The 228,628-nt window shown below is 50.0% G+C and overlaps 6 protein-coding genes and 1 long non-coding RNA gene across 15 annotated transcripts; 3 read left to right on the forward strand and 4 right to left on the reverse strand.

Annotated features, from left to right (window-relative positions):
- Positions 1-1,026: 1,026 nt before the first annotated feature.
- Positions 1,027-36,809, forward strand: OSBPL2 (oxysterol binding protein like 2). 2 transcript variants are annotated; one of them, XM_035343895.1, is made up of 15 exons: positions 1,049-1,184; positions 12,026-12,131; positions 13,727-13,891; positions 19,703-19,850; positions 20,099-20,174; positions 21,526-21,660; positions 22,656-22,753; positions 23,459-23,641; positions 26,414-26,521; positions 27,816-27,905; positions 28,544-28,667; positions 31,291-31,419; positions 32,294-32,417; positions 33,028-33,118; positions 34,020-36,809. In XM_035343895.1, the coding sequence occupies exons 3-15, from the start codon at positions 13,855-13,857 to the stop codon at positions 34,120-34,122; spliced, it is 1,446 nt and encodes a 481-aa protein (XP_035199786.1). In that variant the 5' UTR covers positions 1,049-1,184; positions 12,026-12,131; positions 13,727-13,854; the 3' UTR covers positions 34,123-36,809. The 2 variants fall into 2 exon arrangements, with proteins under 2 accessions (XP_035199785.1, XP_035199786.1); XM_035343894.1 differs by lacking the exon at positions 12,026-12,131 and having other exon boundaries at positions 1,027-1,184.
- Positions 36,810-37,728: 919 nt separating this feature from the next.
- ADRM1 (adhesion regulating molecule 1) lies at positions 37,729-44,478 on the forward strand. 3 transcript variants are annotated; one of them, XM_035343906.1, is made up of 10 exons: positions 37,729-37,813; positions 37,950-38,160; positions 38,369-38,485; positions 38,565-38,688; positions 39,096-39,182; positions 41,471-41,552; positions 41,768-41,997; positions 42,299-42,456; positions 43,472-43,574; positions 44,254-44,478. In XM_035343906.1, the coding sequence occupies exons 2-10, from the start codon at positions 37,951-37,953 to the stop codon at positions 44,358-44,360; spliced, it is 1,218 nt and encodes a 405-aa protein (XP_035199797.1). In that variant the 5' UTR covers positions 37,729-37,813; position 37,950; the 3' UTR covers positions 44,361-44,478. The 3 variants fall into 3 exon arrangements, with proteins under 3 accessions (XP_035199797.1, XP_035199796.1, XP_035199798.1); XM_035343905.1 differs by having other exon boundaries at positions 37,747-37,813; positions 37,930-38,160; XM_035343907.1 differs by lacking the exon at positions 39,096-39,182 and having other exon boundaries at positions 37,747-37,813; positions 37,930-38,160.
- A 158-nt stretch (positions 44,479-44,636) lies between these two features.
- On the reverse strand, positions 44,637-131,553 carry LAMA5 (laminin subunit alpha 5). 4 transcript variants are annotated; one of them, XM_035343904.1, is made up of 80 exons: positions 131,140-131,553; positions 125,024-125,176; positions 95,579-95,696; positions 92,302-92,420; positions 91,093-91,263; positions 90,528-90,625; positions 85,749-85,864; positions 84,691-84,809; positions 84,044-84,134; positions 83,389-83,523; positions 82,858-82,920; positions 81,462-81,602; positions 80,945-81,082; positions 80,378-80,512; positions 79,439-79,573; positions 77,427-77,564; positions 77,199-77,251; positions 76,906-77,005; positions 76,395-76,447; positions 75,894-75,999; positions 75,086-75,185; positions 74,657-74,813; positions 72,423-72,552; positions 69,833-69,975; positions 69,625-69,731; positions 68,862-69,015; positions 68,030-68,190; positions 67,346-67,454; positions 66,739-66,836; positions 66,018-66,219; positions 65,481-65,607; positions 65,134-65,273; positions 64,799-64,914; positions 64,303-64,514; positions 64,008-64,212; positions 63,638-63,782; positions 63,197-63,337; positions 62,645-62,806; positions 62,364-62,465; positions 62,197-62,280; positions 61,708-61,938; positions 61,072-61,185; positions 60,657-60,784; positions 60,347-60,427; positions 59,702-59,916; positions 59,061-59,161; positions 58,792-58,972; positions 58,550-58,693; positions 58,315-58,466; positions 58,126-58,236; positions 56,984-57,095; positions 56,287-56,457; positions 55,192-55,388; positions 54,983-55,099; positions 54,754-54,908; positions 54,433-54,574; positions 54,040-54,142; positions 53,807-53,920; positions 53,512-53,691; positions 53,249-53,391; positions 52,845-53,030; positions 52,467-52,603; positions 51,869-52,022; positions 51,599-51,732; positions 51,318-51,480; positions 50,755-50,886; positions 50,375-50,526; positions 49,935-50,067; positions 49,545-49,685; positions 49,204-49,334; positions 48,954-49,121; positions 48,741-48,873; positions 48,452-48,600; positions 48,147-48,333; positions 47,733-47,885; positions 47,453-47,612; positions 47,223-47,353; positions 47,035-47,125; positions 46,207-46,326; positions 44,637-46,076 (listed from the first exon to the last, which is right to left on the reverse strand). In XM_035343904.1, exons 1-80 carry the CDS (start codon positions 131,458-131,460, stop codon positions 45,919-45,921), a joined length of 11,103 nt encoding a protein of 3,700 aa, XP_035199795.1. In that variant the 5' UTR covers positions 131,461-131,553; the 3' UTR covers positions 44,637-45,918. The 4 variants fall into 4 exon arrangements, with proteins under 4 accessions (XP_035199795.1, XP_035199793.1, XP_035199794.1 ...); XM_035343902.1 differs by lacking the exon at positions 72,423-72,552 and adding an exon at positions 72,841-72,979 and having other exon boundaries at positions 66,018-66,216; XM_035343903.1 differs by lacking the exon at positions 72,423-72,552 and adding an exon at positions 72,841-72,979 and having other exon boundaries at positions 44,637-46,073.
- LOC118176724 lies at positions 87,819-101,226 on the forward strand. Its single transcript, XR_004755507.1, has 3 exons — positions 87,819-87,829; positions 96,741-96,745; positions 101,073-101,226. It is a non-coding gene; the product is annotated as an uncharacterized LOC118176724 (long non-coding RNA).
- A 34,449-nt stretch (positions 131,554-166,002) lies between the features above and the next one.
- RPS21 (ribosomal protein S21) lies at positions 166,003-169,354 on the reverse strand. The gene is made up of 6 exons (XM_035344220.1): positions 169,281-169,354; positions 169,020-169,084; positions 168,134-168,197; positions 166,937-167,008; positions 166,236-166,291; positions 166,003-166,063 (listed from the first exon to the last, which is right to left on the reverse strand). The coding sequence occupies exons 2-6, from the start codon at positions 169,067-169,069 to the stop codon at positions 166,054-166,056; spliced, it is 252 nt and encodes an 83-aa protein (XP_035200111.1). The 5' UTR covers positions 169,070-169,084; positions 169,281-169,354; the 3' UTR covers positions 166,003-166,053.
- Positions 169,355-170,156: 802 nt separating this feature from the next.
- CABLES2 (Cdk5 and Abl enzyme substrate 2) lies at positions 170,157-193,003 on the reverse strand. 2 transcript variants are annotated; one of them, XM_035344072.1, is made up of 10 exons: positions 192,468-193,003; positions 179,311-179,382; positions 179,037-179,129; positions 178,220-178,297; positions 176,689-176,797; positions 175,854-176,019; positions 175,007-175,110; positions 174,505-174,611; positions 173,043-173,247; positions 170,157-172,595 (listed from the first exon to the last, which is right to left on the reverse strand). In XM_035344072.1, exons 1-10 carry the CDS (start codon positions 192,986-192,988, stop codon positions 172,455-172,457), a joined length of 1,596 nt encoding a protein of 531 aa, XP_035199963.1. In that variant the 5' UTR covers positions 192,989-193,003; the 3' UTR covers positions 170,157-172,454. The 2 variants fall into 2 exon arrangements, with proteins under 2 accessions (XP_035199963.1, XP_035199964.1); XM_035344073.1 differs by lacking the exon at positions 179,311-179,382.
- Positions 193,004-200,704: 7,701 nt separating this feature from the next.
- RBBP8NL (RBBP8 N-terminal like) lies at positions 200,705-219,093 on the reverse strand. Of its 2 annotated transcripts, none has more exons than XM_035343520.1 (14): positions 218,915-219,093; positions 211,356-211,514; positions 210,311-210,353; positions 209,645-209,740; positions 209,232-209,344; positions 208,850-208,922; positions 207,456-207,622; positions 207,205-207,287; positions 205,749-205,912; positions 204,361-205,183; positions 203,915-204,023; positions 202,516-202,577; positions 202,050-202,176; positions 200,705-201,084 (listed from the first exon to the last, which is right to left on the reverse strand). In XM_035343520.1, the coding sequence occupies exons 2-14, from the start codon at positions 211,420-211,422 to the stop codon at positions 200,966-200,968; spliced, it is 2,046 nt and encodes a 681-aa protein (XP_035199411.1). In that variant the 5' UTR covers positions 211,423-211,514; positions 218,915-219,093; the 3' UTR covers positions 200,705-200,965. The 2 variants fall into 2 exon arrangements, with proteins under 2 accessions (XP_035199411.1, XP_035199410.1); XM_035343519.1 differs by having other exon boundaries at positions 200,705-201,087.
- Positions 219,094-228,628: the final 9,535 nt, after the last annotated feature.

The following is a 228,628-nucleotide window of genomic DNA, read 5'->3' on the forward strand; positions in this document are numbered from 1 at the left end:
CCCCCCCCCCCCCCCGCGGCCGTGCAGCCCGGGCCGGCCAAGCTCTCCCCCTCATTAGCATTGACCCCGCCTCCTGGCGAGAGGGCGAGGGAACCGATTCGTCTTTCCGCGTGGCGGCGGGGCGCGGTCTCGCTTTGCGATTGGCGGAGGGGCACGTCGCTCCGCCGCTGCGAGGGCCGCACTTCCGCCTGGGTGTCAGCGGGGCGGGCCGGGGGGGGGCTGCTGCGGCGGGGGAGCGCGGGGCCAGGTAATGGCGGCGTCGGGAGGGGGCTGGGGGCTGAGGGGGCTGCCGGGGCGCTCCCTGTCAGCACGGCCCCAGCGGGCTGCCGGGGCTTCGTGGGGCCGGGATGGGGCGGGCCGGGGCCTCGGCAGGAATGGGGCAGAGCCTGAGGGACCCGGCTGGGGGATCTGCGCTGGGGGACGGGGATGGGACGGGATGGGGACAGGGACAGGGACCGGGACCGGGATACGGATGGGACGGGATGCGGCCAGGAACAGGGACCAGGGCCACACAGGGACGAGAATGGGGACAAGGACCGGCATAGGGACAGGGATGGGAATGGGGTCAGGGATGGGGACAGACAGGGATGGGGACAGGGACAGGGCCCAGGACAGGAACAGGGTGAGAGCGGGACCAAGGACAGGAATGGGAATGGGGACAGGGACAGGGCCCGGGACAGGGATGGGGACAGGGCATGGATGGGATGGGAACGGGGACAAGGACCAGGACAGAGGCCAGGTACCAAGACCAGGACAGGGCCCAGGACAGGGGACAGGGCCCAGGACAAGGCCAGGGCCCAGGCCTGTCCGTGTGCAGCACAGGCTGCGAGGCACTGGAGCTCCGCGAGGCCTGCCATGACAAATTATTTAGTTTCCCTTATTCCCTTCTCCTGGCTGCTTTTGAAGCCTTGTGGCTGCAGGAACCACTCAGAGCCCAGGCCCCTGAGGTGAATGCACCGAGCCTGGCTTCGGTGCGATGGCAGGAGCCGCAAGGGTCCCCAAGGCCCCGGCTGCAGGCCGGAGCTGTCGGGGCTGGCAGGAGTCTGGTTGTCACCCCGCAGTCACCTCCTCGATATTTCTCTTACAGAGCTCCTCAAAGGGAGGCGAGCAAGATGGGAAAAATAGCAGGAAAAAAGGCCATTGTTTAAATAACATGCCACCAGAACTTCTGCATGGTTACAAAGGTATAAGTTACGTTGCCACTTACTTAATTTGGATTTTAATTATATTTCTGCTGTCTGTCTGTTTAGACTCTGAGCTCCTTTCAGAAGCACTCGCAGGCCAGAATTTCGGATGTGTGCTCAAATTCACCATCTGTTTTCTGTCTGCCCTAGTCTAGCGTTTCCCTTTGGAAGTATTTGGCCAAAGCACGCTCAGTGCAAGCAGGTAGTAGCTTCGTTTACTGTGAATTTTCTCGGTTAAAATACGTGGCCTTCACTCAAACTTTCAAACAGAAAAGGGGACGGGGATTAGCGTGGGTTAGCATTAGTGCACTGTTCCTCTCATAGCATTTCCTTTTTGTAAATTTATGCATGTGAGAAGAATTAAATTAGTTTAATTCCAACTTAGCCTTCAAAAGTTCGCCAGCCCCACGTTCTTGTTGTTATTGGGGGCAACCGCATCTGTATCGTCTTGCAGACTTCATGCCAGCGTGCTCTGGGACTTCTCAAACCTCAGGGCGATTTCTGGAAGCAGTGACTTGGGTAACTTCCAAGCGTAAAGCCGTGGGATGGAAGTAGGAGAACTGGCTAAACTAGCACAGAGGCAAGAAATTCCGAGCAGAGACTTATCCCTGAGTAATCCCCTGGGTTTTCAGTTTCTGTAAACATAGCTTTTCTTAAAATACTTGTCAAGTCCTACAGACCTCTGACCACATGACAGAGCTGAGGGCAATCTGGGTTAAGATCAGGAGCGATTCTTAGTGTTGCTTTCCTGAACCGACAGCAGTACCTCGTAATGAACTTGTCACGTCAGGGAGCGCTCAGAGGAAACACCGAGACATCTGCTGTCCAGGAATAAATAGGCTGTTTCTTCCAAAAGGAGCTCTTCAGCCATGCCAGTGTAACACTGTAAGCAGGAGACAGAAGTTCAAGAGAGCAGTGATTAAATAACAAACTCTGCCTGGAAGTAGTTGAAGGCTAGGTAGGTTAGAGGGTTCTGTTGATGTGATACTGATAAAAGAAAATGCAGCGTGGCGCAGGGAGTTGTTTGTTTGCTAACATCTGTGCAAATGGAGCTGGTTTGGTAACTGTGGTCACGGGGGGGCCCTTTTAAGGGTTGGATGGTTTCTTTAAATCAGTTTTAAAACTGTGACTGCTTTCTGTGATACGTTCTTGCTCGAGCTGACAGGTCATACGATTGGAACTGTTAATTCTTCCAGCCTTTCTTCTTGTGAATCCGACTGTGTGAATGTCACACATGCTGACCTAGAACAACGGCAAAAAGCTCAGCTTTCTGGGAGGTTGGTGTTGGCTGGAAAACATACCAGGCAGGCTTTTTCGCTTTGATAAGGCTGTGTTTTCACATAGCTATTTGTAGTGCCAGCCAGATGATTTCTTGTTTGAAAGCAGGATTCACTGGCGAGTCCGCTGATTGTTTCTCGGCGGATAATTCATTACCTCTGGCATCTGAAGTAACTCGGTCTTGAGCAGTGCAATGTTGCATCATGCTGCTCGATAGCTAGGACTTCCATTCACCAGCTGGCTTTTTTGTAGTCGTTTGCTCAGCGTTGTCGCCTGAGCCACGGAGATACCTGGGGCGAAATGTCTGTCCTTGACATTGTTGTGCTTACTGGTCGGCCTGTTTTCTGCGAAATACCTGAAATGTTTTCTCTTACGTGTTTGGGAGGGCGATGCACAAAATCAGGCCTGCAGAGTGTTAAATACGGGGTGTTCGACTCGGATGTTTTTGCCGAGTTTGTACAGCGGGGTCACGGGGGCATCTTCACTGAGCGGAATAAAGTGGGAAGTGGCAGCCCTGAGAAAGTTGGCCGCTGTTTAGCTGCTGCTTTGGAAGATACAGGGCTTTGATAGGCTTCCTGTGGCCAAAATAAAAAGAAAGTCATAGATTATATTGATTCGTTTATGTGGGTTTTGTTTTTAATAGGCCCCTATAGAATGTGGAATTAAAAAATACAGTATCTCAGACCTCTAATTCTTAACAGCTTCTTGTGCAGAAGAGCAGATGATGATGTAATTATTTACTCTGTAGGCTTAGAGCCTCGTTGTGTGAAAGCAGCAAGCAATTAGAATGTGTCAGACGTGGCTTATCCATGCCTTCAGTTATGCTCCTCAAAAACGTTCTGTAGATTCAGTGCACAAAGATAATGGCTTAATTTTCAGGATCAATAGGGCACGAGAACAGACCCAGCTTACTTAAACTTGCTTTTTTTATACGCTTGGAAATTCATTTGCTTGTCTAGACGGATCCTCAGCTTACTTTGGTATACGTTGTTATGCACGTAATGGAATCGGACGGATTTCAGCGAGTTACGCCTGCCGTCCATGCGGGAGATGCAGGGGGCTGGGCAGTGCTTTCCTCCCGTGAGCGTTTATAATCTGACGGGAGCGGGCACGAGAGGCGAATTGTTCCTGCAGCTGCAGGAAGACGTCTGGGTGGGCCTTTTCATCTTGTTTGATAGTCCCAAACCTGTTGGATTTGTAATACCCTTGCTTAGCATTGGCTTAATGGAAACCTTGACCTGTGGGATTCCTGCTGGGCTCAGTTCCTTTGCTCTGCTGTTCAGCTGTGGATGGGGTGAGGCTGGGGCTGTGGGGATGTGATGAACCTTTGAGGAGTTTCTGTGCTCACGGTATAGCCTAGCAGCGCGCGTTCATGAGCTGATGACTTGGTTATGTTTCCACTAGCATTGCTTTAACTCCTCTAGGTCAGTTTTTAGGGCTCCCAAGGAATCCGTTAACGCAGCTCATTGTATTTTGGTACTCGTGATAGTTCAAAACTAATTATTCTACGGCAGGACTAACGACGGGAGGCGTGTGAACCCCGAGATGTCTCTGCGCTTTGTGTCACTCGCTTCAGACCTAACCAGCGAGGGGCACATAGGTGGCAGAGGCCAAGGCAGGCTTTGTTCCCTACAGCGTGTGAGCAAGTGAAAGCAAGGATCCTTTCAGTAACTCCCAATTAAAAATCTTGTATGTTGTGAGGCTGCTGAGGAGTGAGCTCACCAAGCGAGGCTGTTTGTGGGACAGCTGGAACTTGGGGGAGAAGCTGTGCCCTTCTGCCAGCGCGTGTGTTCTTCCCAGGCCTTGCGGAACAGCAGAAGAGCTAGTGGGGTCTTGTGGTTTAATCATAAAAGCAAAATGCTATCTAAAGACAAAGATGCAAATAACCTTATACACGTGACCTTAGATATATGGCCTTAAACGCAGTGCTGTACAACCTTATTATCAAAGAGGATTAATGCTACTAAGGAGATAATTAGGTGGAATTTTTATTAAAAATGAGCAACAAGCAGAGGTGCGTATCTGGGTCATGAAGTCAAATTGTAGCTTTTTTAAAAAAAAAACAAAACAAAACACAACAAACACAACCCTTGAAAGTTAAAAAAGTAACACCTTTACTTTCTAAAACTTGGGAATTTCTGGTATAATCTTAAAACTCTTTAAGAAACGGTCTGCTACCTTCACAGGAACGTTTCTGCGAGCTGTTTGTATGAGCTGGTGCTGCAGAATTTGCGTGAGGAGCTGCTGGTAGGCATTAAAACACAGCTGCTTCCATTGTGGGGCTTTGCACCCGCTTAGGCAGCTGTGCGGTCCTGCTTTATTTACAGTGTGATCGCTATCATCATTTTTCACAGGCTCCTGAACATGATTTGTAAGTAGAGAAGGAGCACAGTACCTCGCAGAGAATAAATGCAAAACTGTGCCTGCTTGGAGAGAATGGGTCCGCGGAGACAACGTTTTAAAAGCGCCGTCGAGTAGGGAGACCTATAAACTGAGCTGTAACGGGCTGTTCTTTTCTCTGGTGATCTTACGTGCCATAACTGCCTTCATAGCCTTAAATTCCAAGGATGACTTGAGAGGGGTGGTTACAATGTGATGAGAAATATTAAAGCACGCTTAATTTTGTCTTCCAAGTAAGTTTTGCTTCAAAGATAAACCAAGATAAATGGTTGATTGTCTATCTATTGACAAAGTCAGATACTCCAAACAAGCCACCGTGCCTGGAGTTATTGATTGCTTCCCACCTTGTCCCTCTTTCAAGTGAGATAAATCCTTCAGGAACCCAGTTACTAGCAACTAGTTTTGCAAAGCAGTTTTGAATTACTGTTTTTTTAACAGCATGGCTAGAAATGAGCTGGTGTACCAGTCACCATCAAGTCTAGCATCATGCACCATGCGTAGGGAAGGCACGTGAAAGAGAATTTTAGGATATTCGAGCATTGTGTACAATGAGCTGGTTTCCAAGAGGAGACTACAAACCCCAGAGAACTGCCCCCAAGTGTCTCAAATATGAATGCGGTGTTAAAAGTGAAAGCATTTACAAAAATCTGCGGGAATTTCCGTGAAGTGTTTTGCATCGGAAAATACCCATCTGCTGGAATCGCGTTTCCTTGGTCTGTTTTTGCTAGGTTTGGTGCAGGTTCTGCTCTCCTTGGCCACAGAACAGAATTTTTGGCTGGAGTGAAGCTGGGGATAGCTGTCGGTTCCTAATGCAGTGGGGTCACCCTTCTGCCAGGGGCTTCTCTGTCCAGTTTCATCTTCACAAGTGTTTATGTTCAATAAATAAAGCTGCTGACAGCAGGGCAGCGCTCAGTGTGCGGGGCAGTTTTCGTTGCTCATTCTGATGCAGAACGAAGCAAATTTTGCAGCCTTACCTCACTGCAGAGCAGAGCGCTGGCATTTCAGCTGGCTCCGATCCTTGTGAACTATTACCAAAAATCGATAGCTCTGAGAGAACAAAACGCGATTCTCTCTGCCATAAACCTGCTTGGCGCTCGCCTCCAACGCTGAGTTTTCAGATGTTCGCTTTGTTGCCACCGTCGCTGCAGGAACAGGTCCAGGTAAGCTGCCAGCTGTGGTTGGGCAGGGGGTTAGCGGGCAGGCAGCTCGCCCCCACGCAGCCGCCCACCCACCAGCGGAAAAAGCAACAGGGGAAAAACCAGCAATGAAATAAAACAAAGCCAGGTGGTGCAAAACCGGCAGCTCACCACCAGCCAGCTGGAGCCCAGCAGTGCGGCGTACGGATGGGGCAGCTCCGTGGGTAGCGTGGGGCAGCCGGTCCCGCTTCTTCCCACCCAGCCTCTGCTCTGGAGATTTCACAAATCCGAAACAAGGCTGCTGCGAAGGAAATTAACTCCGTGCCAGGCAGACCCAGCACAGGTGCTCACCGGTCCTCGGGGCATTTATTACCTGCCAGCCTCATTAAGGCTTGTAGCAGGGAGAGCTGCAGTCTTCGGAGAAGTGGAGGAGTGGCAGGGGGCCAGGCCTGAGGCCGATCTCTTCCCTAACCCCCTGCGCTCTCCGTTGGACAGGCTGGAGAAGTTGCCTTCTCTTGCTGGAAACGCTGGTGGGCTGCATGGTGCCAAGACATCTTGGTGGGAGATGCTTTTACGTTCGAAGTTTGGAGTAGGAAACAATTCCGACTTGGTAAATAAAATCCTCTGCTGGATTCTGCCATCTGTGGAGCTGTTCGCTGGTTGAAGAGATTTCAAGTGCATAATTACAGCAGGCATCTAAATTGCCAATTAAAATGACTTCTTGGCAAATTTTTATAGATGTTTTAGATCCACTGTTGTCGGTAACCTAATTTCATGAGTCAATTAAGATTCATCCTTGCTGAAGCTTTCATTCAGAGATGAAACACTGCAGTCTGATGCTTTCAGGAGATGTAGAAGAAGCCAAACCACATTAATATTTATCTTCTAGTTCGAGCTGTTTATTTCTGTCCCTTGAAGTACTACAGCTATGCTTCACTTCGGCTGGCAACTTGAGAAAAGGTGGGGTTGGCTCTTATTCACCAGTCGTGTTTTAGGGCTGCTGTCTGCTGGTTTCTGTGTTTTTGTTTTAAGTGTCAGCGTGAAGGCTGTGTGTATTTCATCTTCCCCTGGCTCTTCTGGAGCTTGTTTCTGGACAGAAGTTGCATCCTGAATGCAGGATCTCAAACTGATGGAAGTGTTATTTTTTATTAACGTACGCTGCTGGTGCATTAGGCAGCCCGTGGAGTTATTTTTCCTTTGTACCAAGCTAATTTTAAAGTCTGACCGAGCTATTTCCATTGAACTGAGCCTGTGCCCTTTTGACCCATTAAAGAAAAGCAAAAATCTGAAAACTGAGTGGCCCTTCAGAGCTCCTGGGATTTGCCCCTTCTCTGCCTCCCCTCTGGCAGTATCTGTGCAGCATTTTTACCATATGAGACTCAAGAGAAAATTCTCTTTGTTGTGTGATGAAAACACCATTTGATTTTCCTTTTTATATATATATATATATTTTTTTTTTTTTCTTGCTTGCAAGTCTTTTCCTTTCAAGTTAACCAACTTAATTTGTTTTTCAATTTGCTCTGGAAGTGCACATCCAGCAGAACCTTGCCAGGCATGTGAAAGCCCTAACGAATGTGCCGCTTCCTTAATTCTTTGGTGGCACTTTAATTCCAGCGGACTGAACTTCTACCAGCCTACCTGCTTATGCTGGCGAGCGCCTGTTTGTGCGCGTAGCCGCTTGCTGTTCCCGTGTGTGCTTCCGCTCCAGTGCTCCTCGATCTGACAAACAGACGCGGTGTCTGTAGGCGCTGGCGGTACGATGAACTGTGTGCTTTACTTATTTCTCACAGAGCAGAACGTGCGTTTTAAGAGCGAAAACCCAGGCTTTGTGAAGGTGGCAGAACGGTGTCAGTACAACATTTGCTCCCCAGGATGGGGCAGGACTTCAACTTCAGGTCTGGAGGACCAGGACAGTGCAGGTGTAGTTGAAGCGGCTCCTGCTGAGCTGCATTCCAGGGCAACGAGCTGCCCCAGCTGTGGAAGCTCCCCTTCCTGCAGCGTGGAAACGCTGCTTCAAGGAGGAGTGACAGCTTTTGGTTAACCAGCCGGGTCTTTGTTGGTGGTTAGCCTAGAAGAACAAGTTAGTATGGAGTAACTAGTTATGTTAGATCACCTGGGTCATGGTAATTGCATGTTTGGCTCTTAGGGGTTTATTTTTGGACAAGGCTTGGTGTTGTTTCTTTTAAAATTGGTGTACAGGTGGTTAGGATCCAGCATCTTAGCAGGACAGACATACAATTTTGTTTGGTTTGGGTTTTTTTGGTCTGTTTTTTTTCTTTTTTTTTCTGTTGAGGAATGGAATTTGAGAAAGACCAAGTATGCGTAGTGACAAACTTCGGGAATAACCAGAGCTATCTAAGTAAAAGGTGCCAGAAACTTTGACACTGTAGCACTTGGTAGTGCTGTAAGCAAATGAGACGATGCTCTAGACAGCCTTTGCAGGTAATATTTGCAGCCTCAGCCGGCTCCTGGCGTTGGAGTGTGCAGGTGCCTGAGAGCAGCCCTCGGCATCCGCACAGCTTTGGTTCCAGGGAACGGACCGATCTCAGAAACAAGCGTGCGCATCTGCTCTCCTGGATGTGTGTCACCGAGTGCGCTGAGCACATGAGGTGCTTTCTAAGGTGACTTGCGGAGTCTTGTGTCTTGCCGTCCTGGTTTTTATAGTAAATACACACGAGAGTTCTTGCCTGGAGAGAAGCACGCTTTCCCCGAGAGCAACCCTCTGGGGTGTGCTGCAGTGCCTGCAGTGACCGTTGGTGCACCACGCTGTCTGGGGACAGCCATCAGTTCCAGCTCTCCGAGATGGATGCACTTCTGGAAAGCAGCGAGCGATCCTGGGAATTCCCTCCTCTCTGTACAGGTTGCAAGGTGTGGGACGGGCTGCTGCGGGGATCGGCTCACGTTTCCGCAGCATTTCATGCAGCTGCGTGCTTCTCCATCTCTGCTGTACCTGCAGTCTTATTTCCCTCCCGTAGAAAAAGGCAAACGGGCTGCTAGGCAGCTCGCTGTCTCTTAGGATGCTTTCCTCAGAAGAGAGTAGGGCCCTGCTGTCTGCTCGGTTCATCTGTTGGCTCTTAGCATGCGCTCCTTGTGCACCATCCGAGGTGATGAGCGTTTTCCACGTCTTCTTGTAGCTTGCTTCCAGTAGCATGTGAAGGTTGGTTGTTTTTTTTTAAACTACCTGTTAGAAACCGGGTGAGTGTCAGCTTTTATTCTGGCCGCCCTCTGCATGTGCCTCTTACACTGCGTGTCTCCCTCGGGGCTTTCGCACAGTGCTTATTGCACCCGGATCCCAAAGGGAGCGCTGCCGTGCCCCGGCAGAGCATCCTCGCGTCCTTAATGAAAAGGACTGGCTCTGGTCATCGGGCAAACAGGAACGTGCAAAGCTTCCCTAATAAATTGGGAGAGTTTAAAGGAGTTTAATGAAGTAACTTGCTTTTGATGACTAGTTTTGCAGCACTGATGACACCTTTGGTTAATGAAGGTGCAAACCAGAGCTCGTGCCCGTGTGACTGGTAGGTAGCTGTATGGCAGCCCCTTACCTTTCAGGGTAACTTGCCTGGGACCAACAAGGAATTCTTATTTCAGCACTGGCGTTCACATTTCAAATTGTGTTATCAGAGAGCGTCGTGTCTTGCTGAACCTGTTTGTGGATGGCTTTACAACATCATTAAGGTGCGAAGCTTGTGTCAGGGGACCCGAAGTGGTAGTCCTTTGATTTGAAGATAACCAGAAGATGTTACAAGCATTGGCCTTCACATGCAATGCGTAGCTTAACCCTTGCTAGGCTGGTTTTGCATATTGTAGTCATCGCTGTGCAAATAAGCAAAAGGACCAGGAAAACCAGCTTCTGCCCAAACTGCTTGTTCAAGGCTCGCTCGAGCAGATTATGTTAAACTTTGTTGTCTTCTCTTAATGGCTTTGCACCCACTTGATATATAATACTGAGTAAAATTGTCTTCTAAATACTCTTAATAACCTCGTATAGGGAATTTCTCTGAGCAAAACACAGGATGATACAGTCTGCAGTACGGATTTACCGAGCAGTTACGAAGTTGTTGTGATGGGCGTTAGGCTTTTGTAATCTGTTCTTTCAGTTTATCTGTAGTCTCTTCCAGTTTGACCTTCAAAATAGCATCTCTCCTGTAGGGAAATCAATCTATTAGAAAAATAAAAGTAAATGTGGCACTTTATATGCATGCCCACATGACCCGTAATAAATCAAATTAGCATTTACCAATCTGTAGCCTTAAATAGGAGAAAACAGATGAGCTTTGTCATTTATCTCGTACGCCACGAAACCTGGGCTGCTTGCGGTCAGGAGTGTGTTGTCATCATTAAACCTCCAACTTCCAGATCTCCTAAGATGCCTTTACTGGCAGCTTTTTCCTGTTATTTATAAAGTGCTTTATATGCAGCCTGTCTTGCTTAAATGTGGCAGGACGGCCAGAGCCCCAGCCCAAAGCACCGTTCTGGGTGTCAGGGCCTCCTGCTCGGGCACAGCCTCTTGGCACTGGCTGTTGCAGAGAAACCCAGCGAGCTGCTTTCCACCTGCAGTCCGCAGGCACGTGTGGCTGGGATAACTCTCTCTGCATCCTTAATTTCCAGTGAGGGAGTGGGAAGGAGGCCCTACGTGGAAAACCGTTTTGTTTTTATGTCCCACACAGTGATCGTGGGGAATGCTGAGAAAACATCGGCGTGCGCTTTGTGTTTTCATCCGCGCTGCAGGACGAGGTGTGAGCAGAACACCGGGTCTGTGCTTCCTTAAAGACTTTCTGGGATGGGAATTAGTCCTGAGCTCCTGGGGTCTGTCGGACGTGGGAGTTGTGTGCCCTTCCTTGCACGGCTCTGTGGCGGCTTTGAAAAAAGCTGTTAGCTCCAGTTGCTAGTGTGGAAGTGAATTCTTTTCAGAACATGATGGGCACGGAGGAGGAAATACAGATTACGAGCGCTGAATCTGAAGCAAACAGGATGTTTTTGTCTTCTGGCATTTCAGCCTGGTCGAAAGTAACTTTTTGCTGTTGCTTTTAGAAAGAGAAAAGGACTTAATCCTAGCTTTTTGGCTCATGAAAGCCAAAGGCTGATATCACTGTGTGTTCAGATGCATGCAAATTCATGGTAATCTCTGCTAAATAAAAGAACCGAATTTAAAAGCAGTGATAGGAGCGTGAAGTTATTCCTAGTGCAACGCCGATGCAGAACACATTGCTTTATCCTTTTTAAAATGCTCCTAATGCTTTAAAAGAAGTTGTGGCTATAATTTAAAGTGACATCCATGAATATTTTGGGTTTTAGGGGGTAGAGCACTGCTTGTATGTAGCTTCCAGGGATATTACAAATTTCATGCTCAGTAACAATCCTTGTAGGGTGAGTCGTGAGGTCTGTATCACAAGGAGAACGTGGCATCACTCCTCCTTGTTCTCACGTCTTTCACTGCACTTCTCTTGTGTTTGGAGATGGGAAAGCATGGAGGAAATGAGGGAATTTGTGTGCTGTATGTTGTGCTGGGCCAGCTTTCCGGCGCTACTGGCTGCTGTTTTGCTGGCAGGATGCGATACTCGTGGGCAGTTGAAAGCAATAATTTCCTAGGATTCCCTCTTCTCCCCCATTCCCAGCTGAAAGGTTTGTGTAGCTGCATCCTCAAGGACAGATTTCCCACAAAGACCTGATTGAGATGGAGACGTGGAAGAGAGACTTGCAGGTACCTTGCTGGCGTGGCTGGAAAGCTTGGAGAGACTGCTGGCGGCTTCGCTATGAGCCAGCTCGGCACGGGCTGCTGCTGGGCGAGGTGAGGAGGCAGCAGGTCCACTGGCTGTGGTCCAGTACGGCCTCCACTCTTCGTTGGTAGGGAGTTGTGGATGCACATTTCATCAAGACGAGTAGGCATTTAAAGACCATAATTAATTCTGCTGCTGTTTTGAGCAGGAGCATGGCATCCTGTTCAGCTCACCCAGAAATCTGGGCCAGCTGCTGCTTTTGTACCAGGTATTAGTTCACTTCACCCTTTCTCTGGTTCTGTGCCTGCAGCAGGAACAGCCTGGATCTTCTTGAAATGAAGCTGCTGCGGCGTTGCCTCTGCGGGCAGAGCACTTGCTGAGGGCCTTGGCTGGACGATTGCGCACATCCCCGTGTGGTGCGTGCATCTTTTGAGCTGTCGCATCCTTCCTGAGGAGGATGAGGCAGTTTGACAAAACCAAATCAGAAACCCGTTGCTGGTGGACAAAAAAGTTGAAGAAGGTTTAAAGGGCTGTGACTGGAGCACAGGGAAAAGGGAAGGAAACTTGTTCAGCTGACAGCAATTGCAACAGCACGGTAGCAGCTGCAGAAGGTTTCCTCCTTGTGGAGATGAGGGCTTGTAAAAGGGGGAAATTGCTGAAGATTGTGTGGGAGCTCAGATACAGATGATCTCATGATGCAGAGATTGATGTGAAATCCTACGGTGGTGGGCAGAATAGGTGGTTCCGAAGGAAGAACTGAGATACCTGCCATTGAGAGACGTGATGCTTTGAGGCGAGCGCCGTGTTCATTAACTTAGCTGAGGTCTGAAATAGGCTGTTCATGCTCCTTCTGAACAGAGAACTGGGAGGACTGTCTGTGTGTGAGGCATTCAAACAGCTTTTGTTCTGGGCAGCGAGGTGAAAAGCCTTGAAGTACAGGGGGAATCGTGTCATTTGGTCTCTTGCAGAGAGGAGGAATTGGCTTGAAACACGGCAAGCTCTTCTGCTAGGAGCAGAGTGCACTTCTGGCTTTGTTCCTCTTAATTGGAATGGAATTGTGCAAGTTATAATTACGCTGGAAAAGCTACTCTCCCAAAAGCAGTGGGATCGTCAAGGATCGTAAAAAAAATTGTGACTGACGGATTGAGGTTGTTTTGGCCGAGATACCGACAGCAAGCCGTGCTGCCCCTCAACACGATGTGCTTGGCTCGTCCTTGGGACCTGCTGAGCGCTGGGGAGAGAGGAAACTCAACTTGTTGATTAGTCTGCCTCGCCTGAAAGTGTGTGAAGTAAAACTGCTTCTTACACCACTGCCAACCATCTGGAATAGATCTCATTTAGTCTGTCCGTAAAGTAGAGCTGGAATGCTTCGTAAATCTGTAAGTTATCTGCAGCGGGCTTGACTTCGCTGAGCAAAAGTTGGTGTTTCTTTACGCTCTCCCCCTCGAGAGAAAAATCTCTGGTTGTTCCTTCGAGAGTTCGTGGCAGCAGCTCGACAAAACTTCTGCAACGGTGGTCAGATAACAATTGCATCATGTGCGTGAGGCCCTGTGTTTTTATGCAACACTGAGATTTGGGGATGTAAGGTTCTTTTTCTTGTTCCCACCTTTTTTTTTGTTAAGGATGCAGTAAGGTTTATCCTCTGGCTGAAGAGGAGAATTTTTGTTTGGCCAGCTGTTTTTTTCTTCCTTCCGTTCTCTTCCAGCTGCGCTTGCCTGAACTGTGACCTGCAGTAAGTAAGGTATATTTTACAATAAAGTATAAAATCCCTTTATATAGGGAGAACAAGCGTGGCGTAGCACCTCTCTTGTTCTTGTGGCAGGTAGTGAGGATGACTGCAGAATGACTTTGGTGTCAGAAGTGACTCTTGGCCACAAATGCAAGAATCCAAGCGTGTGCACTTTCTTTTGTTGTGGAAGAAATAGGAAAATCAGTATTTTTCACGTGTGTGTGTTTGCGCATACAAGCAGCGTGCATGTTGCTAATTCTTGGTCCCTGTCTTGTCAAACAGATCATCTAAAGCAGCTGGATATTTGCAAAAGAAGACTTCAGCAGCGTACAGATACTTAATCTCTCAACCAGATTCAACAATGCATTAGAGGAAGCTGGCCTGGCAGTGCAGAGATCTCACACTGAAGGATGAATAGTGAAGAAGAGTTTTATGATGCCGTTACGGGTGAGTGGTGGGCACGCTACCAAAAAAAAGGTGTGGGGGGAACGAGCTGCATTAGGTGTGTGGTGAGGTGTTAGTAATATATCACCAAAACAGCTTAAAATAAAACTGTTTCTGGGGAAACTTGTAGTATCCTCTTCTGAAAAGAAGAGAGGAAGAATTATAATTCAGGTTCAGGCTCAGACTTGGAAATGATTTATTTATTTTCTTCCGTAAAGCTCAAGGCTGGCTATTACTTTATCATGATAACACTCCTTTAGTGTCAGAGTCTTGCTTTCATTTTCTGTAAAATGCGGGTAATTTTATAGCAGCTTGAGAAGTAATGCTTTTAAGACCCTTTGAAAGGTGAAACATCTTCCGTAGATTATTTTTACTGTTGTGTAATTTATTTATTTTAATAGAAAACTTATTCCCAAGAATTGAAATAGAAATGTTTTCCTATATTTCTACAAATTGCTGTAAAAGCAGCTTTCAAGATAGCGAGCCAGAAGTCTTTGCAATCCAGTGCTGCTTCTAGCAAAGCAAACGGTGATCACATCACACTTAAGCAGTCTATCAAATAGTACTTTTCTTCGAACTAATTACGATAAATGATTATTTGTAAGAGCTCTGTATATTTTGACTTGTGAAACAAAATGCTTGAAGTATTCTAATAAAAAAGCCCTTTCAAAGATCCTGAAGAGTGTAACTTTCCCACTTAACTGTCTCCTTAGAAATCCTGTAATAGCGGTGAAATGAGAAATGCTGGCAACGGTGAGTGTAGAGCCCTTAATGTAAAAGCCAGGGAACGAAAAGAGAATAATGGGAAGGCTGAAGGAAGGGAAGTAGCATGGCAGATGCAGGGGTACAGTGGACTTAGGTTGGACGAGGCCCTGGACAACCTGATCTAGTGGGTGGCATCCCTGTCCGTGGCAGGGGGCCTGGAACTGGGTGATCTGTAAGGTCTCTTCCATTCAATTAATTCCCTGAGCCATTCAATGATGCTGTGACTTAGACATGATTGGCTGGAGAGTCCAATGAGGGATAAACAGAGGGATCTGGGTCCCCAGTGTGACTGACAGCAGGCTGTATGGGACCAGTCACGGTTACGTCAGGGAGAAGAGATGGATATTTGGATTGTGTTCATGCTGGCTAGGAGTGACAGGGGCTAGTACTCCAAATTCCTCTGTAAAATCTGTAAAGTGTGCTGTAAAAATCTTGACAATGCTATGGATTGTTCCAGTGCATCTTTGGTGATCTTATAATTCCAGGATTTCAGCACCACGGCCATGAATGAACTAGAAATTACTTAATTTGAAAAGCTGAACAGAAGCCTGCATCTCAGTATGGGTTCTGCCTCTTGCCGTTTTGATGTTGGTGTGTTCCTTTGCCTCTTGCTGCAGAAACACACAGCCCTCGGTGCTTGAGTCGTTTGTGTTTGAGCAGTTGAATTTTTTCTTCTTTCATCTTTCCCCTCTTTCCTCAACCCCAACAGGCTGATGTGCCCTACAAGTGCTGAAGGAGGTAATGACTTCTGAGCTGTTGTACACGAGGCATTTTTGTGTCTTGCTGGCTCTGCTCACGAGTGAGAAGTAACATGTCAGTTCTGAGAGCACTCCTTGTCCTGTCCTGAGCTTGTTCTTCTACTAGGCGACATGTGATGGTAGGAGGGAAGCTTCAAAGCAAAAGAAAATCAGCTGTCTTGATGTGCTCTCAGCACAGCCCTCTTGTGACAGAGGGTGTTGGTCTGCAGCAGCTGCTCCAGGAACTAAGCGAGGTTGAACTTTTTCCCCGCTCTCTGTTGCCCTGGAGCGTGCCCCATGGGTGTTTGGTTTACCAGCAGTGCTCAGTTTGGAAAAGTTTGTTGGCAGATTCTTCCTCCCTTGATACTGTCTTTAAAGACAGGTGTTCAATCTCTTCCTGCAGCTAGATGCTTTAGAAATTACTGACATTTTGATGGATCACTTGCACAAACATAATGAAATCCAGACTTAGTTGTTTGTAGCTATGTCTTGTCCAAGTCATACAGAAATGTGATGCTAAGAACAGCTCTGACGACGTCTTTCTGCATTCGTGTTCCCAGCTGCCGGTGCCTGTAGCAACTCTTTACTCCTGCTAATTCTATGGACTGTGTCTTGCAGGCAGTGCTTTGTTAGATTCTTTAGGTTCCGATGGGTCCTGATTGTGCCTGCCTGTTCTTTTAGTTTTTGGATGATCTGGACATGCTAGGTGCAGACCTTGTACACCCAGGAAATCAAGTTCATAACTGAGGTCCTTTTTGTGTCAAGGTAAGGTTTTGGGTTCCACAGTGAGAACTTCAGGGTTTGGGGTTGTGAATTTTGATTAAAAAAAAATGAAATGCTGTTGGCAGACTTCTCAGTCTGTTCCTTCCAGGAGTGTTCTCCATCATTTAAGTCAGATCAGTAGATGGGCAGAAGCCAGTCTTAGACGTGTACTTGTTTTCCTCCAAGCCCGTGGCTGGGACGTGGCTACCAGGAACAAGCACATTCTCCAGCTGTGCCTCACCTCCAAGTGGAGACGAAAACAGTGTGTATGTACCCCATGCTCTTCTCCACTTCCTCCCCCAGAATCCTGGGCCCTGCGTTCCCCAGCGGGACCTGCAATGTGTTCCCGCAGGTTCCCTGATTTTAGTGATTGGGATGCTGTGGTTACCGCCCTCTAAATAGCAAACCAGGCTTAGTGGGGCAGCGGAACTCCATCAGAAGTTGTGCTTTGGAAAATCAGCAGCAATCTTAGCAGCAGCCCTTGTAGTGTGCCCTCTAAAACATGAATTGGCTCCTTGAGGAAACCACAACTCTTGTTATTTTAAAACTTCTGGTTATTCCTTGATGATAACCACTTCTAGAATGTAACTCTCTCTGAAGGAGACACCTGGTTTCTGTTGTGATGGATTTGGTCCCGCAGGCTGGGAAGCTTCCTGCTCTGACACCGTCCCCCATCACAGCCAGAAGTCACGCTCATGGGATGGATTTGCACGCTGCGTGGCTGCGAGTCACCCTCCCGGCGGCTGGTCTGACCCCGGCTGGGTGATGAGCGTGTTCGTAAACGTCCAGGACGGGCCGTGTTGTACAGGTGGTGAGTCAGGTTTGTGACCGATGGAGAGAGTTTCCGTAGCGAAGTTTCCTCGCGTTCAGAGGTGATTGTCATTGCCGATCAGCTGGACGCATGGCACCTTACTTCAGCAACGAGTACTTGCCGTGGGAATCTTGAAAATGTTACCTGCAAGGTCAGTCAGTTCCTGGCAGCACGGCGTCTGCTTTTTCTCAGATGCAGGAGGCAGTCTGCTCCGAGACCGGAGCAGGCAAACCTGGAGGAATGCAGATTCTTCAAAATCTTCTGTGAGACAGGGAGCACACAGCTTTGATCGCTTGCCTCTGGCCTGTGTCACTTTGGGATTATTAATCTCACTATAAACCTGTTACAAACTGTGTGCCATCACCTTCTGCTGGGTCGGACCTCTATCTTTCATTAATTCTGCCAGATCTCTCTTTGCCAAGGTATTTTGTAGGATTGCAATGGAACAGCAAAATGTTTGGATAATAATTGCATTTATTTATTTTTTTTAATGACCTGCAGTTCCAGGGAAATCTGTTCTGTGCCTGCGAGGTTCATCTGGCCCGGAGCATCTGTGGGCACGTTGCCCTTCTGTTTCCTACCGCTTGGCTCTTGTTCGCTGTAAATTCACTTTCTCTTGGGGAGCAAGAAGTGGTACCTGCTGCCAAATGTATATATTTTCACAGTGTTTGGATTGAATCAGCAGATTCTGCCACAGTTTTGAAGTACTGCAAGCCTTGTGGAAGCCCAGCCTGCCTCCTGTTGGAAGCAGCGTGACACGGCTGCGGGTGATGAAGGCTTGGGTTGAAAACCAAAAGCCAACCCCAGCAACTTCTGGCAGAGGAAAACTTACCTCTTCTTTTACTTGCCACGTACGCTTCCAGCATATTTCTCCCTACTCTTTATACCCTTTTCAGGTCTGAAGGCTCCCAGTACTATGCTGTTTTGATTCTCTTTCTGTCTTGTGTGACAGCGCTTAATTAGTATGGGAGGAAGCTGCTGAATGCATGACGGGGCAGTCGTGTGGCTGCCAAGTGACTCAGTGCTGTGCCTCCGCTCCCTCCCAGGTGGATGTGTACCGTAGGCTCAGGGGACTTGTTTCGTTTGCAGGATGGGGAAGAAGAAGACCATGAAACTTAGAGTTACTGGCAAGTCCTTTTTCTTTAAGCTTTTGAAATAGAGTAATGTTGTCAACCAGCTTAGGTATCTGACTTGGAAAATGTAAGATTTTTAAAGCTTTGTTTGACCCTTACTGCATGTAAGTCGGGGCTTTTGATTATGCTGAGTTTTGAAACTGTATTTCTGTGTGCGATTCCCTCTCCCCCTTTCAAATCCCCGCTTTTCTCTTCACTTCTGGTGGCCTTTCACTACAAAAACTAGCCTGTATTAAAGCTAAAACTCAGTTTTACAAGTTCAAGGCTTTAATAGCAGCTGGAGAAAGACTTTTGGAAGTTACTGAAACTGTAACAGAGCATTTCAGTAAAGTGTTTTATTCCAAATCAGTACTTCCTCTGTGAACAATTAACCTGGGTAGTTCTTCTCAGAACGGTAATTTAGAACTTCACTGAGAAACAGCTTTTAAAACTTTCTGGTTGGGCCTGTAGCAGACAAGCCAGCTGTTAGTTAAGACTGAAAGCACGGTTAAACACTAGGCTTTCAACTAATTGAAATGCCCATTAAATGCGATGCAGTTCCATATGTTGTGTGCACTTGATCAGCCTTCTGGCTGAGGGCATGTGTGCCTGAAAGCTCTCCTGTCTTTCCCCCACTTCATCAGTCAAAGTTATTTCCTTATGGCCTACAGAATTTGCCTTTTCCATCTCCTGGTACAATAACAGGTTCCAAAAAAGCTAATATGTGGTTGGAAATGCCATTTTAAAATGATAAATATTGTTTTGTTGTGGGTTGGCTGAAGATAGGCACGTTTTTTAATTTTTTTAAAGACAGGTGTTTCAGGGTAATCTTCATTTTCATAACCTGAGTATCTATAACTATCATACTTCCAATTAAGTACTACGACCTTTTAAGGTGGGGTTATTGCTGCATAATTACACGCTTGTGACATCAAAATGTAGGAGAGGGTTTAATACATTACATCACCCTTTATAACTGCTGTTTACCAAATAAGATCCTATCAGTGGTACTTCCTTTTTCCAGTTGTGGATGTTACTGTTCTTATCCCTAAGAAAAAAAAGGTAGCTTTTGGTTTCTCAGTGTATACACGGCCGCTCGCTCACCCTCCCTGGGTGGGATCATGAAGAAAATCAGAAAGATGAGTGTGGTAACTCACGGGCTGAGATAAAGACAGTTTGCTAGGTAAAGCAAAAGCCTATTGTGAAATAGATATTTTTTCCTCTTTATTGCTCCTTGGCTGCTATCTGTGAGAGTAGGCGAGGTAATTTATTTATTTATTTATTTTAAGTCTTTAAGGAAAAGTACATACCTGAGCAAAATTATTGCAGTCACGCTGCAGCTCTGAAGAAGAGACAATACAGCCAGCCTGATCAGGAGCTACAGAAGAACTTGTACGATTCGGCAGTGTGAAAAAAATGGTTGAGAATCCTTGATCCTAATGCAACGCTCAGCTCTAAATGCTCTTGGAAATTTGGTCACTTAATAAAGGTTCTTCACTCTGATGTTTTTTAAAATAAAATAACCTGGTATGAGTGTACTTATGCTGTGAGAGTTGTAAAATGTGAGTGGCACTCCGTAGCGTAATAACGTTCCTACAGAAATTACCGCTTTATGGTTTTTCTACAGGCTTTGATTCTGACAATTCTTCGGGAGACTTTTCAGAAGCAAATCATAAAGTCACTGAAATGCTCGATCTAGATCCGCACCAAAGCAATAGGACTGAAAAGCATAACGGAGAGACAGAGATTCAAGAAAATGGAATTAAGAGACACAGGTAAGCACACAGTTCTGCGCAATAAATGTGGAATGAGTACGTGCTGGCTCATGACCTTGTGGGGCACTGCTGTTCTTATCGTTGGAAGAGGTTATTCTCTGGAACTGAACACAGATTTCACTTGTCTGCTTCTTGTGTCAGCTGTGGGTTAATGCTTTGCTTTCTTTATTACGTACTTGAGTCGCTGTACATTAAAATATCTTGTTCTTTAAGGGGCTTATGGTGACAGTTCTTTTTTCCAATTACAGGACATCGTTACCTGCCCCAATGTTTTCTAGGAGTGATTTTAGTGTGTGGAGCATATTAAAAAAATGCATTGGACTGGTAAGTTAGCCTAGATTAAATATGCTGATGTTAAGTCTCTTAATTTCAACTCGTTAATCGTACTGCTTAGAACATGCACACAGAATGTACCTGGTACCTGTTGTGTTTTTCCTGTAAGCAACATAATCTTAAACTGCAACTCTATTGCTTTACTTGCTGTAGCTGTTAGAGCATTATGGTTTGGCATTTCTAACGCTGTCCAGTAAGAACTGGACTGAAGTCATTAAGAACAGAGTTCTTGGTGTTCTCCACTGAAGGTCTTGCTGCCACAGATGCCCTTTGGAAGCATTAAGCAATTACATTCGTATCTTCTCTAGGGCTGCCAGTGCAGTACCATGTGAATGCAACACACGAGTCAAGTGAGCCCTTTTGACAGCTTAACTTATGTCCTCTAGGAGAGAGAATGCACTGTCTAAACTCCTTTTGTTAGGATGAGTGCAAGTCTGCTAGAACAATTTGCTTGAACTAAATCAAGTTCGTTTGGAGTTGCTTTTCCTTACTGCCTGTGACAATGTGAGGAAAATGTTTTATTCCTATCTGCTGGCATTCTCCTTTCCCCTAACTTGTAAGCTGTAAGTGACTGAAGTGCTCAGTCAAGAGTGCAACTTTTTTAACAACCAACCAGATTTGCTTGGATATGGTGCAAGACCTGGGGAGCTTGAAATCTCTGTGTGAACTCTGTGTCTGTCTTGTATGCACATGTGAAATGAGAAACATACTGATGCAGGGAACAGGTGGATTTCATAAAGCCCCTAAAATTTGTTAGAGCGCTTCAAATAGTATTCTTTATATAACTGTTCCCTTTAAAAAAGAATTTGCGCTTCCTGCAGTAATCTAAAATAGTTAGATTTTATGCAAATAGGTATGTGAGGTTTTCAAAGGAGTGTGGGGTACTTAAATACCGTTAATGAGCTGGTTGACACATCAGTGCTGCTATCTACATAAATTTAAACCTCTTCTGTTTTAAGTAGAACACGGAACGGAAGGTAACGTTTTTCTTGAATTTACTGGGTTAGCTGGATCAATTTTGGAAGTTTTTTATTATTTCAGGTAGCTGCTAAGTTTCTGCAGTGCTTTTAACCCCTTTCAGCTATAGCAATTAGAATTCTGCTACAGCCTTGTGGAATGCCTTCTGAAGAATGCTACGCCTACGTTTGTAGATGTAGACCAAGGTGCATGGTGTAGTGGTGCACTTGTCAGTGCTGCCTAAAGGTTGGACCAGCTGATCTTAGAGGGCTTTTCCAGGCCGAATGATTCTATGAACTAAACTAACCCACGACTTTTTAAAATTCTTTTCAGTTGATAACTTAGTATTGTGTCTAAGAAACTAACGTATCCCTTTGTTACCTAGGAATTGTCTAAGATTACAATGCCCATTGTGTTCAACGAGCCATTGAGTTTCCTTCAGCGGATAACAGAATATATGGAACATATATACCTCATTAATAAGGCTTGTAGTCATGCAGACCCCTTGGAAAGAATGCAGGTAAGTACCAGCTACCAGCTTCTATTTAGTTCACAAGTTGCTCTCTCCCAATCGTCTTTCATTTTCTAAAAAAAAAAAACGTTCACTTGAGTACATTTCTTTCTCGGTGCTATCATAAGAACAAGGCCCTAACTTTTTTTAGGAGTGCTTTAACTGTGGCTCCTGTTATGTTTTTATTTGCTCTGAAAATGAGATCTTGGCTTTAAATCATTTTAAGTTGATTTGTTCAGTGGCTCCATGATTTTTAAGTTACTGAACAAAAAATTGTTGTGACCGAGACAAACTTTAGCATTCTTCTTCTCCAGACTGGCTGTTGTTTTGTTGTTCCAGTAACTGGTTGTTATTCTATGGTTGTTATGTATAATCCCTGATTCTGTAGTACTAGTCTCATAACAAGAAACTGAATGAATATTGTGATACCAGGCCTGTGTGCATTAGGGCAAATTGGTGTTGCTTACAGTGCAGTTTTACTTGAGTGAAATGGGAATGTACTTCTTGTATTCTGTTTTTGTGTATGTAGTACATATCCCTGCTTATCAGCCTGCAAGAGATCCTAAATTTCATTTGTATCTGCTAAAGTCATTAAAGAAACCTCATTCATGTTAGAAACAATGCTTGCCTGACACCAGGGAAAGCAAGGCTGTTCCCAGTGAGCCAAGTGTCTGACAGGCAAAACAGAGGAAAAGTAGATTTAAAAGAAAAAAGGTGGGGGTGCTGCCCCCTCAGAGGTAGGAGAGGTGCACTGGACAGAGTATAACCTGACAATTTACTGCAGAAAATGATTCCTTTTGGAAATGAGGTGCTTATTAACTGATTTATTTCATCCCTTCTGTATCATTTCTATCCTATGGCTTACCAGTGTTTTGGCCTTAAGCAATATATAGTGTTTTTTTTGGTGTTAATTATTAAAATACTGCAATATGCGACAAATACATTAAATTTGAGTTTAATATAATATACTTTTGTCATAACAATGTATTCTTATTTGCTTATAGGCTGTAGCTGCTTTTGCAGTTTCTGCTGTAGCTTCTCAGTGGGAGAGAACTGGCAAACCGTTTAACCCACTGTTAGGAGAAACCTATGAATTAACCAGGTAATAATTAAAGTGGGAGCTGAGGCTGTTTGTGTGAGTACCCTCATACTAGTTTAGGTGTTTAGTCAGGGAAATAAATCAAAATCTACAAACATATATTTCTGACTAAAGCTAAAATTGTTTTCCCCAAATTAATTCTAAATAAGAAGGTTTTTTTTAAGAAGTTTTATAAAAGCTAATAATTTTGTGTTTACATAATATTTGAATTATTCGGAGAAAAAATGGTCTAAGTTCTTCTGCCAAAGACACCTGACCAGAGACTATACACTAATTTAAAGCATGTTTTGTTGATAGTGTCAGATAGAGGAGTTAGTCTGGGAGACTTTCTGTGTGCTTAAATGAGTGATAAGTACATGGTGGAGAAACCAATTTCCAGTCAGATCTACTGCTGCCCAAGCAGTTTCAGTGTTTTCAAGAGTTATTTCAGTCAAACTTCTTGAAAAGCCTTTCTGGGTAGAAAGCCACTTAGGTATTTGAATGGAGATTGTTTCTTTGTATAACGAAGTGTTTAAAGAAGAAAAAGTATTAAGTATATAATTGCTTTCATTTTATTAATTGTAAAGGTGTCATGGAACTAGAAAAGGGAAACTCTCACCTTCAGAGTAATCTAAAAATCCTTTAAAAAATTGCTTTTTTCTCCTGTAACAATAGATGTAACAAAATCTAGTGGTTAATGTTCTTTTTTATTTTTTTTTGGGTTGCTAGGGAGGATTTAGGATTTAGGTTTATATCTGAGCAAGTCAGCCATCACCCACCTATTAGTGCATTTTATTCTGAAGGCCTCAATAAGGACTTTATTTTCCATGGATCAATCTACCCCAAACTAAAATTCTGGGGAAAGAGTATAGAAGCGGAGCCTCGGGGAACAATTACTTTGGAACTTCTAAAGTGAGTATAAGAAGTCAATTCTTTTATGCTTATATCCTTAACGCTTGTATAAAAAATATAGGTGATATCCTCCTTTTGGCTCTTCATTGATGAGTATCTGAAAACCTCTTGCTGAAGAGATGGTAAAAAATTATTTACAGCATATTTTTCACTCCTTAATTTAAGAACACTGGTTTGGGAACTATGCCATGCTTGTGTAGCTGTTGCAACTTGACCCAGTTTTTGCACTATGAAAATTAACATTTCCTAAAATGGAATGCAATTGAAAGCTAGTTCTGCGAGGGCACTTAAAATTCAATCAGAGCTAAAATTCTATTACCAGGCTATTCAAACTCGTTTCACTTTTAAATATTGTTGTTGGTTTTGATTGTTTGCGTGCAAGTTTGTGTGATAAGAACTGCTGCTTTATGTGATGGTGAATGCAAGGAACTTGTCAGGATTTCTGTTGTCTATTTAATATTCCCTGTGGATGATCACTTTCCAAGTAGAATCATGAGTACCCTTCCAGGTTGCTGCTAGGCTTGTCTCCAATCAAGCATGTCTCAAATAAGGCGACCTCGCACAAGCTGGCTTGTGCCCTGGTGGCACACAGACTCTGGAGCTTTCCAAAGTGGGTCACAAGCGTGTACTATCACAGAACAAGCGTTCTGCCATCGAACACTTTAAGGTGCTTTTCCAAAAGCTTTCCTCAGGCCCGACTTTGAGGTTGTTTTGAAACATCTTATGAAACTTCTAAACATTTGGTTTCAATAAAGAGGCAACTTGACTGCCACATCAAGCACTGACTCTTCCTGTAGTTTCTTTTGAAAGTACAGTTTATTTGTCAAGCGGCTGGCATCTAATCTCCCAAAGCTTATCAAAGTATGAACTGGTCTTGAATATAAATGGTGCTGTAAATAGAGGAAATTTCTTCTGAATGTAGAAGTAGCAATGAATCTCAGTGTAGAATGCAGACTTGACAAAAATATTGGGTGGAGGGAGAGCCTTTATGTGGAAGACTATTAAAATTCTTGCTCTGCCTAATCAAGTCACAGTGCAGATTTAAATTGGAGTGTAAACAACTAAAGCACTTGCTTTAAATATTTGCAGCAGGTTAGTAGCAGAAGCTGAACTCAAATTTTGAGCCTGATAATTTTTTGATTCATCCCGCTCTGTTGGTTTGAGCAGTCTGAGAATTATTCGGGGCCTGAGCAAAATTGTAGTCATTGTTAAGTACTGCATTTATGCTAAAAACAACTGTTTTCGGTGTGTTAGAAAACACACATCTTCCTCGCTTCTCCAGCACAAACAAACGTTTCAATTTGTCTGCACAGGGCATGAGTGCCTTCTGTTATATTTTATGCTATACAAGATTTTGCTGTCAAGTAGTTCATGAATAAAAATGCACACTAAGGCTGGTGGGATGCAGGTTTTTTTCCACTTGAAGAGTAGTCATTATTCTAAAGTATGCTTGAAGGTAGTTTGCTGTGGAAAATAGTCAGGCACCATTGATCTGTTTTTTCTCTGTGCTGAAAACTGACAGGTGGAAATATTTAATATGTGTGTTCTCTCCATGCTTAATGGAAGCAGAAGCACAAGGCATTTGTCACAGAGGATGCTACTTGTTTCTGTGGTTTTGGTACTAAAATAGAGTTTGCAAGCTTTTCTAAGATGGGTTGATTGCTAACCAGGTAACTTTTGCATTTCTCTTATCAGCATTGAAAGATGTGTAAGAATAGGAGGCTTTGATACTGCAGGCTAGCGATAAAAGGAATCCTGCTACTTAACGTTTTGACTACTTTGAGAATAATGGTTTTTAAGGATTTAGCATCTGTTAACTCATCGCTGTAAAGCTTTTTACAAAATGTTACAAAGCAAACAAAAACAAAATTAAGTAAGTGGAAAATTCCTCATTTTTTTGGACTCTTCCTTCTCAGTAAATCTTTGGGAAAAGGATGGAATTGAGTAATAAATTCAACATTTCAACACGGGGCTTATGAAACTGAACATAGTGCTGTCACGACCCACTGATTTTAAACAAAAACTAATCTCACCCCTCCCTCAAACCTGCCTTCGGTGAGGCCTACCTACCTTCAGGCCTTGCACACTGATGCCGTGTTTGTGGAAACCATTTCTGCAGTTGCTGACTCCTGTCTTACTCTTCAGGTTCAAAAGCCTTTACCGCCCACAGCTGGTATGAAAAATTGCCTGAGTGGGTTAGTCTGACCGACCCTCGAGGAGGGGTGCCTTTACCAACCTTTTGTCAGGTCTGGTGGTGACCAGCCTCTGCTGGAGGACTCAGCCATCCACGTTCAGTAATGAAAGATCCTCCCTGGGTTATGATACGGGTTTACAAGAAAGCTTTAGGATAAAATTTGCAATGCTGCTGCCGTAGCTGAATAGAAGACAGTATTAGGCTTTGTCAGTCCAGTTCTCATCTGAGCATTATCTATCACATCTAACTTTAAAAGCGCACATGGGAAAGATGAATTCCTGGACTGCTCTTTAAGCTGAGCTGGAATTTGTAATCAAAAGTGCAGCAACTGTAAAACTGACTATTTCAGCTATGTAACAGGAGAAAAGTAAAGGGGGTATCACTTTATTAACTTGCACTGATGTTTACATACAACACATTGTTGGCTTATAAAGCAAAGCCTGTATCTTTTCTGTTTTGAAGTTAACCGTGGGCTGTTCACAGTAGTGCTAAATATTTTGCCACAAATAGAATTGAAAACAGGCTTACATTCCACCTCAGGCTCAAGAAACTGATTTATTTTTCTATTTCTTTTACAGACATAACGAAGCCTACACATGGACAAATCCAACCTGTTGTGTACATAATGTAATTATTGGTAAACTGTGGCTAGAACAATATGGAACAGTAGAAATTGTAAATCACAGGTAATGCGAACCATGAAGCTGAGGGCTGGCTTGGAGGGGTTGGTGCATTGGCATTTTCACTCTGGTTACAAAGCAGATATTTTTGATTTTTCTCAGGTACGCTCAGACCTTTATAGGTCTTTTTTTCCACCTTTCTGACAAATGCAAGCTATTCATTGGGTTGGGCTTAGTATCGTCATAATTTAAAAGGAAAAGGGCTAGATGGCTTCTGGGCTGCAAAGGTTTTACATTTGTGAGTTTCCTATTCACATTCAGCCTTAGTGACAACGGACAGAAATTAGATTGAACTCCAGAACCATTAAATGGAATAATTGTTGGAGGCTTGCAGTATAGACCTCCTGGTGATTGACCTGTTGATTGTGACTTGCCACTCACTTTAGTTTTAATAATAGAGAATGCCTTAATTTAAGGGTGCAGCGCAGAAAAATGACTACAGAGTAGGAAAATGTGAACTTAAAGTGTGTCAATTGCTCTGCAAACTGCCTATATAAAAGCTTTTTACCTTACATAAAATAAAAGAGAGAATGACCTCTTGTAAGAAGGGAGGATTTTGTGAAAACTGTATTAATTCTGCACCTGTTTTTCTGTCAGTAGATCAGAGCTTTAATTCAGCAGGGCTGCTGGTTTGATGCTTCTCTTTACATCAGGTCTAAGTTTCTGTCTCTTGCATTCACACAAGACTGGGATGGTCTCTGTGTGCTTTGTGCTTAATGTAGAAACTTGGCCAGAAACCTCCCTGGGAGACAGTATTTGCACATATGTACATCTCAGATGCTGAAGTATAACGTTGCTTTGTGTTTGTAAAATATGTAGCTCAGAAGTTTTGACATGCAATTTAAAGGTGACTCTTAAATGCCATTAACGAGATTCCCTGTGTAGGTGATTCATAAAGCTTTATTTAATTCCAGTTTGCTGTAAACAGACGTTAATCTGAACTGTGGTGTGCTAATAGTGTATGATAAGCAGTATGCAAGACTATATTCCATTTTATTCCTTACATTTCTGGTTAATTTTAGATATACATGAAATTCAGAAGATTGATCGTGTTTCCGGTTGGTTTTCACAGGCTTATTTTGTCTTCCTGTGCACCTTTTCTTTTTTGACATTGTTTATGGTATTTTGAAATGCCCTGATAAAATAATAAGCCATAGTTAAATAAAAATAATGATATAAGTAATTAATCCACAGTGCTTGCATAGAAAAAGCTAAAATAAGGTGTAGTTAAAGAAAAAAATGAATTTATTAATGTATCTAGGGGCTTGCTTCTTTAAGTGTGTGCTTATTTCCCCTACAGTACTGGAGATAAATGTGTCCTTAACTTTAAACCATGTGGACTGTTTGGGAAAGAGCTTCACAGAGTAGAGGGATACATTCAAGACAAAAAGTAAGTGATAAAACCCTGTTGTCCTCTCTGTTTCTGAGCACTGTGGCATTACTTTAGTGCTGGCATGACGATGACCACAACTGATGTGACTGCAAAGTTGCTAGTAATGGAGACTATAAGTGTTTGTTCTCGGTGTTGGTTTTAAACTCCTTGATTCTAGGATAAGCACTTTAAGCATTATTAGGAAAAAATTTCCAGTTCAGGCATTTGAAATAAAGGTATTCATGGAATATGCAGAGTAGTTGCAATTGATTTCACTGTCGTGCAGTCACAGTTCCAGTCTTCAATTTAAAAGAATGAGAATATAGTTATTGGAAATATTTAATCAAACCTGAAGCTGTGATGTGACTGGGGGTCTATATTGTAAGCTGCTGGCTTCGCTGCACCCACACTCATTTTAACAGTAGCAAAAAGCATGTGACTAAGTCATGAGGATGCATTCTGCAAGACTGCATAGCAGAAAGACTAGAATAAGGTGAATTGTTTTCTTTGCATTAATCAGGTATCTGGCTTCGAAGAAATTGGCAAAGAAACATAAAATACAACAGTAGGAAGCTGTGTATTTGATATAGACTAGAATCTGCATGTCTCAGGCTCTATAAGAAGCAAAAGCTAAGTCTCCTTCGCTCTCTCTGCAGCAAAAAGAAGCTGTGTGTGATCTATGGCAAGTGGACAGAATGCTTATGGTGCACTGATCCCACTACATACGAGACTTACAAAAAGAATGAAAAGAGAGGTGGTGAGCAGAAGAAATTGAAGCCGGTAAGATGAAGGATTCGTTAGGAAGTAAAGAATGTTCAATTACATTGAATAATCAATTATATTGGTCATGCAGCCTTTTAGAGTTTGTGATGCAGACAGCCTTGACAACAAAGGGGTCTGGAGGCTTGTGGGTTTTTCACCACGTGTAGGCCAGGTCAGGCATGTTACTCTCAAGCCTTAGTGTTAGATGAAAAATGCAGAATGCTGTATGATGCAGAGGACTGTTGGGTTGCCCAGTATCAACAGAAGTCTTTCAGACCCTGGTTGCTTGTTGAAAATGAAAATGATAAGCTCAAGTTACGAGTGATTAGCCTCTGTTTAAGAGGCCTGAACTTTCTTTTAAATATTCATGAGAGGAATGTAGAGCGACAATGGGCCTTGTTTCTGGCTCTGGATTCCATCACGGTGCAGGCTTATATTTTGACTTCTTTTAAATAGTAAGATTTTGTTCATCTTAAGAAAATCAACTCTTTCTTTCCTTCCTTCCTGTTGAATTTATATTTAGATGGGGAACTGCCTGACGGTAAACCAGATGTTGACATGGAAAGTAGTCAAAAAGAGTCTTTTAGAATAGTGTCTATTCAAACCAAAGGATTGAAATGAGAATTTTAACCGTATGGAGCTATTTTCCAGTGTATAAAACAGGCCCTGTTTAACTTAACGGGGTGTTTTTGAATAAAACAAATGAGCCATGTCAGAGGAGGCAGAAGGAAAATAAAAGGGCAGAGGAGAAAGCGATACTATAACTCTAGAATGTTACTGCTTCTTCCCTTCTGGTTGTTGTGGTTTAAAATCCTTTCTCATGGTGAAATCCTCTGAACTCTCACAACGTGGCTGTGTCCTAAGACAGTCAGATTCTCCTCTGGTTCAGGCTGATGGCAGGAACCGAATATGCAGAAAATAAGTTTTCAGATAGGTGGGGGAAGCTGCCCAGTGATCTGTGGTCTGTGCAGTTCAAGTGGGTGAAAACACATCTGGTGGTACAGCTTGACAGCTTGTGTTGTTTGGCCTGATCCTGTGCAGAGAGAAAGCTTAACTTGTGTGTGCTCTGCTTGCTTTTCAGCTTTACAAGGAAGATGTTATTTTCTGCTGTGTTCGTGCTGTGTGCAGCCTCTTTCTTTCCTCTAAGTGCTTACAGAACCAGATTGTATTTTCTTCCTAAAATAGATAAAGCCAGAACAAAAGTGATTGAGGCCTGTGGAGTGAACAGTGGAATAAAAATAGTGAGGTGATAAAATAAAACTCTTCATCCTGTTTTCCACCCCCATGCAGCATTTTGAAGTGACAGTCCAGCCCGATGAGATTGCCTGTGCTGACACACGGCCTTCTTTAACTGTTGCACCGAGAATGGGAATGCTGGCCAGAACCATGGAAAATACATATTTTTTATTTTTAGCCATTGAGTTCTTAGTGCAATTTAGGCAGCACATGCATTAATGTAAATGCACTGAGGCGAGGTGTAGTCCTGATGTGAAAAAGTGGCTTGTTTTAGGTTGAAATAGATGGAATTGGTGAGGCCTTCTGTCACATGAAGCACCTAGTTTAGGGAATTATTCTGCCTCCATGGAGGCGCCAAGAACAGTAGGAAATTTTAAGTGGCAGCTACTCCAAGAAAAGAATAAGAAAAATAAGTAGAAGTAAAACCAGTGTTAGAATGTCAGCCTGCGTTCATGTCAGAGGGTCCTGTAAAGGCTCACTTGGTAGCAGAGAGCTGGAGTGAAGGTCTTAGGCAGAAGTCAGCAGCTGTGAGTGACAGTAGGAATCATTTACAAGGACATAATCATCTTTTCCAATGACATGCTTAAATGTCCAAGTAGCTTCTGAGATGTGTATCTGAGCTAGGATGTGGGGATAAAAACGGCTTTTCTGTGTTTGGAAGCCTAAGAAATCACGGTGTTCCTAGATGAGCTGCAAGCCCACTATTTTGGTGTCCTTCCGTTATGTGCAATGAAAGGGAGCTGGGAACAGATCTGCTGTGACTTGGTCTTCTGAGAGCAGCCTGGTGAAGGATGTTGTCTGGTAACAAAGGATCTTGGAGAGAGAGACACCATGTTTTTAAACTTAAGTACCAAGTCTTTGTAGTGAGAAAACTGGCAGTGATAACAGCTAATAGAATCTGCATCATAGAAAATCAGATTGGAACAAGAGCATATCTGTTTTTCAATCACACAGCCAAATCTACAAGTGATGTAGCAATTCCCAGACGCATGCATGTGCTGTTCATGTTTCTTTTGCCATTATGAGAACTGGTTTAAACTGCCACCTTGACTCCCTTAAACCTGAGGAAGTAATAGACAAAATCAGTAGTTAGACAAAATTAAGCTATGGTATGGGACAGAAGTAAAGCTAATTTCTGAAAGACATTACTGTTACACTTTTTCAATGGATGATGAAGCTGTACATAGGTGGTAAGAGACTGTCCTATGTCAGGAGCAAGACGTTCAGATGAAAGTTGGAGGAACAGTACACAGAATGAGGAAAAGGAAACGTGAAGGGTGGTGCAGAAGTGCAGGAGAGAGTAGCATCTCAAATCTGAACGGGTTCTCCAGCAGTCACTGTAGAATTCTAGATGAAACTGTCTAATTTCCCTCTGTTCCCCTGCCAAATGTTATCTCTGTTTCAGAGTGAAGATGTTATTAAATCTGAAAATGATGAGGCTGATGATATGCCAGAAGTTCAAGACACGGTGCAGTTTGTGCCAGGCAGTAAATTGCTTTGGAGAATAAATTGTAGACCACCAAACTCATCGCAGGTAACTGTTTCAATCAATCTGTGTGTTCCTGTTAGTAGTGACTCATCCCAGGGAACATGAGCGATGTTCAAAGGAAACCCTGTAGAAGTGTCTATCTGTAGCATGCTTATTGACACATCCTGGCAGTTCTTGCTGCAGCAGCAAAATTAAGCTACGGCAAGCTGTCTGCTTCATCCCTGTGCTGAAAGCATCACTCCTGTGGCAAAGCTGGGAGACAGAATGCATGATCTGCCTGCAGCTGCTTCAGGGTGGAGTCTGGGGTCGTCTGTTAGCCTGTCTGATCTGTCAAGATCTTAGCACCTGGAGTGCCTAAAGTATGGGTGCATGTTCCCTTCTGCTGACCCTGCCGTTGGGAGACAGGCTTAAAAATGTGCAGTAACTGAGCATCTGGCTATTAACTTAAATAGTTTCAAGCAGACTTTTTGGAAATTGCACAAACAGGTGCATGAAGACTGAGCTGTTGTCTTGAAAAAGCCCAGAATATTGTCCTCTGAAAGGAATGAATGAAAGGATGTCTGTTTTCCTAAGGAAAAATGACTTGTTTTTTTAGTTTTACGTATGGAATTATTATTTTTTTTTAAATCACTGTACTAAACATCAAAAGGAAAATGTATCTTGATCCTCTGCAGCAAAGACTGCATAAGAAATGACAGGTGTGATTTCCATTCCCTTCTGCCCTTCCTTGTTGCTCCTGCCTTCTCTCCACTTAAAAAATAAAAAAGGCAGTTTGGTATGCACCTCAACTTGCTTTCAGGGTAGCCAGTGGGAAAAGTTTTGACTCAATAATTTCTCTTGGAAGCTTTGTTGTGTCCATTCAGTACAGGAAATGTACTGCTGCTTTGCCAAAATAACCTGTATTTAATCTGCTTTTAAGATGTACAATTTCACCAGTTTTGCTGTGAGTCTCAATGAACTAGAGAAGGGCATGGAAGCAATATTAGCTCCCACCGACTGTCGGCTACGTCCAGATATCAGAAATATGGAAAACGGAAACATGGGTATGTGTTTGCTGGAGGAAATACTTAAACATTACTAAAATTGGAGGGGGGATGACCAAAGGGATACAGGAACGTTGTCTTCAGTTTCTCATTCCCAGAGCAGCCTTAGGTTTTTTTCCTTCTGTGCTAACAAGCACGCTTTTGAACAACGTGCAGCGTCTGTTTTCTCTTGAAATGCCTGGGAGAGCAAATGTGTCCAAGAGGGATCCCGAGACTGCTGTCCTGGGTTACAGTGTGTTTGCATGTTTGTTTACTCGGGGAAAACTGCCAGACCTGCTGTCTTGCTCTCACATTTGTCGGCAAGAGCACATGATGAAATAGTGGAAAAAGCACCCTTATTCGCATTGTAGATTAAATTCTTCCCTGGTGTCTGGGTGCAGCACTTCTGAAAGATAAAAGGCCATAATTGCAGTTTGTACTCTGTAGTCCCAACTTTTCTGAAATGACAGTTTTAGATTTGCTGCCTGCAGTTGTCATTGTGGAGTGAGATTGTGTACAGCGTATGGCTTCTCTTGTTTAAATGAGCTGTATTTTATTTCTCTGCAGTCTTTTCCATTTTTTTTTGTTTCAATTTTACTAAATGACCTATTCCTATTGAAATGTTTGCTAGATGTGGCTAGCAAAGAAAAAGAGAGACTAGAAGAGAAACAAAGAGCTGCTCGCAAGGAGCGTGCAAAAGATGAAGTGGAGTGGCAGACACGGTAAGGAGGAGGGAGTTGGGCATTTACTGCTTGGAATGGTGTGGTTTTGTTGCCTGAAATGTTTTTATTCAAGACAACATGTGTTTGATTTCTTTCATGACAGCACAATTTGTAGTGTCACTTAAAGCATTTGCTGGGTCAACATTTAAATAATGGCAATATAAATAAAAAGGCAAAATTGCTGATAATTTTGTCCTAGAGAAATTATTTTATAATAAAAATGCTGCAACCTGTCATAAGTAACTGGTGATGGTGGTTTTTTTTTGGTTGTTGCTTTTTTGTTGTTGTTCTAAAGCCTACAGAGGTCATCTTTTTTGTTAGAATCAATAAAAAGTTAAGTCTCATCTCTCCTTTCAACCAATTTCTGTCTAGCTTTTGGAAGTTGAGTAACATGTTGTGGCCCTCTAGGACCTTTCATTTTCAAACTTTGGACTTGTTGGCTTGGTTACTTCAGAAATTGCTTTTTTTGTTGCATATTTAAGTGACTTCTCAGTCATAGAGTGCATCGCAGCGACGCGTGATTTGGCATGTTTCTCTCAGAAGCCAGTGCTGTACAGTAGGGTGTACACTCAAGGCCAGCTGCTGCAGGTGTCTCCTTCAAAGGCAAGAACTCTGGGTTGCTCCCGTGATCTCATGGAATTCAGCATTCTGTTCCCTAAGCCTGGGGACCAGTTACACACTAATTCCAGTTAATGCCTTTGAAAATCTGTTTGAAAATGAAGGAAGTTTAATGCCTTATTTTTCATATTTGGAATATTTACAGAGGATTTTTTTTTCCCAGTAAGAAATACCAGTGTCCTTTAACAATGTTCTTGTGAAAGAAACAGTCATGTTTTTTTGTTTGGTTGTTTGCTTTTCTGCTCTTCTAACAGTTTGCCTCTTTTTATTATTTTTTTTACAGATGGTTTCATCAAGGCACTAACCCATACACTGGGACTTCAGATTGGCTGTACTCAGGTGGCTATTTTGATAGAAATTTCTCAGACTGTCCAGACATATACTGAAATTATGGAACCAATTGCTTATCTCATCTGGACATCACTAGATTTCATTCTAAGCCAGTTACTCTGGTTTTGTTAATAGCAAAAACCAGCTTTTCTAAGTAAATTTTAACAAAACATCTATCAGTCAACAATCGAGGATTTAATTATCACTAATGTTGGATTGCCAAATATTTAAATACTGTTGTGTTCTTCCCATAAGGCTGCACCTGAAATCATCATGTTTTCACTAATTTTAAAAGGGACCTTTGGTTCTTCATTTTTTTTCCCTCCTCATTTTTGTCAGGAAGGTATGCTGTATCTGGTAGAGCTCATAACATCCTTGAAAACTGTGTAACTTTAATAAAATAGAGATAATATCCTCTTTACTTAGTACAATAGTGAAGAATCTGAAGTCTTCTGAACTTGGAGCAGGGATGAAAAGTTAATATGGTACCAATGTGATAAAATCTAGTACTGTTCCCATGAAGAGATGCATGTGAAACTTTCATACGGTATGTAGCACTCTATGGGGATTGGAGCTCCTGGCCCCTCTCTCTCAATATGATTTAATAATTCAAAGACTTGGAGAAACAAGAAACAACTTTAGCTTCTCAAACTGTAGTTGTCTGTTACAGAGGCTTCACAATTTTTGGACACTGTGAGCATTAAACTGTATACCTGTGATAAAATTACATAAAAAATATATATGTTAAGAGAAGAGAAAGGTGCATTAAAAAATGTGTGCTTTTTCTGAAGTCAAATGCTGTTCTTAAAATAAGAGAAGCTTCAGAAGCAATTGTAGGAATGTAGAGGTGGTTACAATGTAAAATATATTGCTTGCTACCACTTGGAGGCTTAGATCTTCCGCACTACTTTTGGCAGCTTTGGCACTGTGTACGCTTCTAGACTAAACTTTTATTTGGAAGCACTTGGTATATATCTCCACACAGGTTCATGTTTCCAGGATGTTTTTGTTTGCATGTTTTTCTTTATTAGGTCATGTCTATTTTGTATGTTGTGAAAAAGCAGAATCAATTTAAAGCTGTGGCATAGTTATACCTTTTACATGTTTTCTGTGAGCACGTGATGTCATAAAAGTGGGATTTTTTTATTCCATATTGAAACATCGAAGCCACATAATATTGGACATAACTGAGCTACAGATCAATTACTGAACTGATGCATTCATTTTCTTTCAAAGTGGTTCACTTCTTGGGGGGGAGAGGGGGAAAAGAGGCTTGAAAAATTAGATCCAGTAATTAAAACTAATCCTACGGTTGCTTTTCTTTTATGAAAGCTTTTAATTGAGTAACTAGGCAAAAATGGAAAGTGGCTACACTACTGTTAGGTTTATGGTAAAATTCAGTAACTGCTGGTGTTAAACATCAGCACTTTGAGGAATTTGTGGAAGAATCAATCCAGCTGGTGCCTAAACACATTTGTGGTTTCATCCAAAGAGTAGATCGTTCTTCTATCCCAGCTACAGGATTAGAAAGCAAAAGGAAATGAACATACAGAGAAACATTTTTGTCTCAGTGTATGCAACTAATGATTGGATTAACCTTAAATTTGGGGGATTTCATTGTCTTCCTCACAGGAAAAATGGGAGAAATTGTAAAGTTCCCCAAAATTATAAGATTTCCAAAAAGGGCCGAATCTGAATGTGCTCATGGCAACTTTATTCTGTTGCCAGAAATCGTGCTTTGAGGTGATTGCAAGTTTTTCAAACACACGAGCTAGACATGGTAATAAGTTGCGGACAGTAAGTCTGTATTTGCTCCTAATAAATGCATAGACACTTTTAAAAAGACCTTGCTGATCTGTATGGGACAGCATAAAAACACTTTCATCCTTTTTATAAAAAATGGATTTTAATGACTGTTCCAAGCACTGTAATCCTCCTTGCAGACGCTCTGCAAGCTGACTGGGGAACCATTTATATTAGATGAGGATTGAAAAGATTCACAGTTTAAGCCAGTTTAACATCTTCCGGGAGCTTAAAACTTGCTTGAACTAAATAATATGTTTAAAGTTTGAGTCATGCTTCTAAAACAATACATATAAATAGAATTACCAGAATGGAAAGGAGTAATTGCTGAAGAAATATTCTGTTTTTAAGAAGTAATGTACAGGTTAGCATCTCTCTCCTCTAAGTTATAGTTCTAATTCAAAGACCTTAACCCTTTTCATTATGCAAAACAAGAGACAATTGTAACAACAGGTTTAATCAAAACTTCAGTATAGAATTTTCATGGAATTTAAAAGTGAACTGGAAAGTTTTTCTAAAATAAGAACACTTCTTTAGTTATGTCTTCACCCCTTTCTCCCCTTCTGTTAGTGTAGCGTTCTTAGTGAAATTTCAGATTGGTTCCAAGTCTGTTCTTTTAATTTATTGTTCTTCATCGAAAACATTAACAAAATATTTTCTCATTGCTGCCAAAAAAAATTATGCCTGGCTAGCCATGGGATGCCTAAACCACATTGTGATTGCTCTGAAAGTGAAAAAGTTTTATTTTAAATGCAGATCTCGCCTCAGTAGTTTACATGTCAAAACTTTAATAACTTTGCACCTTTTAAAAGAATGTCACTTTTATAACTTGATTAAACACTGTATATAAGATAAATGTGTTAGTATATGTTAATACGACTATGTAGAGAAACCATCTAGAAAGAGATTATAATAAATACTTAATTCCCTTGGGCCTCTAGGTGGTGAGAGAGAGGTTTTTGTGAAGCGAGACTTGCGTTCTAGGGCAAGAAAACTGTTGGAGATCGCTCTGGCTTTGCTGCTCGGCCACGGCCGCGTCCCTTTTTGTTACCACCGTGATGCTATCAGACAAAAGGCGATTTAAATCGCAGCTTTGGGCACCCACCGTGGAGTCCTGCAGGGGACCCGTGAGGTGAGGGGCGAGAGCAGCCCCAGTGGTGCGGGGCGATCTGTGGTGATTTGTGCCCGCCGTCCGCGGACGTGCCCAGGGCCGAGGGCTTTTGCTGAGTTGTGGTAGGAGCAAAAAAAATAACTTTGGTTGCTGTGTGGCTTCTGCACTCGTGTCTTTGAGGCGATGTCACGCTGCAGGGTGGGCGCAGCTTCTGCCAAACAACAGCCTCTTATGTAATTGTTGGCACCCAATTAATACAGAGGGGAAGTATATCCCCCAAATTAACCAGGAAAACAGAACTAAATGGCAGTATTTACTGCTGTTTAGTAGCTGAAACCCCTTTTCTCATCGATTTGAAACCTAATGGTGGAAGAAAAAAAAAAAAACTCTCCCGCGATTGCTCAGGTAACCGCCTCCCAGAGCTGTTACCACAGGCCTCAGCTTGGCCACGGAGCTGCCTGGCCCCGTGCACCCCACAGACGCTTCCTGAGTGGGCTTTATTTTTAATAAACGGCATTTTATTGGCTTTTATTTAACAGCTGTCGGCACACATCTGTCACACACGGCTCTGTTTCCAGACAGCTCCGCCCAGGGCCCTGCGGCCCCTCACAGGGGGGGCGGTTGTGGGGGGGAAGGGGGGGGGGGCGCCGCCATCTTCCCGCCGTGATGACACAGCAGGCGGGGGAGGGGCGGGCCGCCGGTTGAGTGACAGCCGCGCCGCCCAACCGCGGGGAGACGAGGGGGGGCCCGCCCCGCCCGGCTGTGGGCGGGCTTCCGGCGCGCGGGGCAGGAAGCGGCAGCGGCGCTGGGCCTGCGGGCGGCGGCGGCGGCAGGTACCGGGGGGGGGGAGAGGGGGGCCGGGCCCTGAGGGGCTCTGAGGCGGCTCCGGGCCCTGAGGGGCGGCCGCGGGGCTCGGCGGGGCCGGGCGGCCTCGTCCCGGGTCCCTGAGCGCTCCCCCCGTGCCCGCAGGATGTCCTCGGGCGCGCTGTTCCCCAGCCTGGTGCCGGGCTCCCGCGGCTCGTCCAGCAAGTACCTGGTGGAGTTCCGCGCCGGGAAGATGGCGCTGAAGGGCAGCACCGTGACGCCGGACAAGCGGAAAGGGCTGGTGTACATCCAGCAGACCGACGACTCCCTCATCCACTTCTGCTGGAAGGACCGCGCCTCGGGCACCGTGGAGGACGTGAGTGCGGGGCGCTGAGGGGCGGCCGCGGCCTGGCCTCGTCTCGGGGAGCTCCCCTGAGGCGCTCCGGGCTGAGAGGGGTCCTCTGGGGCCTGGTGGCACGGCTAAACCCGCGTTGGGACGGACGGGAGGAGGGCCGGGGGCGGCTGGAAGTATCATCCCTGCGTTCCCTAAACCGCCTGTTCCTCCCTCCCGCCGCCTCTTCCAGGATTTGATCATTTTCCCCGATGACTGTGAGTTCAAGAGGGTGCCGCAGTGCACTACCGGCCGCGTGTACGTATTGAAGTTCAAGGCGGGATCCAAGCGGCTCTTCTTCTGGATGCAGGTTTGTGGGAAGCAAACGGTAAGGGTCTGGGGACAAACTGCTGCCAGCTTGCCTTGTACCAAGAGCAGCTTCCTTGCAGGAACCGAAGACTGACAAGGACGAAGAGCACTGCCGCAAAGTGAACGAGTATCTCAACAATCCCCCAATGCCCGGTGCTTTGGGTGGAAACGCAAGCGGAGGCCACGAGCTATCGGCGTTAGGAGGTACAGTCTGTTCTGTGCCCTTCCGTGCGAGGCCCATGTTTAGAATTAGCACTTGTAGCTCCTAAGGGAGGCGTTCCTGCTGGCTTTGGAGGGTGAGCTGGGGACAATGTTAATGCCAGAAGTATAAACTTGCTTTTAGCAAAATAAACTGTGCTGTTGTAATAGGTGCAGGCTGAAAGTTAAGACTGCCAGAAGAAGGAGCTTGATTCCAGTAGATTCTCTGGAGTCTTACCTTTTTATGAAGCCGAGTTGCATTTATCTTTTATGAGCATCATGAATCAGTAAACACGTGAAACTGTTTTTTCCATACAGAATGTGATGCCAATTAATCTCCTGCTGTTTGAGCCGGAGTGCTGTGAAAAAAACCTCTGTGAATATGTTGTGTTTCAGAATGTTTTTGTTTTTAGGTGAGGGTGGCTTGCAAAGCCTTCTTGGAAACATGAGCCATAACCAGCTCATGCAGCTGATCGGACCAACGGGCTTAGGAGGACTTGGTAAAATGCTTTAATATCTTTATGCCAAAATGGTATTTTCTCCTGCCAGGTTAAATCTTACACCTGACGATATTTTCAAGTAGTGCTATTGATTTCAATAGCGCTTCTTTCATGTGAGAAAGCAGCGAGGCCCTGCCTCAAACGTGAGCTGTGGGGCAGAAAAAAAAAGGCAGGAAATGAGGGGTACCAAATCTAGATGGCACTCACCTTAGGGTGCTGTCTGCAAGCAGCGTAGGCTCTGCTCCTTGCTCTGCTGAATCTTCTGCCTTTTTTTTGTTGTTGTTCTTGTTTTTAAACCCCTTCCTCTCCCTCCTCAGTATTCACTGGAGCAGGAACTGAAAACCAGGGGCTCCTGGGTGAGCATCCCAGCTGTCCAGCTGTGGGCTCTTGCTCGTCTCTGATCCAGTGAATATTTGTGTGCAAAGCAGGGTTCGGGAGGAAGGTTGGAGCATACCCGCCCCGCAGCAATCTGTAGGCAGAAGAGGAAGGCTCAGCTTAGGGCTTTCTCTTCTGGGGAGAGCTCAAACCACTGCTCTGCTTTTTCTAAAGGGAGCGATATGGGCGCTGGAGTCACCGCAGCGGGGTCTTAACGCTGCCCGTGCTCCAAGGCCAGCAGAGCGTTTACTGAGAAATCAGACCCCGGAAGGCAAAGGAATACCCAGCAGGTGGCAATGACTGAGGTTCTGTGCTTAAGCTCCAAAGTCCATTTTTGTGGATCTAGCCGTAGTGTAATTAATTACAAGCTTTGGTTGCAAAGCTGGCGTTGGTGGGATGTTCAGATGCAAATCTAACGTTAGCGATGAAAGATTCTGACTTCCTAGGATGTGTCTGGGAAAGACCTTCTTGCTTCCTTCTTGAAGCTTCACATGACTCCTGAAACTTCCTTCCTCTTATTCTCAACACGTTTTTTCAGCAGCTCTTCCTTCTTTGCCTTTACATCTATCCGTAAGACAGCTTGACACGTAACTCGGAACCATCTGCTTGCCTCGGCAAACAGTGGTTGTGGTGAGTCCGTGCGGATCTCTTCCCTGGGTAGCATCTGGTTCTCTGACATCTGGTTTGCATCTCTCGGGACTTGGCTTTTATTGCAGCTCCTGGGTAAACTTTTCTGAGCAAAGCCAAGCGGAATAGAGTAGCACGTGGTGCGGCCTGCTTAGCTTTTTTCCCCCCGGTGTTGCTGCGGCTGTGGGAGCTGTGTGAGGGAGCACAACGCAGGCGCTGCGGGCTGGGTTCCACACTTCAGGAGTGGTCCTGCACAAAGCACGGAGCGCGCCAGGGCCGGCAGGTGGCTGGTGCTTGCTCTGACCGCCTGCGTTCCTCGGTTTGTTGATCGGGGTGCTCAGAGCGCTGCTGATCTGCCCTCCGTGCCTGCAGATAGGTCCCAGGAGTTGGACGGCGAATGCAGAGTAGAAAAGTGTCTGAGCAGGTTTGGTGCAAGAAGGCACCGAGTGGGAAGCGCGTGGTGAATGGAGCGTTTGGTGGTTATGGCTCAGAGGAATTGTAGGGGACAGTCGGTCACTGACAGCTCCGGTGCACCCGGGAGCTGAGCCTCTCCCCAGCTCTTCAGCTGGTGTTGGTGCTGCTGCAGTAATTCCCTGGTGGCGGGACATGGTGTGGGTGAAGGAGGCTCCGGGCTGAGTTCTTGGCGTATGACGGTTGGCTGAAGGTCGGGTGTTGGTTTCCTGCTGTGTTTCTCGATCGCTGTCCTGGGAGCACTTCAGTGCTGTGCGGGGTTGTTCTTCCTTGGCTCTGCCTGGGGGGTGTTTAAGGACTCATCTGCCTCTGCTGCTGCATCTCTGTGTTAGGTGTGAAGCTGCAAAAACTGCAGGTGTGGGGGGAGACAGCGGTGGTGCCTCAGAAGCTGCCTCTGCAGGCTTCTGCTGAGGGCCTTGGCTTTAAAGTGTAGGGACCAGTTGGGTTTTTGGAAGCTAGCAGATAAAGGGAGAGAGAGAGAGAGAGAGAGAGAGAGAGAGAGAGCTCTGTTCCAGTGATCACGCGTGTACGGCACGAACCGAAGTCATTTCATCCTTGTGTACATCCAGAAATCGAGTAATTCCTAAAATGTGCCAGTAAGGCAGGTTTCTAACGGGGATGCAAGCTCCGAAATCGAGAGCTGTTTATTTACGGAGCGGTGGGTGGGGGTTGGTCTGGGCTCTTTCACCCCCTCCTCCTTTATTTTAGCAATAAAGCCTTTCAGGTACAAGAGTGACCTCTCTGGACCAGAGAGGTGCAGGAAGCTTGAAAAAAACCAAATGTCTAAACCTGTTCTTCTCTTGTGTTTGCGGAAGGTGGGCTGGGTGCGCTGACAGGGCCTGGGCTGGCTAGTCTGCTTGGAAGTGGGGGACCCCCGACCAGCAGCTCGTCATCAAGGTAGGGCGCCCGTTTGGTCCCAGTCCGTAACATCTCCCTCATGTGAATCTGCTGCTTACGTGGGAGGAATCGTGGCCAAGGGAATGGAAAAATGACAGGAACTAAGACTGCTTATTACCTCACTAAAATGAGGATATTGATTTTTATTGTTTTTCGAAAAGAAGAGGCAGAACTGTTTTTGCAGGGAATTAACTGCACGCTAATTGTCTGTCCAGCTCTCGCAGCCAGTCAGCTGCTGTGACACCATCTTCCACGACTTCTTCTACACGCGTAACGCCTGCCCCGTCCGTTCCTGCGGCTGCCTCGGTGACCAGCCCGAGCCCCGTCCCAAGTTCGGGTAACGGAACCAGCTCGGCCACGAGCCCGACGCAGCCCATCCAGCTGAGTGACCTTCAGAACATTTTAGCTACCATGAACGTGCCGTCTGGAGCAGGAGGGCAGCAAGGTAACGGTGTTCTGGCCAGGCAGCTCTGGGATCCAGCGGTCCCTTGGAGCTGTTTTTCTGTCCTGTCCCGTTCCAAACGGGTTTGAAAGGTGTCTGAAATGTTTACACATTTATTTATTTAGAGTGCTGATCTTCTTGGCTGCTTCAGGAATCCTATTCTCACCCCAGAACCGAGAAGGGGAGGGAGGATGCCGGCAGTGTGCTAAATGCGTTTCAGTACTGCCCTGGAACATTTTGTTTACATGACAAGATGTGGGCTTTGTCCGCAGTCTAACAGCCAGCCGTTTTATTTTCTTCCTAGTTGACCTGGCAACTGTTCTGACTCCCGAGATAATGGCTCCCATTCTGGCCAACGCTGAAGTTCAGGAGCGGCTGATGCCTTACCTTCCCTCAGGGGAATCCCTGCCGCAGACTGCAGAAGAGATCCAGAACACCCTGACGTCTCCGCAGTTCCAGCAGGTAGCGGTCAGAGCGCCGCTCTCCTTCCCTCCTCCCTTGTGTGTCACAATTCAGCTTGCCCGGCTTTGGTCCCTGCCGCTGCTCAGAGCAGGAATTTGATCTGCGGTGGAAGGGAGGAGGGACACGAGTGCAGCACTACTTCATCCTGCCCATGGCCACCCAAGGGCAGATCACAAAGGGGTTTTTTGTTTGTTTTTTACTTTTGGATTTGAGTTTGACCTTTGCCATTGTTATGAGTGCTCTCTGGCAAATGACAGCAGAGGAGCAGCAAATTCACTGTTGCCTGTCAGAGTGGATTGCAAGCAGTCCCCTTAAAGTTCCGTCAGTAAAACAAGGACATAGAAGGGAAGAGATGCGAATGTTTATAGCACGACTTCCCTTTTCCGTCCTGAAACACCAGTGTTTAATTCCAGGACCGTCCGTTTGGACGTACCGCTCAGATTAAACCTGCTGTGTTACAGGCCAGCCTGGATTTACAGAGACTGAAATTTGTCAGTGTGCAAAATTCCATTGGCTAAAGAACGTTTTAGCTTAAACTGTGGCAAGTCTTGTGCAGACAGGACTTCAGAAATGGGGGCTGGTGTTCATCTGTGAATTGATGAGCGCACATCCTGCACCTAAGCTGGGCATCCACGTGCTGGGGTGCCAGGAGGTTCCGTCACTGTGACTGTTTCCTGCTCGGTCCAGCGCGGCTCATTAATTGGTGCTTACTGGCACGTCGTTGTTCAAGAACAAACGCTGCTCCTCGTTACAAAATACTCACAGGGGCTGTGGTGCGGAGGCATTTCCAAGCCTGGCCCCGGGGCAGTAGGTTGTTGGGTTGGGTTTTTTTGGTTTGTTTCTTGTAAAAAGGGTAGAGGCTGCTCCCAGGTGGGCCGTGTGGTCAGTGTCCGTAACAGGGGTTGGAAACGGCCGGGGACTGCTGGCCTCACTCGGTTATTGCATGTAGCCACAGACACGTGAGGAAGAAACATGATGCAAGCTTGTTTTTGATGCTCTTGACTCCTGTTCACAGGCATTGAGCATGTTCAGTGCTGCCTTAGCGTCAGGACAGCTCGGCCCACTAATGAGTCAGTTTGGCTTACCCGCAGAGGCAGTAGATGCAGCAAATAAAGGAGGTACGTACCGATGCTGTGGGGAACGTGACAAAGTGGTTGGGTTTGGTTCTTTATTTTTTTGTGTGTTTTTGTTGTTGTTCTTGTTTGTTTGCACTGCACATACACAGCCCTTGACTGCAGATGGCAATGATTCTGAGTAACTGTCAGAAGCTGACTCTTACACTGCTGGTCTTGGAATCAGAAGGCGAGTGGCTCGGGTGTTGTGCAGCAAAGCGCTGATGTCAGGCCTGGAGTTAGAGAACTCAGGGCTCTGCAGAGGATGTGCCGAGCAGCCTTCTGGTTGTTTTACTGAAAGGGCTACAGCTGACTGGAGATGTCAGGCAGCTTGGTTAGCAATACTTTTTTTGTGAGAGTCATTGATGAGTCAGCTGAAATAAGTTCAGAGCTAGAGCCTTCAGTACTGGGAAAGGGGGCAGTACCGCTTTTCCTTGGGGGATGTTCAGAATCTGTTCCATGATGGAAGTAAGGCAGTGCTTAGGCTGCCTGTGCACAACCTTAAACGGCCTGAATCCAGAAGTGCATGATATGGCAAATGGGTGTTAACGTTTCCTTCTCTGCTAATAGGCTCTCCCTGTTGAGCAATGGGTTGCGTTCCAACTACTGACACTTAACCTCATGCAGGCAATGAATTCTGTCCCAGAAAATGCAAAATTAAATAACTAATGTATTTAACTTCTAGATGTAGAAGCGTTTGCCAAAGCAATGCAGAACAGTGTGAAGTCAGACCAAAAGGAAGGAGACGCTAAGGACAAGAAAGATGAAGAGGAAGATATGAGTTTAGATTAAGTTATTTGCTCTTCCTTACAGATATCCTAGATACTAACTTAAGCAACTGCAGTAGGATTACTAACTTCATATTATGCTTATATAAATCTACAAATAAAGGAATTTTCTTTATCTGCCATACTGTTCTTGTTTTCTCAGTCCGTTTGACATGCACTTCAGCTGTACGTGCTTAAGTACTGCTTGTGGTAATTACCAAGAGGGCATCCTTGTTGTGCTGCTTCCTGAGGGGGGGACTCTCCTATTCCATTAGTCTCGTTCTTTGTCTTCACCAGGAAATTGAAAGAGAATAACATAAAACTTTATTTGACTCCAAAGTATGTACCAGTGATTTACAAAGACCATCTTTAATACTACAACTTAAAAACAGGTCGTAATTACATTTAAGATGGACATGTTAAAAACCCATTTTACAATATTTACCCCTCATAAAAAACAATATGATATAAGTTATAAGTCCATTTCAGAAGCAAGATTTTGTCCCCAGGTGGCTAGATATATACACACACACAAATATATAAATGAGGTGTAAGTGCACGAGTGAACTAGGTGTCTCGGGAGAAAAGGGGTGGTTTTTCAAGTGAAGCCTGCACTGTAACAGGAGTGAGTTAGGCTGACTGGGAGAAGACAGCTGGTGGCAGGGGAGGTGATGGCAAAGTGACATCGCAGCTCCAGACAGAGGTAACCTTTCTGTAGTACTTCCCTTTCAAGCAACAGGTTCTTGCTTCGTACAACAGGACTTTGGTCAGTGTTAGCAAAGAGCTGAATGGAACTGCAAAGCGCTCGGTGGTGGTGATGTCCTGCTTGCCCTCAGCAGTTCTTCCAGCCTATTCCTTTTCCTTTTTTAAAAAATTTAGTCTTATAAATTAATGCGATAGGCAGATGCTAATTCTGAGCAGAATTTTGTCCAAGGTCCCCCCTTGCAGAGCTCTTTATTTGCGTAGCGGCAGCAGGTGAACCGAGCCTGACCTTGGGGGCAGGGTTAACTGCGGCCTTGCTTAGAAAAACACAGAAGTGACGGAATTAATCCAGTTTATCCTAATTGCATTGTAAAACAGAAACTGCCTTCAGCAGAAGACAGCCTGTGACTGTTACTAACTGCCTCAATGTTCTGTGACCTAACCCTACATGCGGTGTGAGGGTGGGGTGAAGGGAACAGGGTTCGGGACACGATGCACAGCTGCTGTGTGCTTCAGGCCACGTTCGGCAGGGGACAGCTGCTCTTAACGTGAGTGTGTCAGCACGAGTCCTGTTGCAGATGCTTGACCACTGGGGAAGGAGTCGGACCTGTCTCCATATCCTGCTCCAACTTTTTGGTTATATTTGTGAAAGATGCCTCTAAAGTGCCCCCTTCTCTCCACCTTCCTCCCCTGCCCACCTTCCCCGTGGATTCGTGGCCCCTCCGTGGTTTTGGCCCCAGACTGGTGCCTGTAGGCTTGTGCTGCAGTCGCTGCAGGTCAGGTACGTTTGGCCACGGTTAATCGTAACGAGGAGGTGACGGCGGGGGCCCAGGGAGCAGTGCGGTGTCTGTCGGTCAGGCTGTACGCTGAGGTGCACTTACTTACAGCACGGGGCAACCCCTAAGGCCAACAGAGCCCCTGATGGTCCCGGTCTGCAGCAGGTTCACGGGGCTCTGGTTGAGCCGCAGATTCCTTACACAGCCCACGTAATGAGGGAGGGGAGGTAACGATGGCACTGTGCTGGCCTGGTCTGTTGCTGCTGGAGGAACAAATAAAACCAAGCATTAGTGTGGCTAGTAACAGGGCAGGGGGTTCGGTACATTTTCTTTGCAAGAGCAGTAGTATCAATTTGGGGAATTTTGTTCTGCAGTGCATCTTTCCCCACTCACCTGGCTGCCCTCCCAAGTAGAAGGTCGCCCTTGTGCTGGGTGCAGGAGGCTGGCTGGGCCCCATTGTGTATTTTCGTTCCGTGTCCACGTCGAGCTGGATTCCGTTTTTCCATTTGGTAACTTAGAAAGAAATCCAAGACAGTCAGTGCTGCTTCCTCCCCTGGAGAACACGGCCACCGCCACCCCCTGGCACAGGCCAGTGCTGGAGCACAACAAAACTGGGCTGGGCAGAGGCCCTGGCGTGGTGCTTGAGAAACGCCCGGGGTCAGGACAGCCTCCCCCGAGCCTGCCTTGTGGCACCGCAGCCGTCCATGAAGCGGGGCGTTTTCCTGCAGGGAACAGAGCTGCCCTCTCCCAGCAGGGGCTGTGACCCCCACCCCAGAAAGGCCCCGATGCAAAACCTCAGCACTCACCTGATGGCAAATGCATTAAAGGCTGAGCCCAGACAGGTGGGGCTCCTGCTCAGGCACCTGCAGGCTTTGAACCGAACGGAGCCCTTTAGCCCCGAGCCTTTCACCCCCAGCGGGATGGAGCCGAGCCTGGCACTGGCCTGGCAGTGTCACGGGGCAGCCCTGGCCTTGCCGGTGGCTCTGTGACCTGGTAACCACCTCGTCCCTCGGGCTCACCAGGTCTGACAGCACTAACGAGACCGGGCAAGGGCTCTAATTAAGAAATCACTTAATGGCAGCTACAATCTACAATTAACCACACACAGGTGGGAGCTGGGGTTTAAATACCGAGGAGGGGGCCTGGGCTCCTCCACCTCATAGGTGTGAGCAGAGCAGCAGGAGGGGAGCAGCACCCCGGAGCTGAGTGCTGTCACCTCACCTGTGATGGTGTGCCACTGCCCGTCACAGAGAGATGGGCACGTCAATGATGTGTGGAACTCATCAGTCCCCGTGTTCGCTCTCACGGTGACCTAGCACAGGAGACAAAACCATCAGAGCTCGCTGAACTGAGCGTGGTGGGCAGGAGATGCCTCTGAAAACCCGGGGGGAAGCCGCCCTTCCCGCTACCTTCGTCTCCTCCATGTACAGCAGGAGATGGTGGCTTCTTCTTGTGCCAATGTGGAAGATGAGCCCAGAGGCACTGCGGGGACGGACCTCCAGTGACACCTCCAAGTCCTGCTCGGTTGCCACTGCATCAGCTAAAAATGAAATGCTGCTGGTGAGAAGGGGACAGGGGACCTCCTAGAGGCACATCCCTCCCAGAGCCACGGGAACCAGCCCGGGCTGCTGTGGGGTACCTAGGCTGATGGACCCGCCCTCTGCAGCAAAGAAGACCCCGCTCTCCAGAGCACCCTCATAGCATGGCGTCACCCCAAAGGTGTGTGAGGGGGCACCCAGGGGCTTTCCATCCAGCTGCGGGTTCCTCAGGCAGCCATCAAAGCTGGAGGCTGATGTGTCCTGCAGAGAGAGGCCGTGAGAGTGAGTGCAGAGGGGCCAAATACAGCAGGCACGGGGCCATACCACGGGACCGAGAACTGGCAGAGGTGGTGTGATGCCACGGGACCACCGAGCCCTTACCGGCACGTGAGCCTTGGCTTTCCCAGCTGGGATCCCCCCCACGTACAAGGGGCTCTGGGCCACGAAGAGCCCTGCGGTGGCCACTGCAGCATCCTGGGCTCGCAGCCCATCGATGACCAGCTGGGCTCGGTGCTGGTCTCTGCCGAAGAAGACCTGCAAGGACCAAAGGTCAGTGCCAGGGCTGGGGGCTTCCTGGGGTGGGAGGAACCCCAGAACCGTGCTTGGAGAAGGGGGAGGCTGGCTCAGAGGTTCAGCCAGCCCTGGCTACAGCTTTGCTGTCCCTTTTTCTGTCCTATCTGATGGTGGGAGTCCCACATGCAATTAGGAAGTGATGCCCAGAACAGGGTTGTGGCAGCAGGGAGGCAGTGTGACACGTTTCAGCGAGGTCGTGCCAAAACCCAGCCCTCTGCTTACCGTGTGCCACCGCCGGTCCCGGTACTTGTCTTTGCTGCGGATGCGCAGGCGGCGCCTGCCAACGTCCACCACGAAGACGAAGCGCCCGTTGGAGACAAAGAGAGCCATGTAGGTGCCCCGCTTGCCCGCCACGTAGAAGAGCAGCCCGTTGGAGGAGTTCAGCCTCACCTCCAGGGAGAAGTGGGACCTGCAGGGACAGGGGGGTGATGGGAGCACCCTGCCTGCCCACAGCTGCAAGGAGCCACCGCTCTCCGAGCGATGGTTCTTGGGGCTGAGTGTGCGTTGGGTGGAGGAGTGAGCCTCACCTCTGGCTGAAGGAGGCCGGGATCTCCTCAAACTCCCAGCGGCTGCTCGGGGTGCCCCCAAAGCGGAAGGTGCCCTCAGCTGCATGGGGCAGCTGGCAGAGCCCCTCCTGGTTATGGCGGCGGTCCTTTGAGACGAGCTTGCCTGGTACCTACACGAGTTGCACCAAGGAATGCAGTGAGGGGAGCACCCCTGCGAGTGCTGCAGGGCAGAGGTGCACAGGAAGGGGGCGATGGTGGTGTTTGGAGAGGATGGGGGAAGGACATGGAGAGGTGTGACAGCAGCTGGTACCTTGGGCTTCCTTCTGTCCTTCTTCAGGGCAACTCTGAGCTGCTGTGGCTGCTCTCCCCAGGGACAGCTCATGGTGACGTTGATGCTCTCCACGTTCTGTTGCAGGTCCACCACCATCTGTGGCTCTGACCTCCTACGTGCAGGGAGAAAGAGTTCCTGTTACTGGGCCAGCCAGGAGGCGGGACAGGGCTGAATCTGTGCAAATACACTTACCTCTTGACAAAGACGTTCCCGATGCAGCCGGTGAGGTTGCTGAGGGCACCTGGCTCCGGTGAGCCCCCGAGCTGGAAGAGCATCCGTCCATCCTGCCGTCGCTGCCGCCGGCTGGGCCTGGCGCCTGCCGTGGTGTCCTGCAGCTCGTCATCCACGTACAGCCGCACCCTGGCAGGGAGGAGTGGTGAGGGCTGAGCACGTCCCCCTGGCAGCTGGCCCCTCGGGCCCCACGCACCGCCAGGACACGTACCCACGGGTGTCACTGTAGAAGGCCACGTAGTGGGCCCGGCCATCTGCGTAGGCGTTTTCAGTGGTGATTTTGGTTTCCAGCAGGTTCAAGGCCAGCTGGCCCCTCCGGAGGGACACCTGGCACGTCCCCTCCTGCAGAAAGCATCACGCCGTTACAGAAGGCACAAGGGCCCATTTAACCACAACCCTCTAAGAGCTCCCGGTGGAGATTTCACTGTGGATTCACTCCTTGACTCCACCAAAATCCCTCCCTTTCCCAAGGAGGAGCATTGCTATCTCCAGAGCAGGAGTTAACGTTTCTGCCCCACTCCCAGGGTAACTGGGGGGACAGCAGGTGCCCACCTGGGTAGCGTGGTGGTAGAGCAGCCCCTCGTGCTGACTCGTCTGGAAGCTGAAGCCACTGTAGAAGTCCCGCAGCCCTGGCACCTCCTTCAGGGCCAGGGTCAGGTAGCCATGGCCGTGGACACTGACTGAGCGAGCCACCTGCAAGGGACGCCAAGGAAGAGAGGTGAGAGCCAGGCCCAGCACTGCAGGTGTGCTGGGAAGAGGAGCAAGGCACCCAGGTTCTCGCTCGGTCTGCCTGGTGCTATGGCTAAGCACGTGGAGCACCTTGCCCTGCCCCCCTGCACCGAGGGGCCGTGGGTTTTTTGCACCTTTCTGCAAGGACAGGAGATGGGGCCTGTCCCAGGGGTCCCGCGATCCTTTCCCCAGCTTCCAGAACATCATGCTTACCAGAAGGTCTGAGGTGCACCCGTAGCTCACGCCAACGGTGTTCATGCGCTTCAGGTCAACGTATTTGCCAAGAGCCTTCAAGCCCTTCATGCAGCCCCGGATGGGCCCTCCCGTGGGGAAGAGTGCTTTCAAGCTGCAGGAGAAGCAGACGGCATTACGGGACAGCCCTGGGGGGGTTCTGTGGCCCTGCAGCCCCTCAGAGCACTTGGGCCCACAATGGCCTGGCACATCTTCAGTGTCTCATGCACAACGCTGTTTCATAGCGCCCAGCTTGGCCAAGGAGGGCTCATGACACCCATCAGCACCTCATTCCTCAAGCCCATGGTGATGGGCAGGATGAGGAACCTTCCCTGCAGAGTTCCAGCAGCCCTGGCTGTGGCTGGGGAAGGGCCAGGGCCACCCCCAAAGACTACAGAGATGAATATCTGGGCTGGACACACCTTGGGGGTAGCAAAGCTGGGGGCACACCGCCCAGGTAGTAGGAGACCGCATTCTCCAGGGAGTTCTCTTGCTCCACCATGAAGATGGTGAGGCGCTCCAGCCGCACCAGGATGCGCTTCTTGTTGTTCATTTTGAGCAGGAAGATCTGGATCTGCAGACAGAGGAGAAAAACAACCTGCCAGTCCGGGACAATTGATCCATCACAGAGGACAGCACAAGGTGACCAGTTCACATCTTGAAGCAAGGAACACCCCAAAGGGAGGTACGGAGTCAGCAGGCTTCAAACCTTCTCCCAAAACCAGGGGTCAGATGCCCCGCTTGCCCTCTGGATGAAGAGCCAGCCCCCCACACGAGCCATGCACCCACCGCTCTCCCTTACCGCTTTGTTCGTGGTGCTGCTGACGGTGAGGGAGGACGAGTTGCTGCTGGGTTTTGCCATCTCCAGGCCAGTGCTGAAGTCGTAGTAAAGCACCAGCTTCCCGTCCCGGATGGCCAGACACAGGAACTGACCCTAGAGGAGGTAGGTCAGACACTCAGCCCCGTGCCGTGGTGCACAGCCCAATGTGCCTCTCAGCACCGTCAGAAGCAGGTCCCGGTGCCTCAACCCATCACCGTGGCAACGAGGAGGGATGCAGGAGCAAGGAGCAGCCCTGTGCAGGGGGCACAGGGATGGCACTGCAAGGTGGAAATGCTCCTCACAGCACTGACTGCCAGTGAACCCTGGCCTAGCTCAAAAGCTCTGGGAGCTTGGGGGAGGCTCTCCGGCACCAGACAAGTGACTGCCTTGGCTGTGAGGTCTGCGTCCAGCCCTCTTGTGGCTTTTAGCACAAGTGCAGAAATACTGCTCCAAGCAGCACTCTGCCACTTTCCAAGCCCTCTCCTCCCGATTGCCCCAGCCCACTCGCGGAGGTGTGGAGGCTCCCTAGAGGAGCGGGCACCTGCCTGATTCTCCAGGAAGAAGAGGATGCCATTGTAGGAGACAACCCGGATCTCCTGCTCGAAGCGTTTGGTTGTACCGAACTGGCTCTCAAACTTGATCTCTGCATACCCGGTACCATCAAAGTAGGAGCCATCGGTCAGCCAGGGATCTCCTGTGGACTTGGACCTGACCCATGCAAGAAGAGAAACAAGGCGTCACTCCAAAGCCAACTGCCACGCTCTGGGGCAGCCAAGGGTCAGGGTAAGCCCCTGGGACAGGACCTGCCCTGGCCGTGGTGCCTTACCTCGCACAGGGCTTCTCAGCGGTGGTGTCCAACTGGAAGGTGTGCTGGAAGTTGTACAGGCTCACCACCTCCTCGTTCAGCGTGTCCAGCTCCAGGCACCCACGGTAGTTGGGATAACGCAGAGTGGGAGGGGGCTGGGAACGGAACCAGGTAAGGCAAGTTTGATCCTGGTTTCCCCACCATATCAAGGGCTCTCCCCCCAGAGAAGCTCCAAAGATACTGCTGATAGCTCCTAGGAAACCGTGCCTCCCTCCCTGCTGCCTGTCTCACCGTGAAGCTGGTGGGGTAGCCGCCCACGTAGAAGACCACGTTGTGCGGGTCGAGGTTGAGCAGCCCCTGTTCCCCCTTGGCCACGCTGTCTCCCTTGGTCTCGTGCACCGTCTGCCTTTCCACAATCACGGACATTTGCCCGTACTGCAGTATCCTGTGGCAGGGAGGGATGGTCAAGGTAAGTGGAGATTCCCAAAGACAAGCCAACCCTGCCTTCCCTGAGCAAAGGGCCTCCCCATGCAGCTCAGCCAAAAAGGGGTGCACCCCCCCCCCACCAGGAAACCCCATAGCAGCAGTGCATCGAAAGGAGTCAGCGCTCCTGTTATCAGTGCTGCCACCAGGCTGAAGGGACTCCCACGAGGAGCATCGTCATCTTTCACCTTTCCTTTCGTGAAGGCACCCCCAGACCTTCTGAGATGCGGCAAAGTAACTTCCCTGCCATTTTTTTTAAGTTGATCATTTATAAATGGTGTGGAATCCACAGCACCTCTGCGAGCCTGAGGCCTGCCTGGGTTTGGGCAGAGCACCACTGTGCACGTGCACTGCGGGGACAGGCTCCCCCTGAGGTCCCTCAGGACATGTCCCATCAGTCTCCTACCGGTTAATGCTGATGGTGGCGAACTGCTCTCCGATCTCCTCATCGACGGTTAGGGAAGCTGGCTCCTCGTTACCCAGTTTGTAGACCCACTGCACTTTGCGGTCCTTGAGCACGATACCCAGGTAGTCTCCAGTGGCCTGAATGCGGGGAGAGACAGGGCCACGTGCTGGCAATCAGGATGCACAGGAGTGCACCAAGCGATGCTCTCCCTGATGCACCGGAGCTGGGGGAACAGCAGGGCATGTGGAGAAAAGCGCCTGGTTCCCCAGGTGCTGAGGGCTGCACCAAGGGCATGATGTCCAGGCAGGATCCCCCACTGACACTGCAACCTGCCTGGGCTCCCGCTGCCCCCCTCCTGCCCCTGCAGTCCCATCTCACCTCCCGGCTGCCCAGGTACAACACGAACCGCCCCTCTTCTCCCCCATCCTGCCGTCGCTGCCGGCTCCTGGGCTCAGGATTTTGGATGTAGAACTTGAGGGATGTGTAGGCTGCCAAATCCTGCAGGTTGCTGGGCATCCGGACCTGCACGCCTGAGCTGCCGTTGAACTTCATGGGTACTTTCACCTGGAGGGAAAGAAATCCAACCGCAAAGGGCTGAAACCACTGCTGCTACCTCCTGTCCACAACCACTCTGTCAAGTCCACTTTCGGGGGTCTTCCCTTGAAAAAGCAGCCGTGCCTGGTAGCCCCAGAGCTCTTCTAGCTCCCTCTCCCATTTACATACCACCCTCAGGTAAGGCCTCGTTCACCCCAAGCCCCTCGCCCCCCGTGCACAGCCCTCACCTTGCTGGCGGCATTCCTCGCCTGTGTGATGAGCTGCCGGATCCGCACGATGTTCTCTGACACAGTGGCATTCTTGTTCCTCCTGTTCTCCAGGCTGCTCAGCGTCCCCAGCAGGAGTGGGATGGTGCTTTCCAGGCTGGACGCTGGAATTAGAGAGGAGCCAGTGTCACAGCTCCTGAAAGCAGTCTCTCTGGGGACGGATCTGTCCAGGTACGGGCTCGCACCAGACTCAGCCCCAGTAGCCAAGCAGGATGAGCACTCACCGGATTTCTTGGCGTCTTGGACTGCTCGGTTCAGGTCTTCGTTTCGAAGGCCTCCGTACTTGTCCTTCCACTCATCCAGGTTCTTCCTCATGGTGCTCAGGGAATCTTCCACTCTTGAAGCTGTTTCGTTGGCCTCTGTTGCTGCTGCTTTGGCTTTCTGGATCGCTTCTTTTGTGTCCTCTGGAAAGACAGGAGGAAAATCTCTGAGATGGCCAGGAGAGGAGAGGAAGCACTCGGCTCACAGCCTGGACTTGAGAATGGAGGCAGAGAGCAGCAGTGCCCACCCAGGACAAACCTTGGTCCCTTCCCAGCATGTCTTGCACAGACTGCAGCTGGTTCAACAGCTGCTCCTTTTTCGTGCGGAGGTCGGCCAGCTTGCCCTTCGCTGTCTGCAGAGTGCCTTTAATAGCTGCAATTAAAGAAAGGTATTAACACGTACTCTGCATGTTGGGTCTCGGCCCAGCCCAAAGGACACTGTGATCTGCTACGTCGGCCCAAAGCCTCCATCCTGCAAGGAGTTTCTCTCACCTCCATTGAGTTTTCTCTGCTCTCTCATCACAGACTCCTCAAGGTTGCTGCTGTTCCTCTTCAGCTCTTTAGAGATAGCCCCGAGATTTTCTGATACGACATTCTGTAAAACAAACAGGTGCTGCCTGGGAGTCTCGAAGAGGAATTCAAGTCTCTGCTCCTGACCACCCTCAAAAAATGCTCATTTGGGCAACTGCAGTGGGGTGTCCTATGGGGTGTGATAGGGAGACCCCAACCCCCAGAGACCAGCCCTGACCTCGGCAGATCTTGTGTTCTCTGACAAAGAACAAAGTGCTGAAGTCTCTGAGGGGGCAGAAGACCACTACGTGTGGGCGTGAAAAGCTGCAGGACCATTGAAGGAATTTGGCTTTTGCTTGTCTGCACAGCACGTACCATCAAAGCCTCGCCAGCTGCCTCGTCGGCATCGTGGGCTGCTCGCTCAGCTTTTTTCACAGCTTCAATGATGCTGGCATAGGCGTTGGAGGCATCAATTGCCCTCTGGATAAAGCCATCTTGGTTTGTGCCCTGGATAATGCTGTGTTGGAAGACAAAGCTGTCAAGCCTGTGGAGCTAAAGCCTTGGAGGCAACACCCCACTGCTCCCCTGCCGCAACGTAGGGGCTGTGGTTTCCCATCCCTAACCCTCATAAGTGAAGGTTGGGTTGGGTGGTGACTGACCAAGAAGCAGGACCAGGGAGCTGGGTGGATGTCTCACCTGGACAGGTTCTTGGCGAGCTCGCTCAGGAGCCGGGCATGCTCCTCCGCCTGCTCCACGATGGGGATCTTGCTGCTGGCTGGGGAGAACTTCTTGACCCGCTCTGTCAGGGGCAGCTTCGCTCCATCCAGCAGTGCCGCCAGCTTCTCGTACGCCTGCAAGGACATGTGTCACTCCCGAGGGCTGCCCCACTGTGCTCTGCTCATGCCAAAGCAACTCCATCACTCACCTCCTTTGCGCTCTCCATCTTCTGTAGGAAGTTGGAGACCTGGGCCAGGGAGTCCTCAGCCATCCTCAGGGTCTCCTGCACCAGCCCATACTGCTTCTGGAGCTCACGGCTCTTTTGCTGGACACAGAGATGTTGAGTTAGGAATGAGTGGGACCAGGGCAGGAACCCCTCACTGCTGGGCAGAACGGGTACATCTGGTGAAGGTCTACCTGACTCTCCTCCAGGTTGTTGCGGTTCAGGCTGTTCAAGTCCTCTGTCTGCCTGGTCTTGTTCACAGCCTCGTTGAGGGCATCGCGGAGATCCATCAGCTGGGAGCTGTGCTGTGCCAGACGGTCCTGGATGCTGCTCACCAGGTCCTGGTTGGCCTCCCAGTGGGAATGAAACTCATTCTTCACCCGATGCAACACTGGGAATGCAGGAGGTGAGAACCGTCACTAACCCATCCTCCTGTGTTAAAGGGCTCTTTCTGTGCTTGGCTGTGGAAAAGTCTGATTCTGGTCTCACTTTGCTGGTATCAAGACCTGAAGTGACTATCCTCCCTGCCTTCCTCTTTCAGCCTGGATAGCATAGAATCTCATCCAATATTATCTAAAGATCTCCAGTGCTGCTGAGAGGGATAGGATCTCTTTCAGAAAGATGCTCAGCCATGCCCATAAGGCTCCATATGATGGAGAATCTCTACCTGAGTCCCATTCCACTGCTTGATTACTCTCACTGCATGCACTTATTTCTAGTAAGAGACAGTTTATAATTCCATCTGCCAGCTGCTAAATTATGTTTTGCCACTGTCTGCTAATCAGAAGCACTCAACTCCCTGCAATAGCTGGTCTGCCTGGTAGGCAGCAGAGCTTTGCATGGGAGCACAATGTGACCCCTTGTTCCTGCCAGGGAAGCCCTCGGGATGGCAGGGCTGCCAGTTATTATTCTGAACCACTCTCTTGGGACAGTGAAGAAACACAAGGTGACTCATTCCCATCCACATGTGATGTCTGTATGATAAATGCTAACTCCTGCTTCTAAGTGTTGTCATTTTTGGTCGTCTGCCCAGTCTACCTGAACTACCCAGTATAATCTGCTTTAAAATTCATTTTGAGGGGAAAAAAACGTAAGTGATCCCATTGGAGTACCACAGAGGACCCATAAATTACTGTAAAACTTGTTAGGGGTGTCTGTTTTAATAACCACACCCTCCAAACATGACTAAGATGTGTAGCGTCTGCAAGGGCTCCAAACCAGGCTGTCAGGAACAACCCAACCAAGCAGGGTCTGCACAGCTCTGTCCCGTGTTGCTAAGCTGGACTCACGCTTCTGAGCTTCCTCATGCTCGCGCCTTGCCAGCTCTTCTTGGCTGCCCAGATTCCGCTCCTTCATCTCCCTCAGCATCCTCTCCACCTCAGCCATCTTCTGCCGAAACTCCTCAGTGGAGGTGGTACTGGCGTTTGCCGCACCAAACTTGGCCATCTGCCGCACCAAGTCTGCAGAGAAACCCAGTTCTGTTAGTGTCAACAGATCCCGGTCCCTTCGCCACCCTCTGAGACCTTCATCTCTCACATCACCCTCACCAAAATGCAGCCGGCCCTTGTTCAGTACTCAGGCACCCAACCTGCAAGATTACACAGGTGTATTGCCATGTTTCTGGCTTGTTGACCACTACCGCTAATACACGCTACGTCCCGAGCACCTTCTTGTGATTTTGCCTCCTCTTCTTGATCCAGTCCCTGTTTTGCTATATCTCTTCCGAAGCAACAGTTTTATACGTTTTAATAAAATTTGTGCAAGTTTCACGTATTTTTTCCAAAGATGGCATTCGGTCAGACAGCTGGGACTCACAATGACCTCTGGTCTACCTAAACAGCCACGGGTCTGGGAGGATCTCCACTACATTTGCATTTCCCCTTCTTTTTTTCCATGGCCCTTTCTAAGCGATGCAGTACTCTGCTGTTTGCAAAGCAAAATTCCCAGCAGGAAAAACCCACAAAGCAGGGATGCTTCTTTACCTACCTCCAATGCTTTTCTGAATACTCTGGATATCCAGCAGGAGTTGCTCCCCTCTCTGGTAAGTCTCTCTCGTGTTCTCCTCTAAATGGTTTGCTTTTCTGTGAGTCATTGTCATCTAAAACACAAAACACTGACTTAGCTCAAGTGTAAGTTATGTTTAACATGACCCACCTGAGGGTATGATGTTTCCAAAAAACACACAAGGCTGGGAATACGCAGCTTTTGAGCTCCCTGGAGTCACATTTCCTGCAACGGCTACCTGGTGCTGCGCTCCTGTGATATGTTATGGATGGTCTTATCTACTGCCTTACAGGAGCACAAGTGAGAAGCGAAGCTCCTGGTGCAATAGGTTCTGGATCCTGAAATGGTTCTAAGACCACAGAGGACATCTCTGTCCTGCGCTCTTGCTCTTGACACAGGAAAAGGTTTAGAAACCAGCGCTAGGCCCACATGGGTCCTGACCAGGGAACAAGAGGAGGTACAGGCCTGCAGTTCAGCCGTTTAAAGCACGGACATCCGTATACACTGAGGCAGACATTTGTCCATGCAGCTGCTCAAGGGACACCCAAAAGTCTCACGTGGAGACTTTTCCCTCTCCCTTAGATTAAAAGCAGAGAGATTATAAATTAAATCAAATTCTTCTCAGTTTATAAATTCTCTGCAGACACGGGTAGTGTTTCTAGACTGTACCGACTGCACCTTGCAAAATGTGTGCAGTACTGAGGCCTCCAGGGATAACTACAACAAAGAGGGTGTATTTGTTTGCTGATGGGCATGGCTTCTCCCTGCCATAGGGATACACCCAGGGCAGGCTTGGACACTTATGTTCACTCCTTTATGCTACTTCTGTAACTAACATTTTATTATATTTATTTTTACCGGTTAAATATGGAACTCCTCCAAAAGCAAGTGTTAAACCAAGAAGTAGCCATCGATATCACAAGAAGTTTAACAGCCCTTTAAGGGAGCAACGCAGGTAATGTAACTCGGGCACCTGAGCGAGACATCCCGACATCCACAGCTGGGCTGAGCAGGAGATCCATCCTGCCAAAACTAGGTTCCTCACAGCCTTCAAAGCCCTCATTTTAAATAAAGGGGGGGGGACTCTTGCTCTGTAAGGGGAGGGAGACGGAGAAATATCCTACTTTGTGCTGCAGTGCATTCAAGTCCTGTGTGAGGTCCGTGTTCTCATCCTCCAGCTCATCAGCCCTTTGCCTGACCTTGCTCATGGCTCTCTGGTACTCACGCAGCTGGTTCTGGAAAAAAAAAGATCTGAAATTAGGCCAGCATGCCAGCAAACACAGGTAAAAAACAGCATTATACCTTGCACGCACAGCGATAGCTGCCATAGTACTGTTGAGGCCATGGAGGCGAGCCCAGGCGATGGAGCTGGCGTTGAGGTTGACCAGCTGGTTGCGGATGGAGGGCAAGGACATCTCGATGCTCTGCAGATCCTCCAGCAGAAGCAGGACACAGCTATCGCACACTGCCAGGGGAATGCAGCAGTCAGCACGGGGCCCTCTCTCAGGTCTTCCCACAGCTTTTTCCCCAGCACTGCAGGACACAGACCTTCACACCTCATGCTGTCCGGGCCGTTCGCCACCGGGATCTCGTAGTCGTGCATGCAGACGTCGCACTGCTTCCCCGTCAGCCCGTTGGAGCAGGTGCATTCCCCGGTGCGCGGGTCACAGGAGCCCCCTCTGCACTCACACTCTGCCAAGTTTAAGAACAGGGAAAAGGCCTGTGTCATCACTTTGTGCTGTTGCCACCCCTCCACGTGAGGGACCCAGCACCTGGGCAGCAGGACTCACTTCTGCAGCCCCTCTCGCTGAAGCCCCAGTAGCCGGGGGCGCACTGCTGGCAGCGCAGGCCGCTGACACCGGGCAGGCAGCTGCACTGTCCTGTCTGCACGTGGCAGCTGCTCCCCACAGCACCGACGTCGCAGTCGCACCTCTGGCAGCCGGAGCATCCCTCGAAGCCATAGTACCCCTCCTAGGGAAAAGCAGGTCGGTGGGTACCCCGTTCAGAAAGGGCAGGCGTGCCTGCACAGCCACTGTCACGGCACGCAGGTGGCTCTCACCTCGCAGCGGTCACAGTGCTGGCCTGTCACCCCAGCCTTGCAGAAGCACTGGCCAGTCTGTGGATGGCATGAGTCAGTCCCGCAAGGCGAACAGTTGCACTCTGCCAGGGAAAAGATACACCCAGTTATATGCTGAACTGAAGAGACTGGTCAGCTACCCCCAGACCTCCTTCTTCCTGACGGGGAACCCCATTACTGACTACCACAGAGCCTCTCTCTTCTTGGACCTGCTCCAGCTGACAACTTATGCCCATTACCCTCGCCCAGGACAGCTCCTCTTTTGTGAGCTGCCGCTCCCCTGAGGGAGCTGAGCGGTGCTGGGAGTGGGCTGTGCACACCCACGCTCCCGGGGAAGCGCCAGCACCGCTGCTGCAGTAGCTGCTTGGAGCAAGACTGTTCCAGCCTGGGTGCGGCTTGGCAGTCTACAGACAGTTTTGGAGGTTATGGAGTTGTGCTGGAGGGGACATTTTTAGAGCTGTTTTTTTTCTTTATCATCATCTTTAGAGGCTGCCTGTCCTGGCACGTGTGTATCTGAGTGCATGACTCATCCAGGCAATGAGCAGCTCATCCAAGGCTCTTGACATGTCAGAGGTCTGTCTCTCCACCTTCTCCCCACAGCGCTTGCTGCCTGCCCCACTCACGCGTGCAGTTCTTGGCTGTCACTGCATCCCCATAGAAGCCAGGGGCGCAGACCTCGCACCGTGCACCGGCTGTGTGGTGCATGCACCCCATGCAGGCACCCGTCAGGGAGTCGCAGCTGCTGAAGAGCATGTTGGGATCCGTGTTCCTGCTGCAGTCGCAGGGCTGGCACGAACTGCCAATCACCAAGGGATTGCCGTAGTATCCTGGGGCACACCTGGAGAAATACAGCAAGTTACAACACAGCCAGGGCACCGGGGGGATCCTCAGAGCTCTTGCTGGCACCACACATCAGTCTTGAGCAATTATAACCGAGGGCATCCAACACCTGCAAGTGATGCAGCCCTCTGGGATCTCAAAGCACTTTGCGTTTTCCCTTAGGGTACCCCAGAAAGGTGCCTTTATCACAGGCTGCAAGTTAAGGCAAAGCCCAGCTAAGTAATGCAGCCCCAGTAACACAATCAGCAGTAAAGACAACCATGGGGTAGCTGCAGGCTGAAAGGGACTGAAAGAATTCCTGCCAGAGCAAATCACACTGGGGGCAAGGCTAACTGTTCCCTCTGCAGTTTCTACTAGAACTTTTCTTCTGCCACAGCACGGGACTAGCGTGGCTGTGGCCCCAGAAACACGGGTGCCATCACCCTTACCGCTCACAGTTGGGTCCAGCGTAGCCCGGCTTGCAGAGGCACTGCATGTTGGAGCCCTTGCGGACACAACCGACAGCGAAACTGAAACGACAAGGGGTGAACAGGAAGGTGCAGGCACCTCACTGACGTGGTGCCAGGGGGGCTCAATTTTTTGGTTTGGACTGCTGGGACCTCAGGTAAGAGAGTGGGTTTGGGGCCATGGACAAGGCTCACTCCCCAGCACCAAAGCAGTGCCCTGACACGGGCCAGCCTGGTTCCCAGAAGTTAAACGGGGGGGGGCAAACAGGCAATCGCATTCAAGGGTGCTCACTTGTTGGAGGCAACGGAAAGAGGACACGGACATCCGACACACTGCAGGGACCCTTCAGCAGAGTGGCTGCTCACGTAGCCGTCCTTGCACTTCTCGCAGTGGTCTCCCTCTGTGTTGTGCTGGCAGTTCTGCAAGGACAAGGCAGGCTGAGGGCTCAGCACTGACAGCAGGAAACAGTGGCTCACACAGACAATTCCCCACCAGGTATCTGGATGCTTTGGTCCCTCCCCTTTCCTACAACTGTTTTTCACACGAAGCTGACCCTGAGTGGGACCACCCCTGAAATGGCACGTGCAGCAAATGCTCTGATTCAAGCGTGGTCCCACTGACGCAGTTTGCACGTGAAGAGCTTTTTTAATCACACACTACAGATCTTCCAAGTCCAAAATACCATGCTGGTTCACTGTTTACTTACAAGGCATATCCCAGATCCTGGCAGGCACTGATCTGAGTGGCCATTGCAATGACATGGGATGCATTTTCCCAAAAATAGCCCCTTGGTGTCCCTGTAGTAACCTGGAGCACATTCCTGAGGAGAGAGGAGAAGACAGAGATGTGAAAAACAGCCTGACAAAGCAGAGACTGATTTAGTTTCCATGACAGAATTTCCACAGGGCTGTATAGACAGGGAAGAGATTAAAAGCAACAACAAAATTTTTTCCATGCAGCTCTTTTCTGTTCCTCATCAGTAGGAGATAATTGCACAGGCATTAGGACCTACTCCAAGATACTGCAAAAACTTGATTTTGGTCTTCAACACCCGAACAATTTCCCCATCGCGCCTTTTCCAAGAGGCCAGATGCAGCTAATTCATGTCTCCCAAGTGCTGTGGTGGAAGGGAAGCTGTGAGCAGGCTGGTGCGGAGGAGCTTGGGAGATGTTGTTCCTTCCTCAGACAATCTGAGCTGCGATTAAAACTAAAGCCCTCAGGGGTCAACGATCCAAGCCCCATGGACTGCCACCTGCACCAAGCATGACGGGTGTCTGAGGCCCCAAATGGTGACTGCTCAACTACTCTCTGCCTGGAATTGTGCGTGCCCTTTTGCTCCTACCTGGCAGGAGTCCCCCTGGTAGTTAGCTGGGCAAAAGCACAACTCCACGTTGCTGGCTTGGATGCCTGTAGCTGTATCTGTTGCAATCTCCAGGACCACACGGCGCAGGGACACAGATGAGGAGAGCTGGGAGAAGAGTGCCCGTATTTGCAGCTGCTCCAGGTTTGCCAGCACCATCATGAGCTCCTCTCTTGACACAGGGTTGTGCGTCTCCGTGTGCCTGAAGTTACCCTAGTGGGAGAAGACCTGACATTACTGGCAGAAAGCAGAAGCCCTTATTTTGTTCCGGGCACTCGGACATCCAGCCTAACCTTCACTTCCCTGGTGTGGGGATGTCTCCCCTTTGCACAGGTAAAACGGTTCCTGGATTTTCACAGCCAGTTCAGCAACAAAAATAGTGAATTCAAAGCAATCCTCCCTTCTGCCTCCATGCTAGTCTTGTCCTTTCAGTAGCATCTGAGCACTTGGTACGTGTGTGTGCAAACTCACCTCCACCAGCTGCAGTTGACCTTCATGTACCCCCCCTGGGGATGGGTAGGAGCCTTCCAGAAACATGATGCTCATCTGATTTCCCTGGGAACAGCAAGGAAAGTGTCAGTCACCACCTCATCCTGCTCACATTAGTAGTAGCCACCAGAGAATTTCTCGGGCTGCACCTTCAGGATCACGTCGGGGCGGGACTCCATCGGAATGAAAACGTCGCCCCTCCGGGGGTCGGAGTGAAGCTCGTAGCGCAGGTGGCCACCGTAAGAGGAAACCTAAGGGAGAGACAAATCTCCTATGTTGCTGCAAGTCCACACCAGGACCTGAGCCAGAGATGTATGTGCTCAAACATGAGTGAGCCGTGCCTGCATGCTTGTGGGCACGCTGCCGGCATGCATGTTGGTGGGGTCAGCGATGTGTCTGGCTGCTGGTCCCGCTGTCACTGTGTTCTTACCCGGTCCCCGAGGTAGGAGCTGGGCGCAACCCAGTAGAGCTCCTGATAGGCATCTGGGAGATTCTTGAGATCAGCACGGACGAGCTGCTCCCGCAGGCTCAGGGATGTTGGCACTTCCTGGCGGTCACTGCTCAGCAAGAGCCACCCGTTCATGTCGATGAACTGTGGGGAAAGAACAACTGTACGTGTTTTCCTGGGAGCCCCCACTGTGCCCTGGTGGAGCTGCAGAACGTATTTGGACACTGACACTTTTCAGTACAGCTGAAAGGATGCCAGGAGGGTCACAACCTCCCGTGCATCTTGATGAAGCCACTGGAAAGCTGAGCACCAGCCCCACGTGGCACAACCCTGCTATGCCTTTCCACCCTACGAGGCCCCAGGGACCAGAAGAAGGGGCTGAAAGTGGGAGATGGGCACAGTAAGACAAAGATAACCTTCCTCACAGCCTGTCTTCCAGAGGGTTAAGATCAGTGCGGGATGGAGACCCCAGGGCAGCAGAGAGCCAGGCAGATGGGAACACAGCTCATCTGTGAGCTCTGGCAGCTCCCTTACCTCGGCTCGGTACTTCTCAGCGCTGCGGCAGCGATCGGTTGCACCGAAGCAGAAACACTTGGTGCAACCCTTGGGGTTACTGGCGTCCAAAGAAAACGTCCCCAGGCGGCACTGGTCACACCTCGGGCCCTCCACATTTTCCTGGAAGACAAACAAAGCTCAACAGCGTCAGCAGCTCCTTGCTAGGCCTTCCTAGAGGACAGAGGCTGTATGAGTGGCTCAGAGTGCCTGACTCCCCAGCAACTGCCTGGTGAGTGAGCCCTTGCAGCCAGGAAAAATAGGGAAAAGAAGCTTTTCAGGGTATTCTGGACCAGCTACTCCTTGAGTCTGGCTCCCTCTTGGCCCACTAGACTCCTGTAGCCCCCCCCAGCTGAACATATTGCTAGAGCAAGGAGACAAGCCGAGCAGAAACGCACCACGTCAAAGTGCCGGAGGACTGACCTTGCAGTGACACTGCCCCGTGACCGGATCACACGTGCTTGCTTCAGTGCCAGCTGGGTGGCAGTCGCAGCGCTGGCAGTTGGGGTAGTGGTAGTAGCCGGGGGCACAGAGGTCGCACTGTCGCCCTATGACATTGGGCTTGCACCTGGACAGGACACAAGAGATGCAGCATTAGGAACCTCAGCCTTACACTGATGTATGAAGATCAGATGGGTTTTCAGAGCTTCCTCCATGCTGGCAGGGACACTGCTGACAAGGATTTCCCCATCCTGCCTGTTTCTTCCCTGCAGCCTGCCAACATGTCTAGTCACTCCCCCAGGGACCGGAGATGCTGCCAGGTGTGCCCTGGACAGGGACAGGGCTCCCTCACCTGCACTGCCCGCTGTCCACATCGCAGCCCGGCTCTGTCAGCTCCTGCACGCCCGGCCGAGAGCAATTGCAGTCCTCACACCCGATGAGGGGGTGGCAGCCAAAGGTCTGGGGCTCACAGACAACGCATTCTGGCTTCAGGGTGTGCGGAGGGCAGATGCACTGCCCCGTCACTTCGTCACAGAGACGCGTCCCACAGTCACAGGCTGGAAGAGGCAGAAAGAAGCTGTGTTTGTGAGGGCAAGACCCTGGCAGCCCAAGGCCAAACGGCCAGAGCAGGAGACAGGACAACTTACGCCTGCAGTTGGGGAAGCCCCAGTAGCCGGTGGCACAGCGGGAGCACTCTCGCCCGATGACATTGGACTTGCAGGGACACTGCCCGCCGAAGGGCTCACACTGGCTGCCCCGTGCCCCGGCCTCATGGCACTGGCAGGGCTGCGCCCCGTTGTTGTAGAAGAGGGACAGCGAGATGGCGGAGTCGCGGCAAAACCTCGACGATGTGCTGGGACTGCAGGGGGAGGCAGGAGGAGTCACTGTGGCGTGCTCTCCCAACCTCCTCACCACCCCAAAATCCATCAGGATTGCCCACAGAGACACTGAACTGGTGGGATGGAGAGCCCTGTGACACTGAGATCGCCCAAACACCCCTGGGTTTGGTCAGTAGATAATGAAAGCATTAACCAGAGCCCTCCCCCGGCACACACAGTGCCTGAAAAGGGAACAGGTTGTGGCTTCCTGAGGAGCATGCAGCCCTTGTACAGCACAGCAGCAGCCCAAAGCCAAAGGTCTCACTTGATGTAGAAGCTGTTAATGCCACAGCTACTGATGAAGTCATAGGACTTGTCCAGGGGTTCCTCCTGCAGGTACTGAGAACTGTAGCTGTCTTCTGGCACCACAAGGATGTAATCCTGCAGCAAGGACAAGATGGGTGAGTCTTAGCTGAGCTGGACAGGTGTGAATCCTGCCCACAGTTCTGCGCCACTAACACTGGAGATTAAAACTTTCTAAGGCTGTTCAGAAACTGAGGATGGTGGGAAACATTCTTATGGTGACACAGTTGCAAAAATCCCCAAGCCCTGCTTGAGCCTGGTCCAGCATGCCAAGGGGCTTCCCAGAGTGAGACTCACCAGCCACAGCTGCTTGCCCTGTGGCACTCGAACAACCACAGTCAGATCATTATCAGTAACATCCAGGATGATCTGGTCCTCAGAAACTACCAGGCTCCGGCACCCATAGCCATGGGGACAGAAAGTTGCATTGGTCTGACCTGAAAAAACAACGAAGATATTGGTCTCACATTTCCCTTGCAGACCCCACCATACCCTGCCAGTTTGAAAGAGCTGAGAGTCAGTGTTACTTCGTGCTTGCATTCCTCAGAGAACCCAGTTATTGTCTAGCATGAAGAACTTTCTGGGGCGCCTCTTACAGCGCTGCTGCCTATCAGCAGTTTTCCCCAGGCCTCTGCTCATCTCACCTTGCCAGATGCGCCCCCCGTTGATTAACACTTCCACAGGGAAGGTGGGATGGTTGGGCTGGTAGTAGTGCAGGATGAAGGCATAGCGTCCCAGGTTCTGAATCCGGCTGTTAAACACAACGGCATCCTGGCCCCAAACGTGAGAAAAGAGAGGGAAGAAATAAATAAATAAAATAAAATCTGCACTTACACCTGCTTTTCATTTTTTATTATTGCAGACTTCTGCTCCTACTGCACAGCTGTCAGGCAACAGTCAGACTTTTGGTTAATCAGCCTCCCATTCCTCCACACTCCCCTTTCTAACCGTACCACCTGCAAAGCTGTTCCTGGGAGTCCAGAAAACCAAGCAGGGCAGGAGGGAGGTGAGAACTCAATGGGAATTACAGGTTCAGGGACAAATTTAAAGTCCTGGTTAAATTCTGAAAAGTCCAATTGCTAAATTGATAAAGCTACTGAATAAATAATGAAAACTGCATGCCCCAGCTGTCCAGTGTTACAGCACCACCACGACAGCCCACCCCATGCCCACGCTGCTACCTGGGGCTGTTGCAGGAGAATGACTTTTGTGGTGGGGTCCACAGCTGTGGGAGGCCGAGGTGCAGGCTCCAGTGGGACCCCGGCTGGAGCCACGTGGACTGCCTGAGCCAGGGGGACATCAGAGGCAATGGGCAGAGCCTGCCCCCCCTCCAAAATGATTGACTGGGAAAGCTTCAGAAACCTTGAGGGAATGCACGAACTGCTGCAAAAGAAGAGCACGGGATGTTAGGAGACAAAGGCTTTGGGGGATCACAGAACTGTAGGTCAAATAGATCCTGTAGATCCTGGCAGAAAAAGCACACCCTCTAACACCTTTAGGATGAGGATGCCTGCTGCAGGAGAGCTTTCTACTGGGACCTGGGGCTCTGGGACACAGGCTCAGCAGGAAGGACAGAAATTTTGCAAAGGTTAATTCCTGTGCAAATATTTGTTTAGGGCAGTGTTAAGAATTTGGATTCAGTGAATGTCCCTTGCCACATGTGAGGAAGCACAGGAAAGCCTATCCATGATGACAGCTGAGGAGCTGCCCCAGGAGGCAATGTGGTGTTTAGGGAAAGGAGCAGCTGCCTGACTTCCAGTCCTTACTCCGTCACTGCCTGCTTGGTGGCCATGGATGAGGAGCTTCACCGCAGCCTCCTGTGCCACAGATTTCTTTCTCCCGTGTCAAGAATTTCAGAGGGTAACAGCCACTTTCACACTAAATCCTGAGGGATTCTGTTACCTGTTGGATGAGAACGTGCCATGGACGCTGATGCAATGCACCTTTGGCTCAACGAACTCCATGGTGAACCGAGCAGCGGGTATGAGGTACACCTTGTGCTGCAGGCCATGAAAAGGAGAGAAGCTTGGTTACACAACAGCCTCTGTCACTGCGAGTCCACAGCAGCTTTGGAGTCCACCATCAGCATTCTAAACACCCCCCTCATCAGCCAGGTTAGCCAATGCACAGCAGGCTGCACCCTGCTTACTGCCCCTCCTTCCCTGGTACAAGCCCTAAGGTGTTTAGGAGCTCCATGTATTTATGGGTTTCTTCATCCTCAGCAAAGCAACCACGAATGCCTCCAGGTAAAATGGGAAGAGGCACTGTCACATTGCTCAGAGCTTCCTCTGCAAAGAGCAGCTTCTTCTCACCATCTGCTCCCAAACCCACGTCTCCTGATCTACTTCAAAACACTGCTGAGCACACTCTCCACCTTGGACTGCTCATGACTCGGATGGAGATCTAGTGTCCAGTCCAGTTAGGAGCAGAAAGCCCTTCTACGGACTAGGTGCTGCTCCTGCCTCTCCTTGCAACCTGCAAACAGAGCTGCCCTCCCAGGGAGCCTTACCAGGAAGAAGTCAGCCAGATCAGCGATGAACCGAATTGTGGCCTCCGAGGTAAGTTCAAAAGTTGCCAAGCGGCTCTGGGAATCTACAGCAATCCCTCGGCAAAGGAAACTGTGAGACAAACACAGATTTTGAGGCCAGCCTTGAGCAGGGTCACTATCTATTTCTTGTCTTGCCAGCTACATGTCCTGAAGGCATTTATACAAAGTCCCTGTAAATCTTTTGATGCCTTTTCTGGCAAGTCATAAGAGTGAAGTTTCCCAAGGACAGCCCAGACATTTGTTTCCTATTGCAAAGGTTGCAGTCTGAAATCAGACACTTCTATTGTAAGGGACAGGGTTTGACCTGCACCATCAGCTCCAACAAACCCGCCCGTGGGCCATTCCCTAACTCAGGGCCCCTAACCACGTACCCAGCTGTAAAGGGGAGCAATACATCTCTTGGCAGAGGTACTACAGGACTCCACCGGCACAGGTAGCGTGCCAGGGATACCATGTAGTTCCCAGGGACAGCCAGTCACTAAAATTGTGTCCAACTAGACTGAGTTTAGAGGTACACAGCTTAGACACACAATGCTGCAGCATTCTTTGTTTATGTGATAAAGCAGAAAAAGCTCGACTGAGGGAGTCTGTCCTCACCACGTCACAGGAGGTTGAAACCTTTCTCTGTCTCAGAGCAGACCATACCTGTAGACACACGGGTAGAAGGTGAACGTGCCCTGCTGCATGGCCAAGTGTGGCGAGCTGACAGCAACGCCGACTGCCTGCAAAGCATTGGTGTTGGCGTACTCCACCAGCAGCACGTATTGTCCGGGCTGAGCAACAGGCAGCGACAGCTGGACTTCCACCTGGAGGACAGAGAGACAGCTGAAGGGGGTCTCCTGTCCCACTCCCCATAGCGAGTGCATGCAGGATGCCTGTGCTGCAAACCAGCCTCCTCTGCACAGCCCATGCACACGCTGGAGTTTGCACCCCACGGCTGTTTGCACCTCTCATGCGAGGAGATATGTCACGGCACTCATTTGTGGTATTTCAAGTGATGCTGATTCAAAAGGTGTTCACAGCTTTACTCCTCAAATCAATCTCCCCCTGTCCCTGTGGGGCAGTTACTGCTGAATGACTCAGGACAGAACGACCCATATTCAAAGGCACGTGCTGCTTGTTTGCTCGGGGAGATTTGTTCCAGATTTACACCTTGAGGTTTGTCTTTCTGTGTTCACCTGTCTGCAGAGTATCGTCACTCTGCTACCTGCATGCTGTAGACTCTCAGGGAACTCTGGGGGTACAAGGAGAGACTGAGGGGACAAAATGACAATTCTTACCAAGTACCACCGTGTCCTTGTAAGCCCTTTGCAAGCAAGACACTGCTTTTGGGTGTCTTTTGCAACAGGACATGCAAGTGCAGATGGGTGCAGAGCCCTTCTGGCCACCTGCCTGGGTGTATGGAAAGCGCAAACAGTGGGCGCAGAGGTGGCTGCCACAGTACTTGTGCAAGGAGTGAAGCAGAAGTGCTACTCACATCGCTGCCGCTGCATGTCGCCATCCAGGGATGGAAAAGCGTGAGCTGCTCCGTGGGACACGCTCTGGGTAACCGGTTATCCAGCCTGCACACCGCGTCCACCCCTGACACAGCAGGGAAGCCATCCACAGACAGGTACTTGTACAAGAGGCAGCTAAAAGCATTGAGAAAGAATTGGGAAAGTACTGCTGTTAGATCAAGGTTGTAAGAGTCAAGAGCACCCATGTGACAGGATCCCAGCAAGGTCTGAAGAAGGCTTTGGTCAATGTGAGGGCTCCACTGCCCAAAGGAGCATCTCGGGTTAGTGTGCAGCAAGACAGCGTGTATTATAGGACCACCACGGGCAGTAACAACAAAAAGCTTCTCCCCTTGCAATATTCTTAATACTGGTGGCATCTGCTACTGGTGGAGGGGACAACTGATGTCCAGAATCCAAGCAGCCTTCCTGCCAACATGGACAGAGAGGTCCTGGGCACTGGGAATGCATCCCAGCATAGGGAGGGGGCTATGGTCTTACTGTGAGAGTTAGGTATCCAGGGTCCATAAGAAGACATTGACTGTGCCGTGGATAAGGTGACCTGTGCACTGGCTTTCTGTGCCAGTGCAGGCCCAGCAGATGTTATCAACCATGGCAAATACTCCACAAACCAGTTTTACTGCATCCAGACCCTCGCAGAACATGGACTGTGTGCATTTCTTAACCTCACACCAAGAGAAGCTAGAGAGTAGGTCTCACACAGCACAAAGACGTGGGGATTCTTACTTCTGGGTAGCTTGTTCTGGGGCTGGCTGGTATGTACACGGCTCCGTGACCTTTAGCTGCAGGATTGGAGCTTCGTAGTATGAGCTGGGTAGCAAAACCAGATAGTCCTAGGAAAAGAAATAGGAGAGTTAGTTCTCTTTGGGACACTTGCCCTCGGGGAGCTGCTGAAGTTCCCCGTGGTGGATGGGGTGCAGGGACTGGTCCTTACCAGCAGCACACCCTCTGCTTCAACAACCAGAGACCAGGTGTTGGGGTTGAGTACGAATGGCTCCCCAAAGCTGTTCTGGGGGACGGTGACAAAGGCTGGCTCTGTGCTGGGAGCAAAGACAATCTGCTTGGTCTGCTCTGTACCTGGAGTGGGAGGGACAAGAGGCTGTGAAGGCACTGGGGGGGAGATAGGAAACCTGGGGCTGCAAATCAGAGGTTACGCTCAGGGGAGCGGCTCTGTAATGCAGCAGGAGGACCCGGCCTCCTGCTCTTTTGGTGCTGCTGTAGCAGACACCACAATCCCACACCGACCCATAACAGAGGCATCCACTCTAAATCTACTCAGTAGCTTAATGGGAGAAAAAAAAAAAAAAAAAAAAAAAAAGAGAATCTCTGCAATCCTTAATGATAATCCGATAATCCACGGCTCTCACTGTGTGCTCTGCCTCCCCGGACTGCAAAGCACAGAGTATTGCATTCCAAACAGCAGTTTGCCTGCTGGAGAAGGAAGTCCTCTGTGAAGAATTTATTCCGAGACAGACAAAAAGAATTGCCCACGTACACTTGTCCTTAGGGATATTCTCACCCCAGCTCCATGGGCAAGCTACCTGCCTTCCGGCAAGCTCTCAGGCCCCCAGTCTGTGCTCATGCCTTTCTTGCCAGCAATAGACTCTCTGTGCCTGAGATTTAGACGTTGATTTTAACTGACAGAACAGAAGAGATTTAAGGCCTGATCCTGCTGCAGTTGAACAGCTCCGTGGCTCAGCTGACACATTTCCATTTCTGTAACCTTTGAATTCATTAACTTTGGATGCAACAACGAAACAGCGCCTAGGAGCAGCCTGCCTGCCTGCCTAACAGTCTCAGGAGGTTTTGAAGCACATGATGAGGAACGATTCACTGAGTATGGCTGCATGGGGAGCAGACGAGATGAAGAAGGGGAGAATGTCACTCTGACTATCCTAGTATGGTACATGGACATCAAGGCATAGTGCAGAGGGTCAGAAGCTATAGCAAGGACTTGTGCTGCTGCTGGGATAAGGCAGTCTCTTCTCCCATGTGCTAGGTCTGCAACACGCCTGGCACCAGCTGAGGCCAAGCCCTCACTTTCTCAGATGGGAAGCAAAGGTGAGGATGCAAGGAATGAAGAGATTTCTTCCCTCAACAGGCAACGGGGCAGATTTCCTGAGCAGCTGAAGTTTGACTTCCCTTTGACTGGATGCACAACTCAAACTGAGATGGGTTGTGAAGGTGGGGTGGGACAAACTGGTCAGTAGATTATACACTTGGAAAAGGCTTCCCTTTTGCAGGCCATATCTTCTCACTTATCTTCGTCAAGCAGGGAGAGATAAAACGGTCCAATTTGTCCTTTCAGTGTCTTTCCAAGCCTTTAAAGTCCTTTACCATTTGAAGCCCATTCTAACCAGTTGGCATTTCTGGAGCTGGTTCGTCCTACCAGGGAAGCTGCCCTCCTAGATCCCACTGCTGCTGTATCGGTCTGGCAGTTTGCCTTCAGCACTAGAAAAATCAAGTGTTGCTTTTGAGCAAGGAGGGAAACACATCATAAGGCAAATGAACTCTGCTGCTGCATAGGAATGATTAAACACTTCCAGACCTTTGGTCAGATCCTGAAGCATGAGTGTGGCTCATGCTTCTCTGGGCTTTCTGCTGTGTAGTATGGCTATAAAAATAACCAGCTATTTTTTTCCCTCAAAAAAAGGTAGAAAAATAATATCTTAGCATTTCAAACCTTGCATATGATATCAAAGGCAAAACATCTTCTATGTCAATTCAAGACAGAGGACAGAACTTCACACTGCCAAATCAGTTAGCTGATGGCAACAGCCTTGTACAGCAGGACAATGTCACTGCAGAGTTGTCAGAGGGGTAAAAACAATCAGCCAGCTGTGCCCTAGGGCACTTGCATGGCTTCAGCTCTGTCCCCATGCAAGCTTGCTCACACTGATTCCCAGAATAATCGATTTGCAGGTCTTTAGGCTTGTTCAGCCATCTTTTGGTGTCTCGTCTTCCTCTCCAGCAGCTCATGTCTTGACAAGAAACTAACTACCAGAGTGCATAGCTTGTATAACACATGCAATTCCCAGGCACTTCCAAAGCTTGCACTCTTTGAAGCCAGCAGCCTGGCTTGGGAGAAGCACAAGGCAAGGACAGGCCTGCCACATGAGGGCATCTGTGAAATAAATCTATATCCAGCAGCCAAAGTTTGGATCCAACTCCCATCACTTGGCCCATTCTGGTTTTGTAGAAATTCAGCTCAGTTCTGCCTGGGGCACTGAGGTGATTCTGAGTCTTGCTGGAGAGACCGTACCTAGCTGTGCAGCAGCCTTACCGCACAACAGCCTGGCTGGTAACTGTCCTCAACGCGCAGCCCCAGGACTGGGGAGCAGCTTGCTACTGCTTTGTTAAATAAGGGGGGCTGCAGGCTGAAATCAGCCTTTGAGTTGGAAAGGCAGGACTAATGGGATAAAGCCACATGGAACTGTCTTCTGGAAAGGATGATGCAGAAGGTAGCCTGGGATGGGGAGGAGGTGGCGATGGTGCAGGGGAGCAGAGCAGTCTGGGATCCTTACCTCTCCTTCGTGGCTGATAAGCTGTAATTTTGCCATACACAGTGGCCCCTCCTGAATTAATATACCTCAGGATGACATGGAACAGATAGAGCTCTGCCTCCTTCACGTCTACAGTGACTCTGATTTTATTCTGCAAAAAGCAAAAAAGCACACGGGGCACACGTCACTGGGAGGCCAGCTCCTGGCCACTCACCCACGCTGCGGGAGAGCCTGACCCGCCTGCCTACCTGCCTGCCTGCCTGCCTCTCTTCCCCCTCCCTTGCTATCCCAGGGCACGGCACTGGCCGGCCCTCTGGGATGGGTACGCTTGGGATGGGCACGCTTAGGATGGGCACACCTGGGACAGGAGAAGGGGCGGAGGAGTAGTGTCGCAGTGTGGGATGCTCTGAGTTAGTCTAGAAGCGAAAAATGCACTTACAGTTGTCACAAACATTAAACTTTCCTTCCTCAACGACCGAGACCCTCCCTTCCACACTGGCGGGCCCCCGGCTGACGTAGCGGAAGACGAGGCGGAAGAGGTCGGGGGAAGTCACATTGAGAGTCACCACTACCTTGGGCTGGTGGAGAGAGAAAGGGGAGAGAAGCAGAGCACACCTTCAATTACCTCCACCGCCGACAGCCACCAGCCTAAGCGCAGCCGCTCGGCTCACTGCTCCCAAAGCGACATGCCACAGCGCAAGGAGAAGACAAGCACATCGGCCCTGCCTCACCACGCTGTCCCCTTCCACGGCCACCCGTGGAGGGAACAAGCTGCCTGCAGGAAGCGGGTGGAGAGGCTCCATCCACACGGGAAAGATTCTCTGGCACAGCGGGGTCATTCAGCAGTCCTGGGGCACACGCCGTGCCAGAGGAGAGGGGTTTTAAGAAGTTCTTGTTTTTCTTATCTGCGTATTGCTTCTGGGCTTTGTGACATAACCAGCTGGCAGGGACCAAACGCTGAAGCTCCTGGTTCCTGTGCTTACAGGTCTCTGCCCAGATGCCTACAGAGAAGGCTACAAATGGAGCTGGTGCCTCATCCCCAGAAACCCGCAGCACTATGAACTAGTGGTGACAAGGCAATGTGCCACCGAGGGCCGTGTCAGCCCTCCGCCTGTCTGAACGCTGTTTGGGAAGATACCAGTTAAGTAGATGCTTCATCCTACTCATTTTAAAGAGATCTGAGCACCTGCTTAATTACCCTTCTGCCTAAAGAGCGAAGCAGGGGATGTGCCTGGGGAGACTCCCTGAAGCTCCAGTTGCACACCATCTTCCCACTGGAGAGCAAACTGGAAGGACCTTGCAAAGAGCAAACTAGAGGAGAGACCTGCCAGCAGAAAGCCATGAGCTTGACCTTTTGTCAAGGCCTATTTCTATCTCAAAGCCAACGCTGGATGCAGAACAAAGCCATGAGCTTGAGCATGAGCTCCATACTTAAACTTTAAGGCTAGGGTTTTCTCAAGGCAGCCTGCAGCAGTTTGTTGCCTGGCTCCTATGTACAAATTCAATGGGAAATGGCTAATATTTTTGCCCTTTATTATTTCACTTAAGCATGTAAAAAGCCAAGAAAACTGAAAGTAAATACACCAGAATAAGGAATATCTTACATGGGCCAAGACTGACAGAAAATCACTGCCCTGTACCCCATCCCTGAACACACACACAGGTGACACTTCTGCAGGTGCCATGCAGAAGAACCCACCCAAGAAAAAAAAAAAAAGGTCAACAGATGAAATAGCTTCATCTGTGCGGCTCAGCCAACTCCAGGTTAGTGTAAACCACCATTTTGGCATCTATCAGCAGAGCAGAGGCAGACCAGTAACAAGAGATCCCAGCCAGACACGGCAGCAAAGAAGGATCTACTTTATTTTTGGAAAAGGGAGAGAAGGTTATGCAGAGAGATGCAGGAAGGAGCAGAGTCAGATGAAATAGCCACAAGGAAAGCCAGATACAGTGTTTACAGACATCCCTGTAAGTAATCACCAAGCTACCACCTTTATCTAACCGGATTAGGATGTCAGGGGACTCCCAATTTAGGATCTTTCCCCTCATCAGTCTATGCTGTCCCTAGCACTACAGGAAATATCTGCCCAAACAGGCTATATATATTCACTGTGCTGTTTATGTTGGCTGTCATGTGACTTTGGGGGGTTTGAGAAGCACTTGGGGTAAACGATGTGTGCCAAAAGCACGTCAGCTCTCCACCAGCCACGTCCTCCGCAGGGGGAGCTGGGCTGGGCCGGAGGCAGCAGGCATACCTGGATGGAGGACATCTGCGCATATCCTCGCCAGCTGAACCCCTCAAACTCCAGGGGGTTGTAGCCGAAGCGCACAGCCCGGCCGGCTGGCGTGGTACCTTCCTCCAGCTCAAATTTCAGGTGGTGAAGGTCAGGGAAATAATGGTCCCGTGCAGGTCTGCGGAAGAGGAGGAGCACCGTTACCTAGTTATCTGGAAGGAAAGGCTCCTGACTCACTCACCGATGTCCCCTTTAGCCTTTTGAGATGTTAGATGTTAGTGACAGACACTTCTGCATGTCACCCCTGCGGGCAGGAGGACAGCTGTGCCAGGCACACGGCTGATGTGGCAGCAGCCCGGATGGTCAGGTCCCCATCCCAGTGGTGGCACGGGACACCAGCCCCGAGACAGCGAACGAGAGGCCCGGCACCCTGAGGTGCTAGCAGCTTACTGAGCGCAGGTGGGGCCACGTGTGTTCTGACGGCAGCGACAGGCTCCGCTCCGCTCCTCGCAAGATGGCCCCAGGGACCCGCCAACGTCGCACCGGCAGCCTGTGGGCAGGAAGCGCCTGTTTACATTCCCGCCGTGCTAACGAGCTCCTGGTCCCTAATCAAAGGCGCGCCCCAGCGGGTGGGGAGGCTGGGGCCACTATTTTTATTCCATTGTATCCGTTTTCATATTGGCCCTGGCCCCACTTGGAGCAGCTCCTCTTCCACCTCAGCGCCGAGCTATTTCCAGACGGCTGCGGGAGTAACAAGGTCTGCAAACCCTCATGGCCGGGCGCCGCAGCCCTGCAGCCAGCAGCAGCCTCGCTCCCTCTTCCCAGCCCTTCCGGGACCGTGTGGGCCAGCCGACAGCAGCCGGATCTCCTCCTTCCTCTCCTCCCATGGGCACCATGGAGAGCAGCCAACCCCATGTCCACCTGCTCCCAGCAGGAGGAAGATGGGGTACAGCTGCAAGGACGCGAGCACACCAGTTTCTGAAGCAAGCAGCACCCAAGAGGGCTTTCCTGGCCTTTCATTCCCCAGCGTGATGGACATCTGTCCTTTGTCCACCAGTGTCTACCCGCTTGGGTCTCCAGATACACTCCAAGATCCAACACCTGCCCTGGGCCATGGTTTGTTCAAAAGCAGGAGCTGGGACATCCCCTGCTCCTTTCCTCCGAGGCCACCAGTCAGGGGGTATGTGCAGACGCTTGCTTCAGGGCCAGCTCTTGTGCCCCCCCCCCATTTCACCTGACACACCGAAAGGGGACTCACCTTGGCAGCCAAAGTAATTTGCGTTCTCCATACTGAAGTAGCCATCCTTGCACGTTGAGCAGAACTGGCCACAGGTGTTCGGTTTGCAGAAACACTGCCCATCGCCCTAGGAGAGAGCAGGCAGAAAGAAGAGCTTGTTCCCTCCCGCATCTCGTCATGGCTGAGCCATTCCTCAGCTATTTGGGTCCTAGTCTGGGATACTGGAGGAACATTTTGAGTTTCATGCTTCCTGTGCGTGGGTGGGCCAGATAAGTGCAATTACCCAAAAACGCAGGCAAACAAAAAACCAGGCATCCTGGGCCAGACACAGAAATATTTAGGTGCCTAATTTATGACAGGTCTTAATCCTATGTTCCCATGCAAGCACAGATTGTGGTGCAACCTTTGAGAGCTCAGCGTCAGGACAGGCTTCTCCAGCAGCAGCTGCAGGAGACAGAGCTGAAACGTTCCCAGCTCAGCACGGACTGGGAGGTGCCCAGAGGCAGAGAGGAGCAAACCCACCTGCTGGCACTCTGCGATTCCGCTGATGGTGCCCTTGGTATCACACTTGCAGCCTGGAGAGGGGGAGATGAACAAGAAAGCCAAGAATACCAGTCAGAAGCCTGATGGGTGACAATACGCAGCACATCAGAGGGCACCGACTGGGATAAGAGGAGCTAGGAACCGGGCAAGTGGAGGGCTCACTGCTCATTTTTGCAGACACAACTGTCGAAGACAGTCAACTTTTCTGCACAGCGGGCCATGAAAAGTTAAGTGTGCAAAGTCTGCAGGGAGGGCTGAGAATGGCACAACTCACTGCACGAGCCCTGCGTTCTATAGGAAGCAGAAGGATTTGGGCTCTAGCCTCTCCCCTCTCCCCAGACACCTCCAGCTTTACTTGCGTCTCATTGAGAAGGAAGGAAAAGTATCACAACCACCCAGCAGCGATGGTCCCCACAGGCTTGGGTGTGGGTCTTGCACCGTTACAGCGCGGAAGGGGCTCTTTGAGGCTGGGCAGATGCTATTTCCTTACTCGTGCATCCGTAGGGATTCTCCGGAGTCAGGTTCCAGTACAAGGGTTTGCATCTGTCACAGGCTGGACCTTCAACGTATGCCCGACACGCACAGGAGCCCTGGAGAAAGGGAGGAGGAGAAAAGAGCAGGTGAGGACTTGCAGCACAGTGGCTGAATGTGGTGTCTGCTGCTGTGGAGTGGGCAATGGCCGTTTTCAGCACTGTGCTTAAGGAAGGACTTGGCCCAAAGTGAGAAAAAGGGGATCAAGTGAAAACATGACCCGAGCTGCCGGCAGCTTCAGTTGGTACTCACCGGGGCCAGTGAGGGATCTGCAGTCACCAACCCCGCTGGGTTACAGGAGCCCACTAGAAAAGAGAGGCACAAGGAGGGATTTACAGAGCCAGCTCACACCCCGGCTGTTCCTCAGGGTTGTTATTTCTTCCCTGACGCAGCTGTTGGGGAGCAACATGCCCATTTACCGGCACCGCACCACGTCCCAGACCACCAGAGTCCCCGTCCCAGGGAGGAGAAGGGGGCTACCTTCACAGTGTGGAAATCCATAGGCGCCCGGCACGCAGCTATCGCAGCGCAGTCCCGTCACTTTGGGCCGGCAGCTGCACTGCCCTGTTTCCTGGTCACACGTGCTGTGCAGAGAGCCCTCCCTGGAGCACTGGCAAGCTGCAAAAGAGGAGAGAGCAACTGCTGGGCCTGCCGGGCACAAAGGCTCTTGCCTTCAAGGCTTCCCACCAACAACCTCTTTTGTCTGCCTGACCTTCACCAAAGCATTCAAAAACACAGGTTATAAATAACAAACTCCTGCTTTCATTTAGTTTAAAAAAATACAAGAAAAACAATGCTTTTCACATTTTTATCACAGCCATTCACGTATACTGAGGTGTTATTTCAGTGGTGGGGGGAGTTCTGGTTAAAGAAAAGGGGACCGCATGATCTCATCCCCAGAAGGTCAGCAACCAGAGACAGATCAGACCCTAGAGAAGCCCAGTAGCACCCAGACTCCTAAGAGCAGCACTCAGCCGTCAGTGTCTGCCCTGTGGCTGTTGAGGACAGGCAGCAGGTCTGCAGCACCAGACACAGCCGTGGCGCTGCCAGCAGCTGAGGGCAAGGCAGGGCAACGGCTCTGCAGCTTCCTGTATAACCTGCCTGCTGCGAATGCACGGAGAGATCCTGCGGCCCTATCGCATGAAAGGTCAGCAAGCTGTCGGGCAGCTCCTGGGAGCTCCTCAAATCCCTGCTCTGATGCCAAGGGGGAAGGTTTTAAGCCGACACCCTGGACTGGCACAGCAAAACACTGTTAATTAAACTACAGATTTAAAAGCAAACAAACAAAAACATGCTCTTCTCCTCTTTCCTTGCCATGACTCCTCTACAGCTCTGCTATCTGGATATTGCTGTAGGATAGAAAGAAAAAAAGGCTACTGAATTCCTGCGAGACCATTTCATCCGTGTCTCCAGCCTCTTCAAAGCATACTGCCGGCATCAGCATTTGCTAGTAGCGCTCTGCCAGCTGGCCGTGGCTCAGGCATCCACATTTAGTATGGTGCAAGAGGGTGATGATGCTCTTTTGTTGCTTCAGGGAAACTGTATCACAGATTATTTTTTAATGAGCAGTAAATTCTTGCCGGGAGACATAAGAGTACATCTGGCTCCCAGCCGGACTGCCGACGGGGAGGGAGATGGGGACGCTCTGCCCAGAGCTGGAGAAGGCTATCCAGAGTTCTTGGGCTGCAGGCACCTGCCACAGGCATCGCTCAGCCCTGGCACCAGCAGCTCTGCTCCCGGAGTGATGCAGCACCCAGGCAAGCTGCTGGAAGGCTCTCACCATGCCACCTTGAATTTGAGGACACAAAACCCCAAATCCTGATGTTCAGCCTGTTGTACAACTGTACTCCTGCTGGTTTCAGCACAGTTGCTGTGCACTGGCACGAACTAGGGTGGAGCAAGCCCTGAAGAGCCTGAATGTGTCCCGTGAGCCACATCTGAACGCCTCATGGCACCAAAGTGCAATCTGAACACGAGGTTTGAGATTGCTGGGAAAATATCGCCCTTCTCAGAGCCCTGCTCTCTGGCTGCAGGCACTCAAACCCCAGCACAGACAGATGCAACTCTGAGCACAGTTTATGTTCACCCGCACACACTTCTTTCAGAGAGGAAGTCTGACCCACAGCTGCTCCCCAGTTCATACCCTGTAGGTCTGCTTCTTAAGAGCTCGCTGGTACAGAGGCCACATATCCAGACTGGGTTTCATCTCCAAACCAAGCAGGCAGACCCCGGCTCCTGCTGTTAGTGACGATGAAGGAACTGGGGGAGACTGAGGCTGCACAGCCTCTGGCGATGGTTGCTCATTATATAAAGCATGCCTATCAGATGGATAGCCAGGTGCTACAGAAAAAACTGATGCCTGCTGCAAGAGCCAGCTATATTCACGTATAACCCTTAGAGATGGATTATGGAAAAGAAATCCATTTCAATGTCATTAGCAGCAGCTCCTCCCCTCCCTCCTCTAGGATCCTCTCACAAGGGTGGCTACTCACGTGTGCAGCTGGGGTAGCCGTAGAAGCCCAGGGCGCACTGGTTGCAGGTGTGCCCTGCAAAATTTGCGTGGCATCGGCACTGGCCAGCTGGGCTGCAGTTGTTGTCCACCGCACCTCGGGAATCGCAGGAACAGGCTGCAAGAGCAAGACTCTCAATAGTCTGACAACACATGAGCTGTGGCCAACCGCTGCTGGTCTGAATTGCTGCTCAGTCCCACAGGAAGTAGCTATTTCCATCAGAAATGAATTAATTTCTTAATTCCCCAGAGAGACGGGGAATACTTCCATCAGAAATGAATTTTCTTAATCCTCCAGAGAGACGGGGAATACTTTAATCTACAAACATAGCCGTACCAGGAAAATGCCCCTGAGAGTTTTTTACAGCCAATTCAATGTTCCTCAGCAGTTTAGTAGGTTAATGCACCAAAGAGAGACGAAAAGGAAGGAGCTGGGACACCAGGTCACAGACGGGTTGGGATAAGGAAGTGTGACCGATAAAAAAAGCTTTGTCCTCCAGGCTTTGGCACGATCCATGACCTCCAGAACAAGCCTGCCAAATTCATAGTGCAAATCACATGGGTTTTGATTTTGGGAAGCACCAACATCTGAGAAAAGGCATGTTTTTTGGCAGGTGACAGACCGGCAGGAACTGAATGTTAACCCTCATTACAACGTCCCACGTGAATAACCACAATTTGAGGCACGTTCACACAATATCCATGGCCGACGGATGCTGAGCAGGGAGCCAGGATGGCTTCTCTCCTACACATCACCTCACTCTGCCATGAGGAAACCCCCAGATGCCTCTCAGCTGCCTCGTCAGTACGGAGCCAGCTAGTTCCTCCCCTGAGAGGTGTTTTGGGGAGACAAAGCACCCCGTGCCTTTCACTCTGACACGTGGACATCCCCACCTCTTCACCACCAACGCTGTGCTCTTACCGTAGCAGTGGGGGTAGGAGTGGTACCCAGGGCTGCACTGCTCGCACCTCGGCCCGGCAAACTCAGGTCTGCAGAAACACCTCCCGGAGGAGTCGCAGCCTCCTGGCAGCGTCCCGACCGCGCTGCAGCCGCACACTGCAAGAGAGAGAAAACGTCTGCTCTGCTCTGGGAGTACAGAGCAAAGCTTGGGGCTTTTTCTGAGGCTTTCAAATGGACACGTGGGTGCTGCCCTAAGTGTTCAAACGGTTGATCTCTGCACATTTTTTCACATCCTCCAAAATGCCCACGACACCACTTCTAGTATCCCTTCAAAACCCTACCCGAAGACTGACTTTGCTGTAACATCCACCCTAAAGCTGGCAGAGGCAGACTGCTGCTGTCACCCTGACCGCCACCATGCAATCCTTGATTTGTGCCCACTTTTTGGCATCTTTTTTTTCCATTACAGTATCTGTAAGCAGGGCGGAGATTGTCTTCAGATACTTTTTGCCAGATCTGATGCACACCGACCCATTTGCAGAGCACAGACACGCACGCCCCCCAGCCCCTGGGAGGACGGATACGCACGCTGGCACAGGGGGTAGCTGAAGTAGCCGGGAGCGCACTGATCGCACGAGTGCCCTTCAAATCCCGTTCGACACAGACACTGTCCTGTCTCGCTGTCACAGGTGCCATCGTACTGACCAGGGCCGGAGCACTGGCAGGCTGGAAAGCAACAAAGGCACTAGTAAATAAAGAGCTCCTTAGCATTCTCCTTTCCTAGGAAAGGAACCGAGCTGCCCATCCTTCTGGGCAGAAATGCAGTCACTGGGCACACCACAGGGACACGGCTGACAGTAAGCACGGCCAGCCCACAGCTCACATCCCTACGGAATTTCTCAGGAGCACCCCCAGGCAGGATGGACACTGGAGGGCTAGGGCTGGGTGGAAAATACCGGCCAAAGTCCTGGGAATTTGTCACTTGGAAGTAGGGCTGGAGAATTCCTCCTCCCCAGCACAACCCGAGGATGGGGAGAGGCATGCTTCTGCCCAGGAGGGAGGCCAGCAGGGGGAGGCTCGAGGCCACTAACTCAGAGTCACTCACGCTGGCAGCTGGGTCCGTAGTGGCCTGGAGCGCACTGGTCGCAGTGTGTCCCCTGGAAGTTGGGTTTGCACACGCACATCCCCACCCGAGGGTCTTTGCGACAGGCATTGCCTTCTGTCCCACCGGCGTAGCAATCACAGTCTGCAGGGGGGACACACAACAAGCAACAACACAGTGCTGTCGGCTCAACTCTATGCCCCGTACGTCCGGGAAGGGGTTGCAGTGAGAGGTGAGAGCTCATGGGTTTGCCCCCTAGTAACTTTCCGATCAGTTGCAAATGTTTTAACCAAAGCCTGCCCAGCTGACCAGCATGGCTGGCTCACAGGGTCGCAGGGTGATTCGGAAACCTCAGCATCACGCAGCTCTGCGAGGTGCTGGACTGCAACAAGGCAATGCACAGGGCAGGCAAACGCTGACGGCACAAGCCCAGGAGGCTGATTTGGCGAAGCACTGCCCAAGAGCTGTGTATGAATAACCAAACTTCAGCTACCCAGGGTGGGATCTGGGCTCCTTCTCCAGCCACGCTATGCTCAGCTGCATCTGAGCCCTTCTTGCTGCCAGGGCAGGTTGGTGCTCTGGGCCAGCAGTGCTGAGGCCCTCAGCCAACCCTGCCTCCTGCAACAGCTGGGCTGGGGACGGAGGTGCAGAAATCATCCAAGAACCAGAGGAAGGGGGAGGCAGGGAAATGAGAAGGGAAGTGAGAAGTTCCAGCTCTGGAAAGAAAAACCTGCCTGGAAGATACAGAGTTTAAAATATCAGAAGGAAGGAAAAGATTATCTCCAGCACGCTAGGGAGCATGAGACAAAGGAGGACTCGGTGGGAAAAGAAACAAAGTAAAGACAAGGGATGAGATCAGCTGAGGGGTGATCATCAGAGAGGAGGGAGTTGGAGGGGAGCGCGGATGAGGGCATGGGTGAACACTGAAAACAACACAGGAAGCAACACGGGGTGAGAAGCCGCCTCCGGATGCTTCCCAGGAGTTTGTGCTACTTATGGCTTTGTGCAGTGGGGCTGTCAGCGTGGACCCACTGTGACTTCCACCCCATGGGGAATGCAGAACATGCAGGTGTGGTGCAAGTACCGGTGTGTACCGAAACCCAAAGGCTGAGCTCTGGGAGAACCCAGCTCAAGTTCCACCTCAGCCACAGCCCCTCCATGATCTTAGGGTGTTCCTTACAGAGGGAGCAGGAGGGACATCCCCACTTGGCCTGGACCCACCGTTACTTTCCCCTCTCCCTCAGCTGCCTCCTCTCTCAGAACCGCTGTGTGTCAGGGCTGTCCCTTACAACATACAAGTCCCATAAGCTGAAGTCCTGATCTCGCGTTGGGCAGCGAGGTGGAACAGTAATAATAGCAGGGTGATGGCCAAAGCAGCAAGGAAAATTGAAGTGCTTACTTATTATCTGTCCCGCAGGGAGCACTTGTTCTCCAGTATCGTTGTAAGCGAAAGCTGGAACAGCTATTTGGAGAAAGAGACACCGCACAGGTCATCACACAAAGAAATCCTGTCAGAATAGCAATGGGTTGATGGTCCCAAAACTTAACGGGCTGAATAAAAATGTGAAACACGTAACCAAGTGCAGACATCCCGCTATACAAAAAACAACTACAGCCATTTTAGACCCGGGCTCTGGAAAGACATCTTTCTCTCTCCAACACAGAAAGTCAGGTCAGACTCTAGACTAAGGGGAAGTTCCCACTGACTCCAGGGAGCTGGGTCCAGCCCTGCTCTGCTCCAGCCTCCACCAAGGATGAGCACAGCTCCATCCACACCAGTGGGAACCACTCCTGAGACAGGACTGCCAACGTGGCGTGGGGGAAAGACATCTCAAGAGAGGCCACAAAGGGAGCTTTGACCATTTCTGTGCCCGCTGGGTCTGGGAGGTCCCAGACCTGGCCACCGCACAGCCTCACTCGCTGTACTTACGGTAGCAGTGGGGGAAGTCGAGGTATCCCTCAGCACAGGCGTCGCAGTGCTCCCCGGTGTAATTGGGCTTGCAGTAACAGCGGCCGGTGAGGTCCTCACAGGTGCCATCGGTGAAGTCAGACTCGCAGTTACAGCCTGCGGAGAGGGACAAGCAGCACTGGCCATCACTGATCAAGACCCGTGCCAGCCACAAGCACAACAGGGGCATCGCTACAACACGGAATCTCTGTAAGAGCCCCCACCATCCGATACGAATTCTCTCCAGAAATAAAAAGAGTGATTTTGACGTGGTCTGGCTTAGAGGCACAGACTGCAGTGGTTTGTAGCTACTGGCTGAAAGGGCACAGAGACAGCAGCTAAGACTAGATTTCCGTGGGGGTACAGCAGAGGTGACAACACAGTTTTAGGTCACTCCAGCCTTGGACATATCACCGCTTCTGGTTTCATGGATGCTGCAGACACGTACAGGCTGCGTGCACACTCACATTTCCATGGACAATGCCAGCTGCAGCAGGAACTGCCTGCGTGGCCCCATCTCTCATGGTGCTGGACTCCTTACACCAGCAAAATCTCTCATGCCAATCCCCAAACCACCCTCCCCAGCGTCACCAAGTCCAGGAGGGTGTCTGGAGCCTGCAGAGGAAATCACACTCACGATAGCAAATGTACGGAGAGTCGATTGGGTGGTCAGGGGACCGGTAGTATCCTGGGATGCACCTCTCACAGTTAATGCCAGTGGTGTGATGCTGAAAGACAGTGGGTTACACCGACATCAGTTCCTCTGCCTGCAGGAGAGGATTCATGTTCATCTGCCAGATTTACTAACAGCTCAAGGGCCCAGAGGGAGCAACTCAGGAATGTCAGCACATAGACCTCAATTTGCTCAAAATTCCATATCCTGATTCGAAAACAAAGCATTTCCTGTGAACTCTGCATCCTCCCATAACTCCAGTCTGAGCTTCAGGTTCGTATCTGACCTCAAGCCCGTTCTATTTGCTTCAGATGGTAAAAATGCCTTGACCACTTTGGGCTAGGAAGACGGGAGTGAACTGCTTCTCCCAGCAGGATCGCACAGCTCAAATGGTACTACCCTGGGGGCAGCGAGGAATCCAAGCGTGTTGTTATCATTACTGGTGCATGGCAAAGAGACCAGATTTCCAGGGAGAGACCCTAATTCAAATAACAGAGGGAGTGTGAAGGGGTTGGCAGAGCTGCCAGAAAGACCGAACTCCAGGTGTGACTGCAGAAAAACACACACAAGGATCTGCAAGAGCTTTTTCCACCAGAGCCCTTCAGACCTACCTGACAGTCAATGCAGACACCTCCCCCTTCATATCTGTCTTCGTGACTTTTGCTGGCTTTGTGGCGATCCACCTCGGGGTCGTAATAGCAGTCATAGGCGTGGCCGTTGCAGTTGCAAGCTGAAAATACAGAGAGATTTTAGCTAAGTCATCAGTCCTTGGAGGTCCGTCTGTCACCAGCTGGGTCTCAGGACATTAACTCTTCCTTGTGGGTTTGATATCCAGTGGGTTACATTTCCATCAGGAAAGTCGCTTGAATGCATCTGGGGGAACACCCAAGCTTCCAGAGATCTTCCAGGTCAAAAGCCCAGAAGAAACAGCTCTTTCACAAGGTCTGGTTTAAAAAAGAAAAAAAAAAGAAAAAGAAAAAAAAAACCGACAGCAGGCACAAAACCAGAAGAAAAATATGTGCAGGCGTGTAGAGACGAGAAAGAGAAATTACCCAACTTTGGGGCCTCAAGTAGCCTGGCTTAGAGGGCAACATTCTTGCTTCTTTTATCCCACCCAGGATGGAGGTGAGCTATGAAGTTCAGCTCGCTGTCTCTATAAACCCACAAGAATAAGATCTAACTGTCCTAACTGCCCTGCACTTAAAAGAGATCGTGCGATGTAGCTACGCTCTGTGCTCTGCATTCCCAGAGCTGCACAAATTCCAGTGTCGGCGTTTACCAAAGGTTTCTCCGGACAAATAACGATGTCCTGTATGTAAACAGACCCAAACGCAATTCATCTTGGAGACAGAATTGAGCAACGAGACTTGCCTGTGTGAACCCTTGGATACGGAGGAGGAACTGGAGCGTGAGCAGAATCAAAGCCCTGTACAGACCTTGCGGGCCTCCCTGCGCGAGCCTCGACTAAACAAAATCAACCGTCGTGTAAACTGTGCTCTCAGCAGCGCTGCTGATCTCTGCTTCGCCCAGGGCTACACACCACAAACCATTTCACCAGCTCGGTGAAAGACTTGGCTGCGCTGCAGCGTCAAGGGGCCGGGGAAGCGTGGTCAACCCGTGCTCTGCAAAGCAGCCGGGAAAAGGAAGGAAAAACCCAACTCCAACTTACGCTGGCATTCGTTTGCGCTGTCGGCAGTGGCAGGCTTCCACGGGAACTGGTTGAAGCCTGGGCAGCAGCGATCGCAGGACCCGCCGCAGGTGTTGTGCTGGCAGTCACACTGCAGCCTGCGGGGGAGAGGAACGAGGGTCAGGCGAGCCTGGAGCACCAATGGGGGCGTGTGGGACGGGGACCTGCCACAGAACCCCGCTGTGCGTAGCTGTCACCAGGCAGATACAGCAACGAGCAACGTTTTGGTAATGCAAATATTTTGGATAAAAGGCTTCTAAGGCATTTTTCTTACTTCTGAGTTTCCTTTTTTTTTTTTTTGGTGTGGAAGGAATAAATGAGCCCAGAGCAGGGAGGGATGGGGCCACGTGCGTCCCATCCGCTCCTCCACGTGTACCTGTGCTTGCAGAGAGGAAGGCCGGGAAATGTGAACGAAGTCGTTTAGCAGACGCCAGCCCACGCTCCCTGTGCAGTGCACCTCCTGCTTCCCCAGCCAGTGCGGGCAGGACTGTGCTGGGTAAACAGGCGGCTCCCGAGGCGCCAGGCAAGAAATCTCGACGGTTGACCGACGACGGATCTCATCCCTGCTCGACCACGGCACTGATTCATTAACAGCAGTGACATCACCTCCAAAACTTCCACTTAGCAGAAGGCGATCCCCATCCAAAACAAATGCTTTCTGTTGTATTAGACTTATGGATAATACAGCATGTTCCGGCTTTTATCTGTGCAATTACTCATTTCCCCGCAGGGCTGGCCTGCCACTCCCATCTCTCCCTCCTCCACTGCTTTTCCATTCAAAAGCAGCGTTTAAAAATAAATCTGTTTTTTAAAAAACATCAGGCACAAGTGGAGTAGTGATGAAATGCAGAGGTGCAGCCACTCTCTCTGATGGCTGCAGTGAGTTGTGTTTTCCACCTACACGTATTTTTAAGATGTGGGACCGGACCTGCAGGCGTGTGTAGAGTGAATAGCTAGGCAGAGGCAGCAGCATGGGGCAGGTGAACACATTTTAATGAAATATGGAATGACATGAAAGTCTGGGAGAAAGTCTGCGAGTTTGCTTCAGCCACAGAGGATGAGGCAGCTCTCACCTCTGCTCCCAGCTCCACAGGCAGCCCTCTCCTTGCAGATGCTCAGCTGCATTTGTCTCTCTGCACACTCAAGCACTGTCCTTACCCACATTCTTGGACTTAGCCATGGCCAGGAGAATCTGAGCAAGAAACCATGTCCCTTAGGGGCTGGCTGGAGTCTGTGTGGCAGAAATGAGCCCTGAAACATCCACTGCAGACTTTGTTCTTCCCATGTTTTGGAGATCCAAGAGGGAGACCCAGAGAAAGGCAAACATTGGCCATGTCTCGGTAACAAAACCACCCACAGACCTCTCTCACCTGGCTGACCACTGCCCACTGCCTTCGAGGAAACAAAATCTTCTGATGCTTTTTTTCCATGGCAGCAGCTGGAGACTAACCCCAAAATATATACGCGTTGAGAAGGACGGTCACTGAGTCAGGGAACTTACAAACCTGCAGAACAATGTTAATCTCCCTGGCTGGAGGATATGGCTCCAGCCACGCAGCCCAGCTCTTTAACATCTGAGCTGTTTGAAAAGCATTGGTTCAGTTCCCAGAAGGCAAAAAGATGGCCCTCAACGAGTCAGAAGCATGTTTCAGATGAAGAAGGAGCTATTTATTTACTCTGCTCTACAGAGTTAGCAATGACCTCTCAGAGAGCTCATCTATCACGGCAGCTGTACTGCACCTTGTGTCGAGTCCATGCTGGTAATGAATTATGGACAAACGTTCACGAGCTACAATATTTACATGTTTCATTGATTGAATATATACAAGGAAGAAGAGGGAGCGGCTGCGCTCACATAGCACACGTATTTCCTGGCCATCCAGCCGTAAACATAAAACCACAACCTTCCCACTGGAACTGATGCTCAACAACAGCGTGTAAACAGTCTGCAGCGAGTGTCTGTGTCACAGCCCAGAGTGGCACACAGGTGCTGTGGTATCTGGACTGGGCCAGAACATCACACTAGGATCAGGAAAAAGCGCCCCTTTCTCTAATTGCTTCCAGTTATATGAGGGAGAGAGAGCCACCTGCGAAGGGGCACACGGACTGCACAAAGGTGCCAGCACACAGGGTGCTTTCCCTTCCAGAACGGGAAGGAGCAAGCTAGCATTCAGGATGAATCCAGCAGGAGGAAAGCATTCCTGACTTCCTCCCGCAGATCTGCTTTCTGACCAGCCAGGCCTCTGTCTTTAAATACCAGCATCATGTTATCTCCAGCATCAGGCACAGAATCAGCAGCTCCTCTGCTTGTCTCTCCTCTTGCTCGTACGTCTGTGACGGAGCAATGAAGGCACAGAAACAGGAGCTCTTATCAGGCAGAAGCAGAGCGCTCGCAGGGTCCTCCCGAGCTCACATCCACGGCAGCTGCATGTCAACACACGGCTCCTGCCTGGGCTCTCTGTTTGCAACACGCCGAGTCCTTGCTGATGCTTATCTCACTGCTCACAGGGTTTGCCAGGAGCAAGGTCTGTGTCTGATCCTGCTGGTGCTCACCTTTACCCAGGAGAACTTTACTTCCCAATGCTAAATTCAGCCCGTTTGACCGTAGTGCAGAAAGAGACGGGTGTAAGAAGTGCAACAGACCCTTAAGGGGGCTGGATCTGCCCTCACAGCGGAGGGCCTTGCACACACACACACTCACACCAGATGTGCTGCCAACATACCGCGTCTGGAAGTGCAGCCTCCAGAACTTGGCACTTCAGAAAAACTTTCCTAAGCTGGATAAACATCATCATTTATGGCCAGGAAGTCAGCTCATGAACATGCTCCATCATGTCCTGAAATCTCTGCCAACATTTCTCGCTTACCTCACTTCTATCAAAGTGCTCATCCTGCCTTTCTGGGCAACGGGAACAAAAAGCGGGCATGTGCTGAAGCGGGAAGTTAAAACGAGAGGCAGAGACCTCCCAGACAGGCTGAGACATAACTGGGATTTTTAACAGGGCTGGGCCAAATCACATTCCTTGCCTCCCCCTGTTTGCATTTCCTTGCCCTTTCGCTGTGGCATGTCAGCGTCTGAGGAGGGAGGACATGTGCAGCGAGACACACCGCGCCTCCCACTCGGGGTTGCACTGAGTTCTGGACGAATGACACAGTCCTGACAGCTGAGGCCGATGACACGAAGGGACGGCGTGTTCCAAGCCCCAGCTGCCTCTGCAATGCCTCCGGCTGTGCGGGGTTGGGGCAGGTATTGCTGTGCTGGCTCCGCGCTGTGTCAGGACGGGAGGGGTGGGATGAGGCCGGCAGTGCCTGCCTCGGTGGGAAGGCTGCACACAGCTGCTGCTGAAGCCTTGGAGAAATAGCAGGGCTTCACCAATTACTTGTTTTCTCAACCAAAATGCTGCCCCCAGTATCAGATTTCCACCGACTTCTCTGGGCTTGCCAACAGGGTACAGTAAGGCCATGATTCTCTTATTTACCCAGCTTCTTTGTCCTGACGGATCCCAGAGGGCCTCACAGATGTGCTGTGCTGGCTGTGCAAAGCACCCCAGGAGGAGATGGTTCCTCCTCTAGGCAAGTGCGATCTGCTCTGGGTGAAACGCAACAGCTGCTCGCTAACAAGTGCTGCAGCTTTAGAAAACAGCTTGGGGCCTGCAGGGAAGATGCCAAATGCATTCAAACGTGAGTGGAGGAGATGAGTTCAGGGCAAGTCATCAGCAGAAGTGGCATCAAACAATGATCCCAACATATTTCTCCTCCCTCAATTTTCCCTTCCTTCCTGTAAACCCCTGAGCCATCAACGTCAAGGCATTCCCCTGTTAAAAAATCACTCTGCTCTGGTACAAGGGTGCACAGCGCATCCAGCAACACCAAAGTCTAAAACGAAAACAAGGAACCATGCACTCAAATATTTATGAACTTTCCTTTGTCGGGGAGTTAAGCACACTGACGCAGACTTGCTTTTCAATACATCTTTGTTTTAACGCTTAGCAGCTTTTAATCTTGGCTGGGACTCACTGGAATTTTATTTTAGAAGATCCAAAAGCTCTACATGATCCTTATGAGAAAGTAATATAAGCTTCCCTCGTCCAGCTGAATCGACCCATCATAAAGGCAACATTCAGGATGCAAACAGATGGCTAAGACACAACACTTTCATGGTCTGAAGAAGCTCTTTGGCATTTCGAATTGCTGAGGCGGATGGGAAGAGTCCTCTGAGCCAAAATGTAACTGTTTTGCATGCTCTTGTTCTTTTGCAAAGAGTATTTGTTTAGCTACATACGTAACTTGTCTATGGTTCTGTGAGTATAACTGAACAGCAGTCTCTACTTTCTTGGGAGACCATCCACATCGGAGAGCATTGCCCCAGTTCTTAAGAAGCCATGTGGGAAGCAAGAGTCTTCTAAGAACGGGTTCAGAACACAGCCCTGGGCTTTGATGAGAAGCCTCCTTGTTCAACAATATTGGCTCTGCGTGCTCACCTTCCTGCTCCAGCACTCTGCCCCCATGGGGATGCCAAAGTTGCGTACAGGGAAACCACACCAGGGAGCTGATCTGTCCGAAAGATAGATGGGCAAAACATCTTTCGTTTTTGCTACTTTGGCTGAACTAATTTCCAGTTTGTTCCCAGGGCAGAGCCAAGAGCAACAACACCAGCACAATTACGAGCTCAGGACAGGACTCAGCTCACACTGCTATATTTCATTCTTAGCACAACCATTAAAATGCTTTTACACAGAACTGGTACTTTGAAAAACATACCTGTAAGGGTCGTTAGGGTCTTTGGCATCACAGACATCTGCATGGCCGTGGCAGACACAGCGCCCTCCAATGCTGATATCTTTGATGCTGTAGTAATACTGGCGAGCACAAAGAAGTTGGCCGTTAATATCTTATGAATAAGCTTCACAACTCAGGACTTTAACCAGTAAAATAACGCGTTGGAACATTTTCCTTACACCAGCAAGCCTGACCTCATAGGCTGCAACATCTGCCTATGGAAAGGCCTGCCCCTGCTACCAGAGCCCATCAGCTACAAGCTGGGTGTCCCAGCACAGCCAGAAAGCTCTGTGGGACACCAGAAAGCGTTTCCCAGTTTGATGCTGTTGGTGCTAAGAACAGCTCTTCTCAACCAGCCCCTAGCTCTGAACACAGCAGTGGTGGCACCCACTGCAGACACCTTCTGCTTGAGGAGCCCAAATGTAGAGAGGAAATTCCCATGGGCAACATCCAGGGATGTCTTTTCCCTAGAGGTGGCACGCATACCCCTGGAATACCCCTCAAACACTTCCGCCTCATGAGCAAGAAGGATCAAGGTCTGCCTTACCCTCCTGGTCACCGTAGGGTCCCTTAGAGCTTTGCCCATCAGGTGCCCAAGCAGAGTGTTTGTCTGCAGGAAGCGCAGTCTGATGTTGGTGGCTTTTGTGAAATTCCGCAGGAGAGGAGAGTAGGAGAAGTTCATGGCTCCCGGGCGCCCGTTTACGAGAGAGACAACAATCTGAGAACACAAGGAAGGAAAACAAATCAGCGTCATCCTCTGATATGGGAGGAAAATAATCTCTCCCTCAGCTGAACCCAAGCTTTATCCTTTTTCAGGACAACTGAATCAGTTCCCTGCTGGTCTTGTTTGTCTTAACGCTGAGCAGTGTAAGTGGCATCCAAAAGCCAAGCAGGAACCATTTGATAGGAGCACTTTCAGTCACTGAGAAAACAAACTAGAAATCTGTTGCCTTTTTACACAATTAAAAAACTGCCAAAAATATCAGCCCTGAATGTCTGTTCCCTAAGCAAATTTCTAGCACAAAACATAGCATGAAACATAGCACGGCTCTGTCCTTCCTGCCCAGTCACTGTTCATACCAAGGCTGCTGCATCCCTTGAAGGATGAGCAGTTCTAACGTCTCCCGTCCAATGCAAGCGCTTGCCCTGCTCTGCCTGCTTCTTCTTATCACCTGCCCTTATAGAGGAGTACAGATTTTAACCTAAGCACTCTCCAATATGCAAGTTTTTATTATCAGGCTCTATTTTCTCTTCTTCTTTGCTGTCCTCCTCAAAAGCCTCCTGCTGACTTACGTTTCTCTGTAAAGAGAAATAGTCATGGGTTATCCACGCTTCGCTGCCACTCCTCTGGGTTAGCTGGGCTGTGGCAGGAGCAGGGGAAGGGCTGAAGAGCTCCTAGGACTCACGCCCTGAGCACAACTGCAACTGGAGGCAGTCAGGTCCCTCCAGACTGCTGCACCCCATGGCTATTTTTGCCGTGTAAAAAGAGGCACAAAAGGAAACAGGCAACAGGAACACTGCTTCCATCAGCCTGGTGGCACAGCCACAACCCAGATGTCCTCTGTGTTCTACCAGGGTTTGTACGCTGGGAGGACAGAGGACTTTCTTCATCCATACAAGGAAGAATTGCCCCATGTCTAAGAGACTTTACCATCTGTTTCAGTGGCCAGTCACTTCACTAGCATGTTTTTTTATTTTTATTTACAGCCACAGAAACCCTGGGAGCCCCAGGGGATGAACATGTGCAACAGCTCACCTCCCCATTTTCTAAAGGCACGATCCGGGAATATTCAGTAGTGCAGATAGCGTGGTCGTCCTTGGTGATACGATCCACGGTGTGCAGTCCGAACTTCTCAATGCAGTCCCTCTTGGAAGCTGTATCAACCAGAGATGAAAGCGGTAAGGGGAAAGGAACAATTCAAAGCACTGTACTGATTTCTCCACGCTAGCCAGCAGGAGAGAAGGGTCTATACTCTTTGTTAAGCACTGATGAGGTAAAGATTGCTTTGCATCAACTCTCTCGTTGATAACACACTTGTGCTCCACTGCTGAGAAAGCAGGGAGTCATCGTGAGAGTAATAGGCATCATCAGAAATTCCTCCAAAACACCTCAGTGCAGTGAATTAACTCACAGATGGAAGGTAGGAAATGGACGTTGCACCGACTGTGACCACCTGCAAAAACGTGCCCTGCAAGTCTGAGCTCTAACCCATCTGAATTTGTTGTCTTCATTTGCTGATGTGGAATTTGCTACATTGCTCCTGCTGAACTGAAGGGCTGTTTGCTGCTGGAGCTCTGCACCTGATTCACCAAGCCTACAAAACAGAAATGCTGAAGCTGCTGAGAACTGCCCCCTGGGGACAGCACCTGAGGGCTCCTGCCACTACGTGGCAATGCGAGGCCAGCCAAAGCCAGGGGACAGGCACCACTGGGCAGTCTGCAGGCCCTACAACCTGCTGTGGGGACCCTGCTGGGCTCCTCGGAGCTGGACGTGATGCTGCATGCCACGAGGCTGCATGCCACGAGTCTCCTTGCAGCTGCAGGGATGCCCTGGCTTCCCTGCACAGCCATTCCTGCAAGCCCCGCACCTTGCAGAGCCCACAAACCCACTGTGACCGTGCTGGGGCAGGAAAGGACCTGATTCTGCAGTGTGGTGAGCCCCATGGGGCTGCTCCCCCAGGGAAGAGCCTGGCACAAAGGCTTCTACCTTCCCACCCCCATTTCATCCATGTCAGGAGCGCTCAGCACCGCCTGCCGAAGCGCACGTCGCTGCAGCCCTCGGACGGCATCTCCACGGCGAGGAGAGGGAATCCAAGGCAGCCAACACGACCTGCCAGCGCTGCTCAGCTCACGTGGGGAGCTGATGAGCAACACCAGCCTAATCCATGGGAATAACCCTCCCTAAATCTGCTGCAACGTGCCTCCAGCTGGCGTGCCTCCTGCCCCGCGTGCTGCACTGCTGGGTGAAGGCAGGCAGGAGGTGCGGGATCGGTGAGCACAGATGGCTTCAGCCTGCCCTGCCTTTGCCTCATGGCCACCTACACCTGGTCTCCAGCAACGTGGTCCTGCTCCATGAACACTGCTGTGGCAGCAGCAGGGGCTGAGTTTCATCCTTGTGGAAATATTTTAGCTCTGGTGTCTCGCCCCTGAGCTCTGCCTCACCAGGTGCTGCTGTAAAGGCAGCTTATTCCGAAGCCCCAAGCGAGGAACCTGTCACTGCTGGCGTGAGATGATTGATCTCCGGAGCACCGCCATGGCTGAGCAGAGACAGGATGCTCAGCAAGAGCGGCTCCTCAGGAAAAACAACAATCTTTCCCAGCTACCTCAAATCTCCATGGCTGCGTGAGGCAGAAGCCGGGTGCTCTGGCTCTGTCACCAGCTGTACTGATGCCCTCGGGCAGGACTTTCTGTCTCCGAGCTAAGACAGTTTCAGTTAACCCATGTTTTAAGATGCTTTCCACAACGTCATTTCTGCCCTCCTCCTGCAGAGCTGAGCCCAAAAGCACTTCAGTGCCCTGCCCGGGACAGCCTGGGGAAGCGAACGCCTCCCACCAGGGATGGTGTCACCCCCAAAGGCTGGCTGGCGTCTCTGGAGAGCGCTTACAGCTCTGCCAGCTGCTTTGAACCACCCTAGTGAACCGCAGAGTGTTTTTGTTAGACCACCTACAGAATTCCCCAAGCCAAAAATAAACCTCCGCAAAGGACTTGTCGTGCTAGCGGAGCCGGCACGTTTCGGACCAGCAACCTCTTTATTTCCACGGGAATTTTCCACTGGGCTGTGTCGTTACATCTCGCTTCTTCTCAAGGGGGGTCGGCGCGGACAGGGCTTGATGCCGCAGGAGGGAAGAGAGCTCCAGATGTTGCAGCGTTGCCACTACAAGCAGGAACAAGTACGGAGGGCAAGAGCTCTGCCCCAGACTGTGCAATAACAGAACTGTAATGGGCCCCAAGAGAGGCACTACGGCTGGAAGGGAAATTCTCCTTACAGAAGAAAAAACCAAAACAAGCAATTTGACAGGAGCGGCTCCCCCCTAGCACACAGCAGAGGGGAGAATCTGAGCGCTGGAGAGGAGCTGCCATACCAAGGCAACGCAGCACACAAAATGCCTGCAGCTCCTTCCTGCACAAGAAAAGGCCAGCAGAGCTAAAGCACGGGCTGACAGGTAACTCAGAAATACGAGCCCCGAGGGGCAGCCCAGGGCAAGGCCTCTGAGCGTTCCGAGGTCCCTCCATGACAGGTTTTAAGCTCTGGTCGTAGATCTTAACTCTCATCTTCTCCCAATTACTGCTGCTGCTTCTGGGAGGGGGACGGTGGTTAACGCGTTCCTCAGATCTGGCTACCCCACAGACCCCGTGGGACAAACTGCCAGAGAACCAGCGGCTCCTAAAGAGATCAGGTTTTAATCAGAGAACTGGGACGGAGGGAATTCAAACGCTCGGATGGGATTTCTGGAGCCTCCTTGTCCAAGTGCCTCCTCTGATCCGATCCGGCCAGCAGCAGGACTGCGGCTCCCCACCCGGCCCAGGCTGCACCCCAGCTCGGGTACCCGGGAAGGGGAAGGGGGCTGCCTCCTGCCCCCAGACCTCTGGGTTCCTGCAGCCACCTGGAAGTGAGCTGCGGGTTTGTTTCTGGAGAGCTGAAATATGCAAGTCTGGGCAGTAAAGGGCAGACAGAGAGAGGAGATGGTAAGAAATCGGAGGTTCCATACCTAGACCAGCAATGCCCAACCGCTGATGCTGGTGCCAGCTTTGGCATCCACAGAGATCTGGCTGGGCACCGTGACAATACCTTAAAAAAGTACATTTAGCCCCACAGAGCAAAAAAGTCCTGCCCTGAGGAGCACCACAACCTCACCCAGCCGCTACGACCTGAAACTCAACTCTCGCAGCCTTACTGGGCAGGAGACGTGTACCACGTCACGGCAGTGACACAGAAACAACTCCAGGCCAGCTCGGTGCTTGCACTTGGGCTTCCTTTTGGCCTCGCTACCTGGCGCTATGCTGCAGCTCCCTCGTAACGCCGCCGTACTTACAGGCAAAATACTGCCAGGGCTCGTAGGTAAGGCCGAAGTCAGTAGATCGCTCCAGCACCCAGAGGTCAGGACGAGGAGAATTTGCAAATTTGATCAGGACATACGCCACGTGGAAGAGCTGAAAGAGAGGAACACAAAGTTAGTTGGCTGCTCAAAGCTTCGTGGAAACCACGCGGAGCTTGGGGGCTCCCAGCTGAAGAAAGGAGCTGCTGCTCTGCAGAGCCTGCTGCTCACAGGCAGCTCGTGGAGCAAAACCCTCCGTATCTGAAAGGATGCTGATACGATGCGGCTGCTGGAGAGAGACAGATTACGGAGCTCAGCTCCCATGAGTCTGAATGCAAACAAAACTCAGACTTTGTGGCTACGGGCCCTACTCAGGAGGCTGTGCTGGGCGGCTCCTCAGACTGAGCCTCGACCAAGCAGTGGCACCAGAATCCAGCACCCACGTCCTGCTGAGGGAACTCGTGCTGGCCTGACCCCACCAACGAGCTCTGCGAGGTGATCACAAAAACCTGCTAAGTGCTACAAAGCCTCAGGCTGCTTCGGGGTACCCAGTGACACCCCGAACTGTTAACATCTGCCCGGAGCCTGGAACACCCCGTGTGCACCTTGCACGTAATACCACAACATTACATACTTTTTTTTTTTTTTAAGGCTCTGCACCTGACAGCTCTGCTGCACCCACACAACCTCCGTTTCGAGGTTGGTTGCAAAAAAGCCCCGTAATGCTCCTCTCCCCCAGGCGCCGCAGGTACAGGAGAGCAGGAGACCCACTTGGCTCCAGCACGGCTCCACCGCCGGGCTGCCCCCATTCGTCTGGACACTGACGTGCGCGCACGCAGCCTTGCCAAGAATAAAATAAATGTACTCTTTAAAGAGCTAAAACGTCAGCGCTAGAGAAAAACAAAAGCCCCAGCAGAACTTCCCTTCCCCGGCTGGCACGGGCTTGCTCCAAGAATCCCCGCTCCATCATCCTGTCACAAAGTGAGATTTAAAGGCAAATAAAAGTTCCCTTATCGGAGAAAATTCCTAACATCAAAACCAACCCAACAGGGAGTTCAGTGCTCGAAAAACAGATTTACGGCTCAGCAGTCCCTCCTCGTACAAAGCAGGTTCTGTATGAGCACACAGCCCCCAAGGATTACCCGGGACACGTCTGCAGGGAAGGTGAAGGCTGGCTCCGTGCCTGCCTCAGCGCAGGGGCAGCGGGAAGCCGCCTGCACCTCGGCCCTGCCCCAGCCGCACACGTCACGGAGTCAGAGGGTGAGTATTAATCATAAGAGGCCTCCAAAACAGCCCTGCCGGTGACTAGGCTTTTTAAGGGGAAGGGAAGAGGCAGCAAAGAGGCATTTGGAGCTACCAGGTCACCCATGAAGCGCACGCCTTGCTACAGCCGCGCAGATGAGGGGGTCTGAGCGCTGTCGGGGCACGCGGAGCACGGCAGGGCCGTCGCAGGTCGGAGGCCGTTCTCCAGCTGCGAAGGGGGCAGGAGCGTGGGTTTTGCGAGGACTGGTGCAATCCAGAGCGAAGGAATCGAAACAGTCACCCAGCACAGCTCCCGGCTGCCAAAAGCCTTGTGAGCCCAAGCAAGGGGAAGAAGACATTTCACACCGCTGGAACCTGAAGGAAACCAGACCTAAACGCTGCCTCGTATTCTCCTCTGCTTCCCACATGGTATCAAGGCCCAGGAGACTAAGGTTTTTGGAAGGAGCGGCATTTTCTGCCCGCTTACCCTCCCAGCAGAGCTGTTATTTGCTAGTGAAAGAGGCTTCAGCTCAGGATGGTTTTTTCCTGCTTTCTCTGCAGGCCCTGTTCCCACAGGTCAACATCTGCCTCTCGGCACAGGAGCAGGGCTGAGCACTGGCCGGCGCAGTCACGCCTTCCCTCCGCTAGAAATCCTCCTGCAGCTTTATTCTCCAGGGAATAAACCACTGCTCCTGCTGGAAGCTGGCATAGTTTTAACTGGATGGAATCTGCTGCGGCTCCCGGGTACCTGCAGGTGTTCTGGCCTCAGGCACGTGGTACCTGGTCTGGCGGTACCCAGCCTGAAGTGACAGCAAACACCCGACGGTTAAAGAAGGCACGATGTAAAATTCCTTCACTCGCCATTTCTCGTCTTGCAAAGCCAGCCAGCTACGAGTTTATAGTCAGTAAATTCACAGGGTTTCTGTGGGGTCCTTCTTGCTTTCCAGTTCGATGCTGGAAAGAAAGGTCCCTAACCAAACATCCTCGAGTCCCAGCTCCTCGCATCCCCCTGGCTCTCAGAAGTGCTCTGAGTCACGATGCAGTCACACCAGTGCCCGGGGCAAGTGGTTTTCTGCACAAACACTGAAACTCGACTCGAAGCCAAGCCTGGGGCTCAGTGCTTTGTAACGGGAAGCAAAAAAAGGCCTCGTGCTGCCGGCTGCACGCTCTGCCACAACGGTGCTGGGAGCAGGAGCGGCAGGGTCGGGGAGCAGGGCGGCTCCTGGCCCAGAGGAGCCCTCTGGACCTGCAAGGAGACGTCGCTGGTGTCAGCACGGCTGCAGATGTGGGTCTGTGCACGTCCACATGCCCGGGGAGCAGCAGGGCTCAATATCCACGACCAGGGCCAGCATGCTAACTTCTCTCTCACTGCAGCATTTTGCAGGAAAGAACTTCTGGGGCCTCGCTGGGTCAGCCACAGCTCAGCCAAAGCCCAGCTCAGGTTCTCCTACCCCGCTCCTGCTCCCAGAGCCAAACACCATTCCCTGCTCCATTAGCACTACTGCACGCTGCTGGGCTGAGCTTCCTTCCAGCTGGGACCGCAATTTTGGGACACAAAGCAGCCGGCCAACATCTCACACCCTCTTCTTTCCAGCTCTTACGGGCTAGGCCCATCTCCACTCGGAGCACAGAAAACATTCAGGGGTCTGTGACCGCAGGGAACCTCCCCCTGGAACGGGGCCGCTTCCTGGTATTCAGGGGGATGTCTTGTCAAATCTGCCGAGTCCCCTGCCTCGCCATCCCACACCCTTATCTCGCGGAATATGACAGCCTGCCGGAAAAAATAAAGGCAGGTCGCTTGCTTCAGAAGTGCACGCGCTGAGAAAACTCACAGAGCTACAGAGATGGAGCGGTCACTGCAAAAATAGAGCTGGCAAAAAAGGCAGACTTTTCATTCCATGTTTAGTTCCAGTACAGTTCTGCCCCACCAATATTGCAAGAGAAATGGTTGTGTTTTTTTTTTTTTTCCAGTGCCTTTATTTAGCTCCTATTATCAGGCAGATGAATAAAAACCTCTGTGCTCCCAGACTCTTAGGCAATTTCTTTTCCCTTCTCCATAGGGGAGGGAGGTGCAAACCAGATCCGATGCACACACTTGCACCAGGCGAGCAGACCCCAGGCTCTCGCCGTCTCCGAAGAAACACCAGGTACAGCTCACCCCCCCTTCCTTTCACAGAGAGCATCCTCTGCCCATCCGCCCTCCTGCGGGAGCAGCACACGACAGCGAGCTCTCCCAGCTCCTGGTTCCCTGTCTCCAGACACCGCTCGCAGCCTTCCAGCCCTTGGAGACACGTGAAAACAAGACAGCGAACCCGAAGCTGCCACATCCCTGCCACGTCCCGAGCTTCTTTGGCGAGGCCTCACTCGTACTCCTCCGAGGTGCCGCAAAGCCCCGCAGCACCATTTAACCAATAAACCCCATCTGCCTCGTACTTTTTTTTCACAACAATCCGTTGTAACGCCGGCCGCTACGTGCTGACAGACAGCCAGAGCCCCTTTTTTGGTCCTCTGACAAAAGGCGCGAGCGGGCTGTGCTGGCCGGGCACTCGGCGCAGCTCTGCGCCCAGCCCCGCAGCGCGCGGCAGCGGTTCACACAGCGAACGACGCTCTCCTTTTCTGCAGGACAGATTTATTACCTTTGGCACCGGCTTTTGAAAACGGCACCAGGCAGAACCAAAACAATCCGTCTCTTCCTAACCGCCGCCAAATCCCCCGCGGAGCACGCCTGTGGGTAGCGTTACCAGCGCGGCCGCGATGCCGCCGGAGGTTTCCTGGAGGTATCAGATGCGGCGGGTCAGCAGGTGCGGCTCGGCAGCAATAAATCCCTCTCTGCAGGGCACACGAGGCCTCGGTTCCTCCCAAGCCCACCCAGCCCCAACGGCCCGCGGGGAGCACGTCTCGCCTCCGGTCGCAGCCCCAAGGCTCTGCGCGCGCCTCTGTCCCTGCAGGCAAGGATGTGGAAGGTGAGGAAGCCCCGGAAAGCCAGAGAGCTTCTGACTTGCCCTTGAATTTCTCCAGGTCAACAACCTGCCCCTTTTAGACCTTCTGCCTGCAATCGTTTATTGTCATCGAAGCAAGGGATTTACTCATTAACTGCCTGGCTGACTCCTGCTGAGCTTCAGCTGTCCCAGAGCAGCTTTATTTCCTCCTCGCCCAGCCTTCAGAATCCTTCCTCAAAATACCTCAGTATTTAGCTGCCGGGAGGTGTGTGCCTACATTTAATCACGCGAGAACCATTTCAGCCCTTCTAGGAAGGAAAAACGGTGCTGGGGTTATTCCGACGTGGCTGGGGGAGAGGCGAGTGCTGAGACTTGGGGGAAAGGAAAGGGACTGAGCTCTGCACTAAGCCATTTTCAGGTTTTTCCCTGAAAACTCAAGAGTTTTATTGCGAGGGAGATCAAAGCAAACACTTTCCTGCTCTCCACAGGCTGGGAACCACAAAGCCGCATGAAACCTGCTCAGTGTCATAAAGCAGCAGCAACCCAACCTTTTATGATGGTATTTGCTGAACAGCTCCTGGTCAGTCCCTTTCTAAGCAGCTTGGCTTTTGTGGCCAGCCGACGGACCCCTTTCCACAAAGGATTTTTTTCTTTAAATGCCACTTCTGAGAAGGATTTGGCTTGTTCGCCGATTTCACACACAGCTCTGCTTTATCTTCGCAGCATCCTCCTGGGCGAGCTGTCCCTCCCTGGGCAGCGCCTCCTGCCAAAAATCCTCGGGGGACCACATCCACGGCTCCCGGCACGAACCCGGGCAGAGCGTTGCCACTGCAAAACCTGCGCAGCCCCGGCTCACCAGTGTCCCCTCGGAATTCAGGAGCTGGTTTCTGCGCTAGCCCCGCAGCCAGCCCGCTGTTGCCGAAGCCAGACGCGCTCATGGGGAGTGCAGGTCACTGCAGGCATCACAGCAGAGCTAAATGCGGTCAGGGCAGAAGGGCACGGCTGGAATTCCTCCAGATGATGCTCCAGCCACTTCCAGATAAGGATTCGCCCACCCCAGGCTTTCACTGTGCATTAGGAGATATCGTGCACTCAGCTGCCATGCCCTTTGCACTTTCTAGGCTGGTGGGAGAGGTGTAAAATATCTGCTTAGAGACAAGACTTAAATATTTGTCTTTTAGCCCAAACTTGAACTTGCACACCCCCAGGGAAGGGCTAAGTGGGCTCTCCTGCCACCACAGAGCCGGTGTCCTTAGGTACCCCGCACAGGAGGATAGATGCCTGCCCCCAGGGCCAGCCCAGCCCTGGAGCTTCTGGAAATGTTTTTTTGGGAGCCAGGTGTTCCGGGAGAACATCTGCACGGTAAGCAGCTGGCAGGATTAGGGGCAACTCCCACCGGGCTCCTCCAAAGGGCTGCGCTCCTCCCAGCAAAGTACGGCTGTACTTGGAAAGAGGGGTAAGGAGAAAGGGACTCTGAGAAGAAAAGGGGAAAACGAACGTCAGCCTCTGGGCTCACGGAGGCATGAGGCACGCCAGCAGGCAGCGAAATGGTGTGTGCTCGTGCAGAGCCACCTGATGCGCACAAGTGAAGAAGGTGAAGTGCTCGCCAGCAGCTCCGTGCAGCTAGGGGGGCAACGATGCCCCCAACAGACCCGGTATGGCAGAGGAATTTCCCTGGAAGTCACTCAAATCCCAACAGCCGACCCAAGCCAGCCACCTCCACAGAGATGGCTTTGAGGACACACAAAAAATGCTCTTGGGGCTGGTTTTTCAAAGGCTCTTTGTACGTCGCCTTAATTCTGCTCCCTGGATCTACCAGACGCGTGCCGCTGCTTTTAGCAAAAAGAAAACCATGCTAGCAAAGAGTCTACTCGCCCAAAAATATACAGAGAAAAATGAGCTTTTCTATAAATAGAGGGCTCAGGGAGTTCCTGCTTGCTAATACTACCGGGAGCGCTCGCAGCCCAAGTCTGAAATCGCCACGAAAGCACGGCTGGGGGACGCGATACCACAGCAGTTATCTGAGGCAGCGAGACGCAGCTCTCCTCAGGGAGCTGTCACTTCTCACGCAGGGAGAGTCTTTTTTTGGTAACTCCGCAAGAACCCTTCTCTCTCCTTGCTCTGTTATTCTTAGAAGGCTTTTTGTAGGGATTTCGGTGTGTTTCTAAAATAGCATCTTGCAAGTTTCATCACCTAATGCGTGCACGACATCTGCTTTGCATAATAAGAAGCAGTAAATAAATGAAATGAAGCAGTAAGTAAATGGAAAAGATAAACTATGAAATGAGATCTCTGAGGGAAAGTTTTTTAGAGCTATTGCTTCTAAACGGTTATTAATAGACAACCAGCCGTCTCCTTCTTTTCCGTGTCATGACAACAGCTGGAAGCCAAAACCGATTCATAACCAAGGCGAAGAGCAGCAGTGGAGGACCCAGCGGGCAGATGCGGCTTTACTTGTGCCCCACAAGCCTCAGAGATTTACTTTTACTAATGGGAAAAGAACTCATGCAGGTTTTAATGCCAGATAGATTTCAAGAGCTAAGAGGAAAAACATCTCCAGGCGCACCACCCCACATTTTAGACCATCCCCGACCGGGAAGGCTGCGGCCAGGCTCCATGCCCAGGATGAAGGACTCGGAGCCTCCCAGCGAGCCCCATAACGGCGCTGCTCTGCGAACAAGCCTTGCGAGCCCACCTGCTGGTTCTGCAGGGCTCTCACCCACAGGGGTGACCTCCCTCCAGAGCGGTTCACCCCACTGCCACCTTCACTCGGGGAACGATCTTGCACCAAGATGTCAGGAACATCAACTGGTTCATTTGAGAAGGAAGCCTTGACCAACGGACAGCGCGCACGTCCGAAGGAGGGAATGGCACGGTGTGTGCCCCCACCTCTCCCAGCACGGTTACAAAACCATCCATCCCCTGCTCCTTGTGTTACCGGAGCTGGTCGGGGGCTTGTTCCCAATAGGATCCTGCTTGTGCTCCCCGTGGGACACGCGAGTAGAGCAGGAGCTGCACAGAAGTTGTTCAGCAGCAAGCAGAGGCTGACACCAGACCTACACCCACCCGCTCTGCGGCGAGGACGGCGAAGTTCAGTGGCAGCACCCTCCGACAGCCTTCCCCGAGCTCACGGCCCATCTGGCCCCGGCACAGCTGATGGAGAAGGAGTCATGGCGCAAACAGCCATGGGACACGGACTGAGACAAACCAGGCATTTCTGCTGCATTTTTCAAAGGGTTGTGGAGGAGGGAGAAGGTCTAATTTTAATGAAAACCATGTCCTCCTTTTCCTCCCCAGTGACCGACCATCTCTGCGCAGCAGCGCGAACACGGCCTGGAGGAGAGCCCGGCCCAGGCCCCATCTCCTGCGGCACTGACCAGAGCTGTGGGCACAGGGTGGGACCTCTCGGGGCACCCATTCCTCAGACAGAGGAGAAGGGGCTTCAAGTCAAGAGCCCTGTTGCTTTTAACAACTGCCTGCTATCTCCTGTTTACTAACATGCGGTCTAATAGGGTAGAAACTCTGACCTTGAGCACAAGGAAAAGAAAGAGTCCCATTAAAACACCGTGTTCGTCCCTCCTCCAGCCCAGGACAACATTCCCAGGAGAGGATTTCCCCGGGAGGGTGTCAGTTAGACTGGGAGCAGCGCCAAGCTCTTTCCCATCTCCTCTGACTGTAATTTAACAGCTTTCGCTTAATTTGGTTAACGGTTCACCCAGCTGCGTGCATGCCAAGATGCAGACAACGAAGCGCCCACAGTCACGGATTATTCTGCTGTGAAAACACCCAGAAGGAATCCGTGACTTTGGCAGCAGCCACGACAAAAGCCCGTCACGAAACACGGCACGCTGCAGACCCAGGTGGATGGGCACAGCTGTGGGACAGCGCGGGTCCAAGAGCCCCCGCAGCACAGCCCCAGGTCCCCAGCGAGGTTACATCCTCCAGGCCCTGCCGAGAGGAGGCCGTGGGACAGCAGAGGGGCTCTTCTGCACCATACCTCTGATTTCTGCTCTTCAAGCCACTGCCAGCTCGGGGCACACATGACACAGCCGGTGCGATGCAAAGCGTTCACGTCCTTACAAAGAAAAGTCAAAGCGAGGCCCCAACAGATCTGCGAGCGGAGCGGCCTCCCCCGGAGCCAAAGGCTCCCACACATCCCAGGAGGAATTTCGGCTTGCGCTGGGCCAAAATTCCTCAACTTCCTCCCAGCAGCAAGCAGCTCCTCGCTAAGAAATCCGGTGTGACCTTTCATTCTGCTTCATTTCTTCTGTTCCGCGGTCAGAAACCGGCACAGCACAGCACGGCCTCCTGGTTTTGCCCAATTTCTGTATGGAAAGGGTGTGGGCCCCTGAAGATCAGCTTGGGAGTGCTGCAACAAACCACAGCGGAATAACGCCGGGCACCTTCACTGCACTGCTCGTCCCCAAGGGAACACCAGTTGTGCTTAAACGGCACGAGAAAAAACGGGGTGCCTGACGAGGAGGGAGCCCCGTGAGGGACCTTGTGACTCAGGGCAGGTGTAAGAGACAATCCTTTAAATTGACCGAGATTTAAAAAATTTACCTTTTCAAGCAAATTACTGATGATGTCGCACAGCTTTGAACACAACGACCTCGTGTCTGATAACACGGTGCTCCGAGCTACACCAAAAGCTGCCTGGGGCACACCGCGCGCCCAGCTGGCTGGCAGCACGGCCGGGCCGGCTGCCTTGAGCTTGCAGGGCCGGCTCACCCTCAGTCCCTGCACAGCGTTATCTCTGCTCGCAGGATTTACCCCAGCCTTTTATTCCCTTATCGCCAGCTCCTTCCTGCCCGGCTTCAAGAACATTTAACAGCACAGAAAAGAGCGCGAGCTAAAAATGTGTATTTATAGAGAGATTTATACGCACGCACACCAATCCAGCTCTGACAACCTGACTACTCAGCAGCGGTGGCAGAGGCAGGATGGGGTTTTGCATGCACAGAAGAGGAGAAGCAGCCTCCTCCGGCCAGTTGGGATGGGATAACGGCAAAATTCCTCCGGTGCCTTGAGTGCATTGTGGTGAAGCGTTGCTCCGGACTCAGCCCGAACCAGCCAGATCTACCTGCGGCCCATCGTTTGTGTCACGCAAGCAGCAGCTCTGGGTTTGAAGGAAGGGGAGAAGAGAAAAGGCAAACATCTCAGCCACGTTTGTGCCGGGACCATAAAACGTGGTCTGTCTACTTTGGGGCATGGGGGACTAGTTAAGCAGCCTCTCTACCAGCCACGTGGCAACCCTTTTAAAACAACTTCAAACCAATTGATTCCCGAGGTTGTGTTTTTGAAGACACAGCGTAAAAACGTTTCCCACGAGCTGGAGAAAACAACCTTCTGTCGGGCCAAGGAGACCACGTCCTAGAGAAGATCTTCGCTAGGAACATCTGTTCATGTCTGCTGGGAGAAATCTCCACGCCCAGGAGCCCCGGCTTGTCCTTCAGCACAGCCCCACAGGGTCACAGACCTAAGCAGTGCTGGGGCACCCCCGGGATGCTCATGTGCCAGCCCAGTGGGGGTCTGGCCGTGACCAGGGCCCCCAAAAAGCGCCGAGCTGCCCTAATCAGCAACACGCCAGGACAACGAGTTGTGCAGCTCCCCTCCTCTGTCAAATCCAAAATAAAAAGAAGAAATATAGAAAATATAAATATGTAGATGTAAAGAAAATAAGTAAATAAACTCAGCCCCAAGCTCCCCGGTCCCAGCACTTCCCCCAGGGGCCGGGGCTCCTGAATCACAGCCACAATCCGAGGCCAGGCTCCCGCTGTGGGATTTCTGCTCAGCCCCTATCTCCAGGAAGAGCGCGGTTACGACACCAGAGGCACCATGCGAGACAAACGCAATCTCCTGAGATAAGGCTCATCTGCGGTGAAAGGAAATTGGCTGCTTTGTTCCCAGCCAGAGCTCCTCTCTAAGCACCTTTCCGTGTGCGCTGCCATCCCCTCTGCTGAGTCTCGGAGCGCCGTGGGTTGGGGCCAGTGCGGAGCCCAGGAATAAATAAATCAGCGAGCGGGCTCGCGGCCAGCACAGCCAGCGGCAGCGAGGGCTGTGGTCGTCGGTGGAACAGCCCCCCCAGGACCCAGTTAATTGGGCCCTTTCGACTCGCTTCAGCTTTTGAAAGGAGGCCACTGTCCTGCACCGCTGTTTGCTCACTGCAGCAGCAAACTCAGCCCCATCCATCACAGCCCGGTGCTAACGAAGGCCAGCGATCAATTAGCAATCCCCGCCGCAGAGGTTTCTGGAACCTAGATGCGCTGCAGGGTTTTCACCTACTCTGGCCACGCTGTAAGTCCCTCACAAAGCAGCTTTGAGGTCATCTGGGCCATTCGAGTCTTGTGCTATTTTTAGGGCTCCAAACCGTGGCGGGATATCCGGGAAGACTTCACAGATTTCGTCCAATTCCCACAGAGTTCAGGACCCAATTGCTCACCAACTCGTTCTATCCTCAAGGGCTTCTTCTTAGTGTTTGTCTTACTCCCTCCTGCTTTCGTTGGTATTTTAATTCCTTTAAAAACATTCTTATTAACCATCATTTTAAAGGGAAACACATGCTGCCGTCTTTGAGGGCAAAACATTTTCAAGTATTTCCCACATCGGGAATGAAAATCTCCAACACGTGAGGAGTCCTTCTGCAGCCTGCCTCTCCCGTTAGCTTTGGGCTGGGGTAAGGGAAAACAGGAGAGGCCAGAAGGATGGAGACGTCGTGAGAGGTTCTCAGGCATGGGAGAACACCACAGATTTCTGCTATTTGGTGTCAGCAGAGAGAGCGGTTACAGCAGGAGCTCGCCCCAGCCCACAGCAGCGTTCAAGCCCGTTCCCATTCCCACGGGGGTGGCTGCACGCCCCTCACACCCCGCACAACACGCGGGCTGTGCGAGCGCTGCCTGCTGCCAGCCGCAGAACCAGGACCACAGCAGGGCCTGGCGGCTCAGACAGATCCCCTTCCCACTTGGGGGACCATGGCTTCCTTTCCTGTCTGAGAAAGGCTTCGGTTGCACTTCCCAGCTCTGCTCTTTCTCTGCCGGTGATCTCATCTCTCACTGGGGGCTTACTCTGATTCATACTCCTTTGAAATTTGGCAAAACCTTCAGTATTTCCCTCTTGCACCGACGGATCATCCGCAGCATCAGACGAGACGTTGCCTCGTTCTGCTCCAGGGGCTTATTCAGAGACGCGTCCCGATTACACCACGTTCAGCCGAGCTGAGTTAGATACAGGGTTGCTGCTAACCATCGATGACAGCCCCCTCTCTCCATCTTTCCCTACCTTTCCAAGAAGACGCTTTCTTTTCTCTCCAAGACGACCTACGCACTGCCACCGCAGTCCCACCGTCACCACGGGGACTGCCTGGGGGAGCCCGGCCAGAGGCAGCCACCACACACAGCAGCTCCTGCAGCTGCCCAAAGTCATCTCCTCTAACTCCTGGCACCTTCTTGACCAAAGAGGCACGTGCCAGACCTCAGAGACTTAATTTCCCAAGGTTAGGAGGAACAAACAGAAGGCTGTGTCCTGGGACCCTCCTGCTAGTGGAAGTGCCCTGGTCATGCTGGCCCGGCCAAGACCAGCAGAAGCACGCAAGCCGGAGCACCCTTGCTATGAACAGAGCCAACCCCGGCAGAGGCAGCAACGCTCCCCAGAACTGGAATTCAGCCCTCCTCCTAATCCAAAATAGCCCCATCGCCAGCTCGTCGAGATCACTCCAGGACTCGAGGGCTCAGGGGTCAGATGAGGAGAGAGGCGCCGGGGGCTGGAGAGGTGCCGCCGAGGCAGCGACGCGCGGCACGCTCGCTCAGAGGGGCTGCTGAGAACCGCTTCTTATTTCTGCTTTCCTTTTTTTTTAATTAATGCAAAGCTGCCTACAGGTAGAACTGGACGCTCCGTTGTTGAATCTGCACCCCAAGAACAAAAGCGACTGCGCTCAGCCTAAGGACAGCCGATGCGTTAAGGCAAGACCCCAGCACCTCCCCAGCCCCTTCATCATGCCGGTGCTTGCTCCCCGCCGCGGCCGGCCCAGCCTGCCGCACGCTGCTGTGCGGAAAACAAATGATACTAACCCGCTTGTCTACAGCACATTATGCTTTGAATTATTTATTGCCACCCCAATCGGAAGAAAGAAGCATTTCTCTCTCGGACATAATGAAGAACACATTTCCAGTACTTAACAGCTGGAAGCCGGAAAGGTAGCCAAAGAAAATCCCTAACTATTTTTTTTTCCCTTTAAAGTAAGCAGCTGGAAAACTCATTTGCTGGGGAAGAGGAACCCTCCCAACCCAAGTCAGGGAAAGAGTCAATTAAACTCGGTCACAATTCACAGGCAGGAGCTGATAAGATCACATCATGAGTGTGATATCAACCGCGCTATTGATAGTTTCTGATATTTTCTGGCTGCGCCTGGCAGCTTGACTGCAGTGGGATGAAAAGAGGTCGCTTGTCTTTAATGAAATCCAGCAATTCCCCTGGCAGAGGTTTCCAGTGTGGTTTCGATCAGCCACTGAACTATCAGGGACTTCTTTAATCCCTTCCCCACATCTCAGCAACCGATGCGCTCCGGGCGCTGCTTGGAGCTGTCCCTGGGCCCAGCCCCTCCAGCCCAGGTCAGAACAGAGCAGAGGCGATGCTGACTGGGACGTGCACGCAAACCACTGCTCTGCCTTGTGCTCACACCAACCCTGCGAAGTCCAGGGAAGCCCTAGAGCTTTCCTCCCCGTTACACATCGCTCTCTGCTCCTTCAGCGCATCCCAGGGGCTGGAGGCAGTCACTGACTTAAATGTCCCAGGGCAGCGGCGTTGAGCCGAGGTGGGAAGGAGCGGGGCTGTGTTAGCTACAGCTCTGTGCTCTCCATCGCGTCTGAGACACGGAGGCTTCAGCTGGTGTGGGGCAGCCCAAACCTGCCCCTGCCACAGGCACTCAGGTGGTCCTGGAGAAGGTGTTGAGCTTCTCGCCCAGGAAAGCTCCCCTGGAGGACGCAGCGCTCGCTTTTCCCAGACGTGTGGGCAGCTGACAGCAAGGTCCTGCCGCCGATGGGCTGTCTGGGAAAACGTTTCTCCTCCAGATTTCATGACAGGTTCGAATTCTTTCGGAGGGAGGACTAAGGCGGGGTTGTTTTTTAAATAGGGGCAGTGTTATTGTAACTAATAAGAGGACATTAAGGGCTCGCTACGTGGCAGGACAGCAGGCAGTCCCTCGGGGGCAGCTGCTGCCTGTCCCCAGCGTGGCCGCATCCCCCTGGCTGTGCGGCAGAGGCTGCCAGAAGCGCTGCAGACCTCCCCATGGACCCAGCAGCAGCTACGAGGGAAGGTGTGATGCAGCCTTCCCCTGCCCCATCCTATATGCTCCGTCTCCTGTAACTGCGGGCAAGAGAAGTTTAAAGATGTCCCAGCCCCTTACTGACCCCAGCCCAAAAAGGCAGGAGCTGTGCCACCTCCCCTGCTGCGGGGACGGGTGACAAGCCTCTCCTGCCCTGAGCAGCTCCCTGGCTGCCACTGAACAGGCACGGGGAGAAGAGCTGCTGCTCCTGGCAGCTGCAGGGAGAGAAGTTTGCTCACGCTGTGCTCCAGCGCTCAGTTCTCTATCTCAGCAAGCGATCAGGCTGTGCCAGAGCAAACAGGACATCAAATAAACAACGCGTTAAGAAGAAGCACGCTGCAGACACGTGCGGTCGCTCTGGTCTCGAGCCCCAGCAGCTCCCATGGCTCAGACATCTGCAGCAGCTTTGCTCTGCTTGCCGCAGAGCCTTGCTTTTCTCTGACCCACCCCAGGACCGCCGAGCAGGTAACCTGGCTGCAGAAAGTCCAGCCCCAGATGCAGCAGCTTTGCTGAGGACTGATGCTTTCCAAAGTATCTCCAGCTCTCCTGCTCAGAAACGTATCAGTGTGCAAGAGGCCAACTGCAAACATCACTCCTGAGGGCACTTCTGCTCTCGAATTGCTGGCCTGTGGGGCACGCAGGAGCCCCAGCAGCCAGGCACTGGGGGACTGAACTTCCCCGGGTTGGAGGAGCGGTGTGCTGTGTCTCAGGCCGTGCTCCTGACCTAGTTTCAAACCTGGGCAGTTTCTGTTGGTCCCCGCGTGGTGCTGAGGCCTGCCGTGCTCCCGGCAGTGCAGCTGTTACCCCCTCTCCCTTTCAGCAACCTGACCCCGGGCAGCTATGCCACGAACGCGCTCGCATCCTGTCCCCCCCAGCCCCGTCCCAGCCCTGGGGACATTGAGACGCACAGGACAGCGGCACCGAACCACACTGGGGCTCGCTGCTGACGTGAGACGCAGACGTCGGGACGTGGGTAAAATAAACCCCAAAGCCTTACAACCTCAGCGTGCCTCCAAGAGCCGCTGCGTGTCCTCGCTGTCCCCAGCAACTCGCCTCTGTGTGGATGGGGGCAGCGGGACGGGCAGCTCAAGGCCATACGCGGGGAGGTGTGCGCCCCCCGGCACTGCTGCACCTCGCTCCTCTGCCACACGGCAAGAACGAAGGGCACGAGGCCGTTATTCTGGCAGAAGCAGAAGCAGTGCTACAGAACGTTACGCCCCTAAGAGATTAACAAGGAGCTTTTAATGACCTGGTGTGAATAACCCGAAACACTTCTACAGCAGCTGCAAAGAGCAGCAGCCGTCTCACTTCTGTTCTTCGCCTGATGCTCACAGCTCTTCTAGAGGCCGGGGACTTGTGAGCGTGATTTAGCGTTTAGTGCAGAGCTGTGTACAGCACGACATAAACACCGGGGGGACAATAAGGGGCTCGGGGAGAACAAGCAGCAGCCCTCAGCAGGACACAGCCCATCCTGCACGGGCTCAGCTGACGAGCACTAGATAGCGGTGCTCTGCGGTCCACGGGAGGCCATGGCGCTGTACAGCCCTGCTCCCAGGGGTAGGTTTATAAATATTTTCCAGGATAAACATTTGTAAACAGCGCCTTTCAACTCAGCCGAGAACCAAGTCTTGATCTCCTGCTCTCAAAGAGAATCATCATCTTCAAAGGAGGGGAGCAAAGCCACTCATGCCAACGGGGCAGCTACAAGCAATCCGCCCTGTTTGGCACCAGCCTCCAAAGCGGTCGTGGGGGTTTGTGCTCGTGGTGTGCCCACCAGGCCCAAGCCTCCCCTGCAATGCCTCCCCGCACCGCTCCCAGGAGCCGGGTACGTCGCCCCGGCTGCCTCCAGAAACGGGACCTGCCTGGGGAAACGCGATCGCCTCCGTGCCTCTGCTGCGAGGGACAGGGGTCACATTCTGCTGAGATCAGAGCAAAGCAGGCTGGCATCCGACTCCGAGCCTCACTGTTCATGAAATCAATACACGGCCCGCGGTGGTAACTTCACCTCCTCTGCTCTTTGAAGGGTTCCCTCCCTTCCCCCTCCGCCGGCCGTGAAAGCAGGCACTGGGTGGTCCCTCCCAGGCCTGTAAAATTGGCTTGTTGAAAGCCTCAGCAAAAGGAAGGTCAGATGCCTTATGAACTGTGCAAACCCACCTGTGCTGGGCTGCCATTGGCATGGGATTCGGGGATGTGCACGGCCACACAGCTGCTTGCACCACAGCAGGTGCACCTCGTCCAGATGCAGCCACAGATGCAGAGGTTTCCCCCAAATGGGGGGCAAAGACGCAGCTCCGAGCACCGTGCCCCAGACCTGCAGCTCTGGCTACAGAACGAGGTAAAAGCGTTGCAGTTGTGGATCTGCTGCCCGTCACTGTGGATAACGAACCCTCCACACAGAAAACGTACCCTTCTTGGGAAGCAGAGCTCCGACTCAAACAATTCAGGTGTCCTTGGGAGGTGCAGTGACAAACCCACACGTTTTTGCCTTCAGGTTCAACCACAAGAGGGCAACACCACCCAGACAGCCCAGGCACACGCAGCTGGTCCAAAGCCTGAGGTCTGCCAGGAGGTGACCGCACGCTGCGAAGCCACCGCTGAATGCTTGTAGGAGAAAAGGGAAAGGAAAAACAGAAGCAACTGCAACACTTCTCATCAGAGACAGTAATTTCGTGAGCTGGGCAGGAGACCCGGCACGCCTGCCCTGCAGATGGTGCTGAGCTGTGACCGAGAGGCAGACCCAGCCTGGCTGGAGCCACTGACCGAACGGACCAGAGAGCCCTGTCCCAAAACCCGGACCTCAAAAGTCTGGATGCTTGCTGGTCCCCCAGTCTGCCTGGGGCTACTGCAAGCACCTTCCCAGAGCTTCACAGCATCCTCGTTCTGATGGTTGGCAGAGATCAGGGCACAGAGAGCAGAGCCAAAGCCCGCCAGCCTCTTGGCAGCGACCTTGGGGCCGGTTTTCAGCCCCATTCTGTGAGCAGACCTTCACATGAGGAACTGCAGCTCCGCGCTGCAGCAGCATGCTTCAAACCCTCCTTCCTCAACCCTCAAACCCAGGAATTGCCTTGTAAAATTCTAGCAACTCAGAAAAACCTGACTGTCCTAAGGGTATTCCCACCGCTCTCCCTCTTGCCTTCCCCAGCCGGCCTGCGGCATCGCTGCAGGGCACACGCATTTACTGCCTGCTCAGCCCCTCCTGCCTCCCTGCTCCCACTGCCCAGCCCTGGGAAGGAACAGAGATAAGGGGAGCGCTGCAGAGAACACAAGGGCTTAAAAAAAGCTACGATTGAGTAGAGATAAGAGCTCTGGGTGTGTAAGCACGCACCGCTGGAAGAAAGACCACCAGTGAAAGAAGGGAGCACGTGTGCGATGGCACGTGTCCAGGGTGGGGGCACTACATAGCCACGCCACTTACCTGGAAGGTTAAAAGGTTTTTAAGCAGTGGCATTCTCACCCTCACGGTGCCCCTGCCTGATTAAATACGTCTAACTGACGCTTGCCGTTGTGGCTCCGTGCAGATGCTCACGGTGTCTGGGCAGCCCAGCAGGGTGGAAAGGGGCGCACAGCACAAACGAGCACCCTGCTGCGTGCGTGGGTGCAGCAGGCTCCCTCTGCACCTTGCTCACACCACAGATAACCGATTCGCTGTGTCTTTGTGTGGTGTGATCACCTCCGGGGAACAGTCTCTAGGCCCCGTAAGCTCCGTGTGACCCTAAGCTGTGCTCTAGATTGCAAATGTGGTGGTGGAGACTCGGGGAAGGAGAGCGCTGGTGCATGGCAGAGGCCGTTGAGCATCCTCCTCCCCTGGCTCGGGCTGGTGGTGCTACAAACCCAGGCTCCCTGAACGCTCCCAGCCTGCTGCTCCGACAGGCACCCTCTGCAAAGCCCTGCTACCAGAATCGTCCTACATAACGCGGCTGAATGAGGCTAACAACAAGCAGAGGGGGAAGAAAGTGAGGAGTTAACTGGATACAGAAATGACATCTCCAAACGCCACTGACTTGCAGCATCGAGCTGCAATCCCCTCTCTGCACCACACTCAGAGAGCTGGGCAAAGCCTGCTGGAAATGGACCTGGGATGTGTGGGGCTCTGCTGAGCCCACACCAGCTCCAGCTTCCCACCCAGTAAATGTGAAGCAAGCACGTCAGCGGCCAGCCCCAGCGACAGAACGAACCCGTTACAGGAACTCGGTGTAGCCCTCACTCGAAGCACACGATCCCCCGGGTTCCTCAATGAGACCCACTCATTTTTCACCCCGTTAAGGGAAAAGCAAACAGCTTAAACATTTCGGTGCCTACGTTAGGCTCCCAAGCACATTTGCTGCCTATCTTATCAGCACAGCTTTAGCAGCCTTTCTAAGTTGTTTCACGACTTTGGCCTTCAGAAGCCTGGAAAGGGGGGTGGAAAAACCCTCTATTCATACTTACCACAGCACAGCACATTTTCAGGAGGACATTCCTACCATCCAGAGCAAACAAATGGTCCTGCCTGTGTGTTTTATGCGTTAAGTTACAGTGATACCAACCCAGCTTCGTTGTGCAAGACAATTTCAATTTTCTTCGGAGTTCCTGGACCACTTTACAACTGGAGCCAAGAAGCCAGACAAAAGAACACTTGTCTCTGCTTTAGACAGGATGCAGGATGATTTACACCCCAGTTTTACCAGCTAGGACCCCAGCCTCATTGGGATGGGCTCTTCAGAGCATGCAGCGAGCCGTACAAACCTGGGACCCGCTCCATGGGCGAACATTCTAGGCTCTGTAATACTAAGAATTAAAAAAATGCAGTACAGGCTATGGTAAGACCCTTTTCAGTCATAACAAAGTCTTGCTGATTTGCCAGGTTTATTCAGGAAGCCCTTGGCCAAGTCACTGGCTGACAAAAGGAACACCCAAGTCCCCTTCCGTAAGGTAGGAATAGGATTTTGGTCTTTAGGCACTGGACGAGACTTGCTCAAGAAGCGAGCAGGAGCTGTTGCAGTAGCGAAGGAGATGTCTGGGGAGTTCCCAGGGCTTCCTGGGGGACCCAAGGCAATGACCCCAGCACAACGCAGCACGCACACAGATAGATGCCACCCAAAGCACCACGACAAACAGAGGCCAACTCATCTGTCCTGCAGGTGTAGGCAGAGCACGGCGTTAGAGCAGCAGCCAGGCACCAGCCTGCCCCGGCACCAGGCACCCTGCTTGCCCAGGAGACTTCTCTTGGCCTCAAGAGTTCAGGGCAGGAGAAGTTACCCATACCGAGGGGTTAAAACTCAGACACGACAACTCACTGCTTTCCTTGCCACCATCGTTACGGGCCTGGATTTGTTACAAAGGCTTTCTGCCATCACAGCACGGCTTCAGTGGCACCAAGGAGAGCCTCCAGCTGCAGCTGGTGAACGATGCAGGGACAGCCGACTTAACCACGCAGCTGAATTCACAAGCTGAGCACTTCATTTGCCAACAAAATAAAGAAGGCCCAGCTTGTATAGCTGTGACACAGCAATTTCACATCAAAGAGGATTTCAGACCCCGCCTGTCCGTAGCCCACCCAGGTTTTTTCTTTCCTTGCATTTATGGGATCACAAAAAAAAAAAAACCAGTGTCATACACTTCCCTCGCAGAGCTGCAGGAAATCCACCCCAAGCTGCATGCCAGCTTCAGCTCCGAGCGTTTCCTTGGGCTGTCCTGTCCTTTCAGCGAGGAGAACAAAGCAACCTTGGCACACCACAAGCAAATATTTCCCCCGTTCTCCTGAATGAAGTGGATATCCTGTCACAAACCTGTGCGCTTGGGAAGGGGAAGGAGGAGAAGGAAAGGGAAGAGGATGAATTAGCTAAAAATTGGCACGATCTGAGAGGTCTCAGCATGCCACCAAAGCCACTGAAAGGATTTCATTTTACATGGCCAAATGCTGAAGAAGAATTACTCACACGAACCTCGGAGGAGCTCTGAGCTCCATGTCACCCAAGAGCAGCACACTTAAATCCTTCTGAACGGGTCAGGAGAGGGATACTAGGGATGTCCAGTTCTGACACCCAATTTGTCTGGTTCTGACCCAGCTCTACAAGGACAAACACCATTCTGCTCTCCCTGTCTTTTATTTCCACCTTGCCCATTCTCAGGGCCAAGCAGGGGGTTTGGAAGGTCCCTTCCGTTGCCACCACCAGGCAGCAGCTCCAGGTCCCACATGTACAGAGAAGACCCAACTCCAGCAGGGTCCCTCTGCACAAGCAGGGCAAAGACACCGACGTGCTGACATAAATGCTGCACCAACAGCTCCCTCGGCCTTCCTCCTAAGGGGAAGCCTGGCAGGGGCCAGATTTCACCCTGGGTCCCTACCTGGGCCACGCTGATTTGTTAATGAAACCTTGCAGAAAACAACCCCTTGCACCGCGTCCCGACTGAATCGAGCTTCCAGACATTTCAGCCATGTCCCTTTTTTGTGATTCCTCTGCACGGTTCCTGCAAGCTCTGGCAGCACGGTGTTTAAAGCTGTTGTTTAAAGCTGTTGTTCAGTTGTTAGCAGATTTCAACAATACCAAACCTGACACGTGCAAGCAAGCTCATTCTTCTCCCAATCTGCGCTCGAGCCACGCACCACGTTAGCGTTTGTCAGCAGGTTTCCCACCGTGACACTGCCGTTCAGAGCCGGCTGACCCAACAGCAGCGCATAGCAGGGTCACGGCGGGATTAACATTCCCAATACCACTGCTAACACCAGAGATCTGCAGCTACAGCAGTTGTGTGACAGTTCGTACCGCTGCTGGGACGCGCAGAGCTCACGAGGGCGCAGGGTTTGTGCTCACACGAACCCCAGCAGCGCCCTCGTATTTACGGTGCCATTTACCGAGACCTGATGTGAGCCGGTGCCGAGGCAGAAAGCAACGGCTGGTAAATAAAGAAAAAAAAAAACACAAACCCCATTGTGGACTCCAGCCAAAATCTCCGTGCCCACTGCTTTTGGGTGAACGCAGACTTTGCGAAGGACTGAAGGAGGATTAAGCGGCAGCTTTAGCAAACAGCCAGAAGGCAGCGAAGCCACAGTGAAGGCTGTGGCACGGATTTGTTTGCAGTTGTACGTCTGTTTACTATTTGCAGCTATGTGCAAATAGCAGAAAGCCATTCTTTTCCCCTTCCGATCAGGGCTTGGCATCATCTGCATTTAAGCATATCCAAGAGCTGCCTCCAGCAGCATGCCAGCTGGGTTGTGGTCACAGGGAGCGCTCCGATCCACGGTGACGAGAGCCTTCAGGAACCTGTAAGCAGAGCTCAGCTGAGGGCAAGAAACAAGAAAGGGCAGCTACATGCATGCGTGAAAAACTGGGGCAGCTCTCAGGGCTGGCTGTTTGCTCGTCACTGCACGGGTTACGCAAACGACCACCCAAAGCCCTCGGAAGGCCCAGCAGCAGGTGCAGGATTTATTCCCAGGCACAGGGCACCAGCTAGAACAGTTACACGGACAAGCTTTGCCAGCAGGTCTGCTCCGAAGACACGGTTTTCGGCAGAAACAAGGCACAACGTAAAAGCCCTCAATTGTAATGCAGCTCGTTCAGGATAAAGTCACCTTATTCTAAACTCTGGGTATCCTGGTTTACCATTCAACACAGACACAGCTCTGCAACCAGGGCTTGCTTAATTTAACCCTGCTGGCAGGCCCACAGCTCCTCCAGGTAGATGTGGTGGGCAACAAGAGGTACGGAGCTTCCCACCACATCCAGGAACTCCTGTCTCTCTCCAGCCCTTGCTGTTCAGTGGAAGGAAGGACAAGACAATCAGACTACCATCCGAACACTTCCCTCCAGGAGCTCTGAGGTCTCCATGAAGAGGACTGAGAAAAGAGGAGGATGCCAAGTCCCCAACCGACGCTACCAGCCCCACCTCTGCTCTCCCTGTATCTGGTGGCTCCCTTCCCAAGGTACATGGGGCAAGCCGAGCGCTCAGAGGAAGCCAGCACCGTTGCTTCCTGCGCTGCACAAACAGGAGCTGGCACGATCCCGACCCACCTTCCATTAGCGGTGACCTCATATTAACAAAGGCCTTTTTATAGTCACACTTGGCAAGCCCTTCTGCGGAGCACAAAGTCACTCCTCCTGCCCTCGTCTGACTCCGGTGACCTCGCCCAAGGAAGCCCCACACCACCACACTGCCCTCACCTCCTGCAGCCATCCATGGGCCACCCAAGGCCGTGTCCTCCTCCCCGCATCTCCCCTTCCACCCGTCCTTGTTCCACCCTCTCCTCTCTGACCAGCTCCTCAGCACGCCTCTAGAAGCAGAAGCTGTGTCCCAGGGCTGTGGGAACAGGCCACATTTCCCTCGTTAGCTGCCACAGGTTACTCCTAAGCCGTCTGAAAGGCTCTTCTGTCCCATCACACCAGGCACGTGCCTCCCACCTCATCTCCTTTTTGTTCTGTCAAGCAGGAGGCAACGTGCCATTTGGGCACTGCCTGGCACCCCACGCAGGAGGGGAGATCTGGAATTTGAGGAGCACCGAGTCCAGAAAACAGGAAAGGGCTGAGGACCAAGGCTGGGCACAGCCCAGGGGCCCACGTTTACGGCTGTAATAAAAGGATGAGGCAGAGATGAAAGCAGGGCCGAGCCAGGCGTGGTAAAGCACAGAAAGAACGGTGTGGGGTGGGGCAGGCAAAATAGGCTTGAAAGAGCAGAGAAGCTGACTAGGCAGATGATGAGAGGTGCGTTTTAGCATTTTCCTTGCCAGCCCTGCGGATCTAAGCCAGGACAGGGATGGGGCAGGCAGGAACGGCTCCAGAAACCCGCCTCGGGAAGCAGGAATTGCCCACTTGAGAGGCTTCTCATCGTGATCTGGACAAGCACCAAGAACTGAACCCACTGTGCAATGCCACGGGAAGAGCACGTTTCCCAGCCCATTTCTGGGTTGCAGACACCAGCACGCTCTGTGTCAGGGCTGTGACCCTCGCCGCTTCCCCTGGGTACGCCGACCTTTACAAACGCTCCCTGCCACGTCTGTCTGCAGCAGGAAAACATCCCTCCAGTAAAGCAGAGGCCCGACTAGCTGGGTCTGGTCTGTTTTAACTTGCCTGGAGCAGCCACAAAAGGGGTCAGCCAAAGCCGACCCCGCAGCACGTGTATCTACACACATTCACACCCGATTCAAGGCACACTCTTGTTTACCAGCCCAGCCAAGCAGACACTTTCCAGGAGAACAGCAAGAAATTACAAGGCTTGCCTTCCAGCTATTCATTACAAACCAAAGCCTCCCCATACACCAGCTCCCAGCTTGCCTGACCTCTCCCCGGCTCGCACTCGCCTCGAGGCTTTCTCCTAATCTTTGAAGAATCCCAGGGAGCGGGGCAGCCTGGCAGGGAGGGAGAGCTCTGCTGCAGGAAACCTCACCGTCAGCCCCCTCGTTTCTCATCGCGCCGAAATTAAAAATAAGCAGTGAGGAATTACACTGGAAATCTCCCACGTGATTTTCAGAAGCGGAGTAATTATCTTTTCATCAGTTGTTACCCAGAGCTCTCCTAGGGGGAAGGCTGAGGCTGAATTTTAACACCTGAGTTCTCCTTAGCCGGTTCAGGTCCAGGCAGAGCAAGCAGAGCCTCTGGGGAGATTAAGCAGCTGAAGCACAAGGGTCATTTGTGCAAGATGCAAAGGCCAGTCAGAAATTACCTCCGCGGAAATCACAAAAGGTGCCACGATGATGAGTGATCTGCTCAGAGCCTCCTCCTCCACCGGGAGCCTTCAATTCTCAGTGCTCATAGCCTGGCACGGCTGCCAGGCATGGCACGTCTTTTGGGAATCAAATGCTGCAAGTGCAACGCCACCTACTCACTGCAGAGCTGGAAAATGATTGTAAGCAGCGCTGGTTCGTGACATAAGTAAACATAACACAGAATTCAAATTCACGCGTCACCCGTGATGTACCTCAAGTGATGCTCTGCGCGTCTTCTCTCTTACAGCCACCAGCACTAGCAGTAACAAAGAAGAAAAAAGGATCAGCCTTGGCTGCTCTGGATCCTGGAAAAGGGAACTTGGTACCTGACTTGGCACGGCTGCTTGGAAGGGAGGGGATGGGTTTGCTCTCGCTGCTGGAGCGGACAGACCCCCACTTGATTAACAACTGAGCGCTCCCTTCCCGCTCACCTGAGCACACAACTGCTAGAGCCAGGAGTCCTGTGGGAGCCGGCAGGAAGCACAGAGAGGTCAAGAAGGGCTAAGCAAAGGCAAAAAAAAAAATCTCCCCTATTCAGGATTAAAAAAAAAAAGCTCCTGATCTGGGCCAGGGGAACTGCAAGTTTGAAAGAAAGAGAACAGATTTCACAAGTGAAGCTATTTTAAACAATAAAGGGGAAAATATATTGGGAGAGAAGATCCACACAGCTGGGCTGAGCGCCAGCTCTCAGCACCGTGTGCTCTCACACTCACACCTTTCCAGCTTTTCCCAGGGAAGCATCACAAACAGGCACCCTGCTTCCACTAGACGGTCGTGTTAAAACGCAGCAGCACTGAACAGGCTCCAAAAGCAAGAGGGGCGCCACCAGCCATTTCGCACTGGGGAACCAGAATTCTGAAGCCTGGAAGCGAACAGAGATCCTGATCGAATTTTGGAGGACTTCAGGCAATTGTAGAGGACTCTACAGAGGAGAGGAGACTGTCGCCTCAGCTGCTGAAAGCGAGGAGGATTTCTGCTCAGCCTGCTTAACATGCTTTATTTTTAATACTGCTTTTGCTCCGAGAGCCAGAAAACAATTTGGAGAAAGAACGTCTTTGTTAGGGATTTTACGCCCCGGTCCTTTACTTAAGGTGCAAAATCTCACAGTAAATGTCACCGTGCCTCCCACCCCTTTCCCACAGTGACACCCCAGCACAATGAAGAACTAGAAGTCCTTACAGGGAAACATTTTGGAAAAAACAAACAAAAAACAACAACTAAAGACTATGTACAGAAGTCCTGAAATCTTCACCCGTGTTTGGAACGCTCTACGAGAAACACGTGCCAGGCAGCTAAAGCACCGTGTGGCCCCGAGGCAAATGGAAGCTGTGCATTTGCTAAAAACGTGGGTACAAGGATGCAGAAGACATCTCCACCAGGGGGGAGAAAGGGAAGAGACCCATCACAAGTTTCCCTCTGCGTACAGCGAGAATGAACAGGATGCCTCGGAGGAAAACGTTGGCAGCAGTGATATCATCCAGAGGCAAGTAAGAGATCTCACAGCAACTGACACAAAGGTGCAAAAGGAAGAAGGTGAGAAGTTTTCAGTTGAAAATTCTTCTCAGATGACCATAACCCCCATCCCACCCCAGGCCGGGGGTAAGCAGCCACTAGAAAAGCTCCCTTCCAGAGTAACCATGAGCTCCCCTCCTGGGATTGCCTAAGTTTTCTCATTAAGAAGGATATTTTAATTAACTAAGCCAGGGAATAAATATCAAATTCACGCGTGCTGATGGCTTCTGCTGGGCACAGGGAGGTAAGCTCAGCCCATCGGCCTGCAACGCTTCCCTTCCAGCTGCCTTTCAGAGAGGCTTCCTGCAGATCTCCGCCAGCAGCTCCCGTTGCTATTTCAACTCAGTGATAACAAACGGGAGGCTAGAGGCACACGTGAGAAGATTTCAGAGCGCTGTGAGGCGCGAGGTACTGCTGTACGATGCCCAACAGCGTTCCTTTAGCATTAGGCCAGGCAGCATTTCCACCCACTGAACCCAGCCTAGAACTTCATACTCATTACCAAGAAAACGGATCACACGAGAGGGACTGACTCGCTCCTGCAAGCCGGGCCTCACACCCAGAACCCAAAAGCATCCTGCACGGCTAACTTCTGCGCAGAGCAGGTCCTCAGGGGCCAAGTTCGCAGTGCAAGAGGGAGAGGAAGTAGGCTTACGCCCTGGAAATCCACCACAGGAAAAAAACACACCTCCTTTTGAGGCACTTTCCATGCTGTCAGAACAGCAGCCTGCCGGTTGAGGGCTGAAGCGCCCAGCGTGCCCTGTGCCAAGCAACACCTGCACTTCGGAGCTCAAGGAGCCTGGCACGCAGAAGGTAAGCAGCCCAACAGCGGCCAGGAAAAAAATGCTAGCTTTGGCAGATCCCTCTGTAACACGAAACTCAAAAAGGAGACTTCTCAAGGCACCCGGTAAGCTCTCAGCAACTCCCTCGCCTAGACACGGCCCTTAGGCTGCAGAAGGTGCATCCCAGGAGCTCAGCTCAGTCCTCCTCATCTCCCTTTTATCTTCCGAAGTTACCAATGACTGAAATTCTTGGTTGTTTTCTAATATTCTAAAGGGAACTACGTTTTAAGCAGTTAACAGCCCCGATCTCCCTGCTGGGTGGCAGAGGGGAGGGGACGCGGGTGTTTCGTGCTGCTGACCAGGGCGGAGGGGAGGCTGCGCGGCCCCCGTGCAGCCGCTGAGCTGCCAGACCTGGCTCACCCCTTCTGTGGGGGCTTTCAGCCATAAAGCCTGCTCCTGCTGAAATGAGATTTAAATACCTTTAGGGGTGTAAATTCGAACTCTGCTGTTCTCCAGCGTCCCGGGGCCGGCATGAGCTGGGGTCGCTGCCCAACCACCTTCCCACGGCAGTAATTAACCCCGGGCAAGCACTGGCACGAAGCTCCCGCTCTCGCATGACGGCAAGCATTCCTCTCCCCGGAGTTTATGATAAAGCCCCAGCTATCCATAAACAGCTCTGGGAAGGGCTGGCCTGGGTTCACCTTCACGCAAGGAAGATGTCAGGCCCTGGCAGGGAGCCAGCCATTCATGGTTCTTTAAACCTCCTGAGTTTTGTCAGCTCTGACTCAAATGACCTACTTGGGGAAAAAAAAAAAAAACCCTAAGAAGTCCATCACACCCTTTCCTCCCCTCCACCCACTGTGGCACTTAATCACAGCGAGATCACAAGGGACAATTTCCAGTGACGGTGAGTCACGGCCTCCTGTCCCTGTGCTCGGTGAGCACAATGCACAATGGTGTCCCCGCGGATCGCAGCACCCCGCGGCCCCTCCACCCCGTGAAGCCAGCCCCGTGCTCCATCACGGTGCCACAGAGCTGTAGGACGCAGCAGGAAAACCATGCAGTCACCCAATCATTCACCCTAAACGTATTAAAGCTTTAAGCATAAAATCAGGATTAAAGGCAAGGAAAAAAATTGCCCATTCATACTCCCCGCCCCAACAGCTCTGAAAATCCATCTAACCTCCCTCCCTGGAGCTGCTCGCCTTATTTCTGGCTCCCAAATTCACGTCTTACAAGGAAACCCTCAGTGACTTTTACTCCTCTCCCAGCTTTTCACCCTACCAACTCTTTAAAGCCAAAGCTCCCTTCCCAGGAAGGCAGGCACAGACACGGCAGCAGCAGGAGCAGCTCAGACGCAGCCCCCAGCAGATCAGCAGCCACAATCTCTTCCTGGGCCAGGGCAGGAGCTCTCAACTCCCTTGCTGATGAAGCTGTTAAGATTAGGCCACTGCTGGCACTAAGATGACGTGGTGCAAGTATTTAATACACTCCCGCCAGCTGGGAAGCCAGCCTGTGTGGTTTTTGCTCAGTTTTTTTTGGTTGTTTTAGAAAATAAAATCTTATTTGCTGGTTGTGAATGATATCCCTCCCTCTCTCCTTCCCATAGGATTTTCACATCCCCGTGAGGAGAGCAAACTCCCGGGCAGCAAGAGCAAAGACCAACAGGCTTTTTAATTAACTGCCCCTCTCCCGATTGCCACAGCCTTGCCAAATGCTGGAGAAACTCAATTCCAGCTGGTAATTGAGCAGTTATGGCTCAGGAGGGACATCGACAGCAGGGAAGCACCGCAGCGATGGGATGTTGTTGACACCACAGCCTCCTGTGCCAGCCCCTGCTGAAGGACTCTGCCATCAGCACGCTGGGCACCAGCGATTCCCCAGAGGGGCAGCAGCTTTTTGCGGCCATCAGTCCCTTAAATTAAATCTTAATTGATCCAAGAGCTCCCTAGAGGGTTACATGGAGCAAGGAGAGGCCTTGTTAGGCAGCCAAAAAAGAGCCCTGCACTCAGGCATGCCTCCGAGGGTGTTTCCTGCACCTTTCACAGGTATCCAAGGAATTTGCCAAGCCTGGCTGCCAGGTCCACCAGCCCACTCCAGCACACCCTGCAGACCCCCCTGGATTCCAAAAACTCCTCTTTATCCTCCTCCCTTTCAACCAGTCTCAACTTCAAAAGGAGGAAATTAGCGATTTTGTAACGTTTCATCTTGTTTCTGTTGCCTGACCCACCAAAACAAAGGAGGGAAAAGCAAAGACCTGACTCTCACCAGGAGCACAACCGATTATTAAGGCAATTACATACAATAAGGGCACATATTAAGAGGAAGCCACTGAAAACGGGGCTGATACTTCAGTTTGTGCTCCTGTTCCAACGAGCTGGGCAAGCGCTTACTTTCCAGAAGCAGGAGGGACGCCGAGCGATCTGTAAGCCCAGAGAACTCCCCACCAGATGAGACAAACTGCAACCAGCACCACGCCACTCGTGCTACCAACCTCGTAGGAGCAATGGTGCAATCCTGGCCCTCAGGGCGCAGTGAGCAAATACAGGGGGCTCAGGAGACAAGGTAGACTTACAGCAGCTCAGTTTCAGCAGAACTGCACCCCCCCCCCCCCCCAAATTATTCCAGGCTCTGTCTCCCAGCACTGCAGCTCTGAAGGCTGCAAGCCCACAGATGAGCCAAATTCAGCAGCTTGCAAGTGGCTGGCATGGCTGGATTAGCTGCGGCCTGAAGGCAGAAAAATGACAGTGAGTGACAAGGAGGAGGAGAAGCTCTCCAGGAAAGTTGGTCTTTGAGAATTCCTTTGCTGAAAGCGGCGAGCAAACAGAAAGCCACATGGCAGGCTGCCCCTTGGGCCGGGGGGAGGCTGCAAGCAACCCACCCACCAGCACAGCCCGACAGCAGGGAGGTTTCTGAGAGGCAGCAGATGCCACCTACGTTGGCTAACAGGCCCAGCACGCTGTGTGCAGCCCAAGAAGGCTGTGCCCACACAGCACTGTGCGACGCACGCTGTGCCCCGGGCAGTCGGGGACATTTTGTTGGCACTGTGTATAGCACAGCTCTGGGTGGCTGCCACGCACGGGGGAGAACAGACCCGGGAGGGTGCTGAGAGGCTCTGAGCAGGGAGCAGATCAGAGCAAATCCTGGGGACTCTGAGTCTGCCTCCCCCATATCATCCCCCAAACAGAGGTGCTGAGGGCAGAGACGAGGCAGCACAGCACCACAAAGGAAGGGGTGTCCCCCTCACAGCAGTTCCCGGTCCATCAGCCAGAGATGGTCTCGTACCAGTAAGCAGACCTGTGTCCTGCAGCCCCTCAGGTCTCTGGTTTATAACACTTTCCTCTTCCTGCAGCCTCAGATGGGACATCTTCCCCGCTGCTTTCCCTAAGCCGAGGAAGGTCTGAGAGAATAGCTTGCTGCCAGAGGAATGGGCTAGAGGCTGAATAGGAGCAGCAGAGGAGGCGTGGGCTGGCAGTCATCGCTATTACAATGTTAATTCCCTTTGACTTGCCAACATTAGAGACCGAGCATCCATTGTCATCCTTTGTCTTTTACAGGAAGACCTTCAGCATGGGCTTACTGTCTTCAAAGAGCTTTAAATACACCCGTTAAAGTTTTATGGCACAACCTTAAATTCCTCAGGGCTGTATTTTTGTGTTCTAAAAGTCGCACCCCTTCAGGAGCCAGGTACTCCGCCTTTAGGGGAACGGCACCTGTGTGCCACGGGAGATTTTCATGACCCAACTTTTAGGGAGAACTAAAATAGTAACAGCAAATAGCACAGATGGCAGTTAATATTACGAACAGCCAGACGAGGTTTTTCCCTTCCTAGTTTTAACAGATCATGTCATTAAATGAGGAGGTCTCATCTCACCCTCCCAGCAAAGACCACTGAAGGACTTTAGAAGCACAGAAGGGCAGGTCCTCGCCAGCACAGCCTCCAACATAACCAAGGAGGACTTGGCTTACCTGTCCAAGGTCCAGAGTGACGTTGACCTGGTTGAACTCCAGCCCCCGGGAGAGCGGGGGGCTCTGCCACCAGCGCTCGGTCCCATCGATGGCGTTCGTTATGGGGTGTGCCTTGTTGCTGTTCGCCGAGGAGCAGATGTCGCAGTACTGGCCCTGTTGGAAAGCACAAAGACAGCATTTAGCTGTAGCCAGGAAAGCACGACTCAAAGCAGGCAGGTACCAGAACAGTTTGGAAAATAAAGAATCAATACATAAACTTCTTGTATGCACCAATTTAGAGCGGGGACTGAAAAAGGAACAAGAAAAAGCTGCAAAAACCCACAACAACCCAACGTAAAATTTGGCCTGCTCTCAGAAGTACCCCTTCCATATTTCAGGTATTTTTCACCATGCATATTCAGGTAGATTTCACTGTGCATTGCCAGAGGGGCTCAGACACAAGGAAGCAGTTGCCAGCTGCAGAGCAGGCAGAGGGAGGCTGAGCCTCCTTCCCACTGCATCCAGCGGCAGCCCGAGCTCCAGGGCCACCAGCCCGTGGCTCCTCTGCCGAGGCTGCCACTCCCAGCCCTGTCAGTACCCAGAGATCCTGACCTGGACCATTCAGTCATCCCTACGGACCCAGGCTGCCAGTTCTTCTGTCCAGCTCCGCAATCTGTTTCTTGTCAACCCATTCATTTCACAAGTATAGTCCTTTCAGCTACATTTTCAAGCTTAATGGTGTAGCAGCCAAGTCCCCTTTTGCTGGTGATGCTTCAATGCAAGGCTCGAAAGGGACAGCCCCTGCTGTCACTTGGCCAGGGACCTCACTGCAATCACTCTCATGGAGTCTCTCCTGTCTTGCTTTTGTGGTGCAAGCGTCTCTGTCAGCTCCCTGGACACGCTGCCAGGAAAAACAGCTCTGCAACTTTAACAGCACCTCCTGAGCAGGATCAGACAAAGACCCAAGCTGTTAAGGGCAATTCTTTCTTTCCTACCTAATGCACAAATGAATCTGACCCACTCTCAAGGAAACCTGCAAGTAGCCCCGAGATCAGCAAGGAACTTGTTTTGTGGAGCCTCTGTTCTGTCACTTGGCTTGCTGCTGCAGAGCCTGAAAGGGAACTCTGTTGCAGGCAATTTGCCCTTAAAAGGTGCAGTTATTCCCAGGCAAACAAGCTGCCCTTGCCTGTCCCAGCTGCAGCCAGCTTTAATATTACACCAGGTACACAATTTCAAGACAGGCAGTCTCCTTCCTGCTTACTCCACGTGCACCCCTCAGAGGGCTGAGGCAAGGCACAGCCACCCCAGAGATTTTCCAGATGCCCCAAACTTCGGAAGAATTGCAAGGCAAAGGGAGCTGAGAATTCCCTGCATTCTTGCCCACAGCCGTGTTATTTGCAGGCAATTATGCAATGCAAATTGTGCCAGACAAGCACACCTTTTAATTAACTCCTCTAGGAAGGTGAAAACAGCAGATGGGTAAGCACCAGGACAAAGAACAGGGCAGCTGGAACCACCCTGGTGCCAGGCAGGGAGCTCCCGCTGCACGGAGAGGTCAGGACATGTCCCGCTGGAACACGCACTGAGTAAGGAGGGCGAGCAGACCAGATAAAACTGACCCACTCCTGAGCACAAACCTCAAGGGGAACCGGTGCAACAGGTTGTGTGGAAACTTCTGCTGCACGATGCACACCGCTGAGACGGGGGGGAGAAGCGAGGAAAGGTTACAAAATGGGGATAAGCAACAGAAAACAAAGTGCTTTCATACTTCAAATTCTTGCTACGGATGCAAAAACCATTTCAAACCAAATGTTCGCATTGATGGGTGGCAGCCAATTCAGGCTTAGTAAGAGGGGACTAAAAATCAGGCTCAGCTGCTATACGTTTGTAATGCTGATGTTATCCCTCGGCACCGCTGAGCAGCCTGCCTGTGTTAGCTGCCAGGGGGCTGGTAACACGTCAACAGCTGAGCTGAGCTTGCTGTTAAAAGTATCACACCCCCCCCATGCACCAGTTGCTCGTTAGTTGTTTCATTAGAGCTGGACCTAGATCTGGTGGGAATCGCTTCCAGTTAGCTGTGTTTTTAAGTGATTCGTGCTCCTGTGCAGCATGCCAGGTCTCTGGGAAGCTCTGACATCAGTGGAGGATTTTAATTAAAAAGCAGTTGTGAGGTACTGGGTAAGCAGACAGCAGGTTACCAGAGCAGGAGAGGCGTGGATGTCACCCAAGGTATGCCACAGAAAGTTTTCAGCAGTGCAGACAAGATGCAAGGCAGCTCAGAGAACACAAAACTGCCACTATCAGAGCAGACTGCAAGGGAGAGAGATAAGGAGGGGATCTGAATGGAGAGCAGCCTCCAGAGACCTGCAAGGCCTGCTCCGGCTCCCATCAATAGGAGCTCTGAAGTTCCCCCCCAAGCATAAAGCCTAGCCCGGCACCCCGCTGGCATGGCTCGCCTGGGGGAAAGCAGATGGCTTTGTCCTGGTTTATCTGGCCTTGCCGTGACCCAACCTCCGCTCTCCTCTTCTAATTTATCGGCAAACCGCAGGGAGCGTGACCCAGCCTGGGCAGTTTGGGCTGAGGTAAGCGGGGCTGGAAATGGGGAGCAAAAAGTTGTATTGCAGACAAGGCAAGGAGGTGTTCCACGAGCTGTTACCGGGGCTGTCCTCCCAGATAAACCAACTGCTCACCCAGGCAGGTCTTGTCTCACCAGGTGTCTTCTGCAGGCTACAGCAGCTTGCCCTAAGAATGACTCAGTTTCAGCTGCAGTTGAGCCCCCCATGGCTCAGTGCCTTCACACATGTAACCACGGAACAGAGGCACACAGCAGCGGCCGGCCCACTGCAGCCCCCCACCCAACCCACACTGCGCCAGCTCTCCCCACCGTGCAGCGCCACGCAGCACGGGACAAAGAAATCCTGCTCACTGATGAACACAGGGCAGCAAATGCCACAACATCCAGGAATCAAACAGATTCAGACCTCCTCTGTTACACCGGGACAAGACCTCCTGTAAGCATCAACACTGCTCAGGTGCGACTCGACATGCAAACGAGCGCTTTGTGGCAGCAGGGCTTAGGCAAGGGCAGGTTTCAAACGAAAGCAAGAGAGGTGGTGACGTGAAATCAGTAGGGTTTGGTGCACGTTTTTAAATTCTAAGGTAATTGCCTCAATTAATGCCAGTAGCTTCCCTTATTGTTGTACTACTAATCCCCTGAAATCAAGCAATCATCTGCAGCCCTGCCTCGCTCGGAGCAGCAGCCCCTGCTGGCTCTGGCATGGCTCCGGAATAGCCCCCGGGCAGCTGGGTGGGCCGGGGAACCTGAGCACCCCCTGCGCCTCTGCCCCTGCCTGGGGAGACAGATAGCTTCCAGGCATCTTCGGTAAAGCCCATCAGAAGAATAAACCTGTAATCTCCCTTTTGTCTCAGCTTCAATTGATGGCTCAAAGGCACTTCTCATTAAGGTGGGCCTGCCCCCGCTGACTAGCAAGGGGAAGGAGGGAAGCAAACCTTCCTGGGAGTCCCTTTCAGCGCACCTCAGCATCGCCTCGCCTCACATCTCTACAGGCTGAAAAGCCTCCCGCAGTCAGAAACGCTGTCTTCTGCCAAAGAGCCCTCAATAAAGCAAAGGAAACTCCTTGAAAAGGTTCAGAGCCTTCCCACAAGCAGTGCCAAAAACCACTGCAAGTGTCTTTAGGGCAGCATTATCTTCGGAAGCTCAATGATTATCGCCATTTTAAGAATATCATGTTTTAAAGTGCATGAATTCCCTTTCCTAAAAGTCTACTACAATATCAAATGAAAACAGGCAGAAAACAAGCGACCGAACTCACTGACCGGGTGCTGTGTTAATGCTTTCCCCAGGTCTTCCATCAAGCAAACTTCCCTTCCCCGCCACAGCAGGTGGAAGTCCCTTGGAGGGTCCCAGGAGGCTTTCTTCCCGAATTCCCGATGAAAAGCCCCTTTACACCACGGCCGCGGCACGCACAAACAGCACCGAGCAGGTGAATGGGTAAGGGAAGGCACTCTGGTGGGACACGCAGATACCGAGGAGGTGCACACGGAGTTCATTATTGTCACTGCGGTCTGCCTAAATTGAACACTTCCCTCCCACCCCCCTCTTTGCTTCAGTCACCGGGTGGTGCCAAAACCCCTCAAGGGGATCAATTGGGAACTCTGACCTCTGCTCCGAGCCTCCTGCTTCCTCCCCTCCCCTTTAGGTGCTGCCTGTGGTCACGGAAAGGAGCTGCTACAAAAGGATTTTTCTAAAGCTTTCGGACCAACCAAAGGCCGCGGGCCTGGGGAGCGGTGCTCAGATCAAAGGATCCTGTGCCGGAGCCGTGCAGGGGACGGGAGGGGGTCGCTGTAAAACCTGCAGCCAAGGAGCCCCGCACGGCTGCTGGGGAAAGCCAGGAGGATTTGCACACCCTGCGGTACCAGGAAAGGGCTGAACCTGGAGGATGAGTTCCAGCTGCCCCCGAGGCTGGCACAGCCCCGGGGTGTATTTCTGAGAACACCGGTAGCACGGCGCGCGGTGCTAGGCTAGCCGTGGGGCCAGCACACAGGTGGGCAGGAGAGCGACAAACGCAGACCCACATCTGCCAGCTTTTCTAAGTAGCCTTATCCTCCTCGTTTGCTTGGCAGGTTATTCACATTTGTTTGTAACTGCACTTGCAGTCAATTCTTTACTTTTCTTTACTTTTTTCTACGTGAAAACTACCGTGCGGCCCTGTAGGCACAGGGGCTTCAGGTAGCTCCCGAGGCTCTCCCAGTACTGCTGCTTAACGCAGAGCTTGCTCGAGCTGCATTATTTTGCAGTGCAGCAACGTGGAACAGATCACTTTAAAAAGTGGCAAGGCTCAGAGGAGACTCCATCAGCTTTTTGCCCTCCAGTAACATCCTCAACAATTTCTATGACAAACGGGGCAAAATTCCACGTTGTAAACACAAAAGCCAGAAAATTCCTCGTACAGCACTGACTCAGGAGAACGCGGCCAGAATGAGAAAAATGCTTCAGAAGCTCATCTTACAACAAAGCCAACCCCAACAAAAGGCCAAGAAAGGCTGGATCCCAGAAGCTGACGCTTCCCCCTCGCTCTTCATCCCTGTTGCATTCAGGACAGACAATCCCACAGCCCCGCTGCAACAGGTGACCTGGCACCGTGAGCCCCGCAAGCACCAAGCAGCTCAGGCTGGTGCGCAGCAGCTGCTGGCTCTGCCGAGGGCTTCGTTGCAAGAGCATTTCGAGGCAGAGTTGCTTTTCCCTGCTCGGGCTGCCCCGAGGGGGGCAGCAGGTCCGGCGTTCCTGCAGCTAAACCTAGTGTTTTACAAGCCTGTTTACAATTCTTCTTCCTTCTTTTTAAGGGGGCCGGGGCCGTTAAACCGCGCAGCAGTTTTTACCATCTGCATTCCTGGCTGCGAGCTCCCTCCGGGCTGCTTAAAATGGGACCCCTGAGCTAAGTCACCTGACGCTCATGAAACGCTCCTCTTAACTTTCCCTCTGCTCATCCTAATGCCCCACCGCACACGGGGGACTTTGGAGTTAAGCCCCCCAAAGCTAACTATTATCCTGTATGTCACAGCCATTCTCTGGCTGGCAGAGGACTTCAGGCGCTGGCTCACCCAGGAGCGTTCGGACATAAAGAACCAACCCCTGTGAAAATAACGCCACGGGAACCCAGCGAACCGCGCTTCACGTGCGCGACTTCTGGGGAGCCCGGGAGAGCAGAGCACGTGTGCTGTGTGCCCTGGCTGCTCCGGGGGGCTTCCCACAGACCCCGGCCACAGCACTGGGGCCAGGCTGGGGGGGATGCCTGGGGGCACCCCAACCTGCCCCTCACCCCCTCCAGGGGTGCCCAAGCCCCCAACAAGCCAGAGGACACCAGCTCTGCATCAACTCCGACCACATGGGAAAACATCAGTGGGGGTCCTGGGGCTCTGCGCCCCCTCACCCAACCTCCCCACCTCCTCTGGCACCCACAGCAGGATGGCAGGGCTGGGACAGGGCAGCGAGGGCCAGAGAAGGACAAAGAGGGGGCTCAGCCTCCCCTAGAACCCCCGACCCTCCCCGGGGGGGGGGCGTACCACGATGCATCTCCCCCACCCACCCGCATACGAGCCTCCCCCAGCCGCCCTACCTGGATGGTCTGGTTGGGGTCCCCCCCGGCCAGCGGCCCCCCGACCAGCTTGCAGTACAGATCCTCCACGGCTCGGCGGCTGCCGGCTCCCGCCGCCTCCTCCCCGCAGGTGGCGGTGGCGGAGATGCGGGTGCCCTCGGCCAGGTTGAAGTAGGGCGGGTGCAGGCTGTGCCCGTTCACATCGCCGGGGAACGAGGCTGCCGGGCTGGCGGCGGCGGGCACGGGCACCGCCACCAGCACCAGCAAACCCCCCAGTATCCCCAGTAAGCCTCTCAGCAGCCCCCCCGGCCTCTCGCCGCCCCGCTCGGCCTCCCTCGCCATCTTCCCCGGAGGCAGCGGGGGCGGGCGGCCGCCTCCCCCGAGCCCCAGCCCCGGCACTGCGCCCCGCCGCGCCGCGCCCGCACTACTTCAGCCCCGGCAGGCGCCGCCTCCGGACCCCCCCTCGCCCCCCGGAGCCGGCCTCGCCCTGGGAACCCCCCCCCCCCCCCTTAGAAGCTTTAGGGGAGGAGAGGCCAAATGGGGTGAAGTGGTGTGTTTTTTTTTGTTTTTTTTTTTTTTTTTTTTTTTTTTTTTTTTAAGGAATGAAAGGGAGAGGATGTTCGCGAGGAACAATGTGGGTATTGTATCTGCGGCGCTGTGCTGCCGTGGTCTCGCTCGCCGGTGTTTTTAGGGCGTTAATAAACTCCGGTAGCCGATAGATTGTTTTATCTCCAGGAAAAGCCCTATTACTAATTAACAAAGCGTTAAAAGGTCCCACAGAACCCGACTTACTCTCCTCGAGGTACGCCGTTTGTTTTCATTAAATGGTGAAGATTTGCCTCTTCGTGGGGTGGAGAGGCTGGCAGCCCACAAAAGCCTCCAGCTTCTCACCTGGGGGAAAAGCAGAGCCACCCCAAAGCCTGCCCCCCTTCTGCCACCCAAGTGCTGTCCCCCCATGCCATGACCTGAGAGGGCAGACGCGCTGGTGGAAAACATCTTAGGGGTAAGAAACCGAACCCAGCACAGTTAGTTGTACACATCACCAAAACAGTGAGTTAGACACATCACCAAAATACTTTGACTTATCACCAAACCCATGAAAAAGCTGCTTTGATTTTCCATCACGTGCATGCTCTTTCTTTACACTAAGAAAATACAAAATAAATCAACTGAGATCAGGAGGCCTGGACTCCAGACATGGAGACCTATCGTATCTGAACCCCACAGGAAGAAACACAAGCTCCTAAGTGTGCCCAGGTCCTCAGAGGCTGCTGCTGAGCATTTGCCCACTGCCTCTCATCATCATCCCTGTGTCATTTTGGTGGCCAGCCCCCCAGGAACCATCCTGCTCAGAAAAGTTACTGCTGCCTGTCCCCAGGCACGCACAGCATGGGCTGCAGCAGGAGGACACCAGGACTCAGCGCAAGTGCTGCGGGGTGCCCGCTTCCACACTGCCAGGAAGCACCGAGCACAGCCTCCAAACCCCTTCAGCTCCACAGGCTTCCTAAAGGGCTTTCAGGAGTTTTTAACCCATTCCTGCTTGTCTGTCTCTGGAGATTTCCCCCTGGTTTTTCCATTTTTTCAATTTTTTTCTATTTTTCCATTTTTTTTTAATGCCAGGTCTTACTACCTAGCAGATGAATATATAATTTACAAGCTAAATAGAGCCCTTGAAAACAAGTTATTTTAAAAAGCACGGGCAGTCTTTGCCCTTTAAAGTCCACATTAAGATGGGCAGCTTGCTCTGGGGAACATGGAACAACCACCTCTGAATATACTTGTGATCTCCAGTAATCGTTAACTAACGTGTTTATGGACAGGAAACCCATACGCCACAGAGCTGGAATTAAAACTTCCTCAAACTTTATCTAACGCCGTATTTCATTAGCTGCTTATAGCCCATGGCATCTGTGAATACCTAAAAGGAGTTAACAAGGAAAGCAGGGCACAGATTAAGAAAATAACTTTCTCCCACCCCCACAAGATTGTTACAAGGCAAAACATTGGGGCCAGTCTAATATCTGTAATCCCTCTAGTGGTAATGTTGTGGCGCGTAATTAATCACCCCTCCAAAAGGCAATTAAGGAAAGTGAACAATCCATCCCGAGCGAAATCACTGTGAGCACGTGGGGTTTGTGGCACAGGCTCAGCAGCACCGTGCAGGAAAAATGCCCCTTCTGCAGCCTGAGCTGGCCTCGAGTCAGCCGCAGAGCTGCTCTGCAACCGCAGCTCAGGGACTGAAAGCACGCCGTGGCCACCTGTATGGGGGGGTCGGGAGTGCTCAGAGGAGCAAAAGAAATGCTTTAAAGAAGGAGGTTTCTGAGTGTTTGTTTTTTTTTATTCCCAAATCACTAAAAGAAATGGGCAGAGGGTTTATGATTTAGCTAAACACCCAATTTTGAGGTTAACCAAAAAGTTGAGGTCACCAGGCTTGATCTCCCATCCCGATGCCAGCTCTGGTCAGCCACTCCCAGGCAAACAAGGCACAACATATTTCCTAATCTGGCCCTGACACATGTCCCCCGGCCACACGTCTCACCTGAGAGTCACCAGCAGCAACCATCGCAGGTGAACACCCGACAGGCAAAGAAAACTGCTCCCCAAAAGACCTCCCTGATGTACAACAGCTGGAAATCTGAGTGAACACCAAAGCCTTTCTTCCATTTAGGAAGCTTTTTTTTTTAAAGCACTAAGTTCAAGAGCTCTGGACGTTTACTATTCACATTATCTACTCCCATTCCCCTTTGAATTTTACTAGTGTCTTTCACCAAGCAATGGAGTTTCTTCACTTGGCTTCATGAAGCTAGCAGCTGTAGTGATACGCTGTCACGCTGGAGGTGCTGAAGCAGAAAAGACCTCGCCATTTAAATCCAATCCACCACCGAGTGCAGAAAGAACTGAAAAAATCCAGCCTCTGGCAACCCCGCTCAACTATTCTCCAAAGCTACATGTAGTGACATGACTTCAGCCGTGCCGCTATCCATCTGCAGCCACTCAAGGCATCTGAATTCCACTGAAGGTTTTAGTTTTGCCTTCCTAAAACTTGCAGGACCATGAAGAGCTTGCCATCAGAAACCGCAAACCTGAAGAAATGACAGCAGAGTTTGGGGAGGGTGGTGGGAAAGGAAGAGCTTCAGAGAGGTCTGAGAACAAATGTAAGGCTTGGGCTCCCCAAAGCTTACCTCACTTAGGGAACCCCATTTCTAAATCTGAACAAAGATTCATCAAATTACAATCACCAGCCTTCCTATCTACTTGTCCCCTTTTAACCTGCTGCAGAAGTGCAGGGAAGTGTTTCACAGACAGGAGCGAGGCCGACAGAGTAATCCCGTGGGAATACCAACAAGTTCTGCTTGCTGGGAACAAATGAACTGCCTTTGTATTGTCTGTTACACTGAGAAAGCGAAGAAGCTCCTCACTCTGGGAAAACCAATGCATGGCCAATGGAAGGAGAACTGCTGCATTTACATACGGGGCTTCCTAGCAAGGTACCACTACATTCAGAGCTGTCAGTGCAAGCAGGGCCTGAGCCAAGGGAAATAACCGAGCATATGGGTTTTGTACCGTGCAATATGTGGGGTCAGGAACATGTTGTCTTAAGGCAGATCTAATTACTTTCTACTACTCTGCTACAAGCGGTGTGAAGGAATGTGTTTCCTGAGCTTTGCTGGGTGGTGACCTAACAACACTGTACCTACATCACCATTTTCATAAGCAGGTCATGTCCCGACACAAGTGTGTCGAGATCAGCTACTAGTTGCTGCGGATTAATTCCACATGAGCTGGAACTGAAGCAACACAAGCCACCAGAGCAATCAGTAGCCTTCAAGCACGTCTCCAGCTTCAGAATTCTACAGGCTGTACCTGAGAGGACTGTAGAGCAACACAGAGTAGAAGACATACGCAGTTTTCAAGTCCCTGTCTTCCAGTGAGCTCGCCCTGGGTTTGCTCAGCTCACAGAGGCATGGAGAGGAGCTCCCTCCCTGTTCACACAGCCCCCCCACGCGTGCACACACAGACAGTTGTGCAAACAGCCCCCAAAAAGCGACTCAAAGTACATTTTCCCTGTTTGTTCTCCAAACTGACAGCTCAATTACAGCTTCTTAAACCCTCCTGCGTCTTGGGGGATTGGGCATGGTTTGGATCCGCACTGGGAAATGGCTGCAAAGTTTCGTAGAAGGCATGAGGAATTTGGGCAGGATCTGCCTCACTTTCTCAGCCTTGTTCTTAGGAATGCACAAAGCCAAAGGCCAGAAGGGATGAGCAGACTCCCCGCACTACTAAATCTGCCCCTCTACTGCAAGCCATAATATTCTACACCGCGGTGTTAAACAGGCACCCTCTGCTTTGATTAAAATATTCCCGATGGTGCTTTTGCAATGTTAACAGAAACACAGTTAAAGTTGAACAAACCCAGCCAAAGCAGACTGATATGGTGATGCACCAGGAAACAACTCTTGGAAAGGCAATCTCCTTCGTATCTTCTCAAAACTGAATTACATTATATGAAAAGGCAAAACCCTAAACCTCACAAACTCCAAAAAAACACTAGTGAGAGCAGAATTAAGAGACATCTGGAATTAATATATATATATTTCCCTTTGTAAAATCGCTGTAAGGTATCTTATCTTTACTTCCAGTACAGCGTTCCCACTTCAACATTCATTCACATTTGAAAAAGACTATTTTGATTCATAGCTGGTCAGTTCGCCGTGCCTGGGCAGCACCTTTTAGTTAAAAACAAAAACAAAAAAAGAGGCACGCATCTGTGTTTTGTCTGCGGAGGACATTTGCACAAATAGATCAAGAGGTTTCATAATCTAGCAGGACATGTTACTCTACACCAGAGAATTCAATTCACTTTAAGGTCAGCCTGTACCTTCCCTGTAATCAACTGGTTCCAAAACCCTCCCAGAGCCAGAACAGGTGTTTCATTCATGCTGTCTGTCTACCTGGCAAGGGCCCAAATACTTTCTGTTAAAGCCCGACCTCCATGTCACTCTGGCGCGCACTGAAAACGTACGCATGTGCCGGCTGCTAGGCATGCTTTAGGCTTGGTCATCGTTAGCTACGTGCTTTTCTTTGCACAAATCTATCAGGAACACAGCTGCTTTTTATGTTAATAACTAAATCACGCTTTAGGTTTACGCCACACAGCTCTCCCTTCTGCCAGAATGGCCCCGAAGGGCCCTGCGGATTTAACGAGCTGGCATGTCAGCAGAGATCAGCTCACCCACCAGAAAAGTGCAGCTACTTCTAGGGCGAGACACGGTAGCCGCTCAGCACTGCAGGAGAAAGAAGGCTTCTGGGTCAAATCAAAGGCCCAGAGGAAGCAGGGGGATGAGCGAATGTGCCTGGGATGAAAACCAGCAATGATGGGAGCTAATGCGGCCCCTCGAGTGTGAACGAGCAGTGGGGGAAGCTAGAGACCCGCAGACAGAACAGGCTTGTACTGCCTGTCCCAGAGGTGGGATGGGTCCAGCACTGCACGAGGGAGACTGACTCAGGGCTGACTCAGAGAATAGGACTTCTCCTACCCTGTCACTGTAACTTCTTGGAATACCAGGAAGTTCATTCTCCCACAGATTGCTTCACCCACACTTGTTTCTGTACCCCACGGCTGTGTGCACGAATATTCTTCAGGCACGGGGTCATGACAGACCCTTGCTGCCCTCTCACACCCCATTTTTCACAATCTAGGTGGCGATTATCAGGTGCAAAGTTCTTTGGGGATCTCAGAAAGAATAGTTGGCACTTCTAATGCACATCCACACATTTTTTTTGCTGCAGTGGGAGGAATAATTCATGCCAACAAGGATTGCTTGGGCGAAATCATCCACTGCATTTCCATTCAAGGGGTTTCTTTTCTCCTTGCCGTTCTTGGGAGCTTGTGCTAATGTCACAAATAACTCTGAAAACAATAGGTCCTGGAGCAAGTTAGTAGCTAGCATAGCAAAAGGAAGATCTCACCCAGCTCAGAAAGGCAAGACACAGCTGACTGTTGCATAGTTTCCCTCTGCCCGCCCTGCCCCTGTGACTGCATTTTCATTAACTGTGCCTCCATTCAGCTGGAAAGCTACGGGTTTGCTTACATCAGGGAAAAGCTCTGATTTTATTAGCACTACTAAACCAGCACAAAACAGAGCTCGTGTGCAGTTTGCTAGGTTACTGTACCACAGCTGTACCACAGCACTGACACAATTCACCTGCTCCTCAGGACAACACAGAGCTGCTGCTTTGAGAACAACTTCCACCTCCAAGCTGGCCTTGTGTCAGTAACTTTTCACCTACACCTGGGGACCTGAAGGTCAGATTTCTTTCCTGTAGTCAGAGTGATTCAGAACTGCTTATCTGATTTTGTTCAGGGGATCCTTCTACTTACAATCTAAACTTGACTGGAGGGATACGTTCAGATCTGTGTGATAGCTGTAGGTTGCTTCTTTTGTCTTCGTGCACGGTGGCTGTGCCTCACCTGCCCAGAGATCCACGCTGAGATGCTCCGCTGGGCGCTGCCCTCCCACAGCAGCTGAAATCTCCACCAGCCCTCCACGCCTGCACTAACTTCCAGTGAAAACAAGGAGACAGGTGCCCACTGGTGCCTCTTGCTAACTGGAGTCCCAACGCGGCAGGGACACACTCAAATACTCTTCTGATCTCTGCAGTGTGAACATGCTTGGTTCCTGATAGGGTTAATTTTCATTTATCATATCGTACAGAGCCAGTTTCCCCAGGACTGATGAGACCTAACTCATGCCTTAAAGCCCCACCACCATCAAATTCTTGTACACGGACTTGATAAATAGACTACCTTCTCTGCCATCCAGGATAGCAGTGTTGGTATTTTCCTGTTAAGTCCCATTTCTTTAATGAGAAATAACAGATGCTTAATGAAAAGTGTCACTAGGAACAAGCAACAGCCCTCAGCAACACTACAAGAACCAAGCTCATCCCACAGGAAGGGTCGTCTCAGCAGATATCCCAGACCAGAAGACGTCCTTTGGTTTGTATGGGTGTTTTGCCAACTTTGAGGGATGCCCACGTTAAAACGCCCTGGCTGTGGCTCCCCAAAGCAATCAGCAATAGCTCTCATGTCAGTCGTAAGGACAAGAGTTGGAGGGATGTGCACAGACCCAGCAATGCAACAGACCTATTGGACTTAACCAGAACGAACACTTAAATTTGGGATCTCCCTGCTACCTCCAATCAGCAGCATTTAAAAAAGCACAAAGCTGAATGAAGCAGCAAAGCCACGTTCTGGCTGTAAAGCTCTGGTTTTTGCTGCTCCTCAGCAGCTTTTCTAATTGCTCTGCACATGCTTTCCCAGATGAAATCAGAACCGTGGGTCTAATAAACAGCGCCAGCTGGTAAAGAGGTTAGATGCAGTTTGAAAAAAAAAGTTAGAAATGAAGGATTTCTTCCCTCATCCCTTTCAAAGCATTTTTTTGAACGTGGGAAATAACCTCATTCCCCAGATCCAGGAAGGTGAACGGCCGGTACCAGTGGCACTGGTATAAGGAGGACGTGGGGCCCAGCTGGCTGTGCTGGGTCAGCAGGCAGCCAGGGGGATTCGGCTGAGGGATGGGAAGCAAGGAGCAGCCGCCCACCTCCCTGCCTACTGCGCTAGTCTAATCCTGACAAGAGTAAGACCCTTACTGTAACCTTCTGCAGACGAACCACTGAGATAAAAACCAGTCTCGATGCAGAGGTTTTGCATTTTCTTCTCACTTCAGAAAGGGCAAGGGCAGCAAAAGGGGGGGGAGAGGGCAGCTCCTCCGGAGTAACACAGATCAGTGTGGACAAACAGAAGGAGTCAGCATCCTGGGTACGCACCACTGACACCGAACGCCCTCATGTTTGCATTACTTTGATTTGAGCACATTAGGAGACGTGAATGTGCTCCCTAACTCTGCCCTGCAATCCCCATCCTTTGCCAGGGCAGAGGCTGCAATGGAAAGAAAGCAAGCCAAGCAACATTCCCGTGCAGTGCCTTAGCTCCCACGACTGGGAAAGGCCAAACGGGCTCCACTTGCTGCTCCAGCAAGCATCCAGCCACACCGAATGACACCAGGCACAGCACTGCAGTGGGGTGTCTTCGTATAATCTCAACGTAGATGCTCATACCTGCATTTCCACTTATTTCAGAGCTGGAAAGAGGGAGATTATTTACGACCCAAGACACTCCACAGGGCACAAGGAAGTGATGGATGACAGAGAGTTTAGCTCCAGCTGCGTGTTGTGAGTTTTGCCTATGGAGAATGCTTTGCCTTTTTCTTTTTCTTTTTTTTTTTCTTTTTTTTTTTTCTTTATTTTTTATTCTTCTTTAGGATGCACTCAATCCAAGCACAATATTGACAATAAACTCTTCTTTCTGAGATTCCCAGTCCTAATCCGTGGGACTTGGAGAAGGCGAAAGCATTGTAATGAAATATTAGCAAGAGTTGCCTTGGTAACTGCCCAGATGAAGCCCTCTTATATTCACTGAAGTTCTCCCAGCGTGACTAATACCTCCTGGGCTATAGTTACACCACTCCGAACGTCCTGAATGCACGACCAAGTAAGCAGAGCAAACACACTCAGGCCCCATTTATACAGTTATGGCTTAATCTGATTATTTTGTAGTTTGACTGAGTGCAGGGGAAATTTGCAGGGCTTCACTTTGCAATTGTCTCTTTGCTTTCATCTTGTGCTCGCTAATTCAAGCTAATATTTCCCATTCAGCATTTCCTCAGTCAGAACAAACACCACCCCAACAGCTGAGTGCAAACTGCCCGCATCTGTTAAAATGCATTTAGCAACATTTTCTTTCCCCTGCTAACCTTATCAGCGAGCGTAGCAGGTGAGGAATGTGGAGGGCCCTCATGCAATGCAAAGCAAGGAGCGCTCCGTGCACAGCCCTCACCAGCCCCTCTGCAGCAACTGTCAGGTCACAGTTTTCAGCAACTTAAAACCATCGGCGTGAAAGAAAACCAGCAGGATCCCAGGACACAGGGAAAGGCACCAGCAGAGATCCTCACCTGACCTGAACACACCACCTCTTCCCATCACTTCCCTCTCTGCAAGCTCCCAGGCACCGTGTGCATGCCGTTACCCTTCTGATGGGTGGAATCTGAATTGCTCAGGTACGTGCCCTTGGCCACGTAAAGCTCAAGGCTTCCACGGATAAGAGATTTTCTTTTGCTTGAGCAGGGACCTGCAAAGATATCCCCCAGGCTGCAGTTCTGCTGTCCCCCAAAAGGCTGGGGCCGCCCCACACACAGGACTGTGACAGCAGAGGGAACATAAGTGGCTCCTTTGTAAACCGCAGCTGACAGCAGCAGAGTGCTATCACCACTCCAAACTCAGGCTCTCTCCTTGCACTGGCTCCCTCCACCCCAGCCATCCAGATAGCCCTTAATTTTCCTGTTGCAAAGCCCCTTTCTGACAGAACCGAGGATTTATAGGTCCCTGAGAGAAGGACTCAGCACCCCTGCTCTTCATAATTCGCAGTCTAGCGTTTGCTGCTGGGAGTACAGCTCTGACTGTTGGCTTCCCTGAGTGGGATCAGGGGCACGGTGCTTGTAAGAGGAGAAGACTAGCAAGACCAAGAGTTGTCACATATTTACAACTGTTTGGAAATGCATAAAATGTTTTCATTTGGGGAATCTCACAATTCAGACACCTACTTCTGTCCAGCACACAAAGCTCCAAGACTCCCATTTTAGACGTGAGAGAGGGCAACTGGCAGAGACAGGCAGAGCGACAACATGCGGTTTGATTTCCTTTCTTTGGGTAAACGGGGGAATGCCAAAAGCTGTCCAAGCATTTGAGCTGAAAGGCTGAGGACAGACAGCTCAACTAACACCCCGTAACTCCTACATGGTGACCACTGAGCTACATCCTACTGCAGCTACAAGATGACTTGAGTCTCCACACCTGCCTGGGGGCTTTCATCTCCAAGCGGGCCATGAGCCATAACCATATCCTCTGCAGGAATTAGCCTTGGCCAGCTAAGGCCTTGCTTTCCTGGTGAAAGCAAAAGATCACAGCCGATTTTGATCTCCTTCCTGCAGCTCAGGGTGTGTAGCAAAGGGCTGCTGCGATTCTGCAGCTGTGGTTCTGCAGACATGCCACTGAAAAGGCTTGGAAAGAGGCAGCGCAAGATTTGCTATCAGAAGAGGGGCTGCAGAACTGGGGCCTTTTGGCTGCAATATTTGCCTGACCAGTGGGTAAAAACTGCAACCTGCACTGCACGGGATATCCACACCTCCTGGCGCTTGCTTGGGCTGTGCCCATCACAGCATATTCCTGAAAAAAACAAATTATTCAGCAACGAGGAACCATGAACACAGCAGCACGGCCTCTCCTGGCACTGTGGGCTCACTGCACAGTTCGGTTCTGTGCTGCACGTATGGACCGGCTCCTAAGAGTCAATTTACAGGGGATACATGGAAACATTCCTGCTCGCTCCTAAGCCGTCACCAGCACCGCGTGGCTCACCCTGTCAATGCCCAGCACAGCGTGGGTGTGCTGCAGAAAAGCACATATTTACGCCTTTCGTCAGCGTTTGTCCCTTCCATGGAGCATGAGCTGGTTTTTACACCCGTGTCCACCACAGATAAGAACTAGCCATAGTTTGGGCTCCATATCAGGAAAAGATTTTACATATTTCCATTGTCACAGGCATTAATCTGAAATCTAAATTACTTCCTATTTGGGAAAACATCTGAGCTTTTTCCATGCACGTTATTCCTCCAGTAGCTTAATAGGAACAGCTAGCTATTTTGCACTTAAAAATAATCCCGCCCCAGTAGGAAAAGATAGCAATTAGGAAAACAGGAGCTTCCTCCAAAGCAGAAGAGCTGTTAGCCTGTTTCTAACACCCCAGAGAAAAATAGTGCCACAGCCAAGAACCTGGGCTACAGCTGAGGCTCAAATCCCTTCCCTGCTAGCTTCCTGCATTACCCTGGACACATCACTTAGCTTTATCTTTGCGTCTCTTCACCAACTCAAAATCGAAATTAGTAGCAGTCGTAATGGGGTATTATGAGAATAAAAACTGTGAGAGCTGTGCTCAGCCATCAGGTGGTGATGGACTTCTAACTCCGCTATGACCAGCTAAGCCCTGCCTGATTTTATATGTCCAATGAACTTCAGTGAATATCCCACACACACTGCCAGGCCTCTCCAAGTCACCTTCCAGGAGTTTAAACAGCAAGCACAACAACTGACAAGTTTGTTAGGATTTACACAATTCTGAATCGGGATGATCCCTAAACTCCATTCCAAGGGCTGGTGAACGGAAAAAACCATCACCAGCTCTGATGCACACAGCAGAATGAGAGATTCCTCTGATACTTCTCCAAGGCTACGAGCTCACGAAGCTGTGGCAGGGTGCTAAGGCAGCCCCGCTGCAAGCTGCCCGGATGAACTGGAGAACTTTGGTTTGCCCTAGAGGATGAGCTGCTGTGTGGAAAGGATGAGCTGCTGCATCCCGAGAGGTCAGCAAAGTCTGATGATAACCGCGGGGTAGCACTTTGGGATCTCTCCGTGCAAAAATGTTGGTGCGGTTTTCCAGACATAACATTTCACATAAGGTAGGTGGAAACATAATAGAGACTTGTCGTGGGTTTATTCTTTAACTGCTGGTTTTCAGCGTGAGATTTTCTTCCCTTGTAATAACCTGCAATTTCCTCGGCACTTCAGGGAAGGTTTGCATGGTGCGTAACCTTTGTACAGTCATCCAGGTGGCCAAAGAAATCTTCTTAAACGCAGAGTGGCTGGTTTGCTGGGGTAGGTCCTCTTACTGCTTTTAAATAGTTTGTGTTAATACAATGGATACCATTTTAAATAAAGAAGAAAAAAACCTCAGAACCACAGCTGGGATATTTGTGGAAGGTTCCTCTCCAGTTTTCGAAGATCCTAGAAAAACTGGCAAGGAAACCAAAAGCTGTTTCACCATCTTTCAAAACATTAAAGGGAAAAAGGCACTTTGCGGATTAGGAGATTAAAATTACAAATACACTATCTGGTAATTTTATAGTAATTAAAGTCATTAGCTTGAGTGTATGCTGCCACTGCAGCTGGTTTGGGCTTTTAGAATTTTATTTAAAGGATCCACGTTATTAAAGCGCTTCAGATGTGGAATTACTGATGAAAGGTATCCACTCCGGATTGATCCATAGCTCTGAACTTTTAAGGACTCCTGAGATGAAAGCCTTTTGGAAACTCCTTTTGTGATTTATGCATATAGTGCCTGACATCCTCATCTTCGTGCCAGGGATTTATTCCTTCCCTAATGAGGTGAAGGTCAGGCATGCCACGCTCGTTTTGGAAACGGAGAGGGCATGGGCGTGTGCCCATTGGCATTCTTGCCTTGAGCTCTGCACTTCAAGCATGAGGTATGAATAAAGGAATTTAATTAGTTCTTGCCTGCTTCTATTAAACTGCTCTAGAGGGAGGGATGCAGGGAGTGTAATAAACAGAGTATGTGATTTGCATGTTAATAAAGGTACATGCACTTTCTCTGGACAAGCCTTGACTTGATACCAAGATTAGAACTTGCACAAACCCCAACTTTGTTCCAAAACAAGCCCACCACACACAGCAGTACGAGTTTCACAGGGTTTTAAAGTTAATTACAATCTATTCTGCTTTTGCTGTTCAGTGTCTCTCTGGCTGTTCCCTGGCCTGCAGCTCACAGAAGAAGCAGATTAAGTGCTTTGAGGAGTTTATCAAATCCTTATTATTACAGGCACTTGCTGGGTTTGGGAGAGGAAGTGTCAGATTCTCATTTGCTAGTTGTTGATTGTGTTTCGGGCTGGAGAGAATGGAGGAGAGCTGCTCGCTGCACAGGAGGGACCGAGGCCACGGTTTGACAACATGTTGTCTTTGGCAGCAGTGTCAGCCTAATCTCTTTCTGCTCGCCTTCCCCTTCTGGCTGTGCCAACATAACCATTTGTGGACCCAGGCTGTGAAACAGAACAGGGAACTGACCCAGGTATAAAAAGGGATGCAAAGTATCTTTATTTTTTTTACAGTTTATTTTTCTTAAGCTATCTTAAGCTTTCCCTGTGAGACTGCAAGAGTCAGACATCTGGAAGCACAACTATTTCGGTACAGGGCTGTTAAAACAGGTAAGCTCTAGGAGCTGTTGAGAGAGGGGACACCCAGCTCTTGCTGATTTAAGACAGCCATTCCTAATACCAGGAGGAATGATGTAAAGCAAAGTGGCACGTCACTAGGCCAGAACCAAAACTGATCCATCCATTTTAGGGGAGAGAAGACAGGTCGATGCACTTACAGCTGAGTTTTTTATTCATGGAGCACACAAGTTGTGCTGTTTCACCTAGACTTACCGATCACGTTAGGACAAAATCCCAAATGTGTTGCTGAAGAATTCTCTAGCCAAATCCAGACTGGCGATACAAATAGCACAGTTAGTTTCAGGATGAATCAGCAGAAACAAAACAAAACAAAACAAAACAGAACTTGAAGTTCTTATCTGGGAGCTGGGTTGAGTCCTTTTTTTCTCGTGAATTTCATGCTTTTTCTTGGAAGAACGACTTGCCTGCATGCCAGTGTCCCAGCTGCAGACAGAGCAGATGTGGTGGAGATGTGATGGAGCTACACATGGAGGTAAAAGCCTCTCCTAGGATGACTGGAAAGACAAACTCACATACTGGCCCATGGCATCAGCAGGGGACAGGCAACCTGAACCACTGCAGGTACAGATGGCGATGGTGTCTCCCGAGAGGAATTTGGAAGCACAGCCATGTTCTCAGGGAGAGATCTGGGTGGTCTCTGATGCAGCTCGCGCTGGTAATTTGTGATAAAACACCATCTTGGCAACGTACCACAAACACCTTCCTACTAAATGAAAAGCCCAACTTTGTCCCTGGAGCATACTGTTCAACCCGACACAGCTGCTCTGAACGCAGTCCAAAGGCACTGCAGAGGGTGGGAGGTACACGGGAAAACCCTGCAGAAGTTTAGGTGAAACTGCCTCCTCACTTCCCCCAAACCCTCACAGCTTAGACAAGGCTTCTGCACTGGTGGTTTCATCGGACCACAACAGCTCGGTGGGCTCACTCCCAGATCCTCCCCACCCCATCGAACCACCTGCACCAGCTGGACTCGGCCCTTCAGCCCCCCCAAACCATCCTAAAACATCCAGGGTTTTTGGGGGAGAGATCCACTTTCACACTTTTAAACCCCAGAGTATTTCACAAGGTGTACCACGGGAGCAGGATTTTTTGAGAGACAACATGACTTGCAGTCCAAATCTGTACGCCTTAGAACAGTTAAATTTGAAGGTAAACAATGAACTTCTGAAAACCAGGCCTGCTACAGCAGACAACCAAAATGCTGAGCTCTGCTCAGCGGTGCCGCCCTGCATGCAAAAGATTAGGAGGAAAGGATCCCACATGAATATGCCAAAACGTGCAGAATGACAGAGGGCTGCTGTTCTCCACATAACGCCGCGTCGCTGACACTCCGTCCCTGAGAACCTCGCACCATCTGAGCCAGCAGTAAATCCCCAAATTCTTTGACAAGTAGATACATCCTTTACTCTTCTTTACAACTTCAGAACCCAAGGCAAAGAGGTCACAGTAAGTCCATGCCAGAGTTCTTTAAAAATAGCTGAAAATCCTCCACAAACATCTCCACTGTCTCCAGAAGCAAGTTTGAAAGGAGGTGAGCTGTAGAACAGCACAAGCTCCACCAAAGAAAAATCCCTGCAGAATTCCTCAGGCACGCAGAAAAACCCTACAACTCTTCCCGATATTTTTTCCACCCTTTTGGTGATTACTAATCTTTACGGCGTTTACATTCCGTATATCATTTTTATATCCAGAGATCAGAAAGGGATTATGAGCAGGGGCTGCAAGTTATTCACACAGGGACGCTGTTTATCTAAGCAAAGAGAGCAGCTCTGCTACTTTAACCATTTGCACGGTGGCAGGAACACCACCTGGGACATGCACAAGGCCAATTTGTTGTCCTACGCGGGGAAGTAGCACCTCTTAAACACGCAGCAGACACGAACCCCAAGCAGGCTGTACTTTTACACCCAGTTTACATCCAGCTTTTTTGAAATTAACATCAGCGACTGCATCCCTTCTCCCACACTGCCCAGAGTGTGCTGGGAGCGCTCTGACGAAAGAGAGCTGTGACCCGAAGACCCCTGGCAGGCACAATTTAGAAAAGTCCCAGCGCCGATCTAAATTCATACTGAAGGTCACACCATCCCCCGGGGGCTCGCTGGGGCCAAAGCTCAGCTTCAGGAACTGGGCTGCCCAAATTCACCAGAAGGAAACTGAAGTCCTGCCCATGCCGCTGGATTTAGTTGACCTCGGCTGCCAGTGCCCGCTGCCTTGGATGCAAAGGTTGGTTATTCATTTAAGGTGCAGCTGCCACCTCTTAACGGTAACACACAATGAAGTTTGAAAAGGCTCCCTTGATCCTCAGCAAACATCCCAGCCGTGATGTCAGACATGCCGTAGCTGCCGTTTTGAAGTACCAAGTGCTATCGCCCTGCTTCCACTTCCCTTTGAGCCAGAAGATCAGAAGAAAAAAAAAAAATTACAACAAAAAAGGAGCAAGGCCTTAAAGAAAGCAATCAAATGTCTGTAAATATTCAGCAGCTAAGAAAGGAAATGGATTCAGTCATGCATAACAGCATCTTCTGAAACATCAGGAAGAACAGAGACTGCTCTAATCTAGGAAGGTGGATGTAATGAGAACAAAGCAACTGCTGAAGGGAAGGAAAAGGGACCTCGGGAGACTTCAGGGCAGGAAAGGGTTCCAGGTTATGGCAAAAATGGAGAGTCGGGGATTTAATGCTTGTAAGGTCATACTGCAAACTTTCTGAGGAGTGGATTCTCCCTTAGTGCTTGCTTGCAGAGTGCCCTAATGCCTTTGAAGTACTGTATAAATTATACAACAACCAAGAAGAGTGGAACTTAGTGGCCTGGGAGGCCTTTACCCTTGTTTAAAGACCACTCCCTCTATACAGATACTCAAGTTACTTCAGAAAAAAAGAAAGGGAAAAAAAAAAAAAGCTGGCATTCACTCCTTTTCCCTACCAGGTGTGTGTTTCATCTCCTGCCTAGCTATTGTGCCTCTGCTAGCACATTGCAGCTCCTATCCTCAGCAAACACAAAGCCTGTGCTGCGTCCTCTCTGGGCTGGAGGCAGCTGTCCTGCCTGCGTGAGGCTGGGGACGGGGCACGGGGCTTCCTTTGTGCCCCACCGTAAGACAAGCCACGGAGACCAAGCTGCCATAACATCTGGAAACCAGCCTTCTAAGCAAAATCTGGACGTGCGTGCCCAGTTCTGTAGCTCATGGGGAAAGGAGGAGTTACTTGGAAAGAAAACCTGACAGCCCGATCTTTAGCTGACAGGAGCTGTCTGCTTGCAGTAAATCAGGCCTGGGAGGCGCTCCGCATCCCATGAAGGTGATCGGTCTTCTGAAGCAGCTCTCACCCACCCTCAGCACCAGCAAATCCAGCACGGGGGATCCCTCCCAAAGAATGAACCTTCTGCGGGTACGGGTTCAGCTGATGCGGGGTCCCCTGGGACATTTACGGGCCGTGCTGCTGCTCTCTGCATTAGGTGAGTGCCCCTCGGGCACAGCGCACCTCTGCAAGAGAGGAGCTGAGGTTTTGCAGGGCGCTCTGCACGCTCCCTGCTCCCTGCCCTGCAGGTATGAGCACCCACCTAAATCCACAACCCCTCCCCGCCTCCCCCGCAGCCTATTGTTGCATTTGCAGTCAAAGGCAAGCCTTGGGGACAACCGCAGACAGCTCTGGGAGGCAAAGGTTACAGGTGTGCCCCGTGCTCCCTCGCGGGCGCGCTGATGTCGGCAGAACGGTCTCCAGGCCCCGGGGTGACAGCTTGACGAATGACATGCCACATCAAGGCTGGCAGCTCCTCTGCCTGGGAGGAGCGCAGAGGTTCACGAGCATTTTTCTCCTCTGCAAACATTCCCCTGCCTGGCTGCCATGTCTAGCCCCTTTAGCTCATTTCTATCTTCATAAACTGTTTTAGAGATAAAAGGTACCAGGAGATCCCCTCCTCGAGGTGAAGGCGGTCGGCCCTTCAGGGACCTCCGGTTCGGGGCTGGTGATTGTCCCAGACGATTCCTGGCACAACAAGGCGGCTGTGGCAAAGGGGACAACTGCCCCAGGGGACCTGGCATTGTCTTCTCACCCCTTACACAGCTCACCCCACAGGTCACCCCTGGTTCTTCGCAACATTGCAGTTAGTGGGAGTTATTTCAGCTTCTTCCCAGCCTGACTTTGGCTCTTCATAGCCCTGAGAAGCCTCAGGAGTTGTTCTGGAGGCTGATGACTGCCCTTCACCTTCAGGACTGGTAGGAGCAGAAATTGTTGAAGCACAAGTCGGTAACTCCAGTCATTCTCTTACTTCAGGCTAAGTAGGGAGATGCTGCATTATTAAAACGTGACCCTTGAGAGTCCCTCTGTGGCTACAAAGTCCCGTACTGCCATTGACAGAGGCCACCTAATGACAGCAGAAGACTGCCCAGCCATATCAGCAGCTATGAATCAAGCCCTACTCTTCAGCCCACGCTGCAGCTCTGTCAGTGCTGGGTCCTGCCGCAAGCGTAGAGCAGTGCCATCAGAACACAAGTACCGCACAGCACCACCAGGCAGCCTCACGTTTCCTGGCCTGAGCTCTCCTGCTCAGTAAAAACAAAACAAAACAAAACAAAACAAAAAAACCTGCAGAAAAAGCCAAATCCATGTAGAAAAAATATTATTTTTAAACTGAAAATATAAAGATGACCAAAGCTGCAGAATTCTTTTCACTAAAAGAAAGTAAGCAAGACAATAATAAGGAGTAGCGTAGACACGTGAAGCTAGTGAATACTGAAATGTCTGAAGGATTGTAGCACGGACACCAAATACATGGCAAAGAGCAGCCTGCAGGTCTCTGCCACATCCAGGAAGGGCCGAGGCCCATCCCCCTGTTTTAGCAGTTCCACGTGGCATATCCAACCATGGCTCATAAATCTCAGCTAATCAGGGCACTTCCTTAGGCCCCCAGATCTTTGTTTAATCACTTTCTCTAGACCACGCTGACTTTCCAGATCTTGCAGGCAACAGCTCGGGCTGCTGCTGCCTTCGCTCACCCGCGAGGACCGGCAACTGCAATGTCCCTGGGGCTTCCTCTGGGCTGTCTCACAGCAGTGCCCTGCACCACGAGCTAGCTTGGACAAAGGTTTACTGTTAGATACGGCCGCTTGTGCGGTTTAACATGCATCATCTAGCATGCTGACAAAGATTAAATGAGTCATCCTTTAGCAAGTGTTCAGCTGGCCAACCTCAATCTCGTGGGGATCTCTGACTGTAACTCAAGCTACTTAAATCTGGTCTACATTAGACCCTTGTCATCCCAAATGGCTTAATTCAAAACATATGTTGGGGTGTAATTGCACCTTTAAATGTAGGCTCAATGAAGCCCAAAGGTACTTGAAAACCCAAATGACTTCCCAACAAAACCTCCTAAGTATGTAAAAACAAGCAGCCTGCTCTTCCAAGACGGCAGGAATCTGACTCAAAATGCACCTCAGTGAGATCATGTCTCTATCTGATACTGATGCATGGGAAAAAGTTGGTAGTAGTACAAGACACAGTAGCAAAGAGTTTAAATTGTCCATGTCTGGGGACTGTTCTTTGAGCTTTCAGGGAGTGCCTGCTATTAAAATCCTTGTGCTGTAAATAGTCCAAAATCAACTATAATTTTAGCTTGTGACTCAGGCAGAAGATAAAAATGATTTTGAAATCAAAACAAAAGCTGCTTCACTTTCATTTCTGATGTACAGCTGAGTTGAGTTTGGATCGAGGGAGGGAGCACTAATCCACCTACAGAAATACCGAATGGGACGGCGGGTTATCTCACAGACTTAAGCATATTGGCCACAGAACTCCAGGCAATACAGTATCTCTCGCATTTTCCTGGCATCTTCCATCACTGGAGGACTCTAGCCTAACTTTGAAAAATTAGATATTGGTACTTCCATGGTTTAATTTTTTTAACAATGAAATTGCCTGGTTAGCACTGCTGGTGAGAATTAGACATTAAGATGCATTTTTGTGAATGGGGACAATCGGTCAGAGCTGTCAGAAAGGCATTTATTAGGATTACCAAAGCTGTACCCAGAAGCAAAGGTGTTCACAGGAAACCAAATGCCAAATGCAGCAATGTTTCGCTGTGCAAAAGTTAGCAGACAGCTGGACACCCCCTGCATAAGAGACTAACCACGTGCATACATAGCACACATCTGCATGCAAAGAGAGAAAAAAACCAAACTGATGAAATAGACTGTCCTAAAGACACTTTCAGAAAGCACTGAGAGCTCACACACGTCCCAGTCCCACTGGCTACCCTAAATCATGCTGTATATTTATATCAACATAAACCCATTAAAAATGCTGCCCTGTGTGTCGATGAGCACTGCACTACAATGTGATGAGATACTTCAGCATGCAGAAAACACATTTGGGCAGTAAACTGCACAGTTGTATCATGTCTGTCTCCACGTCTGCTCCTCCCTTGAGCAAATGTGCTTGGAAGGGGCTTGCCATGGGCAGCAATCTCAGCGAAGACACAGCCACCCTAGAAGGAAATGGAAAAGCTTTTGTCCCCTAATATTCCTGGATGATGACTCGTAGACGGGTTCCTGAAGCTGGCATGAATTCCTGCAGGCATTTCTCTATCCAGTTGAAAGACCTAACCCTTGTGTAAGCACAAGACAGTCTTTCAGAACACTTCAAAAACCAAAACAAAACAAAGAAACACACAAAATCAACCACAGAGGGTGCAAGAAGTGTATTCTCACTTGCCTCCGTACCAAACACTGAAGCAAAAACGTAGAGACACACGAACGGAGTGAAAGCAGCAGACGCAGGCAGTCACTGTCTGTCATCAGCACAGCAAATGGTCCCTACAATTAAGAGCACAGGCTCTGTCTAGTTTTGGCATCATTCATTGCTAGTGGCTGCTGCCGTATAATATACAGATGCTGTAGGTGAAATTAAACCTGGAACACCAACAAGATATATCATTTTAATCCCAGTCACTGATGTGAAAGGCATGCTCGTGCTGGAATGCAACAATTTAAGTGTTGTTCCTGTCAATCTTCAAAAGCATTTGCAGGCAAATCGAGCTGCCCAAATCTTTAAAACAGAGTAAGGCAATTAAGAGTAATAAAAACGGTGTTAGATGATGAGCAGGAGAAAGAGGTGATGCTGAAATGAATTAACACGTAAAGTCTTGGGGACTTATCTGTATCTCCTTGTCCTGCAAGAAGCTGACCCTTGTAGTATGTGATATGTGGGGTTGAGGGGACAAGGCGCAAGTAGAAACAGTGGGGGAAAAACTGGTGTCTGTGAGCAAATCCGTGTCTAAACAGTGGGAAACATGGGAGTGAGGGCAAGGAAGAGAGCAGTTTCTGAACAACAAGAAATGGATCTCTGTGGGGCTTCCCCGAGCCTCAGTTAGCCAAGCAATTCCCATTACGCAGGCGACATTTCCCTCACCATTGCCCCAATCAGCCTGGGCGATGCAAGCAGCAGAAAGCACGCTGTGTTCAGTCCTACACACGCCTATCCACACACACCCTTTTTCCAAGTGGGAAGCCTGAGGAAGGCCAAACAAAGGGATTTTTCAAATTTCAAGTGTGTACTGTAAGTACCACAGCTATAGACGGGAAAAGAACACGACCCAGGCTCTCTCTCTACCCAAAACACACCACTGCAGAGGCACTGCCTGTGCCAGTACAGTTGCATCTCCTTTTTCTCTGCAAACAGTGTCCTCAGCTCCCCATCCAGCCTGTTCCATCAAACACAGGAGTTAGTTAATCATATACAGCAAGAACACAACCCTCTTTGTCAGAGCCCCACAAGCGTAAGAGACTATTCAGGCAATGGGTGGGCATCACTTGAATGTATGCCGCTACTGAGGGTCAGCCACTCCTTGTTTCCCTGCCATTAGTCACTCCAAGCCTGTGGAAGGCAGCAGCACACCCTCACCTGCCCACCTCTGCACGCCGAGCTGGCCAGCACCCCCAGAGGGGTCCTTGGTGCTGCTCTCTGGCCATGGGCAGGCTGCAGGTGGTGGCCCGTGGCTGAGCACACAGAGGCTGGGGCTCCCTTCCCCAGTAAGGGGCAGCTGTGCACGCTGCCAGGAGGCTGGGAGAGGGTTACCAGGCCATGAGTTTCAGTCCCCAGTAAGTTATTTTATCCCTCACCTTCCCACTGCATTTACTGCCTCCCTTCTTTTGGGACTGGGTTTGAATGTTACAGTAATATAAAGTGGGGCTTGATGCACACTCCTCCAACTCCCTCTTGCTCCACATCACGACATCTCCTCTCGTTAGCTCTACGTCTGCTCCTGAAAACTTGAATGGATTTAGTTTGCTCAAGTGGCAGCAACTCAGGGGGCAGTTCCTGGAAGTGCCTCTGTTGGGACTGAACCTTGATAAGGCCAAAACTGTTCCACAGACACAACTCACACCTCCTTCTGTTCAGCCACAAAGCTCATGGGGAAAGCTCAAGACTGAGGTAAGCCTAAAGCAGCCTTGGTAACCCAAAAGACCCATTCCCTACACTCCCACAACTTTGTTTTTCAAAATCAAAAATTAGGGATGAGCTAATGTTGGTTTGGGCCGGTGAGGCCACAGGCTGCCCTGTGTGGGCCGACCTACTGTCATCCCAGGACCTACAACAGCAAGAAGAAATGTGCGTAGGCAGAATTCCACAGCCAGCCTCGGCCTCAGATAATATCATGGGAAAACACAAGGATGACCCCCGGGGGGAGCAATCCTGTATCTCCAGCAGCCTACTTGAGCGGAACACGCAAGCTGTCTCCACTGTACGTATCGCTTTGAGTTTCCCTAACTGCAGTAAATGCCCCGCTGTTTGAGGGCTAACTACCAAACACACTACACAGATCTGAGCAATTACAAAAGTATATTCTATCAGCCAACTGTGTAATTAGTAGGCCATTAAACGCAGTGCACGACTAATAGAGCGGCTTTAGATTTGCAGACCCAGCTATTCTCTCTGCTCCGATTATTGAAAAGAACCGAGTACATAATGGGACGTGAGTGCAACTTGTTCCCCTTGGTACCACCCATACCCAGGGCTGGGCTGGAAATACCACGGCTCTGGGTACGTGCTCTTTGGTACGGTCTCGAGGGAAAAAGTGGACTGAAGTCCTTTTAAGAATGAGGCAAAATTCCCATTACGGAGAAAATTCCCTCGGTGGATGTGTGCTGCCCTATTACCATAGTTGGCTTTGTGTCATCTCTCTGGCCCCTCGGATCTGCAGGGGGCAGCCTGTGGTGGTCTGGAAGAGGACAGTGCGGAGCCCTGCCGCTTCTGGGGGGATCTCACACTCCTCTGGCCCTGGAAGCACTCCAGGGAGATAAGGCTGTCACTGAGCGATGAGCCCGCTAGGACTGCTGACACAGCGTTTCTTTTCAAATGTAAACATTTGTTCACGGTCCAAGAAAGCATTTCACAGTGCCCAGCCCAAAGAGTAAAAAATAAAAAAGAATCTCCCCTCTCTCCCTGAGTTTTGTTTAGGAATCTCAATTTAAGTTTTATTAGGTTACCAAACGCTGGTGTTTTTCATCTGCCTTCGGCTTTCTGCACCATCTTTGGGGTATATTTCAAGTTTTCCCCTACAGCCCTTATGAACAGAAGCGTACTTTAAAAAAATGCAAGCAGAAAAGGAAGGTTCAAGTAAAACTTCTGATATCACAAGACATGATAAAATCACAGGAGCTGGCAGAACTGGCAGGCTGCCCTGTCCTACTCCATCCGTGGCCTATGTCCCTTTGTGAATTGGCCTTTGTTCGCTACAGATTCACTCTAGCGGTTTCTCACACCAAGAATTAAGCCCTATTTTATCCAAACCTGGCCCAGAGGGCCTTTGGCTCCTAGCCAGAACATACATAGCATTTCTTTTTATTTGCTCTTCCTTTCTCAGTCTCCCTCCCTTCAGGGTCCTGTTATTATTAAAAAAAAAAAAAAAAATCCTGGATTTTACTGATTAAAGTGCTTACTTTCATGTCAATACGTTCGTTTTGTACTGCCTTTGGGGTCAGAAGGAAGTACACATTATTTTGGATTTAAAGGGAGCTGGGAGAAAGCCGAGGAGAAAAAAGGGATATTATAAGACATTCCTTTGGTACTGACACACGGGCACCGATAGCCTGGTGATGATTCAGGACTAGGGAGAGAAATGATATTTGGGTAAGAGATTGCCTGCAACGGGCCCAGGAACTGTGCTGTTATCAGAAGGACCATGCCAAAGGAGCCACCGTGAGTATGGTGGGACACGGGGACCCGTCACAGCAGCTGGCGGGCTGGTCACAGGCAGCGTGACATAGGGTGCATGGCAGTCCCGTGACACACCACGGGCTTCCTGAGCCCACCACAGTGCATGTTGCCATTTCTCTTGCTGCCACAGCTTTAAAATTAGAATTTAAAATAAGAAATTGGTCTCATCACAAGCCTGGGGAAGCCCCATGCCCCAGCAGCTGCCTGATGCCAAGGACAGTTAGATCAGGCCATGCCCTGGCCAGCTGCAGTTGCCTGCACCTGGTACACACGTGTAACCAGTCTGGGCCAGACTTTTTGTTTTACCTGGACTCGTCCATGCTGCAAGCTGCTTTCCACCTGGCTGCTCCTCTCCTGCTGTAGGATGTTGGTTTCCTGGCTTTGCTGTCAATGAACATCCAGGCTGCTGTCACACACCACCACCTTCCTGGAGTTCTTTGCTGTTTGGATGGTGCCCTGACAGTAAAGAAAACATTGGGTCAGGAATCTCTAATTGGAGATTGTCTAGGCAAAGCTAAACCTGCCCGCTAAGCTGGCTATAAACACAGGTGACTGCACAGCTGGATGGAAATCTGCATCTGAAAATCAGCAAATTCTGGCTCTCTTCCAAATGTGGAGGTCTAAGATCAGATATCCTTCTGGTGCACAGAACACGGGCACTGCTGCCTGCCTTGTTCCTGTGGCTTTGTGAGCACAGGGCCAGTGAAGTGATGAGCACCTCAGAAATCATTTACTGCCCCCTGCACACTCACCCCGCACAAGCACCCATGCTTTTTGGGGATGCCTTGCTCTGACTCAGCCCTACCTTTCCAGCTGTGATTACTAAGTCCCTAAGGCAAAATCTCTGAGGGGGCAGGATAACCAGAAGCAAATGGAAAACCATCAGAGCCTTGTAGGACAAGAAAGGTGTCCCTGAAGACTTACAGGTCTTCCTTCCCATCCTCCTATCTGCTCAGTTTCTCCTTCACCTCTAGTAACCATTTTCACCTTCAGGTTCTCTCTGCTGATCTCAGAGATCTGACTGTGTGCAGAGCCCTTACAACAGACACCTAGCTCCTACTTAACCTAGCCCATTTCCTTCCCTCCCTTCTCCCTGTGAGACGAGCCCCTGTGCAATTGCCTGGTTGCTCCCTGCTGAGAGCTGACAGCACCACCTTTTCTTTCTCTGATAAGGCCTGGACCCTGCAGCATTTGCTAAAGGGCACAGAAAAAATAGCTACATCTACAAAGACCTCAAGCAGACTGAGGGGTGGTATCTTCATCCAAATTTGGAGTCAAATGTCTTTTTAAATCAATTTTTACTCAAAACAACTTTTAATCCTCCCTTGTTCCCTCTCCAGAAATCAGCTGTAATCAGAGGACACTTTCAGGCTAGCACAGGCTGGAGAACAGAGCGCGCTTCTGCCATGAGTGCCGGGCAATTTATTACAGGAGATTGCACTCAGGGAGGGTGCTCATGTGATTAGGATTTAACAGTCAATTAAATAATACCGACATTTCTAACAAAGGAGCTGGGATTAAGGAAGGACTCCAGAATGACTCCTTTCCTTCCCATCTCTGATGCCAACCTTGGGAATTTCCCCGTTATTAACCCAGCTGTTCAATTAAAGCTAACCAGAACAAACAAAATTGCTTCTCAAGTTTCATTGTAAGGGGGATCGGGCAGTCGGTTCTGCCATCAGGGCACCCAGGCTTTTAGGAAAGTGCGCATAGGAAGCCGTCCTGGGTCTTGGACTTTATCAAAAGGATTCCAGCCATGTGTTTAGTGCAGGGCTGGAATCTGTTGCTGCTCAGGTCATTTCTAATGAGCAGACAGGGAAGTACTGCTTCTTTTAAGATTAACCACTACCAGACAGCAGATGAATGCAGTGCTGCTGGTTGGAAAGTACACACTCAGCTGTGATGGCTCACGCTTTTACAGAGAACACACGGCAGAGCACTGCCTGCACAGTGATCTGAATGTCTGGGCCCCACGTAACGAATAAACACACAAAAAACCTTCCCTCCCTTCCCAATCTCTTCCAGTAGGCAGCAGTGCCTCCCTCCAGATTTCAGCGCATCTTTCTTTGAAATTTGCCTCTAGTCATGACCACCGATCACCTCTCAAGCTTGGCAGCCAATCCCTCCTTGTTCACCCCGCCTGCCCGAATGTGTCCCTTGCTGCCACTTTTATCCAGCTTTATCCCTCCTGCCAAGCAGGGCAGGGCAGACACGGGGAATCAACAGACCCTCTCCACGTGCTCAGTGGTTCTGGCGGCATCAGCTCCAGTTTTCGGCTTCCCTGTTCTTTATCTCTCTACCAGGCACCGTGTCTCTCTTCACATCTCCTGTCTCTCGTCTTCTGTTGTGCTCCATTTGCCCTCAGCTTTTGGCCACGAGAGAGGGTTGTGTGCAGCTGTGAAAACTCTCATTCACCTAGTGCAATGCACTTCAAAACCGCACAGGAAGCAGAGCACAGCACTGCACTGTCACTTTCATACTATGGGATGCTGCATTGGATGGTTTGAAAGCAAGATCACAGGTTTGGCATTTATGCAGGCAGCTCCTTTCAGGACAGTAAGAAGAGCTTGCTGCCTGCCCTGCCTTCACCTTTCACTACAGCACAGAACATTGCCATCTGCTCCTTTCCTTCGATGACGTTTTACAACAGTAAAAACATGATCGTGCCCTAAAAAAGATGGGCTGACCACAGCACAAATAATGATTATTTTTAAAAAATGATTATTATTTTATCATGCAGCAGGAAGCTTGTGCTGCAAAATTATTCAGAGCAGGGGAGTCAGCCTAACACCATACCTGGGACCAACCACTGGCCAGGGATGGCCAGCTTCTCACATCTAGATCTTTAACAGCAGATCTACAGTTTTCCAACACAAAGGTGCTTTTTTTTTGTTTTTGTTTTTTCCCAAGCAGAAAACCTAACTTTTCTCCCAAAGTTCTACCTCATTTTTATTCAGCCACTGTAACCAAAAGCAAATGCTTGAGGCAAGGCCGGAGTTAAGATACACAGCCTGCCATGGCGTGGCCTCCTGTCCTTCTCAAATTACCTTCATCTGCAAAGAAGGAGAGTAACTCTGGAACCGCAGCGATGACACCAAAAGGGTGACAGTGATGGTATTGGTGTGTTGCTGCGTCAAGGACCATGGATCTATGAAGTGTCTCATTACAAGTCCCAGGAGAGATGCTGGCACTCTTTCTTAATGCAGACTTTTTAGATTCCAACAGACACTTTGGATTAGAAAATCAGATCCCAAAGTCAACATTTAAACAGCCTCCATAACTCTGGCAAGTTGTTTTTGCCAATATATGTTGTTTTACTCATTAGTGCGTTTCCCAGCCATCCGAGTGACAGCGAAACAGTAGTTTGGGGTTGTTTATTCATATAATAACATGTTCTGCTCCTTCTCCCTAAGGCCACACAGACACTCAAAACGAGCACCCCCACAAACATCTTCCAGGAAATAGTGTCTTTTGGGAACCTGAAAGATAGAATGGAAATTGTTGATCAGAACAAGCAGCTGTACATCCCTTGAGGGGACATTCAATGCAGAACGGGATGCTGCCTGACACTCTGTTTAAATTGGGTGGATTTATGAGCTTCTCTGATAACAACTGCTATCTGGAGCTAGAATCAGTTACCGCCCCCTTTGCTGGAATTTCTCTTGGTTTGTTCCCAGCTCTGAGCACCTCTGGAGAGTTTCTGGTGTAGCTTTGTCATTGTGCAAATTCATGAAGAAGGGAATTTAAGTCTAATGGTATCTTGTGAATTTATATTACAGGCTCCATTTACCTCAGAGGTCCAAGAAGACTTTGGACTGGGACAGAGTAGTAGCAAAGCGATTGTGCACCTTAGAGTAGCAATGCATTGTACAATGATCAGCCCTTTGTGCCATTCATGACTCCTAGGTTCCAGCTACTGATAGGAGAAATGGGTGGCTGAGAACAGGCTCCCCATGAGTGTTATTTTTGCATTTTAGAATCCCAGAATACCAAAGGTATTATCTCAAGCTGCAGAGCATTGTAAATCATAGTCACCCTCCACAGCAGTCAACTGATATGACTCTCCCTCTCCTTACCCATGCCCTAAAGGAAGAAAAAAGCTCAAATTGTCCCACCCTCATAAATGATTTGGGATTCAAGAGGAGAAAAAAAAAAGGGCGATTTTATTTGCATGTCCAGAAAATTCACAGGTGGTGTTAAATTTCCCTGCTGCATAGAGGATAAAATCAGCAAGTGTTTAAAACAGTAAATTAGGACACCTGACTGGTTCAACTCTACTGAGTTTCATGCTGATCTTCTCTAAATTATATATGCCTTATGTAACAGTTTATTTAAATAATGCTGCCACTTCACCTTGCATTTTCTGATCACCCCTCAAATCAATTTGAAGTTTTCTACTTTTTTCACCACATTCATTTTAGAGATGGGTAAACTCTAGTATAGGATGTAGTAGCTGAGAGGTCTTGCTCAAAACAAATGTCACTGTCAGATGTAGAAGCCAGGTCTCCTGAGCCTTGCTGCCAGTGTGCTAGTTTTTCTTGAATGCCTGAGATGCACACTTCAAAGGAAGTGCACCAGGAACAGCTCTCTGCTCAGCAGAAACCAGCTGCATATTATTATTATTATTTTTTAAAGGCAATGAAACCAGCAAGGGTTGAATAACAGAATAGGCCATACCCACATTACCAGCCAAGATGAGAAGTGAATGCTAGCCGCAGCGTTGCTGGCAGGAAGGTATGCTGCCACCTGTCCCACAACTGCAAAGACTCCTCTTCCCTAGACATGTGCAGCATTTGGGAAAAGGTAAGGAAAATCTTAAAAATTTACCCCCTTTTACCCTTGAAGGGATTTGTGCCTAATGTGGTCACACTTGTTTCACTAGGCAAGAGGGCGACTGGTGAGCCCCCAGTGCCGTATCTGATTAAAAGACGCAAATGGCACCAGTATCTTCTGTAGCAGGATGCAGGCTCTCCAAAGGCAGTGCTATGTCAAGATGTGCTGGGTTTCCAGAAATATGAGCTCTGTGCTACAATGATCAAGCTTCCTCTCAGGTAATATACTTTGCAGCTTGAAAGCTGCTTCCTTAATTTTTTTTTTTTTTTTTTTTTTTTTTTTTTTTTTTTTTTGGTAGTTCACATTTTAATCAGCACCATCTGGGATTAGCTTCCTTTTATTTACTTATTTTTGGGTACAGGCCGTCTTAGATCTTCAGATTTTGGTCAGCCTGCCTGGAAACTTTTCCAAGTTTGAGATTACCAGCAAGTGTACTGAATGCTGGGATGATGCTTTCAAGAGCTTGAAAGCAGACACAAGACAGGAGCAAAAGTGACCTATCAGCAGACACTGAACTTAACTGCAGTGTCAACTTTTTAAGGTCATTATTTCCTCAGCAGAGCCAGCCAGTGGGCTGTACAGTCACAGATCTGGCTCCTGTGCTTGGCTGAGTGACCCAGCACAAATGACCCAATTTTCCTAGGAATGCAGGGGGAGTTTGCTGCAAGCATGTCTCCATTGTCCAGAACAGAAATCAGTCACAGAAATCACCTTCTTTTAGCCAAACTAATCAGAAGGAGATTCAAATCCCCAGCCTTTCTAGCCCTCATAGAGGAAAGAACTGAGTGAAACAGGGACAACCTACAAGCAATGATCTCTTGTCACCCTCCCAGGGCACTACCCAATTTATTTTTAAGTGCTATTTTCATTCAGCCTCAGACATTTGAAATACTTTGCCTAGGGCATAAACTATCACATTTCTCAGCTCAAAGAATATCCGACTATCAACCCATATAGAGTTTCGCTAATAACTTTATGAAAAATCTGTTTTGTGAAATAAAAAGCATTTTTCTCAACCTTTCTTACCTGACAGACATTGCAGTTTACAAGAGTGGCCGACGGTCCCAGTAATTTCAGTCTGCACTGGGACATCAGTGTGTGGCGTTCTGGTATGCAGTGACAGATGGAACAGGATCAAGGCGCTTTTCTCAGAGGTCCATTACCCTATGAAATCAATAAAAAAATATTTCATTTAGAGCCAGTTGAGAGACCTGAGTACTTAACAGCTACATTCTGACAAGCATGGCATGTCCTAGCACACAGTATGACCACACAGTATGACTTTTATTTCCATCCCTGCAATGATCTCAAATCAAGGCCTAGCAGGTCTGGTCTCCCAGCACAAGGATAGTCCTCCATTTTCTTAGGAGAACATAGGATCAGCTTGGCTGGGAAAGGCCTTCCAGATCTAGTCCAAGAATCAACCTGAGCTACTGAGTCCCATCACGAAATCATGCCCCTTATCACCACATCTTACTGTCCTTCTAATTTTGTGTCTGTGATGGCCTTTACATAACTCAAAATCAAAACCATGGCTGCAGCTTTGTTCATTACATACAAATGAAGCAGGCGGACCACACTGGTGCTAAGCCAGTTCTAATTTTGAAAAAAAGTTTTGTCAGTCTATTATGGCTAATATTGTTCACATTTCACAACAGTTCAGAAAGGACAGGGTATGGGTTAAGAGGAAAAGCACTTACAGCTCCGGGACTCTGAAGATCTGCATTTTAATCCTGATGCTATCAAACACCTGATGGATAGCCACAACACATTTTCAGAGTGTCATCCGTTGCTTTCTCAGGCACAAGCCAGGGATAAATAAATGTACATGTGTCTCTGTGAAGACCACAGAGGCCTGCTGAAGGAAAAGTGCCCCACACAAACTGAAGCATTGATGAAGTTTATCACAATTGTAGCACCAAATACCTTTTATTTTAACCACCCTAACCGTTTGTGCCTCAGTCAGGATGAGAGTTGTGCTGGGTGACTCTCCCCACAGGCGTCTCTGAGGAGAGGCCGGGGCTGACCCGGGCCTGCTCCAGGCGGCCTCACCACAGGGCCCCGGGGCCTGTCCACGGCCCTGGGGGTGCCTGTAAAGATGGCAAAATGGTGCTTAGCAGCAAGATGTGAGGGAAAAAGTGCAAGAAATGGCCCTGCAAGGCCCAAGAAGGCGAGGGGAGGAAGTGCTCTGGAGTGGGAATTCCTCTATGGCACTGGGGAACAGAGTGCTGCTGAGCATGGAAAATGGGGGCGTGGGGAGGGAGGCATTTAAATCTCTGTTTATCAACATCCAACTCTGTTTTAATTGGCAATACTTTACTTTTCCCCCACGATGAGACCGTTTTGCCCGTGATGGTAATTGGCTTACAGATCTCATGATCACTGCTCACAGTCTCAGACTGAAGCGTTCCCAAATCTTCAGCAGAAGAAGCATGTTCTTCTTTTTTCTTCATAATCCCAGGAAGAAAACTACAGAACAGAATTTCCTAACAGAGTAAAACACAGGTATCTGCACTGCAGAATAATTCACTCGGTTCAGTCTGGCCACGTTCGCTTTGCTTGTTATCATCTCTCTGAGATTAGCTGTTAAATAAAGTGCCCTTTTCCTTATAATACATTAAAAAAAAAAAATCCACTTTGACCTTTTTAATAGTTCTCAATTCTTAGTACCTACAGCTCCAGTTGAGGATTTAGCCAAGGGAAACTCCTGCCTGATATTAAACAATAGTGTATTTCCCAGCAGGAAAAAAATCCTAATTAGTTTTCTATATTTTTTTTCATGGCTGATTACTTCAGCATACATGGAGGGAAGCTGTTCCCCCTGGGATGCCTAAACACAAACCGTCATCAGTGCATTAACCAAAAACAAAAGCACCCTTAACCTATTCAATACTTGCATCAGAGAGGTGTCTATTTCTGTGTATCACCGAGAGTGACAGCAACTGAACAAAACATGGGATGGGAATAGACAGCCCATCCTAACATCCGACCGAAAAAACAAAAATGCTGCCAAATCTAGTGCAACAGCTTAGTTCAGTCCTTCTTCTATCTAGGCTTTCAGCAGCCTCCAGTATCACAGCAGCTTTGTGCCTTTGCTTGCTTTAGGAAAATAAACTGTAACCCTTTCAAGCTATTCCAGCTTCCTTTCTGTAGGGAGCACCAGTGAGGCAGCCTCTGCTCCACACTCCCTGGGAGTTTGAGCCTGCAAGCACAGAGCAGCAGTAATGGATATACACGAAGGCAAAAGACACCCTTGGCCTTTTGTATCCTTCTTCTGAGTCACAGTGCTCCTTTTATGAGCAAAGCACAAAGGATGCCAGGAAAGCATTTTGCCTGTTGTGTTCTCCCAGCCTTGGCAGAGTTTTGCCTGTTTGGCACCTTGCAAGCAAAACTGATACGATCTAAGCTGCTAATTCTGTGCTCCCAGCAACAGAAGATGCAGTGGCCTCCTAACCCCAGACCTCTGATCAGAACACGCAGAGATTGTCCAAAGCAGCTTTTCAGCACCACGTAGTTCACGAAAAGGATGACAAGCCTTAAAAGAAACCAAATCAGCATTGTAAGACATCTACAAGCTCCAACCAAAAAGCAAGGTGTTTTAAGGGGTAGACAGGCTCTGCCTGAGCAACAAAATTTTGGTCAAAGACACTGAAATAGCCCCAGCTAAATCAGCTGTCTTTAGGATGCCACTGCCAAGTCCTTGTAAGTAACAGAAAAGAATTTCATGACTTGGTGCAATGTAACCATGTAAGGGCAACTCTGTCCATCTTGTACAGTACAAGTACAGTTCATTCCCTTTCATGGCTCTAGAAGATCTGAACTATTCCTGTCACAGGAACAAAGAACATTTTACATCACAATACGGGAAAATGCAACTCAGAATTGATTTTTAAAAGGACACCCTTGTTAAGATTCTGCAAAAATTTCTGTAAGACCTCATGCTGTGTGTAGTTCTGCTGGTGAAGGTGGTGTGAATTTTAGGAAGCCTTTAGAACAGCACTAATCCACTTCTAATCTAAGTATAGGATACAGAATCATAATTTTTCATAGGCTTATTTTGACAAGAAAATTAAGTGATTTTTTTTTTCTTAAATTCTGAAATACAAACAGCAACAATCAGTATTAATAGCAGAGGTTTTGAATTACAACATAATTCTTAATTAATACTGCGGTGTAAATTTAATTTGGTAGTTATAGCTTAATGGACTCTTATTGCTTAAAAAGACATCTGAGAGACCTTGAGTTCATCTTGAGCTGTCAGTTCACTTTGTCTTAATGGGGGAATTCCACTGAAATCCACATGGATGAACAGAGTCCCGGGGGATCAGAAGCAAGTCAACAATATTTAGACTCTTTGGTAAACTAGGCATTTATCAGCAGTAAACAGTTACTGATTTATTTAAAGTTCTACCCTAATACCAAGGCAGAAACAGCTAATTTAAGATATGTCAAAAAGAAACATCAAGTCCAATTAAAACTTATCTCCCTTTACTGTGTATGAAGGGAAGTAATGAGGATTGGACATAAGCCAAGCCAAAATTTCCCCAGATTGAAGACTGTATTTGTCTTTCCAGAACGTGTTTTCAGAGATTTATCTGCTGGAAAAATGAATTATTTCCAGGAGAATCACAACAGATTATTATTATTATTTTTTGGAGGCATCCTTCATGGTTGACTCTGATGTCAGAAAAAAAAACAAAAAACAAAAAACTCCAAAACAAAGTGCTTTTTTTTTTTTTTTTTTTTTTTTTTTTTGGCTTGTATTTAAAAGGCATCTGCGTCATGTGCTTTCTGTATTAGTATGTTGTGAGTTCAACGTGAAGCTTTTTTTTGGTCTTCTTAACTGAAACACAGAAAAGTTCTGTCACCTCGGTGGAGGACTGGTAAATTCAAGTGTTAACACTGGGAAAACCGAATATGCGACCAAAGATGTTTTAGTTCACAGCCATGCTAGCAAAGGCTAAGAGCTAATTTCAGCCTTCTCTGCTTCTGAAACAAATGTTTGCTTTACACTGCAACTACCCATTAACATGGCCTGATTTACAGTGCCTAGGTTCAGTAGATACCCTTCTTCTTTGGAAGATTTCTTCTTCCAAAGAAATATGTTGCAGCTTGAAGTGTCTAAGAAGCAGGCAAAATACAGATAAGGAGAAAGATACCAGATTTGGGATAGTTGATCCTCCTCCTTAGTTGAGGCAACAGTATTCCCCTATTCCAGACTCTCAAGAGAAGCCTGAGGTTGACGTTTCCCACAGCCACATGCATGCACAGCAACTTGCAAACAAGTCAGAAATAAGCCACATGGTAACCAGCTCTACATGGAGACAACTTACAGCACAAACAGGAAAGTGTCACAAAAACGTTCCTATCATTTGAGAAAACTTCCAGAGGGCCTATACAGTGCTTAAGAAGTGGTTAAAATATAATGAAATTATGTGAGATTCCAAAGGTTCCTTAGTAAAGGTACAGCACCTTGAGCACAGCACTTTATAAATGCAATACAAAATCTTGTTTGAAGGCCTGATCAAAGGGAAGACTGGACAGGCCATGAAACAAAGTATTTCTGGCATATCTTGGCACACAAATTGGGAGCAAGTTCAGAGGCACCAGGAAACTTTACTGCAAGATCACGATGATTTTAAGTGTTTTAAACACCTCAGTTTTACAGTATACCTATGATTTCAGCACTGCAGAAAAATCAACTTTATTTCTAATCCTGTATCTAAAGTTAATGCCTGAAACTAACTCAGCAAAGCTTGAGTGTCTGCGTAGTCTGTGGTAAACAATTTTTCTTTCACGATGACTGCTTCGTAAGCTTTGCAAGCAATCCATCAGTTTAAATTAAAACTAAAAATATCTGAAGTACAAGTAAAACCTTGAATGAACTTTTTCAAACTAAATTATAATATTTTTTTTGCATGTTATGGAGAAACTGTGAAGTGATGGAAGTTAAACAGAGACAGGAAATGGACAGATAAGAGAGGCAGAGTCAGCAAATGTGGTATTATTTAGACTGTTTGCCTCCTCCCTGGGTTCTGCTAGTAAGATAACTAAAAAAAATAATACATCAGCAGGTGGATAGTTTATCTAGCCATTGAAGAGCTTTTAAGTCAGTTATCAAAACATTGCCAGATTAAGAGTTATTTCTCCTTAAATCATTTCTCTGCTTCTCAGCACCAAAGTCACGCTTGAGAGTAAAAAGGTAAAGCCTCATGTTGAAATGAACTCGCTGGCATGCAAGAGTATTTCTGGTAAGTTTTCCATGAACTCCAGTATTAGTAACTTGCTTACAGAATACGTAAATGGCAGAAGAAATATTGTGAGCCTTTTATCAGCAGAAAAAAGCTAAACTTGGATATCATAACCAAAACAAACTCTTTTGTTTTTCCTGAGAAACAGCAGCAAGCTGAATTAAGATTGTTACATTGCAAATAGTTCCATTACAGATTAAAAGAGGAGATGAGCTACGATTGCAAAACCTATTACAGCTGGAAATACAGATTATAGTGGACAGAGGAGCGAACTGGAAATTCTTGATTTGAAACTCTGTCACTGCTCTACAAGGTGATGTGCCATACAAATTCTCTGTCAGAATCTGTATAATACACATCCTTCTTAGGCCCACATTTACACATTCTTTTAAGAAAAACTGTAACAACTCCACTGGTGTTTATGAATTGAACAAAAGACACAACACAATATACATTTGAACTGTTTATTTTATATCAAATGTTCCATACCAGTTTCTTCTGTTAGAAGTTCCTAGAAGAAAATGAAAGAAATAACGTTAGAAACTATTTAACAGTTCAAGTAATTATTTGGCCAACTGTGTAAACATCCTGTAAATACAGCGTATAGATTTTAACCTAAAAGTTGAATTTGGGTACTGAATTACCTCTGCAAAACTTATTGCGGATAAAGTAAACATACTTACTTGGAAACAATTCCATCATTTTTTGCCAGACGCAGAATGGAGTCATCTGATTCCCCCTTTAATAAAAAGGATAATTCTGAAGTGAGCACGTAATTGCTATCACACATGAGAAAGAGAGAGGTAGCAGCAGCATTTCATGCTGGCAGTGAAATACAAACTTATTTTTTTTTTTTTGACAGATCACTGTGTTTTACATACACAGGCTAGCATTTTTAAAACAAGCTGTTAAATCCTTTGCCATTCTTCAGAATAAGAAATAGAACTTGACAAAACAGAGACTTGTGTTAAAAAAAGACGTACTTCTGAGTAAATGTACCCCAGGAAGCTTCACGTCCTGCTTAACAAATTTTAGTTATGATAGTGTAATCTCTAATAATTATAAACAAAGTCAGATATCAGTTGCCTAGTGCTTTTTTAAAAGAAAAAAATGCACTTGCATCTTCTAGTGATTTTTTTAAAATAACAACAATAACAAACAAACAGTTCTCCAAACCAATAAACTGAAGAAAAAACAGAAGAAACTCATTCTTGCAAGTGAATTAGTTCATGTCTTCACACTGTTATTATCCCAATGAAAGCTCTACTCCAGAATGTGCAGAAGGCACATTTCCAGGTATTTCCAGGGCCAAACATAAACCTGAAATATTACTAATCAATATAAAGGGAATCATGATCGTTTTTGAGCTCAAGAAAACGCTTACCATCCTACGGATTGCTCCACAAATGGCGTATGTCTTGAACTGGCCGTTGACTCTCCCTGTTACCTTGTCAACCTGTAAATACAAGCAAATTACTCCATACAGATTCTTACAGAATTCTCGCAAATTTTTATGCTCTCGCCTCATTCTTGCCAAACCCTTGAAGATAAATATAACTTGTTAAATTTTGCAGATATTTTTACTGCGAACTTCAAAAACTCAAAGCAAATAGTTCAGCTAGTATACAGAGAGAACCTTTTCAGAGCAGATTTATTGTTTGCTACGTAATGCAGGTACAGCATCGAATGGATCAGACAGCATTACAAAAATGCAATACAAAATGGTAGCTCAAAAAAAAAGACAACAATGGCATTCTACAGAAATGGAACAGTTCAATTAAAACCTTATCTGTGTACGTTACTGCCTTTGTTATTATTTTTTCTATGTTTAAGTCAGTATAATGGAATTTGGAGGTCGGGGATGGAAGGGGGCAGTGTTGTTACACAGGTAGAAAAATGTCCAAGTCAAGGGACACAACTCATTCTAAGCATTTAAGAACCTCAGAACCAAGTTAAAGAAATGGTAATGCAGCACACAAAACACGTAAGCTATCTCATTTCAGTTAACAGAGAGCTCATTTCAGTGTTAACAGAAATACTTCATGCAAAACATGGAAAATGGTGTTTTAGTCAAGCAAAACAGAACAGAAAGAGTTCTGCCCAGCAAACCGCACCTTTCCGAAACTTGGTACAAACTGTAAAGAGCACAGATGAATGAGAATAAAAAGTTGAAACTGGATGTATCTGGACAGGCGCTGCCTTACAGACAGGTGAAGGTAGAGAAGGTACTGATCTTCCAGAACTGAGCACTTATTTTCCACTTCCTTCAGGAAAAGGAATCCCCTAATTTTTAACTCTAAATGTCTATCCTTGGGAACTGTTATTTACTCAGTTAAGCACTGGGACAGACTGGTTTCAGAGCTTTATATAACTGCCTATAGAGAATTATTTTCCCACAGGTTGAAAAATAACCATGGGTGACATGCTAATATCCTTATGTGTACGAAAGCTTTCTAGTTCTACACTTGCATGACTCCTAGTGAATTATTTGGAGATTCATCCCACGCTTCTACATTTCCTAAGTTCTATGAAAACTGAAATGCATTGCTCTTTTATTTGTTGCTTCTGTTAAAAAACTTACCTCAGAAATGTTTATCTGAATAGAAGCATGATCCTTGGCACCGATTATTCGGTTGCTAGCAGAGCTAAGGAATAAATAACAAGATATATTTCAACAAAAGGAAATGGACAGTGACAGCAAACAAAGAATATTAAAATCAAACCTACATGAAAATTAAAGCTGTGCAAGTTCAGACGTTAAAAGATTAAGGTTCATTGCTCAGAAAGTCAAAATCAAGTTTTAAGAACATTTAACGGAAACTTTCACTGTGTAGTCATGCTAAGTAGCCAGCTATCCATTTGATTTAACCTTTATGAACCCAATTCATTACTAGTTAGTGCACAATTAAGCACTGACCTTCAAAATGCAGAATATCAAGTTGTCCCTTTCTAATGTGCAAAACCCCCAGCAATCAATGGAATTCATACTGTATTCTCTGTGTCTTTTTTCACTGGGAGCCATCAGAGCTCTCAGAAGAGATTCAGGTCACTTAACATAAAAAATCACTAGAAAACAAACCATCTATTATCATTTTATTGAATTTTACAAAACCCCATTTTCTCCAATCTTAAAAAGAGGACCTAAGATGCACTATCAGGACAACAAGCAATCCTGTAACAAGTTCACTACAGGAGCGTGTAGCTCAGAAATGCTAGCACAGCACAAATACACCCATTTTCTCCTGAAAGCAGCCACAGATGAGCCGCCACATCCCGAGACCGGCGGGCTGCACCTCGAGATGCTGAGAGCTCTCTCTAGATCGACTTTTCTCATACTCACGCAAAGCATTTAAACAGAAAAATTAATAAAAACTAATATTTTTCACCGAACTTGGGGGGGGGCTGAAGCTTTATGGAGCCAAGCCCCTTGCTGTTCGGAGCTGCCGGTCCCGCAGGGCGGCACTCACCACTTGCGAGGCACGTAGAGGTCCACGAACTCCCCGGCGTCGTTCTGCATCTCGCCCGCTCACACCTACGGGAAGCGAGGCGCGGCTCAGGCCCGGCCCCACGAGGCCCAGAGGGGACGCAGCGCTCCCAGCCCGGCCCTCCCGGAGCCCTCCCTTGGCACGCCGCCCAGCCCCTCCAGGCCCCCCGGTTCCCGGTCCCCGTCCCCGGGCCGCCCCCCGGGCCCTCCGGCCGCCGCCCGCGCCCCGCCGCCGCCGCCATACCTCGCGCGCGGTGCGGCAGAAAGGAAGAGGCGGCCCGGCGGAAGCGGAAAGGCGTCGGGAGGGAAGGCAGGGCTTCCGGAGGGTGCGGTGACGTCAGCAGTGTTTTGGAGTGACGTCACTACTCATGGGGGCGGCGTGAAGTCATCAGCGCGCTGCCGCCTGACGGTTCCTTGGCGCCCCCCCTCCAGCCGTGAGGGGCTGGGGAAGGCCCCTCAGCCCCGTTGTCCCCCCCCCCCAAGCCCAAGCAGCACTCGACACAGGGCGTTTGGTTACAAAACACGTATAAAACCGGGTTTATTTCACAGCATCGGGGGGTCACAAGGGCACGGGTGAAAAAGGGAAGGGGTGACAACTGAGGAACTTAAATAACGCTCTAGGACAGAAACCGTAACAGAGGCAGGAGCAGACAGGAACATCTCGCTCTTGTCATCTTCACGGGGCACTTACTGCTTCCCTCTGAAGCGACAGGAGCTCTTTAGGGAGAAGAAACGCCGCTGAACATGCTTTGTGAGGGTCCCCCTCTCAGTTTATGAATTGGTAATGTAGGAATAGTCCTTTGCCACATGGTGGCAGCTTTTAGGTAAGAAGATAAATATTACCACACAGGCAGAATTGAACAGGACTGCTAGCTACAGAAAAATTAACACACACAGCTCATGTACCCTGCAGAAGTGACAGCTCCTGCAGAGGCACCACAGACGAGGTACCAATTTACAAGTCGCAGGCCCAGCAGCTGGATGCCATCAGCCAGAGGCTCACATCCTACAGTGCTGCTCAAACACTGCCCCTGCCCGTTTGAGAAGCGCCAGGACAGCGTTTGCTTGGTGGTGTCCTGAGCTTCCGAGCTCAGCAATGCTGTGTGGGCCTGAGTCAACATTTAGAGTTACCTTTAAACAGCATTCTGGCAGTCAGTATTCCTTACCCTAGGCTGTTCTTCTGAAGAAAATGCAAACTAAATAACCAGAGCCCAAAGCTTTCCCATTTATCATGTGAAACCATACCTTCCATTCTGGGAGGGGATCTCGAGCCCAAACGCCCACTGCAACTAGACAAACTTCCACTGAATAGAGACTGAACTGTTCCAAAAATAAATACATTTTTCTCTAGGTGGCTGAGAAAGTTATGTCACAGAAAACTTTATACACTAAATAGAAGGAAGTCCCCAAAGAAGGGCATTTTGTGACTTCATTCACACTAAATAAAGTTTCACTATTTCTGGAGACACCTTGTGGGGAGTTTCTTTGCTCAGTTCTAGCTCCTTCCCCTCACACGAGTATAGGAAGTGGTGGACCACTTCAGTTGTGTTTACCGCATTTTTCTAATTTCAAGGCTCTCTATACTCTAGATGTTTAGTACATTGCTATTTCGTGCATGCAATGACAGTTATATTCAGTAGAAAGCTGAACTAGTAGACATTTTTCTAAACCTTTTGGAAGATAACTGGCAAGGTTATTGTTTAACTTATCACCTACCATCTCACTTACAGACTGGAAAGTCCTTCTGTGTTAAAGAGAAGTCAGAATCATATTAAGTTTACACAAATAACTTGAAGCTACATACAGTTGAACACAGTCACAAAATAGTTGATAGTCACTGTAGTTATTATATGAAAATATACATTTTGTGCCCTACTTAAAGAAGAAAGGGCTCCAGTATAGTTTTGGTGCAACTCTAATGATGACAAATTAGCTTCAGGCAAAACACAGCTGAAGAACAAAGATTCAGCTTTGTTTTTGCCTAAAACCAACATTTAATACAAGGAAGAGCAATTTACATATTTACTTTACATATTAGATAGCAGGTAACCTTATGAGGTCTAGTATTTCATTTAGGAGTCAAATTACAAATTTCTCAGTCATAACAGCCAAGCATCAGTTTTGTTTCTTGCAAATAGACAGTTACTTGTATCATAATATTGCTTCAGAAAATAAAACCAAGAGCCATTATCACAGAAGGTTCCACATATAATCAGAGTTCATTTCCAACCTGGATATTTTAAAAAATAAATGAAGGAATAGCCAATGGTAAAAGAAGTTATCTAACTTCTGACATAAGCATTAGAATGCTGCCTGGCACCAGCCGTTAAGTGGCTGTTCCGATGTGCAACAAATGCTAATTTTGAGGACCATCACAGTGACGCAATTCTTGGAAGAACGGAGTTAAAAAAGTAGCATTTTAAATACTGAGCATGCTTTGTTTCACTGGCTTAGTTTGGCAGGAATAGCTCCACTGACTTACGTACTTGCTCAGAGCACTAAGACCATATATAATACAGTCATACTAAAAAGGTGCTTATTTCAGACTACAAAACAAATCAAAACCAGAAATTATACATTTTACAGCAAGTTGTTCTTAGTTAAAAGCACTCATCTTCCATTTAAGAGTGAATTAGGATGACAATCACTTTGCAGCTACCTTGTTCAACAGGTGGTATTTCATGACATATTTTGAATCAATCTTTACTTTTTAAATAAAGTATATAATCTTAAAATACTATCGTTAACTAAATTGAAACAGTAATTTCAATCTAGCTATAGATAGTATAGATGCCCCGTGTATCATTAGTGCAGATATACTGGAACTGTTTTCCTTATATGCAAGGCCAATGCAGGTAAAGAATAAATGGCTATATAAATTCAGGATTTCCCACTAAATAACATAACTAACTTAAAAAGTACTGGTACCAGACCAGCCGGTTTTAGGCACATCTTCAAAAAAAATAAAGTATGTGTTTCACTAATGTAAAAACGCAAAAAGATTTGTAGAAACATCTGAACGTTATGGTGCACTGGAATGGAAGTGATGCTTCCTTTAGTTTCAAGGAATACAATAAAGGCTTAAAAAAAAGAAACAATACCGTAGGATTCTTCCTAGGGAAGAACAGTTTTAGTAAAACTGAAAAGATAAATAAGGAATAATCAGCAGCCATAACAGCTAACTGGTGAATATTTGTGCTTCAAATGTCCAAAAGAAAATAAAGTTCAACAACTCTTCTCGTACCATCTCCCAGTCTTGGCATATGTGTCCATAACGCACACCTTGACAGTTCACACACACGTCGCAGACTTCAAAGCTAGCTGTAGCCATAGCAGGATGCACACAGTGGCACAGGAAGGCCAGTGGCAACTTCAGCAACCGTGTTCAGTGACGCTATCAGCTGGAAAGTAGCTTTGGTTAAGACTGTTGTGTGAGCCGTCTGTAATGAGGTAAAACTTGGTTTTCAGGAAGATAGAGAGCCAGTTCCAAAGCTACAAGGACGGTGAATTCAAAACCGATGAGATCTCTTCTGTTGAATCTGAATCTCTCTTCTAATTTCTATGACGGCAATGAAAAAGAGAGGGAGGGGAAAAAACAGAATCAGTTATCCACAAGATACCAATGCACTATCAGATTAAGTCTGCATCACATATTCCTGTTTTATGCTAAGTCAGAGATTCAAAAGCATTGCCACAGATCAAAAATGTAAACAAGCTTATCAGCTCAGCTGTGACACCCACACAACAGTTACTGTTTCTCAGGCAAACATTAAATGTGAAAATAACCTCACTGTAGGATCAATAGGACATTAGACTGTATCAGTCAGGTACTTTTAATGAATTAAGAAGAAGTATACAAAGGAAGAGCCCTGATGAGAACGAAAACCTACTGAAAGAGCTGGTCTTGAATGAAAGCATGTGCTGCTAAAAATCTTGCTTTTCATTTTTACCTTGTTCCATGAAACAAAGTTTTGACCAAACCTGAAACAAGTTGCATAGTACTTACATCTATAAGGTGTTTGACTTCGTGCTTCCTGAGATCACTGCTGATCTTGGCTGCAAGCAGAACGCAAGCACCAGCGCACAGTTTGCGGTTCTGTTTGTTAAGTTTGCCTTGGAGAACGAGCTTCTCGAAGTAAACGTAAGCCATGGACACAGTAACTGGCTCCAGATTGCATTCTTCACTCAGATTCCGCATTTCTCTCTTTAAACTTAGAGGAGAAAAAAATAAAAAATCCACCCTCTCAAACGTGAGAGCTTTTACAAAATGCTCTAGAATCACCTCAGCATGGGAACTCAGAAGAGCATACAGGCAAGGCTCTTACTTAGAAAACCATGAGTGGTATTGCCGTCAGCTGGAGAAGCCCAGCTGGCTGCAAGCTGGAGCTGGTGAATAAACTGATATAACCTGGCTGACATCATCTACTGTGAAAGAACAGTTCCTTATGTGTCCATAAACAACATAGATTTAGCTGTTTCACTGACACACAGGCTGTTGCTGTACATCTCCTTCTAAGATCCCAAACTTGTTCATGATTCATATCATAAGACTGAACCACGCTGGCCTACACAATGCCACATCAAAGCAGATGGAGACCTGTCCACCACATACCTCTAAGGAAAATCAGGTCTGAGGGGTAGGCAGGCTGGTTTACACCCTTCTTACAATTACTGGCCTTTCACTTCAGCAAAAAGGCAAACTTTATGCTGGATGCTTTCTCATTGTTATCATCCATACTACACCTACAGACAATCTCTTTGCAAGCACTCAATTTAAACAGCTACAAAATGAAGCATGCAGGACATTGGCAGAACATGTAGATTCTGAAAGAGCAGACCTTCCACTCACAGCTGGGAGCTGCGCACAGCCCTGGTGATTCAGCAGTACTGCGTTTGAAGCTGGCTATTTCAGAAGGCCCTGACTGCTCTCTGAAGGTGCAACAGTGCATCTCACTGGTGAATACTCAGATGTGTTTCCTGGAAGATGAGGAATTCCTTGTGCATAGTCCTGCCTTCATCAAGTGCTTTTTTTCTTTACCATGACTCCACAGACCTAACCTTCTTTATCCTAGAGTCTTGTTAGAGCCTACAGTCATAGGCAAATATTGGAATTGAAATGTGAAAATATGCAGAAGGTCCAAACTGGTTAAGAGTGGGACTGCACAATAGCAAAACAATCAGGTTATAAGTATTTGTTTCAATGCTAATGTTGCTTCACTGTTAATTGGCTATTAATGTTGATGAAACAAAACCCATCTAGGCTGACCTATGAAAGCCAACTGTTACCCTTTTCCAGCATCCTAAACATTCCTGTACGAGTCTGTCATCCTACAGTCAGCTCAAATGGCAATAGGAGATTAGTATTTAATCATATATACTATTAATAGATCTAGTATTTGCTCCATACAAGTGGAAGGTAAGTCTTGCAGCAGCGTAGAAGTTCTCATTATTCACTGCTTGTTCCTTACCTCCTAATTTTGCTCAGTGTCAGCTTGATATGAGGAAACTTCTCTCTAAAGGTTTCGTTCATATCCTTCTTCAGGTCTGAGGGCTTCACATATTCTATGACTGTTGTCTGAAACACATGACACAAAATGCATTATTTCTCTTGTGAACAGTACTGACAGCAGAACAAGGTTTCCAAGGACACTTTAGTGCAAAGGCAAAACATTTTCTTTAACTCTTAAATTTCTGTAGAGGCTTACGTAATCCCTCCGGTTGAATTTCAGCCACATAAAATCTTAATTCATAATGAACCAGTAAGCAAATGGTTACAATAAATAATTGACAGAGATATGTCAAGTTGGTCCTTGACAAGCACAGAGCACAAAACTATTTGTATTTTTCTTGATCTGTTCTCAAAAAGCCACAACTACTATTTCCTAGAGGATTTTTTCTTCCTTGTGGAAGCTCTTTATAGGAGGATCTTCTAGGAGCTCGCTCACTCCTCTGTTCAGCTAGGCAGCTCACCATGTAAGAAGCAAAGATGAGAACACGTTTGTGTTTTCCACAGGGCCACTGAGGGTCATCCAGAAGATTTGGATCGTACTCTGCTGCTTCCCCAGCTTCACTTCCTGAAGGAATGAGGAAAGCACAACAATGAGCCACAAGAGACGAGCTTTAAGTTGCTTTCTCTTTAATAAAGTGTTCAAACAGCAAACAGAGGTGTTGGCAGACCCCATTAGGCAGGCAAACTGCAGCAAGTCTCTTGTTTTCATTCCACAAATGAACGAGTCAGTATTAGATTTATTTAAAAATGAACCAGCTCCATCTGACATATGCCCAATGTGCCATTTTAAACAGTGCAAGCTAACAATTTGTCTTCCAGAAACATGCACAGAGAGCAACTGCAGAGGACTGATTTTTTGCTAACACTCAAATCTAGAACACAACAGCATTGTCACGTTTACTCTTTGACAAAAGAGAATGCATTCTTGTCACAAAACCTTGGTTTATGCATTGCTACAGTGCTAGAAGGCAAGGAGGACCATCTGTACCCACACACCAGGTGTTTCTCGTTGAGTAATATAAAACTTCACATTTCCAAGGAAATGCTTTGCAGTCCTTGAATTGCAAAAACTAGGCCAAGTATACAGAGGATGTAAGGAATGTATGCAAGTCTCAGTCCTAAGGCTCATCCTCTGTACTTCATTCACAAGCATTCTTTGCTAGGCTGTGCTAAAACCAGTCTCCTTCCAAACCCAGTACGTGTCCCAGTAATGCACTTCACCACTTGCAATTGTTTCAGAAAAATAAACTTTTCTCATACTTTTCTGCTGCGTGCACAAGTGGTGAGAGTGCTAGAAGCTGTCCTTACCAAGCTCTGTTCCTGCTGGAATCGTTTTTGCTGTCACAGGTTTGTATCTTGATCCAGGAAGACTCCGCGAAACACTAGCTCGACATGAAGGAACAGCGCCGTGGCTGTCAGCTTTGCGAACAACTAGGGCGTTGGTTGGGTACAGGAATTTTGCATAGGATACAACCTTCAAAAAAAAAGTTGTTGTTACATGGGAAAAAAAGGTGTTGTAGTTATATGGGAAGAAGTATTGAAAGCTTATTTCCAGACACTGAGGATTTTATAACTCAGATCTGCAGATTTTTTATTTGGGAGTAAAGGCCTTGGAACTGGGGGGGACAGAAGGGAAGGGAAAGTTGAACACAGGGATGCCATACTTTTGGGACTTCAGGATAAAAGCGTTGTACAGAATTTGGGGCAATAACAAAAAAAGAGAATCACATCAATAAAACTCTGGCAATACACATATTTAGCTGAAGAGGTATAAGTTTCACCCATATTTTGTTTTGACCAGAAGAAAATGTTTTGATTAGAGTATCATTTACATGTTGCCTGAGATACCAGAGTCAAAACAATTCTCCAGAAACGAGGGCAGAAGTCACCAGGGACTTTCACGGCCTCTCCAGAAGCAGCATTATGACAAGTCAAACATTTCAGACTTTAAGCATCTAAACTTCCACTGCTTTCAAAAAAACTACAGTTCTCATTTTGTGCAGTGCTGTGCCATCCAAAAATTAAGTAATTTTCCTGGTATCAAATGGTCACAACGGTGAAAGGAGCCAGATGACCCACCATCATCCCCATGCCAGTCACTGGTTTGTTGATGGAGATCAAGAAAGAAAAAGAAAATCCTTACCTTGCCATCAGCACCTAGCTCTACTCCTTCCATTCCAAGGACCATCTCAGTGGAGACTGAAACTCCCCCAGAAGGATGTCGCTGCTTCTGTCCTTCCATTTTTAGATCACTAAATGGAGACAAGAAAATGTACTATTGGAAAACGTACCGCAAGCTCAGCTTCTTTTATGGTAAACGCCAGGCCGATCCTCTACCTGCAGCCAACACCACGTGGTCGGAGTTCCACTATGCAGAAACAGGGCAACCCCTCAGCCCCATCTCCAAGCAAGTATTAATTTTTTAAATACTCAAAAATGTGGAGATGTTCATTAACTCAAGAATCAGATTTCATCTCATTTTAAAAATCAGATCTGTACCAACATACCTATCAAAGGCACTCCCACACTTTTTAAGTATGGTCTTTCTGCATAAGGCTATACACCATTTGTAATACACTAACGCTCAAATACTTAAGAGTAAATGTGATTTACATTACTAGTTTTCCAGGATTAGAAACTTGCCTTTCAATTGCAATCACGCAACCACTTTGCACACAAGCTCATACTAAGAATTAGGGCTGCAAGGAGAACTCTTTCAGTGATGGCAGCACGCAGCTTCGTCACCTATATTCCAATGCAAAAAAGCAGCTTTCAGCTGAAGAACTGCATCGCCAGCTTACACACAAGCAGAACAACACCGTGCTCAGAAGTGCTTTAAAATAACTCCAGTGACCTTGCTGCTTTTCAATTAAATGAGAAAACATTTTCCCACCAACTATTTTTATAGCAAGTGTATTTGAATACAATACAATTCCCACCACTAAACATCCGTTTCCTTCTTCCATAAGTTACATACAGGACAGAAGTGGCAAGACAATTGTTTTGGCAGAAGTGGATTAAAATAAAATGACTATTTTCTATGGTATACTCGTAGATCAGGCCTTCACAGAATCAGCTGTCTCATAAGAGACTGAGCAAAGCTGCAGGTAGGTCCAGTTAGCAGGTTTTGGTTCTCATATTTGATCATATTTACAGTTCTGTATAAAAATGGAGTTCAAACATTAAAAGCAGAATCAATTGGTACCAATCAGGCTCAACTGCTTCTGCTTTTCTTAGACTACAAATAGTGACATTCATGGCTTAGGATAGGTGAAAAATGGAAGAGTTTCTTAAACTTAGAGTTTAACTACTAAAGGTTGAAGACTTTCTAGTAAAGAACGTAGCATCCTTGTCTGATGTACATGGCAACAAGCCACATTGTGTTCAAAGTTGGTTTCGAGGATTTCACAGGACTGCAGTGCTTGAAACATGAACAAAGACCTTAAGAGAGGTTTGTCTTTTTCCAGTATTTTCTCCAGAAGTTTCAATGAGCACAGACACTGCAGCAACAACTGATTTACAGCACTGATAGCAAGTCCTTGTCCTTACACATAAGCAGTAAGTCAAGTATGTTCACTGGCTTCAAACAGAAGACCTATACCACCCATACTCATTTAAAAAGATCTTTTGCAAACAATAGACCAGAGATTTCAAAACAGTTAATGACGACTCACCTGATTCGTAAACTCTCCCCATAAGGTAGGATCGAAAAAGCCACACACAGGGTTCGTTTAGCACAGATTAATACTATCCTGTAAGCAGAGGGGAAAGGATCAGGATAAGAACCGAGATTCAGAATTTACAAAACCTTTTTTTTTTTTTTTAATAAACTGTGAACACTGCATTCCTCTTCAATTGCTTTATGAATTACATATATACTGATACGGATTGCATGTTTCCAGAAAGCAGCACAAAAGCAGAGATTTCCTTCTGACCCTGCAGGGCCTTAGAGCCAAGCTCTATCTCACACCCTAGCTCTGCAACCAGTATCATCCTGGGAACAACTCAGATCTCAGTCATAAAAATTATATAGAGATATCTATTTAAAATTAGTATGTTTTTACAACTATTTTTATATTTAGATGGATGATGGTACCACTCCTAGGTCTCACACATCTAGCAATAATAAATACAAATGCAACCCATTCTTTCTCTTCTGCTCAGCAGCTAATAGCCAAGAATTTGAATAAACCAAGCCATTCTCCTTACATCCTCCTCAGCTCTGGCCTGTCTTTGCTAGAGATAAGGATGGTGTTAGGAGAGAATGAATTAACTTCCTCCCTTTCTCCTCAAATCAGAATGGCAAAACCATCAGAAGATTGCAGCAGATGTAGCAGATATCAGCACCTACTGCCCTCGATATAAGTATGTTTAAAATTAGCAAGACCACAAGGACACTGCATTATTCCTGCTCATACTAAAGAGCTAACCACATTGAACTGGAGTTTACTTACGAGCACACACAAGTACCAGGGGCACAGCTGAAGTTACCTGCTGTTTTTTGTGTCATACTGCCTCATGTTCTTGATGAAGTGCATCTTCTTCAAACTTTTGTGCCTCGGAGACCCAGATATATTCTTGGTTCTGCAATTGTAAAAAGGAAAAAAAAAAGTCTTAAGTGCTGTGGAAAAAGGGGTCATGCCCGTTTTATGATCAGATGGCAGCACTAGCATGCAGGACCTCAGATATTGGCGTGGAAGAGGGTGGAGGGAGGAGAGGACTGCATGCAACGAGTTAAGATTAATGCTGCTTTTGGAAAAAGTACCTTTGTACACTGGCATATTCCACTATGTCTTCTAAAAAGTCTAGAGAGCAGCGCTGGGAGATAAAACGCCTTCTGTAAAACGTACAACACCATGAAGAGTGAACAATATTAGTTCATGGCCTCGGAGTTTATGAACTGCAACAGATCTATGAGCTCTTAGAACAAATGGCAGCTTTTTTTTGGATTTGTTTTGTTGTTAGAAGAGTGCTTACCAAGGTGTTTCACGTTCCTAAAAAGGCCAAGAACTTGTTACCCCCTCTAGGAACTTTAAAATCTTTCACTTTGAGTACACATTTATACTGACTTCATTAGCAAGAGCACTCACTACCTTCAACACAAAAGAACACCTACCTCTAAGTTAAACACCTAAAAAGCTTCCCAATGTTTCTTACATGATTTTAAATAAGTATCACAAAAAGCTCCCTATGTGCATCAAAGCAAGGGAGCAAGTAATTTTATATCAATCTACCAACATGTATATATACAGCTATCTGTATGATGATGGAGCATCTGCATTTGTATTCCTGATTTTGAACACTGTGCTTCTCCAGCAGCAGGCATCAGCAGACCAAGAGTCCATGACACTAGCCCAATAAAATTGACAGATCTCTCAGGAAAACAAGAGAGGGCTATCAGAGGAAGCTAAGAGTATTCAGGGCCCATCTGAAACGCCAGAATGGAAGACACAAGGAGAATAAGAATCTCATGAGTTACTTTAACAGAAATAGGATATTACACTTAAGCGAAAAAAAAAAAAAAAAAGAAAAAGACATTGCCAAGTAAGATGCATTATGATTGCTGAAGTCAAATTACTCTCTGTGAGTAGAGATTTACAAATACATTTGGAAACTGGCTGCAATTTCCATAGGAACAAGGCACTCAGATTCAGCCACCATCACCAAAATACTGACACTACAACTATCAAATTCTATTTTTTTCTGCTTTTGTTTAAGCATACATCACGCTGTGCTTTTAGTACAAGCCATATGCATTCAAGTCCCAGGTTTTCTTCCAAAGTATCATCATAACCTAACTGATGGATGATATTGGCATGGAAGCCAACTAAGAAGCTTACTAGATATAAGTAATGGGATGCTGCTTTGACAAGATCAACTTTTGGAAAAAAAACTCAGACTTAGAACTCCACATATTTTCACCTCTGGAAAAACAAATACTTTGAGAAAGAAATTATTGTTGTTTATTAGAAATTGCAGACCCGTAACACAGGAGATGGCAGTCATGCTGCTGTGGAGAAGCTGTGCTCAAGGCTATGCAGCTGTAGACCACTGGAAAGCTCCAAAGTCTTCAAAACGAGTTTTCAGAGCTCTTGTGCACATGAGCAGCCGAACTGCTCAGACAGACCAAGGCCAGACTCTTGTGCTTGGAAGTTAATGTGCAACAGTAAAACAAAAACATGGCACCTTGGGTGGTGGGGAGTAGAGGGGGCAAGGAGGTCAGCCAAAATGGGATTTATTAATTGCTAAGAGTTACGGATGACTTTTTACAGCAAAGATTTATAGCTTCAGTTGATTCAAGATAAAGATCAAGAAAAGCTACTCAGGATCTAGGCTGGTCTTGAAGCCCAGCACTTCAGGATTTTGAAATAACTTGACAGTCTTCTAATCCTGGTGACTTTGCCTTCTATCCTTCAGCTGAGCTGGGTAAGAAATCAAACCACACCAATTTGTCGCTGCAGAAGAGATACACAGGAGCTCTCCAGCCTATTTTGGGTTCTAATATGCAATTAAAAAAAAAAAAAAAAAAAACAACCTTTGTGAAATGTGGAGGCCAGTCTTGAAGGTCCTGGCACAAACTGCAGTTCTCCATGTCCCCAGACTTCCTCCCGGCTAGTTCAAGGAGACCAGACTGGTTGCAGATAGAAAGAAGCCTTGTATGGTAAGCAAAGGAAAAGCAAAGCTAAAACTAATGACAACAGGCATTGGTACAAAAAAAAAAAAAAAATGTATAAGGATGCCAGCATGAGGTGCCAGTAAGGGTGCCAGAGTGACCACCAAAGTGCTGGGCCGCTATGGTAGAGACCCATCAGGAACCCTAAATCTTCCCAACACTGCTGCATTTCTTCAGCAACAGGGACAAGAGCACAAAGCACCTGAACCCATTGCTCTGTGAGAGCCTCAGTAAAAAGCTGCTGCAGTGAAAGGAAGATCCTGCCCCTTCGCTCAAAACCACAATGACTCATCCCCACTGTGCCAACAGGAAACTTGATTTTTAGCTAGCTACACTTCAGCTTCACTTGAGGACAGAAAATATTTGTTGTCACCTTGGAGAAATTCAACACGCTAGGCAAGATATTCTCTTCAAATCTCAAAATGGGGAATACTCAAAGAGGTCTCGCTAATCCAGACCACACTAAACAGGTTGTGTGCTCAAACATTTTACAACGAGAGACTTGCTGGAATCCTCAGTAGCACTAATCAGCAAAGCTTCTTTATCAGAGCATCCTTGGAGTATGCTGGAGACTATCAAGACTTCTTGAGTTGCACACACCCAGTCTGCAAACTGTTCGTGTTAGTTTTGGTGCTCTTCTCATGCAGTAATTTACACCTCAACACCAGGCAGCATAGGAACACTTCAGGAGCCTCTGGCTCTTGCCTGATGAAAAAAGTAGTCATGTCCCCTGGGCTAAGCAGATTCATCTAGGATAACACCTCTTGCTTGTGCTCTGATCCACAGGAGTTCAAAGGATTTGAAGTCATTTACACAGAGCATCTGTTGCCAAACGCGACCTAAATACAAAAGCAGCATACCAAAATCTATACACGCGCTGTCAGTTACCTTACACACACTCTCACTGACATGCTACTTGATAATTAGAAATCGAATCATCCCATGTTAAAATTTTAATGAGTTCTATGGAGCAGGCTGTAATGTCAAGAGGATCCTAAAAGAAAGCCCCAACCCATCTGTTAGCTCATACCAGCTATTTCCTTGACAAGCTACAGAGGGTTTGTTTGCTTGCCAGTGGAGCCTTGGTCAAGAATTCACTTTTTGGGTGCTTCCCCCACTATTTTAAGAGCCAATAAAACAGGACCCACCCAGGGCTTCAACACGCAGCATGTGCCCAGAGATAAGGGACTATCGAGCAGAGGGATTCTGGATTAAGCCTGGGTTTGTTATCTCCACACACACACAGGCACGCACAGTCCAACAGCACTGCTCAATCTGTGGTGAGCCAAACATGGACATGAAAAACACCTCATGATCAGATAAAAAACAACAACTTAAGCAGCAGCCAGCCCACAAATTTATCCTTTCTGGTGGACTTCCCACTAAATGAACCCCACTTCTGAGGGCTTCAGGGCTCCTCTGGCCCTGCCAGCATCTTACCGAGTGCCAGAGAAACTCACAGAGGGAGACAACAATGGAGAAGCAGCACATGGGACTCCTGACCAGGGGTTTACTCAGCTCTTAAGTGTTCCCAGCAGGACAGGACACAGCTAAGAGCAGTCTATGTATAGCACCGGTAATCCCTAAATGTCCTGTCTTGCAAATTGAAAGGAAAAATCTGTTTAAGTCACAGCTTCAGATTAAAGACCAGTGACCTTTCAGATGGCCTGCCAGAGTATTTCCACTTCCCTACCCACAGGCTAGGCCGCACAGACATCCAAAAGAACAAGAGGAAAGTATGAGGGTGTTGCTGTAGTTGGAGATACCTAAGACAGCCACTCTTAAACAGATACCCTGTAAAATGCAAGAAGTGCAGCTGTCATATGGCCCTTTTGAAGCGCCCCTGTTCAGCCCTGCTGGTCCCCGTATTTCTGCCACAGCAGGTGGACTGACCGACAGCTCTCCTTCCTCCCTAAGGAGAAGTCAGAAGTTGCTAAAATCTGACTGGAATTCCCTTGTCCTGATTAACCTCCCACCTCACAGGCTGAGCCAACCCTACAGCCAGAGAGGGTCTGTCTGATCAGCATTCAGCTGTTTTTACCCATAATGGCATCTCCGAGCCACACGGCATCTGGAGTCTGTCTTCTGCCTGACCTCTTATCACGATCACTCCTAGGGCAGGGTCAAGCAGGAGAGGAGAAAGCCTGCACTCCTGTCTGACACCACGATTTCAGCCTCTGCACATTTTTCACTTAAAATGTAGTACCTTCCTGTAAACATTTGCAGAAGGCCATTAAAGTAATTAATGTATTGCTGGTGATGCTTGCAGGGGTGCAGAAGAGTGGAAGTGGATTGCCTCCGACCTAGGGGATGCCTCGCTGCCCTGCAGGCTGTCTTTTAAGATGCTCAAGTGATCACAGAGAAAGGAGAGCAATATCTAAGTTGAGTGTTAAGTTGCTCGTATCATCCTTCCTCAGTATATGGGCAGCATTTCCAGTAGCTTCTTCTCTTGTCACACTTTTATGGGTGAGTTTAATAATCTCAACAGTGGTTTCACTGAACAAGACAATCAAAAGATCATATGCTGCTCATTTTTGCTGAGTTAGAACAAATTTCCATTTCTGACCACTAAACCAGCCATTCTCTCTCTACTGTAAAAAGAAGTAGGAAGCAAGCCAGATGATCCGAAGAAAAGGAAGACAAAAGTAGAGGTTGCACCCAACCTAAATTTTTGCTCCAAAATATCTGGGCTCCTTCCATCCTGTAACACCATGAGAGCAATGGTGTTGAATTAACCAAGACCATGTTAGTTTACTGGCTCTGTGGAAAACACTTTTTGTGTGCGGTTCTGGTACGCAAGTTTGCTGTGGGACAGCTGTCCTTACATCTGATTTTCACTTCACCTATGCAGCAACAAAAATCAAAATGCAGAAGAGGACAGGAGGCTAAGCCCTGGGACACGAGTGCTTGAAGACACTGCAAAAGCCAGGCAGCAAGATGACTTGAGGCCTCCTGTAGCAAAATGGACAGGCACTGCAGGCTTGTTTCAGATGCAGTCACATCCCTCTGCCGGAGGGAAGGATGCCACGATGCTTGCACACATGTATGCACATGCATCCACAGGCACTCTGCTAAAATTAGCAGCTAGCGCTGCTCTTTAGCGATACACACTGCTAATAGATGAATTGAATGGACCAGGTCAAGGATTTTTAATTACAGTGTAAAATTAGGGGGCTAATAGAATTTGGTTTCTTATTTTTCACTTGAAAGTTATTTAAATATTGATGGCCCTTTGTAAGGTCTTCTACGTGCCTCAGTATAATCACAGCTGTCAAGAGACTGAGTTTAATATAACAAAGACAAAAATCATTTATTGGTTTGTGGAGGCACTGGCTTAGTAACAACTGTCAAAGGTAATTTGCTCAAGAAATCCAGATCCCAAATCTTGTTTATAATAGGAAGACACACCTGTCAGATTTGTTTTGTCAAGACATACTTTAAAGAATTAAAGTGTGTAGTTTTTCCTTCCTTACGGGAGAGCCAACAACCTGGTATGAACTGTGTTTCAGTTTGACTAGGTAAAAATACCGCCACCAAGGGATTAAAGAAACTGGTTCCAGTTTTTTAGCTTAATTTTTGTCAACTGCTGTTACCTATGCCCAGGCAACATTTACTGTTTCCAAGCTTGCATTCCAGAGTGTATGAATATGAGACTCCCTATTCTCACACCCCGTGCCTTACTGCCATCAGTGCTTATATTAATCAGTCTCCTGATTGAAGTAGGAAAGCAGGTTGAGTACAGCTCACCGGGAGCTACAAGGTTTCAGTAATTAAAGTCAAGAGAAGTCAGACACCACATTTATACTAAAGCACAAACCACCATCACTACCATGCATCTGGGAAAAGACATGATTTTAATGAAGAATCTATGCCATGAATGCCCAGTACTGAGCAGGCAATTTCTGCAGGTAGATGATTTCAGATCTGACATGCAATGAGGCAGCAGCAAAGGAGAGGACGCCCTGCATGAATGACAGCAAGTGTACAGCTAATCACTCCTTTACAAGGTCAGCTATCTACTGTTTTATGGCAACGCTACTGGAAGCACAGACGTGCAGTGTGGATTGCAAGCCACGGTCCCAGGAGTTCATTCTGACATTTATTTAAAGCGTCACACTGCCAGAGAATAAATACAAGTCTCACAGGGGGGTCTAGTCTAAGACGTTTCTCCAATAATCTTCCTTTTAAGGAATAAATCCTAACTGATTAGCCACATGAACATGGGAGTACTTTCATGCTACAGAGCAGGTCTCTGTGCCAGACCTTGGGGTTAAAGAGGAGGCCCAGCTCCTTCACCCTTGTGTTCGTATTCAAGGTTTGTGAAACTGAAGCAGCACCAGGGCTTTCCTGCTGGTCCAGAACAGCCAAGAGAAAAAGCTTAATTGCTCTAAGAACAGTAACACCACATGCAAGGAAAAGAAAACGCCACACAGTACACAGGACAAATGAGAAGGGACAGAAATAAACTGTAGCTTGAATGAAGGTGGAGGCAGAGTAAATGGAAAGTTTACTCAGCCTGGATGGTTTTAAATGCTAACAAGGAAATAAATTACTGTAGATACTTGTCACAGTGGCTACTACTTCATTGCTGATTCACAACCACATATGATTAAGACCTAACGCTACAAGGAAACGAGCTTTGTATTCATTGCATTTCATACATCACATTGTTCTGGTGCTAAGAGTGTTTAGACAACCCAAGGAGAAAATAATGCCTTCCAGTAACTGTTATGAAAGCCATCTGTTGCAATAGAGCCACCAAGCCAGATGTAAGGTCTGCTGTGCCTAGAGCCCGCTTCTTGTCAAGTAATTCTGAAGCCTGCTCCTAAACTCCCAGCTGCTTCTCACAAAGCAAACTGGATGTGCTGCCAGGACGCAAACAGTGACTATTCTCCAAGTCTGTACCAGTTTCTGCAGGTGTTCCTACCAGGGCTTGCTCAGCAACCTGGTTTCCTCGGTGCTCTGTTCACTAAACACAAACGCTGATCAACAGGCAAGTGAAACGCACCGCGTGTCTTTTGCAACACCGAGGACATTATGCTAGAAACACTCATGCACTTCCCTGAGATGATGATATCATTTCTTGTGCCTCATTAAAACAAAAGCCTTCAGCACAATAAAACTCCCAAGTTACCAAAAAAAAAAAAAAAAAAGAGCTTTTACTGGGAAGAAGAAAATTCCAAACAGGTGACAGGAAGAAACCAAGTGAAAGAAATTTTAGAGTTCTTCGAGTGCTTTAATGGGAGCTTGGTTCTCCCCACCACCACATCTGTCATCCCCACTAACCTACAATCCAGAGGTTGCAGCCTCACCAAGGCAATTTTTTATGGTAACATTGCAACGACCACAACAGAGCAAGTGCAAATCTGTGCTTATTTCAAGCAAATCAAGGCAGGTCTGCGGGGCAGGCCGAGCTCCTTACTGCCGTGCCAGTGAGCGCAGACCAAGAGAAGCACTCCCCCAGAGAAGGTCGCTGCACACAGCAGAGGTGTTCAGAGCTCCTGCAGGAGGGGCTGCCCAGCTCGCAGCATGAGGAGACAGCGAGATTTTAGTTTTAAAGACCCTGTACTTGTGAAACTCTTCTGCTTCACTCGCCCTTATAAGACTCTAAAGGCCCTTTATTTAACACCATCTTCAGAGGTTAGAATATAATAATTTACAGTAGATTATACAAACAATAGCTATAAACCAAAGGTTACAAGTGTTAGAGCTCTTCATCTGAAGAGCTAGCGAGACTGTCTGTAGCTGAGCACCACCCACCCGCAGTCATCTGCTTTACCAACAATACCTCACTCTCATTACAGAACCCAAATTTCATTATACTTGCATGCACGTCAGATTATGCACTTTTAGTTTTAAACTGCAGAGCAAGAAGAACTCAGAACAATCTTCAAAAGGAGGCTCAAAAGTGTCTTGATGGAAAAGGTGACAGATGAAATAAGGAGGAACACGGGTGACCTGAAGCTAAGTCTTCAAGACTTCATACAAGTAAAACAGTACATAAGACAGAAAAATAATAATAATAAAAAAGAATTTTGTGAGAGTTGCTTTCCCTCCCTCCATTTGTTTCTCTTCTGAAACAAAAAGCCCAGTTTATGGCAGCCTGCAAACAGCAAGCACCCCAGCTAATAACTTCTGCGCTGGCTCAGTCTCTGAGCCCTGACAAAGAAGCTTCATCATCCGCAGATAAGCTGAGATAGCTGTCCATGAACTAAAGAAACTGTTTTAAGCCAGTACAGTGAGATCCTGCAGACTTGAGTCAAGCTACATTTGAAAATGCTGGTCTAACAAAACTTATTTTTTTCCTGACTTGGGGAAAGCCTTGTAAAGTAAATAACCTTGCAAGTAAGATGCTAGGAAAGAGCCATGACTGCTGTGGTACTACCTTAGTCGTCGGCAGGGCACTGAAGCCCACAGCAGAGCAGCCCCAGGACAAGGAGGCTCCGGTCAGCACACGCCTGCAGGACTTGCTGGAGGCCTGGAGCAGCACCCCACCACCTCCTCCTTGGAGTTAAGCCATTCAGATTCATTGGGTAGCATTTTCTGACATCAGCTTGAAGAAGCAAGGCCACGTATGTGGAGCCACAGCTGTCAGGACGCTCACATGCTGGCCTTGCAAAGCCACACAACCCACCCACGGGCCCCATGAGCTGCGAGTACAGTTAATTCCCTACACAGACTCCTCTGACTGGAGAGCAAAGTCACTTTAAAAGCCCTCGGACCCCTCTAAATGAAGGGGTTAAGTAACCTTAGTGTTGAGAGCCTCTCTTTTGACCTAGAAGCCTTCCCAGAGGCGTGCAGGATACAAGGATCAGATCTCCAAGTTTCCTGCTGGGCATACAACGTGCTTCTTCTGACTTGGATGAACATACCTGGCTGGGAACACCAGATAAATAATGCAGGTAGCTATAAATTGTAAGCCATTTAATACTGGACACTTGTGATTCACCTGCAGGTGCAAGTATGCGAGAAGGTTGCTGAAGCAAACCGTTTGCCAAGCAGCGGACTGCAGCCTTAACATTTCAGCCGAGTTTTAAATAAAGTTCAGACGTAGGATATGTTCATTTTCAGCCCCCAGCAGCACACAACAGCCTACTGTTCATGTCTCAAAGGTCAAAGCTTGCAGCCTCTGACAGATACAGTTGCTTCCTGAAAAGCACTGTGCACGCTCAGGTTGTTCCTAAAAAGGCTTAGAAATTAAAACTTGGACCTTTAAGCATTATTTCACCCATCTCCACAAGACGTATCTTAGCAGAGGGTTTCTTTTTAAATAAATGCTTCTCAAAGTGAAAACAGCTGCTAGGCTGCCAATAGTATAAAACAATATGTTAGCCATCATAAGCATGAAAGCCTGACCAAGCATTTCTGCCATTCCACGCAAGGAACTGATTTGATCACACCTACGTTAGCAATACAGTACCCAATTAACCCTTAAATACAGAGCTGGTCTAAAGCACTGCTCTTACCAACTAGTTTAGACTCCCACCCTAAAAGAATTCTGAATCAGCCCAATTATTTCTGATTTATCAGCACCCACCAGCATTCAGTTCAGCTGCCTTACCACTAGTCATCAAGGGCATTAAAGCAATGGTTGCAAATAATTTAGTCTCTGAATTTGTTCTTAGGCCTAGCAAAATGCAGCAAATATATGGCAAAACCAGGTGTTCTACAACACACTGTACTGAAAGTACACAACAAGCGTTGACATTCAGGGCTGTTGTTCCCATTCCTCATTTCATGCTTTCATAACCTGGCTATTTTCAGGGCTCTTTGCTGTCTGTGTTTCCCCAGAAAGCTCTGCCAGTTTCAGACCCAGCTGCAGAAATTCATTAAAAAACTGTGAATACCAGTTTGTTCACTATTTGCTGCCTCTGTCCGTCCGCTGCTTTCTGTTAAGCTTGTTCTCTGAACGACCGGGGTAAGATGGAAAGGGAGGGAGGAGAACAAGCGGAGTAACAAAGCCGGCACAACACAGATTTGTAATTTAAGATCCTATTAACAGGAGATACCCTAGGAAAACAAACGTGGAAGGTTAAAGTCATTAAGTTCTTCATGCTCAGCCAGCAGCACAATGAAACAAAGCATTCAGATTAAACTGTGCCTCCAAGGGAGGGCTGTTAGCACACACCCTGCTCATCCCTGGAAGTTTCCATCCCAAAGAACCTGACAGCTACTAAGTGACTCCGAGGAACTCCACGTTATGTCAACTAAGCAGGTTTCTTGTTCCATGGACTGTACCAAAGATCCTGCCTGCTGCTAGCAATCAGTGCTGGCTGTAGCAGAGGTGTAGCGGCAGCTGGCCCTGAGCCACGCTGCCCGGCCACATCAGCTGCCTGCAGCTTCACATCAGACAACATCGAGTTTTGCAATAACACTCTGCAAAAAGAAGATGACCTCTATGGATCTGGGCAGGCCCCAGTGCTATGAAATCGCCGATGATGGCACAGGACTCACAGCACTGGTCACCTCAAACAGATGATCAAGTCTGGGAGACCCCCCTGCCCTGCTCCTGGTGCGTTTAAGGGAGGCTCCACTCATGGCAGACCAAAGCAGCCTGTTAAGAGTGACCAAAAAAGGATGCTGAGGACAGCAGCTGCCTCCCGTGGGCACCAGAGATGAGACGTCCTGAGCAGCAGTGCAGATTCCCCCCCGCCCTTTTTCCTCTGGTGGCTTCATACCTCTGTATGCATGATGCAAACAGTTCGCCTACCTAGGAAGCAGCAAAACACCACCCAGATCTCAGAGTCCCCGTAAGAGGAAAGACACATTTGCTTGTTGATTTCTGAACTCTCATTTGTAGTATGCCAAACACAGAAGGGGAAGCAGGACAACCTCCAGAAGGAAGTCCCTGAATCACTCATTGTGTATTTGCTGTTCCATGGAGAACAGGGCTCCTCTGTCTCAACACAAGTCAAAGAACCACCCAGAAAAAAAAAGAAGCGTTGGTGTCCCTCACCCTGAAAGCCTTGGCATCGCAGGTAAAGACGTAATTCCAACAGAATGGTCTGTCTCTGCCACTCCTGTGCCCAACACCACTAGAAATAGATACGTTGGGCTTAATGCATTCCAGAGACAGTGCAAAACCATCCCGTTGTCAAAATATACATATAAATATATCTGTGTAGAGTTGTGGATTTTCAGCTCAATGGTTTTAGCAATGTTCGCTATCCACTCTTTAAGGACAGAGAAATAGATGAACTATCACTCCAAGTCACCCTCATAAGAAGTAGATAAAGTGATTAATGCGATGCCATATACCCTTTCAAACATCTCTTTTCCAAGCTGAGGAATCAGTCTGTTTTGTCATTACTCATACAAAAGCTCTTTTATTCTCCCAATCACCCTCCTTGCACTTCCTTCAACCTCTTATTTCTGATTTAATCTTTTCTGTTAGATTGATTAGAATACTATAGCAGAACGTAACATCTCAAAATTAGATGCCAAAGGAAGAGGAGGAAGGACATAAAACAAGAAAAGATCCAAGGAACACATATTTAAGAGTATTTTCTTAGTGTCTTATTGAATTGGTACTGAAAAGAGAAAGGGAAGGAAGGAATAATTTACACAACTCCAGCGGTCCTAAACTCAGTAAGCCCATGCACAGGCACGCCAAATGTCTCACAGAGACATCACCATACTTGCAAAGCTTCTGATACTGAACCCTCCGTCAAAAGCCTTATCTACAACATTACATCAGGAAAATGAGCAGCACAGCACCGAGGGCATAGAGCAGGAGCACTAGGAAGGAGCTGTGTCACAGTGACACCGTAACTTCAGGCTTCACTGCTCAACAAGCGGTACACAACAGCATCATCTGTGCTCACAGGACATGGAAGTAGCAGGCCCAGCCGCAGTTTTCTCAAGATCTAAGGAAAGAAAGGTCCCATCTTTTATAGGGAGAAAAGCAGTAAGTGCTACAAATAGTTCAAGAAAGTAAAACTGGGAGGGAACACATGCAGGAGGACCCCCACACCGTTACTCACAGGGCTTTCCTTGAATTCACTCATCCTCCATCCTGAGGACCAGCAGGACCCATCTGTTAGCAGACATGCACAGAAAGGTGGCACCGATCACCTGCATTAGCAAAGCTCCCCGGCTTTGAAGCACAGACAACATCTCTACTTCAACCTACTAACAAAGCTCTGGAAGCCACTATAAAGACTGCTGAGACTTAGATGTCTTTGATATTGTTTTGCTTATCTGCAGCCCCAGAGGGCCAGCTCACTTTACAAGGCTGTTTATGAAAGAAGTGGCCTGAAAAAAAGACTTCTTTTGGAGCTCAAATCCCCAAGACCGGAGCAGAAGCCTACCTTTCAGAAGATTAGAAAACTAATACTTACAGGCTGATAGATGTCCCCTGCAAATACAATGGTAATTCTGCACTGAGGGCCAGAATATCCTCCTCTAAAGTCAGCTTTGAAAGTTCCCAGAGTACAAGCAATGCTTAGCATTGCTTGTAGAGTTACTGCACAAACAGGCAGTGGGGATTAAAAGAAGGCACATCAGCAATGGTCATATTAGTAAGTCCTACCTAGCAATGCCTTGGCCAGCTTCATCTGGAGACTGCAAAATTCAAAAACCAGGCCCGGGAAAAGCATGAGGAAGGGTTCCTGCTGCAGCAGACCTCCAGCCAGACTATGCTGGAGAAATATTCTCCAAATCCCCCCCACTCACCAGACACCGCTACCAGTTTGGCCGCCCACGCAAGCAGACCCCTGGGGAGCCAAGCAAGCCCCCCAGCACCCCCAGCAGGACTACCACAACTGCCTGGGTACTCTGGAGCAGGAGAGTCGCAGCCCCTGCTCCTAACAAGGGGAGCCTCTGGCACAAGGATGCAAGGATGCTCTGGCCACCCAGCCGGCCACCTCGCCCCCGGGGGGGCAGCAGGGCTGGACGGTGCTTCCAGGGCGATTGCAGAGGCTCCAGCGGCTGGGGGGGGGGGTCCATGCTAGCACCCCCCCCCGGGCAGGTGCGGGGGGGGGGGTTCGGACAGGAGGCTACAGCCCCGTTTCCCACGCCCGCTCCCCCCGGGGGCGCCGCTTTCCCACGCTCGCTCCGCACCCCCCCGGGGGCTGCGGGCCCTGGGAAAGTACGGCTCTTCCCAGGGCTTCCCACGCCCCGCGGGACCGGGCGGCTGTGCGAACGGGTGGGAAGCTTTGGGGGGGGGGGGAGAAGGGTTATAGGGCCGGGAGGGGTGTGTGGGGGGGGCGGGCCGGCGGGGAGGAGCCCAGCCCCGGCCCCTCACTCACCTCTGCCGCTGCACCTCCAGCGCCAAGCCGCCTCCCGCAGCGCCCGGTGCGGGGCTCAGCAGCCCGGGGCCCCCCGGTTTGGCGGAGCCCGGCAGCCCCGGGGGGGCGGGCGGCAGTGGGCAGAGCGGGGCGCCCTGCGGCAGCGGCAAGAAGCCGCCCCCCCGGGGCTGCTCCGCTTCCCCCTTCCCCGCAGCAACCGGGGAAGAACCGGGCAGAAGCGAGAGCCCGGGGAGAGCCCGCTGCGGGGCCAGAGAGCGCGGCGGGGCTCCGGCCGGCTCCGCCGCCGCCGCCTCCTCCTCCTCGTCCTCCTCTTCCTCCCCTTCCCCGGAGGGCAGAGGAGGAGGAGGAGGAGGGGGGGGAGGAAGAGGAGGAAGGGAAGGCTGCTTCTCGGCGGCCGGGCAGGGCGGGCGGCCGTCCAGGGAGATGTTGGTGAGGAAGAAGAGGGCGGCCTGCCGCCGCCGCGAGTCGCCCCGTCTGCGCGGCCGGGGCGCCGGGGAGCCGCACGCCGTAGCCGCGGCCATTCTCCGAATGAGCCGGGGCGGCTCCGAGCGCGCCGCCGCCGCCGCCAGCTCGCCCGCTCATTGGCTGCGACGCGCCGAGATGCAAATGAAACAGAGCGATGCGCCGCGTTCATTGGTTGTGAGGGGGGGGGGGGGTCGTGCGGAGCCCCGCCTTTCACCGCCGGGTTTCCAGCAAAGGTGGGACGCGCGGTCCTAGCGCCGCCGCTCAGAGCCTCCAAGCGGCCCCGCGCAGCTCCGGGGTGACCCCGGCGGGTGAGCCCCGTCCGGCCTCCGGGAGCCCTCCCGGCCTCCCCCCCGCCTCGTCCTCCCTTGGGCACGTCCCTGCCACAGCCACACACCTGCTGCCATCTACCCCCCACCCCAGCATGACCTTTTTTTTTTTTTTTTTTTTTTTAAAGACATTTAAAAACTTCTCCATCTCCCCTCTTCCCCTCTCAGCCCCCCAGGGACCCCCAGCAGTGTCATGGACCCACTGCCTTCGTGCACGCTCGGGAACATCCACTAAAACGAGCAGCACTCGTGCGCACAGGCTGTCCGCTGCTCTAAGAGCAGATTAAGGCCGGTGTTCCCTGCCCCATGGGGCAGGATGAACGCCACCCTGCTGCCCCAAGGATGGGGTACCTGGCGCTGGGACTCACCGGCAGCACCCGAAACCTGCTCCCAGCGATGAATGTCCGTGCTCCCAGGCTGCTGAAGCAAAACTGAGGCAGTGCAGTGCTGAGCGGGGCCGTATATGGGAAAGGCAGACCTGGAGAAGCCTCAGTGGGGATCTGGAGGAACATAAACTTGGTATTATCTCTGCAAAGTGACTCAAGACATGTCTGCACAGCACGCTGCTTCCCAGGCTCGTGTTTATACTGCACAGAGTAAACACACCCCGTAGGCACTTGAGCTGATGTCTCCCATGTTCCGGGATGATGCCCCGAGCGCTTGCCAAGCAGGGGAGCTGTGCCCTTTCTGCCGCCCTCGGAGGACGTTGCTGGGCCCTGCAGATGCGACCTGAGTTTTGCAAGAGCGATGAAGCTGCTGGTGCTGTGCACAGCAGGATGGGCGCTGGTGGCCACACAGACTGCCTGGCCCCGCAGCCACGCTGTGCTTCCCCTTGTGCATGCTCCAAAGTGGTGGGTGCTCCCGATGCTGTAGGCAGGAGCACATCGGCCCCCATGTGCCATGAGCAGGGGACTACTGAGACATTTAAGAGTAGGCAGGAGTTCGTGTATTTGCAACGCTGGACCCGTGGAATGGTAATTGCTTTTGACAGCCAGGGTCCTGGCTTTAAAAAAGCTATGTGACATCTTCTAAAAATCGTTTACATTTTCCACCAGCAATCAAACTGATGCCTAATGGTATGACCTGAAATGTGGGCATGGAATAAAGAAGAGATTTTGAAACTGTCTGATAAAATGCATACAGGTGCTAAGTCTTTTCATATGACTGTTTCATAAGATCCTTTTATTTTTGTTGTTACATACAGTTGCAAGTAGGACATCAATGTTTGTCTTATAGTATTAATAGTACTTAACAATAATAGTAATAAGACTGGAAGCATACGCTGTTTTCTTGTAGGCTTTCATTAAAAAAGCTATTAAAATAATGTGGTGCAGTATAAAGTCTCCCCTTAAAATCCTAAGAACATCCTTAGCATCTTACAAAATTCAATATAGGTCAAATTTTGAGCCTAAATTATTGGGCGGAAGCATCTCATGTCACAGCTGTGAAAAAATAATTTGGGATAAAAAGGAATTAAAATCTTTCCTGCTGGCAAGCTTATCAAATAAGCCAAGGGATAAATGGGCATGGAAACTTAGCCAGGCTTTCTGCAAACAGTTCTTGAGAACCCAAGAATCTAGTAAAAAAAAAAAAAAAAAAAAGATGTTTTTTTCATTCTTTCCTTGTAAAAACAGCTGTAGGATGTAAATCGTCCCACTGAGTCAGCACAGGATGAAGCAGAAAGGAGCCAGCCTCCGTAGCTTTGTGGGCTGCTATCTTCAAAGCCGAATTCAGAGGTCTGAGTGTTGTTGATGTTAACGCTGGGGAGCTTTCATCTCCATCTGACAAGCGTACGAGCTCACAGTGTGAGACTGTAGTGGGCACGGCGCTGTGTTTCAAGGAATCCGCTGCCGAAATGGATGGGCGGCACTGTCAGCAGCACTTCCACCAAGGGCAGGGGCTGGGTGCAACCCAGAGCAACCTTTCCTCCCGCGCTGCTTCCTGCAGTGAGGGAAGCACCGCGGCAGGGGGACGGAGGAAGCCAGAGCTCTGCTGTGACCGAACTTGCTGGTGCTGCAAACCCCCTGATGCTATTTTGTAAGTTCTCAGCTGGAGCATGCTTGGATCTTAACTTCTGCAGAGCCCCAGGACAAACGTGAAGGCAGGCGGTTTTGCATTTACAGCAGCATTATTGCAGGGATGTAAAGCACCGCTTTGAATCTCCAGTGCGTAACTCACCTCATTCTGCTGCTGGGCTAACAGCTGGACTATGTGGGTACATGGCTGGGAAGGCAGGAGCTGCTGGAATAAGGAGCTGGTCTGCAGTGGGCCAAGCCTCCAAGCCCTTATTGCAACATTATATGGGGAATAGGGTCACCAAAGTCACTGGGAGGCTTTTTCCTACGTGCAAGAATTGCAGGATTTGGTCTAAGCATCTGATATGAGACAGCATTTCAACTACATATGTGGGCTGGGTGTTAGATTTTTGCAAAATCATGGCCCAAACTCGAGCAAAGATAAGCAGGTCATGATTATATTTAGTCTGGGAACCAGAGGAACAGCCTTCCAGTTGGAGGAACTGCTGATATGGAGACAAAGCCCGAGGAATTTCTGTACAAATTCTCCAGCCTGGGTGCCCTGCTCCCCTCCTGCAGTCCCGTGCTGCTCCGTGCCCTGTGCTCAGGTGTCTCCTGCCAGCTCCTCTCTGCTTCGCCATCTGTCTCAGGAAAAGGGAAATGGAGTGAAAAATGTGGCTTTTGCCTGAAAGCCCGAGCACACAGAAGCATCGTTCAAAACCATAAATAGTTCTCCCAGCAGTTGAAATGCTCTCTGATTCCTTGTGGTTTCAGCAGTGGTCCCTGCGCCCCTAAATCTCAGCCACTGCAGCAGCCCCGGTGAGGCTGTCAGCTCAGGAGTTTTCTTCTCATGCTGAGCCCAAGCCCAGAGGGACAACATGCAGGAGAATTGTGGCCTCTGGGAGCTCCCCGTGCTTCTTGGCACAGAAGCTGGGCAGTGGTGGCTGCACAGTGACAGAGTGCCCACCCACTGCCTCCACCTGCTGCTGTACAGAGCAAAACGCACAAGAAATGGGCAGGTTCTCCCAGCGAATTTTACCTGCAGTCTTCCTGGGAGGGAGACACGTAAGAGCTCCGTGCTCATGAACTTACCATCCCCTCTCTCCTGAACAGGCTCTAATCCAAGGTCCCTGTCCCAAGAACCCCCTCACAGTTCATCCTTACCAAATCCTCGCCTTAAACCATCAGGCCCAGGATGCCCAGTGTTCTTCGGGGCCCACCATCACACCCACCGCATCCACCCCAAAGCCAGGCACCACGCTGGGGAGCTCATCTAACCCCTCCTATTTATTACATCTCAGAAATCTGCAGGGTCTACGTTTCCCTACATGTTACATATGTGAGAAATTATGAAAGCCTTTCCCAGCCTCACACACGTACATCTCAGACCACTCCTCACTGGTTTGTCCATCTCCCTTGAGTCCCCTCCTGCATCCCAAACCCGCCAGCCACATCTGACTCGAGCTGTTGGCCTCACCGGCCTGTGACCTGCAGAGGTTTTATTCTGGCTCCAGCAGCTCCAGCTGGGAGCCCTGGTTTCTCCTGGCACCGTCCGCAGCCGTGTAACCGTGTCCCCCCCGATTCCCAGTGCCTGTGGCGAGTGATGCAATCCTCTTCTGTCGCTGCAGATTTCCAGTTAAAGCCTACCAACATTCTGAGCCCCGGGAGGGAACATTACCAACAGACCTCTGCTGATAACAGCATGCCTTGGACAATGACTCAGGCTTTCCTGCGTGACACGAAGTATTTAAAAAATACGGAGCTGATTGATTTAATCGCATGGCTCTGCACCAGGGAGGGCTGGGCGCTCGCTGTGTGACAAACGTATGTGGTGCTTACGTGGGGACTGGTGAATGAATGAATCAAACCCTCTCCTGATCCACGTGGCACGAGAGCTGCGCTTCAAGGAGATATTAATAGATCAATAACTTTCATGGGAGGACCTTGTGAGGTGTGTTTTCTGGAGAGCCCCGCTGCTGGTCAGCAGGCACAGCAGTGGTTTGGTGAGAGCAGGGCGTGCAGCCCAGCCCTGCCAGCGCTGCGGGTCTCCGGAAGGCTTGATGATGATGCTCAAGGCAGAGTGGAAGGCCATGATGCCTGACGGATGCAGGAGGACCGTGCACTTATTTTGGCTCAAAAAGCCCTGCAAGAAACCTCTGCTCCAGATAAAGGCCAGCAGCAAAGCAATTCCCCAGATCTCTCCCTTCCATGAGCCACCACTGTGTGCTGCACTTGCAAAACCTTCCCATTGCCTCACAGCCTCCTACAAAGCATCTGCAATCATCCCAAAAGCTTAAAGCCTTGCTCTCCAGTTGCCCATGTCCCCTCTGCTCCCCCAGCAGTGCCCAGCAGAACCTCACATGAGGGCAGCCCACGGTGCAGCCGCATTTTCCCCACACGCAGGGTGCTGCCGACCTTGGGAAGGACCGACACAAAATGCCCATCCCACTCAAATCCCCGAAACAGGACTTAAGCAAGACTTCAGTAATGCCTGGAATGAGTTTTCCTGCAGTGAAGTGCCGAGTGAAGCTGTGTTTCCGAAGCCAACACTATACATGGGCATTACGCACTGATCAGCTCTCATTTTAAAAGATTTTGGTACAGAGAAGGTGGCTTGGGGAAAGGGCATGGCTTAAGGCACCTTCAAAATACCTACCGCTGTAGGGGGGATAATGCCGCATAAGAACGTAAAGGAAAGGGGAGGATCTGGCTTGCATTTCTCTATTTTTGGTGCTTTTAGTTTCTGCATTTCAGCAGCCACGTCCCCTCTCGCTTGAAGCTCGTTCAACTTCCTGCTTCCCTGCACAGCAGCATCTCAGTTACAAGTGCAACAGAGGAACCTTTGTGTGGCAGCATTTTTTTTTATTTTTTTTTCCAAGGTGGAGATTTATATTCACATCTAGGCTTGCACAAACTTATTTCTTACTCCATTTTACAAACCAGCGGCTGAAAATGTTGTTTCACTGCTGAGGTAGGGGGAGGCTGATGTGCCGAGGACGAGGGGCTCAGTGTGCACTCCCTGCAAGCTGGGAGCAGCCATCGCTGCCGTGGGAATGATTCAGCATATACAAAATGCTCAAGGAACAGCAAGCAAAGGACTCGCGATGGTCTGTAATTGGAACTGTTTTGCATGACAGGCAGTAAGGCAGCCAGTCATGCTATTTTTGATGGGCTAAGAGTGAACAGCACTACTTACGTGGCTGCTTTTTCAGATTTCAGATGCAGCCCCTGAGTGGAGAAAAACCCAGCTGTGCTCCGAACCTGGTCCCGTGGGAAAGCAGCTCATGGGCCCAGCACCCTACCTACACTTCTACATGGATGAGATCAGAGCTACAATCTGCCTAAACAAAAAACAAAACCAAAAAAAAAAAAAAAGTGAGCTGCCAGCCTTCTGGAAGGACTGATCTGTTCTTGGGACAACTTCTCTTCTGCTTTATTGTGCTATGGGCCATAACTCACACGCTCTACCAAGGGTAATTTTGGTGGCTTTTTGGAGACCCCTGCGCAAGGCTGCCCTGCACTGAACCTAAGTGTGGGAACAAAAGGTTTCAATTTTGAAGCACAGATCACTGGGTCTTGTGCACAGAGATTCCTCGGAGTCCTTAGCACAACTCCAGAGAGCCACAAAGGAGCACCGTGCTCTGGGGGAGGCAGGATCTGCCCCCAGGCTGACCGCTGCCCACGTGCTCCTGCAAAGCACTGCCCGGAGCAGAGCTGCACCTGCAGCTGGAAGCCCTCTGAGGCTCAGAGGAGCCATGGAGAGCTCGGGTTCCTTCCCTACAGCAGAACAGTTCAAGCCTCAGACTGTCTGTAGCTCACCAAATCAATACATGCATTTATCTGATGGGAATTATACGAATGAGAGACTGGCAGGCGTTAAGTACAAGAATTAATGGACTTCAGCAGCTATCCACGTGTCTGCAGCAGGGTGGTGGTGGGTACCAGCATGCAAGGGGCTGGATCAGAGTAGTGCACAAAGCTTTATTTCCCTTCAGCAACTTGCTTGGATGCTGCTTGGTTCAGAAAAAAAAGCAACCCCACTGCTCCATCCCTGGTGCCAGAGCTGCCAAGCACCCCCAGCACCCTGAAACCACAGCCACCAGCAGCACCCCTGGGCAAACCCTGCCCAGCACAGAGCTCTGCAAGCCCTAAACCCTACAAAACCTTCGGCTTTGGGGAGGCAGCTGTGGGTTGGTTGGGCCAGCGAAGGGATGGGATCCCATGCCGGCATCCCTGCTGCCCTGGTCCCCTTATCCCGTGCCCTGGGGACCCCAGTCAGGCAGGTGGCACTCAAAGGGAAAGAAGAACCCAGACACCCCGGGCCGGGAAGACCCAGGAGACAACCCCTGGCAGCCAGGGGCAAGTTTTGGGGTTGCCCGGAGCAGCACGGAACGGCCCGGCACGGCCCGGCACGGCTGTGCCCAGCAGGCGGCGCTGCCCGACCGAGGCCCCGCTCCGCTCCTTTTTTTTTTTTTTTTTTTTTTTTTTTTTTGTTCTTCTTCTTCTTCCCCGCTTTTTTCATTTTATTTTATTTTCTTTCTTTTTCCATTTTCCCATTTTTTTTTTTTAAATAAACGTTTATTTATTTATTTATTTTTAACGTTATTTTACTCTGCTAAAAACATACCCATGTTTAATCAGTTTAATCAGGAGCGATGCCTACTAAAGGAAACGGCTGTGGAAAAGCACCAGGCAGGGCAGATGATGTCTCCAGCACCTCTGCCTCCGTTTCAGCTCTGGTCTCTGCACGTGTGCTGCGAGCAGCCCTGGCCCCTGGTGCGATGCTGTGGCTGCAGCGATGCTCACCACCGCTCTTCTTGTCCCGTTCTGGGCCACAGAGCGTGAGCAGCCCCATCTCTCGATGCTGAAGGACAACTTGCCCATGCTTAACGCATCAGAAAAATTGCTTAAGAATGGTTGATCCATGTGAAAACAAGGTCCTGGCAGCACTGCCAAGGTCAGGGCGAGCTGCTGAGACAGGGCTCTGCTGAGCCGCAGCTGGGACTTGCCCACCTGGCTCTTGCAGGGACACAGGACGCCGCGGGCAGGGGGAGTGTGCATGCTCGCCCTTCTCCTGCTCTTCTCCCTTCCCTCTCTGGGGACATGTCCCTCCTGCCCAGCCCTTGTGCCTGCTCCCCACAAACTAGAAAGGAAAGCCATTGGCTTTCTGCTGTTCAAATAAAGATGCAGATTTGTGTGAAAACTGGATAGGGATTTAATTGATGTGGGTTCACGCGTGGGGACAGCAGGACCCCATGGTGCTCAGGCTTTGGGCAGCCACCAGGGAGCTATCTTTAGGGATTGGGGTCTGGTAGCTCTGTTCTCCTGGTACAAAATCCCAAGGAGGATTTGGCCCTGGCCCAGGGCCCCTGCTGCAGCGGCATCTCCTCCTCCTGGCACCAGCAGGAGGGCACAGGGTGGGGGGGGGGGGGGGGGGGGGGGGGGGTGCCCCCCCCCCACACCCCCCCGGGTGCTCCCGATCTCACCCGCACCCCTTTTCCTCGCCGAGCCGCTCCCGGGGTGCTCAGTGAAGGTTTTTGTAGTGCTCTGCTCGTTCCAGAGCCCTGCTGAGTTCCCTCATTCCTGGCACATCAGGCAGGAGCCGCTCTCCCAGCACGGGAGGGTTGTTGAGGTCTCTGCGCCTTCTCCTTCAGCCTGCAGCTCCTGTGCTGCTCCTCATCCTGCCCTGCCCTTAGCTCTCCTCAGAGGCATCGTGGCAGGCAGCTGAGCAGTTCTCTGGCTCCTCTGCGATCCCCGCTGAGCCCGGTTCTGCCTTGACTTTCTTTCTTCCTCTCATTGACTTCTTAGATCCTGCTAACAGCAAGATGGTGATAGGAGTTAACAGCAGAGCAATGGCTTTGCACCTGTGAGGTCACTGCGGCCCACTCCCAGAACAGGGACTGCAGAGGAGGAAGGAAAGCTCAGCAACAGAAAGATGAAGAGAAACCCCCCTCACAAGTCTGGATGTCTTCATCCAGTCCTGGAGGGCCCACACCAGAGCCAGTGCATGCCTGCCCTGGGGACACAGGCCCATTTTCCTCCCCATTGCTCTGAGCTTCTCAGTTTGCCAAGTAAATCCTCTCCCCCCCCCAGCTGCTGTGGGGCTTGCAGAGCTGGCAGCCACCCCCGAGGGCTGGGCATGGAGCGAGGCCCATGGTGCTGGCCCGTCAGACAAGGCCCTTTTATGCCTCGACATATCTTTAATTTGGTCAACACTGCCCTTTCTTTACTGAGGGTGCAAAGAGGGTTAGGAGCAGGATATTTCTGACAGGGCAATATTTAAGGCTTGACAGCCACGCTGGCTTATCCTCGCCCTTATCAGGAGCATTTTCTGCTTATTCACCTGTAGGAAGCGTGGGCACGACACATTCCTTTGTCAGCCAGGAAAAGCCTCCACAGCCACACTGGAAAATCAACAGGGCTGGCAGAAACCTTTCTCCGAGTGTCAACAACTCATTGCTGGGAATTTGGCCTTCTCCGATCAGCTCCTCCCTGAGCGGCTAAGCAAACACAGGGGACTTAGACCTGTTAGCTTAGGTGCTCCGGGGCGCTCTCCTGCCCACCCTGCCCCTGGCTAACCATTAGCAGGGGCTCCTCTGGCTGCAGAGCTAACTGGTGTGGTTTATTGCAGGGAACTGAATGACTGCTGTGTCATCTTGGGCAAAATCTTTGTGCAGCGTGGCATTTGTTCATGGTGGTGCCCTTGGGTTTGCCCCTCAAGAAGCAGCCGAGGTTGTAGCCCCGAGCTGATGGCATGAGGAACTCCTTCTCCCTACCTTTTGTCCAGGGATCCTGTCCTCTTTTCCTCTTCTTTTGTAGTGCGTGAGGTCTGTCTTTGGTGCAAAAGTATTTCCCTTCTGCCTGGGCTTCTTGCAGGACGTTGTGCTCACAGGGTGCAGCCACCTGCACCAAGCAGAAGAGCAGTCAGCCTACAAACTCCCCCGATTTCCAGGTTGCTAACAGCCAAGGACCTTTGTGACCATGGCCACAGAGTTGTGACAAGTGCTGGTGTTCAGAAAACCATCTGGAAAGAGTGACATCGCTACCCCTCAGCAACCAGTTGGGTAACTGTGGAAATGGGGCTTGGCATCTGGTGGAGGAAGAGCCACCACCTCCCGCAGGGAGCTGGGCAGGGACAACCTGTCCTGCGCCTCTCGGTGCCTCTCAGAACAGGAATCCCCGGTCTGAAGGTGCTGCCAGACCCAGGCAGCTGAAGCCAAGGGGCTGGGAGAGCAAACCAACCTCGCTGTCCGTCGTGTCTGCCTCATCGGATTCCTGCTGCCCGGACTCAGCGTCGTCGTCATCTGTGGAAACATGAAAGGAAGGGTTTTGGCTGGCCTGGGGCTGACAAGCTCACGGGTATGATACAGAGCCACTGGCTCTTCGTTACTGGGTGTCTGCATTCAGGGCACCTAAAAACACAAAGACATGAAGAGCTGGAGCAGGGATGAGGCCGTGCTCCCCTTGGGTGCTCCTGGGCGAGGGCAGGACTTTGCTGTCACCACGGCTGTTTATTGAAATGGACATTTAGGGGACACCAAACAAGGGACTCTGGGGACAGACGTCCAATAACACTGCCTCTGTAGGGCTTTGCCAAGAAAAGGTGGTGAGCACTGTCCCAAAGCCAGTGCAGTGGCACTGTGCAGGTGATGAAGCTGAGGGGCATTTAAAATCCCAGACTTCTCAGATCTGTTTCAGACACCCCGAGCACCTCATCACTTCTTGCCCTAAGCTTGCTCCTGCCCACCCAGGTCTGGCACGGGGGCTGTGGGCTGGGCAGCTTCCCTTCTGCCCCTGCCCAGGGGGGACATCAGTGCTGCTCTCAGGCACTCCAAGAGTCCCAGTAGACTGACCCCATCCTCACGCTATCCTTCCGGGGCTTAAGGTTCACTGAAAAGTGCAGAAGTATCAGTGCATTGTTTCCTGGGCTTTGTGTCAACCTTCAGGTGAGTGCTGAAGAAAGTCCTGCATTTTCCCACACCCAGAATGTAATCAGCTGAAATTCTTCTGCCATGATGATATCTCCCTAACATGTAAATCACCGAGGACTCCCCCCCCCCCTTTTATTTTTTTCCACCGTGCAAAATCCCGCTCTGGAGAGTGTTCCCAAACCACTCCGACACGCCCAGACCAACTAATCCAGGTGAGCTCAACTTTCTGGCCGAGCCTGTAGGGCCGGTAGGGAGCAGGTCGCAGCCGACGTGCCTCCCACTGCGCTCCGCATGGCTGCTGCCTCCCACCCAGCGGGGTAAAACTGCCCCCCTGCCCCACGGTGGTCAGCAAGGAGAGAGCAGCTCGGGCTGGGGTGACGGCTCGGTTTGGGGATGGAAAGGGTTTTTATTGAGGATGGAGAGTGGAAATGGGGAGAGTGCTCCCTGTCCTGCCTGCTGCGGATAGCAGCATCCCTCCCTCAGGGTGAAACACCAAGTTCTCTGTGGGTCCAAAAGAGCTGGGAGGCAGGAGCAACAGTCCCCTGGAAGGGTCTCCCGTGCTGGTTAACACCCGCTGTGGGCTGCAGGGACTGCAGGTGGTTGCAACAGCCAGCACAGGCTGTCCCCTGCTGTAGGATGCCTCCACGCACTGCAGAATGCGCCTTTGGCTCTTGCATTCTCAGATGTCACGCTTGCCTGGGGTTCCTTACCTGGTTCTCCCTTGTGTGCACTGGTAGCCAGTCTCACCCTGGGCTCTGCGAGGACCTCTGGGTCGCTCAGCGTTGGCTTGCTTGTAGGATGCGTCCGGGAGAGACTGATCTGTAAAGAGCAGAAATCCCATAAATGCCTGCAGGTGCCCTAGTTATAGAAATGCTGCCTTCACAGGCAGGAGAAAAGGGCTGTCCCCAGCCCCTGTGTGATGGTGGTGACAAAAGCAGGGGTGAAAACCAGCTGGTGTGGAGGGAGAAAGGTTGCTGTGTGCCTTTCTGCTGAGCCAGGTGGAAAACCCCATCGGCAGACACGTGGCAAAGCCACCCCTTCCTGGGCCATTTCAGAATGGGACATTAACGGTGGGTGAAATGACACTGACACCGAGCACTGGGCGCCCAATCGCGGGGAAGAGGCCACAGGTGTTGCCAACCCGCGTGGTACTCACCATAGCTTCTTCCTCCTGCTCCTCCTCCTCCTCCTCCTTGGCAGCACCGTGCTGCTCCGCCAGAGGTGCCTGGGCAGTGCTGGGCCAGCGGCTGGGATGACACGACCCATCCCTCTCCTTCCCGTGCCGCCCGCAGGGGCCGTGCATGGGGCTGCCCCTGGGGCTCGGCCGCGGGCTGCCGGCCTCCCGTGGCTCCTGGCAATCCCTCCAGCCCGCTTCCCTGCCACGGCCAGCATCCGACAGGTCCAGCGGTACATCTGCACCATAGTCCCGCCCTGCCTCAGCCTTTTCTTGGTGCTCGGAGCCATCCCGGCTCAGCCACAGCTCCTTCTCCTCCTTCCCATCCACGGCATCCTCCAGGAAGGACCTCTCCTCCTTGCACCCCCCCGTGATGCTCGGCCACGGGGACAGGGGCCGCTCCTCGGGTGTGGATTTTGGGTCACTATCCGCCCTGGCCCGTTGGCTTTGCTGCCGCTGGTGCAGGAGGAGATGCTGCAGCCGCTCCCGGTGCTTGAGGAGGTGCAGCTTCCCCTCCAGGTGCTGGTCCCTCATGTACACCACGGCGGCGGGGATCTTGAGCAGGGCAGCACGGTCATCCCAGTCGTCATGGGGCCTCATCCTGCCCTCACCATCTTTGGCCCTGAGCAGGTGGCTGGGGAAGCTGCTGTCCCTGTCGGCCGGGGCGCAGTTGCCTGCCAGCCCCAGCTGGTGCAGGGAGAAGTGCCTGTTGAGGAGGCAGAGCTGCTCTTTGCGGGCGGTCAGTTTTAGGGTTTCGTAAGACGAGGCAAGCTTGGGTGAGTCTGGCTTGGCTGGTGTTAAATAGCTAAAAGAAACAGGGATAAAAGAAATCACTCCAGGACAGAGGAACAATCCCCTAATCACCGCTGGGAGACTCTCACAGTGCAGTGCGTGAGCCTGCCCATGCAAACCGAGTCCTGGCTATCACTGATTTTTTGGCAAGAGCCCCATGTGTGGGCTCTTCCTGGGGATGTGCCACAGGTCCCCGCACAATGGGCAGCTCGGTCCGTGCTGGCTCTGCTTAGCCCTCTGCGCCCTGAAACCCATGGGGAGGAGAAGCTCTGGGAGGCGCTGAGCCCTGCAGAAAAGCCCATTAGAATAGATAAGGAGCAGCAGGGAGGGCAGGCGGGACGGGCACCCGCTGGGGCTGTCTGAAGATGAAGGAACAAGAACCCGGGCTGGTTGGGCTGGATTCCAGTCATTGTTGCTGGTGTAAACTGGGAGACCCCCCCCCTCCCCAGCCCCCCTTCCCTGGGGCTGTGGGCATTGCAGGATGTCTGCAGAATAAGGTGGGTGAATACCAGCCACCCAAAAGGGACAGGGGCAAGGACCCGTGCCTGCCCACCACCAGCCCTGAGCTGGGGACTCACGGCTCCAGGCTGGGGCTGCGCTCCCGCTCCGGAGGCAGAGGGGTTTTTCTTGCCGGGGGGGACACCGCTGCTCCTGAAGGACTTTTCTCCAGGAGGCACGGTCTGGAGCCGGGTCTCACCAAGGCGATGGTCCCGTGCAGCTGGTTGGAGATCCTCTGGGATGCCTGCAGTGGAAGCTGTGGATGAGCGGTTCAGCGTCACACTGTGGGGCTCCGGGTGCTACCCAGAGCTTTGCCAGAGTGAGCAGAAACTGCTCCTGGGTGCTCCGTACAAACAACATCTTGCCATCAGCTTTTATGTTTTTCTACCCCAGAGGTGCTAAGAAATTATTTGGTACAATTCCAATCACCAGCTGACCTGTAACGTTACTGGTTTTCCCCAGAACGTTCCCCTTCGTGCTTCCTAGCAGGACCTATAACATGTTTTATTCCTTATTTGCTGGGTATATTTCCAGCAGAGCCCCAGCTCTGAAGCCAGGACATCACGATCTCCATCTCCTGCCATGGAGGGCTCACCACATGTTCTGACTTGACTTCTCCCTGCCTACCCAGAGATGTCACCAAGCCTTCCTGCGATCCCCATTAATTATCCTCTCTGCCTGCCCGCGGCCTTACCAAAACCCCACTTCACCTGCTCTCTCAGTTTTATTGTGGCGTTCAGCTAAGCAAAGCCCGTGCCAAAACAAAAGCATCCGTGTGGGTGTGGATGTGGGCTTGAGTTCCCATGGCGAGGAGCAGGGCTCCAGGTCCTGCAGCCTCATCCCCCAGCGCCCAGTATCTTCCTATCACTCAGCATCCCTCGGCTGACACAGGCTGTGCTTCAAAGGCACGGCAGGCTGACTTCAATGCATGCAATGGCAACCACTGAATGCCAGCCCCTCCGAAAACACCCATATTCATTATGCTGCAGATGGAGAGACATCTGTGATGCTCTCGGGCAGGGCTGCTGTGGTGTGTTTGTACTCTGTACCCAAACCCTCCACGTTTCACGTGCTCTCCAGGCTTTTCCATCATTCACAGAGCTCCAGCCTCTTGTTCCTGACTATAAATCTGGATAAGCAGCAGTGAAAGGTGGGTCAGCATGATCTCCTCATGACCAGAGGTTTCCGTAACAAGAGAGGAACCAGCATGATGGGCAGAGGGCTTGGGGATGCTGGGTGCATTGTCTTGGAGGGTAAATATGGGAGCAAACCAAAGAGGTCCTCACGATGGGGAACAGGAGCCTACACCAAACCCTAAATACTTTGCTTGTAGATAGTGGTGATTTCTGCACCTGGCATTGGGTAGGTTCCCTCCTTGGCCTTGACAACAGTGTGCTGCACAATTCTGGCTAGTTGTTTTACCCTCTAAATGCCTCCTACTCATTTTCTATCATCTTCTACCCCTCTCGATCCCATACAGATGACCGTCATAGTGGGGAGAAGACCTGAGGATGTCAGGTTACCTCTGTCACTCACCATTTCTGCAAGGCTGGCTTCCTGGAGGACAGTGCTTGGGGAGATCCTGCTGCTTGGAGAGCTTCTCTGTCCTGCAGGCTTTTCTGGAAAAAAAAAAAAAAAGACACAGCCACCCACTGTGACGGTTCCACAGAGCCACAATTTCCTTCTGCCCCAAGCCAGCATGTGAATGCAGGGCCCCTCTGCTGCATGTGTGGTTGGCACCAAGGCTGCAAACACCTCGAGAGGTGGTGGGAGCCAGCAGCACCCACCTTCACCCAGCTCGAGCCCCGGCACGTCGTGGTGGGTGTCCTCTGCTGCCCTGTGAGCTCCTCTCTCGCTGCTGGAGTTCCTGCTCGCTGGGGACAGTAAGGCCAAGGGGGAGCTGGGCGCAGAGCTGCTCTCTCTGGAGATGGCTCCTGGACATTTGGCCCTGTCCCTGCGGAGAGGGGACATGAAGGAATGAGAAGGGGCAGGAGAAGGAAATCACCAGGTTGAGAGCCACTGTGCTGGCAGCTCTGAGTTACAGAACCTGATATATAAATATACAGACTTATACACAATGTGGTTATACCGGCTCCTCAGCCTCCTTCCCTTTCAGCTTATCACTGGCTCAGCTGCAGTCTGCAGCATGGGACGGAGCCAGCGCGACAGCTCAAGGTCTGATTTCCCCACCTGGCTGTGGGTAACGTCGCGGGAAGCCGCAACGTTGGGTAAGCCAAAAGCCAGCTGTGGCTGTTGCAAGAGCTGTGTGAGAACCCGTACGTCCCCGCCTGGGCTTTCAGCCTGGTGTAGGGGTGGATTTGGGGCCTGGGGGCTGTCACCATTTTGAGCTGGTGGAGCTGATGCTCTTGGTCCCCAGGAGGGAGCCACTGTGGGTCTGAGCCCTACACCTATGCTGTAGATCAAATCCTGGCTGGATTTTGTGCCAAGACATGGGTGTTCAGGTGAAAACCTTCCCATGCAGCAGCCAAGGGAAAGGCATAGTTGGCACGCTTGGTGCTCTGCAAACCCAACCGGATCAGCAGCTCCAAAACTCCCCAGGCCTTGAAAAGCATCGGGGCGTAGAAGTGAGAACTTCTCTTTAAGCAGGTCGTGCTTCTGAGCTCCAAAGAAAACACATTTCTAAACTAATCCCTCCTTGCTAATTCCCCCAGACTTTAAACCTTGTGGAATGAGCGGGTTTGTAATTATTGGCCCGCCCGACGGGTTGCTTGGCTTTCAGCGCAGCGCTGTGCTGGGACATCAGCCTGCTGGACCAGCTGCTCTCTCCCGCAGCCCCTTGTGGTCCCCTGCATGCAGCTCTGCCTCCTGCACCAGACTCATCCTGCTGCCTGCAGCTGCTGCTCTGGAAGCTCTGAAATCCCAGGGTGAGGTCCGTGGCCAAGGCGAGCTGCCCAGGGCTTTACTTCCCATCCTCAGTTCCCCGTGGGCGTACCCGTGTTCCCCAAAGGCTCAGCTCTTGGATGCATGTGAAGAGGGGAGTGAGCAAAGCTCAGTGAGGACTTGGAGCATGACAGGTATTTTGCTTCTACAGGAATCCATGGGAATTAGGTGTTAAAGACCCACGAGCTCTGGGCTGACCCAGACAGACCTGCTCAATGGCAGGGAAGCCTCTGCAATACCAGCACTGCACATCATGAATGACACCCAGAAGAACACTTACTCCATGCTCTGGAGCCTCTTCAGTTCTTCCTTGAGAGCTTTATTCTCCTCCTTCAGGCGGCTCATTTCATTAGCTGCAAGGAGACAAGAGGAGAGCTGCAGTTTTGGATGCTGCACGGAGCAGGGCTGCAGCCCCTATTCCTTATCTCTCATTTTGCTGGAGATACAGAGGGCTGCCACCCCCAGCTGCTTCTTGTGTGGTTTCCAGATCTCATTTCTCAATACCTCCACGCTTCCATCGCTCCCTCCCTCCTCCCCATCACCAAACGCCTCCTGAGTGTGCAGGTATTGGAGTGGCTCCCATGCACATATCCAAGAGAGGCACAACCTGAGCAAAGACCCAGCCAGCCCCAGCCAAGCTTACAGCAGACCTCGGTACCCACTGAGAATGAAGATGTGCTGGAGGCTCTGGAAGTGGGAGGTCTCGTACTCGTTCTGCTTCTTTTTCGCCAGCTCCTGGGTGACCATGCATCTGTCGCAGAGTCCCGCTCGCAGCCTGGATGGAAACCCATGGCCGGGAGCGTGTTACCACACATCCCCGTGGGAAACGAGCAGCAAGCACGTGCAGAAGGGTGAACACCCAACCCATCACGAGACGCGTGAGCAAAATTGTCAGCACTCATGCAGTCCCAGGCTTCCACCTCTCCAGTCCCTGCCCCACGACCCTCGGTTTGGGGAAGCTCCCCTGTGCCAGCCTTCCTAGTGGCAGAAAAACTGCTCATGTGCTACAGACTGTGCCTCTAGGAGAGTGCACTCACTGCCACCGAGCAAAACTTAGCTGAAAATGAAGGCTTACCTGTTTTCTAGCACTTTCACATTTTCTTTGAGGACCTTCTGTTGTTCTCTTAATTGGTGGTTTTTAGCAAACAGCTCTTCAATCCTCTGGGCATCGCTAATGCGAGAGAAGACCCAAAAAAAGAGGGTTACCAGGCTTCTCCCCAGACCTGGGGATTTATCCTCAGCACCTGGACAATGGGACAGGTTTCTGCTCTGAGCGTGCTGTGCTGCTCACGCTGCTGTAGCTCAAGGTGCTTTTACTTGGGCAGAAAACAAACGTGCCAGAGCCTAGGGAACAGCCCAGGTGCTGCCCTTGGAGCCAGCAGCTTGCTTTGTCCCATTTCTTTGCTTCCCAGGAAGCACTGTAATTAATTAATTAATTCCCAGGAATTAATATAACTTCTCATTGTGCCCATTGGCAGGCAGGAGGGAGGTGGGCTGGGATCAACCCTGGCTGCCCCTGCTGGGGACCTGCGTGGTGAAAGGCACCAAAATGCTTAAATTTGGTGGAGCCCCAAAGCCAAACGGTGCTCTCTAAGTCAGGGAACCTCCTGCTCAGGGTTCATGGCCTTGGTGGGCATCTCCTCAAGACACAGAAGTGCCTGGGAGGTGTTTAACCAAGCAGCGTGAACCTCTCCCTGCACCGCGCCGGGATGTGGGCACCGTGGGGCTGGGCACTGCTCACCGGCACTTCTCCGTTGTCAGCTCCGTTAGCTTGGTCTGCAGCCCTGCAATAATTAACAGAGACAGAGGTGGGTGATTAGTGCAGATTCCGTGGCACCTTGGACACAAAAGGCAATGACCTAGGTTCAGGAGGGTGCCTGCTCCAGAAGGAACCTAATTCCTGAGAAGGGCTAACGCCTGTGCTAAATGGCAGCACGTTTTAATTTAACTGGAAAAGCTGTGCCGAATGGGAGCACATTTTGTATTTCCACTCTTTAATGAGTTTGTGTTTCCCCTCCACCCCCGAGAAGTCTGTTTCAGTTTTGTTTCCAGTTATTTTAGCCACGCCAGGCATCTCCCAGGTGGGCAGTGTTTTATGGCTGTCAGGGCTGCAAAGCAGCTTGGAGAATATTTACAGCTCAACAAGAATGGCTTTTGGTGATGGATCAGCAGACGGTACATTCTGTCAAATCCATTTTATGCAAAATAGATGTAAACATGTGGTTTGGATTGCTCAATGGTTTCCTCTAACTCTCACATGGCCTGAAATTACACAAGACAAGAATGAATTCATAAGCCAGAGTTGTTCAAAAATGCTGTTGTTTTGTTCATAATGCTGATATTGGGAATTATTTTAATAGGAAAACAATTGGATTTGGCATTCATTTGCTTAACCTAGTGGTTCTTATTTCAATGATGTATGACCGGGAAACTCCCTAGAGGAATAAACTATCCAGCCTTACTCCAAGGTTTTCTGTAACAGAGCCTACAACTCTGGCTACTTCTGCCTCACAGATTATTGCATCTCTCCCTTTTCCCTCTGATCCCTCAGTATCCAAGCCATAACCCAACCCTGTTGCCTCAGAGAAGACACCCAGCACATGTACTCCTCACTGCTTGCACCCTTCTGCAACCCTCCCTGGCATCTGCTTTCTTCCAGGTGTTTTCCAAGCACTTTTGGAGAATGTGTGTGGGAACAGCATCACCACCTTCACACCCACAAGTCGCCTTTGTCTCAGACCATGGATCTTGGCTAGTTTATATGAAGACTTCTCATGTTGCCCTACCTTGAACTTCTTTCTCGTGAATTTCCTTGAGCTTGTTCAGGAACTCTGCAAAAGTGTCTGTGGTCATGTTCAGGGCTGTGCCGTGCTCCTGGGCTGTGCCAGAATTGCCTGCTTCCAGTATAAGGATGTCCTTCTCTTTTAAATTATTCAGATTATAGCCTAGGACAGAAAAAGTATCCCTTAAAAAATAAATTATATATATATACTATATATGGTGTTTTGCAAAGCCTTAGAAACAGGACAAAGAAATACCTGCCCAGCTGCAGAAAGTAAAATAATTTGCTAATCCATACATGCAACAGAAGTAGCATGCTCACCAGGAGGAGGATGTCAGAGCTGTCCATCCTGCATCAGTCCGGGGCTGGGAGCACAGAAAAAGCAGAGGAGTGATGGCTTGGATGCGGCATCGCTGCAGGGCATCGCAGAGGGCTCTCACCCTGCATTTGGGTAGGAGGCGTGTGCGACCTGGGCACCCAGGAAGCACCCTCTGGGTGTGCCAGCAAAGCCTTGCATACCTGGGGAGGACCCGAGCTGCACCACAAGAAGAGGGACATCCCCGTGGGAGCCTTCAGCATTACCATGTGGGAGCTGTGCAAACCCATGAAACGTCACGCTGGGTTGCTGAATCATGGCCATTAAGCCCCTTCCTGACAAAGCCACTTAAGCCACTTGGACATTAACAGGGAGAAATCTGCCCCTCTGTGTCTCAGAGGTGTCGGGACTGGAGTTTCGCAGCCCCACGGCAGCACGGGGAGAGCCTCGCAGCTGCCACACGCTCACCTTCCCTGCCGGCACCCGCGCGCCTTTATCTGCATGCAGAGCAGAGGTGTGCCTGATCGCCTGCATATGCAAGATGTGGGCATGCAGAGCTGGAAGAAGAAACTTTCCCCTAAAGGGTCTGATTTTAAAAAGAAATGAGGCACGCGCCGGTGAGCACAAGCAGCAGGCTCGGCTTGTGTTCTCTCCCCACGCTCAGCTCAGCTCAGCGGCGACCCGAAGAGAGCCAGGACACATCAGGGCTCTGCTGCAAACCGGGCTCCTTGCACGCTGACCCGAGCAGCTTGCCTTGGCTTTTGACCAAATCTTGTACAAACAGACCAGAGATTTTGCCATTTTGGGGAACAAAGTAACCCCAAACAGCTTTGCTCCCCCTTCCCTGGGCACAAAGCTGCTTTTCCCAGGGCTGGGTGCTCCCTCCCAGCCCGCAGCGCGCTCCCGAGCGCAGCGTGGCTTGTTGCGGCTCGCACAGCTAACAGGCTGGCTCGGGATCAGCCACCGTGAAATGGGATTGGGAACCAATCTCTCCTGCTCAACCTCAAGAACCATAGCTTAATAACGAGCCAGGTGAAATTACACCCGGCTCATCTCCCCAAAAAACCCCGACAAAAAGATGTTAACAAGAGCTCCCTCGGTGTAGCTGGCAGCTTCTGGGGATTGCTGAGTCCTGAATTGGGTGCTGCCTGGGGCGAGGGGCAGGTGGTGAGATTTTCCACTGCCTCTCAGGGCTGCAACCCTGCGTGCTGGAAGGGCAGGCTTTGAAGTGCTCAGGCACTCGTTACCAGCGCTGCAAGGTGGGAAGGTTTTGCACCTGGAAGCGGAGCTGCCGAGGGAGCGTGGGCTCCCTTCGGCTCTCCCTGGTGCTGGATCAGCCCCTGCCCACGCTGCTGTCCCCAGTGCTGCCCTGTCCCGATGTCACCTTCTGCATCCTGCTGGCATCTCAAGCAGCACTGGGACATTTTGGTCTGCAGTTGGGATGTCCCAGGAAAGCCATGTCCTCTTTCGCCTTGTGCCAGCCCATGGCTGGGCAAGCAGAGCTGGGCTTGGAGGTGGTGGGAGCTGGGGGAAGGCAGGATATGGGGCCAGGTCCCCTTGGGCCATGGGGCAGACAGAGCCCTCCCAGCAGTGCCATGAGCAGCTGCTGTGACTCAGCGCCGTGGGCAGAGCCTGGCAGGTCAGGATCTGGGGCTGTAATTTTGGCTGGGGTGTGGGCAGCAGCTCTGCTCCCCGCACACAGCTGCAGCTGTGGCTGGAGAGAGGCTGGGACTCCTCGTCCTGATCTTCTCAGCACCCCTGAGTCAGCAGGGGATGCGCGACCTGCCTGGGGGTTTGGTCCTGAGCCTTCGCATGGGAAAGCTCTTGCAAATTTTGGTGCTTTTCGAGCTGCCAGCATCCATCCCTGTCTGCACATGGGACCTGCACATGGGACAGGGGAGGACCTGGAGAGGACGTTGGGTGTCTGGTCCGTGAGCACCCACAGATACAAGGAGATGCTGGGGAGCATCAGCCCCCACATTTCTGTACCCAGGATCCATCCTCTCGCTCTGGAAGAGCAGCCCTGCAGACAGCCCGGGCTCTCAGCAGTTTTGATGTACTCCCTTCTTGCCCTGCGTGCACCAGCCAAGGCGTGAAGCTGTGGCCCCCTGCTCCTTCGCCCCGCTCAGGAGGATTTATTGAGGGAGATTTATTGATGAAGACCAGAGCGCAGAGACCCCGAGGCAGGGGTTTCATTTACAGCCCCGAGCCCTTTCCTGAGCTGTCACTGTTAATATACACCCGGCGGCGCTGGATGCGGCCCTGTCGTGGGGCCGGGTGTATTTCACGGTGACGGGTGCCCTCTGCTAACACAGCCCCAGTGCTGGGGAGCTCCCCTGCCAGCCCCTAAATCTGGCTGCTTTGGAAAAATCACTGGGGCAGGCAATCGCTTCACTCCCTTGCTCTCCGTGTGCCTTCATTCCTCTTGCTTGGGGAGGGAGAGCCACGGGGACGTTGTTTCCTACCCCCTGCCACGGGGTTTGGGAAGGGACAGGCTCAGGCAGCACTGCCTGAGGTTCCCGGGTCCCCAGGGGCTCTGGCCTCTCCTTCCCATCCCCACCCTCAGCACCATATCCTTTCCAGAAGAATAAACCAGCTCATTAGCTAAATGAGCTTAAGTCATTAAAAAATAAATAAATTCAGGACTCTGAAGTTCTGACACTGTCGGATCAGCTGAGCTTAATGGATTTACAATCAGATATTTCCCCATCAGCAGTGGTTCAGCTTCACGTTGGGTTTATGCACCGTGCCTTTTGCTGTACGACTGCTGGGTAGCACCACTTTCACTACCCAAACTTCCTTCTCTTGGCTACCCCACTATGTTCCTGGTCTAATTTTAGCAGCATAAACTGAATTTGTACTCAGAAAAGCTGCCTGATCACTCATGGAAAATCTGCAGTGCCAGGAGTATTTTGCAGGCCAGCATGAAGCCGATCTGCTTTGCTGATGAACTGTGAGCTTGGCAGATTTGGGGGAGTTTATTTCTGCTGGCATTTATTTATTTGTACAGCTGGTGAACGTGGCACGGGCTGTCCCACCAAGCACTTGTTCTCTGCACACCGGTTGCGTGTGTGGCTGCTGGGTGGGGGCTGGCACATTGCAACCCCCCCTGACAGGAGGGACAGGAGGAGCAACTTCAGCTCTCACCTCCACCTCACACAACCTGAAAATCCTCGATGAAGCCGGGCTGCTGCTCCGTGCGGCTTCACCAGTGCTGAGAGTAGCCCGGGGGTGGTTTGCAGCCAGCCCTCGCTGCAGACCCCCTGCCCCAGGGTCACCTGCACCAGTTTTTGGCTGGGGTGCTGGCTGGGGGTGCTGGCTCCCAGGCCATCCTGAGCCCCAGTGGGGCCAGGAGGCTGCAGCCGCCCCTCCAGCCCTTTGGGTTTTCTGCAGCACTCTAACACTCTCCCATTGCTGCAAACAATTTATGGTGGCACAGGCTGGCACGGGGCTGCAGGGCACAGGGGAGATGCTGCCCTGCTCAGGGGTAGGCAGATCACAGCTGTGCCCCATTTCAGGGTGAGAACAGGGGCGAATCCAGCCTCAAGTCGTAACCTGCACACCTATTTACCCCATAAAGTCTGTGTTGCCATAATACAACACAGCCCCTGCTGTAATAAAAGCAGCAGCTCAGCTTCTGCCCCACCACTGTGGCCCTTTGGAGGCAGCTTCTGCTTCTCTAACCCCTGTGGCAGCCACCAAAGACTGCAGATTTCATTCAGTAACGTTATTACTGCCCCAAATACCCCACCTGCTGTGTGCAGCAATGCGGTTGTGGGATCCCTAAGACAGGAGAGGCAGGTCCTCTGCAGTACGTGAACACACCAGGAACTGGACTTTGGATTTAATATAGGGGGGTGAGCATTTCTGGGATTGAGGCGGGCATTTATAGGATTTGTCCTTGCACCTTCCCCAGCTGGGAAGAGGGCTTTGCCCTTCTGCTCCTCTGTCCCTGCCATCAGCAGCTCCTTTGATGAAGTTTAGCAGCAAATTTCCATCCTGCTCCCCACCTGGGGGGCACATTTGGACCCTCTGGCCGCGCCGTGATGCTGCCCAGGGCACGGTGGGCTTTGGGTGGATGCACGGGGAGTGAGGGCAGGTCTGTGTGCCTGCACGAGGGCTCAGAGTATGAATGGAAATAGTCACTTATCTGCCCGTGCATCTCGGGATAACCACAGCTTCTATAAACATTGCTTAATTAACACCTCAAAATGCTCTGGGAAGTGGGTAATGAAGCATTATCGCGTTTTTCAGGTGTTTTAATTGAGAAGCGGTGAGGCTCAGGGAATAGCTCAAGGCTCTGTCGGGAGCAGAGGCGCAGCTGCCTCCTCCCAGCCCAAAGCACCCAAAGCGCCCAACGCTCCCTTGGCCTCCCCCTACCCCAAAAAAAGCTGGGGGGAGCGGGCAGGAGCTACCCTGGGGAGCTGGGGAGTGATGGACTCAGCCCATGGCCCCGTTACGGTGCGTGCATCGTAGCATTTTGGTCCTGCTCTCCCCTCCTCGATGGAAGAAAACCTCGAAAGCAACATGCTCTACAGCCCACACTGCTCCTGGTGGATGGGGAGCTCGTTTCTGCCCTGGGTTTTATCCTGCAAAACTCCTGGGTTGCTCTCACCCTGCTGGGGGCTGAACAAGGCTGCAGCATCACGGGGACACCTCGGGGGCTCACCTCTGCTGGGCAGCTGCTGGAAACCAGCTGCTGCGGGCATCTGCGGTCCTGCACGAGCAAGCAGGTCTTGTATGGGATGAGGAGTGTGAAAACCCATCGAAACCACGCTCGCATAAACCGGCACCTCTGTCCCTGCTGTGGCACAGTGTGCACTGCCATCCTGAGCCAGTCTAACACAAATGAAAAGAATAAATCTCTCTCCCCTGGATACTCCGCAGATAATGAAGTCCTTAATTGAATCAGCTTTTCTCTTTGGTGCTATTCATAATAAGAAACATTCAGTCCTGCAAAACCATACTGGGTGCTGGTCACACTTGGCTGGGGGCGAGAGAGCCGCAGTGCTTCTCCTCCCCGGGAGCTATATTAACCCCCTATATTAAATCCAGGTCCCCTGCTGATGGGGATGCCCTGATGGGGGATTGGGTGCCTGATTTGGGGTGAGGGGTGGCCAGGGGGGCTGCGAGGGGCCTTTTGTTTGCAGGGATCTGCTCCACGTGAGCTGTGCTCAATGCTCTGCTCTTGGACAAGAGCTCACGCCTTGTATTTCCCTGCATATTCCTCAGGGCTCTGCCAAAGCAACAGCGGAGAAATCACTGGATTTTGCTTCTCTGCTTTAAAGGTTCCTTTTGGTAATTTCAGCAACAAGAGGATTTCAGCTGTCATGTAGACAGGGTCTCCTCAGGTCGAGCAGAAGCGGGGCAGGAAGGGTGGATGCTTTCTGCTCCTGGCCAGGTGTGGGAGCCAGGTTCCTGTCACTGAGAGTGGTACAGGAGCACGCTCGTGGGGATAGGTGGCAGGAATAAAAGAGCTGCCTCCTGTCCTGGAGAAGCTTTGATGAAAGATGCCAAGGACTAATTCCCCTAAATCTCCATCCTGCAGGAATTCCTGCAGCTCATGGTAAAACAGGTGAGAAGCCTAGTGGAGGTAAAGTGCCCGACACCTCAGACTTGGAGGAAAAAAACCACCCAGCCTCACCCAGCTGGGCTGTGCCTTCCTTGCCCCATACAGCAGCCCCCAGCTGCAGGCAGCTTTGCAGCAGAGCCCGGCAGCTCCTGCCTCAGCCCCCGCCACGGCGCAGTTTGCAGGCTAGCTGGGACTTGTGCTCCCTTGCCGCTGCTGAGCGCATTGGGGGCAAAGTGCAGGGGAAGATGCCGTCTTTGGGAAATATTTTGCATGCCCAGATATTCTCTTCTGCTACTCTTAGGCTTGCACAGACCCACGCTTTCTCCCCTGGCTGCTGCATCTGAAGACAAAGGGGTGCTTGATCCTCTCCAGGGCTCTGCAGGGAGCTCCGCTCTGCCTGGGCTTTAGCCCTGTTGTGGCACCACGGCTCTGCCCTGCATGGTGCCGTCCCAGCAGGACAGCCTCAGCCAGGCATTTTTATGGGCTGAGGCATCTGTTTGTCCCAAATGCTTGGTGACACATTGCTGATGGGGACACTTTGCTGCCCAGGCTGGCTTTTGAAACAATACCACGTGCTAGTGTCCTGTGTCCTCCACCAGAGCACACGGGAGGATGTGTCCTTGGCTCCCTGTAAGCATTTTCAGGGCTTTCTGCATCGTGGGACCATCCCAGCAGCAAAATCAGCAGCAAAAGCAGCGTGTGCAGACACAGTCCTCCCCCTCACCCCCCCATCACATCCTTCAGCCTGGATTTAAGGGAGGGGAGAGCAGGGAGGAGACAGCACTCTGTGTACTGCTCCGCAGCTCTGGCAATAGAGATGTGGTCAATTTAGGGTGGGAAAACGGGGATGGGAAGGGAGCCTGACAACCCCTTTGGAAGCTATCTGCTGCTGAGTGCGCGCGTGGTTTGGTGCAGCCCAGTGTGAGATGCTGCATGGAAGGGGTGACACGGGGCCATGCCCCAGGAGCTGGGTGCTGACACCCGAAGCAGCGGTGCCACCTGCCCAGGACAGGCTCCGCCACAACTCCCCGTGCTCCTGTGGCTTGTCCCAGTGTGACCGAGGATTTGGCTTTGTCACAGCCCCGGATATTTGCTCAGAGAAAGCCTCCGGTCCCTGCTCTTTAAATACAAACGTGACCAGACTCCCGACTACTGGCACACACCCCGACACCGTAACCTGCCCCGACACTCTTGCAGATATTTCACTTATCCCGAGCGCGAGCTGGATGCCATTTCTTTCCATTTCAAATCCCAGCAACTTCCCACCGCCCTTGCCGCCCAGATGGAGAGGCCAGAGGAGAAGGTTTTGCGGGCGAGGTGAGCCCAGTGGTGCTGGGCAGGCTCAGCCCTGCTCCCTGCCCACCCGTCCGCCCGCTCCCTGCAGCGCCAGAGCCACCACTCTGCAGCACGCCTGCAGCTCCCCGCCTGTGAGGAAAACCCAAATTGCCTCCACGAGCCCAGAGAGGGGACAGAAAGCCAAGCAAAGCCATGCCCCTGCCCCTCGGATGGGAGCAGGACCAGACTCCAGCTGCCGGCACCAAGTGACAGCGCTGCCCCAAGCACTGCTGTGCGGTTTTGGGGCACTTCTCCAGGCACAGCCCCCCCAGCTCCCTCCCCAGCTCCGTGCGCCGGGTGCCAGGGGACGGATAAAAATCGGTGCGGGCACCATACTCACGGCGGGGGGACTGCCTCTGGGTGTCTCTCCCTCGACTCCTGTGGCTCGGCTAAGCCGGGATCAGGACAGTCACCTGGGACATGGGAGGCAGAAGTGAGCAGTGTGGGTGAACTCGCACAGACAATAAGCCATAATTTTTGCTTTGCAGTCCGACTGGCTCTGCTGGTTTGCGATTCTTTGCCCCGGCAGCAGAAAGGAGCTGAAGCTGCTGAGCAGGTTCTGCCGTAGCGCAAAAAAAAAAGCGGCAGGACCAGTAGGGTTTGAACCCAGATAGAGATTTGATTGTTTTCCCATAATTACAGCCCAACCTGCGCTGTTGGTTGGAGTCAATCGCATTAGCAAACAGACCCATTTAAATAATTCAGCCACCATTAAGGTGGGAATTGCTGCTTTTTTACGTAACGTGGCCCTTTCGAAGAGGAAGAGCAAAGCGAGAGAGGCATCCTGCTCTACTAAACCCTCGTGCACCCAAGGGATGTTGCCTCCCTGCAGGGCCATTTCTTGGGGGGGCAGTGTGGACCAGAGGCTGCCTTTGGCCCCGACTCCCTGCTGTGGCAGGGCACAGCACAGGACACACAACACGGCCATGCAGCAAACAGCCTGGGACAGAAGTGATGTGCCCAAATCGACACGTCTGGCTGCTTGCATGTGCAGGGTGAGAGAAAACCCGTGGTCCCAGAGTGCTTCTTGGGGCACCCAGGGGTGGGGGAGCAGCAGGGGAAGGCTGGGTGATGTGGGTGCTGATCCTGGCCGGCAGCCCCAGCCCGGGTTGTCTCCCTGCTCTGCCTGCTGACACAAGCAGCTTCCAGCCCAGCCGTGGGCTGGCAGAGCCGAAGGCGACGTGGACACCTCCTGAGCCTTTGAAGTGCAGCTATTTCAGCATCCCCCAGAAAAATGCTGGCATCAACTCCCCTGCCCGGCCCAGTCCCACCAGGCTGGGCAGGTCCAGCTTCCCCCGCGCTGCCCTGCGTCCCTGCGGCTGCTGCAAGCCCAGGAGGTGCACTTGCAGAACACATGTGCTCACCATCAGCATGGCACAAAGAAAAAGCAGCAGAAAGTTGTCACCGATGTGTTCAAGAAGCAGAGGGCACATCCTGCTCGGCTGAGAGCTGCCTGGTGAGCGCAGGGCCCCGCTGGTACAGCCGCTTCTGAGCTCTGCAGGAGAGATGCATTCATGTTGGTTAGCAGGACATGGAATCTGGGGAAGGTTGTTCCCCTGGGATATTTCCAGGGCTGTTGGGTAGGGAAAAGTGTTGGGAGCATTCAGCTGAGCCCCTTCTTTGAGTTACCAATGGGGCAGCCCCACGATGCCGCACATCCCCAGATCTCAGCCCCAACCTGCCAGTCAGACCCCATGGCGGCGTAAATCGCCATCCATCCACCAGCAGCAACATCCCCACGCCGATTTACACCCCAGCTGCTGAGCTGGCTGGTTAGGTAAGCCCAGCGCGGCGCTGAGCATCCTTGGCAGCGTTTCCTGCAGCAATCGCGCCGGCGATCTGCAGCTCTGCTGCCAAACGTCGGCTTTGGGCTCCACCGGTGGCACGCGGACGGGTCGGGCAGGCGGGGACCAGCCGGGGCTGCCAGGAATGCGGCTGCACGCCCACGCCATGGAAATGGGCGGCAGGTAAACAAGCAGCCGCTCGGTGAGCTGTGGTCCTCGGCGGACCTGTAGGGACTGTTTGGTGGTTGCTCATCCCGCGTGAAATTGCCGGCTCGCTCCTCCGCAAGGAGGACAGAGCAAGGGGCTACAGGGGGTTGTTTTCACACAACGCTTTTCACAAGCCATCTGCGATGGGGTAAAGGAAGCTCTTGCTTTTATTCCCTTCTCTTTCTTTTTGGGCTGTTTGCTCTACAAAGGGATATGGCAATTAGAGATTGATTGCTCGGTCCAGCCCAGTACCTCAGGCTGATGTCTGCAGTGGTGGAGTTAATGGCAGCCCCACGGAAGAGGCATCCAGCCGTGCTTGGACCAGCCCAGGGCAGCAGGGAGGCACAAAGCCCTGCCAGATAACCAGCAGCAGCCAGACCTCCGAGTGGGACACGCGGCACCGGCCGTGGGGGCACCGCCACTGCCAACAGTTCAGTCGCTGTGCTATCCGCAGCATCTCCCACGGAGGTTTTGGGAAGGGAAAGGGTAAAAGGAGGGCTCGGTGGCACAGGCTGCTTGTGGGTGGATGGGCTGTGCCACCCACACAGGCTGCAGCAGCGAGGGAACTCAAGGCAGGTTCTTGGATGGGCTGTGCTGATGTGTGAGGAGGCAGAATAGGCACTTCTGGGAAGAAGAAAGTGATGCATTTTGAAATAATCTCCACCTTGTCTTACAGATGTCTATTGGAGATCACGCAGGCTGCTTGGAGAAACCGTGATTGCATCAAAGATTGTCCTGCTCCCAGGCTGGAAAGCAAAAAGATCCGGACAGGAATTCAGTTTCTTTCCAATTGAATTTTTTTTTTTTTTTTTTAATAAATAAATAAAAGGAAAGGGGAAAAAATAATTCAAGCACTTTTTCTAGGAAAAAAAAAAAAAAGTCTTCTAAGCAAAGAAACATGAAATCACTAATGCAACCTGGAGATATCTGATCAAGACTGAGATAGACGGCTGGGACTGGGAACCAGCGAGGCGAGAGCGTTGCTGCGCGGGCAGCGAGGAGGCTCGGCAGCAATGGGGCTGCCATAGGCAGTGTGGGAGAAGGTGCGTCAGACAGTGGTATCTAGGAAAAAGGAATCTGGTTTGGTACTCCTCTGAAATGAATCTTTTTGTACAGTAAGGCCGGTTTTTCCCCTTGTTGGCACACTGCTCACCCTGCCAAATTCCAGCTCTTGCCCTTACAGGACGAGACAAGAAAGCTTTTTCAGCCTATTTGCTGGATGGAAAAGTTGTGACCAAAATCACAGGGGGAGATCAGAGAAGAGCGGAGCAGAGAGGAAAATTACAGTGAAGGACAGAGAGGATAAGGTCAGAGATGAGAAGAAGAAATTAGAAAAAAGAAGCCCAGGAAGACTAAAGAAGGGAAGGTCTGGGAGTGTCAGAGGGGACCAGAGTGTCAAAGAATGTCAAATAAGGTCAAAGAAAATTAAGAGAAAGTTCAGTGATGTTGGCAAAGCTCAGAGAAGGCAAAAATAAGGAAAAAAGAAGGTCAGGGAAGGGAAGATCAGGGTGGGAAGATCAGGGATGAAGAGATTTTAAAAATTTTATGCGAGCAGAGAGGAGACGAGGAGGCCAGAGGAAAGATGGCCATAGAAGATCAAAGGATATTTTTTAAGAGGTCAGTGAAAAGAGAAGACAGAAGGCAACAGGAGAGTAGGTGAGAGTTAAGGAAAAAAAAAAAAAAAAAAAAAAAAAGACAAAAGAAGAGGGAAAGAGAAGATCCAAGTAAATTTAGGGATGCTAGAGCCAATTTCACCTGCACCAGCCCCACAGGTGCACCTCCCCACCTGCTAACCTAACTCTGTGGGGTCCCAGTGCCATTCTGATCAGTATTTTGGGATCAAAAGAAATAAAACAGAACCCCAGGCTGCCATGAGGAGCCAGAAGTGTCTGCCAGCCCCGGGGCAGGGTAAGCAGCAGGAGCACCCCCTGCAGTTCTTGGTGGCATTGCCAAAGTTCGCCTGCCCATCCCTACTTCGATTTAGATGTAAGGCCTCTGTCCTCTGTTTGTCTTGCACCTTCCTTGCCTTAAGGGCTGCCTTTTTGCAAGAAGTACTGTCCTTATCCCTGTTACAGTGCCATAAGAGAATAAATCAGGGTTAGGCAGAAATCAGGACCTACCAGTGCAGTGCCATGCAGTGCAATTAAGGACCAGAGCTCCAGATGTCTTTGGTGATCTCAGGTTGGAGATCGAGCATGAAAACTGCTTTTTCTCTTGTTAACAGTCATCTGTCTCAGAGAAGATTAAATAAATGTTTTTTCCAGGCTTGCAATCATCATTGCCTTGTCAGCGGGGGCTCTGGCATTTTTGCAGCCATGCTGAACGTGGTTTCTCTGAAGGAATCATTAGCATGTGTCAAGTCAGTGGGAATTTGGGCAATACATCCTCTCCCTCCTTTGGAAGTGATGTGGTCTCTGCACACAGAAACCGTGCTGGAAATGACAGCTCCACCTGCACAGCTTTCCTGGAAAGCCAAGTGAGGTGAATGCCATCATCCATACCATACAGGAATACATACCGAGAGTGATAAATGCAGGATATATTTGCCTGCACCAAAAAATCTTCCTATGGACTGTGCAGGACTTTTCCTTTTTGTCCATCCGTGGCCAAAATACAAACGTCCCCTCGCTCAGGGCCTCAGTGGGGTTTGCATAGATGAGGATGAGCCTAACCCCCTATGGCTGAGATGCAGCAGCCCCATTTCTGTCCCTGAGTCAACAGCAGCCGTCAGGAACAAGTCTGAGGGCCCTTCAGAGCCTGATCCTCCCGGGATTTTTTGTAGAACCCCATAGGACCGAACACACCCAGAGCTCTCCTCAGCAGGAACAAGCAGATGGGAGCAACACCCCTGGGCTCACCGCACGCTGCAGCAAACAGGAAGGAACGAAGGCAAAAAAACAAATATATATATATGTATATATATATATTGAAAAGCAATGCAGAGCAAAGCAGGCACATTTTGCAGCGGGGCAGCCTGGGGTACTGCAGAGCAGCACAAGTAGCAGGCAGCATCCACCAGGGGCTGCTGCCGGCTTTGGGAAGCGGCCGGCGGAGCCCGGAGCTGCCCGGCGGGGGCTGAGCGGGAGCCCCGCGGAGGAGGCTCGGGGGAGGGTGCGGAGGCCGGGGGGCCCATAGCTCCTCGGCCCTGCTTCCCTCTTTGTCCCTCTCCTGTATATCCGCAGCAGCAAGGAAATGGGCTCCCTGGGCCAGGGGCTGGCACTGGTCAGGCAGGGCGTGGGGTGACAGGGAGCTCCTGTCACCCCTGCTTGGATAAGCTGATTTTAAGGCTTTACCTGCCTCAGATTTCCCTTACAGAAAGATATAAAACCAGACTGGCTGGGAGATGGGCCACTCCAAGTGTACCTGTGGCACAGACAGAGTAAATTCTATTTTTATACAGGTTTTTTCCTCTCACCATCTGCTCCTGGAGGGCGTAGCTCAGCTCTCCGAGCTGTCCCACTGATTTCAAAGCCAGGAGCTGCTGCTTGCAAGCCTCCAGTCATGATCAGCAAAGCAGAGCAAAATGAATGTCAAGGAAGAGGATGAACTTTCCCCTTTAGGAAATCCTGGAACATTTAGACCTGCAGCACAGGGTAGCTTTACCTGGACCCAGCAGCTTCATGGCAACACGACAGTGCTGCAGGGAGCGTGCATGGGCTAGGAAAGGCTATTCCTGCAGAGATGTTCAGCATGAGGATATTTGTGCTGTTTGGGCAGCTCTTTCCTTGTGAGCACTGAATCTCACAACCCAGCCTGCATGAGATGTGGCATGAGATCCAGCATGAGATCCAGCACACGGCCAGCAGCGCTCCAGCAATGCCGGTGCTGACAGACGCGCCGTGTAAAGCCAGCAGAAAAAACTCTGAGACTTGTAGGAATGGTGGAACCAGTCTATTTTTATCCTTTGCCTCTCAAAATGGAAATGCATTGTCTGGACTGAAGCAGAAGGTGGGGAAATCTCCTGCAATAAAATCCTCCTTTCCTTCTCCAGACTAACGCTGCCAGCCCTGGACCTGGATGCACACCAGTGAGCTGCACCCGTGCCTTCCTCCTCCTCACACCGGTGCTACTTTGCCCTTTAGCTGTAATTTTTCCCTCGGTTGGAAGGAGAAGCAGATGAGTCCTTTCCACGTTAGCTCAGTTTTCTTTCACCTTCTTGAATCTGCAACATCTGGGTTGCAAACACTTGGAGCGAGCGGCGCTTGCCTTCCAAGGTGCTGCAAACGTGCAGGAGAGTACAAAGGCATCAGAAAACTGGGTGGCAGCTGTTCTCAATGAAGCACAAAACGATGATGGAAGCTTATCTGTCCATGTCCGGCTTTGGCACAACTTGTCTAGTCAGGAAACACATTGTAAGTTTTCACGATCCCACCTAAATTCACCTGCTCCTATCCCTGTTCCTCAGACTTTCCCAATAGCCCAACGCATGAATATCAGATACTCTTAGAAATAACCTGACCCACCCCAGAATAATGGGGTGCTTTGCAGGGCACACTTACATCCCAAACCCTGTGTCCAGCTCTTACCACTGCAGAGGAGATTGGTGAAATTTGGGGGTTTTAAACTTTTCCTCCCCAGTTATGGGGGGTGGCTGGGCAGCCCCTCATCCAGCTCCCATCCCAGCTGGACCGCAGTGCTGGTCCTGCCCCAAATCCATTTTTTTCCCCTGAGGAGAGGCAAATTTCATCTGTTTTCAGCTGGCTCCTGCTTGGCTGAACCGGGGAGGACCCCGCTGTCCTCTCACACGTCTTGGCTCTCCTTTAGGCGGTCATGACTCACGGCTTGAGAAACCCTGCATGAAAGAGCCTTTCCTATCTCTTACTCCTCTGTCTCCTACAATATCCATTTTCCCTTGCTCCTCCCTCCTCCTCTGGCCAAAACAAAATAAAAAATTAAGTGTGAATTTCAGAGCCAAAGATGCATTTTTTTTTTTTTTTTAGGCGGACACCAAGAAGTGAAGAAAAAACCCTTCCTGTTGATTACAGTCCCATGAAAATGGCTCCAATTACACAGCGAGTTTGGCAAATTGCAGAAGATGCAAATGTCAATTGAAGGAACTCTGGCAGTAAATATTTTTCACAACTGCTTTGTTAGCAGAGGTTTTCATTGGAATGGTTCCGGCTCTCAAGAGCCGGGGAGGAATGACAGGTCTTTATTTTTTGGTAGGCTTCAAATGTTTTGCCTGTAAAACATAACTATATCATTTATCCCTCTGTAATTAATTCATCATTAATATCTCGGTCTCCAAGACATAAAAAAAAAAACTTGTTTTGAAGTTGATTTCTGGAATGAGCCCTTGGAACAAGAGATGTTTTACTGTTCTCATCTTCCAGGCTCTCCTCAACACATTATCTCCACCTGAATAACCAGCGTATGAAGCCTGAAAGCTCCAAGTCACATTTTTGTTTCCTCACTCTTTCCATCTTCTCTTCCCCATGATGGGAAACCAGGAGCAGCGCTTGGTGCCCGCCGCGTGCCTGTCACCCTTGGCTGATATCACAGGAGATGATGGAGTGGTCTCACCACGGTGAAAGGCAGGAACATGTCTCATGCCACTAATTCACCACTGGTTTCTCATCACTCTCCCAGCCTCTAATGACCTCCTTTAAGGCCCAGTTTGCAGTGGTCTCTGACCAGCAATTAGGGAATATAAAGTAGCTCTCCACCAAGAGGCTGCGAAGAAAAACTTGGTTTCCTGTAGCCTCCAAACACAGAAGGTGAATAAAAGGACTCGCCTAAATGAGGTTGTGCTTACCCATACAAATTGCTAAGCTGGTGCTAGCAACATTATGCTTTCCTTCTAGGGCCAAAATCGTTGGAAATGTAAGATTTGCCCTAGGGCCTCATCTCTAATCTGCTGGGCTGTGTGATGTAACCCTTGAAAAGTTGTGTGTGCGGTTGTGCAATGGCTGGGGCTGCACAAAGTGGTGATTTATGTCCCTTCCTCACACGCACCTCGTGTGGTTGTAGGGACCTCTGTGAATTTTTGCTCTCTAAGTGTAAAAGCTCCTTTTGGGAATGTGCTGTACTTGGGCCAATGTCTCTGCTGACCTGCGCCAAGGGTTGGGCCAAAACCCTGACTTTGCAGCCCTGGGTTTGCAGGGTCCATCTCGAGCCCTGTGTGCCTCCTCCACACGTGTGTGCTCATGTTGAAGTTGGAAGATGCCAAGCAAGTGTCCTTATCCCATGAGGATGCCTGGGGATGGCTCCCATCTCCTCCACCTCCCCCAGATCTCCCTCCCCTGCCCCAATAAGCTGCCAAACCACTGCATGCCCGTACTCCTGCATCCTGACTCCCATGCAGGGGGATCTTTTCTCCTCCCACTCATTTTGGGGAGTTCCTTAGCAATTCCCCAATGTGGCCTGATGGAAGACATGCCCACTCCATGATCCTTGCAGGAATGAGCATGCAAATAAAACCTGAAGATGCAGGCCTGCCTCCCTGCCTGGCCCTGCTGCTCGCAGGGCTGTGATTTATGCTTTGATTTGTGAATGTCTCTTCCTGCCAGGTGATCGCATGGGCCCTCGCCTGCACATTATTTTCACATTTGCTTTTGCTTCCCTTCCCACCCCCATCCCCATCCCTCACAAAATGGTTTTCATTTTTATGAAAGCAATTTATTCTTGAGGCTGCCAAAGGCTTATCAGGTTCGGCATACGTTCAGACAAGTTGTGCCTGGCGATTCGGGGGGAAGAAAATGAATGAAAGCAACAACACAGGGACGGCCGAGCGGGGCTGGGGCAAGCATGGCCTGGCTCCAGTGTGGAGATTTTGGCTCCAGGCGAGGGTGGAGGTCAGGAGCAGACAGCCTGCGCTGAGTGAGGGAGGGACAGAAAAGGGGCAAAGGGGATGGGGGGAGACATTTAGACTCCCTCCAGCTATGTGCAATAGCATCGCTGCCAATCCAGATCTGCTGGTATTCCAAATGGCATCAGAGAGGCACCTCTCCCCATGTGAAGGCATGTTCCTCAATGCTCCTTTAAGAAACTCCTTGGAAACATCAAGAGAAAATGAAATCTTCCTGACGAATTAATTTTCTCCCTCTGCCTGACCCGTCAGCCTACACTGCCAGCAAAGCTCCCATTAGCTTTGGTGGAGTTTGCCAACATTTGCTCAGATCCAAGACCCGTAGAAATCCACTGGAGCCTTTCCATTGATTTCGAGGAGCTCCGGGTCAGGTCTTCTGACTGCGGGATGAGGCGCAGGGTCTGGGCGCTGGCGCGCGGCTCGGAGCCTGCTGCTGAGTGATGAGCTGTTGGACGACGTCTTCATCTCTGGGCAGGGCCGGGAGGAGGGACAGCGATGCTAAGTGGAACCATCCTGGAGTGAAGTCATTTGTTTCACCGCACTCTTTCCCTTCTCCCGAAGGCTCCTGGGGAGGGGGATCACAGCTCGCACGCTGCGATGTGTGCCGAGACCAAAGCTTTGTTCCCTTGTGTTCAGGTTCTCATCCATCCTCAGCCCTGGAAGAGCTGCTCTGTCCGTGAGGTTGTCACCCATGACAGTGCCACCGCCACAGCCCTCCTGCTGCTGCCATCCTCAGCCCCGTGGCCCTGCCCGAAGGGAGCAAAACCCCTCTGCACCGGCAGTTTTCAAGCGCTCCTCGAGAGGCAGCTAAACACAGCTTTTATCAGCGTATGAGAGCTTGCAAAGATAACGCTTCAAAGAAAACACGTTCTAAATACACCTTTAAAAGCCTTAAAATGTAATTCCATAAATGTTTGTGTTACTTGGGTGAGAGATAAAGCCAAGTGGTATTGCCGAATTGCAGCGGGGCCGAATACCTGCAAACTTCCCCCGTGCCGCTATCAGATGAATGGCTCACTTATTAACCCCTATCTGCGTGCGGCGGGGCCCTTCCCTTTTGCACTGATTCTTTCCCCCTCTGCTCCGTGGTTCTGGCTCTGTTTGCTCCTGCCATTGCCTCTCCGTTAGGACACGGGCGCTGGTGCAAATCAGAGCAGGATCCCGATTTTAAATCCTTGGACCAGCGTGGCACATCGTAACAAAGCGTGGCACATCGTAACAAAGCGTGGCACATCGTAACAAAGCGTGGCACATC

Source organism: Oxyura jamaicensis, chromosome 20 (assembly GCF_011077185.1).
Source record: "Oxyura jamaicensis isolate SHBP4307 breed ruddy duck chromosome 20, BPBGC_Ojam_1.0, whole genome shotgun sequence".
Lineage (NCBI taxonomy): Eukaryota > Metazoa > Chordata > Aves > Anseriformes > Anatidae > Oxyura > Oxyura jamaicensis.

Coding starts and splice junctions, on each gene's coding strand:
- LAMA5 (XM_035343901.1), bottom strand. CDS start 131,460: ATGGCGAGGGAGGCCGAGCGGGGCGGCGAGAGGCCGGGGGGGCTGCTG. Junction 77,006..77,198: donor CAGATCCCTCACTGGCCCCG/GTGAGTACCAAC, acceptor CCCTTTCTCCAG/GGCTCCTGTGCGTGTCGGGC. Junction 51,481..51,598: donor GCTGAGAAGCCCTGTGCGAG/GTAAGGCACCAC, acceptor TGCATGGGTCAG/GTCCAAGTCCACAGGAGATC.
- RPS21 (XM_035344220.1), bottom strand. CDS start 169,069: ATGCAGAACGACGCCGGGGAGTTCGTGGACCTCTACGTGCCTCGCAAG. Junction 168,198..169,019: donor CTCTACGTGCCTCGCAAGTG/GTGAGTGCCGCC, acceptor TTTATTCCTTAG/CTCTGCTAGCAACCGAATAA. Junction 167,009..168,133: donor TTCAGATAAACATTTCTGAG/GTAAGTTTTTTA, acceptor TTGTATTTACAG/GTTGACAAGGTAACAGGGAG.
- RBBP8NL (XM_035343519.1), bottom strand. CDS start 211,422: ATGACCACAGACACTTTTGCAGAGTTCCTGAACAAGCTCAAGGAAATT. Junction 210,354..211,355: donor TCACGAGAAAGAAGTTCAAG/GTAGGGCAACAT, acceptor TAATTATTGCAG/GGCTGCAGACCAAGCTAACG. Junction 202,177..202,515: donor CAGACACGACGGACAGCGAG/GTTGGTTTGCTC, acceptor TGCTTGGTGCAG/GTGGCTGCACCCTGTGAGCA.
- OSBPL2 (XM_035343894.1), top strand. CDS start 13,855: ATGAATAGTGAAGAAGAGTTTTATGATGCCGTTACGG. Junction 19,851..20,098: donor AATGGAATTAAGAGACACAG/GTAAGCACACAG, acceptor TTCCAATTACAG/GACATCGTTACCTGCCCCAA. Junction 27,906..28,543: donor GGATACATTCAAGACAAAAA/GTAAGTGATAAA, acceptor CTCTCTCTGCAG/CAAAAAGAAGCTGTGTGTGA.
- ADRM1 (XM_035343906.1), top strand. CDS start 37,951: ATGTCCTCGGGCGCGCTGTTCCCCAGCCTGGTGCCGGGCTCCCGCGGC. Junction 38,161..38,368: donor CCTCGGGCACCGTGGAGGAC/GTGAGTGCGGGG, acceptor CGCCTCTTCCAG/GATTTGATCATTTTCCCCGA. Junction 42,457..43,471: donor CGTCTCCGCAGTTCCAGCAG/GTAGCGGTCAGA, acceptor TCCTGTTCACAG/GCATTGAGCATGTTCAGTGC.
- CABLES2 (XM_035344072.1), bottom strand. CDS start 192,988: ATGGCCGCGGCTACGGCGTGCGGCTCCCCGGCGCCCCGGCCGCGCAGA. Junction 178,298..179,036: donor TATGACACAAAAAACAGCAG/GTAACTTCAGCT, acceptor CTCTGCTTACAG/GATAGTATTAATCTGTGCTA. Junction 172,596..173,042: donor AAGTCAAACACCTTATAGAT/GTAAGTACTATG, acceptor TTGCCGTCATAG/AAATTAGAAGAGAGATTCAG.